At 47.1% G+C, this 223,336-nt stretch overlaps 3 protein-coding genes and 1 long non-coding RNA gene across 12 annotated transcripts; 2 read left to right on the top strand and 2 right to left on the bottom strand.

Moving 5' to 3' along the window:
* The first annotated feature begins 1,129 nt into the window (after positions 1 to 1,129).
* On the top strand, positions 1,130 to 7,032 carry LOC149855279 (uncharacterized). Of its 2 annotated transcripts, XM_090021372.1 has the most exons (5): positions 1,130 to 1,353; positions 1,844 to 1,939; positions 2,692 to 3,216; positions 4,284 to 4,463; positions 5,727 to 7,032. In XM_090021372.1, the coding sequence occupies exons 1-5, from the start codon at positions 1,347 to 1,349 to the stop codon at positions 7,028 to 7,030; spliced, it is 2,112 nt and encodes a 703-aa protein (XP_089877498.1). In that variant the 5' UTR covers positions 1,130 to 1,346; the 3' UTR covers positions 7,031 to 7,032. The 2 variants fall into 2 exon arrangements, with proteins under 2 accessions (XP_089877498.1, XP_089877499.1); XM_090021373.1 differs by lacking the exon at positions 1,844 to 1,939.
* A 10,046-nt stretch (positions 7,033 to 17,078) lies between these two features.
* Positions 17,079 to 186,518, bottom strand: KCNT1 (potassium sodium-activated channel subfamily T member 1). 8 transcript variants are annotated; one of them, XM_090021363.1, is made up of 32 exons: positions 186,397 to 186,518; positions 168,625 to 168,792; positions 81,494 to 81,573; positions 77,416 to 77,515; positions 71,965 to 72,021; positions 71,293 to 71,341; positions 70,818 to 70,877; positions 68,277 to 68,351; positions 67,270 to 67,353; positions 66,451 to 66,545; positions 62,533 to 62,713; positions 60,633 to 60,797; positions 59,535 to 59,671; positions 56,639 to 56,702; positions 52,890 to 52,998; positions 50,976 to 51,084; positions 47,143 to 47,292; positions 46,463 to 46,701; positions 40,124 to 40,340; positions 37,418 to 37,523; positions 36,415 to 36,587; positions 36,145 to 36,216; positions 35,587 to 35,721; positions 34,842 to 34,953; positions 32,264 to 32,365; positions 31,402 to 31,485; positions 30,436 to 30,564; positions 29,243 to 29,263; positions 27,090 to 27,393; positions 24,131 to 24,193; positions 18,135 to 18,219; positions 17,079 to 17,212 (listed from the first exon to the last, which is right to left on the bottom strand). In XM_090021363.1, the coding sequence occupies exons 1-32, from the start codon at positions 186,516 to 186,518 to the stop codon at positions 17,092 to 17,094; spliced, it is 3,768 nt and encodes a 1,255-aa protein (XP_089877489.1). In that variant the 3' UTR covers positions 17,079 to 17,091. The 8 variants fall into 8 exon arrangements, with proteins under 8 accessions (XP_089877489.1, XP_089877490.1, XP_089877491.1 ...); XM_090021364.1 differs by lacking the exon at positions 186,397 to 186,518 and adding an exon at positions 174,235 to 174,305; XM_090021365.1 differs by lacking the exon at positions 186,397 to 186,518 and adding an exon at positions 174,235 to 174,305 and having other exon boundaries at positions 27,090 to 27,387.
* Positions 186,519 to 187,967: 1,449 nt separating this feature from the next.
* Positions 187,968 to 211,658, bottom strand: LOC149855277 (uncharacterized). Its single transcript, XR_016438465.1, has 8 exons — positions 211,496 to 211,658; positions 206,214 to 206,357; positions 202,357 to 202,464; positions 200,429 to 201,460; positions 199,570 to 199,829; positions 191,822 to 193,063; positions 190,840 to 191,482; positions 187,968 to 189,070 (listed from the first exon to the last, which is right to left on the bottom strand). It is a non-coding gene; the product is annotated as an uncharacterized LOC149855277 (long non-coding RNA).
* A 9,255-nt stretch (positions 211,659 to 220,913) lies between these two features.
* B3GALT9 (beta-1,3-galactosyltransferase 9) lies at positions 220,914 to 222,028 on the top strand. Its single transcript, XM_090022861.1, has one exon. The coding sequence runs from the start codon at positions 221,063 to 221,065 to the stop codon at positions 221,993 to 221,995; it is 933 nt and encodes a 310-aa protein (XP_089878987.1). The 5' UTR covers positions 220,914 to 221,062; the 3' UTR covers positions 221,996 to 222,028.
* The last annotated feature ends 1,308 nt before the right edge of the window (positions 222,029 to 223,336 follow it).

Below are 223,336 nucleotides of genomic sequence, written 5' to 3'. Positions count from 1 at the left end.
ACCTCCTTTTATTTAAAACACTATCTTAAAGGATGAGATCATATTGTACCTAAGCATAATCTTGTAACATCCTGTTTGAGTTCCTGAAAAACCCTGAATACAAAATGCCATTGGCCTCACTGCTTTTTGAGACTTCATTTAAATATAGGCTGGGATGACAGTATATGAAAAACGTAGATATGTTCAGGGAATTTTAGGGACTCAATCAGGCTGGAGGTACCTAAATCCAGAGTGGGATATGGCCCCAAATGTCTACGGGGCGCCCTAATCCTAGGACCAAACAGTACTTTACAGGTTGGTCTCATATCTGAAAATTCCTATTAATCTCATGGCTTTAGTATTGGGCTCCCAATCAACCATACGGTTTAACAGCTTTGAACAGTTTAAAAATGTAATGCTCCAAGTCTGGTGAGATAAGATGGGTTTATAAGTGATACAGTTGAAGGTGAGGGTAGTGAAGAGTGCGAGCTGCTCAAAGCACTGTTCCTGTAACTAAACTTCATTTTACAGTTAAGATTAAGATCAATAAGTAAATTTTGTAAGGCTTGAAGGTAGAGAACAACGCCTTAAAAAAGGCTGAAATGCTTTGTCTACTGATATCAAGATCTAGTCATTAGATGTGTAGCATTCATTCAAAATCTCCTTTAAGGGATTTGTTTAGAGGTCATCATTTCTTCTTTTTGCTGCCTTATTGTGTATGGGGGTGGGGAGGATTTACTACAAACATGTATTTAATGCACTTGGTGTAAGAACAATGTGGAGTAACCATAAGTTTCCTTGCTGAACCAAGGACTGCGTTAGAAGGGACAATACATCTGTCCTAACATTGTATCGAGAAGAGTCCAGATTTGTTTTGGATCAAAAGCAAAAATTATCTCAATATTCAACTGCTTTTCTAAGCTACTGTACGCTTTGGTTCAATATGCACAGACTGAATCTTAACTACGAAAAATGGTTAATAAACCGCTGATGCCAGACGAATCTTTTTCATGTCATACATTCCTAAAAATGTTCTGAGAATAGTGCTCATGGTTTTAGTTTGAATAATGTATGCCATGAAATGGTTAAATATTACTGACTGTGTGACGAAGCCTTGGAGATAGTATGCAGATACACGCTACTGGTCATCCGGATGACTGCCTTCTTAGCCCACCGCTGCGATTCACAGAGGAAACTGAGACATGAAGACAGTCTAACAGGTCTTGACTTGTCTTTTGACAGAAGAACCCCACATGCATGGTTATATTCCTTTACCCACCCACAGGAGGCTATCATGCAAAAATTACTAGGGTTGGGAAGAGCAAAGTCGACTGCAACTCTTTAGATCAAAAGAAGGTACCGTAATCATGAAATGTAAGTACTTTCCTTGTATTGCACTTAAACTGTTGCACTGTTAAAATGACATGCAAACCATGGATTATTGGGCTATAGATACTGATAAAATATTGGGGTAGTTACCTGTGAATTGAATCTCAGCTGCAGTTGCATAATGAATTGAGGGTAGAGAGTTAAGTGTATTTACATATGCAGTTCTTTGGAGTCCATCATTCGATTCTTCACTGTGGAGGGTTTGCATTTGTTTAGTTATCAGCTACATTTTTGTTTGCTCTTTCAAATCCAAGTGTTACAAGAATTCTGTTAGTGTCTGCTCCATTTTAGTTAACTGCGACTGAAAATGATTTAGAACAAAGGAAAAGCTATCGGCAAGACTTACCCTAACACTAGGTGTGTATATAGAACAAATTTAATACGAGGGTGGCTTAATTTAAAAAAAAAAAAAAAAAAAAAGCCCAAATCAAAACAAAACACTTGTTTAAGCATGTGGGGTTTGTGTTTTTTGCAGTCATGTTTGAGCTTGCCTTGATGTGTGGATTAATGAGGATTTCAAGATTCCAGTGTGTGCATGAAAAAGAGTATTTCTGCTCCTCCATCCCAACTGGTATATTTTAGAGGGTTACTTCTTTATTACAATGCTTTAAAAAAAGGCTGAAATTAAAAAGAAAAGTGTGTGCTGCATGTGTAGTGTTTGAACATCTCCTCCCCAAGAAAGTTTACACTTAGGTTTCAATGTAAGTTCATAAAGTCAAGTTGACCAATGACTATCCAGTTTAGTTTAGTTTAATCAGTGATAAATTGAGATGTTCGCCTTATTCCTAATTTTAAAAAAAGGCAATTTTTTTGTAAGTGAACCTTAATTACAAAAGGTAATAAAATATTTTGTAGTAGTAGTCTGTCCTAGGCATTTTTAAAAGTCTGTCCTAGGCATTTAACCTATTCATCTCAGTTCATTTTAGTAGTCTAGTTTTGAATTTAATTACCAGTATCCTGTCTTTAAAACTGCTCAGAAGAACCTCACTGCATCCAGTATATTTTATTCAACTTATTCCCAATGATCAAGTTACTAATTTAAGAGTATACTATGCGTATATTCTTACTATATGTATATTGTACATGCCTCTTAAACATTCCCTTTATTGCTACTTGGTGCTAAAATCAAGACCACAATTTTTTTTTATTGTCAAGGAAAGTTTTTCTTTAATTTTTTAAATAACACACACAATATTTTAAAATCAAATTAGGACTTTCTCAGTTTCATAGTTTGCAAGAGGAAAAACCCTGGAATATATGAACCAAAATGGTATAACTGGTCTTTGAGTAATCAATATTTTTTTTTTCTTTTCTACTTCCTAGATTTTCCAGAAGGTCTGACCTCTGTTATATTTGTTGTAACGAAGATTGGAGTCCTCAATTCAACAGTCTTCAACAGCCCAAGCTTGAAATCTGTCACCAGTTTAGCTCTAGCAAACAGCGGCATCACAAAAATTGAACCTGGAGCCTTTTCTGCTTTCCAAAGCCTCACCAAACTCAGTTTATATCAAAATAATCTGACTACAATTATGGCTGCTTGGCTTTCCAAGCCAGAGCACTTAGAAAATCTTACCCTGTCTCAGAACAACATTCAGGGAATAGGGCCCTCTATGCTGTCCCATTTCTCTAACCTGACAACACTTAATTTGGCAAACAATAGAATTAATACGATTGCAGTTGGCAGTTTAAAGCATTTGTCTAAACTAACCTATATAGATTTATCTGGTAATAACTTATCTACCTTAACAAGCCACGTCTTCACTGGGTTGAGGTCTCCAAGAATGAAATTGGGTGACAATCCGTGGAATTGTTCCTGTGAACTTCAGGATTTTGGGTTCTTTTTGCAAGGTAATGTATGGCATAACTGCTGTTTCCTCCAGTGCTTGGGTAGCAGCAAATAGGCTCCAGTTAGTGGAAGTAACTGGAAGTCTGTTGGCAAAGAGTCACGGGTAGTAGACCTGGGAAACCTCTTGGAAGTACTCCAGAATGGATGGTAAAAATTGGGGTGTTCAGAATGTTAAATCATTTATAATAATTTGTTAAATAATCCTGTATGCTACGAGATGTTACCTTCACTGAATTCTTATTTATGGTTCCCAGTATCAACGTTGGGGCTACATTATGTTGGGCAATGTATTGCAGATCATTGTCCATAGATATACGTTACCTAAGACAATGATTTATTTTGAAGAGTGGGAGTAATTTTTCCATGATCCAAGTTTGTACTGTGAAAGCATAATATTTGAGAGAGAAGCTGAACTATTTTGGGTTGATAAGTATATTTTTGGATTGGAGAAGTTATGCACAACTGTGGTATTGTAACAGTTTGTCAGCATAAAGAAGAGACAAAGCAGTTTTGATGCCTAATGAAAAGTGAATGAACTAATTTGTGTGTGTGTGTGTAAATTAATTTACCAAATTTAAAATATTATTTTTCTTTCACTTAATTTATAAATCATTGTAGATCAAAAGATTGACTTCAGTTCACTGGCCAAAACCAATGCTTAAATATTAGAATGGAATAGTTCAGGAAAATAAACCATGTGCTCTGTCAGTTAACTTGAATAATGTCTAGTACAAACGGAAAATGTCTAATGGGCAAAACCAGAAAGATTTTTTTTTTTTTTAGTACAGTAACTAGAAAAGAGGGGGATTAGCAGGTCATCTAGCTATCATCCTCATCTACCGGTATATTTGAGAATAAAATCGGAGGCCAAAACATTAACATTTCAGTATATAAAGTCAGATACTTCCATCAAATTTAGCCCCTTCAGGTGGGCTGTTTTTTTCCAAAGGTATTGAGCCACCTGCACATTTCAGCTGATGGCAGTGGGAGAGTATTAAGAGTTCACAGTGGTGAGGATCTCTGACCCGATGGTAGCCTTAGATAAGCTGTGTGCTGTTTGTTTGTACAGAGCTGATGAATGCCTCTCTGCTGGAAGATGCTTCATCTGTGATGTGCCAAAGCCCGGCAGGCATGAAAGGGGTTTCGGTTTGGAACACATCCGACTTCAACTGCTCCCCTGAGCTCCCATCACCGCTCCTGACAAGCGTCTTCCATAAAGTTGGATTGCCTCTGGTGCTTATGTGTTTAGGTATGTTTCCATGTGTGTTCCTGTACTTGGTGTTATATTATTAAGTGGAATTAAGATGCAATGTTGTGCAAACCTTCTTCCACATCTAAGTAGGGGTTATTTGGACGTACTGGGTGCCTCATTGCTTTGTTCTGTGGCATGCTCCTTCAAGAGCACTGAAACTCGTTACGGTTGCATTGCAGAAGCAATTGCAGGCGCAGTTTCTTTGCTTGGGGGATTTAAAAGTAAATACAGTTTTCTGAGCAGATACGTTCGAAGTATCTGAGCACTAAATGCTAGTATGTACACTACTGATATACATACGAAGATACTTAAAAGGTCAGCTCATCAGCTGAGCCCTTTATATTGCAGAGCTACATAGGCAGTTTCAGTGACACGAAGAGATGTTCACGGTATCCCCTAAAGAGCTCGTGATCCCAGAGATGGGCTGGGGGAAGCTTTGGGAAAAGGCTCGTGCTACAAAGGCAACGTATTATTTTGAATGTCTTACGAAATATGTGCAGATAACCCATGTGGAAGACAGGCTTGAGAGGAGGTATGAATAAGATCAGAATCTTCCACATTAATACATAATTTTGTTGGGGGGGGGATAAAAAAAAACCAACCCCCCCACCAACCCCACACCTGATCCTTCAGGGCAAGAACTGGGGAGAAATTTCTCCTTTTATTAAAACCCTTGTTTGTGCAATAAAAATGGAGTAGCACCATACTTCATTCCTGCTGTTTAATTTAAGTCACGTTGCTACCATTCTCTCGCTCTTTTTTTAACTTTTCTCCCTTGGCTTTGTCTTTAGACGGTTTTTTCTGTTCTGTCCTTAAAACACATTTGGAGGGGATTCATGAACAACTCCACAAGAGAAAGCTGAGAGGGGATCTGGTGCCTGTCTATAAACTTGCCAAGGGGAACCAGCAGGCAACAGGAGAGTCCCTGTTCCCCCGAGCACTACCTGGATTAACAAGGAATAGTGGCTATAAATTAACGGAGAGTAGATTCAGGCTAGACATCAGGAGGCGCGACTTCACGGTCAGGGCGGCAAGGATCTGGAACCAGTTTCCAAGGGAAGTGGTGCTGGCTCCTACCCTGGGGCTCTTCAAAAGGAGGCTGGATAATCACCTAGCCGGGGTCATTTGATCCCAGCATTGTTTCCTGCCCATGGCAGGAGGTTGGACTTGATGATCTGCTTAGGTCCCTTCTGACCCGACCAACTGTGAAATGTATTGCTCCTCACTTTCTTTAATTTAATTTTTACTGTTTTTTTGCAGCGTTCCTTTCTACTCTTTTATTGCTGCTTCTGCTCTGGGTGGTGAAACGAGACAAAAAACAAGTGCAACCAGGCAGAGATGCTACCGTTGAAGATGGTGATGGAGAACAAAAAGGCCCCATGAACGCAATGACCAAGAGAATTAGGAGCAACAGACTTTATGAAGAAAAGGTACAGGCAGCAGAGAGCGACCAAACTCCACAAAGGAGAATGCACAAAGGTCGAGCAAAATCTGCCTCGGCAGTTATGTTGAGAAAGGAGTTTGAGCAGGGTACTTCTCAGCACTGTAGGCCAGTTGTTGGAAACGAGGAGCCGCTGAAACCCTCTTGTGTAGCAACAAATGGACAAACATACGTGGAAGGCAAAGACGATGCAGCAGAGCTCTGGTATTTTACTAGCTTGCCAGATTGGAATAAAAAGGCTGTGCTCAGTCATGATCCAAACATTTCACCGACTAAGCTACATCTAGAAACTTTGAGAGAGGATAGTTCAGATCCGTTAAAGCCATCACCGAGGGAGTGTGGGATTTCAGAAGTGCCGCAGAATGATGAAAGGAAAGGAAAGGCTAATGCAGAGACTTTTGAACCACTCTTGTATTTAAGCGTTGCTAGAAGGACTGAAGAACCAGCCAGCCACGCTGAACCAGAGGGCGATGGTGTTACACATGCAAATATGGGCTCTTTTTCTTTGCGAAGAGTTTTTACGTGGCCGTATGAAAATGGCAAAAGGGGCCAAGGTCAGAAGTTTTTTGATACTTTGGATTCCTTCAAGGCGCAGTTCTGCCTCCCCACTAGTGACCCTGGCATACTAGCACCAGTCAAGAAAACAGAAACCAAAGATGAGCAAAAGAGATCTGACTTCCATTTAAAGGTTGTAAAAGAACATCAGACACTTGATCTTTTCAACACTGGTGGACCTAACTTAACAAGAGAGGTACAGCCAGTAAAAGCATTAGTCCATACACCAAAGAAAAGATCTAAGCAAGCAGCTGCAATGGGACATGCATTCAGCTCACTGTCTAGAAAAGGGCTCACAGCTCCTAAGAGCATAAGAAAGAAGTGGAGCAACAAAAAGGGATCTTCTCAGGCTGGAGTCTGCAATGACCATCTTACCTCTCCAGCCTCCTTGAACCCAGCTGACCGCACTGGCTCCCCTTGTGATAACACTTTACTCACAAGTAACAAGTACAGCTTCATTGATCTGCTGCACGAAGTCGTGGAGAATCGTGGAAGATGGACCAGGGAGAGGTGGCAGCAGACGCATCGGGCGCAAAACCTTAGCCAGCCCCCAATGAAACCTAAGTAAACGTGGGTCACATCTACTCCGCAAAGCTGCTGTGCCCCAGAGAAGTTCCATGTGCTGAATGCTGTCTCGTGAGTCAAGATCATTGCCCAATATTGGGGAAAGGTGTTGCACTTGACAGCAGTGGTGGCCAACATCCGCTTCAGATGTCTCTACACTTCAGTCACAGCAGCTCTTCAAAAGGGTCAGAGAGCCGGCCCTGATCCCTAAAGCATTTGGTGACCAAGGTTTGTCAGTCCAGCAGATTGTATAGGCCAAAATTTAAATTGATTTTCCATTTGTGCCTGTAAAAATGTAGATGATAACCCTTATCATATCCTTGTAACTGTTATCCACCCTAAATAGCTTACTTGATTGTTTCCTTAGATGGATGGACCTAGTGCCTTTACACGGGTGCAACCTATTCCTGGTGATAATATAAGAATAAACGGAGGGCTAGTGTCATTTTATATGAACAGCACAGTCTCCCTCATAGGCTTTCAAGTTTTAATTTTAGGCTTCACACATTGTATGTTCCATTCATAGCAGGCATTAATACTAATAAAATGTGTAGCTAGAAATGTTTGTCCAGACTAAGCCATAATTGATGGCTGCTGTTCTGTAATATCAGATCTAGTTCCCTGATCTTTCGTGGCTTTTCTTGCAAGTGAATACAGGTAATTGTGTGTTAGCAGTTGCATCCCGCAGACACCTCATTGTTTGCAGTTGCATCCTGCAGGTACCCGCTCTGTTTTTATGTCTGTATTTGGTGTGGTTCTGATGGTGAACCAGAAGGAATATATTCTCTCTGTGCTGATATTTGCTTAGAAATGTTTTAATTACTCCTATTATCTAAAAAGCACCCAGCTTTTTGTAGTGGAGTAGCAGTTTTGATGTGGATGTATTTTCATTGGAGATGCTTGTTTAGCTTCTCAAGTTTCATTTGTTCACAAGTGCACCATATGATGACCTGGACATAGGATTCCTCTGCCCTACTTCAAAATTTGTTTTTATAAAATTTTGAAGGCCATATTTTTGGAAAGTATGTTAAAAAAAAAAAAAAGAACAGAAAAGAACTGGTATAGATTCATAGAGCGAAATTCTCAAAATTTGGAAGCATTTTGTTGAACAGAAAGTCTATTCGTAGTAATAACCTTCTCCCTTCCCTCCCATCCTCCCTCATACACTAATTGATACTCACCCATACTGGATATGGGTTCTGTTGATTGCTTTTTCCCTTGGCAAGTATCTTTATGTGATCTTGGGCCTGTGAATAAAATGTGGGCTGCCATTACTCCTGGTTTTTGTGTTAGACTTTGTAGCTTTTTTAAAGTCTAGAACTAGCTTTCCACCATTCGTAGTCCAATGGCTTTGTTAACACACGAGGTGGTCTGCCTCCTTTATTGTTCCTCTGTTATAAATCCTGTGATGAATGACCGGTTGCATTGCTGAGCCACCTTCTCATGAAACACAAATCCTCTGCTGCTGACTGCTTATTGCATGCAAGAGGGAACAAATTTGCTAACAGCCAATTCAGACCATTTTTGAGCCAAGAAGTTCATAGTCTGCTGTCACGAGCTCTTCTTAGCTAAAGGAGTGGGTGCCATGGGGGACTCAATCCTGGCCCTTGTGCGCAGAGGCAGGTCCTGTCCTTGCTCAGCTACAGGGCTGGGGTGGCTGAGTCACCGGCCAGCGCAGCTTGCACGTGTCCTGGGGTCTGAAGGACTTGGAGGGCTTCTCTAGAGGGTGGCGGGGGGGGAAGGCCCTTCCCCCCAGCTTCCTTCCATATTTTGTATTGGCTCTACTTGTGTAAAAATAAGTGATAGCCGAGGGGACGCAGGGACCAGGACCTCCAGCTCCAAAGGGAGAGCAGGCCACAGCTGAGCTACTGGGAGTTGGAGTCTGTAGGCTCCATGATTCCTGTGGGGACGAAAGGAGGGCCAGACCCATGGAGCTCAGGACAGCTGCAGCTTAAGTCAACTGCTGTGGGACGGTGGTGCCAGCACACACCTGGGCACCGCATGCAGCAGGGCAGGATGGGGCACATGGTCCTTGAGAAGTTGGCCAGCCATGTCCTGTCTGGTAGGAAGCAGGCACTAACTGGTGAGATGTGGCTATGCCACTGGTTCAGTCACTGGTAAGAACAGGGATGGGTAGGCTGTAATGTGAGGCTGCTTTGATTGGTGTAGAAAAGGGGGCTATGTTTCACTGGTGCCCAAGAACCTGCCCAGCAACAGGGGTTCTTTGGTCAAGGGTGAGTGCCCCGGCTTGCCTGTAGGTAGAAACCCTGGCTTTCCTTTTTAGTAAGAGCCAGAGCCTGTGGTCTTGTTGTTATAACAACTAAATTGAGCAGTAGCAGCAGTGTCACAGATGCTGTCCTGACAGCAAGCCTGACGTGCCTGGATGAAGAAGGTCTTGCATTCAAAAGCTTGTCTAACTCTAGCCCAACTACACAGTTGGTCCACAAAAAAAAAGACAACACTAAGACATCCTTGCTTCTCGCATGATATCTATCCATCCATCCATCCCCCCCCCTCGCCCCCCGAGAGATATCTATGTGTTCTAGGATTATGTCTGTCTAGCGATAGCTAGATAGGATGCAAGAAGCAAGGATTTCTGCAAGGTGGGACTGGTCCCTAACTGATTTTTGGAATGTGATTTTTTTTTTTGGTAAATCTGTCAATGCCATGACTATTCTGCTGACTTCTCCATCTTCCCTTTTCTCCCCTAAGCCTGAATAAAGTCTTTGAGTAGTGGCTTCTTGATGCAGGTGGCAAAAGCTTAGCTAACTAGGTTCACTCAGCATCAGCAACTCTTTCTTCCCTCCCAGAAACTGGTGGACAACTGATGAGTTGTGTGCACTTCTGGTTTATCCACGTCACCTCTGCCTGCAGGGGCTGTCCGGCAAAAAGGCTATACGTATGTGGTCACAATTGCAATCGCGCTAAGCCCGGAAGTACCAGCCTTCTGGCGTTCATGGCGTATAGGTTTAGGGATTCTCCTCTTTGCCTCTTGATTTTTCCTCTTCAGTTATTTTTCTGCAATATCAAACAACTGGACTCGGGCGACCCAATCACTTATTCTTCAGCACTTCGCAAATGTTTTCTTCAGCTTGAGCTCTCAAATGAAAAGAATATTAATAAATGGCCTGTATAAAGGTATTCCTACTTCCCTAAAGACAGACAGGATTCATTAATGCAAGATGTAAATCACTGCTTTCTAAGTACATAAATGGCTTAACATACAGATGTACTTACCTTAGTGTAGCATGCAAATATCCTACCTTGTATAATACTGTTAAACAGATCTCTTTTAAATAAAAGTATGCCTATGGTTGCCAACAACAGGTGTCAGTATGGGCCACTTGATATGTTTTTTTTTCTCCCGAATACACTTATTATACCTTGTACATTAACGCAAAACAAAAAATAAAAACCAATATTTGAGGTAGTGCTGCAGCCATTGTGTGCGTTCGTGCCTCAGGCATTTGTCTGAAGGCAAGTTTATTGTATTTTCTTATAAATCCTCTTTATATTTACTATCCATCCCATAAATCACCCATTTTTTTCTGGATTCCTACACAATCCCCCCCCCCCAATCTCAGAATATTAAAACAACAAGGGAATGTGGGATTTTGTTACTGGTACCTTTCTATGACAACCCTGTTTTAAGCAGATACAATTTTTGTTCTGACACATTCATGTTTCCAGGAACATTAAATACTTTTAATGTTACATTAGTTTTGTAACCAGTTCTAAAGAATTAAAAACAAATTAAATGTTTGATCATAGCAGTCCACCAATCATAGACAAATATCTACAGCAGGCTTTTGTGGATGGTTTTTGTCTTAGTTTTTATATCTTGTTTGGTATGACTTGACACCATACAAATAATCAAGGGAAAAGATGTACAAGAATCATGCTTTTTTTTTTTTTTTTAAATACATTTATTTATATATTAAACAAAATGAAACATTATCAAAATGCCACAGGACACGCACAATTTTGGTATCGTACTGAAACATGCATATGTTAACCTTGCGTTGGCGTTGCTTTTGTATGCACCACGATTGTTTGTTAAGGATTGATCCGCATGTATGCCGGGCAAGAAGGGACAGCTTTCCTTTCTGCTTCCTTTTCTTCATTCTGCACAGTGGCTCTCCCCACGCTGGATCGAGGGTTGCTACTCAGCTGACTTAGCTTGCAACATCTGGCATCCAGCACCCTTCAACGGCGGTCCTTAATTTAGATTTGATCACTCAAAGACAGCGCATTGTCTCAGTATGCAGCATGACTTGCTTTGCAATTATTTCATCATGTGAAATACTGACAGAATCATCATCTCACTTTCTTGCACCTTGTAGCAGTAACTCCTGTTGCTGCAGGCCTGGGTTGTGATGGCTGTTTGGTACACCCAACTGCAGTTGCACGTTAAAGGCATGCATCAATGCAGGAAGCGTGCTTTGTTGTACTGTCTCCTTGGTACATTACTGAGGCTGTCTCCTATTTGCACACTGGATCAGTGCACGGAGGTCAAATGAAAAGGGAACATTCAACTTATTTGTCAGTAATCAGAGTGAATGTGCACTGTGTGTGTGTGTGTGTGTGTGTGCGCACACAATGTACCCAGCAAGGCATATGGAGCCTAGACCAGAGTACACCCATTTCACCTGTAACATGTCTTACAAGTTATTCAGGTGTCCAATTATGGCTTTACTTCACTATCACCTGAGTGAGAAGAGGGGATTGGGAGGCCTCTGGAAATTTGGGATTTAGACTCAGTTAAACATATCCCCACCTGTTGAGATTGATTTTGGAAATCTCAGGGGAAGACGGCTGTCCTCATGAAATGCCTGTCACTTCCACGCCTGCAACAGCATGTTTTCTGTGGTTATTTTTTTTGGTGATAGCTCATTTAGTTCTCACTGGACAACTAGAGGGGGGGAAGGAAAGTCTGGTTTGCCCAGCTGTCCCACTATTGGAGCACCTCCAAAATGGTCCTGTTGGACTCTGGAGCCAATGATGGATGGAGGCTGATGGGAAAGGTGATGTTGCTTCCGTCACCTGCTGTAGATCCCACAGTCTGACTTGCAACTTTTGCTACTAACGCTGAAAAGTGAGTCTTCCCCACTGTAGGCAAACTCAACTACAATCAGCTGGAAGCAACCAGAACTACCACAACTCATGACTTGAATGAGAAAAACACCTGGATCATTGTACAAGGCAGCCAATTTCAATTTTATCTGGGTGGTTGTTTTTTTTTCACCCTGAGATATGTTATGGCACATTGAGGAAATGCCAACCAGGAGCTACGTTTCGTTACCTGTCTCACTATCTCAGAAACTCGGGGATTATAGCACTGCAGCCTTTGCAACGTTAATGTGTTTCCATACAGCCTGTTTGACTCCCATGCACAGTCCTTTTTCAATTGTAAATGAGGGGGAGAAGCGCATATGAAAAGCTGTTTGACTTGCAGTACCAACCACAACATCTTAGTTCCAAGCTTTTAAATTCTGTGTCCATATTCCTGACTCATCTTGCCTACTTTCTCTCCTATTATTTTTATATTCATATACACTCCAGCTACCTTTAGGAGAATTTCACTTGCAGAAGAAAAGTGATGAGAGATTCCAGAAGGGCACAGCCTACAGCTTATTGTTGATGCTGTGGCAGTACAGAAATAAAGCAGAAGCGTTACCAAGTGCAAGCAACCTTTGATCACAAGAACCAAGAAAAAGAGCTCAACTGTAAAGAGATTACATAAGTCAGTGGGCGTCCTCCTTGGCCATTGTAGCAATGGTGCAGTACAGAAATTAGACCAGAGCATAAGTAATATTAGCCCCTCACCATACAGCATACCTGCTCTTTCTTCAATACTCCATCCTGCATAAATTGTTTGCAAACTTAGACTATGGAGCTTCTTCCTTTGTTGTTGGTTTCTGCAGGGGGGCACAGTGATCAGCAAGCGTAAGAGAGTTTGGAGAATTAGTCCTCAAGTTACTATACTTTGGGACCAGGAATGGACTGAGTCAGGGAACTCCAGTCAACAGCTTTCCCCTTCTTCTAGTGTGTATAATATATGGCAATGACTTCTCAAGAATAAAGATAGGTTTTTGTATTGGTCCCCACCTCACTGCAGAATTACAGTATTAGCGTTTTGCAAGCGATGGGTATGGGGTTCTAGATAGACCTGTTAATGTCCCACACCAGGACAGAGCAGATGGTATGGAAGTAGCTGAGCATTGTATTAGCTGCTTGAAGCTGCAATTTGAAACAGCAAATTTTATAAACAGTTTTTATTGGGCGCATCTCTCAAAACGAAGGGCCGATGTTTCCAAAAAATAAGGGCAATGCTATTGCATCCACTCATCTGTCAATGGCTGTTCAACCAATCCGTGATGGCTGATGGGATTTCGTGATGTGCTTTACAAATGTCTTATCAAAATTGCATTTAAAGTTTAATATCTGAATGTAAAAGTATATAAAGTTCACAACCTGTTTATCCACTTGGCATTCAAATAAAACATTCACACATCAACATTTTAAAGTGTGCAAAAATAGATGAAAAATACATTTCATGTTTCTGCTATAGAAAGTTCTCTACCATTTAAGTCAATGCAAATTTTAATAGGAGTTGGCCAGAGTGTACATTGCTGTTTAGTGTGTTTAAGGTTATTCTGTACATTCATATGTCTTTATTGTAGGCAAAAGCAACACATACATATAGCTTTACTCAATTATAAAACTATATAAAAGATAAGTAGAGCTTTGTTTCTGATGATCATAACAAAGATATCAATATTTTTGGTTCCCCAAACCTCCAGGCAGACCAAACAGAGTCTGTTGCTATTAGGAGTTGAACACACGTGTCATCAGTAAACAATCCCAGGGAAATGACTAGCAAACCCATTCCCAAATTTAAGGTGGCTTGGCTGATGAGAAATTTGTATTTAAAGGGCAGGTGGGGATGGAAAAGCCTTCCAATAAGGGGTCATAACCTGTTAACTAAGCCAACAAGTCAAAGAAAAGTATGACCAGAGAAGCAGCATCTCTACAGAACAGATTCTGGGGTGCATCTATAACGCAGTACCCTTAGTATTATAGCGAAACCCAAGGGTAATAGTTGGGATGATTAAGCCTTGCATCTTCTAAATACTTTACAAACACAGCCCCTATGATGGAGCTAGGGAGGATGGAGGGAAGAGGAATGAGGCTGAGTAGACAGCAATTACCTTAAGCCATCTTTGCATCCATCTTCTCAACAGTTTCTCCAGCACTCAGGCCTCATCTCAAGCCTGGTAGTACTGAGCGACTCAACACCTCTGTCGTGGAAGGATTTGAGCTGGATGTTCCCCTAGCTCCCTCCTCTGCAGGACCTGAGCTAATAGATGTTGTTCAAATACATCTAACAGATCCAGCGTCCCACATAAGGAGCAGGTGAGCCCCACTTGTACCTCAGCATGCAGTGACTTGAAAACTTACCTAGGAAATGGGAGACCTCAGTTCCCATCTCTTCTCCCCCTGATTTAGGACCAGGGCTTGAATCCACCTCTCCCAAGAAAGTGCACTGATCTCTGGACCCTAGAGGACTCTGAGCTGCCAGGGTCTCACTCCTGGGGAAACTTCTGCTTAGTAAAAAATTATGCACTGCGACACACAGAGAAAGACCTTAACTCCACTGCCCTATGGGTAGGGCACTCCCCCAGGCTGTGGAAAAGTCAAACCCCTGCTCCAGGGGTGAAATATCATCCACAGAAGGGAATGAGACTGCTCTGCCCTCCACATATCTTATTGTTAAGGGTTTAGGGCATTTCCTAGGGATTCAAATCCTTGGTTCAGCTAAGGCAGAGACTGGACTTCAACTCAAGTCTCCCATGTGCCTGGTGCTTTGAGCTATGGAGGAAAAGGAGGGCACCGTCAGAAAGGAGCTTAAAGCCAGGGCACTTCTGGCTCTAAGAGCCTCCAGCCTGGATTTGGAGCAACACCGAATGACTTAAGCTCCAGCCACCTCTGAGCATGATCCGTGGAGTAGCTTTGGCAGTGCTGGCTCCGCTCAGCACACCGGCTATTATGGATCTCATTCACTTGGCAACTAGCAACTCTTCCCACCACTGTTCAGAGAGCCGAAGCACCTAACTCAACCTAGATGCCACTAGGTCTGGGGCAATGGGTGGCCACAACTCACAGCCATGAAGGCAAAAACCAATGGAGCCCTGTGCAGGGGAAGGGGGAGATGACTGTTAGAACCAGGGGGTCCTGCATGTGAGCTTCTCTTGCCTCGACTTGAGAAGCAAGAGCCTAGGGAAGGGCAGGATGTGGTGATACCAGAGTAGAAATCAAAACGGACCTATTCAAGCACCGGCGCCACTTGACAGCATGCCATGTTGAAGACATGAATCAGAAGAGTACAGAAAACAAGTCTGTTTCAGGCCTATGAGGTGAGTGGGAGTTGCTTCTCCTGAAACCACCTGGGCAATTTGCATGGGCAAAAAAAGGCCTTATGCGCCCAGTTGACCCACTTGTGTTCAGTATTTGCAAAATTGGGACGTCCCTATGAAACCGGGCCCAACCACAGACCTGCAGATGTTGCATCCAAGAGTTCTGCAAAGGTTACTCCAAGCCGGAGAGCGCCGTTCACAATCCCCATGCCCTGGACGGCCTCCTAGTCCCTGCTCCAGTAGGCAGCCAGCCCTGCCATCTCTTTTTTTTTTTTTTTTTTTTAAACCTTTAAATCAGTTTTTTCAGAATTGATGTGCAGGACCACCCTAGATTCAGCCCTGTATCAATGACAGAAGCGTACAACACAGCCAAGCTATCCCTATTCTCTGTCCCTGCCCATCTGGTGATATGAGACTCATCAACTAGCTTAACTTCCGTGCTAATCCTGGATCCTTGTTTGCATTTCAATCTCCATGACAGAAGGGATCTTCAACCCTCTCAGAGGAATGGCTAAGATAGGGCAGTTGCCAGCTGACAGTATCTAGCATGCAAGCCACAGGAGGTACCAAATACTTTCACCATAGGCCAAAGTCTGTGTGTGGATATTATCCGGGGGGGGGCCAATGAAAATAGGAAGCTGAGCCAGTGTTTCTGCAGTGATATGGACACACATAATCGGCAAGTGCGCACGGAAGATGCCATGACTTTTGGTCCCCCTTTAGTTGGTTTATGACATGTTAAAGGAAATGCTGGAGTCAGCACATCCTTTGGACAGGACGTGACACATATAAGCACAGGATGCTGCAATTTCAAGAGATGGGCAAGGTGCTGAGTCCAGCTCCTGAGGACAAACCGCACGCTCCCATCACCCCTCCAAGATCAAGGGGTTCTGCACCCCACCCCCCCGAGCAGCTCTCCATCATTGGCCACAGATAACTTAGTCTCCTCTATCCCTCCCTGGATCTCTCTTCTGTGGGACTCCCTTCCCCGTGATAGCAAATGGCAGTAGGCCTACAAATGCTGAAGCACACTAAGAACATCAATGTGAGACAACAAAGTAGGATGGCCCATCAGGCAGGGGATCCCACCAGAAACAGAAAGAAGATTACAGGATCATTTTTTCTCTCTTGCATTGGCACTTCCCCGGTCGACTTGGGGTGGGGTGGGGGGTAGAGCAATTTGCATGGTGTCGGGGACATTTTCCAGCATGATCCTTCTTGTAAACCAGACTTGACTCATATGATCGCAGTTTGGGATGCTTCTGCCAGTGCCAGCAAAAACTGTCGCACTAGCTGCGGTGCATATAAAAAGTTAGAAACAAAAAGACGGATGCGACTGCCAGCCTCTTCCTTGGCCACCTGGACTTTAACACCCATGTTTTAGGACTTTCCTTTCCAAGGCATTTCTAAGCAGCTTGAATCCAGGTTGGGAATGACGTTTCCATAGTGCAATGTGAACGGAGGAGTAAACTGCCAGGAACTGCTGACAGTTGATCTTTGCTTCTCGATTCTTCTTGTACAGACTTCCACCTGGCGCGCACGTCCCGCAAAGACCCTTCCCCTGGGTTTGGTTTACAGTCAGTTCTCTTACAATCCCATGCATTAGCAATATGAGGAGGAGAAGACACGTGTTCAGTGCAAAGGTCATTCAGAGCTGCGTTTCATCTCTGGTTTCAGGATTGCAGGAATCCAGCTTGTTACTGCAGCTGCTTTTCCGACTGTGCGTGTCATTGGATACATGCGCTAGAGGGTCAGAGCGTATTAAATACCTAGCAGAAATAAAAGAAGCAGCTAATTATTGTTCCATTCCAACACGAGACTCCTTGGACACAAGTCATCATTACCTGAAAGCACACGTGGTTTCTTGGGGGAAGACGCAGGAGTATTCTCCGCTAACAGCAGCGTAGCTACTCCAGAGTCACATCAATGCAAAGGGGAAGATTTGGCCTGAAATTTGCTTTGGGGTAGGACATCTACCTAACCAGTTTCCAGATTCCTGTTGTGTGCTATATACATCTGGCACAATAGCCAGACAAAAAGGCATGCTCCTGTGAATAAACAGATCTATTCGTCATTAAAATGCCACTACGAGATGTACATTTTGTCTTGCGCTCTTGCTCATAAAGTTGCCACAGTTTTTCAACTAATTTTCACTTATTTTCTTGAAACTGTAGAGCCTAAAAAAACCCAACACAGCTCATTTGCCTGCAGAAGGATTATGAATACATCAATCTGAGGAAGAGAGTGAACCTGGACTCTACATCTCACAGGGTGGGAAAACTACAAAACCAGAAGAAAGCCATACTAGTTCTTATCCAGGAAGAGCACACGCCAACTGTAGATGCTTCCTCAGCCTGACAAAGGGTATTTATACCCAAAAGCTGGCAAAGAAGAATTTTTCCAATGATCTGAGTCAGTTTAATAAACGATATCAGATTTACCCAAAAAACCTTGTCTGCCAATGTCCTTAGACCAACACGGCTACAACCTGTACCCCTATACTAATAACAAACACTTTCTTATCCATGGGGCATCCTCAACTCTTTCAAGCAAAGTCATCGAAGTGAAATAGGGAAGGTTCTTGGAGAAAGGCATGAACCATCTCAAGCTTTAAAAACAGACTACACTTAGCAACGTTCACAGACCACCCAGCATCGCAGCGCACGTGGTTGGCACTCGTTTCATACGTACACGATATCATTGAGTTCCAGGCGCGTGTCCGGAGGTGGATTGATTAGGACATAGGACAGCGTGTTCTGGTGATCATTCATTTCATCTGCAAGGGGGAAAGAAACAGAGTTGTTATGCAGACGACTGGCCTGTCAGGCGGTAACTCTCGACAGGATTCAGCAGCGAACATTCAGCAAATCACTTCCACGCTCCTAAACCTGGGGAACCACAGGGGCTGGTGGACTTCCCAAGGGATTACGATTACAGAAGCAGTTGTGCTCAATAATGAGCATTCAGTGGTGGTCCTGGACCAGACATCCAGTGAGCGCACAAGGTTTGTGCCCTAAGCCCCTGGACAAAGACTACTGCAATAGAGATTGGTGGCTCATAGGTCTTTGGGCCTGGTTTTCCTTCCCATCCTGCCCATCTCCAAACACCAGCAGGTATTTAAATCAAGGGGAAATGGGCAAGACGTGTTTACCCGAATTGTTTTTGTGGCTGGGCATGTCTCCCAGAGCAACAAGCCATAGCTAGCTCACTCACATGATGCAGTGCCACAAGCAGGTGGTGGAAAGGAGTGGGGTGAGGAGCACGATGCCATTCAGAGTCCCCACTGCGTCCCCGGAGAGACGGTGTGGGGTGTTGTAGGAGGTGGGTGTCCCCTTCCCCTCCACACAGACTAGCAGGGCTGGCTCGCATGTGGGAGCCCTGCCATGACTAAATATCCTGAGTTTATCGTTCTGGTCCAGAGAGAGTTAAGCCTGAAGGATAGGAGCTCTGTCCCTCAAGACAGGGGATGTCCTACCATTTGTGAGCACCCAGCCTGATAAAGGGAGAGGCTGGGGTGAAAAATTGGGCTCCCCTTCTCACTTGGGCTGGGTCCTTAATAATGGGCAAACTCTTCTAACTAAAGTGGGGCCCCACCGGCTGCAGGGACTGCAAGAAGGCAAGGCTGAAAATGCAGCAGGCACTTCCCTGCCTCCTTGACACAGCCTGCCAGCTTCTTCCTTTCCCCCAGGCCTCCACGCTCAGACTCCTGAGCCAGCTTTCCCTTCTGCACAGCCCTGTCAGAGCCCCTGGTGCCAGTCTCAAACCCCCTGTCTGCCCCCAAGAGCAATGTAAGCATCTTCAGTGTCTAATGGCAAACTGTTGGAGCCAGGCCCTCGCCTCACCCATTCTGCAAGTATACCCAGCCCTCTTCCCTAGCACCATGCCAGCCAGGCTGCTTGGGCGCATGCAAGTGTCTGAAGGCACTTGGAGGGGATTTCAGTCCTGGACTATTCTTAGCGTTGGTCCTAGAACAGGTGGCATCTCCAAAATAAGGAAAGAGCTGTGCTTACCTTGTTTTAATGCATTAAAAAAGATAGAAAGATGTTAGTCTTATTGCACTGGGCATTCCCCACAGATTTCAATGTCTGTTCGGGGCAGCTAGAAAGCCCCGAGGCTGCTCTGATCTTTGCCATAGGCTCAGATTGCCCCTTGTTGGTCTGCTTCACCCATTCCCTGTCCTCCCAGGAGCACAATGTATTTAATGATTATTTCTTTGGTCTGCCCAAAGAAAACGCGGTGTGGTTTCAGAGCGAAAGGGAGTGCAATCAAGGGAGGCAGTTAACGTCAAGGGAATTCAAGGGCAAAGCTCCAAGTTTGGAAGAACAGGAAAATCCAACAGAAAATATTCATGGCCATCGATATACGAGCCTGACAGATTACCTTGGAGAGCCATATTCTCTGGAACAAGCCATATCAATTGTGGTAACAAGCTCACTGCATGAATACACTTATTTGCGCAGCCTTTCTTTACATCGCATGGGTGTTGTGCAGACCAACCATCTTTGATCTAAATGAGGGGGCCATGCCTTCTGCTTTTCAAACAGCTGGGTAAAAAGGTGATGAGTGAAACGAAGGCAAGTGCGCCGGTTCAGCGATCAAGACAATTATGTGGATAAACACATGGCACCGTACGTGTAAATGGGGTCGGTTGCGGTTGCACAAATAACAGTGTTTATACATTCGGTGACAAAGTGCAGTATGTACAGGATGGCTCATGAGATGGAAGGTTAGTAGAGAGGCTACGTCAAGGGCAGAGAAGCAAATAGGACAGTTACATGAACTCGCTGCAAGGCTTTCCACTGGGACCTCGTTTCCCACATTAATCAGAAATATTGCCTCTCTAGAGCAAAACAGTCGGTCGTGTCTATTAGACCTTTGGATTTTTTGACGTTTCAATCAAGACCTTATCTTGCGGAGGATGCTTAATGGTACCAGAGTCTTGTCTTGCAGTGGCTGAACCTTCCTGGACAGAAGGTTTGTTTTTGCTGTTTACCTTGCCTACCTGCCCTTCAACCTTGGTTACGTCTCCCTTGGTTTTGATTACTACAACACACAGATCGTTCTCTTCAAGTGCAATGTCTAGTGGGTGCTGGGAGATGCTTCAGTACCCAATTTTGCATGCCAAAGGCCCGATGCTTGTAAAAATGGGTCAAGCAGAAGTCTGAAGTTGGCCTGGCTGAGCAGCCTGGCCAGATGCACGTGCAAAAATGCATGACCGCTGCTGACAGCTGATGTTTGAATTCAAGGGCAGAGGCACTGCTTTGAGGTTAAATCTGAGGAATTTACTTGCCAATAAATACATTCAACAGGCTTTGCAGCAGCTTCTGCTTGCACAGACAGCATGGAAGCACTGATCAAGACTGGTCTGTGCAATGCAGCTTAGGGAATCCGGCCGTGATGATGGGGATGCTACAGCTCACATCATTTTTACTCTACACATTGATGTAATGACAGGCTTTCCATTGACAAAGAATCATGGCTTCAGTGGCCCCCAAAAAGGCACAAGTGCACGGCCCATAGCTTCCGCAGCTGATGGAAAACAGCTAAGCCACAACAGTCATGCTTGACTTGCCACTGCAGAGAAATACTGTGAAACCTACTGTGGCGATAGATCTGTACACCTATTCAATGACCACATAGACTAGCTATTCCCGGGATCCCACTAACACCTGCCTTGAAAGACCTAGGGCAAGCAAACTGATTTGGGAAGTGCTAAGCATGGCTCTTTCCTCCCTTCTATGTTAGAGCTAGCAACAGTGAAACCTCGGCAAATTTAGATGTTTCAGGGGTCCCCTTCTCCCTGCCCATCTCCTTCCCCCACCCATGCCATCTGAGCACTGCCCCACTGCCATCAGCTCTGGCAGCCTCGATTGACAACCTCTCACTCTGCTGTGGCTGGGACTCTCCCCATTCTGCAACTCGTGCTCCAAGAGAGTTGAAAAGAGCAACTAGCTTTGACAACAGCTACTCTTTCCACTTGGAGCGGAAAACTGGCATGCATTTATTTGCATCTTTGGAATGAAGGGTCCCCAAGGAGCAAAGATGCTTGAGACCTGGGTGAAGGGCACTGGTGAAAAGGGGAGCATCACACAGAGCATCAGCAGCGTTCATCCTACCAGGACCGCCTCCGCAGTAACCAAGATCAGCTGTTTGCTTCTACAGTGGCCCAGAAAGGGACGGCATCCCTCCAAGGTGCATCACGGTTCCTCGTGCCTCTCTTACCTCAACTTTACTGCAACGCCCTTGCTGCGATTAACCCAGAAGGTCACACCGTCGGCTGCAGCATGTGCAATAGGTGGATTCCTCTTCCATGGCACACACGGAGAGGAGCACATTATACCTGCGTTTCATTCTCTCCGCTCTCAGCCAGTTCACTGCCGGGTGCAGTTCTGTAATGCCCAACAAGTCTAACCTAGCAAAGGCCTTTCCCCATTGCCTCCTTCACAGAACTAGGCTCTGGTGGAACATCTTAGCTCCCTGCCCCAAGCGGATGCCCACAAAAGCCAAAGGACATTATTAAAACCAGGTCCCAACCTGCAGGACTTGATCCCACATCTAAGCCCAAGCCTACGCACTTGCACACTTGCAGAACAACCTGAAAGACGCTCTTCCCTGCGTGGCATCCCCACTAAGTACAGGCCTGGAGATTTCTTGGAGGTGAGGTGAGTTCATGCGGAGGGTTGCGAGTGACGTACTCCCTTTTTGGGGAAGATGCTGGTTGGTACCATGCTAACCTACGTCCAGAAAACCAAAAGGTTGAGCCAGCAATCAGTACTCAGAGCCGTGGCACAGGTCGGTTTTAGACTATGCTCTCGTACCAGTCACATCCCAATGTTTAGCCTTACAGTGGAGAAGGGCAGAAGAATGGAAATGGACTGAGTGCACAGGTAGAAACCTCGAAAACCTCTTACAGCTAAGGTTGTTCCAAATGTGCAGCTGGCCAAATGAGGGGATAAGAGGCCTCTGGTTGAGGCAGGCTTTCCTGCTCCATGGAAGCAGCTTTTCCTAGCAAAACCATGCATTAGATCAAAGCATTGCTAACCCACCAAGTATATTGCCATATTGTCTCCTACAGGTCAGGGCCTCCGCCACTCTCATCGTTGCTTTCTCATGAGACCAATTTAGAGTGGCCAAACAGAAACAGAGCCTGCTAATTAAAAAAGAACCTGAGCTTGTAGATATATCCATCCAGAATTCAAATTGACCGAACAACCAGATTTTCTCTGTGCATATGTTTGGCTTCTCCTGATTTATCCAGTTGTTAGGATGCATTTTTCCTGCTCTGACATTCTGGACTGTGGCAACATGATTTTTACAGGAGAATAAATCAAAGGAAACTCACTGAGGCATGGACTTCCCAAGCATGGGCTGACTAGCTGGCAATATACTGTATTTGAGTGGGACTTCCATGAAACCACATTTGGGGCCATTTCTCTGATGAAGCACACAATTAATAGGAAAATGCCAACTTTTCACCTTAAGTGTGGGCTAGTAAAGGCCGGAGATTCTCAAGTGGTTTATAATCTTTGCTCATCTTTGGGTTATTTGGTTAAAAAAGGTTTTGGCATTGCCAGACCAGTACTACAAAAAAACATGGGTTATATTTTGGTTTTGCTTTAGCCATCAACATTATGAATTTTGATGACACTGATCCATAGTTAACATCCCTTCCTGCATTTATCTTCACTTAAATGCTATGATATTTTTACATGCAGCTTATGTATGCAAGAGCGACACAGGACAGCAGGCTGGTATCGCCCACTGAGTTAAAGCTTAATCTAGCATGAAATTCAATTCCTACTCAGAGGTTTGGACGTAGGGGGTAACTGCAAGTCAATGCAGCAGTGTTGGAAGGGAACTGTTCCCTCGGACACCAAATGAACTAGGTAAAACGTGGGTTATAACTGATGAAGCAAAGGTTGCTGCTTCGACTCAAGTTGGGCCTACACTGATCACTTTGGGGGGAACCATTAAGAAAGCATAAATGGTTGGGTTAAATGTTAAGGGTCTCCCCGAGAGGAGTTTTCAGATGAAACAGCCAGGAAAGCCTAGCATTAACAAGACCTTTAAAAATGGTAGCTGGCCACCAGACTTTGATCAGTCTGCCCTTATCTGAGATGAGAAAATATTTGTATTTTGATTGTGTAAATGATTTAAAGGCCCCCCAAAGGCTAGATAACCATAAAACAGAGGTTCTGTTGGGCTCTATCTTTCTGCTATTTGTTGAGCAAACCAGTCTGGGACTCATTCAATCCTGCACCAAAGCCCATATTCCCTAGCTCATGGAGGCCACAATTTATCTCAAGCCTACTTCGTTTTGTCAAACCCTCCCCCCAACCTCAAACTCTCCAATTCCCATTGGTTTCCACAAATGGAAATCAATTCTAATGTGCAACTGCTCACTTTGGAAAGAGGGATTTCTAAAGTGACATTTTGCAGATGGAATTGCTCTGCATACTTCGAGCTAGCAAACAGTCGCCGAGTTTTCTGTCTCTGTAACTTTTATTGGCTCTTCCATTTGGGATGTAATACAGAGCAGCCTCTCTCTCACCCCGCTCCTGCAAGCGAGTGCTTTAAAGGTTTGCATCAGTCTAAGGTGAAAACTGGCAAGAGGCAGTTTTAGTTGGCATGATCTTGTTACGCTGTGTGCAGCGAGTCAGGCTTGACTCCCCGGGGAAAAGAATTACCTTGCAAATATCCAAGGTTTACCCGATTCATCACATCACTGGCTGTTAAATTTGCTACATCCTCTACAGAACATACAGAAAAAAGGTACAGACATAAACAAAGAGAGAGAAAGAGAGAGAGAGAAAGAAAGAGAGAGATCAGCAAGCAGTGATTTGGCAAATATTAGAGACAAGCTCCTGAGCTTCAGTGATAAAATGGGCAAAAGATAAAGAAAGGGGGGAAAGAAGGCAGACTAATGTGCTCTGTCCACGACGTCATGGGTTTCTGGACAACAACAGGTGGGATGCTGTGATGATGTATTCAGAGCACCACACCAAATGCAATGGGGTCCAAAGGAGCTTCAGATTTCATGGCACATTTCCTCCTCTTTATACCTGGCTTTAAACAGCTTCCCCCTCTTCTCAAGCCACGACACTTGTGGTGTTCAAGCTCAACCTGCCCTACATCCAAGGCAGGCTCTCTAGCCAGCATACCCCAGCCTGCAGCATCACGGTTAGACACGACGTCCCTTGTGCGAGGTCTGGCCCCATCATAAACTCTCTCATGCAATTATTTGGATTTTGTCTCGGCTCTTGGATCCAGCATTGCTCCTTGACCTGCTAGGACACCCGGGGCCCGCTGTGATGGGGTCTAGCTTTCCTAGCCAGTTCACCCACCTGGACTTTTGCCTGTCCTTCAGACTGGATGTCCAGCAAAGGCTAGAGGACTGTACGTGATTGGGGCAGCAGGTCTTGAAACTTCACCCGCAAAGGAGCCTAGAAACCTTCTGAAAAGGTGGCTGTGCAAACAAACCCTATCTTTGGGCAACCTGAATCCACATGCCTGTCTCTTGGATGGTCTGTATCTCAAGGTCTTTAGCAGCTTTTGCCCGTTTGTAGGCACAGATTTTTTTCCATTTGTCTAATGTTAAAGGGAGAGAAAATATGTGATCTTTGACTCACTTCTTCCACTACTTAACAGACGTCAGGTATCCAGGTGGTAGCCATATTGGTCTAGAGGAAAAGGCAATCAGGGCTTGTAGTAGAGAAGATATCTTTTATTAGACCAACAAGATTTTTGCAAAAACATGTCTTTAATTGAAATTAAAGAAACCCAAAAGCTTAAATTTTTTTTGCAAAAATCTTGTTGGTCTAATAAAAGATATTATCTCTATCACAAGCCCTGACTACTGAACAGATGCTCTTGCTGCCCCTCATATAATATCCCAGGGCATCATTATATTAAATTGTTATAATTTCTGTACCTGTCTTTAAGACTTCAGCATCCCAAAGCACTTGCCCAGCCCTGGTGGTTACCTACAAAGAAATGAGTCCTTCGTTTGCATATTAAGAGGAGGAAACGCCAACATCTAGGGTCCAGGCTGTGAGCGAGGGCTGGAAACACAGCTGAACAAGAAGCAGAAATGCGTGGGATTTCTAAAGCAGGGGCAGCAGATTGAGAAGAAGTCCTACTCTGGGCTGTGGAGGACACATGGAAATGGCAGTACATGAGACACGAACACACATGTTGTTCACCGCTCCAACTGCAGACTTTCAGCTGCCATGCAACTGTTCCTTACATACAAAAAAAGGCGCACAGACAAATGACCATGGTGAGGTCTTTTAAGCATGTAAAAAACTCAGCGCAGTCCCCGCTATGTAGTTAGACCCTAGATGCAGCTTTGGTTACAATGACAGGGCACCATGCAATTACCATCTCCGCAGCCACTGCGTTTGCTCCGAACGGTGTCATTACATGGTCAAACAGAATTAGTGTCCTCTCATCGTGTATCTACCAACACTTCAATTCAGAAGACAACAACAGTCATCACTGGTGCAACATCATCACTCCGACTTTACCGTCTGTGACTCTACAAAAGGCTCAGACCATGCACGACTACATGATGTGTGGGACCAGGACTTAGAGCCACCCCCGATATACGTCTCAAAACATCACCGTGCCACTGGATCCCTGCTCAGAAGCAAGGAACAGAAGGGAAAGATGCTCCATGATCCCACGCCTGCCTGCCCAACCACTGAGTCCCTTAAATGCCTGTGAGAACAAGCTTAGATCCTACCAGGACACCTCTGATTTGAAACCCATTGTACCTTCTTCCTTGATCCATTTTGTGGAACCAACTGTGCAAATGGTTATGTCCATCCCAAACCCAAACACTTCGCTGTGTTGCATCTATTTCTTCCCTCCCGTTCATAGCCAGAAAGGCTGCAAGAAACAAACCTCAGAAACCTTCTTAGCAACTAGGAAACCAACCCCTGTCCTGTGTCTTGTTAGGGTCACCCCCGTTGCACAATTCCTCAGTGCACAAGACGGTGCTTATGGCTTGTGTCATCCTATATGAGCCTAGCTGCTACTTTGAGTGTATGCAGGAAGCCATCGCCTAGGGATGAAGAGGACAAGCTTTTCTAGCATGGAGGCAAACAGGCAGCAGCAGCAGCACAGGATGGCTAAAAGAAAGGAAGAAAAGAAAAACAAACACACGAGAGAGCTGGGGGCCAAAGACGTCATCATAACCAAGGGATTAGTGGATTATTATTGTCCAAAAAGTTGAGAGATGTCCTTAGCTAGTCATCGCTTCTGCAGAGATAGAGAATGGGTCATTTAGGTGTCTGTGCCCCGCACCTGGACCTGCAGACCAGGGACACGCACAGTTATTGCAGGTGAAACAAATGACATGGGCATCCACAGTTATTTGAGACCACAGAAACGAGGCCAGTGGCTGAGCACATGCCCCTTATAGCCTTGATTCTGCAGGACCAAGAGCGGAGCTGGTTGACAGGGCAGCTGAGTGCAAATGCACTATGCAGAACTACGAACCAGCTGGAAGGTGAGACTGCGCTTCAGGATATTTATGCCCTGGACATGTTGTGTTCGATTAGGCTGGGTGCTAATTCATGTGATCGGCTTGCAAATGGGATGCGCTGCTGGAGAGACCATAAAGCAAAACCCAAACCTACTCACCGTACCCCGTGGTGGGCAAACCCAGGTGTTTCATCCGGTTTTTGACGAGCTCCGAAAGCTCCTGCCTTTCTGACCTCCTGTACAGACTCAGTCTCTGCTGGCTGATCCACTCGGCCGTCTTGCTCGTGTGCTTGTTTCCTTTCCTGCTCAGCCGGCGGGCCCACTGCATGCTTTTGCGCCGTAGCAAGGGGTGCTCAGACTGGTCGCTGGAGCAGGAGTTCCTGTGATGGCTCGTCTTGATGCTCCAGTGCTCCTTGACATCTTTGGTATCCTCGCAATCCTCAACATTGATTGAGATCTGTGACTGGAAGCCCCAGCAGTTCATAAGGGAAAGAACTAAAATGCCTTTTTTCCCTAGCTACATTGGGAGGACCCGACTCCAACAGAGTTGGCTGTTCCCAGCACCATGGCTGGAACAGTCTCTCATTATGGCCTGCAATCTGTTGCTATAAGGGGACCCCCAATTTTGGGGGAGACGATGACACTTGCTGATGAGGTCTCATCCTCAGGATGCCCAAGGAGCTGAGTTTCCCTTCACTATCTTCTCCCCTTTACCATAGACATGACAAGCGCTAGTCCAACATGCAACGTAAGCCACCCAGCACGGTGTGGATCCGTCTATTAGCACCACAGGTTGCAGCACATCTAGGAATCAGATCGCATTTAGCTGCATGCCAACCTTCAGCTTACTGCCGCAGCTTTCTATGAGCCTTTCAATCCACATGTTTTAAAGCTGAGGCTGGCTCTCTAATCAGCTGTTCTTATCTGAATGACATGTCACTGCATAATTCACGGAGGGCTCTTGCTTTCTTAGTCTTAGCAGTCTTATCCTGGAATTATTCCTAACATAAGGGATAAGAAATGGGTATGTACCTAGCATTTTAAAGATGAAGATCCAGAAAGTGAGAGTTACCTTCTAAAAATCCTGTCATTAGGCTGAATGAAACCACTCAAGCAAAGAACCACAGGCTAATTTAGCCAGGGATTAGCATTCACATTCAAAAGGAGAGCCAGCAGTTGCTTCAAAGCGGTAGTTCAGGGCCATGTTCTCAAATAACTGTGCTACCTAGCGAGCAAGATGAGCGCAGTGGCGACTGAAATATTTTGGCAACTAAAAGATAATTGCAGAAATGCAGCCATGCACTGATATGTAGATGAGTGCTGGGTCTTGACTCCCTGATCAAACAGGAATTTTAGGGGATTTTTTTATTTCCAAGATGGTGCGTGTTCTCATTTTGACTGAATGTCTCAGCTGTTAAAGAGGTGGCTTCCTTTAGCCTAGATGAATAAGAACCAGTTGCCTTTTATGACTCAAGGCCTGTTCTTCACGCTTTCCTTTAGGATGTCCTACTAGGCACATCTGGGCTGCTGCTGCCTCATTTGGGGTCTTAAGGAGCAAGCCCTGATGTCTAGAGGAGGGAAGTCATTCCCTTAGTCTGGGCCTTGGTGGTGCTGATAATGAAGAGGGTGTGCAAGTGTCCAGAAATGAAACCCCAACATAAAATGTGGGGACTTTAACTGTGCGGTGGACACACTCGTAAAGCTTGCAAGAGGGGCAGAAGGACCTTGCACCGAGCCGACTCAGGGGGCATTGATTTTATCTCCTTCCCCTCACACTTTCCCTGCTCTCTCTTGCCACTTCCCAGGCCCCAAAAACCCAAGGCCAAAATAAGGGGCAATGGTCTCAAGTTGCAGCAAGGGAGGTTTAGGTTGGATATTAGGAAAAACTTTCTGACTAGGAGAGTAGTAAAGCACTGGGACAGGTTACCCAGAGAGGTGGCGGACTCTCCATCCTTGGAGGTTTTGAAGACTTGGCTCGACAAAGATGATGTCACTGGGGCTGGTCCTGCTTGGAGCAGGAGTTGGACTAGACGTGACCTCCTGAGCTCCCTTCACATCCTCATTTTCTATGATCTAATTCATACAGGGCCCTCCAGTAAGCCAGCCAAAGGGGACATTTGCATGGGGAAACCTGCTTCCCAAGGGAGGTAAAACTGGGCCAAATTCTGGAAATCCCCTTTTCTTTAGCACCCAGCTCACTGGATTGCTCACAGCAAAGCTCCCTGCCAGGTTACATTAAAGCAGCCAGTACTATCTGAAGCAGAAGAAGATCCCAGGGAAGTTCTCCCAGGTTTAATGCAAACGCTACTCACCTGCGCTCTGATGTCATGAGGCTGCATTTGGAGGAAAGAAAAAAAAAAGTCACTATGCATAAGAATGAATGCGTATTAGCGCTGGCTCAGCCTGTCCCTGACCAGGCCTGTGCTACCAAGCTCTGTCTGTGTACGTAGGTTGGCTACAAGTGTGAAAATATCCCTTTCCCCCCATAGTCGATGTGGTTATAGCAGGAAAACCCCTGTTGTGGACAGAGCAATGTTGACATCTGAGAGCTCTGGTCACTCACGGAGGTGACACAGCTATGCCAGCATCCCCAGACTGGTGTCATTACAGCAGCCGAGACTAATGCAGACAAAACCTCTCTCCCCAGTCTCCAATCTCTAAGCATCTGTTCAGGAGCTGGAAAGCCATTGAGAGCTAAAGAAATAATTCATCATACCCTATCTATGGCAATCACATGTTCAAAGCACTGCCCAAAATGCAGTGAACTCTAAAAAACCTACCACGAGGGTGCTCTGATCTGCATTTTATACACAGGGGCACTGAAGCTCAGAAAGAGCAGGAGCCAGCTTTTTTAGGTCATTTAAAGACCTAACACCCGCCAAAGCCAGCAAAAGTGGGTGACTCAAACACCTTTGAAGATCTGTCTTTAAGTGACATGCCCACGGGCATGCAATGAGTCAGTAGCAGGGCAAGGCCCCAGGAGTGCCCAGCTCTGAATGCAGCATTTATCGCTGTTTGCACCAACATGTATAAGAGGCTAGTGTTATTCAAGTTACTGCAATGCACCATTCAGGCACCAGCTTCTCTGCCTCCACTGCATACATGTCCTCTGACAAAAGAGACTCAACACAGACATCAAAATTAAGAGAGAAGAGCAGTGAGTCAGCACCGGCATCCTTTCTGGCAGGTGTTTCCAGCTGTTTTGCACTGAACAAATGCATGTAAATGGAGGCTCTATATAACTTTATTGCATCCCCCTCTGTTCCACCCTTTGGGGATGAACCCTAGTCAATATGAGTGCCCTTTGGCTTCTGGCAGTGTGTCTCAGCCATCCCCATGGTCATGGAAATGTCTCCTAGCAGGTGTCTGAACGCCCAGTCCCTCAATGCAGGTTACAACAGTGCAGTTCATCGGTGGCTCTGAACTCCCAGTGATAGGGGACCTGGCCAGCCTGATGGACCCTATTTCCCCAAGAGCTCTTCAACAAGCTGTGGCCCTTCCTCACCTCGGAGGTTGCAAACATGTGCGATTCGGTCCTGTAGATCCCAATGGGAATCTCTGCACTGGAAGAGCAGAGCTTCTGGAAGAGGCGGCCGTACGTCCGGATCCACAGGTCATCTTCAGTGATCTTCATCTGTCCAGAAGCGGAAAAAATAATAGAACACTTAGATAACACTACTGGGGCCAATACGTAGATGACTGCACTGCAAACAGTCATCTACATATTGGCCCCAAACAGGAGTCAGTAGCAGGGCAGGATGGAGTGGCTGCAGTTTGGATATGGATCTGAACATCTGCAGGGCTCCAAGGTGTCTGGACCCAGGGGCCGGGGGTCTTGGTTCCTATCCAAATATCTCAGGCAGGGGTACTTTTATAAACTTAACCTCTAGCATTAGAACTTAGTGCAGGTGACTCAGAGGAAACACTACACAGGCCTTGGCCCTGGACACCAGACACTTGCACAACTGCAATTTACTCTGGCTTTGGGACACCGATATAAATTGCATCCGCGGTCTGAGCAGATGGATGCCCAGCTATTCTGGGAGAGCACCAACGTGAAGGGAAGCAGATAAGGGCCTGCACACCAACAGCAAACAGCTATCCCAGAATAGCTCTGCACTTGTATCACTTGCACCAATGCAGTTTTCCTCCCCATTACATTTTTTCCAAAGGTAGGGCTCAACATTATGTAACCGCCCCTTGATGAAGCTCCTAAATTATATTGATGTCATGTGTCCAAGCCCCTACCTAACCTGTGTGATCTCTGCTTCTTCTGGAGACTCCCCATGGCGGCTGCAATACACCCAAGGACAAACAAGGAGACCGTCAGGACTGTGTCCTGGGAGGCCTGTGCGGCGGGAGGTGGATGTCCCAGATCTAATCCCCACAAATGACTGTAAGGTTTGGATGCGTGAGCAAACCCACTATCTCGAGTAACCACAGTATGCAACAGGGTGAAATCAGCACTTACTGCGCAGAGGTAGCCTGAGCCCGGCGTGGTGTCGAGGCCCAGTAGCAGCCTTGTGATGGTGATCATGTAGTCCTTCACGAAGGACTGCAAGGACAGGGACGGGGGAGTCAGACAGGCCAAGAGAAGGCTCATTTGTTTTGTTATAATCAATTTATCTTGATTTGCAAATGTCTGGGTCATTTAGGGGGGGAAATAAAGCAGTGGATCCATTCTCTGTTCCCTTCATTTCAGTTCTTAAACCTGCCCATCACCAAGATATCTGGGCACTGTCCTGAGATGCATTAAGCAACCTACTCTAGTCTGTATGGCTCTTTCCTTCTCCTCCTCTCCCAAGGGAAAATGATGCAGGGAGCTGAGGTTCATGTATGTGTTTGCTACAGTGCTGCTATATCAAGCTTATTATTAATAAGAATTATTCTTCTCTACAACATGGGAGACAAACATGGTTAGCAAAGCTACAGAATATGCCCTCAAAAGCAATGCAGCAAGAGCACAATATGGAGCAAGTAATGCATCCAAGTGGATGATAGCTCCCTAAGTTAGACACGAACCATATGCAGAATCGTGGGGAAAGTCAGACAGTATTAGAGGAGGAAACATTGGCCCACAAAGAGCACATGTGGAGCTCAGAGATTGATGGTGGCAATAGATGCCCCCCTTGCTAGGAAGGAAAAGGCCAGTACTGGGATGCTTGGAGATGCAGGTCTTTCTCGGAGTGGGGCACTGTGCCTTGTATAGACAGAAATACAGCAAAGGCATCTTATGCTCCAGGGTAGCTCTACGGCTGCTGGAACGGCTGTACGGCCCACTCAACCGCTTCACCTTTCAAAGCATTTGCAGCAACAAAACCTGTCCTTCTGACCTGGTACAGCAGCGTATCCAACATGCTGATGCTGAACACCCTGCCAGCGGCGAATGGGAGCCGGAACATGAATGCCAGGTTGGAGCCGTTCTCTCGCTCTTTCTGCGGAGGAAGGAGAGAGAATGGGGAGATGAGGAGGATGTGTGCACCGGTCAAGAGCAAGCCATGCCACCCACTTTGTTTCTCATGTACTTCCATCCACATGTAGTACAATGCTTCCAAGCCCTGGTCTCAAGAGGGGCTCAGCCCTTCTGCTTCTTCCTAGGTACACTTTTTTGGGTAAAAAATGCCTTTTTTTTTTGATCAAAATGAAAATTTTAATTTAGGTAAGTGTAGGTTTCCCTTCTTCAGGAGAAAACAGACACTAAGAACTGGAAAATGTTGTTGAAAAAATGTTTTTTTTGCCAAGAGGTTTTTTTTTTTGTAAGTAAGAAATTTAAAAATCTTTATGAGAATTTGCCTCTGAAGTGATCTATACACACACACACACACACACACACACGTTCCAGCAAGGATAACTGCAGACTCCAGGTCTTTCTTCAACCAACAGGCTCTCTCCCAACACCAAGGCCGGTCCAGCAAGTCTTAACCTCCCCCATCTCAAAATGTTAGACTATTCTTGGATCATTAAAAAATTAATAAAAATTGTTATCACATCTCCACTGTCCAGTGATGAAAGATTGAGCCTTGTAGAAAGCCTGTAATGAGGGGCTGGCCAAGCTGTGGATGAAAGAGCATAAAGCTTCCCCTTGCATTTTAGGGAGCTCTGGGGAGAGGAGCAGACCCACAAGACACTGAATGCACTCAGCAGCTTCACTGAGCTCTGCAATGTGCTTTGTTTGCAGAGACCATGCTCCTAGATCAGTGGTAGATGCTTCATGATGCTCTGTTTGCGTGTGAAGAGAAGAAAACTCCATCCGTCCTTCACATGTGTCGTTTGGGGCCTAATGGAGGTCAAGGTTGCTCATGTGGGTCAGAGCACAAGGGCCTAGCCAGAGACCATCCCTGCCTCAGAGAGTTGGCAACCTCGCAGATAAAGGAGGGCTATTATATCTCTGTTTGACCTGGGTGCAGAGAGTAAGTGGCTTGACCAAGGTCATGCAGGGGATCCCTGGCAGAGGTAGGACTTGAATGCTCTCATTCATTTTAACCATCCTTTCCCCCAGCACAGTGTCTTTCATACGGGGTCCACCAACGCCAGGTTCACTGCTACAGGGGATTCATCCTATTCAGCGGCTGGCCCACGCTCCAGTACCAAGGCATGACTGCCTAACCCCTGCACGCAACCACACTGCTCGCTTCCCTCGGCCGTTAGTGCTCCTGTTTCTCTGGAAATCTGAGCTCTGTCACGATCCTGCCTGCTTGTCCCATCCCCACAGATACCTGCGCCTCGTCCGTACCTCTGCTGCAGGAGCTGTCTGGCGGGACTTGCAGCTGGGTGGGACGGGGTGGCTGTTTTATCAATCACAGCGAGAGCCAAGTCCAGCAAGACAGCACGGGGGATGGATCATAGAAATCACAGACAATGAGGGTTGGAGGGACCTCAGGAGGTCACATCCAGTCCAACCCCTTGCTCAAAGCAGGACCAGCCCCAACTTCATCATCCCAGCCAGGGCTTTGTTGAGCCAGGTCTTAAAAACCTGGATTTAAATGACACCACCTCTCTGGGAAACCCATTCCAGTGTTTTATTACCCTCCTAGTGAGGCAGTTTTTCCTGATATCCAACCTCAACCTCCCTTGCTGCAGCTTAAGCCCATTGCTCCTGTCATCTGCCCCCACTGAGACCACTCCAGCTCCATCCTAGAACAGCTTGAGGAACAACCTAGCGCCCTTTCAGGGATTACCCTTGTTGATGTAACTCAAGTTAGGAAAAAAGATGGCAAATGGGAGGACCAGTCTTCGATTTGGCTGGTTATTTCCTCTGAACTGGTTTGACTCCCTTCACCCTCAGCCCCATGAATCCAGCACAAAGTATGTGAATGCACAAGAGAGATTCAGATCTTTCACCTGCAGGGAAAGAAGATGCTTGAGCCTTGCACTAGTAGTAAAGACACTGCACACCCTGTTTTTGACTCGGCAGAAGTAAGCAAGGGATTATTTTAGTTGATCCTGACATCTAACAGACTCAAAGGAGCAGTCATACAATGGCACCGTTTGGTTCAATTAGTCCAGAAATATTTTCCCTTTTCCTTACCAGCTGTTAGTTCTACCCTACCCCATTTCCTTAGCAGATTTCATTTGGATATACAGTTTAATTCAACCCAGAAGCCTGTCTTCACCTGCTTTCTACTGGCAGTCGAAAACCAGCCTTACAGCAGGGAAAACTCAAAATCTATCCACACCTATTAACAAACACAGAGACCCAAAAGGTCAAATATCTGCATACTTGTGTATCTTGGATGGCAATTCATTAACTTTAATGACTGCAGAGCACAGCAGGAGAGTCCCGGCTGGGAAGAACTCTAAATTAATGACTCGTTATATTAACCCTTCCAACCCAGCAGGCAGGTACCCCAGTGAGCTAATAGGTCTGTGAGCACCCCACATTAAGTCCCCAGGGACAAGGGTGCACCTCACCTTTTCTAGTTTGGAAAGGGCCAAGGAGTAGCTGTCCTTCGCTCGGAACTGCATGAACCTCATATTGGATGGGTGGGTCAGCTCCGTAATGATGCTGAGGCTTGGAAACAGCCTGGAAAGGAAGGCAGGGCGGTGAGCGCCTTGCGTGCAAGCATTGGGATGGGTGTGGAAATGGCAGAACATGTCAGCTTCACCTGGGAGGAATGATCAAACTCTTCCAAGACCAGCAACAGGATGGGGGAATGGGTGGGGGGTTAACACCACGACACTGTGCAAGCAATTCCCATGTTGCCAAGCCAGGTTTTAATTCACTGGATGAGCCATGGTGATTGTACACATGCATGGAGAGGCTTGTGGCTGCTGATGCACAAGGTATGGGGAGGGGAAAGAACCTTTCCAGATTGCCCTGTGTCTCTGTGTACAAAGCTGTGGTCCAAGTTAAACACAGCAGCCTGTGGCATGAGTCCAGAGCAGGATTCCCACTCACGCCTTTGCAGCAGTGGCAAGATCTCCTAACCGCTCTGCTATCACACCCCTCCCCAGCACCCACTGGTTCCACCAGCCCCTTTGTGCCCTGGCCTTCCACTCACACTGGTGCTCGCTCAGCTTCTAGCACTGGGCTCCAAATGCAGAATGGGAACTGACCCCTGCCTACCTGGGACCTCTACGTGATCCCAACTAGCTCAGCATTTCTTAGTCCTAGGCACATGCAAATGACAGAGAAGGACCCGTGGCTACTTCTCACCTGAACATGGTTTGGACGTTGACAATGGTTTTGGCATCTGCCATGTAATCTTCCTCAGCGCTCATGGTACTCTCTTTATCCACCACCACCAAGTTGTCAGCATAAATGATGCCACACTGCAGCAGACTGTCCAGGCTGGGATCGTTCCCAAAGACAAAGGAGGAGGTTAATGCACAGAGAGATGAAACAATGAATGCTATTTTGCAAATGTGCATGCATTCAGCCCGCGTGAATGGCAATGACAAGCTCATGCCAAATCCTTCTGATATCATAATGACCATTTTATGATGCCTAAGAAGGGGGGAAACTTGAGGTGAATCCTACAGCATTTGCTAAGCTGCAAGGAGGAGACTCAGACAAAGTTGTGGGCTCTTAAAAGATGACCATCTCCAACCTCTAGCGCTGGCAGTTAGACAATCCAAAGAAGCAACCGTGTGGGAAGTCCTGGTGGATAACAGAGTTTAACCTAATTCTGCATGGCAACTGTCAGATGTGACCCCGATGGGCATCCGGGTAGACAGACTGATAGAATAACACCTGTGAACAAAGGACACCTACTTATCAATCGTGCCTTCCATGTAGTAAACCATGGGGAAACAACAGATGGCTTCCAAAAAGTGATGATCTGGCCTAAAGGAAGAGAGACAAATGGCAAAAAGGTTCATAGGACATTTCTTTAAGAAGTACTGGAGCTCAGTCAAATATTGCATATAGTGCATTCAGACACTAACTAGAACCATTCAACACAATCCCTCATGGTACGAAATGCCCATTTGAATGGAGGGAAAGGTCTGATGCAATGGCAAATAACTTTGGAAAAGTACTTGCTTGTTATCCAGCAGCAGCACAATCGGGTTTAACTCCTTCCGGGACCGGTAGTAGGCGCGGAGGGGGACGATGAAATTATACAGCCCATTCCCAGCAGTCTCTGCTGAGACTATAATCAACTTGTTCTTAAACCCATAGGCCTTGGCGTCTTCAAAACTGTTGTGCTTGCAACCCTGGGCAGAGGCAGAAAAGCATCATGACTTGGTGATCCGTTCCGAGCTGCCCACGTGCCCTGACACCAGGCTTTGGGGACCGGAGGATGAATGGCCACGTTTCCCCCGGGGAGAGAGAATCCTCCAAAATTCAGACATGGCAAAACCACTAGGCAGGCTCAGTCCTATGCTGTAAGCTCTGCAGCAACCAGCGGGCAGGATGAGCAGGAGAAGGACCCTGCCAAGTCTGATCAGGAGAGGACTGGGACTGTGCTGTCATTTCAGCCATGGGGGGCTGGGGCCCACAGCTTGGATGGCCCCATTCTCTGGCAGGCAATGTCTCACTTTGCTCATCTTTTTTGAGCATCTAGAGTGACTTTTGCACAGCTAGAAGGAGTTAGACCAAGTGGCCATGGAGTGGACAGCTGTCCGGGTGGCTGGTACAGCACAGTGCATGCCCCCTGCCCCTGTGAATAAGGCCATCCTCCCTACAGCGAGCTCTCTGCCCCGGTCTATTCAATCCTCAGTCTCCCAGATGAGTCTCCAAAACAGGAGGACAGTAACCAGGGTGGTTCTAGGGCTTCTGTCCATTGGCTGTCATAGAAATCACAGAAAATGAGGGTTGAAGAGACCTCAGGAAGTCACATCTAGTCCAACCCCCTGCTTCAAGCAGGACCAGCCTCAACTACATCATCCCAGACAAGGCTTTGTCGAGCCAGGTCTTAAACACCTCCAAGGATGGAGTGTCCACCACCTCTGTGGGTGACTTGTCCCAGGGCTTCACCACCCTCTCAGTGAGAAAGTTATTCCCTTGACATGTTTTATTGTTCGCTCTGAAGTCAGCCTCTTACCTTGTCCAGCCTGAGGCAGCAGAATGGGGCCTTTTCAGGTAAGAGATGACACAAAGTGGGAGAGCTCCCAATGTAGGGGGAGTTGGGGGGGTAGCCTTTCACATACCTAGAGCAGAGATAACAGCCATCAGTATCAGGGCACACCTGTATTTTGCCACACACACACAAAGCAAACGCTATTAAGTGACGCTGGAACGGCAAGAATAGAAATAAAGCATGGAAACACATTTTAAAAACGCCTTCAGCCGGCAAAGGGTCACAGAATGGGATGAAGGCAACAGACACACCGACACAGACACATACCCCCTTTATTCTCATGAACCCCCAGACAATTAAACAGATCCTGGAAGACAAAAACATCTGGAAGTGTTTAGCAGAGATGGGTCTCAACATCTAAGACTGGCCAGCAGACTGCGAGCCAGGGAAAAAAAAAAAGAGACAAAACTCCCATCACCTATTTTTGGTTTTGCCTTCATTTAATGTACTGTATGTGCTGTACTTTGCACTGCTGCTATAATGGAAGAAAAAAAACAAACTTTCAGACTACAGAGCAACTGAAATCCATTTAAAACCGTAGTCAGAATTGCCAGCTTTTGTGCTGTTGCTTTACTAACCACTTTAATAACGGTACAGTGTCTCTTACAAACAAACCCATTTGTGCCTGTGCATGTGTGGGCTCACACAAATATATTATTTGGCTCATCAGTAGCTATTAATCGCTACTTTGAAAATGCAGAACTGACCACACGGTGCTGCTCTTGCACCGTTTCCTAACTCGTGAATTGGCAGCGTAATTTAAATAAGCATGTCGCTGCAGATAAAACTCAGAGAGAGGTTCCCCAGCGACAGAGCAGAAGCAGAAGCAAATCTATTAACGAGAGGTTAATTTATGCAAACTGGATTTTGGCAAAGTGAATAATAATTGCATGTATTAGTTGTTCCAATCCAATGGAGATACAAAATATCAGGGTGAGCCCTGCTGGCACTTTAATAGCACAGAATGGATGGCTTGCTTAATTTCCCATAGGCAAGGCTCGTATGTCAGCTGAGGCCTGATCCTGTTCTCTCTCTTTAGACTGAGACTGCCCAGTGCTTCAAAGAGGGGTGTAGGACTTGCTGGAGCATTCATCAATATATGCTGCTCGCACAAAGGCTTTGCTAAAGCACTGACAGGAGCAAGCTTCACCAGCAAATCTGACCGATGAATAAATGAAACTGGAGATGGGAGGATAGTCCAGCAGCAGGATGATAAGGTTAGGATGGGAACGCCCAGGTCAGAACGTGAAACAAGCCCACAGCACAAGACGGCTTGAGACGTTAGATACAGATGGAAAGCAATAGGACGTTTGTTTTGATCCTTGTATAAAGAGAACCGGAAAGAAGGGAAACTCCTGGGGGAGTCTGCCTGCCATTGTGCCAACTACCCTGTCACACGTACAAATGTCTTAGCTCCTGGTCTGATGTACTGGTTAGGTCAAAACATGTTAGGGCTGCGCTTGTAGACAATAAACCTGGCCGAATCTTTGCCACCAAACCGAGGCTGCGGTCGTTCTTTAAGACAAGATTAGTTTGGGATCGACTTTGCCAGCACTGCAGTTCCAGAGACTTCAACACTGACAACCCATCAGTAACACCTGACAAGGACAACACCGATAATCCCAGACAACAAGGGGAAGAGACGATGTAAATGAAAAGGGGTTTTAGATCTAAGGATGAGTTTACGTTAAACATGGATCTTTTACACCTGTCTATTGATGATTAATGCAGCCTGAAGGAATGTGCATTTATAGCAAACGGTTGGAAGGCAATCCTGAGTGTAAACGCATAATGCCGCTCAGTAGGAAGCTGACTTTGACTGCAAGTTCATGGTGGTGGACCATCTCTTGGCCTGTTTTTGTGCAAGTTACATGGAATCATGCCCTGCCCTGCCTATGCCCTTCTTTCCCTCTGGAACTACTCTGAGACAAAAAATAGACTCATCGAAATCATAGAAAACGAGGGTTGGAAGGGATCTCAGGTCACATCTAGTCCAACCCCCTGCTCAAAGCAGGACCAGCCCCAACTACATCATCCCAGCCAGGGTTTGTCAAGCCAGGCTTTAAAAACCTCCAAGGATGGAGACTGCACCACCTCTCTAGGTAACCTGTTCCAGTGCTTCACATCCCTCCTAATGAGTTTTTCCTGATATCCAACCTCAACTTCCCTTGCTGCAACTCGAGCCCATTGTTCCTTGTCCTGTCATTTGTCACCACTAAGAATAGTCCAGCTCCATCCTCTTTGCAACCCCCCTGCAGGGAGTTAAAAGCTGCTATCAAATCCCCCCTCAGTCTTCTCTTCTGCAGACTCACAAGAAAAGCCACCTCATTGATTTAACACTATAGCTGCAATGATCCAAAGAGTAGAAGGTACAATCCAAAGAGTAGATTGCAAGCCATCCGGCACAGGAACCACCTATTAGGCCTTTGTGGAATTAAGTGGAAGACAGCAGAAAAGTAGGCACGCATATCTCTTAAAACTTGTCTGAAAATCCCAACCTACACAAAGCTGATCACTTATGATGATGCAGTGGGCGTTTGCACACGCCATGTTTTTTGCCCTTTCTTGCACTGCAACTGCATGCCTGTTTGCACAAGCAGGATTTCCAGACACTTTAAAAGTCTTTCTGACACTAAAGCAGAGCGATGCTGCTGTCAAATGGCAACTTACTCAACAACCATAGGCCCTTCTTCATCCGACTGAGTCATCTCATCTTCCGACTGGTCACTAAGCAGGTCACAGGGCAGGAGGGAAGAGCTGTCAGCTAACTCGAGCACTGGGGCAATGCTAGGTCGCCTGGTACCTGACCCATTTTCAGCCGGGAGGGTCAGCTTGCTGCTGTTAACAGGCCGGCACTCTGTATTTTGCAGATCCATGGCTACTGTTCCTGGAAATGAAGAGTAAGGAAGGGCCAGACAAATATACCGATAAACAAATGAAAGCAAAGTATTTCGGTCTGGTGTGCTATGGACCGCACAAGGGCACTAAGGTATTGCAGGGAAGTAAGTGTATGAGGACCTCTCTGTTGGACTATACATTAAATTTGCATTTATATGTAGTCATAGAAGGGTTAAGAAACAATTAATACATAGTAAAAACATGTTGCAGACCTGAGTAAGGACTTCAAGGATAATGTATCATAGAGACATACAAGCCAGGAACATAAGCAATCTATGGACTCCAGATCAATCTAAAACAATCAATTATCTGTGGTCTTTTATTAATTATTTCCAAATTGAATTTTGATACTCAGTTTTCCAAGACTCACATAAAACTATCCAGGAAATAAGAAGGGAAGCTTTCACTAGCTCTGCCATATCAATGGGATTGTTCACATGCTTAAATTTAAGCAGGGAAGGTTCTTTGGGTAGATGTGATATCATCTATCAGACCAACTGAGCAAATTTAAGAGAGTGCTTAAGTGTTGTGAATAGGTGCCTGATTGCTCAGCACCTGGCAGGACCAAGCCCCTAGAACAAGAGTTTATACCTGCTGTAGGAGCCGACTGAATTCATAGGAACTGGGAAATGATCAGTTTAAAAGATGCCCTTTTCCCTGCAAGTATTTTCACCTGGAGCTGATGCTTTCACAAGCCTTCAACATGCAAGATTTCCATCCTTTATTGGGAACTTCCCATTTATGGATGTTAAGGAGGGGGAAAGCTCCCTTAACTACTCCTAAACTCTAACAAACATGCACTCATGAGCCCACACTGTTCACGCTGCCCTCATTCTCTCTGAAGCCAAAGAGATAATTTCATTATCAGTACAAGGAATTTGTCTGCTGGTCAAAGCTCACAGCCAGATGGGAGCCGATCACATGCTGAAGTCCTATGGAGGTGGGAATCTCGGTGGCAAAACTCAGCTTGTGGGAAAGGCCCCGGGGTTGTGACCTTCTTGTCTGCAACTTCCAACACATTTTTTCCAACTCAAAGAGTCTTCTGGCATTCTCAGTTCACAATAACCCCTATCTGCTTGGAACATTTGAGAGCACCCGCTGTCAATCCGAACTTGGAGATCAGGATCATTCTGCGCCATTTGGATGGGTCGTTCCAGGAAATGGCTTTGCAGCTTGCAGATATTCTGGGCTCCCAACAGCTCAGTTCCCGGGAACCTCCTGAGAACGCACCGTGCATGCAGCATGACCACGTTGTTCTTGCTTGCTTGGCCCCATTTCCAAGCAGCTCTTCAACAGATTTAGCACAGTCCTCTTTTGGCTGCTGAAGCAATGGTCTCAGGTACAGCCTGCTGCCACCAGTGCTAATGAATCCCCTGTGCTATTGTTTGTCTGCAAAGTCCCTTAGCCATCAGATTACATTTTCAAAAGCACCCAGAAATGTTGCTGTGCAAATCGCACTGAACTTCAAGCCTCTTCCATTTCTTCAGCATTTCTCCAGCACCCACCTTGACTCCAGCACAAAACGTCCTCAAATGTTTGAAATCTCTTTCTTTCTTGCCTTCATAAATGAGTTTGCAGTCAAACCTCCCTGAACTGCATCTGAGTTCTTATTAAAATGTGGATACAGCTTTGTCCACAACAGAGACCAGGAGCTCTAGAGCTCCAAGATTACTATAAAAATGACAAAGTGGGATTTTTGTTTGAAATCCTGGATTAGGCACAGCTGAATGAACATGGCAAACACCTTGGTGCTGAAGGAACACACTGAGAAATCACAGGAATCTTTTCTGAGAAGCAAAACCCCCAACTCTATTATCTCTTTGTGTTTCAGAGGAACATCTTGCTCCTTTCCAGTGGGCCGGTGACAGCTCGGTTGTGTGCCTGCGCCTGCACATGTGCTTAGCTGCGTTGGATACAGTCAGTAGTCGAAAAGGAGATTTAGGCCAAGCCTGTACCAGAGAAGATTTGCTAGTAAAACTATCCTGGTATAAACAGACTACAGACCCTTCTAGAGCGAATGCAGCTTCTAATGTGAAAAAAATGCATTGATGAACAGTTTGCCAAATGCAACAAGCTACACTAGCAAAAATGCCATCTTGCCAGCATAAATGCATCTTCACTGGTGCTTTGCTGGTAGAGAAATGTTCAGATAAAAAAACCCCCCAATAACAACAGGCTCAAACCCACAACACTACGCCAGCAAAAATATCTTGTGCAGACCCGGCCTTGGAAAGCAAACCAGGGTATTCCAGGAGCGGTGAGATATGCCATGGTTTGCCTCTCTCAGGGCTGAAAATATATGCACCTAATTGCTAGCCTGAGTTTGCACTGCTTCAGCTTCCAGCCTTGTTATACCTTTGCCAGTGAGACTGAAGGGTCCTGTAGTACCAAGGCCTTTCTATTATCACATTTCTGTTCCCCAGAAAGGCTATGAATAGATCAAGTGAGTCTTTAAATAGACTGACATCCTATTAAGCATGTTTCCCCAAACCTTTAACTGTTCTGGTGGGTCTCTTCCGACTCCCCTCCTGTTATCAACATCCTGATGAAGTTATGAACACCAGAGCTGGATGCAGTATCCCTTTAGTGGCAGCACCAGTACCAAATACAGAGGGAACGTAAGAAAACCCCACGACTGCCATGCGATATCCCCTTGCTTGTACATCCAAAAACCACGTGAAAACCACGTGAGCCCTTTTGGCCTCACACTGGGAACTCCAGTTCAGCTCCTTATCCACTGTGAACGCAAGACCTTTTCATGGTCACTGCTTCTTAGGAGAGAGCCCCCTGCTAGGACCTAAATTCTCTGTTCCCATATCCGTAACTTCAACGTTGGCGATATTAAAAAACATTTGCTTGCTTGTGCCCAGGTTACCAGGGACCTGTTTCAGTGACCTGTTCTCTCCAGGATGTATGACTCCTCTGACCTCTGCGACATCAGTGGACTTTATCAGTGATGAGTTTATCTTTACTTGCAGGTCATTGGTAACAGCACAGGGTCAAGATCCAATCCCTGCGGGACCCCACAAAGAAAACACCTGCTTCATGATTGTGTCCCACCTACAACGGCACTTTTGAGACCCCCCGTTAGGCAAACATTGGTTGTTGTGTGTAAAGCATAGTGAAATCTGGCAATGAAAGGCCACAAAGATGTTTGGAGTGGTATTACTAATGCTCTCACTGACTCATCCATTGCTCCCGGATAGCGCTACCTTCCCACGCAGCTGCTAAAGCACGGCTGCAGGCTCTTAAAAGCAATTTCTTTCCCCCCCCCCCCCAAAGTCAGGGTTTATTCTTAATGATTCCATGTTGTCTTTCCAAGCGTCACCCATCCTGCTTCTCCTAGCAGATCAAAGCTTTTAACCTGTGCGATTCAGACGAATGGGTCAAACGAATCATCGTGCCCAAGTCAAAGAACCACCTGACGAAGGATATTTCAACCCCGCCGTCAGACCATTCGAATACCCAGCATCGAATGTCTTTTGTCAGATAGCCGTGGTTCAGCGTTCAATGCTATCAAATGCAGAAGACTCAAATGTTGCCCCTGGACTCTGCCCTTCTGTTCCCATCGTCAAAACGGAGAGGAGAAGTGCAATTTTCCAAAGCACTTGAGAGAGGCAGGCACCCAACAACTCGTGGCTTTAAATGGGAAAAGGGCACTTCACTTTCTTAGCTGCTTTGAAAAAATCCCACCCTTCTTCTCCCACAGTCTTGGACCAAAACATGCACATGTGACTAGTGCTTTTGGGTGACTCAACTTTTGGCTGCTCACCTTGAGACCCTTCAAAGCAGCTTGATTTTCTGTGGGTTGCTGCTCAGCCCTTTCTGGTAATCAAGAGCTTTTCAGGCGTATAGGGCTGGGCAATCAAAATCAGTCATTGCTCTTGGAAATCAAAGCCATTGGCTTTTATTTTAGCCTTTGTCACACAGTTATTTTTAAGTGGGTAGGAAAGCGATGCATGGCACAGCAAGCACGACTCAGGAGCTCAGCTCTCTCCCCCTTATTACCAGCCAAGTAGCTGAATACAACTGACCTACTTGTAGGATACAATTCCTATCTCTCCTTTTACTTCTGAACATGTTCCCACTGAGAAAAAGCCATATAACAAGAGCATCGGAAAAATGCTGCCCAACAAGGAGCTTTGTGTTTCACTGTTGGGATAATCTGTGCAACTTAATGTCCTTGAATGCAAATGGATACACGATTTGCCTGGAATATAATCTCCTATTGTGTCTTGGCTTCCCCAGATAAACCCCAAAATTTGCGCTTCCCAGATACAAGCTGGAAATAATGAGTCATGGTCGTTTTGATTTGAGAAAATGCACCACTGACTGAAGAGCAAACTGTGCCATTCATCAAGTTATGAATCATAAACATGATTTCAAATGCAGACAGCAGAGTCTATTCTTCTAACCAAGGTATGGGGTATTTATATGAGCAAACGCCCTTCATGTTAATGGATGTGATGGGCCTTAATAACAACATTTAGCATTTGCAGGGAGTGCTTTCCATCTAAGATGCTAAAGGTGGGGAAGTGACATTTTATTTCCTTTATAGATGATAAAACCCAGGCAGAAAACAGAAGCAACTTTTCCACGGTCACAGCTGCATAGCAACTGAGTTTGGAAGGGGGCTTTGGAGATTCCCTGTAGCTTTCTACAGACAATAAAGTCACAAGGCATCTCTTTTATTTCCCCATTGGGCTCCAAGTATACCTCCCCCTGGTATCCCAGATCTTGTCAAAGGGATCATTTGGTCAGCAACATGCAGAGCTACATGGTAAAGTCATGTACAACCCAGTGTGACTTTACTACTTCTAAGAGAGCTTGAAGTAGTTAAATGATCACCTTCAGGACTTAGCAATGACTTCTGCTGGAAACATTATAGTGCATCAAGGCAGGAGAAAGGATACGTTATTATAAATATGTGCAAGGGGGATATAAAAGCAGAGGGCCCTGGGGCTAAAGTGAAGTGCCGACAAGCTGCCGCCTGTCACCCAACCCTATAATAGCAGCGCTAGTGCATGCATCTGCAGGACAAGAGCAGGGTCTGGCCAAAAACTTTCCCTCCCAAGCCGCCAGCTGACAGCTACCAAGCAGAGCAGGTGCACACATCTGCAAGACCTTGCTGCTTGGCTTGATGGGGCCGATTTGCAAGGCAACACAGTGCAACCCTCTAGCAAAGCTTTGACTTGCATCTACTGTTTATGCCCGAGAGCAGCAACTTCATCCAGGTAGAAACGCATCTGCTGTAACCTGCTTGCAAACAGAAACAAAGCTTCCCCAGCTGTTTCTGGGATTGAGGCGGTGCTATCTCCATGGCAGAGATGGTGCAAATGAGCAAACTTCCCAGCCATAGTTCTGCAAACAGCACCGCTCCCCCGGCTGGGCGAGAGCAGGGGTCAGGCTGGATCTGACCCACTAAGCCATTTGATCTGACCTGTGGGCATGGGGCTTTGGCAGTGATCAGTGGCAGGAAGAAGCAGTGGTGGAGGGCACTTTCTCTATGCTGCCATGGGAAGAAGTAACCGCAGTTTAAAATGCTGACGACAGCTGAGCTATGGAGTTAGAGCCAGCAGGGTTACACAAGGGAGAGACACCAACAGAGCCTGCCTGAGAGATGGCTTCCTCTGCTGCTACTTGTAGAGGGGCAGCATAGAGGGGAATGACATCTCCAGCTTTTGGCAGCACAACGTCCCAAGGGTTAAGTGACTCACCTTAGGTCACCCAGCAGACCAGTCGCAGAGCTAACAACCAAACCCAGGAGACCTGCCTTCTCTTTCTGTGCTCTAACCATTAAGGAGGATCTCCCCGGGTCTACTAAAAGTCCCCTGAATACCTGCCAACTTCCAAAAGGGATTGGGTTGTGGTTGGGACATGGAGATGAAGGCTCCATCCAGAACAAAGCTATAGATAAGAGGCATCCATTTGTTTTCAGCAGAAAAGGATGCCCCAGTAGTTGCACAGAGGCACTTCCGATCCCAGAAACAGTGTGTGGCTACCACACATGCACCACGCATGACACCCAAGCGCGTGGACATCATTGCCATGCTCTTTCAAACAGGCCGCGCTGCTCCCCCCTGTTCCCTTGGGCATGCTGGAGGAACTCACCCATGCTTGCGATGATGCTGTGAACAGGCAGCCGGGAGGGACCATCGTAGGCCCCTCGCCCCGCAAACCCCTTCTTCTTTTGCTTCTCCTCCTGCTTGAATATGAAGGCGGAGTTCTCCTCCTTGGTGATGTTGATGTAGAAGCAGGTGTCTGACGCTGCCATGATGTGCCGTGGCCCGGGGTTCAGCAGGATGCTCTTGTTGTCTTCCCTCCTGATGCCTATCAAACAGACACCGTACCTGGGGCAGAAACACAGGGCAGGCATTCAAGGCTGGTCGCTAGAGAAAAGACTCTCCATGTGCTTTTGCAAACGTGGCTTTGGCCCGTGCTTCTCACCATCTGCCCTGACCTCGGGCACTGAAAGCAGAAGCTAATGCATGCTCCTCCTGGCTCCTGCTATCCCGCTTTCCAAGCTGATATAAATAAATCCACACCTCACCCTGCATTTTACCCAGAGCACCACTTCCCCCCACATGCAAGACTTTTTCCAAAGTCCCCCCCCCAGGCCAGCCTGTGACCTCCCCACCAATGCATTACATGTACCAAAACATGCATGGTCTTTCTCAAAGCCTGAGGGATCCCCCTGCTATGGGACAACATGCCCCCCCGCCCCCCCGAGACAAGACCTTTCCTCCTGCACATGCCAGCACTCAGAGGCCCCAGCCCAGACTTGCTCTCACTTCTTGTGTGCATGGAAGGCAGCATACGTGAAGCTTTTCCCTTCATACTCCATGAAGAACTTGCTGTCCCCCATCCGGATGTGATAAACTTCATTGCCTGAGCAGCGCCCGTACATCCGTTGCCATTGCTCAGGGGACTCCTGGCCTTCCCTGTAGCCGAGGGAACAAAAGTCTGCTTGTTAAAGCCTTGTCATGACTAGTGCTACCACCCCATGCGCTCCAGCTGGGTTTGCACCCATCACCGGGCTATGCAAAAACCTGCTGAAAGACCAATTTGCATTTCAGACTATAGCAAGCAAAGGGTGGGATTAACAGCTATTCCTCTGGCCAAATCCAGACATTCCCTTGCACACCTGTATCAGTGGAAATCCAGCAGCCAAGAGAGGAACTTCAGGTTGCAAGTGTCAAGTCCTGCCCTTCCAAAACCCATGCCCCGAGGTCTTACGCTCAGCAGAGAGAAAAGGGTGGCTTTCACACTGGGACTAAAATAAGGGGCTTTCTAAGCAGCTGTGTTCCCTGACCCAGACACTTCACAGTCATGTAGACCTCTGCAGCAAGTCTCCTGGGGGATGCAGGCACACAGTAACACTGGTTTTGGGGCCCTGATCATGTGCCCCCTGGTGCGGGCTGGGGCTGCTGTGGGCACAGGAAACGTAGCTCAATGCAACCGAGCAGAAATGCCCTGGATTCAGACAGAAAGAAGAGTCACAGCATCCAGTCTTTGGAGGAAAAGGAGGTAGTAAAACGAACAATGCCCCACACCCAGGGTTGCAATGAACTCAGCAATGGAGGTGATGTGCTTACCCTTCTGCCCTGGCTGCACTAGGGCCTCACCGCTGTGCACGCAGGGCCAGCAAAGGCACGCAGACCATTTACATCACCTGGGGACAGTGTGATTACCAGGGATCCTGGTTTTATCTGATTTAAAAAAATCCCCAACTTTTGGTTAAAAAAAAAGCAGCCCCAGAATCCATATTTTCCCATGATTTAAATGAAACACCACTCGTATATAGATCTACTTAGAGTGGTGTTTCATTTTAATCATGGAAAAATGTGGATTTGGAGGTTTGTTTTTTTAACAGAAAGTTGGGGATTTTTTCCAAGCAGAGAAAACCAGGATCCCTGGCGATTACTGAGTGGGACAATGAAGGACATGAGCTCTGGCTGCATTTAAGACCTGCACCAGTAAGATGGTGGCAGTGCCTTTTCATGAGCTGCCAGCACATCCAAGCGAGAAATGATCTCATTTTAATTGCAGATTGTACACGCCTTTGTATTTAACGAGCGCTCCTAAGGGGAGCCGCAAAGGGAAAATATTAGCAAACAATCCTGAGCAGGGGATGGGAGTCGGAGACACGCTGGAGGCTTTATAACCCTTTGACTTCGCATGGCTTTGAATTCAGTACGTTATAACTTGGCCATGGAAAAACAACCCGCTCCATCAAAGCATGTACTTAGGCAGCCTGATTTATTTCTGGTTGTATTTTATACAAACTTGCAAAACACAATCTGAAGGGCCTATTTGCGCTTGAATTCAGCTTCCTGTCACCGTGCCAATGTCGGTATCGACAGTGTTTTGTTCCCAGGCCCTGCGAAGTTGCGTTCTCCAAAAGCACACGCAGTGCTCATCTCAACTGCTGCCCGGGGAAATGCACCATTAATCATATTTGCCGCACCCTTCACTCTGTAATTTATTAATAATTGGGTGCACTTGAAAGGGACAAATGAGCAGATGCTATTTAGGGTGATGCTTTCCCAAAGAAAGGCAGGGGGACTGTGAGCACAATCCCATTCACAAACCCACTGCACCTGTATAAGTCCAAAAACTCCCAAAGGGCTCAACAAACTTTGCTATAATGGTCATAGGGACATTTGTGTTTTATTTGCACTTGTGCGTGAGACAGGATCATTCAGGTCTGTTTGCAACTGCTTGAACTTGTGGCTCAAAGAAGTTAAGTGACTTGCCCATGAACAAAGAGCAAGTCAGTGACACAGAGACTCCAGCATCACATGCTATAACCAGTTTGCTATGCTTGCCTGGCTTCCTGAAGCATCACCGTGATATCCTTACAGCGTATCCGGGTGTCCTTTGAGATCAGTACAGTCATTAGCCTGCAGCCTCAGACTTTACCACAGCTATCTTTTATATAATGCTCTCAGCGAGAGGATATCTAGCAGAGTTTGGCCATGACAGATCCATTGTCCTGCATGCCAAAGCACGCAATGAAATGTAAAGGGCAAGAAGGCAGCTAGGTCCAGCTTTTGCATTGTACTTCTTAATGCTGTATGAAGCATCCTGCTGCACAGTGCAGAAGTGATTTCCTTTCTTTTCCTGTCTGGAGCCCTGCATGTGGCTGTCACCAACTTGTCACCTCTGTCCCTGAGAGGCAGAAGGCCCACGTGCGAGGTACAACCACAAAGACTTATTTCTGGCTGTGCTGGCAAACTCTAATTACAGGAGCCTGCTCAACTCAGCCGGGACTCGCCCCCTGGGAGGACAGGTCTGCACAGGACAGACCATGAAGGCATCATCCCTGAGTATACATGCACAAAGACTGGATCATGAGGCTGCCCCATCACTGGCTTGACTGGCACTTAGCTTTGATGTCTGGTGCAAAAAGAACTGCTGAGTGGGAAGGGCCCGCAGCACCTTCACTTGTGAGACCTGGGCAATTGTGGGGATTTTAGCATGGGCATTTGTTCTTAACCAGATGTTTCCAGCTGCTTTTGCCTAGAGAAGCAGCAGCTGTGGCAAGGGGCAAACACCTGCTCCTAACTCAGCGATACACTCCAGGGAACCAACGTCATCTGTCATGCCCCCGGTTTGGCCAATGCTTCTCACTCCTGACACGCAATACCCCAGGGGTCTCAAATCCTGGCCCCTACTGGGTCTACCATACAGGTTGTTCCTGCCCTGCAGTTTTACCTCCTGCCCCAGGCCTGGGCACCCCACACAACCCTGCTGATGTGCCTCAGTCCTGGATAGCTATGGTCTTTAATACTCATGCCCTTGGCCTCTCTGTGAGGCAGAGATAAAGAGCCATGGAGATGCTGCCATGCTCCCCCCAAGTAACAAACATGGGTGCCCAAGCCAGAAGGCTCCTAACTCCATGAGCTCCACATCAAAGCAGAGGACAACCCCTTTCACTTGCACAGAGCCTGGAGACACAATGGCTGCTCCCTGACTTGCTCCTGGATGCCCGTGTCCTTCTACTCCTGTGGCCATATGGGGAACATATCTATAAGCGGTAAATATACAGGCTGAATGCCCCAGCTAGGTGGGTCCCCATGCTCATGCCACCGGTTTGGTGTGCACCCCTTTTCGGTGCAGACAGCCCCAGCTCAATGGGTTGTGGTAGACATAGAAAAATAAGTATTTGTTCTGGGGAGATCAGTGCTCTTAACTAGAGATGGGACTGAGCCAGTGGGTCGGTGATGCAGATCCCAGGGGTGATGCTACAATTATTGATCATTACTGGTCTAAGAGGTCCCCAGTGCAAATCAGGTCCCTATTGCAGTTGCTGTCAAACACATAGAGGACAGGCCTTACAACCGACCCAGGAAAGGCTGGGAGGCAGGAAGGAGGGAGATCCGATGGGGGATGGGAGATTGAGGTGTGCAGAGGTTAAGTAGGTCTCCTGAGACTTCATCCTGTGTGACAGCACCGCAAGACCACCCTTTCTCCTAAGGCAGGTTGAGCCTAAGAGGCCCACAGCCCAACTTTGTAGCCAAGGCCCAATGTGTATTTTCAGATGGCAAATCAGGGTGAAGAATGGGAACAACCATGGCAAGTAGCAAAAGGGAATTAATAAGTCAAACCAGAATACACTCACTGTCCCCGGGATGTGTGAACCAGGAGGGTGATGAGCGTGGAGGTTGCTGGACAGACGCAGTTCAAAGCCAGCATGGCGTACTTGCACTCTTCCTCACAGACCACGTGATCTGAAATGGAAAAGGCAGCGCGATTACCCCTCTCCAAGCAGAGCTTTCATTTCCCTGCTTCTGGCAACCGGTAATTTCCTTGGAAGATTTTCAAGTGAGCCAGTTTCCAGTGAGAAGAGGGAAGGTTAGGGGAGGCGGCACAGCATGTGTGACGGCTGGAGGGTTGTTTGTTTTATGTTCCAGCTCCAGCAGAGTCAGCATGGATTGATTAAGTACAGAAAGGGGCTTCAAGGAAAAGCAGCTTGTTTTCACTAGGTACCAGGGATGCTTTCAGCTGCCTTAGAGATCAGTGTGAATGGGCATATAATTCCAGGTAGGGAAGAAAAAATAGACACGCAGAATGGCATCCCGCCAAGCAAACCCCATCCAACCCAGACGGCAGAGGCAGGGTAAAACGAAAGGGAAGAGGTTTTGTCTGGGGTCAGTCTTAGAAGACGGGTTTCACACTGGAAGCCTAACGAGCTGGATTAAATACTCAATTGTTCTCTTTAAAGGACAACTTAATTAGCTTCCAAAGTGATGGGAGAATGTCCTTACACTGAGGCACCATCCTGCTACTTGCTGGTTCATGTGGGAGTTTGACTGTACAGACGTGGTGGGATTCCTCAGTGGAAGAGCTCAGGGGACAGATTCATACCCAGCATATTAAAAGAAAAAAAAAAAAAAAAGAACCCTTGTTCCCACTTTCCTCAGTCACAGATGCTAAAAATAGTTTGTCAAACTGCAAAATCCCCCTTGACAACTCTTGCGGCTCAGTGACCACACTTACTGCCTCTTTTATGCAGAAACTCTTAGCCAGGTTTACAAGTCTGGTTGCATTTGGAGTTGGTAGGTCTGTCCCCGTGATCTACACAAACTCTCCTCCTATTGATCTAGGTAGTGACTCCTATTAACTGGCTGCAGATATTAATTCCTATGCTGAAAGAAGTGGAGGATGGACGCTCTAAAATACCAGAAAGATCAAGAAGCTAGAAATGACCACATACCTACTGCCTATCCTGGCAACAGAAGGCTCAGAGCGGAGCCAGCAGCCAAACCGAAATGCACTGGTGGTGAAAAGCAAGGGACGTCTGTGCATTCATGGCGCACTGGCATCAATGAGGACCTGAGTAATGCAGGCAGCTCTGACCTTTTAGATGGGGAGCCTGTTATACAAATAGACTTTTTGCCTATTGCCTTTAATCTTATGTATTTGCTTGAATTTTGAATTGCCTTAAGAAACTCCATTTTGTATTGCTCTGTAGCTTGACATAAATGCTCGACCTTTGAATGCTGTGTGTGTGAGAGAATGGGTGAGAGTGTGTCTGTGGAAAAGGAAAACATCAGCTGGTGACTGGATGAAGAATGCCGACAGATAAAACACCAAAACAAGAAGAATCTGTCCCCAGAACAGCGAGAGAACAAGGGCAATTAACCTTCAAGAAAGAACACTGTGATAACACAGCAAAAGTCCAGAGGACTGGGTGAATTGACAAAGCTATAAAAGATGGGGCAAGACATCAATTTTGGGTCTTGTTCTGCATGTCCTCCTGAAGCATCGGTTTGTCTGACGAGATGGACTGGCAGGAGCCTGGCTCCTATTCGTGATCAGCTTGTCTGGCCACTAGGTTGATCCGAGCACTGATAAGACTGGTAACATATACCAGCGCAGAACAGAGATTGGGGTATGAATGCAGGGGTGTGTGTGTGTATTAAGCGCTTAATCAACAAAAACGGCATCTTGCCTCCCTCATAAGTTCTCACTCGTGATTTGAGCAATTGGGAATTTGTGTAACAAGCCCACACTTACATCGTACAAAACTCACCAGCAAACTTGACGTGAAACTTATTTTCAGGCTTGAGAATCTGAACGTAGAGAGGACAGTTGGGGGCAAAATCTTTTACTGCCCAGGCTCTCAGGATGGTCTGATGGTCCTAAGGGAAGAGAAGGACAAGAACTACTCATTAGACATCACTGTAGTAGACTGGTAAAGTCCCTGGCCCTGCATCTTTTTTAGTTTAATTAAAAAGTGATATTCTTGCAATCACAGAAGGGCAAGCACCAGCAGGCTCTTTTAAAGCACCCAGCTGTTCCTGGTAGCTGTTAACACAGATACATTAAAGTAAAAAAAAACCTGTGAGAGTTTTGAAGTGAAATAGAAAAAACAAAAGGGACCTTTCCAGAAGGGCCCCTTGAAAGCCGGGGAGTGCCGTTCTGCAACTGGAATTGAGTTGCTCTAGACAGAACTGGACATGGGAAATGCATACCACGGATATGGTGAACTCTGGGTTGCACTGATACTGGGAGGAAGGTAACACCAATATGTGTGCATGAATGTTTCGTGGGACCTGGTGATACGATCCACTGGAAATCGTGGGAAATAATTCAATCCAAGTCATGCAAGCTACACAAAGAGTACTGCCATGTGCCAAACTGAATCTGTTTCTAGTATTCAAGCTTGGATTCCTCCATGATGGAGAGTAAAAACAGCAGGTCTAGAAAGAGGCCAAAAAATATACCAGCATTTGCTCGGGAAATCACACCCCCTTACATGCTCCCCATCCAGACGGCCGTGAGCAGACTGTGCTTCCCATGTCGCTCTGGGAAGCGCTTGTACAACATCATCGTCCCTCATGGTCTCACGGTGCCTAAACTAAGACCTCTTAGTCTTGACGCCTGATCTTCTATTGCCACAACCAAGACCTAGGTCCACTAGCCAGGGCTGCGCTAGGTCATGCTGTTACAAGAGGAGGCAATGCCTGGCATTGAGAAGCAGCTAGAAGAGCCTGACGGGGAAAAAAATTTCTTGTCCCACATGTCCTTAAATGGTTTCCTATTATGTGTTGGAAAGTAACCAAGTTCAGTTAGTATTAACCTCCCAAGCCTGAGCAGAAGCTGCCCTGAATTATTTCTTAGACTTTCAAACTAATGCTCTCCTCCAGCTTCAATCCAGCCAGGTCTGAGAACAGAAAAAATCATAGTGCTTCAGTGATCCAGCCAGCAGCTTCTCACCCATTACTCCAACCCCCCCCCTCCCCCCAAACTGGACAAACACCAAGTATCACAGAAGAAGGACAGAATCGCTTGCTCAGCAGAGACACTGAAGAGTCGGAAGGAAACATGCTGCACTTTGCTTTTCCTCTTCAAAATTTACTGAAAGGCAATTCAGGTGGTCACCCTCCACCGGAGCATGTCTCTGACCTAGACAACTTGCACATGCAGGCTGCCAACCCTGCCCTGCTCGATGGATGGAAATGCTTGCACAGGCTGCTAGGGAAGATCAGAGCAATGACTCCAGCAGCCACTGTCCTGCTTTGGACAAGGGACAGCACACACACACACAAATCACAGCAGGCCATCATCCATGAAATGCATTTTATCCCTCGCATATGGCCACTATGGGGAAGTGGAGGACATTTCTCCACTCTTCTCTGCTCACAGTTACCAACTGATATCTCTCCGCTCTCTGTAATGAAGGTGCAGCACAGACTGATGCTGCCACGGCAGGGAACTCTCCAGGAATGAGATCCCAGAGCCATTTATAGCTGCCCCTGGATATTTTTGGAGATTCACAGAGGACTAAATCCTGAGGTCTTTACTGATTCCTTCCTCAGAGCGAGACTGACAGGACCCTGAGAACTGGGTCCCTGGCCAGCTGCGTTCAAACAAACATTTCCTCTCTTATGACTTTCCTCTCAATTTTCCCAGCTGAGGCCCTGGAAAAGCCACAGCCCTGCGCTGATGACATCAGGACCAGCAGCTGCAGGCACAAGGATGGGGCTGGGATGCCACTGTAAATCTGACCAGGAGTTCAAAGCCTGCGGGGAGGAAGGATGATGCTACTCTTCTCACCAGACACCCGTGTCCCATCAGTTTGATTAGTGGGAGCAAAGATTCAGCCCTGAGAAAAGCAGACAGGGAGACCTTCCACATCCATGCAGAGCTTTCTTTCATCACGTGTCCCCTGGCAAGGCTGCAGCACGCCGTGCACAGGAGACTCCAGCAGCACTGCTGTGGGGCACACCTGGCCTGGACACACAATGCTACAGCTGTTGGCGAGCAATGCTGGAAGTTGCTTGGCTGCACAGACACGGATGGGGGAAAACAAACCGTCCTCATGTTTGGATGCAGCAGCTCTCAGCCTTTGCTTTGCTGGTTCCCTCTGCATAGCCCCCCTACTTCTTACCCTGCACTGGTGAGGAGATCCCTTCCCTGCAGCCAGGAGTGTATGTGTGTATGGGGGGTGGTGATCTCCTGATCCCATGCCTGCTGGTTGTCATCACTGACCTGAGGTCTAGAAGCAGTGTTTTTGTGACAGACATGTAAGAGGCAACCACTGATCCTCGGGATCTTGACATATGCATAGGAGGTCTATGACCATCCCACCAAGACCTTTGATGCATATGCCTAGGCAAGTGCATGGAGGAGTGGAGGCTGCCCAAGACCTGCTATCCCCCCTTTAGATCACTGAGACAGAATTCAAAGGAAAGAAATCAAGTCCAGATGTTCAGTGACTTGATGGCTGTAGCTTCTGCCAAAGCAACAGAGAAGAACTGCTGCTGACTGCCTAATGCCCCAGCGAGGGTGCGTTTCTGTCAGAGTGATGTCCCTTAGCCTTTTGCCAACCAAGAAATACCCAACAAGGCAGTAGGGACCAGGGTTTTGAGGTGCCCTATAGTCGCCTTACACTGGAGGTTGTAACATGGTGGTATTTTATAGGAACTACCCCACCACAGTAGTCCCACCATGTTGCCACCAGGCCCTCCAGGCGGATGCAGCTTAGTCACACCCAGGACCAAGCCAGACAGATCCTGATCATCTCTTCTATTCATATAACCAAGCTGTTGTTCCTGAGTTGGGTCAGTGCATTGGTACTTCAGACTCTCTGCTATTTAACTTTTCCTGAGGATGACCCTCCGCTCTGTCGATCCTAAACTTCCACCTGCTGCTCTTCTCATTGCCTTGCTTATGCACGACTAAGGGACCCCAGCAGTTAGAAGAACAGGCCTATACCACTACAGACTAACCATCCTATTCTTGAGCATATTTCTGTTGCATGACATGAAAGGGTATTTTTGGCTCATGACATCAGCCTGAGTCTCAAAGTCCCTAGGCCTGATCATCCCGACATCCCTCTTACACAAGCAAATGATAAAAGCACTGAGACACAATGGACCAGCTTTGCAGGGCTGGCTGGGGAACTGCAGACAGCATGCTGCTAAATGCACTGGATATTTTTGACACTTAGCAGAGGAAAGCCGAACCCGTGCTCCTCCCAGTCCAATATCCTGTCTCCAAAAGGGGCCAAAAGACTTCAGGAAAAGGTGCAAAAAACCTTGTGCTAGACCACTGTGGGGTAACTTGCTCCAAGGGAAAGTATGAATTCAGCTAGTGGCCATCAGTGAGGGGTTACGTGCAGTCCCCCCAGCTCCTGCCCAGCCACCACATCCCCATCACTGTGGTGGCAACAGTGGTGCTTTGGCCTGTGTTATGCAGGAGGACAGACATGATGATTATAATAATTCCTGCTGGACTTAAAAGTATCAGTCTACAATAAAACCAGGCTTGTCTTACCGCAGCAGTGCGATCCACCTCGTTTCGACTGCTGAGAATGAAGCAGGCCTCTCCATTATCCATTCTGTAAGACAAAAAGAACCAGTGATGTGGGTCTCGCAGATCCAGCAGGATGGTGTTTCTCACGCTGCCCCAACAAGAAAGTCTCCTGGCCAGATTTCAGCAATTTAAGAGAAGGTACAAATATGGATACTCCTGTCATCCTGGGTCTCAGCCCTTTTTCCTTATCCTCGCCCTTTTACTATAAACAGGTTATAATCAAGAGCAGAGCTAGTAGCATTACGATTCATGCAAGAAGGCCATTTCACATTGACCTGTGTAATTATAGCAAGGCAACAAATTAAAAGCTGCTAAATGAGAACATTAATGAAAGCTAGTGCAGGAAGGCACTGTGCGTTACACTTCGGGATCTGCAGCCCAGCGTCACCCTCACCACACAGAGCCATGGCGCAACTAAACCTGGCTTCACAACGAGCCTGGACTTAAACCTGTTCTTAGTGGGGGCAGATGACAGAACAAGGAGCAGTGGGCTCGAGCTGCAGCAAAGGAAGTTGAGGATGGATAGCAGGAAAAACTCTCTCATGAGGAGGGTGGTGAAGCACTGCGACAGGTCACCCGAAGAGGTGGCGGTGTCTCCATCCTTGGAGGTGTTTAAGACCCAGCTAGACAAAGCCCTGGCTGGGATGATGTAGTCGGGGCTGGTCCTGCTTCAGGGGGTCAGACTAGATGTGACCTCCTGAGGTCCCTTCCCAACCTCATTGCCTGTGAGTCTATGATTAAACAATGCTTTGGCTTGGCTTAATTACAATCTTAGATTTAATAAGATGAGGACACTTTGATTGTTCTGATGAACTAAAACTTTTAAAATACAAGCCTTTTGTGTAATAAAATCCTCAGATTGCCCCAAAGTGGGTCTACGCTAGGGCATCTCCCCCGTGCACCTGGGGGCCAAATACCCAACAAAGACAAGCACCTAGGTTCCTGGCTGTACATTAGGTGCCATGTCCAACCCTTGCAATCATGCAGAAGAAAGCCAAGCCCCTGCCCCTCCAGAAATGGTGCTGAGTTTGCTTCAGGCCAGTGGCTGGGTCTCAAAAGGAGACCTGTGGGAGTAAAAGGCCCTTCTTGCAGACTACCCTGGAGCACCCAATCTACCTTCAGCAAAAGCAGAGGATGCCTGGGCTTGGGTCTGCTCTTTCTGAATACTGGAGATGGAAAGACCTGCAGCTGTTACCAGGGCTGCCTGGCTCCTGCCGCCGGACATTAATCAAAGCTTTGGGTAGCAAAAAGCCCCTTGGCAAGCTCTGCCTCCCAAATGCCTGCCTTAGTCCTTCTGGTGGGCAGAGCGCAGGCTCTATGCACACACTCAGAGGACTTGTTTGCCCCCAGCTCTTTCTGCCAAAAACTTCCTGAGGGCACCCCCATCTGTTCAGCCATATCAATGACAGGAAAGGCAGCAACATTAGAAAAGCCAAAGGATGGCAGCTGCAGCATTTAGAGTCTAGACCCACGCAGAACCAGGGTATGTGCATGTTTTTGAAGCATCCCATTAGCACTGGCTTTCCTGGAGGAAGCAATGGTAGCTATTTTTGTTAGCAAGCTGGTCTCTTGCACACAACCTGATCCAGAAAGATCAATGGTTACCTACTACTTTGTAGAGAAGAAACCTAATGCGATACCACCTCTTTTCCCCCCAGGCACATCAGCTTACATTTTTTAAAGGAAAAGAGAAACTGTATTGTAATTAAAATTTCCCTTTTCCAAAGAGGCCTCTACTAGCGCAGAGCACTATTGGACATAGAGAGGAACCTCACTCAGGAGAGATTTCTAGGGCAATGCAGACAGACAAGCAGCCCAGGAAATTAAAGACAACCAGAGTGAAACAAAGCCCAGGAGAGCAAGCTTGTTATTTTTCCACTGCCTGCAGTTTGAATCAAGAGTTCACAAAAGCAGGATTTCCCAGGGATATTATTCCCTTTTTTTTCCAGCTTGCAGGAAAAAAAGATGCCGTGGATAACCAGACTGTGAGCTTTGCAGGAGATACTGTCTTCAGGATTACTGTCTTCAGGTTCTGCTGCTGGCTGCTGAATCCAAATTGTATTGAATCCAAAAATGAGAACATTTTTCGATTCATTATGCCAGGCACCTTAACAACCGGTGAAGCGGAGAGGTTCTGAAAAGAGAGCTATTGGGTTAGGATGTGGATACAAAAGGAGCTAGTAATTGCCAGCTTTTCAAGACATCTTTTAAGCACCCTTATTACATCTCCCTTGTTCTTGTTATCGGCAGGATGAAGAGAGCCTGGCTACAGTTGACTTCTGTGAAATCCACTTTTAAGAATTGTGTATGGTACTGCCATAGAAAATGGATGGATGTGGTCCATGAAGTTTGTATGCCTGTTTAAACAAGGACAGGGATAACAGGCTAGCCCTGGGAGGCCATGGTGTCAGGACTGCGCAGCATGGGCTTTTCTGTGAGCATCAGCTAAAAATACCCTGAGCTCCGAGTCTCCCTAAAAGATGTTGGTAGTTTCTCTTAACAGCATCTTTCTGCCTTCACATCTGGAAATCTTCAGGCAGTAGCACACAAAGAGCATTCATTTTACCAATAACGGTTTCTAACCACAGGATGGAGCTTTGCACTAAAAGGACCAGCATTTAATCTACAATTTAGCTGACTGCTGTTGCAGTCAACCATCTGTGAGAGAGGCCTCTCTGCTGGAGCATTTGGAGTGAACCTCTCTCCCCTGCCTATCTAAGAAGATTTGTAGCCAAGGCAATCAATGCTACAGTACTGGTCTTGCACTGGTAATCATGACATGAGCTTTGTAGGGTTTTGCCTCCCTTCCCCACCACCTCGGGGGGTCTTGCTGTGTACAACCCAATTCTCGACTCACTTGGCTCTCATGAGGTCCTGGTCTTTCAGCGCGGACCCCTGGAGATAGATCACTCGCTGTGACCAGAGAGGAATCTGAAGGACTCGCCGGACCTGTATGTCCATCTCTGTTGGGCACAAGATCACGACGTAGTAATCCTGCAAGACAGAAGCCCATGTCGATTTGTAACCCTGGTAGCACGATGCTCTGCAAATGCGTGTGGTGATTCTAGCAGGCATCTGGCATTATGTGACCATTGGTGCAAACTCGCATAACAGATCTAATGAAGGCACATCTGACAACTGAATTATTAAACAGCGATACACTCAAAAAAGCGGAGCTCTGAGCTTGTTTAATTTTAGGAAATTAAACGTCCAGGTGCAAGGTGGATGGTTGTGGTCATGAATGCAGTATGGAATGAAATGCAGATTCAGGAGGCGGCGGGATATTGTTTGCGGGGCTGGACTGAAAGTTGCACTCATTTGCTAGATAAACTGAGGCCCAAATGCACTTCCCAATGTCTGCAGAAATCATCACGGCAAGTGGAAAGTAACAGGGCGGCTGGAAGCAACTAGACTTGGATATTCCACTTGGAATTGGTGGGCCCCTTTTTGGGTACAACAAGACTGCGCAAATGGCATTATCTACAATAAAGACCTTCTGAATTTCTACAACCAGAAAAGAAAACAATGTCCATCTGTCGAGGCATTTTCTATGCACTTAAAATATTATAGCATTAGCACCTATAGAAAATCCTGTGATGGACTGGCTGTGGCCAACACTGTGGTAGCACGGCAGGGGCATACTCTATGGATCTTGACTGATAACTACAGGACACATTTCTTTTAAGCTGCACACATCCTGGCTTGTTTGCTTTATTCAAGGAACTAAATCCAATTGCCAGGTTATGCTGAAGACTGGCTAAGTTGCTCTGGTATCTTTTGCCCACGTATCTATCCCTGCCAGGTTTCCTTGGCTTACCTTCTCGCAGCTCCACGGTGCCAAACAGCACATTCATGAACAGGAGCGACACAGGACTAATGACACGGCAAGCCAAGTAAGGACCCTGGTTCAACCGCTAATGACGGAGGGGCTGAAATAACACGCCCCAGCCTTTACCTGTAGCCGGGGATGAGCGTAGAACTCATTGAGGAAGTCCATGAGGAGGTCGATCTTGAGGGAACTGACACAGAGGACAACATGCTTCTCGGTCTGGGCACGGTGACGGCTGTAATTCCCCCCTGATTTCTGGCGCTCCATCCATAAGTACACAAGCTCCTCAAACTGTAAGCAGAAGCGCACAGATCATTGAGAGCTGCTAGGCAAAGATCCCTCTTGCCTGAATTGCTACAAATAGTGCATCACAGGTATGGTGATCCCGGCCACCATTTTGCCCAGATGATCTGCACAGTTAAAGGAAGTGCTGGAATGAGGAGAATATTATCCATCCATGGATCATAAAAATATGCAGGTGTGAATCAATGTGAAACACTACTGGGATAGAGGCCTTGCAAATGCCCGTAGGAAAGCTGTGTGTGGGCATGCACACAGACTGGAGCTTTAAACAGGCCATGGCACGCCGGAAACGTTGCCTTTCTGAACCTGGAGACTTTTTTTCATGCCCGTGTTGGCTTTACCTGAAAGGCAAAACAACAAGGGGCCACACACACATCCAACACAGCAATGCCCTCACCCAAACCCTGTGCTGCTTCCAAAAACCATCACTTGGCAAACCTGTTAAAATCTATTAAAATAAGAATGCATCACAGCAACAGTGGCCTTAGGGTTGTTGGGGCCCTAGGCAAGAGTCATTTGGGGCCCCTTAGAGGCTTCATTTTGATGACCTATAAGCAAGCTGGACATTTCTGATTTCACTTTGCTCTATCTATGCCATTTCATAGTTTCATAGTTTCTAGGGTCAGAAGGGACCTGAGTAGATCATCTAGTTCAACCCCCTGCCATGGCAGGAAAGAGTACTGGGGTCAAATGACCCCAGCAAGGTCTTCATCTAACCTCCTCTTAAACACCCCCAGGGTAGGAGCCACCACCACTTCGCTTGGAAGTTGGTTCCAGATCCTAGCCACCCTGACCGTGAAGTAGCGCCTCCTGATATCTAGCCTAAATCTACCCTCTGCCAGCTTGTGACCATTATTCCTGGTCACTCCTGGCAGTGCTCGGGGGAACAGGCATTCATCCGTAAGTTGAAGACAGAACAAAGTTTTTAATAGCTTCACCCCCCCACCCCACCCCCCAAATAAAAATCGTTGCAAAATTTTGGGACCCCAGATGGTTGCCCAGTTTGCCTTCCCCTTGGGCTGCTACGGATCGCAGTCCATGAACATACAATGCAGCGTGAACAAGGCGCTTCTCATTACATTAGCGACTCTCTCGTGTGCTGCAGCAACGAGTGACATTTTTTAGCTCGCGATGCTCTGATGCATCTATTCCCAGGCTTCCTCTACATGTCATCTCAGCCGCTTCCTGGCAGGAGCTGCCTCCTGGGCCAAGATCCTGCCTTTCCAGAGCACACTGAGCCAGCGACCGGCTAAAGCACACGGGCCAGCCTAGTCGCATTCTTGCACTTGTTCTATCTGAGGACAGCTGGAGAAGGAAGGATATGATGATATCTGCTCCCAGAGGAAGGCTTGTTTCTAAGAGTGTGTCCACAATGTCCTCACCTGACATTAAGTGATACGAGAGAGAGGGAATGCTCCAGACCAAAAGCTGTCATTGCTGCATCGTGTTGATGGCTGGGAGAGTGGCAGTGCTGGCTTATTTTGTCCCAAATGTATTGCATCCAGCAAGGTGGCTCTGCAGGGTGTCAACAGCTCCACAGCAGAGCGGAAACAAAGCTCCCTCTGAACTTGAGGTGGAGAATTTCTCTGTCTCCGATCCGCTTCCCACTCAGCTGGCTAGCCAGGTGGAAAACACCCTCCCGCTGCTATGTTTCCCAAGCTGCGGCGTGCCAGAAGCATTGCCATTCTTAACCCAGAGCTGTCTTTTCACTGCCTGATCTTACCTGTAGAGGCAGCACCACCAGGGCTACGCAAATCATGATAACCACCAGGAGCTGCGAGGGCCAAATCTTTGGGGTCACGTCCCCGTAGCCCACCGTGGAGAAGGTCACAATGCAGAAATAAAAAGACTTGAAGAGGGAGAGGTTTTCGCCCGCTCTTTCTAGATGCTGGATGCCGCAGGTTCTGGGGAAGAGGGAGAAGGGATCAATCAGGCTTGCAGACAACGGCCCACAAGGGATGAGTTTGCTCACCCTGCCAAGTAGGGAGAAGTCTCCTCCACTGGCCTCTGGAAAGAGGTCTCGCCTGGCCTGGAGTTACTGGGGCAAAATGCATCCCTGGTGCAACTCCAGCACTGTCAGTGCAGTTGCACAGGCATCAGTCGGCTTGACTTCAGAGCACTTGTTTGGTTTGGATAAGCCACCAGCTCTGCAGAGATCCTCATCAGACCATGGCCCAAAAGTCTAGGCATTGGGCAACCATGCATATGTCAAGCATGCAGGTAGGAGGCAAAGAGCTGTGAGTCAGGAGGCCTGAGTACTTTAGGAGCTGATTATAGCAGCAAGGTAAACAGGAAACTCTTTCAGTCCTGACCACGCTCCTCGGTGTGGCTCAGAAGACGGTACGGGTACGAGTGACTTCAGGCATGGCTCTTCAGCGAGCCTGAGCTGGATCCCCAACCCCACCGCTTCTGCCTGCAGCTCTCTTCCAAAATAAACCTGGCAAAGCCAAATAGCTTCTCGCCTCAAGAACAGCCAGGATGACTTGGCACACACAGAGTTTCTAAGTCCATCACAGTTAATAGAAATGTCCCAGAAGCTACCTGAGAAATTGCTTCTAGTGCCGGGCAAAAGCCAAAGAAAATAGATCTAGACCAAAGAGGGCAGTGCTGCTACAGGAAGAAGCACACAGATAAGTCCAAAAGTTGACTAGCCTTCAATACGAGGTACTTAGTTTTATTCCAAAAGAGCCGCGAGTCTGAAAGCATCTACATCCCCACCAGCACCACTTCCTTTCCACTTGTTAATATAGTTGGTATGTTTAGATTGAAAGACAAACCAGAAGGGAAATGCAAGAGACCCATTTCTAAGCTAAATAGTTGAGAAGGAAAAAACCCTTTTTTTTAGAAGGAAAGCTCCCTCTTGTTTCAAACGCTCAGGCTAATAGGTTCAGTTAATTAGCACATGCCTTCCTGGCATATTAGACAAACGTGAGCTTGGCAGCCATGGTAACCTCCTACAGACAAACAGGGGAGCCGCGAAGTGCAGCGAACCTTTCTGCATGAGCTGCCAACGCTGAGCGACTGCCCCCCACCCCCCTCAAATCCCCCGGGGAAAAAATTACTGGCGCTGCCCTTGACATCGCAGCAATTGTTGCTCCGCTCTGAGCCGCACGCATTTCCATAAACCACCTCTCCCCAATACCCTCCCTGATCCTGGCATGCTCCAATTAAAAAGTTTCTGTTAAAATCGTGTAATTAGAGATGATAATTAGTTCCTAAAATAAAAAGTGATCTGCCTGAAGCTGACTGCGCAGGAAGATAAAGTAAGGTAAGGAGCAGCTCTGAGTCAGTGGCGAGCATCTGCCTCTTTTATCAGGCATTAGCACCTCTGAAGATCAGGCTTTAAATACAGCTTTTGTGCTTTGTTGTGCTTTGTTGTTTTTTTTAAAGAAAACTTTCTATAAAAATGGGTTGTGAAGATTTACAGCCAGCTTTAGCTGGTGTAAATTGAGGCAGCTCCACACGAGTCAAAACCAATTCACACTTGCTGGAAAGCAGTGCCCTGTATAACTAAGGCAAAGTATTGACACCAGATTGCCCTATACAGCCGGGGATGGACAGATGTATAAATCTAATTGGATTTGGACAAACAGCTCTGGAGGATGAGGCTTTTCTTGGGATATGCAGTGCTCCCCAGCCTCAGGGCCTAGACTGGCAAATCCCTGCTGCAAGCTTCGAAGTGGTTGCATTGCACTGAGAAGCCTCCTCCCAGCTGCCATTCAATGCCATGGAAAATCAACCCCTTGCACCACTCTGTTCTTGATTGCTCAAAGACAGCAGGGAATAACATTAGGAAAGTGCAGTCTGTGAGTTATGGACTCTGTTTTGATGGCTTTTCCATTAGCCCTTTAAAAGCAAAATTCTGCTATCTCAACAGAGGCCCTTGCAAGCGCATTTCCCCTGGGGCCGGGCACGTTAGGAAGACTCTTCCCACCCAAAAGCAGCGCCTAGGAAGGTGCGTAAGTACACGGGAAGAAAGGCACTGTTGCACTTAAGAGGCTTTTGCCTTTCTGTCTCCAATTACGGAGGCGGCTCTAAACCATCCCAGGGCTACCGCATCCATTTAGGTTAGCTGACTGTTAACACACGGCCATCCAGAGGGGAGCAATATTTCTTCCTACTATTTAAAAAGCAAACCAGTCATTTTGCGCAGAGATGAAGGGAAGGGAAAGAAGTCAGAGAAAATCAATAGATCTTCTGCCTTTGTTCCCAGCAGCTGAACAGCAGCTAACTACCTCAAAGTGCATTTGGCCTCAGATCATATCCACGGGGAACAGAAGTGCAACCGGCCACCTTGTATCCTGCCACGCGTTGTTGTCCGAGAGATCATCCTTCAAAGCACGACTGAAAACCAGCATCTATCGAGCTGCTTTAGTGAATGGCATCAACACACCGTACAGCTGGCAAAGGGAGGTCTTATTTCATTTCAAGTCATATTTGGCCAGTGCTCTTGGGAAAAAGAGAAAGCCAAGTACTTCCAAGAGCCAAGTTCTGCTTATTTAGGTGGAGAAGACGGTGTGGGCCTTGAGAGCGCAAGGTGATAACCCAGCTCCCTCTCTCCACTTGCCAAAGTTGTGTGTGAAGTGGAAACTCAGGATGGGTAAAGCAGAAAGACCCCCACGCCTGAAGCCAATGTGGAAATAAGGGCTTTACCTGCCTATAATCTCACGAGACAGAATGTAATCGAAAAGAAGTCACTACAACCACACAAACCATGATCATGGTTTACTAACCAGGGGTGTAACTTGAGCAGTATGGGATTTTACTACGCCATCAAGCGTTTTGTTCTAAAATCAATCTCCAAAAAAACCAGCCAAGAGAGTTGAAACCAAGCATACCGATGCTACAACTGTATTGGCGCACAGCAAGCAGGACACCCAGGCTTTCAACACAGAAAAACAGAGGCTGCAATTCTGCAGTTAAGTCAGGCTTATGCTCAAGCAAATGGACAGTTCGATGCACAATGGGTGGATGCCCGTGTACCCAACATGCACGCAGGCAGTTCTCGTGCCTAGTGACTCTAATGCCATGGTGCTTTGGTTTCTGTCAATGAAGTTAACAAAGCAGAAGCAATGATACACAACAAAAGTGATTCGTGACCTTCCAAAGGTCTGGAGCGTCACTTCAGGTCAGATGAAGGGAAGGATGAGGAGGTTTTGCTGAGCTGCCTGTATCGGAGACCCAGGCCTATTTGTCTTATTGCTCTTCAGGCTGCGGCTTTGCATAGACCAGGTGGAAAAGCCACCAGGGTGCTATGCAGCCTCCAGACTCAGCTTGCTGCCCAGGAAGCTGGGTTATCTGTAGCCCACGTAAGGCCTCATGCAATTTCCTCTATGAAGCAGGGAGATCAAAGTGACAGCCATGCCTCGGTGACCCAGAAAGAATATAGCCTTGCCACTCCCAGGTCAGACCATCCTATACCACCTTGTCCTGAAGCCCCTGGACTGGCAAAGACCCGTACGTGCTTCACATTATTCCCTACTGTGACGACTTACAGCGCCTAAAGCTTAACACAAGCATTAGCATTTGTAGGATGGGGCCCAAGGTTTTCCCTCTATCAAATGAATCAGTGCTGCATATTTTAAAAACATATATTTCCTACAACTAAGTCACTTGTCGGGGTGAGGGGGGAATCACTTACCCTGTAAAAAGAAGACACAGCAGGGTACAGATGAGAATCAGCACCTGATTGAACATGGCAGACTGCGTTCTCTGTATGGCACGATGCAAGTCGTTCTGGAAAAGAGGTACATCTCGCTCAGTGGGAGACATAGTTATACCCCGCAGCATCCTGACTTCAAAAAGGGGTGAAAGAAATGAGACAGGCATCACATAAATAACAGGATTTGCCCAGTCTGTCCCCCAGTCTGAGCTCATTTCTGCACCGACAGTGACCTCTGATCACCCCCAAATGCAGCCGAGGGGAGAACCCAAGGGGAAACAAGGGCATTGGTGCATGCAGCGGTAGACAGAGATGACCAAGTGACCGCCTGGTGTGGGAGGAGAGCAGGCAGCAGAGGTCTCCAGCCTGCGTGATGAGGTGGCTGCAGAGGGGGTGGAAGGAAGAATAGGAGGATTTGCTTGGAAAACCTGCTGGGGAGGTTCCTACTGGGAGCTGCTGGGAATGGGGAAATCTGGCCTCCGCTGCAGACACCGAGCAGCTGGACACCAGGCCCAGAGGGTCACCTCGAGTCCCCTACTTCAGCCAAATGATCAAGAGGACAACAGGCTCCCCAGAGCCAGCTCCCAAGCCAGTCCAGCCACCAGCTTCTTTATGCAAGTTGGGAATCGGAGCACGCTGGGATATTCTCAGAGCTGAGGCACGGCTGGAGACATTTGAAATAGCCATTCCTATGCAGGGAGAAACTGTAAAACAAGCAGACAGGAAGCAGCGCCCAGCAGACTAAAACCATGCTATTCTGACTAATGGAGGAGGCCGCGGTGATCTGCAGCTACTTACTATCATGTTTTCCAAGGCATACTTGGCCAGCCAGCAGTTCAGAAAAACCGGAATAAACAAATTCCTCAAAGGAGCCCAGAAGATCTAGAAAACAACCATTATTTACAGGTTGGCTTGGAGGGGGGTGGGAAAACAACTCATCAAATCAACATTGCTTTTTTCAAGAAAGCTCTAAACAGTTAATCGATTCTTAGCCCAGCTGCTGTGAATCTCATTTCCAGCATTTTGGCAGAGGACACAGGGGTGTAATGGGCCTCCGCTGGGACTGCAAAGTGGGGCCCAATCCTCTCTGCTATGCTGATCTATGTGCTCCCTGACAACCAAGCCTCAGAGCAGCAATGTCTCCAACTTCCCCGAGTCTTGGTTGGTGCTCACGGATTCAGCGGCCAGAATTCAATCTTGCCGGAAGCAAGATTTGGTGACCAAGCTGTATGAGCACCCGACTCCCGTCCACACCACATCTCCCACCAGTGGATCTGGATTGTGGCTACAAATATTACCCTGATCTTGCACTGAGCCTTGCGCTGGTGCAGGAGCCTTGATAACCAACCATCAGGATCTGCTCACTCAGAGCAGCCAGGCGCACAGGATGCCATCTATACCTTCTCTACAATTATGCAAAACCTTAAAAAAAGGCAGCCTTGAACATGGTATTGCCTGAATAACTCTTGCAAAGCTTTTTGGGTCCATGAATATTTCTTTGTTGCCCAAAAAGGAGTAGTGAAAACATGTCATTTGTTTCCTCTGGGAAGAAAAGCTTCATTTTTTTTTTAATAGAGAAAAAAAATATGTATTAATTTTTGGAAACCGAAAAGTTTCTGGTCTTCGGTTTTTCATTATAAACAACTTCAATGTCATTTTCCATTGATAAAAATTTGGGGACAAAAAAAAATGCCCAGCTCTATTTGCTGTCTTGGATGGACCGCTATTATTTGTGGTTCCAAAATAAAAGTGTAGTATTTACTGAAATCTGCTTTGTTTAAAAAGTGTCAATAGCCAATACTCACTGTGATGATAAAGGGCACTGTGTTGATCATTTCCAGGATGAATGAAATGCGAAAAATCTGCTCCCAAATGTTTCCCTGTAGAAGGGACCAACGTTAATGAAGTCATCTTAAAAAAATATTCAAGACAATGTGAATCACCTCCAACTGTTCCTGCATTATAGAAGGCAGAAGGTACCGGGCACTTTCCAGCAGGTACAAGGTAACAGCAAGTGGCAGAAGCTACTCTGAAATCATCAAGCATTTGAAAACATTCGTATTCCTTGTATATATTTTACATATTGGATATACATACAACGAATACACAAGCATATCTGTAGGTGCTTTCAGAAGGTGTATTCAGACGGCCTCTTGCAAAAAGCTACAACCACTGGAGGTCAGTAACGGAAATCCTCAATAGTGCAACAATGCAAGTAACAAACCTGTTGACGTTTCATTGCCTGGAAGGGAAAAGCACCTACACCTCATTCAAAAGCCCTAGCAGATAAAAGGATTTCACGCTGTATTTTAAAAAAGGTACCGCGCTTTCCCTGCTTGCAGACACCAGCACGGGGCTGAATAGAGTAAAGGTAGGCTGAGGAATCAAATGCATGAAGGAAATCGGCCTGACTACTGCAATACATTTTCTTGTCTGCACAATGGTTTGGTGGTGAGTGCAGGACAGAAGATGCGGAGAATCATCTCCTAGTCGCACAACTCTCACAATCACACATCGCCAGTAGGATCTCATCCTCCATTGCCTCATTTATTTCAGTGCAAAATGTGACCACAATGAATGTCTTGCACTCACTTTTGCTGGTGGAAATGTCTATAGAGGGGAGGAAAATCAGCCCCTTCCTTCTCTCCGCTGTGTGCTCACAGAATCGCTATACTAAACGCAAGACAGTGGAAGCATTTGATTAGAGTGACATAATTTTAGGGATCAAATGACCTGCCCAGACACATGGCAATGAGAGAGGGTTGCAAATCTCATTGAAAATGCACACGGGGCTCACACTTGACCAAAAGGATGGCTGCTCATGCATCCAGGTAGATCCAGTTCACCTAAGCTGCCTGGAGAAAGATCATGGGTCAGAAAAAAAAAAAGGAAAAATGCTGCAGTGGACTTGAAGAGCCCTGCATTTATGGAGGCCACAGTTCTTTGGCTGGCTGAAGAACGGTGATAAAAGGTGGCAGCTTGACAGGCCTGCACAGAGACGACCTCTTCTCATCAGCAGAGCAAATGAAGCAAGGAAAAGGTTCATTAACACTGTGCCATGAGTATGCCCCAACCCTGCCCTGATCGCAACACCACTGAAAGTTGTGGGGGGAGGGGATTGTCACTGTGGATTTTAAAAGGGGCTTATCAGCACAAGGTGGCTCTCCTGGTCTAGGACGAGACCACACGAATCCCATGGTCCTTGGGCACAAACAATCATGCAGGGTAAATGGGGCAGGTGGGGAGATTTGGGCTGCACAAAGAAGAAGAAAAAAGCCATGTGGTTTGCAAAAAGGCCCCTTCCCCGCTATCACCGCCTTTGCGAGAAATGCCAGAAAATGATGCAGGACGTAATGCAATTGCCTGAGCGGTGATGAGGATCGCATGGTGATGGCAGACAAAAAAGATCGGTCGAGGGAATTTGATACAAAGGAGATAAAATGGCTGGTGTGAACTGAATGATTCAAGGTACAAAGGAAATTACAGGCTTTGTGGCTTCCCGCCAGTCTTTTGAAGACAATGATATCGAATACTAATGTTACAGCTGAGGCCCATTTAACAAATGTCCTTCCACTGGGAACCATTTACACTCGCTTCTTCCCAACTCTCCCATGGACTGCCAACCGTGCCCCTGACGCAGGAAATATTTCTACTAGACTTTGCTAAGCCATAAACCAGCTCTCCATGGGCTCATTGCTTCCACGGGCCTGGCTCTTGGGCCTCCCGCAGAACACAGCATGCACGTGCCGGACTGAAGTCAGTAGGATTCATGAACTAAAAGTCAGTCACTTGCTTTGCTAGTCCAGGCACTTGACACCATCCAGGACTGAACCCTGGTGACAAAGCTGCAGGAAGGGAGTCTGCAGCCCAGTTCCCCAAAGAAACTTTCTATTTTCTACATGAAGTTACTTGATGCGTCCTCTCCCAGGAATATTCCCTGGGTGTGGGGACTGCAGAGCAGCCTGTTGATTCAGTTCAGTGGTCTCAGTGATGAGCGAGAGTTGGGAAAACTCAAAATGCATCAGAAATGAAACTCCAGCTGCAGAGGTCAGGTCCAGAGCCAGCACCAGTTTTTTAATACTCTGAAACCCCCTAAGTACTTGGGGCTTGGCTTTTGTTTGGTTGGTTTTTTTCCTTTTGACCCACAATAATGGACAGAGGCCACTTGCGGATTTAATCCAGGTTTTAATTTCCAACCACCCACAGTCAGGCTGTATGGGAAGCTATTGCCCAGCTCTACCCAGCAGACCCACGGCTACAGGGAAAGGGAAGAAAGGACTTGTAGTGATTTCAGTGGGAGCTGGAAGGGGGGGGGGTGTCATGCTCCATTCTCTGGAGGAACCTACCTTGTAGCTGAGATAGATGAGTAGCATGGTCTCTAGAAAGCTGATTAAAGCAATGCTGACCTGAAAAATAAAATCAAAGAAAAACATTGTCTGGGGCTCGGTTTGAAACATCATCTAAAGCAGGGGTAGGCAACCCCCAGCCCGGATGCCAGAGTGTGGCACACAAAGACATTTTGCTTGGCATGTGCACCCTGGGCTGGACAGAGGGAAAGGGGCTGAGGCTGAGCTGCCACAACAAGGATTGGGCCCCTCGTGGCTTCCCTGCTGCCCACCCTTGGCATGTCAACATTTTACAAGTCGAGGTTGCGGGTGCCCAAAAACATTGCCAACCCCTGATCTAAAGGGTCTGAGGCCGCCTCACCAACTAATCAAACCATCCTGTTGCCTGCACGTTCCCATAGAGCATAAACCTTCAGCAACATCAACCCCACACAACTTCTGGAGGACAAGTGTAACCCCAGGGTTACTCACTCACCTGGATGGCCCAGAGTGACATTTTCCTGTCCACCCATAAGATGGGAGCCCTGCAAGGAAATATCAAACAGTTTCCAACTTGGAATTCATGTCAACTTGTTGCTTTGCCTAAGGGAAAAAGCTGAAATGCAAACATCAGCTGTGCGCTGGCTTTTGCAGCCATAATATTCACATTCAAAGGTGAAAAGTCTATATCCAGATCTGAATCTCTTCCTCTGGTGGGAGTTAGTTCGAGCTAAAGAGTTTGGGTTTGGCTCATCTAATTCACAGTAGTTGCCTTTGCCAAAATGTTAGCAACAAAAAGCGAATCCCTGGGGAGACCCTGAGAGCGGGTCTAAGTCCAGGGGTTTTCTCAGCCATACTCCACCACCTCACTCCTGATCCCAAACCCACAAACACGACAGTCCTGTTGTCTCCCTCGAGATCTCCATCTCCAGTGGGCTTGAGAGCAGCCACAAAGGGGCCTCTGGAGAGCTTGCCACCTTTCAGCATCTGATATGTGCATGCAAGTAGGAGCAACTGGGGAAGTCATGCTCATGTGTGAGGGCCCCCATGCATGCATCTCTGTGAATAAGAGGTTCTTATGAGCAGACAGCAAGCATCAGTTCACAGCCCTGGGCTTCCCAGCAAGCAGCTAGAGCAGAGCCAGAGGTGCAGGCTGTTAGCGTCTTACCAGTTGATATCTGTGGACTGGTTGAAGGTCGTGTAATTCTGCTTCTCGCATCCCCAGCTAAGACAAGAGACACATAAACCAGGTGAGATGCAACCAGCCTGACATCATGGCTAAACACAGTTTGCCTCTTAACCTCCTGAAGCAAGGCAAAGCATGTCAACACAAAAAATAGTGTGCTAAAAAGGAGGCAGGTGCTGGAAACTGCAGAAACCCCTCCTATATGCAGCATGGTTTAGTATGAATAGTCCTACCAAGCTCTCAGTGTTGTTTTTAATTCACAGCGCCAGAAGTCAAAGGGCTCTAGATCCCACTGACTTTCCTCAGAGCTGCCAGCATGCAACCTGTATCCAGACCAGGTAATGCAGGTAACCTCGCTGCACTGGTTTAGTGGGCAAAGAAGCATAAATAAATAGCATTTTTCCCTAGAGCAATGTAAAGTAAAAAGCTGAGCCACTAATTAAAATTCTTGGCAACAGAATATAAAACCAAGCCTGTCTTTCCCTTCTCCGGGATAGCTGACCACGAACCAAGTTCGAAGAACCCCAAGATGTTGAGGAAGGGAAATGGAAATGTGTGCAAGACATGAATCATCCTGTCTGGCACATGCGTTTGGCGCCAGACAGCATAACTCTTCCCTGGGAAGCATCTAAGACAAGTGGGTTGTGGGAGCAGAGAGGAAAGACAGAGAGAGAAGACGACTGCAGTGCGCCAACCAGCATTTCAGAGGCGTGCACACATCTGAGAAAGATACAGCTGGCTTCCAAAAGGCCATTTGATTCTGGTGCAAAGTGAGTTGCTCACTTAGGGAAAGGAAGATGGGGCCTATAATAGGTCATTAGCTTAGGGCAATGGGAGAGCCCTGCTCTGCCGTGGATCACCCACATGACCCTGAGTGAGCCAGGGGCCAGACAGGTACCCATCAAGTGGGGCTGACACGACAACACTTCCATCCTGCACGGCGTGAAGTGCAGGTAAACCTGCTACAGACTGGGAGATGCTTCGATACTGTGGCAATCGGTTATGCCTTTCCGATCAATTTACTATGGAGGCAGCTCCCTGCTGAAAATAGGGATTGTGATGTTATAAGGAACTGCAAGAGTTCATTGCAAATACCCTTTCCAGGACACCTGCCACTGGGCTGAGGAATCAACTGGGTCTTTCATTAGTGCACGATAACAGGTTTCTAAAAGTCTAAATGCTGTGCGCCAGATGCCGGCAGAGAGGGAATAAATGAATAAACGGCAGGTTTGGCTTCCCCTCTGGGCTTGTGGGTTGTCATCTCTGTTCCACTGTAATGCTGAAAACATCATTGGGTAACATACTCCAGAGCGCCTAAATCCCATTGCCTAAAACCTATTGCCTTTCAATGGGACCTAAAGGCGAAGTCATTTGGATGTCTTGAAAGTCATCCCCCTATCGAATAAGGACGTGGGCAGCTGTCCTCCAGCAGGCAAAGAAGGGGCTGTACATCCCATAGAGGCAGAAGCAGTGATCCGAAATGAAGGGGGAAGACAAGTAGGGAGCTAAGAGTAAGTAGAGCATAGGCATTCCCCAGGGATGGCTGTTAGTGTTGTCAAATCTAGCATTGCTGGAGCTGTCTCTGAATAAACCACCATTGCAATACAGAAGATGCCGTGGATCTTTTATTTCTAGGATAAGGTAGCTGCCCTCCAGAATAACTAGCCAGGCAAACAGCAACGACAAGCATGTGGAGGGTACAGAAGCCAGGACTTCAACAAGAGAGGATGCACTCGTGCTGCTGACCAGCTTTTATTACGTGCCCATGGCTGATCATTTGTCCCAACCTGGGGAAGGAGTTTCTGCTACAAGCTGCTAGGTCTGCTTTTCAAGTGTAAAATCTATTGGCAGACAAGGTTCTTCGGGTGAATCTGATATTTTTTAGTAGACCAACTTAAATAGTAGGGAAAAAAATTTTTAAGTTTAAAAACCCTTCATCAGGCTGAGGAAGTTTCTACTGGTGGCAGCACGTGTTGTGCCCATCAAGTCCTAAGGATCTGAAAACACCCTTCGATAATGCAAATGCCCCTTGTAATGAAGCCCCTCTTCCAAATGTGCTCTTTGGTGTAGGCAGACATAAAGGACTACATGCACCTAGAAAGAGCAAAGGCAATTTTAGAGGGTCTCTAATTAGCTGGGCTTTGTCTGGCAAGAGAAGTTGAAATTCATTTCTTCTCATCAAGCTGCAGGGACGTTGCTTTTCTCCCAAGAGTCAACTGGACTGCCAGTCTCCCAGGGAACTGGTTCCCCCAGTGACCCAGCTCATGAAATGGTGCAGAAACAGAAAAGGCTCAGTCCAAACCTAGAAACTAAATCCAGGAAGTTCAGACTGGTAGGCATCCTCTGACACTGATTCACTCGGTGGGCTTGGGCATTACACTTGATTCTCCACCTAAGTTGAAAACATAGACACACTTCCTTCATATGGGGTGTGAAGGACATGCTAGAAGCTGGAAGAGCTCTGCCTTAGTGCTAACTGTCCTGTTTCTCCTTGCCCTCCCATCACACCTCACTGACTTGCAAGAGAGAAGAATCAAAATGCTAACAGACTTTCATGCTCTGCCCCGACTCTGGGAGAAGTTATGTACGTTTGCAGCCAACAAAACAAGGAAATGCAAAATGGACACAGCAAAGCTGGGGCATTTAACTGCCTGTCAGCTCAGGTCTCTAAATGGCCAAGCGTATTTCCTTTCACAAGGCTTCAAGCAGGACTTAAGAATCAGAGCCTTTAAAAATGTCAACATACGGAAAACATTTGCTTGGCACAGCACTGAAATCTTGTGCTTTTGCACCGTGATCGAAGGCAATTTGAACGATGCGTTTCAGTAAAATGGAAGAGTTGTTTTAAAATCTGTGAAAGGAGCTCATATGCAGAATATTTTTTTTACTATCACTGCTAAACAAGACCTGTGAGCAGAGGGTCACGACACACCAGGAGGGGAAATGGTGAAATACAAATTAAAGGTGATGATAGACTCAGAGAGAAGTCGGGCTGGAAGGGACTGTGACAGGTCATTTAGGCCAACGCTATCCAAACCATCCTATACAAACCCACTGTCTGACCTATTAGCAAAACTGCAGCTGCAACAGGGTGATCAGGAAATGGGTTTATTTCAAAGAAAAAATGGGAGGTTTTAGCAAGAAAAAAAAGTATATTCTGAAAATGCTGCTGCAGGGCTTCATGGAAGATGGAGCTCAGATGTTACTGGCTTCCACGTACCAGCCAGCGCCACAACGCACCAAGGGAGATGAAGGGACAAGACACCGTGGGGCACTGTCATGGCCTTCTGGAATTGAAACACTTTCGTTTGTCACGAATATTTTAGTTTGTCAATGAAATTCTCTTTTTCTTGCTGTTTTTTGGGCCAGTTTATAGAATAGGCTGCAATACATCATTTGAAAATCTGACCCCCACAAAATTTCACATGTTCGGAAAAATTCGACTGACAATGTTTCTCCCTGACTCTGGGACAAAGTTTCTCCCTGTCCTCTGAAATTCCCATCCAGCTTATTTTCAAGTGCGTCGTGCAAGGCTGGGGAACACAGTCACTTGCTTCAGGGAGTCTCTGACAATGAGGCATGACAAGATGCCACACGACATTCACCCTGTATTTTTGCTAACTACAGCAGGAGTGAGATTCTTGCTAACACTTCTTCCTTTCCATGTCTGCAAGGACAGTGGCTCAACTACTAAGTGTTGCACAGACTGATGGTTGTATTCACTTCGATGAAGAGATACATAGCTATCCAGAACTATGCGTTGCCATTTCCCACTGTGAAAAACTTAGATAGTGTTCCCCTGCTCCTTAACACGTAGCTTTATTTTTCATCTCCATGCATCACTGACATTTCAACCCTTCTAGGAAGAGGATGAAGGTGGGGAAAAAAACCATTTACATCAGAAATGTCTGAATGGATTTCAAACAGAACTTCTAAGGACTCAAGGGAAATCAAAAGTACTTCTACAACTTCAGCTGAAAGGTTGGCTTGCTGAAAAGGGCCACGGGGAGAGGCAATGACAGCTGTGTTGCAAAATACATTTGGCAAATAGTTCTTCAGTGTCTGGAAACAGAATCTCTTCTAGACCATCTCCATCCCCATCTCCCAGATGGGGTCTCCCAACACACCCATGCTCAAGCCGCTCCATGCGGTCCATCAACGTCCTCTGTAGCTGAACAAACATACATTAAAAATGTCCAACTTCTGCAGGGTCCAATGACTTCAAGTCCAATAGCAATGACAGCACAGGAGGCTGACATAAAATGTCCACCATAACTGATTCTCATAATAAGACTGAAACGAAGAATCAGAGTAAAAGTAAGACTAAGAATAAAACATGTGTCATTGTAATGATCATTAGAGCAGAAGAACTCAGACATTTAAATTTATGGCCCTCATCATCACTACAAGTAGAGGATAAATCAGGGTGAAGGCAGAGGGAGGGCAGAAACGGAGAGACAGACGGTTGTAGTGCTGGTTACAGGAACTCTCTCTTCCACTTGGTAAATCTATTTAGATAACTGGGGATTTTCTTTTTAATTAAAACAGAGTGGGAAGAATTAACAAGGATTTTAAATATTTAAGACAGTCAGAGGCAAGGATTTCCTAGGGTGATATATTTTATTGGACCAGCTACGCAGCGTAAGTGAATACCTCCTGCTTCAGTAGCATCCTTTAGGAGTAGGTTAGATGAAGACGATAGCCAGAAAAGGCCAGAAGGAGAAATACTGCCCCTGCATAAGAGAAATGCTGCTAGAGGCAGGTTAGGTGAAATAATTTTAAATGCTCTAGTCAGTGTCCATTATTGTCTTCTGGATGAAATCACACGCATCTACATGCAGGAACATTTCCCTTTGATCAAGGACCAGAGCTCTGGACATCTATAACAGTGCCGAAAACCCTTGGTTCAGATTTCTGCATACTATGGGTGTGCAGGTGGCTAGACCTGATAGTGCATGCATGGCATGGCAATTCTATACAGTTTGCAATAGTATCCCTATACCTTAATTTCAAGTCAACTGCTAAGAGGTCAAAAAAATGCATATTAGAGGAACAACAACTTAAAAAGAGAGAATGCAACAAGGCTGGAGAAACAGCCCTATTTTTGCCTGGGTAAAAAGCAACAGGAAACGAGGCAGAAACAAACACACTGCCAATACCAGTACCAGTCCTCACATTTAGCATAGAAATTGCTTTTCAAACTGTTCTCCTATTGCTATTTCTCATCTGCAGATGCAGAACTATGGTGTGGAAGACAGAACATGACTTGCCTTTATCTGGGACTGGTTACCGGCCACTGATGGGCAAATACAGTGGAAGATCTGAAAGCATTTCCAGGTCCACGAATTGATAGCTTGTTGGCTCAAATCATGACGTGTTATTGGAAGATCAACAAAACTTGAGGTTAGCTGTGGACAGACTAGACAGACTTACCATCCTATCCCCTCTGCTGGATTATCAAGCAGGACACGTACAATATAGAGAAGGCAGGTAAGAAGCTTCAGAGAAAAGTTGAATAGCCGTATCCTCAGGCCTGTAGCAGAAAAGACAAGGGGTGAAAAGGCAGTGAAAGAGGGAAACACACAGCCAGTAAAAGATCTCCAATGCAAAGCTACTCGTGTATCATAGACGTATAAAAAGATGCACGCGCATGTAGGGCAATTGAATGGGTCACTGGACTCAAGATGAGACAAGCAGACCATGCAGCCCAGCCCCTGGTCACTCACCACCACCAGTATCAGATGTCTCTGTGGGAGGTGCAACAAGCCCTGCACTCTGTGAGAACCTGCCAACCATGAAGATGTTCTCCTGGCCCTCATTAGTTAAGGGCTGGCTTGATCCCTGAAGCAGCAGGTTTTAGATCCCCTCCACATTGTTTTTACTATTACTATTGTAACTCCCCACCTAGAAACATGAACTTCCAGTTGCTTCTTAATACTGATTTCTTGTCTGGTCTTGTGCTCTGCCTTGTGGCAGGGAGCTCCACAGGCTACGTCTGCGCCGGGTGAAGGGGATGCACCCCTGCCAAGTCAACAGACCTTCACTTGCAAAAGTCAAGCTTCTAAAGCAGTGGTTCTCAACCTTTTTTTAGATTCAAGGCAGCCCATCTGAGAATCAAGGCATCCCTCTTTAGACTCAAGGTCCCCCTTGGAAAATGCCAGCTCTTAGCTTTCACTTGCTTTTTGACTGGAGACAAATACTAGAGCAATTCTTCTGTTGCAAAGAAGTCAGAGAGACCACAACGGCAGGTCAGTAAGCTGTTGGCATGATGGATTTCCATTTGTATCATAGTAGCTAGGGTTAGAAGGGACCTAAACAGATCATCGAGTCCGACCCCCAATCTCTGAAATCTTTGTAAATCGCATTTACACCCCTAACAGCGCTAATATTACGTGGTGCCCCATGACACCCCTGAAAGGATCTCAAGGCACCCAGGTTGAGGATCACTGCTCCAGAGGCTCGACCAGTTTTGCAGAAGTGCGAAACATGTCCTCAGTCCTGCAATGAAGTCTGTGGTGGGTGATTGCGGAGGCTTTCAAGTTCAGTCAGGCTCTGCACAGGTGCAATATCAAATGGGGGCTTCAGGTCTATGGTTTTCACTGGAAATGGCTTTTGACAGTTATGGGACATGTGCTTGAAGGAAACAACTCCACCTGGCATCGAATTCTGCACCCACCAGCAACTGAAAACACAGGGGACAGACTGGGTTTACTATGTATGTTGTGAAATGAAGGAAGGGCAGCACTATGAATTCACTTTTGCAGGCATGCCGGACCACAGACTCAGACCCTGACTAAACTGGCAGAGCAGTGTGGTCTGGCCCTGGGTCTCTGAAAGCAGCCTTACCTTCTGACCTTTGCAAACCCTGCTGATTTTGCCAGAAACTTGTAGTGAACTCCACATTTAAGGCTTTCTAAAAGACCACGCTGCTCATGATGGGATACAAAAATACCCAAAGCCCTGTCAGCTGTACTCCATACTTGGAATATCTGTTTCATTAGTATTTAAAACATCCATTATTCTTTAAGTGCAAGAATGAACAAACACCATAATTTGCGCTACTTATTATAGCATACGTGGTAGGATGCCTAATCATTCCCTTTCCGGCTGCTAGTGTGGCTTCCAGGAGACCCGGAGTGCTGCACAAACTTTTCTCCAGGCTTGCGTGCTTCACTCGGCATCCTACACAGCTTCAAAGAAATCAAAGGCCAAAGAGGGAATAAATTAAATGAGTCAACTCTTTGCAGGCCCCCAAAACGTCAGAAAGGGAGGTGGGCTGCTTAGCCCAGAAAAAGCTGGCACCTGTGACAAAAGAAAAGGTCGCTTATAAATGAGAGAAGTCCACCCATTGCTTGCCAGTTGCTTAATGCCTTGCTGAAGGAGAAATGGGAGATAAAAACTGTCACGTTATCCACTTCCTCCTCTCCCCGGCCGGATCATCAGGCTATTACTCAAATTGCAAGTTAGAAATTCACCACATTTCCATTAAATGCTTCCTCCCTAGGGCACCTTGTCCTGCCACACTCCAGCTATTTAACAAGAACACGAGATGCACCAATCAAAAGGAAACATGAAATTACAAATTCACTTGTTAATTCCCTCCAGGCAATTAATGCTTTATCTCTGACAGAAAATGAAGGCAGAGGTATTCAAGTGGAATCTGGTCTGTGGAGTTGAAAAGGAGAGGTGCGAGGGCTGAAATGGAGGAGGGGGGCCCCTTGCTCGTGGTGCTAGCACTAGACAAGGAAATACGGAAGGAGGATGGAGCTCATGTGGGACTGACACAGAGCCCTCAGCTTCAATATGAACTAGCCTGGGGTAGGTATTGCCCACAGCCAGAGTAAGCAGTAAAAATTCAAATGTTTAGCCCAGGGCTGAAAGAGGCTGGGACGATGAAGTCTATCAGGCTATGCCAGAGAGTTTCCCAAATGCCATGGCAATCATGCCTGCTAGTGTTGGGCCGTGTTTAAGGTGCACATGCAAAACCAAATGCATCCAGCCTGAATAATCTCAGCTTTGCACTCCCCCTGGATTAACATCCATATGTGTGCTTAGGTCCCAATGAGAGGACTTCTTGCATTCAGGGTACATGCATACGAACATCACTGTGCTGCTCATTGCTAATGCAACAGACTCACTGCAAAGAATGGGCTTACATAGGAATGTGGACCTGGAAGGGACTTCTGTGTTCAACCAGTCCAGGCCCCTGCTGTCACAGGCAAACGCATATCACAATCCTTTTCATTAATTTATTGAGCTTCATCTTCAAAATAGTGCTGTTTTTTTGTCTCTACAACTCCCGTTAGGAGGCTACTCTAGAACCTAACTGCTCCAATGGATAAGAATCATCTTCTACATCTCCGGGCCAACTTATTCATGGTCATTTTATACCCATCAGTTCTTGTGCCAATACTTCCCTTTAGCTGGCAGCTCTTTTCCCTGCTGTTTGCTCCTTGATATACTTGCAGAGAGCCACTGTGTCCCTGTTAAGGCCAAACCAGTCCAGGCTTGCTGATTCCCTTGCAGACAACAGGCCCTTCATCTCCATCCTCATAGCCTTTCTCTGCACCTTGCCTCCATGTGAATTCATCTTGCACTATGTCACTGCACCCCAGCAATCCCCTGCAATATTCATTCTCACCAGAATCTATGTCTCTCTCCAGCCTGTTTATTAAACTACTGACATCACTGTGATGAATCCTTTCATCTGAATTTTCCCTCCAAGGTCTGGGCAGGTTAGAGCATTGGCTCACTGCAACTGGGGCAATCATTCTTCCTGCAGACCTCGAGGCACTAAGCTCCAGCGGTATGAGCAGGTATTAATGGTGCTCAGTATAACTCACAATTTGGCCCCCTGTAAATTGCCCTTGCACGCTGTAGTAGAGAACGGCATACAAATGTCTGTGAAGCTGATGGCAAAAATACATCCTGCTTTCCCATCTTCCTTGTGGAGCCTTGTTCTTCAGAAAGAAAGGAAACCCACTCCTACACCAATCTGCTTTCACAGATGAATTTCATTAATCCAGCGTCTGCTACGTGTAGAATTGGCACGGGGGCTACCATACAGCAACGTTACCGCTCAGGCTGAGGAACAGCCCGTCAAAAACCTAATATCAGAGAACAGATCCATTGGAAGCGGTGGTGTCAAGGGCACAAGACTGCAAATGGTAACCACTAGATGGTGCAAGTTTTCCATTCAAGAACCAGCAGAAACAAACAAAAAAAAAGAACGAATGAGCGAATGAAAAGACTAAAGAAAAAATGAAAGAAAAAACAAAAGAATGAAAGAATGAAAGAAAGAACAGAATACAAGAAAAGACTAAAGAAAGAACGAACAAAGAAAAGATAGAACAAAAGCAAGAATGTAAGAAAACCAACAAAAGTCACTGGTGTATTTTGAAGCTAGTTAAACAATTTCATATTTTTCTCTCCCGTGTCATTACAGACAGACATGATTATAATTATCTGGAAAAGAAGGATTTTAAAGGAGAGTTTTGGTGCAAACACTTACTTGATCTTTGGTTTTTGATGAAGAACAGCTTGAGTCGCTCTTTAAAGGTGTTTTCATTTACATAGAACTCTACTTGGACCCTGTGAGGAAATCAAGAAAGGACTGAATTAATCGGAGCTGTCATCGGCAGTGCCTTCCCCCCCACATCCTCCCACCCCTAAAAGCATCTCAGCCCATCAGGTGGTGTCTCTATTCTTCTCCCAGGGCTCTTCCCACAACATATGCTATGAAAGAGATTTGAAAAAGAAGGGCGTTAGACCACTGTGCAGAGCAGGCTGCTAATAGTTCAAGCAAATACAATATAAATGGACAATAATAGTAACAACAAGCATTTACCCAAAGTCTTATTTAGATGAGGTTTGGAAGACTCCATCACAACCCTCCTTTACCTTTTCTCTGCAGCTTCCACAGTACAAAGGGGCTGGGAAGCCACCAATTCTTCTATAGCATGGGATCTCCTCTAGTATGAAAGACCAAGGATCACCTCAGGTACCCTGCAGGTATCAGCACATTCACCAGGTCCTGGGGGACAACACATCCCGGCTTTCCTAGGCCAGGAGGCAAAGACAAAATCCCCACTGCGAGAATGCCCTGCCTCCATACCTCAAATTTAGAGAGGCGCAAGACAACAACTCCAGCTGACCTCGACTGCTGCTGGAACCAGAGGCAGCTATTCAGCTATTGGGGTAAAACAGGGAAGATGGGTGTTGGCATCATGAGCAATACCCAGAAGCCAGGGCACCCAGAGCAAGTGCTCAGACACGCTCTGTGCTATGGCCTGTAACTTCAGCCTTAGATATAAGCTCACCTGGCAGTCACAAAGCCTCCCTTACATATGCAGGGGTAGGAGCTATAATCTGTTAGCTTGGCTGGTCTAGATCCAAGCAGTTATAACCAGGGCGGGATTAATGCATAGGCAAACTAGGCACATGCCCAAAGCGAAGAAGGGGCCCAGTTGTGCTTATTTTACGCAGTATAATTATTGAGTGAAAAAAGTAATATAAATATACAGTATTGAGTAGGGACCCATGAGTTCGTTTACCTAGGGCCCACTAAAGGGTTAATCCGGCTCTGGTTATAGCCGCATAACCCAGCTGAGCGTCTCACCCTCTGTGTTTATAACCGCAAAGTTAACATGATCATTGAGAAAAGAGACTTGTGTGCAGTCTGGGGCTCCAAAACCGACTCCCCCAGCCCTTTGCACAGTTCCTGGGTTCTCACTCATTGCCCTAGGTCACATGTTGCAAGGTCGTGCCGGAGGATGCGCCAATGCAAGGACTGCAGGATTGGGCCCTGCGTGTGTCCTGGCTGCTGAGATGTGGGTCTAAATGCTGCGGGCTCTGGTATTTATCTTGCTGGTAACCACATGTTGCTATCTTGTTCTCTAAAAAGAGAAGTAAGTGCCACTCTCCAGTTGTGAAGAGGATAAACGCGAGGGAGCCAAACACTGTTTAAAAACAGGTACTTGACCTTTTTGCTTTAGACCTCCAAGATGAAAACCTGCCACTGTTTGAACAGAAAAGCGACTCTCCCCTGTTACACTATTATCCAAACGACGCAGAGCAGCTGCTGTATTCACTGTCCATTTTCTGCATCATTAGTGGCATGCAATTTCATTGAGGAAATACAGTTAATGCCCTGTCCGACGGGATCGCTGGCCCAAGGACCATGTGTAAATCTCCAATGAAACTGGCTGCTTTCTGTGTTATCCCCACATTGCTTGTTCACTGTGGTCATGTCTACATGTGTGCATTTACTGCACAGCAACCAAAATTACTGCACAGTACGGGCACATGTCTATACGTGCACAGTAAACATGGTGACTTATGCCAACTTGAGCATAAATTTGATACCTGCATCATGCCTGATTAGTTATTGCTCAGTAACACTCATGGAGACACCTTACACCACAGTAACACTGTGTGTATGGGTGGCCTTGGGACTAACTTTAGTCCCAAGTCAGTCCACACACAGCATTAATGCACTTTAATGCCTGCACATGTAGATGCCAGCCTACTCCTGTTTACTGCACAGTAATTTACTGTGCAGTAAATTTGAGCTGGCATAAATGCACATGTAGACATACACACTATCATATATTTTATGTACTGCCCAGCTGATGCTGTCCATTAGGTGGTTATTTCTCTTCCATATTTTAGACACTGCATGTTCCCAGCAGATCAAAACTAGTTAGTGGTCACCAGCCACTTGTTTTCTCTGAAATGTCCTTTTATATTCTTGACCGCGACTCTGGAACAATGAATGAAGCACTGCTTTCCCTCAAGCGTTCCCCCCAAGTTGTACATGAAACCCAGGGCAAGCTTGCAAAGAAGGTGAAAAACTGAGCAAGATCTCTGAATAGCCAGGTAGTGTAAACCCAAAGAGTGAAGTTCAATATTTATGGATCTCACCGAACTCATAGGGCCGGACCTCCAGCCAAGAATTGCGAGCACCAATACTTCCCAGTTCCCACATCAGTGACTTCCAGCATGAAATATAACACGTGAACACCCGCGCTATGTTGAATGGTGGGGAAAGCCTGGTTTTACATGCGACTTGCAGCCCAGGAAAACTGGACAAGGTTTTGTTGGCCTGCTTTCCACTTAGTGTAAATCTTGCAAAGTTCAAACTCTTCTCAGAAAAACCCTGGGTCCACCAAAACATCCCTCGACCCATATCTCCACTGCCGCCATCAGCCGCTCTTGCATTTACCCTGGATTCTGGGTTTGCTTTTGCACTGCCAGAGTTGAGCTAGGCTGCAGCAGAATAAGAGCTGTCGTGGGATCACAGCAGCATCCCTGAAACACGGATGACTCGGTCTCACGTCAGAGCCATGTTTGGCAGCACTGAGCCATTAAAAAGAAAAGACATCGTTCCCATCTACGAAGAGAAACATGACTTCTGTTGCTAAGATACCACATGGACCATTCCAGCCAAATCCAGGAGCTGCCGAACATTTCTGAATTTTACTAGACTTGCAGGACCGCTGAAGTTATGGTACCGAGGCAATAAAGCGAAGGCACGCAAGGAGCTTCTGCAAGAATTTCTGAATGCTGCTCAGTGGCCCTGAGCGGAGGGAGTTTCAAGAGGCATCTTGTGGCAGGATGCAACCTAGGGGTGCCGTGAACTCTCCTAGCGCCCCCTACCTACCGTGCCAAATCGGTTTCAAATGCACCCTCTCTACCTCGCCCGCCACATCTTTGATGTTAATTATCGGTAAAAGGAGGCTGCCTTTTACCCTCTTTAGCACGGTGCCTTAAGATGTCCCAGTCTGTGCCTTGCCTTTGGAGACACGGTGCACTCGAACCTCTGGGCCACGTGTGGGCCCTACGGTCACCCGGGCCCCCACGGGCTCTCTGCCTCATCTCCGTTGCCCACCTGCGCCCTCACAGGCGCTTCCTGGCTTCTCTCGTGGCTCCCGCCCCCACCGGGGCCTGTCTCCCCACGCTCTCGTAGCCTGCACTGGGGCCTCTTCCCTGTCTGAGCTCTCATAGCCCGCACTGGGGCCTTGCCTCGCGATTCCTGCCCGCACTGGGGCCTCATCTCACAATTGGGGCTCAGGTGGCTGTAGCCGTGCCTGGCCCCCAAATTCCCCTCCTGGGGGCTTCTATTCCTCTGTGCGCCCTCCCGGGGGCTTCTCGCCAGTGCCCACTCTGGTGTTCCTCACAATTGGGGCTCAGGTGGCCGTAGCTGTGCCTGGCCCCCAGTGCACTGTGCCCTTCTCGGGGCTGTGGTCAGTACACCCCCTCCTCGGGTCTACAAACCCCACCGAGGCTCAGGTGGCCATAGCCGTGCCTGGCCCCAGACCCACCTTCTCGGGTCACTCGCCCACAGTGGGGCTTCTCGCCTGCGTGCTCGCCCACACTGGGGCTTCCCCTGCACGACACTGCCCCACTGGGGCCGGGGTCTATACACCCCCCAAAACACGGCACCCTCTCCAGCACCAGGAACCCCCATGCTACTGGGGAGCTCCTATGAGGCCTCCTCCACCCCTACAGCCTCCCCCGGTCCTCCGGTTGGATAGTAAACACCAAACACAAAGCCCCTGGGCTATAACATAAACTAAACCGCCCAGTCAAAAATCCATGTTCTGTCCCTACCGGGGTTTCCTCCGCCCAGTATCGTCACACCGCAACTGCTCAGGCCATCCGGCTTCCCTGCTCTGCGTGCTGCAACAGAGTCCCACCTTCCTTGGCTGCCAGACGGGAACTGACTCTGGTCTCAGCCTAGGCTGTTTATATAGGCCAGGCTCTGCCCCCTTCTGGTCAGCTGACCCAACTGCGGTTGCCCCGGCAACTGGCACCTGTCCCTCTTCCCAGGAGCAGGGCACTTCAGTATCCTGCGACACATCTAAAAAGACCTGAACTACATGCGGCACTGTTCCACCTGCACTGTTCGGTTCCACGTCCCCACCTTTGACAGACATTTCTGCTCTGGTCCACCCCCTTTCCTCTGGCTTTCTCCTTGCTCAGTCCCAGTCCAGCCCAGATCCCCTGTTCCTGGATTTCAACATCCTGCATTTCTAAAGCATAAGGGGAAAAGAGCTCTACGGAGGTTTCTGCCAAACCACAGAAAGAAATAGAAGACACCAATGCCTCTCACTCCCCACGTGAAGATGGAAGGCAAGCCAGTACCGAAGAGCACCGATGCAACGAGGAAGAAAGCTGGTTGTATTGTTTCAGCATTAATAAGGCTGGGGTCTAACCCAAAGCCAAGGCATAAAGGAGGTCTGAATACTACCGTCTTCTCCTCCACTGAAAGATGAAGCTTGGTAAACTCTATTTTTATTTTAGACATCCCTTGTGCCTGACTTGATAAGCACCTGAAGGAATGGGACAACAGGGAAGACAGCAGTGATTTTACCTGGATGCTCCCCCTTACCTCCACCGCACGAATGAAGTAGCCAGACTATGGGATAATCCTATGCTACTAGTGCGCTGGGACATCTTCCACCCACCAATAGCTCAGCTCCCCTCAAGATATCCCATATGGTCCACCCTTTCAAACACTGACTCAATGGCATGAAGAATGGCTGGCACAAGCACCAATCCATCACCACATCATCTCTGACCCTACAGTCAGTCAACCAGGATTTAACTGGCCATGCTGTTATTGGGCACTTTTCAACCAGTTTCAAACTGGACCAGGTCACTGTGCCTCAAATGTATACCAGTGGGACCTCTGCAATGACAACAAATGTCCTTGCGGACAAGTTCAAACACCACATGGTTGACTTATGTCCATTTGCTGCCTGGTGGCCTTCAAGCTCTTCACAGTGGTGATGATGTTGCCTTAAGATGGCTGGAACAATATGCCAAAACCGTATTTGCTAAATGAATAAATAACCTCCTAGTGCTCATAAATGGCAGACACAGGGCACAATAAATCCACAGAATATATCATACGTTTGCATACACACGGGGTGTGATAAATCCAGGGAATATATCATGAGCTACCATACAGATGTGGGACAAATCCAACAAATATATTGTGAGGTAGTATACAGACCCGGGGCACAGTAGATCCAGGGAATGTGTCAGAAGCTTGCATACTGACACGGGGCAAGGTAAAGACACAGATAAACTCACAGACTCTCTCACAAGTCTGCATGTACACACTGGACACTCTGGGCCCCCATCACTGTTCATTTTGGAAGCAAAAATGAGCCGTCCTGCATTCATTCCTCAGCAGACTCAAACCCCATGCCCCTCTGCTCTACCCACAGACCCCATGGAAGAGAGGAATTTGGAGGACCCAATGCAACCATGTCCATCTTTGTCTGGAAAAGCTGCAAAGTGAAACCCCAGCCTTCTTTAGACCTCTAGGGCCATGCATGAAGCAGAGCTCAGTGACCACAAAAATAGCTATAACTCTTGACAGACTCTCTCTCTGGTATTATTACAGCCTCAGAGGTGGCATAATTGCAGTTCTACTGCTAATCACAGCGTTACACAGATCGTTCTGCAAATTAGCCACGTGTCAGTTTTGCATTAGAATGGCAAAGGAGCCCATTTATTACTAAGGAACCTAACAAAGCAGCCGAGAGTGCAACAAATTACTCGTCCCCCGGCTTCTCTCTTTGTCGTGCTGGCGTCCGTCAGCCACTACTACTATTTTTACTTACAAGAGATTGTCAAAATACTGTTAGGGCCCAAGCGTGGAATCGACCACGGCAAACAAACCCAAGAGCTGCAGCTGATGTTAAACCTTTCACTGTCCCATTCCTTCGTACCTATGTCACTGCCTGCCCCTGTTCAACTATTCAATGCTTGGCACGTACAGGACAGAATCGTGATTTAAAGGAAAACAGCACCTACTAGTTCTGATCGATTAGCTCTACTAGATCTAATAAAACAAACACTTCCTGAGCAGGAACGCTGAGCCCGTAAGGCAGGGGGTTGTGTGAGGATTTTCTCAGTAAGCTGCGGTATTGTTTCAGAAACGCCTCTTAACAAAATTCAGGAAGAAGGTGGGGGATATGGGGGGGGTCACTGTCAGCAAGTGGTGACACTTGCTGTTATTAACCCCGATGTCCTGCTCCGAAGTGGCCTAACGTACAGGAAGCAAAAGACACCTTGGGAATGGACGAGCAACGAGCTCGGCGAAGCTGCTCATGATAAGTTCTCCTGTGTGGCTGAAATAATCAGTGCCGAATTTGCCAGGCTCTCAAAAAATGACTACATATGTTCACACATCTACAATAAATTGGTCTGGGGTATGACTGAAAACTGCATCCGACTGGAGGGCCTGGTGGAAGTATGTGGGGGGGCTACACGTGGCAGGGTAGATCCTATCAAATACCACAATGTCACAACCTCCAGAGTAAGGTGAGTATAGGGTGCCTCAAAAACCTGGCTCCCACCATCTTATGGGCATTTCTTGGTTGCAGACAGGCTAAGAGACATCCTGCCTTGCTGAGGCATTAGGCAGTCAGCAGCAGGTCTCCTCTGTTGCTCTCTGGCAGAAGCTACAGCCATCAAAGTGCTCAACATCTGGATTCGGTCTGGCCTTTGGAGTCTGTCTCAATGGGCTAAAGGTGCAGGGGGTAAGTTTTGGGCAGTCTCCACTCCTCCATACTCTTGCCTAAGCGTATGAGGTGAAGGTCTTGGTGTGGTGGTTGCAGGACTCCACACAAGCGAATTCATCAAGCACCCACTAGACCTCTTCCGTGCACACCATGAACCAGAGGATCCACAGTTGCCTACTCAAAGGGAAAGTGCTTGTGGAAGAAATCACCCTCCATTTGATTAGCTAGGTTAAAGGAGTATAAGGGATATAAATCCTGACAGGCTTTCCAGGCCATAAACCAGCTAACTTCTCATTGCCAGACCCTAGAAGACACTTCCTTCCTGGGGATGTTGCACAGAAGCACCCTTCCTAAGGCTGTTCTTGGAGAGATCGCTAGAAGAGAGCGTGGGGGACTGGACCAATGAGTAGTCTGCACTAGCAAGGCACCCTTTGGCACCAATTGCAGTGGGACTCTGTCATGTAAAGCTGATAGCACAGGTCTCAGTCACTGGATTTAGAGTAAAGCACAGTCCTGCGTCTCCGGCCCAATCCCCGGTTACTGCTGGAGGAGGCTGCGTTCCAGGTGAAGGTGAACAACAGCTCCAGAGTCCTCATTTAGCTGCATCAAGTCTGCACCTTTGGGAAACCTCTCTGGATCCCACAGGAAAAGCAGGTAGAAAGTGGGAGAAAGAGACAAGGAACCTGGTGAGACAGCAGATGCTGCTTCCTCAGCTACTTGTAGAAGAAACTCCCCATTCACTTGCACATTCACTGCTGACTCCAACGATGCTGGCAGGGAGCGTGCGCACAACGTTGTTTCATGGGCAATGTAGCACAGAAAGCTGGATGCTGTAACAGAAATGTTATAATAGAGTCCTGGAGCTATTAGCAAGAACTATGAAGGCATCTGGCATTCACGCTGGTTCTGTTGCAAGGGAGAAACCACTCACTAACAACACATCTTACGAACCAAGCAACTGGTAAGACAATATTTGAAAGTACTATTAAAACCCATCGCCAGGGAGGGCTGGAAATACTGTAGCATGAAGCAAAGGACTCTATTAAATATCCAGGAAGCAGTCTGGATCTGCAGTGTCAGCCCAGGGGATTTCATGACGCAGCTAGAAATATTTATGCCCTAATGGAAGGCAAGAGAAGAAATGCCCAGAACAAGACATGCTTGCTGCCCTATTCACTCCAGGACCTCTCCAGTATCAAACCTGGAGAGGCTGAAGCTGTAGAAAGCAAAAGCCAAGAAACTGAAGGCAGTTTTCAGCTGGAGAATGGAAAAAAGAAGAGCTGGTGAAATCAAACTCTTCCTACCAGCACCGCTGGTCCCAAAACGATGTTGCCTGCTCGCTGGCTGTCCATGTGCATAGAAATTGGAAAAGACACCTATACTCTCACCCAGTGTAATATAACACTGAAAACTGGGCCATTGCTCCCCATGTTTCCAGATATAACGTGCGGTGAAGTTTTGAGACATGATGACTGATAAACAGCAATGCACACAGATAAAAAGCAAGGGGTGAAAGTATCTACACCAGTACCGTCAAAAGGAGGTTTCAGTTCCAAGCTGCTATTAATGAAGAACTTTGTGAGGAAAGGCTATAGCATGTTGAGATAAATTATTCTAGGAGTCTTGCTTTGGAAATAATTAATCTGTGTCAGGACATATCTTCTACAAATAAATCAGATAGACATAAGTACTCACTACACTGCATGCTTCAGGTAATTGCTCTCTATCTTAGTTAAATTTGTCCCAAAACATGGTGAGGATTGGCCCTCAGCTATTGTATCGATCGATGGATGTCCAATTCATCAGAGCCACCAAGGATTAAATGCAGCTAATTGAAGTAGCACCTTCTGAAAGCATGGCCTGCCGTACAGAAACGTTTGCCTTTGTAATGAAGAAACCAGCAGCAATATCAATCAAGGTTTGCCGGCAGATGGCTTGCTGATCTATAGTAATGCAAACCACTTTCAAAAAACATTACGACTGTAAACACTGATGGATAAGAAATGAATACCAGAGGGCTTTCTCTGCATGAAAAACTGGACTGTTTATCCATCAGCGATAGCCGCAACTATGAAAACAAGCATTCTTAAAACAAGCCAAAATGGCAAAATATCCTGGGCAGACACTGCCTTTACATTTGCTTCCTTATAACAACAAGCAGAGACCAACCAGACTAACCCTAAGGTTTTGCACAGTCCCATTCCCTGAGGTCAGATCTACACAATGCAGACAGCCACATCCCCTCTAAATTCACGGACCAAACCCCGGAGCCCTAGGTAATTTGCAGCAGCTGTTCAAGCACTGATGAGAGCCTTAAAAAGGCAGCATTCAACAGGTGAGTTGTTAAAACCCTTACCCTCCTCCCATCCCTGTCCCATATCTGCATCAGAAGCAGAGGATTTAGTGTGGGTGTCCTCAGCAGTTACTGATATACTTAGACAACAGGGCATGGGGGGGGCGAATGCAGTCAAAGGTAGCAAAAAAAAAAAAAAATCCTAAAGTGAACAAAGGAGCATATTGTGTCTGAAGGCACACAGTGGGGTAGGGAAAGGCCCCACGGTATGAACGGCCTGCCACTGTCAGAGGTATCCGAAAGGGGCACAAGACAATTCAAGAATGCAGCTCTGTGCCCCCATCAGCTGCAGCAGGTTCCTCTCTGGCAACCAGGTATGCATGAGAAGTGAGACAAATGGCCCACGGCTGCCACCAAGTATGAGGCTTTGCCAAAAAAACAAGGCAAAGCCCTGGTGGGTAACTGTGCAAGTTCCCATAAAAAGCAGCACACTGCTACACTGCCTTTCCCTTCCTGCTTGGTCCTTCTCTTGGTCGATACCTGCCCCCAAGACCCGGCTGAATCACTGCCTGCCTTTTCCAAAGGTCCCAGTGGCTGAAAGTGTCTCAGTTCCTGGATGCCTAATTCAAGACACTGTAAAGAGGCCTGATTTCCAGCGAGCACTGAGCACTGGCCCTGCCTCGATGCCCCCTGGTAACCCTGTCTACAGGGGGGCGAGCGATTCAAGAGGCTGACATGGACGGCAGCCAAGGCAACAGCTGCAGCCTATGTGTGAGCAGCACAAGCAACACCAAAGCACATGTTTCGGGAAGCCTGCCTTGCTGCGGGCCACTGCGGCTGTATAGCGTCCCAGCCGGTATCAGGTAACCTTTGCTGACATTGCCCCATATACATCAATATGCTGCAACTAAAACAACCACACTGGCTGATCTTGCTGGGCACCGTGGAGCCTCATTCAGTGATTTAGAGACAAGACAGGGAGCTGCATTTTTAGAACAGCAGCCCTCTTCCACTAGCCCACCAATTCCCGGAAAGGAGGGAGAAAGTGCATGGCACCGATGGGCCGCTGCCAAGTACCACAGGTGGGGAGGGTGCCCACTCTGGAGCCATCTATGACTAATGGGACATTATCCCCATCCCTGACTGTTCCCCTTTCTTCAGACATATAGGAGCTGCCAAAGAGCAGTTAACTGCTCATCCAACTCTCCACCACCGCCATGTGAGAATACGATTGCCCAATTCATGGGCAAAGCTGCAGTAGGTGTGAAATAGTCAGGTCAAACCCTGCTGCACGGCCACAAGTGCTTCATGCCACCCATTGCACCACAGATGCATAGAGCAAGCAGCAAGCACCTGGATTCGATGTTGAAAATATGCGTTCCCACCAAGATGAGAGAGGTCAGCTCACTGCCGTGCAGAAGGCCTGCACTACCTGCCTCCACCATACTATCTCTTGCTAAAGGAAGAGAGCTGTCTTGTAAAACCATCTGCTGTTACAAGCTGGGGTGGGGATTGCTAAGTGCAAACCATAACGCACTGGTCACTATGTGCAACACCCTCTTGTGCCCAAGCTGCAGAATCGAGCTGTCAGCTCTGGAGGTCTGTCCGCTGGGGTCTGATACGGCGGCGGCCAATTTAGATGTGCTTGTGTAATGGCCAAGTGCAAGCCCCCAGCTGCTATACTCAGAATTGGCACAGTGTCTGCTGCAGCCCCACTGCCTTGGCGGATGGTGGCAAGAACAGGATGCACCTGTAGCTCGCTGTCCATACGTGGAGGAAACGTTAGAGGTGGCTGGCAGGCAAACACGTCTCACCAGTTCACAAAGAAAGAGGCGTTCCTGGAAGTCAGTGCTGCTCTGTTAGGGATGACTATGACCCAATGTCTTTACTGTGCATCCCATTAGCACCACTTCAGGCTCAACACAAAGCAGGTGGACTGAACTGCTAGAAAGCCACTGGGTGGGTAGACGCTCCCCATCGCTCACTGTGGGGCTACCACGAATATTACAGCCTGCCAGCTTCTCTATGATTTATTTGCCATAGTTGTTTTTTTTTTTTTTTAAAGAATAACTTTAACTTTTATGTAAATCACAGCACCATAGAAAATGAGGATTGGAAGGGACCCCAGGAGGTAACATCCAGTCTAACCCCTATTCAAAGCAGGACCAGCCCCAACTAGCTCATCCCAGCCAGGGCTTTGTCTACCCAGGTGTTCAAAACCTCCAAGGATGGAGTCCACATCCTCTGTGGGCAACCTGCTCCAATGCTTCACCACTTTCCTAGTGAGGAAGTCTTCTCTAATATCCAACCTCAACTTCCCCTTCTGCAACTTGAGCCCATTGCTCCTTGTCCTGTCATCTGCCCCCACTGAGAACAGCCCAGCTCCATCCTCTTTGCAGCCTCCCTGCAGGGAGGTGAAGGCTGCTATTCAATCCCCCTCAGTCTTTTCTTCTGCAGACTAAATCAGCCCGGTTCCCTCAGCTTCTCCTCGTGAGTCATGGGTCCCAGCCCCCAAACCATTTTCACTGCCCTCCACTGGACTTTCTCCAATTTGTCCACATCCTTTCCGTAGTGGGGGGGACCCAAAACTGGACACAGGACTCCAAATGTGGCCTCACCAGTGCCAAACAGAGGGAAATAATCTCTTCTCTCAACCTGCTGGCAGTGCTCCTACCGATGCAGCCCAGGATACTATTAATCGTCTTCACAACAAGGGCACACTGCTGGCTCCTGTTCAGCTTATTGCCCAGAATCCAACAACACCAGTTGAGTTTGGCAGCCGATGAACCAGCCCTCCCATGCCACAGGAAAAGGACTTCCCACCAAACCATCCACTTGCTCTTCTGCAAACCTCCAGTGTCCCACCTGCTTTGCGTGGTGGATGCATCTAAAGACCAGCATGTCCCTTTTCACTAGAAAAGAATTTGAAAGCAGACCACAAAGGTTTTATTTTGGGGAGGAATCTCATGGAATTCACCCTCGCTGCCTTCCAGCCTCAAACACCCAGGGGCCCGCTCTGATAATCCTCAAAATACCAGCTTCGCTACAAGCCCCTCGCTTTAAAGAGCAGCAATTACTATTATTATGTGCCCCACATACTGGACCAATTTCATTTCAATAGTGCAGTTATTTATTGTGCTTTATTAACCTAGGAGCAGAGGTAATTTATTCCAAGGTGATGAGCTCCAAAAAAGACATCAGACCTTGTTCTAACAAGTGTTGAACACAGACCTAAAATAAGCACAGCTCAAATCTCAGCCACGAAGCAAAAGCTGCTTGGAAAAAAAGGCAGCTGGATAGCTCTGCAATATAACGGTATCTCCCCTAGATATTTAGGGAGGTATGACGCAAGTATTGGAGCCCTTTTTTCCCAATGCAGGAGTGGAAAATGCAGAAGTGGAAAATAGTCGTGAATATACGTATGAACAGAAACAGCGGCAATGCAGAGCATGCAAAGCTACAAGGCTGAGTTTCACAGTTTCTAGGGTCAGAAGGGACCTTAGCAGATCATCGAGTCTGATCTCCTGCCATGGCAGGAAAGAGTACTGGGGTCAAACGACCCCAGCAAGGTGACTGTCAAGCCAATCCATCCAGCCTGCCATTACATGAGTGCACTCATGTAATGGCAGGCTGGATGGATAATAGGGGGTTACAAAGAATATACGCCCCCAGCAAATGTTAGCTCCCCCCACCCTCCCACTCTGCACTTCCATGAGACTTACATGGTACTCCAGACTTTCTACGTCGCCCTTCAAGCTCACCCCACCGCACGCTTTGCTCCAGGACTGACTGGGCGCTCAGCACATGCAGCCCTCCTTAGCTCCCCTGGCCCCTCTGCTTCATGTGACAACAGCTGGGAATATTTTGAAAATCTAGACGGCTCCAAAAAAACTCCTGACCAACCAACAGAGTGGGATTAATATGATGGCAACTTGCTTTGGACACTGCCCAAATCTCCTCTGCTATTAAGGTGATTTGGAAAAGAAAAAAACCCACACTAAATAAATTCCTGATAAACCAGCGGAGCAGCTGCACCAGGGATTCGTTCTTGACATTTTCCAAGCCAAATTTTATGACAGCTTTGGAGTAGAAAGGGGAGGCGGAATGAAGGGGTCTGGGGTTGGGTGCCACAAACTTTGTGTGATCTTGGACAAGTTACGTACTCCACTCTCTCTAAAATAAAGACATTTTGGGGGCAAAAATATCACCTCTGTCAGGAGGTCTGATTCCTTTTACTCTCTGTGAAACAAGGAGAATGATGTTTGCCAATGGCACAGAAGATTTATGAGGCTGAAGTGATTTTTTTAAAGCCATGCAAGACTCTTGGTTAGCAGCTGAGACGCAAACACAAAGAATCGCCGATGCTGCTGTTGCTGTTCTACGCCGAGGGTTTTACTCTCCCTTTGGCAAAACACTGAAATTTCTCTGCGTTATCAAATCAGCAAGCCACTTTATTGACAAGGAATAGCAGTAGCTGCACAGCACCTTTCTGTTTCCAGAAGAGCTGGGCAGGAAATGGTTTTTCCAGCCAGTGAGTCTTCAGGATTTCATCCCCCACCTCTCTTTAATTTTGTATCAAAATGAAACAAAGATCTGTCATGGTTTTCCACCAAAAGCCAAGCAAAAAGAGAAAAATGCATCCTAGACTAGCCTGGTAGTCTGGACAGGCACCTGGGAAATTTCAATTTATGGCTTTTCATTGCTGTTTCTCATACACCGCAGGTGACTGCGCTGACCCCCAGATACGGGAGGGTTTCTGTTTCCCAGACCCAATTCCTGTCCTAGAGATGAGAAATCTTTCCTTGTACAACTTTTCCTGGATCTGGCACAGTCCCACAGACAGTTTCCATTTAATAAAGCAGGATCTTCTGTCCAAAAAGCAGCTCCAGTGAAAAAGTCCTGGCCAACCTCACCATAGTCAGCCACTGATAGCAGCCAGCGAAGCTCCCCGAGCTTTCCATGCAGGAGGAGGGCAGCAGCTCGCTGCAAAGTCCATGGCAGGCTGGACCCTGAGACATAGCACCACACCAGGAAACCAGGCCTGTTTCCATTGGAAAGCTGCCCATCACCCCACAGAAGGTCATTGGCCTGGAGATCCTTCCATTAGGCACTTCTCATTCTCTGAAGACGCGGTTTCTGATGAGACACCCTGCTTTGTCGGAAAATTTCAAATCAGTTCTACCTGCACCAGTCAAAAACTTGCTGGCACAACCATGCTGCAAAATACAACGCTCAGTGGACACGCACAACCCGGCATGTGCAGCTCAACAGGTAGCAGACAGGTGCAGCTCAGCATGCGATGCAGGAAGGCTTTCTTTCGCAAGGTTTTAGATGGCTTTCTAACTTCAAGGAAAAAAATCTTCTTCCTGCCAGGTCAGAAAGGGATTCCTACTATAGCAAAAGTGAACGTTGGCAGTGCCTGGCTGTTTGAAATGGGACAGAGATGTTTTCAGACCTTAGCGTAACTCCCCGGAAGCAGTCACTCAAAGCAAGGTCACAGAGCTGTAGCTGGGGGCAATCTGGTGACTCTTCGACAGGAGGAGCGGCACTGGAGATCAGTGTAGCTCAGCTTCATCCATATGATCTAACTCAGTGGTTCTCAACCTTTTTGGACCAGGACCCATTTGTAAACATCAATGGCCAGGCCCGACCCAGTGCCCTTTGCTCCCGACCCGCTCCCTCCACCCCCAGTCCCCAGTGTGCAGGGCAGGGGAGGGTGTAGGGGGCATGGGGGGAACTCTGCCAATCTGCAAGGGAAAACCCATGGTTTCCCGTGTTTTTCTCCTTTCAAAAAGAACCCATTTTTAAAGTTGGTTCATGCCCCTTCCATATATTCGTGCGACCTACTTTTGGATCACAACCCACGGGTTGAGAAACACTGATCTAACTCCAGCAGAGTGGTCAGTGCATTGAAATATTGGCTTATCCTTGATCCCATCACTACTAAGCAATGGCTTCACATCATCCCAGTGTAACAACAAGGAGGAAATGAGAGAGGCAAACCCCGAGAGACTACACATGGGGTTGGATATCTGCCAAGACATTGTGCTTGGATGTGTCAGCAATAACTATGTGGGATGCTGCAGTAGCCCTAAGCGAGGCAAATAAGACATCAAGGTATTCTTCAATATTAAAAATACAGCTGTGCAGCACTTCCAGCTGATGCATTAACCTAGCCACTGGTAATCTGTGCAGGAGGGGAAATGCAAAATACTCCCAAACAACAGCATGCAGATTGTTGTTCATGAGCATTCAATCTGAAATCCCCCATGTGTCCAAAAAAACCAGTGCAAATGATGATGCCTCTCAGCAGGTAAGAAGGGGGCTAGAGACATACCTGCCACTCAACTGCTTAAGGACAGGAGGGGACTGGGCTAGGGAGTGTACCTCGACTATTAAGCTATAACTGTTACATCCACATGCTCCTGGAGAGGGAAAAGCCAGCTAAATCACGGTAACTTTAACCTGAAAAGAGCAGGGCTAAAGTTACAGCGGTTTTGCTCCACTTGTATTGCTACAGGAGCAAGCAGATTTAACAGGTACACTGTAATAGCTTATAGCGGTATCATTCGATACTCATATAATTATTACATCCGTCTGCACCCAAGGTTATCTTGACCCTTTCCGAGGCAAAATGACAGTTGTTTCCTGACCTATTTATCACTTGGCTTCTGTGGAGAAAGCCGTGAAGAGCATTAATCAGTGCCAACTGTACAGGTGATTTTTTCGGATATGGGCACCAAGCCAGGAGAACCTGAATGAATGCCAAAGTCGTTTTGCATAAAAGATCAAACAAAACATCTAGAGGCTTAGGCATCTTGGCAATTAAACCACACAAAGTACCTAGATACATATATCTTCACCCCACTGCCCTCCCCTTCAAGCCATCCCTATTACTTCGATTTTGTGATTTCCTTCCATTATCCTACTTCCCTTTCCTGATAGCAACTGCCTCTGCTAATGGGGCAAAAAGGGTCAGAATGACTCGGATGACAGAGATGTGCTATGCATATTTAATAAACACAATGCTGTGCTGCAGTTTTGGGGATCTCCATGTATCAGCCGTGCAGATGTAGAACAATTCCCAGATACGCCCACACACGCTTTGCTTGTGTGAGTCCTACAGTTAATGAAGGTTTAAAAAAAAAGGTGGGGAGGAGGTGGAATGTAGGAAGGTTTCAGTGAAGCATCTCACCCACCAGCAAAAGCAAAGCCCTTCAGGAGCTGGCATAAAAGGAGAGACAGAAACAGAGTGACTGGTGTGCAGAGCATGGCAGGACAACAGAAATGCAGAGAGCTGGAAAGGCAAAAGACAGAAAGGAACCAGAGCGAGAAGCATGAAAACATGAGCTGAAATATTTAGAGCCAGGTTGGGGAGGAGGGGAAAGGCCAAGTAAGGATGTAACTCAATTGGAGGGATTGCTGTGACCGCAACTCCTGCAGACCTCCCTGAGCCAGCCTGAAAGCAGGTACTGCCAAGTGTACAGCCAGGGCAGCAAGGAACTCAGCCCCGCAGAGCTGCCCGGAGAAGGTGAATAAATATTCAAATGGTGAAGGGCTGTCCCTGTAAAGCTAGCTCAGCCATGTGTGCAGCAATGTAGAAGAGCCCTCCGCCCAGTCTGATGAGAGTTATGTTGGGAGAAGGACCGGCAGAGAAAGCAAGAGCAGGGGGCATTCAGTTCACGTAGGGCAGTGGTTCTCAACAAGGGATGTTCTTAGCAAGGGAAGTTGAGGTTGGATATTAGGAAGAAACCTCTCACCAGGAGGGTGGTGAAGCACTGAAACAGGCTACCCAGATATGTGGGGGAGTCTCCATCCTTGGAGGTTTTGAAGACCTGGCTAGCAAAGCCTTGGCTTGGATGATCTGTTTGGGCACAGTCCTGCTTGGAGCAGGGGGTTGGATTGGAAGTCCCTTCCCACCCTCATTTTCTATGATTCAACCTTGTTAGACTCCAGGCACCCTTCATTAGACCCCCCCCCCCTTGGAAAATGCCAGTTTTTTGTTTTGACTCATTTTTTTAACTATTGAAAAATAATACGAGGGTTGGGGGGTTTTCCTGCTGCAAAGAACTCAGAAAGACCCGAACAGCTCAGGATGTATTTAATGTTATGGCTTCCTACTAGAAATCTATGAGTTTATCTTGTGACACATGCTTGCGCACCTAACAGTCCTAACCTAGTGTGGCACCCCAGGGCACCCTCAAAAGGATCTCATGGCACCCACCCTGGTTGAGAATCAAGGATGTTGGGGAAATGGACACACCAACTCCAATTACTTCCTCAGCCTGACAAAGGGTATTTAAATCCCAATGCTTGCTAAGCAGAATTTTTCCAACTATTCAAGTTGCTCTAATAAAAGAGATCAGATTTACCCAACAAACCTTGTCTGCCTGTGTCCTTAGACCAACACAGCCACAACCTACAGCCCTGGGAGATGAGACAGGCAGACAATGCACAGGTGCACACAGCCAGCCCCCGGTCTCTTCCAGGCAAGCCGTTACCAGTTGCATTTTCAAACTGTAAAGGAAAACCTTGTAAAACTCTGCGTGCTGGCCAAAAATGTCAGCTTCAGTGCAGACTGCCCACCCTGGCAACAAACAGCCATCAAGAAATTATCCTAATAAGTGGGAAGGAGAGAGCAGGGGAACTACTTTGTTGATAGGATTAAATCACCTTGAAGTGATTCAGTTTTATATTACACACGGCTCAAAAAAAAAAAAAAAAAAGGAATGGAAATGGGCCCCAGGGCTCCCCAGGCAGCCATGGCTCCACTGCGCCGAGCCCCTGACCTTGCTGCAATGAGGACAGTCAGAGGATCACGGCCCCAGGGCAGCAAAAGGCCTAAGGGGTGGCTGTACAGTGGGATGACCTGGCCAGGAGAAAGAACAACAGCTGTGCAGCCAGACCGCGTAGACTTTGGAGGAGCTCTTATAAATTACTCCAGGTCTCTTGAATGCTACAGCTCTCCAGGCAGGATTTACATCGCCATTACAAAGGCAGAAGCACCTTTCACCTATGGAAATTAGCATCCATGGCTAAAGAGCAACGGGGCTGGAGAAGGTGGCACAAGGACCTGCTGTGGTTTAGTTGCTGCCAACTCTGCTTTTTACCAGCTCAGAACCTCAGCAAATGAGGCTTTTAATTCTCTGAAGCACCCGGATGCATTGGGCATTTCAAGTCTCTCTTCCTGTGGCAATGACACAATGCCGGTTCTATTTTGTGACATTAAAAATAATTAAAACAGGGCTTGATGCATAGGCTTGCTCTGTTCCCCAGAGAGAAATTATTTTGCAATAACCTCGGAAGAGCTGCCCGTATTGCCACAAATAATCTCATGCCGCAAATAACCCGACTTGAATGCTTGAGCCGAGGCTAAGAGCTTCAGTTTCACACTGTCTCAGCTCCTCTGGAGGGCCGTCAAAGTGTGCAGAACATTTCTCACTGCAACAATTATGCCCTTAAATCTCCAGAATGTGTTTAAACACATACCCATGCCACAAAGTGAACTGAACTGAGGAGAGACTTAAGACCAGTGCAAACTCCCCAGCTTCCCCACCCAGACAGCACCTCCTTGCAGGAACAGAGGCACGCCACAGGCAGGCAATCAAGGCTTGCGTGAAGACCTCAAGCAGCATTTTGCCAATCTGGAGAGCAGGGATGAGTGGAAGAGGAGGACATGCCAGCATGGAAATGGAGTCCAGGGGAGAGGTCAGTGCAATGAGCTCTGGTGAATCAGGGGCTACAGAAGGGAAAATGAAAGCACAGCTCCTTGAACCAGGCCTGAAGTTGGCCAAATGTCTAAGTGCAGGAAGTACAGCTGCTGTTCCTCTCCCCATGCCCAAGCCCTGTTTTAAATGGTAATGGGACCCATTTCACTCCCTAGGCCAGACATGGCATGTATAACAGGGTGGCACACGTACAGAGAAGGCATTACACAGCCCCGATTCACGCAAGCGTTCCTTCTCTTTAAGCCAGGGGTGGGCAAAATGCAGCCCCGGGGCTGGATGTGGCCCACCAGGCCACTCTATCCAGCCCACAGGGCCCCTAAAAAATTTAGAAAATTAATATTTATCTGCCCTGGGCTGCCTGTCATGAGGCCCTCGATGGTTTGCCAAAACTCAGTAAGCGGCCCTCTACCCAAAATAATTGCCCGCCCCTACTTTAAGCGACGTGTTCATCTTCTAACAGCAGCTTGGGTGTCAAGACAACCAGTTTGTTTGGGGATTAATCAAGACTGTTTCACCAGTGGCCCTGCGGAGACTAACTGTACTTTAAGCGTGCAGACGTTGCTGCCACATCTCCTTCAGCATCCAAAATCGCTTTGGCCACTTTCTTAGGCTCTGGGTGGCACTTGTGGAGGTACGGACTCATCGTCTATCAAATATCTCATCGCAATTCAAAGATACTTTGTGCTGAGTGCAATCAAAGAATGAGTACAAACACAAGGAGCTGGGAACCACTCACCCACTTCCAACTTCTTTATTTCATGCGTTTACTGAAGAAATATACAGAAGTGTATCTAGGATCTTATAAGAACCTGATTTTTATATCTAGGGAAACCAAGTCATCTGGTCAAATTAGTATTAGGAGGAGCCTTGTGCATTTCTTGCCTCTTGTTTTTTATTCTGAAGGACACTGCTATGAAAACAGGATCTTTGTTGTTCAGGAGCTCATCAGCTCCCACCGACTGCTGCTCGTTCCCTGAATGAAGTCATAATTCCCCGTGGCATTACATTTAGTGGTGGTGGAGCTCATTGTGAAGCAATAAACAAAGGGTTATAGGACTTCAGGTGCAGACTAACTAGCTGGGGCTTTTTTTTTTTTTTTTATCAGCATACAGATGTCCTTAGTAATAAAGACCAAAAGGATGGGATACAGAGGAGGGCAGAGCTAGAGACAATTGCAGGACACAGAAGGTGCGCCTACATGAGAAGCTTTACTGTGCAGTAGACTAATCTACTCTGCAGTAGCGTCACCAAGTAAATGTGCTCATAAAATACTGAGCAGTAAATTAGTCCACTATGCCAGAGGTTGTCAACCAGGGGGTACATGTACCCCTGGGGGTACTTGGGATGGCCCCAGGGGGTATGCGTATTACTGCAGGGAAGCAGCATGTGACGGCAGCATGGAGTGATGAATGGCAGCAGCGGCTGCTACCTGCAAGGTCCCCATCCCCCGCAGCTGCCATTCACCACTCCATGCCACCGCTGCCCGCTGCTTCCCCACCCTCTACCGCCACCATTCACCACTCCACGTCACCGTGCACCGCTGGCTTTGCATCTGTCTGGCCATCAGCACCCCCCACCCCTGTCTGGAAGGGAGTACACTCCAGAAGAGGTACCCACCAGAAGGGGTACACTCCTTAAAAGAGGTGGAAAACCCCTGTACTATGCAGTCAGCCGGTACTTGTAAAATGTAAATACAGATACTAAACTAACTGCGCAGTAGATACTGTGCAGTAGTGCTTGTGTAGATGCTGACCAAGAGCAAATTTGCTCCTGGTTAGCCACAGGAGCAGGGGGCCTGGTCCTAGTGCTATTTGGCTCCCAGCTCCCCCAGGATTGGAGTCCAGGGCTCAGGAAGAGCTGTGGAGGAGGAGACTTTTTCCCAGCCCCATGCCCCAACCCACAGATCAGGCACAGGGCTGGAAGGCAGCTGCCCCAGAGGAATGACAACTTCCCCCACCACCCCGGAAACCAGGGTCCGACTCTGGTGCCCCTTGCTAGCCCAGGGCTGGCACCTGGGGGAGCCTGGAGCTCCCCTGACTGCTGTATAGGGCACAGCAGGGCTGAAGTAACCCTGTACTGAACTGCTGCCCTTGGAAGCAAATTTGCTCTCAAGAGGAACATGTGTAGATGTCCTGCTGGTGAAAGCTTACTGCACAGTATTTCATCGTGCAGTAAACTTTCTGGGCATTAACTGCACGTATAAACATGCCCAGAGTAACTAAGCAGTGGTAAGCTCACTGGGTAGGATTAAGAGACAGCTACAGGCTAGGGTTTTGTCTTTGCTGAGGCTATAACTTACCACTTAGGAACTGCCTTACAAGGGTCCCCAGAAAAATTAACCCTCTGAACTACATCTATCTAAGGTACCTTACAGCTGAATGAGAGCCTCTCCACCCAGGCTGACAACACGTTAACTTGGGTGCATTGTCTTCGCACCTCCAGGTGATTTACCTTAGTTTTCTTGCATGTTCCGATGTAGACAAGCCTTTAACGTGGTTCTTGCATTTAACAAAGACTATGAGGAAGTTACCCTCTTTGCGTTCTGTGTTTATATGACATCTAGCACGACGGAGTCCAGGACTGTGGTTCCTAGATATTACTAGAGAAAAAATGACTAACTATAAAAGCACCGTCCTCACCGCCAGAGCAAGCAGCATTGTGAAATCAGTATGAGGAGGGATGGGAACAGCTGAGAATTCATCTCCAGGAGCTGTCATGTAGAAACACTAGCTGGCTGTGAGCTTGGAGGCAGACCTGCTGGGTAGTTTTCTGGATCATGCTATGGGAATAGGAATCAAAAAGCCAGTGGGCATCAGCAGAGCGCATGCCTCACACTAACCCTGCTCCCAGGGGTCAGTGCCACCCCTGATCACCAGCACCAATGAAGATTTGGCTCCTGCTACAACACTCAATGTCCCTTTTACAGGAAAGGGTGGTGCTGTTTCAATTGTGAGAGCAGCTGTTGCAGCCCACCTCTTGAACTAAGTTTCTCTTTGGAAAGATAAATGACACTGTATGCATTTTATTAATGCTTCCTGACCACCACAAGAGACAAATTCCCTATACGATGTGATGACAAAGTCGTTCCGCTAATATGAAGCCCTGTTTGCAGATAGCTCACACTGTTTGCAGAAAATACTGATGCCTTAGTACATGGAGATATCCCAAACACTAGCAGCTGGTTTTGCTTTATATTATAGGCTTTACCATCTCTATCACATCCCAGTCTTCTGCATTTTAAGGCATTTTAAAGACACCTGTGTAAGGAAGTCCTAGGCATACCAAGCCAGAGGCTCCCAACTACTGGGCCGCGGCCTGGTACCGGGCCACAAAGGGTTGGCTGCCAGGTCATGGGCCCTCGGTTGTGGGCTCGGACACCCGTCTGCCTACCCGAGCGAGCAGCTTCTGCTGCCGCCAGTCATGTGTGGGGTTAAAGCCGGGCGGTGGGGCAGCCCCAGGAGGGAGGCAGCCGGCTCCATGTGCCCCATCCCGCTCACACCACCATGGTCATGCCCAGCGAGGCGCTGCCTGTGCAGCAGGTACTGGGGCCCATGCCAGGCCGGACAGGACACACCACCCCTGCCCACGGCTGGGAACAGAGGGAGGCAGGCAAGGAAATGCCCAGGGCGGAGGTCATGGAGGTGTACAAAAGTGTAATTTTTTATATATTTTTATAAACGTGTAAATTTTTACATATGTAAATTTAAATAATGCAAGTACATAAATTAGATTGTTTCTAGACCCGGTCCACCGAAATTCTTTGAGTGAGTTTGCTGGGTATTTCCTTACCTGAAAAATATCTTCCAGCTATGCAGTCACAATTTGTGATAGCGCTTTCTTAACACTGAGGCGGGATAAAACAGCAGTTTGGTATCACACATCAGCACAACAAAACAGCTCTGCTCAGAAAATGCAGCATCCGCTCTCCTGGGATTCACGTAGAGCGCTGGGGTCGATACCGATTTTTCTTTTTAAAAAATGCCGTACAGGAAACGCTTGTACAAGAACAGTCCCAGCAACAGCATCCTTGACCAGCTATGCAGATGAAGGGGTGCCACCGGCTGAGCCCTTCCAGACCATGGTTAAGTTGTGAGATCTGACTTGACAGCCAGGGGCTGCAGGTTCCAGCTAATTTCTCGAAGTGCGTACTGTAGTTCTCCTTGTAGAAAAATATTTCCAGGTGCCATAAGAGAGCAATAAAAGCCTGCACAAGTGACAAGCATTGTTCCTTTGCTCTGCCAGGTTTATTATGAGAGTTTCAACTTTAACCAGAAAAAAAAAAGTCCAACTCCCATCATGCAGCAGCATAATTAGGAGAACAGCTCACCTTACGGATCTGACTCTGCTTGCTGCCTGGAGGTGGTATACATTTATTCTTAATAAAACAGCAACTAGAGAAGAAGCAAATGAGTGAGCAAACAGGCAGAGTTTTGCTTTGCTTATTTGTTTTGCAACATTAGAGATTGACAATCATAAGCCTGCTCCTATAATTGCTACTGCTGATGAATTTGGACTGTTTAATTAAAGTCTGGGTATGGATTTCACTGCTAATGAATAATCACCAATTTGCTGCCAAAGATAGTTGTCCCTTCTCCCTTCCCCTCCCTGCCTACAACTCCCCACTCATAAACATGCTTGAGCACAAAGACCCATCATCTTCCACTATCCTGGGAACTGGTTTAATTTCAAAAGGACTTCCTAGAACTGTACAGACATCCTGGTTGCCAAGCAATTATCAGGAATAAATTAAGTCTTCTAACCACATTAAAAATAAGCCATTGTTGGTTTTTAACATTCAGACTGACCATTGGGTCCTTATAGCACTTACTGCTGTGAACACTTGATGACACAAAGAATTCGCTGTTGCAAGGAAATGGCGCATCATCTGTTTCTTTTGCTTCTTAATTTAATTCAATTTCTTAATTCCCAGTAACATGAATAGGAATGAAGAGCACAAATCAAAAGGGAAACCAAGACCACAAGTCTCTTAAAAACACAATTCCTGAATGGCCAAGAAACTCATGCAGCTGCTAACTTACTGCGAGAGTGAGGAATCCATACTGAAATCTTCTGCGGGTGGCCTACAGACACAGAGCAAAAGCATCGTAACAAGTGAGACAAATGGCAGATATACCGCACGGGCAGTCAAGGGGAATGAAAGTGACTGAGGGGCAGAGACATGAGACAGACAAAATCAATCATTACAATGGACAGACCCCATGCAAAGGCATGCCGCTGGCCCAATACCTGCTAAATCAGGATAATCTCCTATGCACTGGATATCCTAGGCCATTTCCTACGTACTGGATGTTAGCCATCAAACAGGACTTTGCAATAGGTGTCCTGTTAGTTTTGCTGGGTTTTTTTAAAGGCCAAGCAATACTGCATTTCACCTCTAGGAAGACGTGTTTAAATGCAGCTTCCTTTTTTTCCTTTTTTTTGCAAACTATGCTGCTGCATCACTTTAATAATGCAACGTCAGGTTTGTTGGGAAGAAATTGCATTGGAAAGCTGCTATTGTGTTTCTCATGAGTAGCACTCACATGCATTCAACTTGCTTGGGTATCCCATATGCATCTGATTTTCTTTTACATCGATTGTGCATGAGAAAGGAAAACAGGTAAGTAGCAGAATGGAAAAGAGTAGTGAGCATGTTCACAATGGTGTTAATGACAGAAAGAGGGGATGAAGTGAGTGCACAGGAGTGAACGGGAGTCAAAAAAATTTCCATTGCAAGGAACTTGAAGGCCATCATGTACTGGATATTTCCAAAGCTGTAACTCAATGTCCTTGTTGCCTATGCTAGGCCTCAGGTAACCATCTCCAAGTGCCATGGCACTGCCCAGGACCCAGCTCAGTGCAAAAGCTTCAATCCTGCAACATGCCATGGCTCTAGAAAGTCACAGGCTAGAAAACCGCTAACCCCAGCCTCCTTTCCCTGCAGGCAAGTCCGCAGGAATGTCTTCCTCCCCAGGAAAACCACTAGACAGCTCTTCAGGTCAACCGTCCCGTCCAAGACAGGCTCTGAGCCTGGAAACGGTCACTCTCTACTGCATCAACACCCCTGCACCCCAGAGCCTTGCTAGGCTCAAAGGTCCCATGCGGAGACATTCATAACATTGCGCTACCGCCTCACGTTCCACGTTGCTTCCCTTGACCATTAGATTAATTGGGATCCTGCTGGGAAGGATTGGAAATCCTGAAATTGGATCAACCTCCTATAGAATTTCAAAGGCAAAAAACCCCAACCTAATAAATCAGTGTCACCAATACCGAATGGCTGCTTTTGTGTAATTAATGGCCCAAAGGGAAAGCAAAGGAAAATTAAAATGAAAAAGTGATTTTTTGTTGCTGAGGACTCACCCCATATAGCAGTCAGCCTTCCACAACTCAGTTTGCTTGCATTTTGCCCAAAAACCCAGGTATGATTAAGAGTCCCCAGTCCCCTGGCATCACACTGCTCAGTGCACACTGCTGTCTTTTGCCACAGCCTTAGCAACTGAGAAACAGGAAGAAACTCCCCAAAGAGCAGTGTCTTCAACTGAATAGATGCCAGGAACTGAACATGGCAGACACTGGTGACAAGGAAACGTGCCCAGGATGGGCTCCATTACTGCAACATGGTGATTTCCACAATAATCCAACCCCTGCCACCCTCCAGCACTCCTCATCCTCCGTCTCCCTTGCCTACTAGCAAACCAGGCTGGCATTCATCCCTTCTTCCCTACAAGCTAAATTCTTCCCTGCTTCTTGTCTTGCCTCTGACAATAAAGGTCCCAAGGGTTTTCTTTGCAGGTATACACATGGAAATGACATGAATGGCATTTTGTTAAATCCACCTGGAGATCCTTGCTATGGGGCCTATTACCCAGCTTCAGTCTCCAGAAGGGTCATTCCAGGCTTAGTCCGAAATGCACCCAAGTGAATGGAAAAAAAGCATAAGGTCAGCTTTGGATCAAGTACTGCACCCTGAAGAAGAAGGCAGCACAACCTTCCCCATGCAGTCTTGCATGGACAGTATCCCTTCTCCACTCCTCTGGATTCGTGCCAGCTCAGGACTGCGGCACAGTTATTTGAAATTCAATAATTCAGGCTTGGGGGAATAAGTAATTCCCTTTGCAAAATTACACTCTTTTCAGTTCAAAAGGGAAAAGAAACAGACAATTATTTTGTTCCTGAAGCAAAAAAAAAAAAAAGCAGTAGCTGGTGGTTGGCATTTTCCTAGACATTGCTTGACTGTGCCAAAGCAAGAAGTATTCATTGTTCTCTGCTAGCTCCTCTTTATTGTTCTCAGAGCAGCAATCAATACTAGAAAATACTATGTAGGTCCTTCTCCCTCCTGAGGGAGGATAGTCTCATCTAAAAGGTGACAGGACAATCAAGGAACATCATGAAGAATTTACAATGACATTTTTTGAAGGTTTTAATTTACTCTGCTTTCTGCTTCAGGAGTCACTTCCTCCAGCATCATTTAGGTTAAATAAAAACAGCAATAAACTAAAAGAGCTATTAAAAAAACAAGTCCACAGGGAAGCTAACTGATGCTTAAGTGAACTGGGTTGCACTGGTATAAGACATGCTCCTGTGGTTCAATTTAGACTTCTACTATTATTACTGAGCATTCACAAACCCCGTAGTGGTAGGTGCTGTGCAAACACAGAACAGAAACTGAAGCTCCACTTGGAAGAGTTTGCGATCCAAGTAAAAGTGTGGACAGATGAACCATTTATACTGCCGTAAAGGGGGAGCGGGGATAAGGCTTATCACTTCAAGCTGAACCTGCTATAATTGTTTCATATATCCACTCTAGCCCGTGGTGTGTCTACACGAAATGCTTAATGCACAGAAGACTAACTGTACTGCGCATTAGCGTGGCAGGCAAAACTCATGCTAATATGCTAATGCATGGTAGATTTAATCTAATGTGTATTAATATTACTAAAAAAAAAAGTTTATCTACTCTAATGTGCAGTAGTACTGATTATGGTGCATTAAGTTGGTCCTTGTCATTATAGGTACTAAACTTAATGCACAGTAATTATGGTGCATTAATGAATGTGTAGTCGCACCCAGTAAGTAGAAGCTAACATGAAGTAGCTTACCACCCGTTTCATTCATATTTAAGTCACTGCAGCAAAGTTTCACTTACTCCAGGATCTGAGCAGACAAACATTTTCAACAGGTCTGGTGGCACTTGCTCACAAGTACTTCATCCAACTCCCCTTTCAAATGGCCTTAATGCTTATGTGTCCACTTGAGACAAAAGCCAACAAATGAATGCAAGCAGATGAACATGAGGAAACAATGTTCAACTAATTCTGCACCTGATGTTAGAGAGAAAGGAGAATTCACTCTTTGCAGCTCATGAAGGTACCAACTTCAAATAGGTGAATAATTCCACTAATCCCACTGCAACGCCTCATGTGCTTAACATCAGGCTTGTGCTTGCCTCCTAGGCTGAATCAGCACCGCTGAGATTAGCTACTCCCTCCTTCCCAGACAGAGCGCTTCCATTGGAAAAGCTTCAGCCAAAAGGCTTGTTAAAGGAAAGCCACTTTTGCTGCTGCAGAAGGAAGCAGTAGTATTAACAGCACAATACAGCTCGTGCCCTGAGGACACCAGAAGCGCAGATGAGTCAGTCGTGCGAAGTACAGGCAGTAGCAGGGCCAGAAATCACGCCTGACAAGAGAGGCTGGCATGGAAGTATCAACCGAGGAAAAACAAAAATCCAAATGTTACAAGAAACATGCATCCTCAGCTGGTACAAAGCAATACCGCTCCCCACTGAGGAACGACTCTGCTTTACACCGGCTGGGAATCTCAACCAAATAAAGATTTGGCTCCGAGGTTCTGCATCCCACCGTCAGGATGGATGACAGGCACCCCTTGGTGGGTACGAATCTGTTGTGGCTGCGCGGAGCAGAAGCACGCATAACGCTCATGGAGAAAGACGGAGAGTGCTGCACTTTGCAGAAAAGAAGCGAGGAAGACCGACATCCTCATTCAATCGCCGTCACTACAAACGGACACGGCTCTTCCATGACACCACCTTGCGGAGGGAAAGCTACAAGCGTCCCCGAAGACCAGCTGCAGTCTCCCTGGTCACAGGGCTGGTCGCTGTTACTGTGGCTGTCAAACCTGGAGAGTCTGCTAATGCCACTGCAACACATGCTGTTATAACAATTATTGTACAGGCAGCTAAGCTATGCCTGATATGAGAGCAGCTCTCCGGGCTGTGCACTCAGCTGAACTCCTCTGGGGATCAAGGCTGCTGTCTACCAGTGGGAGACACAGGTTATAGGAGATTTTAAAAGTCTTGAGCCCACAAAGGTGTAAGACCTTGATTGTCAAAGAGGTATTTTGTCTAGAAGCAGCCTTCCCACCAGATCACAACCATCTGCCAAGCTTAGCTTCAATTCATTTAAACAAAAGATGTTCGCAAAGCTTTTTTTTGATAACATCAGATTTTTCCTAGTGTTTTTCTGGGAGTGGAACTAGGAAATCAATGTAGTGGGGCTGGAGTGATGGCGTCAAGGACATTTTGTGCCAAAAAGCTTGTCTAACACCTCTCCTAACTGCAGAGTCAGTCCAATAAAAGTTGTCACCAAAAAAATCCTTCCTTCTCATAGGAAAGTATTTAGCCCTGAAGTCCATAACCAGAGGCTCCACTGCTCAGGCAGGTGAGCCAGGGATGAACCATCTCCCCCGTTTCTGGCCATGCTCACTGGGGAGGCAGTGAGTAAAGCAGCCTTATTCTGGGCTCAAATGCACAGCGAGAGGTGCAAATGTGCAGTCTTACCCCATCCTGCACCTTTGCACAGGTGTGTAGGGAATCCCCCCCTGCCAAAACCTAATCAATCAGGCAGAGGGAAGTAGTATCCATGGGCAAAACCTGGAACTACTGTTCAATGCTCAAAGAGATGGACGTGCTGTGAGATGCTTCAGAATAAACAGGAGACACTTGCAGGTACTTAAAAAAAATGACATTACAGCTGTTTCCATAAAGGATGGTTTTTGAAGGGTGTGAGTATCTGTAACTGCCTGAGGTTTGACTCACATTAGCAAAATCACTGATGTGAATACGCAGCTTGGAATAAGGGCTCCAGTCCCCGGTTCAGCAAACCTGCCCTATACAACAAAGCACTTAACATGTGCCGAACTTTAGGCACACGCATAAATCCTATTGAGTTCACCGATGTAGGAATGCTTAAATTTTGGCATTGGCTGAAAGGCATCTGGACTTCGGTCTGTAATGGCATTTCACACAGTCAGGTTTGGGCAGCGGCTCCAAAATCTCAGGCCTGGGGTTGGTACTTGTGTTGGAACCCATCTGCCACCAATCGCTTATCTGTTTCTTGCTACCCCTTCGAGACTTGCCACCGGCAGCCACAGATTGCACTGCATTAAGAAGTGCTCCAGTGCACAATTCCCTTTAGCAGAAGGCCAGAAGCTGCCTCGCGACTAGGGCTGAGAATGGGATGGGAGGAAGCTGGAAACATAACTCAGCTGGGTCAAGATTACACCTTCCTATCACGGCTCTCCACAGTATTCGAACTCGCCACCTGCACCACTTCCAGCTGCGAGAGGCGTTCTATGTTTTCACATGAGCAAGTTCCCACTAACCCACCAGGTCAAGAGCCCAGCAAGAAGGCAGAGGAATTATTTCCTAGGCCAGTTTGTTAGTTGATGGTGTGCTTGGGGCCTACCCAAGGTACCCTAAAGTTTGTCTGCTGGAATCAAGTGCTGTTGATCGTGATTCATATGGCAGATGTCTTCTTCTCATGTCTCTGCACCACATTGGCCCATGTTGCATGGCAGTGAAGTTGAGGAAAGCAGGGCAGTGGGTCTGTCTGTGAATCTCTGGCAAGCTAAGTGGTGGAAATTTTGTTTTGTTCAAAGCTCTTAACAAGAGTCTGCTGCAACTCTTTCCACATTTTGAGGGCAGGAGCAGAAAGGGCAGAACGATCCCGCATTTGAGGATTATCCCTTCAGCCTGTCTCCAGGGGATGCTTCAGCATCAGCCACTTGTATTCTCAAGCCTAAGGGGGTGTCACCGAAGTGCTGCTACCATTCGTTACAATAGGCTCCCCCTATTAATAAAAACAGCTGCCCCCAAATCCCTTGAAGTGACACAAGACTTCTCTGCCCAACGTGTGCGCTGCTGCCAGGTTGCACTTCGGCAGGGAGCCGTCCACCAATGCTCCATCCTGAAAGCCGGCCAGAAAACAGGCACTGGCTCACCAGCCAGAAAACCAGGACTACGATGGGCCAAGTTGTTCTTCACTGCGCACGGAGTGACCCAGGAGAGTCCGGTAGTGCTCTAGCACCCTGCTCCACGAACCAGTCACCCAAAGTCAGCGCGGCTTAAGCAGATCATCATGTCAACTGGGAAGCTCCACACTGCTCAAGGCTTTCTATTGGCCTCTCTCGCTCTCCAGTTTAGTGGTTACTGCACTGATGCAAGTAATGCTCCTTCAGGTATGTGTATGCACCCCAGCGAGAAAGCTCTTGGGCAAATACCCAAAGACGCAACAGAATCAACAAAGCACAAGGCACTTGCAAACTAGCATATACACAAATTAATTAATAGAAAAGTCCAAGCTGCACCATCTGGCAAAAGAAACCTCTTGGGTCCAGGTGGAAAGGGCATTTGAGGGAACAGAACGAAGCATCCCAGCCAGACCGTCTGTCTGACGAAACAGGATTCCTTCATCAAACAAACTAGCACAAGCTCTACCTCCAAACCCTGCGCCTGGTCCTAAGCGGTCCTGAGCTCTGAAGTCACTGGAAGTGAAGGTGGAACATGTTCTTCATGGGATCAGGCCCTAATCTCACCTCTACACCTTAATTTATCTGCAGGGATGTTCTTAGTCCAAGTACTAGGTCTAATCCAAACAGGGAAGCCACATTTTCCATACTCCCTTGTTGTGGTACTGAGCCAGTTATGCTCTGCGATTCTCCCTGATGTTACTGAGCCCACTTACACACATCACTTCTCTCTGCCTAGAAGCTGCAATGCTTTTTGCAAAACATACACAGCTTCCTTTATCACTGCCACATCTGCTTCTGCATAGTACGAACCTCTTGCCCCATCCTAGCCTTTTGCTCCGGTACCAAACATTGCAGTCTCAATTCTCCGCTGGTGCTCTCAATGATGGAGGCCACAGCACAGCATTTTTCAGGGCATTTTTACTGCCCTGAAAATGTGCAATCAGTATGGTGACCACTGCTGGAGAAGTCCAGCTCGGGAGTTTGACCAGGTCAGTGCTTTGCCAAGACTGTATAACTCACTACCTAAGTCTCCCTAGTGGAACTATGCAATTAAGAAGCAAAACATTTTTTTTACCAAGCAAAGCCTGGCAGCTTCATCACAGACATTGCAAATTGCTTTCCTCTGATAGATGGCTTTGTATAAGAAAAAACAAAATAAAGCAGGTCTCCGGGTTGCAGCTGTATCGGTCTAAAGGCAAAAGCGATCAGGACTTGGGGTAGAGGTGATATCTTTTATTAGGCCAACTAGATTTTTGCAAAATGAATGGCAAGCATCCAGGCACAAGCAGAGCGCAAAATAAAGCACATTTCGGGCACAAAATAAAGCAGAGCATCTGGTTTCCTTTTCTTTGGTGAATCAGAGGGTGGCAGATAATGAAGGGATGTCATCCTGGCGTGGGCTGGTGTCACCGGCCCTGCCTCATTCATTGCTCACAAGGGCCACTTTTATGGGTTGTCTCAGAATAAAAAGGTTGTGAAATGATGCTGAATTCCCACCTTGGTCCTTAAGGTGCTTCCCATGACCACAGGGACTCAGGGCAGACACCCAAATGAAGTTTGAGCTCTCCCAGGAAATCAGTACGCCAGCCCATGAGTCTGACGACTTCTGCAAATAATGCCCTCAAAAAAAGAGCTTGCTTGACTGACAGAATAGCTTTCCTGCTCTGTGCCGCTGACACCACTGCCTCGCTGCAGTGACATTTTTAGGAAAAGGAATTTGTTTCAGATCAAAATGGGTTTCTTAGCTACTAGGCACAGAAAAAATACAACCAAGTACATGGCTGTAATCAAGCATGGAAGCATTCAAATGAGAACTGTAATTTGTTAAGGATAAGCAACACCAAATTTCTCGGGCTGTAAAATAGAGGCATGTCCATGAATGAGAAATGGTCCAGAAATCTCAACCACCTTCACTGCAAATTAGATTATACATCTCTAGCCGCCAGAGTCTGTTCCAGCTCCCTCGCTCCCCTTTTTGGAAAGAGTGGATTGCTTTTGCCATGGATTTTTTGAAAGCCCCAGGGAGACATTTATGGGAACAAAACAGCAGATGATCTGGTTGTGCCTTAATATATTGCTGGATGGTAACAATGCAATGAGAGGACTATAAGAGCAGAGGATTATGTCAGCTATAACTCCCTGAGGCAGGAGAAAAACGATCCTGATAAACCAAATGCAGTAAGATAAAAAACAGAGATTACAGTTCATTTGAGCTCCTGCAGCACCTAAATGCTGGGCTCTGAGGCACATGCAACAGAAGTTCATGATGAACCACAGCTGTCAAGACATCACAGTAAGGCTCGGTTCACCCGCGCACTCATCTAGCCACCGTGTAGCCTTATTTCCAATACAAATCTTTGATCTGACAAGCCTCCGCTTCTCTGCATTATTGAAGTATAATTCACCGGCTGACCAAATCCAAGAAAAAGGTAGATGAATGAAAATGAAACGAGGAGAAAGACTCTGGCAGAAACGATGTCATTGCAAAAGCCATGAGTAAAAATTGAAACTTGAATAACCCAAAGAGGTAAATGATGAACAGCCAAGTCTTCTTGCCATCCTCTGAGATGCGGGAGAGTGGCCGAGGCAGAAATGAACACTTCCCGTTCATCAACTCTGTTTCCAGTTTTTGGTATCTTTGGAGGCATCGGCCAGGGGCCTGTTTCCTTCAAAGCCAACAAAATGCCCCTGGGAAAACAGGCCTGTGAAGCTGGACAACATCTTGTTTTGCAAAATGCCACCTCCGATAAAAGGAATATGTATGTCTTGGGTGAAATAAGGAAAGCTCCCTGGGACTGGCTTGGCTAGTTTGTTCAGAGGAACTTCTGAGACCACACAAAGGTTTTACAAACCCACCCAAACCAACCTCTCCACTTAAAAAAAAAAAAAAAAAGGATTTGAATCTGAACTGGAAAGAAAGACAAGAAAATACTCAGCTTGGTTGAAAACATTATAAGCAGAACATTTCCCTCCAACTCTCCAAAGAGAAAACTGGAATTTCAACCAAATAAAAAGGAAAATATATAAGGAAAGGATAATACAAAGGATTATATATAAAGATCTTCAAATGACTCCCCAGTTCTCTCCTGGAAGAATCTTGGTTTTCAGCAAGCTCCAAAAAAAGGTCTGCTTTTCTTGCCCAAAAGTTGATATATATTATAGACATGTTACATTTAGGGTGGGGTTTAGGGTTTGTTTTGTTTTGTTTTTTAAAAGAAAAGTCAACTTTTTTGTATCAGAAAAAAGAATGCCCCAGGAAACAATCACGCACCGCCCTCCAAGAGAGGAGTTACCTCAGAACAGCGGCAGTAGTTCATACTTCCAACGTGCTCCAAAAACTATAGGGATTAAATTGTGGTCTCTATCCCCAGCTTACAGTGAGGAGGGTGAAATCATCCCCAAGCTTATATTATACCTTATCTCTGAAAGTCCTGGGGGAAGTACATAAAGGGGGTGGACCAGGAACTGGGAGAACGTCTGTTCACCAGGGCACCCCAAGGGAAGACCTGGTCCAATGGTCATAAACTCCTCCAAGACTGTTTTAGGCTGGATTTAAGAAAAAACTTTACCGTCCAAGTCCCCAGAGTCTGGAATAGATTCCTCCCAGAAGTGGTGCAAGCACCTACTCCTTTAAGATACACTTGGATGCTTATCTTGCTGGGGTGATTTGACCCTAGCAGACTTCCTGCCCCTTGGGCAGGGGGCTGGACCCGATGATCTTGCAAGGTCCCTTCCAGCCTTAACATCTATGAAATCTATGAAACACAAAAGAGTGGCCCTGAGATATCCTTTGAAAGAGCACAGCATGGTCAAAGCAGGGAGGGGGAGAATAGTCCAGTACTTCACCTGAGAGACCTTTGCCATCCTGACTTTGCGGGACCCTGTAACTGTTGAAAGCCATGAGCCTCCCATATTAATGCACTCAGAGCAGACTTCACGGATGGATTTCTCCATGGCAAATCACAAGCTAAAAACAAATACAAATCCAAGCAGGGAGCACGACTGAAGTTCCAGGTGGGAACAACCAGACAGCAAACCATCATGCAAAACAAAGGAGGTTTTATTTTGTGTGTGTATTTGACTACATTGGCTCAGTCAAAGATTGAAAGGGGAAGCATTACCTAGTGTTGGGAAAGGGGCACAAGACCCATGAGTGTTTGGGAACTACAGTTTTATCCCATGTTTCAAAATCAGTTAGCATGGCCAAATCGGAGGCAGACTTTCCTAAAGCCTGCAGTTCTGGATGGCAAAGAACTGATAGGAAAGCATGAACGTGGCGTGGGTCACACCATGACTCTAGCTCTAGCAACAGGCAAAAGAAAGGTTAATGTTCCCATCTGCTGTGACCACACTGCAAAACCAAACCAAGTTCAACTGCTCAAGTAGACTGGTTAAACTGGGCATGTCTACACGTGCCTTTATATCAGCTTAAATGTACTGCGCAGTAAGTGGGAATAGGCCAGCGTCTACACGTGAAGGCATTAAAGAGCATTAACGCTGTGTGTTGACAGACTTGAGACTAAAGTTAGTTCTAAGTCCGTCCACACACACAGTGTTACCGCACAGTAAAGTGTCTACATGTGCATCATTGTGCAGTAATTAATCTGGCGTATATGTGATACCTGCACGATGCAGATATCAAATTTACGCTCAAGTCAGCATAAGTTGCCATATTTACTATGCAGTATGGGTGTGCGCATGTAGACATGTGCCCTTACTGCACAGTAATTTTGATTGCTACACAGTAAACGTGCACGTGTAGATGTACCCCCTGAAACCCATGTGTAGAGACCCATTCAAAATCAAGAAGGAAATTCAGCTAAACTAAATTCAGCCCAATTTCATTCTGAATGAGAGTGATTACATCAGGGATTAATGCATCTAACCAAGCCACTTTTAAACCAAATTATCTGAAGGTGAGAATTTACTTTCCACACAGACAAGCTCTCAATTTTCTCATTCTGCCATGAAAACTAACAGGAAGGTTTGAGATCAATACCTGACCTTCTGAGCACAACAGAGAGCAAGGCTAGTTTCAAGGACCAGCAACTCAGTAGCTAATTGTCTTATGCAGTGAGCAAAAAGCCATTATTCACATTATTGATAAACACTGAAAGGTGAATTTGGAGCTTGGGGCCAAGAAGCTCTCCCTGGATGGTGCCGCATGGGTGATGGCTTGGCAGGGAAAGGAAACCCCATTCCACCAGAGACAATGTTGTCATAAGGAGCAACCATGTACAAAGCCTGGGATTTACTGTAAGGTGAAGGAGACAATGGCAGATTTATTATTAGAACAAAAAGGCAAAAATTTTATGTATGAGAAAAACAATTGCATCTCCACCCACGCTGCACAGCAGCAGCTCCCAAGCATGGAGATACGTTCCAGGACTGATGCTCCGGGCACCTCATTTCAGAGTCGTTCTGGCCCCTCTGCCTTGGTCATGGGGAGCCCCAGCAGTAGCAGAACAAATGTGATGGCCTTTTACTAAACTTGGATGCAGGACAACAACGTCCAACATTACATAGGGCCCTCAAGAACAGGGCTTGGTGGAAACAGCAGTAATGAGACCCCGAGAGTAAGGAGGGAGCCAGCAGTGTTTTTGCTGCCGTGCCTGGTCTGAACAGGACTGGCTGATGTGATGGTCAAGAAGGAGAAGAAAGCATATTTGCACTCCCTTTTTGCAAGGAACAAAAACCTGCTCTTCCCTCGATCTTCCCCCAGCTGATTTTCTTCCTGCTTTGAGTCTGCTACACTCTCTCAGAGATAATCCGGAAGACAACTGTGTTAAACCACTTTCACTGACATCCACTTCCAACACTAAACTGCTATTCATTGCATTGCATTGATTTCCAAGCAGATATTCATGACTTAATCTAAGAACCTGTGGTAGACACAAAGGGAAAAGGGATCACTATACCTGGGAACACCAGTGCTAATGTCAGAACCATCCAAGTTAGGACTGCATCAGAAACCATTCCCCATGCTCCTAGCAATTCATGCTTCAGGGGCTACAGCACACAAACATGTAAGGACATTCTCCTATAGGGGGAACCAGGTAGGACCGCTAAAGTCATAGAATCATAGAAAATGAGGGCTGGAAGGGAGCTCAGGAGGTCACATCTAGTCCAACCTGCTTCTCAATGCATAGCCAGCCCCAAGTATCTCATCCCAGCCAAGGCTTAGTCTACCTGGGTCTTAAAAACATCCAAGGATGGAGATTTTGAACAAAAGAATGAAATGGCCATCCTGGGATTGTTGCTTTGCTGAAGTAGAGAATCTCCTTTCTCTAGGGCATGAGCTGGATCACGGACCCTGCCATGCTCAGAGGCAATAGCTCACGTGCAAATGTACTTTTATACAGAACAGACTGAAAGCAGAAACAAAGGAGGGAAAAAGGAGCAAGAAGTACAAGGAGAGAGACAGGCACATGCCCTGACTCAGGAGCATTGGTCAGAAGGGGATGGAGAATAACTCCTTGGAAGTCTGGGTGTTTAATACTCAGATTCAATGGAGAGAGAGTTCAATAAAAGACCTCCTTAGTGGGCTGTGGGCTAGAGAGGATCTGGTGCTAAGGAACATCAGAAGACACAGGGACACTGAAATCAAATTCTTCCCCAGGCAAAAGTAGTTATTTTAATGAACCATTCCCTAGTCACAAATGTGCACTGCTCAGATACATATCCATCACTCATAGCAGCTGTATGTCATCCCCCCCAGGGTCAAGGAACTGCACACCACCAGGAAAGATAGGAAGCTACAATGACTGTGTCTACAACACAAAGTACATCGATCACTAAAGCAACAACATTACACTTGTCTGATCTTTTCAAGAAATGTCACAAAAAAAAATCAGCACCGGCAACAAAATGTAGCCATACGGAGAGGTATTGTACCAAAAACATCAAGCCCAGGTTCCCTGACTGCCATATAGAAAGGGAGACTACATGCATTTATTTAAGAATGGAAAAATCTGCCATCTTCGTTGGAATTTAGTCCTAAATGTAAATTACAATTAAGCATCTCATTTCATTAAACAAATGCTAGACATTTATTTTAAATGACAGCTTTGTGCAAGACAGCCAAATGAGTCATTTTTTCAGCAGGATGCCTCCATTGCTCTTGAAATTGCTTTGAATTACCTTCCAGGAATTATTGGCGCACTAATATTTAGAGGCACTTGCAAATATTAACTTAATGAGTACAATCCCTCTGATCATTATTCGATTCTGCCTACTACACAGAAACCCCAGTAAAGAAAGCAATGCTGCTATGATGTTGGCTTCGCTGCTTTTAAAATTGATCTAAGTGAGTTACTACAGTGGTGCCAAGAGGAAAGGAAGGCTGATTTTGGGAAAGAAAGATGGTTCAGCAGTTAGGGCATTAGCTTAGACTTGAGTTCAAAATTCCCACTCATTAAAAGAAATGCATAGATGCGTTATGCAGAAATGCAGGAAAAGAAATGCATCACAGCTTGGGAGGCAGTCAGACCCTGCCAGCAATGAGGTATCCATACAGGTATACAACACAGACAGATGCACCAAGAAATGATCAGGCCTGAGCATCCTAGCATTAGGCCCCTATAATTAGGCATACATTTTCCAAGCGCTAAACCCCAACTAAAGTCTTTGGCAGCTGCAGTTGCTCAGCCTGTGTTCATTCGGGTGACAGAGAGACTAGGCTTAGCATCAGGCACCAAAGTTTAAGTACTCTGAAGACAAGGTTTTTGGCAGGAGGGTGCCTGAGCTACTATGCAGGGTTTCTGAGTTTGAGATAGGCCAGAAATTAGAATTCCTGCATACCCAAGTACTAAATGACTGGACAGTAACCAGCATTACTACGCAGTGGCATCACCTGGTGATGCTAACTGCACAGTAGCGTCGCATCATGATTTGCACAGTATTAACAAGCTACTGTGCATTAGTAACAAGCAGTAGATGCAGCCAGTATGTATGATGGAAATATGCAGGGTGTCTAGGAAGGAAAAGCAAGTACACAGAACTCCATCTGGGTGCGCACAGCAATACGGTGCTAAGGTATAAGAGTAAAGCCAGACTCCTCAATTTGAGGATTATTTAATGGAACCAGTGTGCTTTATATGCTTGTCAATAATAGGTGATGAAATCCTTGGTCTTGTTTACTGGCTCTTCTATGTTTGGTGTGAATTTCTACAGCTGTCATCTTTCTCCATTTATGACCAAAACTTGGCCCATTTCCTGTTCATTACCATCAGGCACTACATAAATTGGTATTATAAAAGGACTTCAGAAACTGAGCATCTTCCAATTTTTTGTGGCAAGCCTATAGTCAACACAGCAAACATTGTTAGTGGTCTCCTGGAAAGTCCTGCTCCAAATTGCTGGAGCAGGATACACTGAAAAAGGCACCATCACCCATGATGAGTCGGACATGTGAAGCCCTTGGTGTAGAACGAACAAGCCACAGAGAAACTCAGAGCTCAAAGAAACCTGAAACTTGTTGCATTTTTTTCCCCTCACATAGATGAATTATATCCATAACTGTTCTCAGCTGCAGTCTCTGGTCACCACTGCTCTATGGAGAGACAATACCCTTATTTCAGGTACCTGCACTGTATAGGAGCATAGGACTGGAGAGCAGCAGCCTGGGTTGCCAAATCCGGTCTCCTGCTAACACAGGCACCATATCACACAATCCCTTCCAACACTTGGTCAAACACCTTGCAAAAGAGTGCTCCACTACTCCGGAACCGGTTGGTGTCTAAGTCATCCTGCGACCAACTGGCACACTTGGGTCCTTCTCTATCTTGTTTCCAACTGATGCTGGAAGATCCCAGCTTATAACCAATCAGTCCCCAGGTGCATGGTTTCTCACTCTGTACAAATGAATTTCATCCCACTGCTGCTACTTTCGTTCTCAAGTCCATGCCGTATTTCCTGTGCCTCCTCTGCACTGAGGCCTTCCACCTTGGCGTCATCAGCCCTCTCCTAGTTTCTGTGCCAAGTTCACTAATGGAAGCTTTAAAGGATATCAGTCCCAACACTGATCCTTGAGGAATACTACTTGTAACTTCTCTCCAGCCTAATACCTCCCCTTTCAATGCCACCTATGGCTATCCCCCTTAATCCAAATCCTTACCCACTTTCCAGTTCCTCTCCTAATCCCTTTCTCATCCCTCGCCATGGGTACTGTATCAAAGGTTTTACTGAAATCAAGCCAGATAAGGTCTCCTATATTTCCTTCTTCTAGTTATCTTACTGAAGAAAACTACTGAGTTAGCATGATCTCCTTTGAGTCAACCCATGTTATATTTGATCCCACTGATGTTCTGCCTGCATCCTTTTAAACTATCCTTTTCTTCAAAATCTCTTCTAAAGACATGATTACTCCTGAGGTCAGACTCGCAGGTCTGTAGGCATCCAGATCATATTTATCCCCTTTCTTAAATACAAGTATTATATTGGCTTTTCTCTCATCACCAGGGATCCTGGCTTTCTCTGATAAAAAAAAATCCCTGATTTTCAGTTTAAAAAAAGTAGCCCAAAATCCAAATTTTTCCATGATTAAAATGAGATATCACTATGTGTATGTACACACACACACACACACACACATATATACACAGGGATCCTACACACACACATGGATCCTATGATCCCTGCTGACTTCCTGCCCCTGGGGTAGAGGGCTGGACTTGATGATACTTTGGGGTCCCTTCCAACCCAAATGTCTATGAAATCTATGAAATACAGTGGTGTATCATTTTAATCATGGAAAAATGTGGATTTTGGGCTACTTTTTTTTAAAAGTAGCCCACACACACACACAAACTAGTTGTATTTCATTTTAGTCACGGAAAAATGTGGATTTTGGGTTACTTTTTTAAATCTGAAAATTGGGGATTTTTTTTTTTTTTAATCAGAGAAAACCAGGATCCCTGCTCATCACATGCTTGACTTGGTAGATTTGTTTTAAAAGACTTGCTACCAGATCAGCAATTTGATGTAACATGTCTTTCAGAATTCGGGATGATGTGGACCAGGCCCCTCTGACTTCTAATGCAATAAGCTCCTTGACTTTTCCTTCCACCTGGGTTGTACCAATTTCCATTTATATTGCCCTTTTTCCCAGTAGTTATCCTACTGAAAATGAAGTGTGTGCTTCAGGCCAGATCCAGAAAGGCACTTAGATGCCTAACTCCTGGTTTAGTTCCCAACTAGCACATAGAACAAGAAGCAATGTTCTCAAGTTGCAGCAAGGGAAGTTGAGGTTGGATATTAGGAAAAACTTTCTAGCTAGGAGGGTGATGAAGCATTGGGACAGGTCACCCAGAGAGGTGGTGGACTCTTTATCCTTGGAGGTGTTTAAGACCTAGCTCAACAAAGCCTTGGCTGGGATGATGTAGTTGGGGCTGGTCCTGCTTTGAGCAGGGGGTTCTCCTGAGCTCCCTTCCCACCCTCATTTTCTGTGATTAATTACTGGGACATACATCCACTCCAAACTCTCCTTGCTGTAAGGCAGAAAAATGCTATCTAGAGGGGTGCAGAGAAAGTACATGGTTCAGTTCATGATCACAGAACTGAACCTATGCTTCTCCCCTCAAATCACCAGGCTTTTAGCATGGTACTAAAAGGGCTGGAAACTTTCCCTTGGTGCAGGAGTCGGCTTGGAAACCTGACAGGGACCAGGTGCAGAAGAGTGACACCGTTAGGACTGAACTCCTACGCAAGAACTAAACTTAGAAACAGTTTCACCATGGTACATCCAAAACAATATGGTTTGGAGCAATAGGGCTGAGCTTCTCGATCCTGATAACACATCTGAAATGAGAACAACACACACCAGGTAGCCCAGACATTTCGGGTCTGTTTGGATCTGAGCTCTGGGATCAGCCCACGGCGTGCTTATTTGGATCTAGGAAACTCCACAGATGCAAGTCTTCATTCTAGACATCCTTACATAAAGCTAACGTGCCATGAACCATTGCATCACCGAGTAAATCAGGAAGGGCTGCTTACCTGTCATTCGCACAGAAATACCCACCAGGCACACTAAACCCCTCCCCACTTAAACAGCCAGAAAGAAGAAGATGGGCACCAAGAAGGTTAAGAGATCTGAACCCGGGTGAGTCAAGCAAGGTCCAAAATCAAGCCCTCACAAAGAGTACCGGGCTGCTGCCTCCAGATCAGACTCTTTGGCTATTTCAAAACAGAGTTTTATGGCCTGTGGAGAAAATTGATGTCAGGTAACCAAGGCCAGAAGTAACTCATAGGAAAAGCACTTTGGAAAAATACTCTGTGAAGCTTTATTTCTTGCTTTGGAAGAAGAAAGAAAGAAAGAAAGAATACAAGCTAGAAATGCCCTGGAGGTGTAACTGTGGAGAGCACATTGCCACAATCTAATCACCAAGTGGCAAAAACATGGCAGGACGGTGCCTGCATCAGAGAGGAAACGTTGTAGGATTCCTATCTAGGTTAAAAAAAAAAAAAAAACAACAAAACCCAAAAATACCTTCCCACCCTTCTCTAGCCTCCCCATACCCCCCCTATCATAGCACCTCTCTCTCACAGAGCTGGGATCACATCCCCATCCAGGCTGACACCTTCTTTCCCAAAGCCCCGGAGACTGGGTTCAGAGAAATCTCACATTGCCAAAGCCAGCAGATTTCTGCCAGATGGGAGAGGGGAAGCTGAAATGCTGAAGATCCAAGCTGGGGAAAAGAGAAGGAGCCTTCCAGCTAGGTGCTGATCTGTGAATATGACCCACGAAGGCCATGGAGATGCAGCAAATCTTTGCTCAACTTAGGGCTGATAAAGGGTTGCACAATGTCTCCGGCTTCAACACTCGTGCTCAAACCTTTTGCCTGCATGCAGGAGTTTCAGTCTGGCTAATAAAGGCAATCATATTGCTCCAAAGGACAGCTACCACCTGGATCTCTGCTGCTAATGTGGCTACAGGGAGAGAGGACCATGAATTGTCCGGCACAACAAAGCATCCATCATCCTAAGCACTCAACTCCGGGGAGCTGGGCAGTCAACAGCACTGGGTAACGTGCCTGTTACAGGCACCCAGGAGTGGAAAGAACCATAACTGGGAGGAAACGGAGTTGCATAAATAAACTGCCATCTGCCAGCTCTTGCTGGTCCCTTTTCTGAACACCATGCTGATACGAAAAAAAAAGCCACATAGCATATACTAGTCATTGCAAACGTTTTTATCTCGACAAACAATGTTTACTGGTATGGGCTGGAACCCTTGCGCTCAGGAGGTGTTAAAAACCCTTCAAAGGTTAGCGGTCAAGAGAGGAAATTTTAAGACCATGGCATGAAAACTTGTTCAGCAGCAGGCAGGGGAAATTACACCCCGCACATTCACTCCCGTAGCCCGATGGAGTGACAAGCCACTGAGCAACTAGGTTGTTAAGACAAAATGGCTTTAATGGTTTCAACAACCACATCAGACCTTTCAGCTGTTCTGCCTGCGTTTGGGAATCAGGAGTTGAAAGCACAGTTAGCAAGAGCCATTTGTTAATGCCTGGCTGGCCCTTGGGGACAGAGTCATCGTCAGCTGTTTAGAAATTACACTTTCAAAACACTTTTGGATGCCTCTCTTGCTTTCTCAAGTGTTTGATATTCAAGGGAGGGTGGGTGAAATACTCCTACTAGTCTGATGCTCTTTTCCCATTGGATTGATGGGTAGACTCCAGGCACAAATCTAGTTATGCACTGATTAGAACAAAATTTCAAAGTGGAGTTCCATTTTACCAGTTACTTTGGCTAAAAAAAACCCCAAAAAACCCCCACCTCTCTGAAAAGCTTAACGTTTACCTTGAAAAAAGTGCTTTAAACAAAGGGCTTGGAATAACTCGGGGTCAGTTCACAGCTACTCCCATTCAGCCCTTCATCTTTTCAAGCCGGCTCCACTGAGCCGCAGGGAAAGAAGAGGGGCCGTTTCAGAGCAGGCTGTAACAACTGACTCCTCTCCATGCACATTTATGATTCCCTAGGAGAACTGGTTTGCCCCAGGGCAGCCGGCCAGAATACCCCCCCTCCTTCTCAGCGGAGCTGCATACACAGGACGTTATTATCTTGCAAAATGCTTCGGAGAAGAAATCCACATATCCGGTCTTTCGGAGACATCAACCGCACATGAAACAAGATCTGAGCACAAATATTGACATGTCCTAAAGCCTGCCAGCAGCTCCCTGCCCAACACAGCAGCCTTCAACCTGCACCGCTGCAGCGCTGTATGGAGAGCACGTACTACAGCTCTTGTTGTGCCTCCTCCGTGTTTATATTTGTTTCCTGTTATGTGCTCCCTTCCTAAAGGTCCTTCCTGCACCATTACATCACCTCACAAGAGAGTGGAGGGATACAGTTGAATCTATTTAAGGAGCCCCCACTTTAGCGAGATGGTCTCTGAGTGCATGCACCAGCCAGCCTCCCTGAAACCACAGAGGAAGTCCAGTGTCCAAGAACAACTTAGGATGCACACCACAGACACAAAGCACCCACACAAGCACCGGCGGCGCAGTGACGTTGCACAGGTTATAGTGCTATGAACTCAGGTCAGTCCTTCGAAACAGAAATCAGTGCAAGGTGGCTGACACGGGATCTATTGCTTTGTATCTAGGAGCCAAACTACGCCAATCTCTTGGATACCTCAAACCCCAAAGAAAGGCGCCTCAAGTTTTGAACACTGGGGAAGATGCAGGATTCCCATTTCTTTAGCATTAGATATTAAACTTCACACCTGAGGTAATACATCATTTTTTTTTTTAACAAAGTGTATTTTCCTGCAGTGGATCTCCAGCCATCAGATTCTTTCAGGCCTGAAATTATTACCATGGGTCTAAGTCACTGGCTGCAATCTCTCTGGAAACAGTTTGTAAACCATATCTAATTTCTACCATCACCTTATAATAGAGTCTAAACCCACAGCAATAATCATGGGTGTTGAACACAGTAATACAACCAGGTACTGCACAGTACCCATTGTTGGAAAAGATGAAACATCTTAAATACTCTATTCATTTGCTGGAGAAACAATCTTCCTTCTTTTGCTGCTTGTGTGAACAGCGAAGGAGATGGATCAAATCTCAGATCTGGTTGCCAACTCAATTACCAAGAAGGGGCATGGACATGGACAAGGGGAAGGAAATAGAGTGGGAAATCAATCAGCACAGCAGGGGTTGGGGGACTGCCTGCATAAGCTCAGCAAGCTGAACTAGGGTTGAAGAGTTCGGTACCATTCCTCCACAGGTCACCTGCAATTGCTGGTTCATATTCTTCCTCTGCATCTTACCTGCCACCTTCACTTCGCTGTTCACTGGAATCAAATCCCAACACAGACCAGGACTAAGGAGAGAATGGGACCTAATATTCATTGTTGTATTACCATTTCCCCTCCCCCAGATACAATTAACACCTGCACCACTATGCAAAGGGAAGCCAACAGAATACCAGTAGCTTCATTACTTTTGCAGTGTCTCTTTTTTCTCCCTCCAAAAACATCTTTTCTATAACAATTTTTCCACCAACAAGGGCGCCCAAGTCACTCAGGGAACAAAAGCCAAGTGGTCTCAGGTCCCAGAAGGCCAGGAGTTCACCAGACCAGCAACGAGAAGCAGCAGCATCCTGCATTTCTGAATCTTGGCCCTTCTGGCTGCTTAGCAAGTGGCAGAGGGAGGTGCCCAAGGTGATCCCAGGGATATGACCTGAAAGCCCCAGCCCCAGTACTGCAATTGGTATTGCACACGCATCCACAGAGCAGGCAGCAGGCTGTGTCTGGAGTTCAGTCAATGTCACGATATCATTCCCACCCACCTAGACATGCTCTTGTATGGGAAAGTCCATCAGTCAGACCTTTAAAGCTCACTTCCAAAGGAGGGACTAAGGCATGGAAATGAGGTGATGGAAGAGATTCGCATTGCTCCACCAAGAGTGCAGAAGAAAGGGCCCAAACAAAATAAGAGTCTGATCGGTACAGTGGGCTGAGTTGTCATCAGTATTTTGCGGTTTTTGTTCTAATTTACCTGCTTGCAGCTTCTGGTTACGCGAAAACATGTCTCGTGAGGCTCCATCGCATAGAACCACTAGAGCAGACAATAAGGAGATGTGTCCCTTCCACTGAAGGGACACGTCACCTATTAAACTGAGACTTGCACTCAGACAGAAAGTCAAGACCAGAGCACCCCATTCCTGGTATCAGAGCAGAGACAGACAGTCCAACTCACCATGGATCCACCCCTCCCAGCTCATGCCACCAGTGAGGTACCTACACAAGCCCTGATGCCTTGCTTTTGGGATGAATGCCTTTCCTTGCCTCTTTTCCAACTGGGACTTCCATCTGCTAATAAATATCACACGTGTTGCTAGTTTTTCCTTGCACAGTGATATATGTGAAGCCACCAATCCTGAAATGATTCATTCTTTCCAAGCAAATGCCAAAGAAGAAGTCAAGCCCAACGTGGACAGTAACTATATTTGCATTGGAAGGCTGCATTGCCATACATTGCATCCCGGGAAATATACAGTACATGATTCAAAGGAGAGCTAATCTGTTTGTGCTGTGAAGGAAGAGAGTGTTGATGGACTGAAAGGTGGAAAATAAAGAGGAGGAAAAACAGCATACAAAACAGAATTAACAGAACAAGTGAATGACTGACACCTTCATGCCTGCAGCAATTCGGGAACTTGGCTTCCTGACTAATTCCAGCACAATATAGACCAATCTCTTACCTTCTCAGAAATGGCTCTTTTCTCTATGTACATTAGAGCTGCATGCCAAGAGGAAGAGGCTGCAGCATTTTTGCACGCAAGTATTTCTTTGTGTGAACACACACGCCAGTTATTACTCAGCTGTGACACCCTGGCATCTCCTATCCCAATTATCAATATAGTGCTAATACACAATGCCCATTGTGGTAACAGCACTGTAAATAAGCTGCCTTTTAAATACTGCACAGATACTGTGCAATGCAAGTTAACAGTGTTGAGTAGCAGCACTGGAGCCTGGTAGCTACCAGCCAGACAGGTTTTGGGTTTAAAAACCCCCCCACAAACCAGCACACACCAGGAGTACTTATAAAAAATTGAAAGGAACTGGCTTTGTTCTGCTCTTGCTACCTAATTCACAGTGAAACTTTGGGATTTGGGTGGGTTTTTTAATCTATGAAAAGAATCCCCTCCCCCTCCCCCCCTGCTCTAATGAAGCCTTGATGGCACTAATCTGTGCCTTGTATCTTAACAAATTGTGCTGCTCCCCCCACCCATCTAAGCCCCATGCACCACTGCAGTCCTGCAATACCTTTGTCCGACATCACTCCCCAAGGATCCCATCCTCCGAGCTGGTAACAAGGGGCTGACCCCATGGACATCCTCTGTTGTTGCTGCCGGGACAGTTTTTACATGTGAATTGATCTCTGATGGGGAATTCTTCAGCTTGGCTCTCGCCATCCTAAGAGCCTCCTCTTTTCCCCCTGAACTCTCTCATACATAGCAATCCTCGTACTGCATGCAATTTACAGCTCTCGGCACGTACCATCTCTCTCCTTTAGTCACTCTCCCCACTTGCAGCTGCTCAGTGGAACAATCCTACCCTGTAGATTTATTTTGGTAGTGAGGGGAATCAAGGAAAAGTCCACGGCTGGGCTGCTCTTCTGAATCAGGTGCCATGCAGGAAAACAGGAGCAGCTGAAAAAACATTTGTAATGGAGGAGCACAGATAAGGGTTCCACCTAAACCACTCCCCTCCCCCCAAAAAACCCAGATTTAAGTGATCAGACTATTCCTTGCCTTGGCAGCTGGCTAATTATGAAAGTGCATTTGTCTTCTCACTGCATGCAGGGAAGCAGAGCTGTGTTGGGTAAGAGCTGGTAGAATTTTTCCTCTGCTCCTACAATGGAAGGAAAGGCTATTTTCCCCTTTATCTGGGCGTGTAAAATGTCTGTGTGTGAATCTAATACTGGTAAATGACTGACACTGAGTCTCCTGGATCCACAGATCATGCACAGCAGAAGAGCAGGTTTCTCCCACCTCGCCCTCCCTATGTGCCTCTGTCTTGACCACGTGGGACCACTGCTGTGGGGTAGAGGGCTAGATTTGTCCTCCACAGCAAATCCTGAGCTTTTCCAACTGAGATGACCACCACCTATTGAACACTTATTGTAATGGCGCTTTTGGCGATATAGACACCTAATTGCTGAGAACTGAACTGACACTTAGGGGTGCATCAAAACCACCCCTCACCTGCCAACTATTTTCAGTCCCTGCTGCCCTGATCTGAATTCAAATCAGTGACCTTGCAGATACATGGCCCTGCATCTCCCTTCCACTTTTGCCTGTACTGCTGGCGTTCAAATACAACTTATAAGTTCTCATGCAGCCCTAAAAATAAATATCATTATAATTAATGGAGTTGCTCACGTTCTAGGTTTCAGCTAGGCTGCTCCCATACTCGACAGCAGCCCTTATCTCCATGCACCACACGAAGGCTAGGACTTGCTGCCTGGCATTAAGATGTCATAAGCCACACAGACCGATGCTCTCAGCTCTGATGGGGTATGAAGGGCAAGCAAATGCATAATTGAAAGCCTCAGTACCAAGGCTACAGCCAAAAACCCAGTACCAAGGACAGCACTCACCCAGGGCATTCTGAACAGTTGCACGCTGCTCGCTTGAAAGGATACGGGATAACGAGAGTAAAGACGCCCCATCCCATCCCACTCTGTGCACACGTGTGGCCATCAGTGATTGCTCAAACCCAACAGATCTGCTCAAGTCAAGCAGCGTTCAGCTCCCTGCAGGGGGGTGCAGAGAGGATGGAGCTGGGCTGGTCTCAGTCGGGGCAGATGGCAGGACAAGGAGCAATGGACTCAAGTTGCAGCAAGGGAGGTTTAGTTTGGATATTAAGAAAAACCTTCTCACTAGGAAGCTGGTGAAGCACTGGAATGGGTTACCCACAGAGGTGGTGCAATCTCCATCCTTGGAGGTTTTAAGGCCCAGCTTGACAAAGCCCTGGCTGGGATGATGTAGTTGGGACTCATCCTACTTGGAGCAGGGGGTTGGACTAGATGTGACTTCCTGAGGTCCCTTCCAACTCTCATTTTCTATGATTATATGATTTTAAGTACTCAGATAGATGCACCCTCCAAAGGCAGCACCGTGGGAAATGTTTGCAAGCAAATGGCACCCTTGCTTCTGAATCCCTGCTGTGCCAACACACAAGCAAGATGCTTGGGGCACTGTGTTGCAGGAGATGCTCTTTTGGAGAAGATACAAAACCAGCTTGGGCTAATTAGAAAGCTCACCACATAATTCAGCTGAGTGGGAATATTACTTCATTATCCTGGTTTAATTTCCATGCCAAATTCTACTGGGCCCACCCTTGTCCTTCAAGCGCAGACCAAGCTGCTCTTCAACACTGTGCCCAGTGCAGTTAAACGGGTGCTGCTGTACTCCAAGGAGCAGATGCTGTATACTGCCGGTCACAATAATACCTGTATATGCAACTGGAGCCCCCAAAGCTGAAAAAAGATGGATTAGGCCAGAAAACAGGAGTTTTGTTTTCACAAAAAAGTTTACATTTTTCTTATGGTCGTTCAGGGAGAGAGGAGATTTGCACTCTTCTCCAAAGATCTGGCCTCGAAGTGGTATACTTGCCTCTCTGTGCACATATGGGTTTTTTTTTTGAAAGACTGACACTAGGACTTTGGCATTTGACTGTTCTACAAAGTATCAAGTAAAATTATAAGAGAAAAATGTAAACCCTCACTGACATGAGCGGACTACTAAATTTAAGTCTTAGTCATTATTATTCCCATTATTTTGAGGAACAAAGAGGCTATTTCTCATGGATACAGAGGAAAGTGTGTGGCAGCCTGGGAGCAGAAGTGGAATACCAGCTCTCTGCTAACCATCACATCATACGCCTTCCCCAGACCATTGCTCCCTAACAGTATTTTGCAACTGAGGGCTGATTTAAAAAAAACCATTTAAAATATAAAGCAGACACACAAAACATAAGAGTGGTTATAGATGTGCCAACTCTTACTCAGAATTTGATCTTTTGATCTCTCAGCCTGATTCATTATCTAAATAAATTCACTTCCCAACAGGAATATTTGTTCCAGGGTACATGGTTTGGCCCATATTTGATTACTCCATTTTTGATGCACGGAAACCATGTATTATTTATATGCTAATCTTGATCATCTTTGCCATTAGTCTCTTGGCACAGCATTGTACCCAGTGCAGTTTCTGATCGATTGGTCCATCTGTACAAGCTATCTGCATTCTGGCATGTGATAATATGTTCATTTTCATGGGGCAAAGGGTATTTTTGCGTGCGTAAGTGTACTTCCCACTGTGCTTCTAGTCGATAAAAAAGCATTTTCAGGAGAGAAGATTCCTCATAGTCTACAAGCACAAATGATTTTTAGTTTCAAAATGAGTTAAGAGATAAAAGGATAACATACCATTCAGCTCTCTAGGAGCATCTCCTTTACCACATTATGATATTTTGCTACAACCCCAAGGGTGTCTCTGCACACGCACTCCCCAGTCCCCATTATTCTTTATGATCCTCCCTTAAAGGATAGGAACAAAAATGATCAGTAGGCTGGACTCAGAGAAGCAGCTGGAGGAACTTCCCGCCTCTTTAGTCTCTGTGGAAAAAAAGCCCCTTCTGTCCCCAGCATTACAAAAGCACACCCCAAACAGCAGGGAAGAAAAGGATCCTGGATCACGAAAAGCTGCAACCAAAGCTCTGTGCCGTACCGAACAGCACTTATTTATGCGGAGGGACTAAAGAGGTTGACTAGAGCTGAGGGAAACCTCTCTCTGGTTAAATAATGCTGTCTGAAATGGCGTAAAGATTGCTCCCAATTGACTGCCTGTTTTCTGTGCTAGGCTTTCCAGAGGAAACCAGCATCCCCCTCTGTGTAATGAGGTGTCAAGTCCCAGCTTTTACCTGGAGGTGGAGAGCCACATTTTCCATCAGGGTCAACTTTACAGTGAGTTTGCCCCATCTTCTGCTGCATCAATAAATCATAGCTAGAAGGGGAGAAGTTCAGAGGAAACGTGGAAAGGAAAGCTTCCCCACTGCCCACCTGGCAGGGAGGACGCTGGATCACTGCATGAGAAGGCACTGCAGGAAAAGGAAGATACGCTTTCAGCCATAAGGCAGAGAATGAAGTTGTATCCAGCAGAAATATTGTAGCTGACTGGTTTTACTGGAAATCGTGTGATGTTCTCAAAGGAAGGATAAGGAACCTGATACTACCACCTATGATTTGTTATATCCATAGCCAGAATTAAACAAATGCATCGCTCAGTATATCAGAAGCAAGTGGTCCTATGGGGGTTGTAAAACACTGGGCCTCAGTACCCAAAATATATTACCTACAAATCACAAGTGAATGCTGCATGCCTTAGTCAGCCTGACACATTAATACCATCACTATCAGTGGCATAAAATGAAGCACTGTGTGAAAGTGGCCTGTTCACAGTGCGCTCTCCGGCAGGATGTGAACCGAATAACACGCACACTCAATAACTTCCAAGCCTGAATAAAAATATCATTGACACAAAACTATCGGACCTGAGTAAAACCCAAATATCTTTCTTTAAGCCAAGGATTCAATGCATCGTTGCACTTTTGTAAGCACACCAAAAACTGCTGCTCTCCATTGCAACATCTGCATTGATAACCTGAGACCACCACAGCCCCGGTAGGACGGAACAATGCCATCTCATTGCTCGGAAAAAGCGCAAGTGGCAAAAACAGATTCTGGAAATATTATTACAAAGGAAAAGAATTTTTCCTAAGCCTTAATTGAATCCCCAGCAAGTGCATCGTTCAATATTTTTCTTTTCTCTAAGTAACTTCCAATATTGGCTGTCAAAACCCCTTTTGTGTAGTCATTCAACATATTATTAATAAGTGTGATCATCAAGCATGCTGGAGCTATTCAAGGAAATGGGAAGGCTTTTTTTAAAAAAAGATGACTATGACAAATCTGGTATATTGAGATCCTATCTAAAGCTCTGCATGAGAGCCGCTCTCTGAAAAATAAGCCAGTAAAGCACCTTTCAAATAATTTTTTAAAAATATGGATACATCTGGCAGCCGTATACCCAGCATTAAAAGTTTTTTAAGCAGCAACAAAGCAATTGTTTTCCTTTGCAAGCTAGTGGTACATTTTGCTAGAAAACTTTTGTGCAACTGAATTAATCAGTATTTAACTTGTGGGTGTTTACCATTGTTCTTGCATCTGCTTATCCACTGAGGTTGGTTGGGTTCTTTGTCTGAAGTAAAAATACACTGCAGCACTTAAAAAAAGAGATGTTCCATACTTGAGCTGTTAGGATGCTTTAGCATAACTCCCTTGGGATTGAAATCTCACTTTGTACACCAATTGCACTGTAAACTTAACAATCTAGGTGGATAATGGGATCATGTCTCTATGAACTCTATGTGACAGACAGTATGAGAATACAGGGCCCTCAGGTAGGCCGTGATAACAAAAACTCCAAAACCCTCACATGGGACTTCAGGTCTGGGCGGAGAGGTAGACTTAATGCAAGCTGTAGTGCAGATTTCTAGTGAAGGTTTAATAGCATTTTTCAATCGAGCAGTGGGTTTGTAGCAAAAAATCCACTCCAGTGGTACAGGAAACTCCAGCCTGGATTTTACCTACAACAGTCCCAGGAGGGAACCTGCCAGTTAACTCAGGAGCTGATCCAAAAAGCCCACTGAAATCATTGAGCGGACTCCCATGGATTACCATGGCCTTTTGATGATGCTCCAGCTCTGCAGCTCTCTCTGTCTGATGATGTGTATGGTATACGGCAGATGCGCACTCCCACCTGAAGCATTTGCAATTCTCTTTCCATGGCCAGCCCGACAAAGTAAGAGTGCTGTTTTAAATCGTAACCCCTCACACAGCAGATAACATTTACAAAGAACCAGAAAGCACAAAAATACCTATCTGGTTTCACAGAGCAGGTTTTCCAAAGACTGTAGCAGAGTCTACTAGCGTCAAGAACACATATGGACTGGGGCGGAGGGGTTTGCCTTCCTCTGTGGTGGAAAGACATGGCCCTCTTCCCGGGATTTCTTGAGCCTATATTAGCAACCTTTATAGCAGCAGAACATGGGCTGCTGCGGTCCCCCTGCTTTACCGGTAGCAGGTTCAGGTGTTACATCTTCTGTCATGTCAGGGTTGATTGTATCTAGTCCAACCCCCTGCCCAAAACAGGATCAGCCTTATCCAAACCACTGATGCAATGGGTTTGTATGGGATGGTCTGCACAGGGCTGATCCTTTCACAGGCAGAGGGTTGTACTAAATGACCGCCGGAGGTCCCTTCCAGCCTGATTTTCCTATGGTTCTATGAAATCTCTGCATAGATGACCACAATTGCTATCAATCTTCCTTGTTGCATTTGCATAGTGTTCACTGAGGACCTGGAGCCCTGGTGCCTGCATGCCCGGTGCAAGACTGCATGCCATTTGATTTCCATCACAAGCTTGCATGTGTAGAAAATGCAGCATACCTACGCATGCAAAGTTTGGACACATGAATATATTCATAGATTTTAAGGTCAGATGAGGAATAGCCACGTCTAACACCCTGCACAACATGGGGTGAAGACTCCTCAGTAATTCTGTATCGAGCATCCTTTTTCTGCAAGCTGAAGAGGCAGACCCCTGCCTGTCCTCTTAACAAGTCCAATGAAAGTTGAATCCACACCTAACAGCAGGTTTTAACCCAGGAGTTTTGAGCCCTTTTGCAGCAGAGACCACACCGATTCATTTTTTGGCTCATTTCAAAATTCAGGTGTGCCCAAATCATCATTGGAAGCTGCACACTGCAGGGATAATGAGGACATGCTAGAGGGATGCCGGGACTCCTCCCTGGGCTCTGAGGATAGCTGTGTATTCCTGTTACTTGCCTTGTAAAAACTGATAGTATTGATCTAAAATCGGTTGGAAAGCCTCTCTGTTTTCTTCTCGTTACCCTGAAGAGCAGCTTTTGCTGGCATGTGGCCACCAGTATGTGCAAGTGACTGCACTATTCAAATATTTCAGGCAACAAGAAAAAGACGTTTTTTTTAAATGATGAGAGAAGATTGAAAATGAAGGCATCAAGTCTGGACAGTTAAGCACACCTTAGAAAGAAGGGAAATAAGACAGAAGTTGTTTGATTCTTCCCAACAGCTGTTCACTGAAACCAAGAAACTGCCCAGTTACCAGGGCCCTGGCCTTGGGTGAAGAAATGACCCCTAAAAAGCCCTAAATGATGGAGCTAAGTGCAGAGGGGCAGTTCCTGAAGGACAATTCCCATGAATTTGGTCATCATGTTGCAGTTAAAGGTATCAGTGGGGACAGCTGCTATCAACATCAGGCAAAGCCAGTCACTTTATTCAGCACAGCATCCTGAAAACAACAGTTGTATAAGCCTGCCGTCAAGAGCAGATAGGGATCAACATTAAAAATGGATGAGACTCAGGCCTGGTTTATGAGTCAGCTAAACAGCACTTCTGCGAGTTTGGAGGAAATAAAACAGAAAGAGAGCCCACACCTTGACAACTCAACTGGAATTCACTCCTGCAAAAGTCTTGTTGGCTGTTAAGAAGGTGGCTACGCAGGCGAAACGTCTCAGCACTTTGCCAACTTACTGCACTATCATACCTGCAAATGCATGTGCTCCCAGGTGCTGCTCAGGTGGCTCCTATCCAAGAAGGTATAGGATAGCACCAGCTCCCACCCCACAGTCAGCTAGCATGCAGGCTTATTGCTTTAGACAGGTCTGCAATTAAGGGCCACCTCTGCAGAGAGTAGTCTTTCATCAGAAGTTACCGAAGCAAGTCTCACTTTGGATGTGGTTTTAAGCTCAGTTGCCTTCAAGGAAGCTGAAAGTTTGGACAAGCCAATGAATGAGTTGCAGGCTGCAGCACTCCTTATGTGATCAAAATGATTGTCACCTGGGATAACGTTTTCAGAAGTGCCCAAGTGCCTTGGAAATTCATGGCCACGTCATCCTGGTGCCAAGTGCCCCCATCCCCAACCAGAAGTCATGTGGCCAGGCTGACGTGGTGCCTTGGCCATGTTGAAGACAGTGCCAATGGGCCTGTCCCCAAGCCAATTAACCTTGCTGAAGCACAACACAAACACAAATGTACAGCTATTCTGATGGAGACAAGTGGGGCACATTTGAGGCCACTGGGCCTGGGAAGTCAACGCAATTACATGGCCTAGGCTCCATTTCAAAACCGACTGATGCTTTTGAAGGCAGAAGTTTCTAATAGGGTTGACAGAGGGTCCCTGAACCATTGAGAAAACAAATTTTAGACTGTGCTGCTAGGAAGAATGGAAATCCTTAAGGAAAGGTTACATTTCTACAGGTCTTTACCAAATAATTGAAGGCTTACTGCAGTACACTAGTAACAGTTTTCAGCTTTGAGCAATCAAGCTCAAGCCCGAAAGCACTGCACCACTCTGAAGCACCACCTTGCAACCCTATGCTTTAGCCAATTGTAAGGACCTGATAAAACAGCTGCACACAGGTTATCTCTCCGCTTATGTAAAATCCCCAGCACCCCTACAGCCAATGAAGCCCAGAAGCAACAAAGTGGAGAAAACTGTTGCAAAAGGGGAAAAACAGGACTGAGCAGCATTACACAGCAAAAGGCTGAACCACCTCTAGCTCAAATTTCCACTGACAAAAGGCCAACTTCTGCAGAGTTTCATCCTGCAGTATTCCAGGACAGGATACATCCATGCCCTGGCACCTGAACTGCAGATCACAAGATCGATAGGCAATATCTTCAGCCGTGCTGAATGTCCTGCAGCAGCTATTCAGAAGCTGCCTTGCTTTGCATAAGAACCCTGCAGTCATGCAATTAAAAAAATGAATGGATAAGGGGTTTTGTTCCCTCTGCATACCATTTATTAATGGAAGAAACTAAAGTCACTGAGCATCTTAGATTGCAGTGGACACCATTATTTTGCTTCTTCCTTTGCACTATACCACGGTGTTTACGAAAATTATAGCTACGCTTTCAGCATTCAGCATGGGCACATGCTTCACACCTGTTTGCTGCATGGGATTATTTTATCTTCCTTGTTCTATGTGTTGCTTTCTCCCTCAGTGGATGCTATAAAGTGACTAATTTGTGTGTGTTGCTATACACACACAATTAATCACTTCATACACACATACAAACACCCATGTGTACACACACACAAACTAAATCCCATGCCAGGTCGAAACCCGCCACCTTCCCCAATCTGTGGGGACGTCATCATTTCCATGACAAGCAATGGGCTGAGAAATGTCTAATTTAGCCAGGCTCTCCAGGCTTCTGCAGAAAGAAAGAACCCCCCCTCCCCCCCCGGCATTTAAGGATCTAGTGGAGTTGGGGTGATGTTGTGCCCATGATAGTCCAGGAAAAATGCAAGAGGTAAGGATTTTTGTAGATGACATCTTTCACTAAAGCAATGGGATGATTGGGAGAGATAAAGACAAGCTTTCCAGTACAAAATATCCTTGCTCAGGTCTCTCTTAGGAAAGTCAGAGAGCACAAGCAGAGAAGAAACCAAAAGACCGCCTGATTAAAACAGCTTTCCCATCCTCTCCATTCTGGATGCTGCTTGCAAGCACCTGCTTTGGCAAGCCGACAGATAAAGGATGGATCCACGCAGAGCCAGGGCTCCCTTGCCCCTGACCACACAGTGCACATGCATCCCTAATGAAGTGTGCAGGATGTGACTGGACAGCTTAGCAGCCACGGCACAGAAGAGAGAGGAACTTTCTGCAGTGCCCAGAAAGGCAGATCCCAGCTGAAGTCCTAAATCGCCCCACAGGGGTGATGCAAAAGCTGCCTGCACATCCTATATTTTGTGCAAACAGTGAACATTTGGGGAAACAAGCTAAAGGACAAAGATATGGAGCTGAGCTGCCCAGAAGGTACAGCCGACCCATGATTCTCAACAGCACAGACCAACACAATTCTGCTACTGCTGCAGATGTGAAGGAGAGAGAGAAACCCTCCAGGAGGAGGGAAGCGCACAACAGAGCTTTAACCCAGCTTCAAGCAGCCCCAGGCAAGCCTATAACACCATCTCAAATGCCTGTTCAAAGGATGGAACGTGAACTGCATTTAAATGTGAGCTATGCTTGACAGCTTGTGCTTGCTATAGCACCAGCACGACCCTTCACACTTTTCCAGGGGTTTCAGCAAAAGATCACAGCAGGTAATGGAAAAAATTCCCCATCAACTTCCGGGGCTCCCGGATTATGGGTGTGTCTCGTGCCAAATCCATACCTGAATGAATGCAAATGGTAATGGGCTTTGCAGAGCCGAGCAACGGCACGATGATGCTGTGCAGCGACTCCTTTGCTCGTGCTGACTGTGCTCGGATACATTGATATGCATTATTTGTGTTCCTGTCACACCGCGAGGCTGCCATCAAGATTGAGAGGCTATTTTGTTTGGCTCTGTATAAATATAAAATTAAAAAAAAAACAACTCCTCCTCCCAGAGAGTCTGAACAGGAATGAGATGAGACAGATGGGCAGAAAAGAGGAAGGAGAAGGACAGGGAAGGCAGGAGTAATTGCATTGGCACCTTGGGGTTATATGTACAAGATTAACTAAGGGTCTCTAGGTGGTAATTGGCCTGGGTGAACCCATAACTCAAGAAAATGGAACATCAATTATCCCAGGTGTCTGTGCTGTTACTAATAAGCTCTGCAAAGTGCAGAGGCAGACAAGGAAGCACAGATAAGGCACCCAAGGAGCTGAACTAACTCATATCACTGTACTGGAAAGTGTTCCTAGGCAGCTACTTTTTAAAGGGGGCTTGGCAGGGAAACATGCTGCCCCTTTTCATTTTAAAACATATATTTTAATTTTTGAAAATGGAGTTTTCCCCTGTCCTCTACTTACCACCGTGCCTTGCACTGGTTCTCATTGGTTTCCATTCTCCCAGCAAACCGCTCGGGCACAGTCAACACCTCTTGCACACCAGGACACTCAAAGTGCCAGTCAAAGGGATGTGCGCCCCAGGTCACATGCCTTCCATGCCTGGGCCTTTTTTCCCCTTGACATTTGCCTTTTGAAAAGCCATGCCAGGCTTATTTACAACTAATTGATTTCACTTGTCATAATTATGCTTACAAATGAAATCCCACAGTTTCCCCACCTGGGAATACAGGAGAGGTCCTTATCCCCCACTGGTAAAGCACTTTCAAATCTAGGGGCAGAAACTTCTGAACAAAGAGCTGGGTATTGTCATAAAATTGGCATTAAAAACATGCCGGTATAAGTAAAGAAACCTTAGGGGGTTCTGAAGTCTCGGGCATCTTTCTAGGAGGGTGATTGACATGAGTGGTTGCTGCCAAAAATAAGCCACTGTAAAGACCTGGGTTCAAATAAAAAGACCTGGGTTAGCACTCAGTGGATTAAGCTTACTGTGGGTTTGAAAGCCAGGGGCTACATCTAAGAAGAACAATCACCTCTGGGGAGTCTCACCCTGTTTTTTGGGAGTCTCCTCCTAGTAATGGCATCACGTAAGAGGGAGAGACTTGTCATGTCATGTACTGCACTTCTGTAAGGTGCTCACAGCCTATGTGTATATGGTTGGCATGAAAGCACAATAGGACTATAACTGGATGGTAAAAAACATGCAATAATGCCCTCCTGCTTGGGTGAAGCCTTGAGTAAATGGCACCCCACAAGCCATACAACCTATGGGGCTATTACCACCAGGCATCTAGTATGAAAGTAGCAACGAACAGGACACGTCTTCCTCGCTGACTTATCTTAGTTACCCTTCTACATCTTATTCTGCAAAGCCCTTGGAGACTCACTTGGAACAGAAAGGACTTGGCTCTTACCGTGTTTAATGGACCGCTACATTCTACTTATGTCCACTATTATTGTCCATTATATTTGATTTATGTTGTATTTGAGATTTGGGATTTCCGTGACACTACTGTATTAAAAGGTGGAGGAGGGCCTTATGAACCAAACAACAATCCCTTGTCACTAGTCACAATTTTCCACAATGCAAATGATGTCTACCAGCATGGGCCACGTTCCAGATAGCGTTAGTACTGCTTTTTTTTAAGGGGTAAACACTTTCCAGCTTCCCAGCCAGTGGACAATATAGAGCATCTTGTTGTCAAACCTAGTCACATGGACTGCAAAACATTTGCATCAGGCTGGCATGAGAGCCATCTCCTTACACCCGGCGTGGCTGAGTGAACACAGCACGGGTCTGGGGTTCAAGGATTCCCAAGTCTCCCTCGCTCTGCCGCTAGCTGACCCTGCGGCACGGAACGGATCGTTCCCCTCTCTCGGGTCTCCTGAGGGGAGGAACAAACACTTGCCAACCTCCTACAGCTGGATGATATAGGTGAAGTGGTCTGAGAGGTTTGGCTCCAAAGGGCTATCAAAGGGACAAGGCCCTGTGGTTGTAGTAATACTTCAGCACCTTGGAAAAGCAGAGCGCCAAGTAAAGGGGCTAAGCTCCAGCAGCGGTGGCGTTAGGGCTGTTGGGGCCCCAGGCGAGACCTCAGAGGCTTAACTGTGATGGCCTATAAGCAAGTCGGACATTTTCGATTTCAATTTCACCTTGCCCTCTGCATGAAACTTATTCATAAGTTGAAGAAAGAACAATGTTTTTAATAACTTCACCCCCCAAAAAATTATTGCAAAATTTTGGGGCCCTGGACAGTCACCCAGTTTGCCTTCCCCTAAGGCTGCTACTGGTTTCATCTTCATTATGAGCTGTTGGCCAATTAACTAACGGCTGACTTCTGTCCCTTTTCCCTCAAGCTGTGCTGAGAGGTCTCCCAGAGTAAAGCCTGAAGACTATCAATGTGATCTGAATTTCAAAAGTGCTCGGAAACCTGTCATACATCAGGACCTCCGTGCAGCCAAGGCAACAGAGACCTCTCCCCGTGCTTTTCAAGCTTCGTGCATTCAAAATGGCTGGGGGAACATGCCACTGAGTGCAACACCTGTACGATCACTTACTGAACTTGGCTTCCCTTGAATGAGCATTCATGAAAAACATATCCAGGGTCTATACTGAGGATGCTTCTGGGTCCAGACCCAATCTCTTGTGTTGTTCTGGAGAACAATGCTATTTTGCTCTTTTTTGGGGGGGGGGGGGCGGCTCTTACCATTACAGAGGACCTTAGTGAAATTTTAATGGAAAAGCAAGGAGTCAAGAGCCAAGAAAGATTTAATGTGCCAGTCATTTGGCCACACAGGAGTCTCAAACTAGAGCTCTGGACCTTTCACAAAGATCTAATATGTTGGAAACCATGAATGAGGCTGCAGGGTGTATGTAGCAACAGCAAAGGGAGCTGGAAATTATAAGAGGCCTTTGAAGAACTGGGCTGATGAATCAGGGGGACTATTACAAAGAGTGAGAAAATATTTACAGGGCTTGCAGATGAGCTACACAACGCCAGGGAAACGGCTTGTCCACTAAAAGCAAAGCTTTTGATTTCATTTCCTTCCTTCTGCCTCCTCAGAATCCTCTGCACCAGCTCCCATACGTTACGTCGGGAGAGCAGGAGGGGAACAACATCTCATTTAGGGTCTTACTAACAGTAAAACAATGCAAATACATGCTTAGGTGCCACACGTATACCATCACATGCTGCACTAGAAAAGAAAAACATTGCAAAGCTACATAATACGATGTGCACAGAGAAACCAGGACACGGAGCTTCAGTAGGTTTTGCAAGTGGGAAGACATGTTTTAAGCCATGACCTAAAAGGAGATGTGGTGTCATGGTACTGGAGAGTGGTTCTAGGCACAGGGATTGTGAGCAAGAAGACTCTTGCACTATCTTTAGGCTGAGAGCCATGGGACTCTTCAGCCTGGAAAAGCGCAGGCTCAGGGGTGATCTGATGGCCACCTATAAGTTTATCAGGGGTGACCACCAGGATCTGGGGGAACGTTTGTTCACCAGAGCGCCCCAAGGGATGACGAGGTCGAATGGTCACAAACTCCTGCAAGACCATTTCAGGCTGGACATAAGGAAGAATTTCTTTACTGTCCGAGCCCCCAAGGTCTGGAACAGTCTGCCAGCGGAGGTGGTTCAAGCACCTACATTGAACACCTTCAAGAGTAAATTGGATGCTTATCTTGCTGGGATCCTATGACCCCAGCTGCCTTCCTGCCCTTTGGGCAGGGGGCTGGACTCGATGATCTCTCGAGGTCCCTTCCAGCCCTAATGTCTGTGAAATCTATGAAATCTTAGTGGTAAGGCCTGATCGGGAATGGAGAAGGAGGATGTTAGCTGAGCCAGGCTGCAGTTGCCATTCAATTCTGTGGGCACATCCACGCTTCAAATTTACCATGCCAGAGCCCCTAAACATGCTAGGCTGCTCCACACAGGCAACTTCATGGACACTGTGCTAATGAATCTGTCTACGGCACCATATACTGCTTCCAGTGTGGCACTGTGAGTTTGCAAATACAGAAATGCCCTGAGGGTGCCAAAGGGCTAGAGAGCATGGAGGAAAAGACACCCAGAACTACAATGCAGCTTCCACAAGGGCAATGCCTCAATATTCACCCGATCAAATCTATATACAAAATGACAGCTCAGTCTCCGGGTCTCAACAGGCCTCTACTGGGGTACCCTACAAGACGTAGAATAGCTAGCTGAGCTCTTTGCAGACATCTCTCTCACTAGGAACTATCCCATGACTCCCAAACCCACAGGGAGTCAGATGGGCCCAGGTTGAGCTCCACCAGACAGCACGCCAAGCAATACTGGTGTGAATTGCTACCAACACAAGTTTGCTCACAGGGATGCTCTGATAGGTTTTCCAAATGCATTCATTACGGGATGGTAGAACTGGATCCGTTTAAATCTATTGGGCTGCAGGAGCCCAGCACATAGCTGAGGTCAGCTCTGGACTACAGAGGGTACATAAGTGCTCCACTTTCTAAACTAGCCCCAAAACTACCAGGGAAGTTAGTCATTATATAAGAGAGACATAAGAGCACTGTGCACTGAATGCATCATGGACCTGTCATCACACCCTTTACAAACTCATTTTTACTGCCTTCAGTCTGGCTCATCAACGATGCACACGGAGAACTGAGAAATGAGCCGGCTGGCTTGGGATTGCTTAAAATAAAATGGTTTTAAAAAGTAACAGAGAGAGCCCAACTTGTGTACTAGGTAAATCCCCCTGCGAGGTCATGGCAACTTGGCCCACAGCTGCCTGGGTTTATTTTTAATGCATTTTACACCATTCCAGGTCAAACAGCAAGATCCCAAAGCTTTGCAATGAATCACCAGCTATTCCATTTTGGTTTTTTTTTTTAAACAAAGCGAATGACCAATTAAAGTGGCTGGAAGGGGTAAAAAAAAAAGTAATGATATCCATGCAACTGTCACAGCTGACTCTAAAAGCAGACAGCAAAATGAAAAGCCTCTGGGTAAAACCTAAATATATATCTGCAAGGGAAGCACAAAAAGTCTGTATGTGCTACTGCAGGAATAATGCTAAGCAATCAAGCCCTGCCAATTCAGCACACATTTCCAGGAGTGTAAGTAACAGTGTCATTAACAAATGAATATGCTTTAATTAGGTGGGGCTGGCGTGGGGGGGTTGGACTTCAGCCAGACAGATTTAGGAATTTGCTGGGATGAACATACAGCGGTTTTCACAGCAAGTGTCAGCCCCGTAGTCTAAACAGATGCATGAAACAGGAATGTAGAAGTCTGACTAATAGCAAGCAAACCTCAGGAACAGATGTCAGGATAAAAACCGAACCCAACCCAAGTCTTTCCAAGTTTTGCAGCATTTGCTGGGGCAAAAAAAAAAAAAACCAACAGAAAAACAACCTGTCCGTCCCCCATAGCACTGCTGCCTGCAATGAAGTACTACATTTACTCCAGCTGTGGACCTGCCCGTTGGCAGGATAGCACCAAGTCCATTACACACGCTTTTTGCTTCCATGCATCTCTCTGCCCATCTGCTCGGGCCCCTCTCTCTGTCTTTTAGGGCAGTGAGCAGCTTGCCTATACCTGTCTGTATGTTCAAAGCACTTTGCAAACATGAATAATAACACCAGTGATTTGTGTCCCGCCAGGAAGGTGATCACCATCAGTAACTGAGACAGAGAAACCCAAGGCACACAGAGGCTACAGGACGTATTGTCCACAGATGCACCTTCTCATGGCCGTGCTGAAGCCTGATGTTTAGCCCTGGGATTGAGGTGAATGAAGCTATGACGCTCAGCTCCAGTGGAAAGTCTGTTTTGTCACCTCAATCAAAACTAAGGTCTCACCGCATTCGGCACTGCTCATGCACAGTCTCTGCCCCAAAGACCTTACATTAAATAGACAAAACAGAATCAAAGCTTTCATGTCTTCCTTCTCGCATGGTCCAACTTGCGGGGCAGGCAACAAGATGCCCATGGCAGAAATGCTGGGAGTGGAAGTGAGGATAGAGCTCATGGTGGCATTGTAAGCACCACGCTGGCCACCATGACTGTGAGCACTATAGTCAGCAGTACCTTGAATGCAAGCAACACCATCGGAGGGATGAAATGGCTTTAGGACATTTATCTACGATATTTGTTGGCCAACACAGCAGGTATTTTGGGCAACTGTTCTGTCAGCTCAGGCAGGAGCTACCAGTTGTTGAATTTATGAACCAAACAGCAGCCACCCAGAGTTATGGCCCCGGGTTATAACAATACAAAGTCACATCTTGTCTGTGTATCACTGCATGGTAGAGGGAGGTTTTAGGAGATGACACAGAGCAGCAATAAATGTGTGAGCCTGTCTGTTTAAGAGTCTAAGAAGAGCTACTTGGGACACGGCAATCATAAAAAAATTCCAGCAGTTTGGACCGCTCTCCAAGGGACATACAAACCACTAACATTTGTGAAAAGAGAAGAAGTGCACAGGGGATGCACTGGGAAGCCAACATGCCATTCAAACTGAAAAGATGCACAGTCGGCTCCTCCTTCAGTCCTATGCATCCACCCGACAAGCTGTGTAGCCCTGCAAACAGCTCTCCAAGGGGGATGCAGAATGCACGTTAACTCTTTGCACACTGCTATCCTGAGGTCTGCCAGCCAAAACCATGCATAACCATACTCACTGGGGGTTCAGGCTGTGCTATATTGTCTGCAATGCTTCCAGGAGGTGAACGTAACCCTGAATTGTTGTGTTGCTCAGCCCTTTTGTTAAAACCATTTTTTCATGGGCCCTAAGCAAATATTCACAAACATAGATCCACCCAATCATAGCTTGTATTATTAGGATCTGCAAGCCCAGGGCTCTAGAAAGATTAAATCACCCAAGAGCAGGAACAAGTACATACTGTAATTCTTCTTCCCATCTGTACTAAGCAATAGCTTCTTTCTAATTGTCATCTGCAACCTGAGTGTGTAATGCTCCCATTCGCTCAAGTTACCATGACACGGTACTTTCCAATGCTACTCTTTTCCAAAGGCAATTGAAGTGACCACCAGCTGACTGGTCGACCGGGTCTAACTACAATTAGCCATCAGTTCTAATGATTTTTATACAATAAAAGGTTATTACACTAAGCATTTCCCCAGCACCTTTCCCTAAAGTCCTTGGTAAACATCGCCTTATCAACACTCACAATGCCCCTGTGATGCAGATGGGATATCCAAGAAGTATCCCTTCACCCTCCACTTCCATGTAGCTGCAAGAGTGGTTTCAAGTGACCAGCACGCAGCTTTGCTAGCAAGCAGTTTGCACTACAAAGTGGAGAACACCAGATCCAATGGAAGATGCTGAAGGGATTTAGGAACGGAGTCCTCCAGCTTGGGAGCTGGCCAAGATCACAGGCGTAACATTCCTGTTTTTTAGAGAGCCACAGGAGCATTAAATGCAATGTGAGTTCATGACTTGTATTCAGAAGAAACACCAAGTCGTGTGCACCAGCGCCTGTGCACACACGCTCAAACCCAAGGTATTTTTGGTGTGTCCCATATGGGTGCAGTCCGTTCTGCTTTACCCCTGCAGAAAATCTAACTTGAGCTCTGCAGGTCAAATAAATCACATATCTTGTCAGTCAGGAGAACGTAGGACAGCAAAGTCATAACTGCCACTGTTTAGCCCGTCCTAAAACGCCTACTTCACAGGGGAGAGCTGGGACCACATTAGTCTTTGCAAACATTTGGAGAGCCCAGGGCAACAGGGTTTACAGAACTGCAGAGACATAGGGTGTGCAGAGGGGGTCTACACATTCATCAATACGCCTTAGGTAAAGCGCATTAAATCAGTGTGAGGTACTAAAAAAAGGTGCATTAGTCTATTTTAAGGTGCATTAGCCTATTTAAAGGTGCATTAGCTAAAGAGCATGGGACATTTTTACACATGCAAGCACTGCAGTGCCGGGTGCTTTGAAAAGTGCCCAGAGCTACAACACTTGCAGCTGTCTAAGTGGCAAAATGTGCAGAAGCGCTGAGATGACAGGGGTGCACTTCTGAATGAAAACACAGAGAAGGTGCTTTAGTTCAAAAGTGCACCGCTGCCGTATTCTGCACACTGACATGCATTTTGCTGCTTACACAACTGTGTGTGGCGCAGCTCAGTTCACATCAGCTTGCGTGCAGAGCAGACTCGATTAGTCAGCAAGTGGTGGATCTCTGGCACGCTGTGGGGAAAAAAAAAAGTATGTGTATAAATGCCCATGATTTTTTGCTGGGTTTTGGGTTGTAGCCATGTTGGTCTAAGGACATAGGCAGGTGAGGTTCTTTGGGGAGATATAATATCTTTTATCAGACCAACTGAGTAGTTGGAAAAAAGTTCTCAGCAAGCTTTCGGGTGCAGTTGCCCTTCATCAGGCATGATGAAGGGTGACCGCACCTGAAAACTGGCCATGGTTTTTTGTGATGCTTTAATGCACATTAAAATAGGCTCATATGCATTAAAACATATGTGCAGATGCACCCAGAGACAGTAATTTACCCAGACTCGCCTAGTCCTGGCTATAAACACTAAGATGGACTTCAATGATCTGATTAAACCCAATTCTTTAAATGCAAAAATAAAGCTGTCTGGAAACAAAGGAGACTATGGACATCTTCTCAAGTGCCCAGCCAAAAGCTAGTAATGGCTTCTCCAGGCACAGGTACGGACACTACTGAAGCTTTCAGGGTAGGCCCCTGTGGTTCTGCAGTAAGAGCATCCCCTGCCAAGGATACAGTACATCGATCGCATGCATTTGTCTCCTCGCAAAGCATCGTCTGTTCTCACCGGGTCCTGTAAGAATAGCACGGCAGCAAGGACACTTAGTGGCTGCAGCTGGTAAGTCTGCTCTGCACATGAGCTCCCTCTACATAGATCAGCCACATGCGCTGAAAGCAATGCATCCCGCATTGGACAAGGGATACCCATCGAAGCGGATGAGCATTTAGGAGCAACGTTTAGGACTTCGTTAATCCAGCAGGTCTTGGGCTCTGCCTCCTGCGCACTTCCTCGCACAGTGCCTTGGACTGTATTCCAGCCCTGGTGTCAATAAGCTCTTTTAAGAGTCTGCTTTTTGCTTATTTCCCCAAGAACCCCCCTCTCCTTTCCAAGCCAGGGGGGTAGCCCAGCCCTCACCTGACGTGGCCCCTTGTGTTACCCTCCTCCTCCGGCAGCTAGCACTGCCTCCGAAGAAGGATTTCTGCTCTCACACTCCACCCCCTCAGGGACCTATCCCAGCTTTCCCCAGCAGATGTAATAAACAGCAAGAGCTGTAAATGTCCCAGATATTATATTGTTGCAAGGCACTCTCTCATTAACTCTTAGGGCTCTGCTTTCCAAGATACCAGCTAAGTGACTGCTTAGGAAGAAGTAAATATTAAGCTTTAGGGAAAACGGAAGCAGAGTTGATTAGAAGCTCTATTACCATCTTGAATGGTTTTACAATTGTCCCAGGCTGTTCATTTGCAATTATTAAACTTCCCATTAAAGCTAATGGGCAAAGCTGGCTAGAAAAAAAAAAACAAAAAAAACCCAAACCACACATTCAGAGAGCATTTGAAAACGTAAAAGTCATCTTAATTTTCCAGAGTTCAAAACTGCCCTATTTTCCAGGTTTTATACAATTCACTGAAGTAATTTGTATCATGTTTTTATCATGATTTCTAATAATAGAGATTTATGAATTTCTTAACTGAAAGCTACATTTTCAGTAATCATTTCAATTACAAGATTCCAAAAGTTTCATTAAAAAAAAAAAAAAAAAAAAAAAAAAAATCACCAACGGTGGAATACATTCGCCAGCTTGGTATCTTTTATTGAAAAGTTTTAACATTGAACAAGAAAGACAGACAGACATTTTTTTTTTTCACTTTTAAGAGACGTTTATTCCAGGGAGGGTGACAAATGCAGGGCAGCAGACATCATGTACAGTCTGGTCCGAGGATCTGGGCCTCAAGGACAAGGCCTGGGCTCATGGCCTGCAAGGCCTGCCCACACACTTTAGACAAAAAAACAAAAACACAAAGAACAAAAGAAGTATTTACATATATACAGTTCTTGCCAGTAAGAACACCCGGGGGGGCCTCAGGACATCAGGGGTCTGCCCGCCTGGGCAAAGCCCAAGGTCTCAAGAAAGAAGGAAACTTTATGTATGAAAAATTGTGACCAGCTCCATGGGAAGACACCTGTGCTTTGGCATACGTGCTCCATGAGCTTCCCCATGTTGGCGGCTTACTTGAGCCTTGCATCCCTGTGTCCATCTAGCTCTTCCTTTTCTGCTCTCCCTTCCTCATTTCTATGGTGAAGCATTTTATAATACGTTGCACAAAATAAAAGTGAGCTCTGGGAAAGACAAAACTAACAGTATGCTCCAGAAACAACCCACAAACTAAGGTTTGCAGTAGAGCTGTGATCGTGCTGGGGGACAAGGGGCTGCATCAGACCACAGGTTTTAAGCAGATTTCCTTTCATTTTCAGAGGGGAAATTTCAGTTAGAAATCAATAGCACAAGATGGCTCAATGTTCTGCTACTGGCTGTCCAATAAAGTCATATCAGCCTTTTCTACAGCATCCGGAAGCACCACCATGAAAGCAGACCCGGAGCACTCGCTCCCGCTCTGTGCACACCAAATCCTGGGAACAAGGTGATGTAGTTGTCTCGGTGTGGCCCTGCTCCCAAGCTCGGGTGCATTTGGCAGCATGTGCTCTGAGCAAATACTGTCTCCTTTGTGCATGCCTGGGACCATCATGGTCTCTGATAAAGAGACCTGGGTTTCCAAAAATCACGTGGCATCAAAAAGTTTTGCACCCACAGAGCTAACAGGAAGCTCAGGATGCATTTGAACCCATTCTCTCATCTTGCTCTTTCCACAGCAAAGACAGGTATTTTCCCTTCCCCCAAAGATTTCTATTTCTTTGTATGCTTGTGCTGAAGAAGCAAAGTCCTGCTGGATTGACGCACAACCTGGACACTCAAAGCGACCCACAGAATTATCCATTGGGATGCAGATTTTCATGTCATTCAACAGGCCAAATTCATGCCTCGTCTAACTCCATTTGATTCAGCCCAGTTACATCTGGAATAAAATTTGACCTAGCAAAGCCCTGACACCTTTCCCTGCCCCTGGTAAGAATGCTATTTTTTTGCAGAAAACCCATAGAAAAGCTGCACCCCCACACCCCAGACTCTCACCCCAGTTTGAATTTTCACCGACTGGCTTTCTTGCATAGCCTCTGACTTCTTTCCTATTCCATTCAGAAAGAGCACAGACCAACTGCAGGCACATCCTCTGCTTGACAAAAAGTGTTTGGACCCAAAAGCTTGCAAAGAAGAGTTTTCCCAACTGTTTTACTTGGTCTAATAAAAGATATCCAATTTACTCAAGGAACCATGTCTGCACACTAGTATAGATACCTGGAAACCTGGGGACTCTTTTTCACTGAAACCCCATGCTGATGGGTCATCTTCAACAGCAATGCTCTGCGATCTGCCCAGGAGAAGCTCATCTCAGAGCTCACTTCATCAACCAGCCCCTTCCCCGGATCTTTTCTCTCGCTGGCAAATTCTTCCTGATCCACCTGCAAAGACTTCACTAAGACTCTCACATGAGCTCCCTCCCAGGCTTGCTGAAGTAGAAAGCATTAGGTCACATAGCCACAAAATTCTTGGTGATCTTTCAAACCACGCAGACGCAGGGTCCCAAGAGCCCTTTCCTGACCCACCATTTCATGAGAGATGGTCATTTTACCATTACTAGCTTGGGATACTGCTCTCAGCATGAACCACTGGATGCCCGTTTGTCCCTGGCTGAGTCCCCCTTGCCTGTCTGCTTGGACGGCTTCGTGCCTTCCCACGGGGCAGGATGCCAGTCCCACAAACATGGGGCTGACATGGGCAGTTTGCATGACATGTGGTGCTGCCTTCCTAGGAGACTGCAACCTACCTCCTCGCACTGCTGCCGTTGACCCAAAACACTGGGAAGAGCAGGACCAGGGCGGAGAGCATTTGTGGCTGCCAACAAACGTTGCTTGGCAAAAGGAACTACGTGAATAATACTGGATGCGGGAACCGGGCTCCTTCTGCCCTTGTGTCTGCTGAAAAATACGTGCCAAAGTACAAGTGCCCGGATTGTCCCTCTTAGAGACGGTGCGCACTGTACTTTGCTCTCAGTAATGTGGTTTGGCTCATAGGGCTAGCTTTCCTTTCTGTACTTCATACAGATTTTAATCGACTGGCAACTAGACCTCCTTGCATCATAGCCCAACCATCTGGAACTCCTTCACCAAAGCTGTTCAGAGAAGTCTCCTGATGTGTTAAAGAGCAAACCTTTGCTTTTATTTAAACTTAGTTGATTGCTTGGCTTTTTTGGGGGCATGATTTTGTTTGACTCGTGCTACTGGAAGCACCAAGCAAAGGCCCTTGGGACAAGTAAAACACAACCCGTATACATCTCTGAACAGAAAGAAACCTTTGGGCCTCCCGATGGTTTAAAACAGCACTGAAAGTTTCTTGGGCACAAAACACTGCATGTTGCAGAAAAACACGTTCATAGCATTCAGAGCAACAAAGAGAGATATCTCCTGATTGAGAGCATAACAAAAACGAGAACAGAAAATTGTTCTCTTCTCAATTTGGGGAGAATAATGGCTGACAATAAACCACTCTAGGGACATCAGGAAGCTCTGCAATACAGGCACTGAATAAAAATAATGACAATACTGAAGTCAAAGAGCACTTTGCCTAAAGACGGAAGGTTCAAATGTAGAGCATCAGCTCTGACAGAGGCTTATTAGGTCTAACAGCCCCTCGTTTCATCAAACTTAACCACTTCACAATGCCAGTGATCAGACTGGTTATAAACACTCTCATCAGTTTGCTCCTCAACTCAAATTAATATCTGCATGACATCCCACTTTGCCAAACAGATTAAACTTATCCTGTAAATGGTTTCTTGACATGGGGTGACCTCCCCAAGCTACTCATTATGCCGTAACTGCCCAGAAGCAGTTTGGGCAGGTGCTGGCGACCGTCTGTAAAGCAAGGAAGGAAATGATATTTCGAAAACCCAACTCTCTCATTTCTTATGCTGCTGCCATGATCTCCATGCACGCAGATCTAGAGTAGCTCATGCTGTAACTCGAGATGTTGCTGCAGAGCTGAAGATGCCCCATGTTCTCGCAATATGATCTGAGGATGCCCCCCTGGGGCATGGGGTCGGACTCGAGGATCTACTAGGTCCCTTACGACCCTAGAAATCTATGAAATTGATGTCTTGCTTTTCACTTTCATGAAGAGTCCAATAATTATCAAGGAAGGAGTCTGGGCCAGAAGGTAGGACCCAGGTCAGGCCCAAGAACAGGGTCTTCTGTCAGCGCCATGATTGTAAATGCAGACTACAAGCAAGCCAACTCATCTCTTCCAAAATCCAAGCCTTTACTGGCTTTTCAAGTAAATATCTTTAGCAGCACGATGTTACAGCTGGCCCCTCTAAATTATCAGACTCATCTAAGATCACACTTCCCCATTTCTCTTCCCTTTGACACACAATCTGACAAGTGTGTGACGAACACAAAATTAAATTAGTATACGAGCACAAGCTACAATTATTTCATGTCAGCTCTCTTATACTAACAAATTACGACCCATTTTATTAGGCTTTTTCCAGACAATCTCCCCATATGGAGCTATTAACCCAGACAATCGTGTGCTTCATGTTGACAAGTGGGCACTAAGCTAATGGGCTGGTGCAACAGCTCTCCTGGTTTCAAGTCAAGCTTTGCTGCTTAATCGACCTTATCCTAAGCTAGCAGAAAGGAAAGTTTTGGATAGAGTACAAATTGTTTTAATTTTAAGATGCTGAATTTATTCTCCTGCCATATGGCTTCTGGGTAGCAAAAGATGAAAAGATATCTGGGGCCTAATGTTTCTATTTTTTTTTTTTGGTATTTATTTTTTGTTTTACAAGTCAGTAAATACAATTTTTGGCAAGCAATACCTGAGTGTAGTATACTGTTACGTGTGCCTGCAACAAACAGGGTTAATGCACACACACAACAGTGTTATTTATACTGCAGTGAAGTTATTTTAAGATTAAATAGAAGGTGCTTTCAAATCATCAGAGATGCTTTATTTAGGAGATGAATTCCACAACAAGAAAACCATCCCTTACATTTGCAAAGACCTGCCGTCTACTATGTGTCTGTACAGCTTTTGCCACCATGGGGTCCAACCCAGGAGGCACTGCAGAAAGACCAATGCTCAACATAAAATAGTCAATGATGATTACTAATCAGGGCTGAGCAGTACTCGGTGGACTCCAGCTACATCAATCCTAACAAAGGCAAAATCACAAGCGCCTTGCTATCAAAACGAACTCTCCCTTTTCCTTTCTCTCCAAGTAGCAGGCACAAGAGAGATCCTTCCTGTTCACTTGATCATTTAGGACCCTCTTAAACCCCCCCAGAAGTCAAAAGCAGATAAAAGGTACTCCTTCATCTGCAAGTACTTTCTATTTTCTATCTACCTGCACCAAGCAAAGCAGCAAGACACACCAAAGCTGTTGCGGAAGATGTGAGAATTGCATCGCGGCTCATTTTAGATTATTAATAGTATCTCAAGACTTGTAACTGGTTACATCGCAGAGCTGATCTAGTGGCCTGAGCCAAGTCATTATAGGCCAGGGTGGAAGGAGCAGGGCAGCATAGTGGAGTGGATATTTATAGGTGCTGAGGTTGGAGGGGAGGAAACTTGGCTAACCCTGCACTACTGAAAGATTAAGTCTCATCGTATGTGCACAGGGATACCCTAGTGCATATTACAAACCAGGAAAGAGTAGATTCACTCTGCTATTGGAAGTATTATTCAATGGAGGTGGAGAGTGAGCCATGCTGAACAAGCAGCAGCTCTGTCTAGAGGACGGAGCACAGAACCAGGAGTCATTTGGGTGCAAATGCCAAACTGCTGCCGATACTTATGCCCCAACCTCCATCCTCTGTTTTTTTCCAGCTGTAAAAGAAAACAGATCACACATCTAACCCACTCACAAGGGCACTAAGGTGTAGGTCAGCTGTGTGGAGCACTCCAAGGTTGGAAAAGGTGAGCCATGTAGTACAGAGGAGAATAGCGGCCAATTCAGCAGCAAGCCAAACTGTGACAGTAATGTCATTGCCTTCAACAGTCAGCCAAACTTTGCTTAAGGAAGTGCATCGAGATCTATGAAGGAAAATCATTTCTGGATACACCTACAAGCACCAAGTTATTCCATAGGCTATGGTCAGGTGTCTTCTTGATCCTACTGTGCTCCTGGATAAGACACTTGATACCCCAGCTCCTCAGGTATAACCCAAACTAATATGGGCGGTGTTTCAAAATCCTGATCCAACAGAAACTACGTAGGTAACTTAGAATAATTAGCTTGACTTCAGACCCGAGACAAAACTCTTACTCCAACCTGGGCTGAGACCAGCTCCTTTTGCACAGACTGGGCATGTCTACATATGCATTTACGCCAGCTTAAATTTACTGTGCAATAAGTTGCTGCGCAATACACAGGGATAGACTGGTGTCTACACATTCATTAATGCTGTGTGTGGACTGTGTTGGGACTAAAGTTAGATTCAACAGCAAGCCAAACTGTAACAGTAATGTCATTGCCTTCAACAGTTAGCCAAACTTTGCTTAAGGAAGTGCGTTGAGCTCTATGAGGGAAAATCATTTCCGGATACACCTACAAGCACCAAGTTATCCCATTGGCTATAGTCTACTCTCACTGAAATGTATGCAACTCAGCTGAGCAAAGGACCCCTCTGCATGAGGACAGGGGTCCAGTTCAGCTCTCTCTACACTGCTAAATAATATGATCATTCCTGGGGAAGCACAGAGGCTTGCTGCTCTGCTGAAAGAGGAGCCAATATCATCTCTCCTGGTCCTCTCCACTGCACAACTAAAACTGCTGGCTCTACCCAACACCTCACATGTCAGCGCAGGAGCATCCGGCTGGAATTATGTAAAGCTAACAGCAAAAAGAAAAGATGTTTTTAGAGGAGAATGAATCAGGGACTTGAATAAGAAAATTATCCTTTTGCTACATGTTCAGGGAGCTTAATCGGACAGCTTATGCCAGGCTCGCCTCGAGCTCTAGAGGGCATCACCACCATGTGAAAGAATAGGATGGGAAATCCTTTGTAACAAAGGGACACTGCTAAAGCAGTTGACCTGAAATACCGTTAAGTAAACTGAGTAACAAGACACAGAGACAAGCACTTATGTGTGGGACGGGTGCCACCGGAGCAGAGAAGCAGCACGCTTGTAGGTGAGGGAGGATCTAGCACCTGGAGACCTAACCGTCAAACTGCAGCTCCATGGCTCGAACAGCAACACTGGGATACGGCTGGGAGACGGGAAAAGAATCAGAGCAGTGCATGGCACAAAGGCAAATGAGCAAATGTTTTTAGAGAGCGGGCTGATGCACAAAGCAAATGCGATTGGGATGGGATTTTGAAATGGCCCACCCTCCGAGCCAGCAGAGAACAGGGGCATCGCTGCAGAGAAAGGCATTCGTTTTGGCTACAGCAAACAGCTGTGTTTTTCTCTATTCATTCCTGAGAGCTGTAAAACATATTTGGGAGCTATTCAAAGGGAGGAAAGGGGGGCCTTTAGGTGGAAAGCTCCTCAGGCATGTTTTGGAAAGCACAGCAGAACCAGATGGGTGGAGGGCAAGAACGGTGCTCATGATTACGTTGGCTGCTCTGACAACAGGACCCCAAGAGTGGGATGTAAACCCCCCACAGAAGGAAACGGAGAAGAGAGAAATTCAGCATGGCTTTACTGCAGTTCTGCACTGGCTTAGCTCCCTGAAAAGCAATGGAGTTTCTCCCATTTCATCCCAGCGTAAGGCCACAGAAAGTAGCTGAAATAAAGACTGCAGCAGGGAACCCAGCGCAGGTTTCAGAAATGCTGAAAAAGACCAAGTTGCAAATTGTGGAGGAACAGACGCTTAGTATTTATGGTATGCTGGAGTCAATGGGCTTCTGCCGCAGACAGCACCCATTCTGCTAGGCACTGGACAGACACAGACCCAGAGACAGTCCCTGCAGTGATGAATTTATGCTCTGTGTGAACAAGTGACAAAAACAGGGAAAACATGAAGAGGGGAGGGACGCGACCGGGCAGTGATGAAACCAGGTCTCCTGCCTCCAACAGACTGCAGTGCCTCTGTGGGTTTTGCAAAATAAATTCAGATCTAGAGCATAAGGTCATCAAGATGACTCTGCATGAGTAGCCTCTGGCCCCAGCAAATACCTGCACAATAGGTCCAGCAAGGATCAGTTCATTAGAAGGAAAGTTGTAGCCACCTGCAGAGAGCTCAGGAGGTGTACAGTGGGCAGGAGAGCAGAGCTGGAAAGCAGCCCCATGGAAGTGAGAATGCCAGCTGCACTGGCAGCGTCACTGTAAATAGTTATCTTAATAAAAAGCCACTTTAGATTTGGAAAAATGGAGTCCCTTCTTGCTTCCACAGAAGCACATGGTGCAGGACTTAAAAACTGTGCCCTAGCAATAAGTAAAGAATAGGAAACAATCTGCCAAACAGAGGACAGTGTTATAATGATGCAGCCCCGTAGCAAACCCAAGAGGAAACACTGCAACTGGAGCACAGGGAAGAGCCAGGTGCCACGACAGGGAAAAGTCTTCCACCTCCAGCCCCAGGGGCTGAAGGAACAAATGGCAAAATGCTTCCCCCTTGACTCTCCCCCAACGAGCCTCTTTGTACTCGCAGTCTCACCGTCGCTGCCGTGAGCCTTGCTTCTCCACCTGTCTGCCTCATTGCCAGTCTAAACCTCTCCTTGGGCCTTTGCCTCTGACATCTGCTCACCTTCTACCGCCCTTATTATTCCACCCTGGCAGCAAATCTTTTACCTTGCTCATTTAACTCACGGCATTTTCATTCTGCATATTATTTTAATGAACCACCCAGGCACGCATGCACCACAACCACAGGCACCAGCTCAGCCTTTTGCTTTCACCTTCGTCCTTCCAGCCCTCGCCTCCCTTCAAAAAAAGTGCTGACAAGCGTCTCATCTATAAATGGAGTACTTCTCCATTCATAAAAACCATTGGTGCATCTAGAGCCCAGTTCTTACACTACAGCCGGTTGGACAGTCTGACCACCAACGTCGAAAAACAAAAAGGTGATGAACCAAAGTTCATAAGGTCACTAACTTGAATGAAAGACACTTTAACAGATTAGGGTGAAATTCTGGTCTCGTGAAGCCCGCAGGGAATTGTCTTTCGCTGCAAGACCCTGGGATTTTACTCCAAAACTCTGAAGCCATGGTATTTCCACTTTGCAACAACTCCTGAAAGCCGACTTGATGGCCTCCGGGTCCCCTTCCCCAAAAATCACCCCTTTTGGGAGCTCCCCTCCATTTTTCAGGAAGAGGCAGGAGCAATTAAACCCCAGTTCTTGGGATTCACTTCTCTCTGCATTGATAACACCACTTCTCCCCTCTATTAGACTGCAAATACATGTGGGGACTTAGCAGTTAGAGCAGAAAATAATTCTTTGAAATGCTGGACAGCTCTCTCACATACCTTGTACAGGGGCATTGCTTGACCTGGCATGACAGCTGGCCTACTTTAAAAGGTTAAGACACCATCCTCCAAGTACCAGAGCTTTGGATTTGAAAGGTTTCCAGTCCCAATCTGCTCATGCAGAGTGCTTCCATCTGCCTTTTCCAGCCTCCCAGGGGCTTTAATCCTGGGCTACCATGAACAAGCCCTGAAGGTTTTGCAAGAGCACTGCAAGCTTCCTTCACATTGTCCTGTCTACGTGGTTCCACCTAGACTTGAGGAATCACTTCTGCAGGTGAAAAGCCAGTTTATGATGCAGGACTGCAAGGATGGTTCAGTAGCTATGCACCAGCCTTTGCACCTGCAAATACCAGGTCCAGTGTTTTCTTGATCCTACTGTGCTCCTGGATAAGACACTTGGTACCCCAGCTCTGCAGGTATAACCCAAACTAATATGGGTGGTATTTCAAAATCCTGAGGTGCTTTCGACTATAGCCAGTAGAAACTATGTACATAACTTAGAAGAATTAGCATGAATTCAGACCTGAGACAGAACTCTTACTCCAACCTGGGCTGAGACCAGCTCATTTTGCACAGACTGGGTGCGTCTACACATGCATTTATGCCGGCTTAAATTTACTGTGCAGCAAGTGGGAATAGGCCGGCGTCTACACGTACAGGCATTAAAGTGCATTAATGCTGTGTGTAGACTGACTTGGGACTAAAATTAGTCCCAAGTCAGTCCACACACACACACAGTGTTACTGCCCAGTAAGGCATCTATATGTGCGTTACTGTGCAGTAACTAATCGGATGTAAAATTGATACCTGCATGATACCATTATCAAATTTACGTTCAAGTTGGCATCAGTTGCCCTATCTGCTGCACCCTACAGGCGTACACATGTAGACACACACCCGTACTGCACAGTAGTTTCGGTTACTGTGCAGTAAATCCGCACATGTAGATGCGCCCACTGAAGGACAATCTACACATTTCAGGGGGTGACAGAGCTTGAGATCTTCCGCAGGTATCGGTCAATATGTGGCCAGCTCCCTGCTGAACTGGGTCACACTTCTGGTTTGAAACGCAGATTTATCCTAGAAGACTCCGGAGCGCTGGAACTTGTCCAAAGGCTATTGATAAAACCCGCTGGTGTCCGCACCATTCAATGGTCACGGGCGGCTCACAGGAAATGAGCCGGCCCCAGATTCAAGAGGGAGGCAACTCTATCAGCCAAACTGCCCCCCAGCTACTGCAACCTGGCTGGAAGCCTCAGCCCCCAGGGTGAGGAATTCTCCTCTCTTTTTTTCAGGTGTGTGGAATCAGGTTAGCAGGCCAAGGTAGGAGGAAGCTGAGACTGTTGCCTGCTTTGCTGCACCTCCTCTGCAGATAACGAAAGGACTCCATTCTCTAGGGGCATTTGAGTTAGATCATCATGCCAGGTTAAAACAGGCCATGTTCGGAAGGCACTGATAAAATGACAACGAACGCTCCTAAGGAAAGAAAGGATTCGCTTGACATGTGTCATGTCATGTTCAGTTCCAATCTATTATGCTGAGCTTTACACAAAACCATAGTGCAATTGTTACTTTGGGGCACTTTGTAAGAGAAGTAAGAAGAGCACAGGAATATCTGAAAAGAACAATAACATCTGACATTAATCTCTATAACAACATTATATTTGGAAATTAATTGACACTGAATGTTGTGATCAAATATGTATATAAAAGGCAGCATTTACACACACACTCTATATCTATATAGATGAATCGATATCTCGATATATAGATAGATCGATATCTCAGTATCTATATATAGATATGTCTAACAGCAGAAATCCTTGATTTGTGCAAATGATAATCTGGTCCTCAGCTTGGTTTTTTCCTGTCTTTTTACCATCACTTCCACTGCTTCCTGCGCCAACTAAAACCAAATTCAGTGCATAGGTACCCATTTGTACCGGTTCCTTAAGATTACTGAAATCCAGCTGTTAGCCCAAAGCATAATTTGATGTTGATTTCAAGGTCCTGTCCACAATCTCTTGTGCCTACACAGAGCACGCATCTTTGCAAAAGCAAACCCACAGTCAAGTCCTATTTGCTTTATTACAAGTTGAGCAAGCTCTCCGCTACTTTTCATAACAGGTTTTGACATGATGTTTCCAGCTGTGGGAGTTTTCCTACAGCTGGAAAACTGAGCAGGATTGGGTCCAGGGATCGTGCCAATACATGACAACAAGCGTAAGGACTCCCTGGACAAATAAGATATCATTGTGTTTCGGGTTCACTGTAAGACAACCTGCGCAGTGTGCAGTGGCCATGTTTCCAGGTACCTCAGCAAGTGTTAAGATAAAGCAAAACCAGTGGCTGAGGATTTTAACCACATAAGAAATTCATTAGAAGGAAAACTCTTGTAAATTGGCATCTATTACAGGGCGCTCTAGACCAAGACAAAGCACCAGAGACCTAGGAGAGACCATACCCAGGACTAAAAGCCAGGAACTATGGAGTTTGACAGGTTCTGTCAGCCTGGCTGCATTATCACTGTAAAATGGAGAGACAGACAGACCCAAAACACAAGTGTATCACTAAGATTAATTTACAGGCGCTCCCACAAATCTTTCTAGAAGTTAAGTGCTTTGTCTTTACTTATCGTTAAGTGTCCTCCAAAAGTGTATTCAAACCCTGCCAACCAAAGTGGAAAGTTACAATCACCTCCAGCACCTCCAAGCTACCACATCATTGGCTGTACCAGCTACAAGTCACATTTAAATACATTACAAGCCAGTATAGAAATCAGGCCGCAGAGTTGCCCTGGAATAGTGAGGCATTTTTAATGCAAATTGACAGGCACCCCTTTGATAGGGATCCAACTTGGTGTCACTGAAGCAAAAGCAAAGGCAGCTTGGAAATGGGGATCGGTAGCAGCTGCCAGTTTTCGGTGCAGAAAAAGTTTCCTTTTCCCCTGCTCAGCAGAGCAGAAAATGGTTTTAGATTAATGGAATATTAATTCGACAAAGCAGCTTTAAATCAAATTATCTTCCCCCCTACCCCCTCTACAGATCCACACGTGGGGACCAGGTATAACAGCTGCCTGCTTTTCTGCAAAAGGAAGCCCATGGGATGTACAAGGGAGATGCAATCAGTTTATTTACAGTGTGACTGTCCTCATTACATGGCTGCACAGAGGAGTAAGGGAGAATATTGCCCACCCGGACACATCCCTCCCCACAGGACTACACTGGGATTCCCCCTGAGCAGGTGGGCAGGAAGGGAGTCCAGCTGTCCTTCTCCAGGGATGAAGGTGGCAGCAGGGATGTGAAACTACCACTGGCTCCAATGGACCCAACAGATGCAGCCAAAACAGCAAAAGCCTGTGTCCCTCCTTGACAGTGTGGATACTGCCTTGTGGCAAAGATCCTGTTATGGCATAAGAACTTCCTACACTAATTTGGTAGAGCCAAGCGAGGACTTTATGTGCAACCATGCCAGCTTCGTTGCTTTGGCTCATCTAGATATTAGGAAGAACTTGCTCACTAGGAAAATAGTAAAGCAGACCACAGAGAGGCTGTGAAATCTCCATCCTTGGAGGTTTATAAGACTCAGCTAGACAAAGCCCTGGCTGGGATGATGGAGTTGGGGCTGGTCCTGCTTGGAGCAGGGGGTTGGACTAGATGTAACCTCCTGAGCTCCCTTCCCATCCTCCTTGGATATGAGTCTATGATCTATGTACTGAGCTTCGGGTCTCAAAAATGAAGCGTGCCTCTAGCCCCCATTCTTTGTAACTGAGTTAAACAGCTGTCAGGCTGACTGCACCCGTTCTGACAAGCCCTGGCATACCAGGGATACCATCTATACCAGGAATATGCCCAGCTAAAACCATTCATTGATTACTCTCAATGGACTGGCACCCCATGCCTAGAATATTCAAGAGAGACTGACATTCTTTAAACACTGTGCAATGCTCACCCTTGGGGAATACAGCATCTTTCTCCAGCGTTTCTTTGTCAGTTTGCATTCCCCGCTTCTATGTGCACAGAGACAGCTGGAGGAGACTTAACTACAGTCAGCTTTCCAACTGAAATATTCTTTGTAACTTAAGTAACTTCAAGCCAATAAAGTTCTTAATTTTGCTTGTGCAACTTGGTAGCCTTAGGTGAAGTGAGACATATAATAATAATTTAGAAATGGCATACTACAGCAAAGCTATTTCATGAGGCTCTCATCTGACCTTAGTCGAATACCTCCGTATCTCGCTTCATATATTCCTAGTGCCCATTTTTCATCTTTAATACTTTATTTCCCCAGCTGCTTTCTCTTTCTCTCCCTTTTCAAATGACAAGAATTGTTGGCCAGACTCTCAGCTGGCATGCGCCTTTCACAGAGATGCTCCCATTTCATCCAGCTGAGGATCCACCCTGCCGGCCAGCGCTCCCCTATATTCCGCATCAAGCTCATTCTGAGACATGCCCTCAGTTAACCATAATGTTAGATGTTCATTTTTTAAAATATTGCAAACTATAAAATAAAGGTAAATATACCAAGAAAATATACTGGCCATCTGAGCCAACTTTGTTAGGTCATGCTAAACAATACAAAATCAATAATCTTCTTCCTTTTCATCAAAGTACTTGCTGTATATACTGTCTCTCTCAAAGGACATTTTCCACTCACTCCCCCAGAATTATTCCACTACATTGTACCACTTATCCTAAGTAAAGGCCCCTGCTAGTAATAAAACTGAGAACAATATTCATGGAAAGAATAATAGCTCTTGTGTGCAAATACTCACACACACACACTCTTGTGTATATAGGTTAAGAATAAAATGTATATGCATATAGGTGAAGAACAGGCATGCTTTTTGCTCGTTAGCATACATACAGATCTATACATATACACACACACACATATATATAATCATAAGCAAAGGAGCATTTCTATTCTTAACCTATTACCTTCATCAATTTAACTCATATTCCTAGGTGGGTTTCTGTTCTAAGAGAAATCCAGGACATTTGATACATATGTCAAAAATATCAATTAAATTGTTTTTGAAATGGCATTTTCAATTAACACACCAAGACAGTCATTACCACCAGAACCTTTCATAACAATTCAAAAAGTAAATAGCAATTAAGAATGCCATTTATACATTAAAAGTCTACAGACCGAACAAAAAAAAAAAGTAGTTTTTAATGAAGCTGTCCCTAACTGCTACATACACCTACTTTGGAGAGAATTACAGTGTTTTATTGAGCAATTTTAGCCCCAGATAGCACGTGGGTGTCTACAGCGTGTACACTGCAATGACAGTCATATATTCCATGCCCTGTATGATATCTTGAAATGACTCATGGCTCCATTAGGAAGAATAACCTATAGCCCATTTTATTCAGTAATGGCTTTGTATTTACTCACAATAACAATGCAATTATCACTTGTCACTCCCATGCATCCCCCCGGGACAACAAGTAATGATGCGGGGTGCAAGACTGGGGTGTTAAATGAGGCATGGCAATTTACTTTCCAAACACTGGCAAAGTGGTTCTGGTGAAAGGTGGCAGCCTTGGCATCAAAGTTTGTTACGTGACTGAAAGGTGTCTGGATCATAATGTGAGCTCTGCAATAGGAAGCTTGTATCTGAATGGCACACAGTAACTCGGTGGCTAGAGACAGCATGAAGAACAAGCAATGATAAATATTACAAGAGGGAGGGCAGTGTGGAAGGCAGCCTGGATAATGCTAGGAGGCTGACCTTGCCTGAGAAAAGCATCTCGAAAGGGGAAGAGAAAGGCCCAAGCACGGCAATTGTATTGAGGCAGAAATGAATGGGCGCCTGGGTCTTTCAATTCTATCCTTATTTGCTGCAATTCTCTACTATGGAAAGGAGAGAAGACTACATTACAGCGTTTACCACCTCCACCTGCCACTAGGAGACAGAGAAATACAACCATCTTTAGGCCACAGTATTGGCCTTCACTAGCCCCAGGCTAAGCTATTCCTTATTACATACAATTTATATTCCAGCAGCACCCGCAGAAAGAAACTCTCTTGTGCTAGGCACTGTGGAAACGCAGAGAAAATCCTGGCCCCAAAGAGTTGACAGTGACAGGAGGCAGAGGCCAGGCAGGAAGAGAAAAGAAGCAGGCGCAAGGTGTAGTGACTTACCCCAAACCCATGGTGCTGGCCTTCAGGAGAAAAGAACCAACATTTTTCAAAGAAGTTGGTCTAATAAAAGAGATTGCTTCTACTCAAAGAACCTTGCCTAACATTTTTCAAATGCATCCATCACCTTTTGGCTCTGCTAAGAGCATGGTATGTACCAGGCCTCTCAACTCTAGGCATAAATGTGTGGTCTTCCGCGTTCGTTCCAGTGCCTGGTGTGCTAGGTTGATATTCTCCATGCAGACCCCCAGCCCTGCCTCTTGCAATACAAGTGGGAGAGTACTAGGTGCAGGGAGAAACAAATTCATGGGCATGGGTTGTCATGGATAGTGATTTTTAGATGTTTCCTGAATGCTTCACTCCCCTCTGCCTTGCAACTGCATTCAAGTGTCTGTGGAAAAAGCTATGCTTTAACCACGTTAAGAGAACATAATATAGTCAACCAAGTGCACCTCCGTAAAGCCTTCACATTACATTATCATGAGTTGCCTTATTTCTTTTCCAATGCATGCGAAGCTGAAGCTACTTTCTGATCAGCTCTACCAGCTTGGTGATCACAGGGATCTGCAGTTTCCACAGGCCTTCGCAAATACCAGTAATAAGAATCTCCCTGATCTTTCTAGTTCAACTGAAGTGATACAGTTGAACTAGAAATATCAGGGGGATACTTATTATTACTCAGACTTCTTTCATTTTCAGTTCTGCATGTTGCTAGATTGTTTTCCGATTGCATCTTTTGTAGCCACTTGATGGCTCAGGAAAATCATCTTGTTTAATTAATCAAATGTTCTAATTTTGCCTTGCCAGATGGAAAAAAAACCAAACAAGCAGAACTAATTTAACTCAGAGTCCAGCAAGGAGCTGTTTGGTTGTCTTGTGAGATTTTTCATTATTTTCATTTACTATTTGTATTCGAGCAGCACTTCGAAGCCACAAATGAGACAGAGGCTCTGTTGTGCTAGGTGCTCCTCAAACCCCAGTTGTCTTTCCTGCCTGGTGCAGAAGACTGGACCCGATGATCTTGTGAGGTCCTTTCCAGCCCCTAGCATCTATGAATGTTGTAGAGACACGTCATCCCTTGAAGAATTTACCCCCTACAGGGACAGACAGACAATAGGTGGGTAAAGGAAGTGCTTTTACCCCCATTTTGCAAGCAGGAAACTGAGGCACAGAGAAGTAAAACAACTGGACAAATGAAGCGTGTGGCAGACTTGGGAATGGGACCTGGTCTCCCGAGTCCTAGAACAGCCTCATAACCATAAGATGATCCTGCTTCTTTAGTATGAAAAGGATCTTTTTCAGAAACTAAAAGGCAGTGCAAACGAAGTAATGTTACAATTAAGATCCATAAGCACAGGCCACTGCAATGTTATCATTAGCCTTAGGACTTGGAGCAATCATGCACTCTAAATAAAATGATACAAATTTGTCATTATGCCTAACACCAATCAAGGACAGAGAAAATGAGTGGGCAATATGAGAAATTAATGGACGGAAAAGGAGCGACGTTGGATTACTTTACATTAAGTGATGCATCCAGTGAAGAAATCATTTCCTTCTGTATGTTAAAGTGGAACTTTAAAAGCTGCAAAGGTTAAAAGTGTCGAAAGCTGATCTCTCAATGACAGGGTGCCCAAGTGCCAAATACAGGAGCCCCTAATCCATTCAGCAATTTAGATGCACTTCTTAGTGACAAATTTAAAAGCTGGAATATTGATAGTGCCAGGCAACGAGGAGGGGAATGCTTCAAAGAGCCATTTACCATGGAAGGAGCAGCTGAAAAGAACTTGCCATTTGTTAAATTCCCCTGAGAACTATTTCTTGGTTATAAAACACGAGAAGATTTAAAAGAGAAAATGTTGAAAGCTTTATAAAAGAGGCTGCAGCAATTCTTTCGCACCAAATACTGTGACAAAACCCTTCGTAAGCCCGAATGCTTCTGTGTTGATAATCATACTAAAAAAAAAAATGTACTTAATCACCATGACATACACTGCCCCTTGCTACTGTAAAATGGGGCCTGTGGCTTCAGCATTGCTAGCCTGGAAAGCATGCAGGCAATTGCACTGTAGGCAGAGAATGTGGTGCCTAATGAACCTGCTTTCCAGGCAGGTTGGTTTTCTCCCATTCCCCAAGTTATCCCAGCACTGCCCAGAGAGGGAAATGTGACAACCGAAATCTGGCATGATCAAGACAGCAAAGGTACAGAGGGATGATACAGCTTGTGCACAGCCCTGTCTTCAGCAGATGTGCTTTCTCAGCTGCCTCTAATCAGTCAATCCCACTTGAAGTTGAGAACCAGATGCTATCACGAATAAACCCCCATCTTATATCAACACTGGGTTGTTGCATTCAGTCCCTTCATCCTTCCCTTCCCTCCTGGCCCTGCTCCTATATACACATGCTTGCAATAGCATCTCGCAGAGAATCCCATATAAAGAGGAGTCCGAACTAAGCCCATTGCCAAGTAAATGAAAGGGCAGGAACACATCAGCAATGGAGCCTGCCCTTCCGTTCCTTCTCAGCTCCTTCCAGGCTTTGCCATTTTGTAATTGGCTCAACAACATTTGTGTTACAGCAGACCCCTGTCATATTCAGATTGCTCCGAGTCTCTAAGCATATGCCAGTGAGAGTTGAACCAGAGGAACTTTCATACCAGACCAGACCCAAGGTCCATAGACTCCAGTGTCCTCTCTCTGTAAGAAGCCAACATCAAAACCTTCGGGACAAGGAACGCCTTTAGGGGACAGAAGATAAGTAAGGCTTGATCCAAAATCTGTTCAGTCAATGAAGGGGCCTTGATAGAGCAGTCTGTCCAAAGGCAAGATGACTTCCCAGTCCCTGTTAGTGGTCGGCTTCTGCACTGAAGAAGGAAGTGTATACGCCTTAAAAAGTTAAAACCTCATTTCCTGCCCGCCCCAATTAAGTAATCACTCTCGGGCTAAAGAGATTCAACGGTAATCCCATTTTGCACAGCTGTGCATCCCATCTAACAGATTCAAAGTGAATCCCATCTTGCACTGCTGTGCATGTCCTTCCTACTGTAAGCCCTGGAACTGGGATCCTTTACTGGTGCCTTGTGGCAGCAAGTTCCACAGCAGCTGTGTGAACCAGCACCTCCTTGTCTTGGTTTCAATTCTGTTGCCCTGAATGAAGCATACCCTCGAGCACTCATCTTTATCTTTTCTGCCAAGCCAATTGTCTTCCTCACCCCTGGGCTGATGTAACCCCTTCCTCCAACAAGCCAGTTTTAAAATTCCATTTTAATTATTCTTTCAAGCAACTTGTCTGGTACTGAAGTGAAGCTGACTGGGGGAGGCCCTCACAGTGTCATCTAAGATATCGTAACAAAAAAATAGGTGTAAACCTGACTGCTTCCAATCCAGCAGATGATTTTATTAGAAACTTGCCGATCTTTGCTATCACCACAGTCAAATCATGCTGAAGTTTCCATAGCATTTTTAGGTGCAATCTCTGATGACCTCTGGGTCTTCACGTGTAGCCCCTGACTCCAACACCACCTCTCTTGACTCCTCAGTCACTGCCACTATCCCATTTCTGGTTACCAAAACCCAGTGTTGATGCTGTGCCAACATCCTGTACGGCGAGAAGCTATTCATGATTCTCCAAGAGAAAATATTCGAATTCCACAGAAAGCTAAGCCCTGGATTCCTTTATAAGGCAGAATATTCACAATCCTTTCAAGTTTCTGCTTCTCCCTTGGAGTTCATCATCTTATCAAAACATTAACACTCTAGGGGAGCTTTCAAAAGGCAGATACTTAGGATGCTAATCTTTCGACAGTGCTTTTATAAAGAAATCGGATATTTATTTCCGCTGAATGTTTGCTGTTCATGCTGCATCTCTAGGACCAGGAATGTGGTCTGCATGCTCACCACTTATTTTTTTTAAATTGCTCACAGTTCTGCTGCTCACATAGGGGAATTTTCATCAGCTGTAAAACATGGCATGCCTGTCAAAGTTATAACAAAGGACTTCAAAGCCTGCATTTGAACTGCTTAGTATTTATGAGTAAGTATTGCAAAGCCAAAATGTTTTTCTATGTTGCTCTGGTATCTAAATCAGCTGAACACCAACGTGCTTTACAGGCAGCTAATTCAGGTTTCTTCTGGCAAGCTTGATTGTTCTCTAAAATACCAGTATCACCAGCCCCTGGAGCTGTAATAAGTGCATGAGGATAACATGCACTCAGTGAGGCCTACCTCTGCTCTCAGCGAAGTCAATAACAGCACTAGCTGTACCTGAACAGGACATGTGTGTATATATTGATTATTGATACATGCACAAATTGCAGAACCAGGCCTTAGCGATGAAGTTAAACATTTCCAGATACGGTACAATGTTTTCAGGATTTCTAAAACACGGGGAAAAGCCAAACAACTAGACATAGTAGCACCAACAGCAAATAGTGTAGAGACATCTTAAGAAACAAAGTAGTGGGTTTGCCAATATACTACAGGAACATCGCTCTCAAGTTATGGACTTCACATGAACGTTCAAAATAACTTTCAAATCGCTGACATTTGTATCCAGACTAAACAAAGATTACATGGTCAATGCTAAGTAAGAAAATAAAATAGACACAAAATGAATCACTCAAAACATGAAGTGTCTGAAATGCCTTAAAGTTGTAAATCTTCAGAACTGCAATTTTCACGCTCAGAAAACCATCATCATGATCTAGATGCTTTATATCATGTCAAGCTGTCTCTGATCAAATTCCCATTTTCAGTGAACTAAGTCACTTGAATAAACAGTATACAGTTTGTAGTATAAACCTACACCACTGGGCAGAAGTGCCTTTTAAGGGATTTGGCTTTTGAAATATTGTGATTCACTTATTCCTGCTTGAAAATGACCCATTCTTCTTCCTTAGCTGTTAGAAAATGTTTCATTGGTTAACAAATCTGGTGAGTTGTCTAACACGCACATGCCAAAATATTCCCATACAGGCATACAAACCTTTGGCTCACGGTCTCCAAACCACAACTACATTTCAGCCACAGGTTTGCCACAAAGATCACAGGCTGTGGGGAAGTCACTTAAGGCTCAGTTTTTCAAAGATAGAGAAGTTAACTCTGTTACAAGCCAACCTAGCAGGTTCCCTGTGGAGGACGCTGCAGAGGCATGCTCAGGGGCCCAGGAGGCTTCAGAAGCGGAAGAGCCACTGGACCAGGGCCTGCGCTACTGCTTGTTTCGGTGAGGAACAATTCACAGGGCCGTGGGCCCCCCCTCCCCGAGGCATCGCATCTTCTCGATTTGTAAATCGAAATTTGCTGCGTGGAGAGCAACTCCTTACTGGTCTTTGCTTTAACTGGTGCCCTCGAGGAAGCCCCTCTCCCAACACCCCGTGTGGTCCATGGCCGCCGGCTCCCAGCAGGACCCTCCGAGCCATTTCCCCGAGCTCGGCGGGGCCTCCCGGCTGCACCCCGGCAGCACCGCCTTCAGCACCACGGACAGCTCCCGTGGCCGCCCAGCCCCAGCCTGCAGTGCCCCCCTGCGCTGCACCCCCCGCCACCTGCATCCCTTGGGCCGCACCCCTGCAGTGCACCCCCCGCACCCGGCCCCTACCTGTCGTCGTTCTGGAAGCTCTGGTCCCCCAGCAGCAGGTCTCGGAAGCGGTAGCGGGGCGGCAGGGGCAGCACCTCGGACTCCAGCTCGTTCATCCTCAGCGCCGCGATGTCCAGGACGACCCCGCTCTTGCTGCTGTCGCCGCCGCAGCCGCCGGGCGACGAGAGCCTGCAGGGGAGGAAGGCAGGGAGGGAGCCCCGAGGAGCCCGGTGGATGCTCGGAGCCAGGCTGGAGCCCACGCCCGCCCCTTCCCGGGGACCCCGTCCAGCCCGCCCTGCCCCGGCCCAATACATTCTCCTGCCCCCGGAGCCGGCGCTGCAGATGCTGTCCAGCCCTGCCTGGCACTGCCCGCGGGGAGGGGTGGGGGTTTGGAGAGGGAAAGAGCCTCAGCCACAGCGCCAGGGGGCTCCTGCCCCTCTGAAAGGGGCTGATGAGGAGGGAGGACCCCCCTCTGCCCATGCTGGCACCAAACCCCTGGAAGAGCCCCGCACGGATGAGTCAACCAGCTGACAAATGGCAGGATGCCTCGCCCCCCCTTGACTCCCAATGCCTACCCCTGGAAGCCACTGGGACGGGGTGGGGGCAGGAAGGGCAAGGGGGCAGGCACATGCTGGGGGAGGATATGCAGCCACCTGCACACCCATGGGCTTGGCAGGAAGCGTCTCCAATGCTCCAGCCCTCCCCCGGCTTACAGAGGCCGGGGCTGAGCCCTTCCACCCCCTCCCCAAAGGATGAAAAGTAGGAAGCACAAAAGGCCCACACATTTTTTTTTTCTTAAAGCACACCTGTGGGCTAAAGAGAGGGGCCCTGCCCTGCTCTGCCTTGTACACAGGTAAGAGCAGAGCACTGCAACCAGGGTTTGGTTTGCAGAAACTACTGTGGGGGGTGTTTGAGGCAGGCAGCCACTGGGACCAGTTTTGTCAATGATCCGTGAGAGATGTGCACCATGCACATAGGTGTTATCCGGCTTTGTGCATCCGCTTTGAACCTCCACCTGCACCCCAAGCCACCTCACCCATTTCTCTAGAGCAGCCAGCTTGAGGAAGTCCCTCTCTGTCACTAGCTCAAATATCTCAGGCACTTTCTGGACAGCGAGAAGAACCAGGGACCCGTGAGAGGTGAAGACGAAGAGGCAATGCCTTTGCAAGATCTTTCTTCCCCTCTCATCCAACACAGTACTGGAGCTCAGAAGTGCCAGAAGACTCAAGGCACCCTACTTGTTCATTAGGCTCATGAGAGCCTGACCCAGACCTCCCTGAAGTCAACAGAAAAACCACCGTGGTCTTCAGATCAAACCCTCTCCACAGAGGACACATAAAAAGACAGCAGCAGAGCTTCAAGCAGCTTGATGTTTCATTGACAACACAACATCCAGTTTCCCAATGGGCTGGCCACCAGGCTGCAGAAGGAAGTCTTAAAGCCAGTCGCAGCCTTTTACACCTTAACTAACTCAGATTCCTCTTAAGGACGACTCACCGGGAGACTATACTATACAAACCCTCATGCGCTGCAGTCCCTAAGTCTGTGAAGAAGCAAGTAACAGACCACATTTCTGCTGAACACGGCCTAAGAAGTTAACAGAGCTTGTTCCTCAGCACTTTGGACCCGAATCTCACCGATTTCTTTGCCGCTATGTCCCATCCCTTACTTCTATACCCTGTCGGGAAGGGCTGCAAGACTCCTTTCAGCTGCCACAGGCACAACACAGCCAAATTCTACATCACCCTGCTCTACAGAGCAGTTGCTGGGCTCCAGTGGGGCTGCACAGGGGTATGAAATGATCCAAAACTTGGCCTGGACTGCTGAGCTGAAGTGGAATCAAGCCAAATTCCACACAGCTCAGGAAGTCCCTCTGGATTTGTGCTGGGGGTGGGGAAAGAAGCTGGCTGGGGCTCTTTAACCTGCAATGCAAGAAGAGACCTAAATAATAATGTCATGACAAAAATCTTTTCTGCTTCAGGCGTTCCTGGAAGGTGCTTTAAGAGGGTCACATCCTATTATGATTACTAACTGCAGGACCCCACTGAGACTAATATGGCAAAACTCCCATGGACTCCAGTGGGGCCAGAGTTTTACTCCTGGACTAGCTGCAATGGGGAAATATCTCTAGGCTAGTCAGACATAATAATGGCATTCATATTATTCATACAGATTATGCAATTCATACATAATCATGGCGGCAGGGACAGCATCTCTTTCTACATGGAAGATTACCGCTCCATCTGCAGGATCATGCCGGTCTCAGCGAGTCCAGCATTGAATGACACTCAGCCCTGTTTAGAAGAATAATAATATACTATTCCCTTTCCTAGAGGGTGGAGAAAGTATTAAGGCTGCAGGAGTGCATACCGCCTTTCAGAGTACCATGCTGCACCTGGGAAGGAGAACTGCACTAATCGATTCCCATTGAATGCAGCGAGCACATTATGCATCTAAGCAGTGCCAGAGAATTTGATCACGAGTCCTTTTGAGCGTACAGTTACTTGTACGTGCAGGGCTGATGCCTAAAGCAGCTCCGAGGTAGTGCAAAAAATGGTAAGGCATGGTTTCAGTAGCATCTAGCACACACAAATACAGCACAGCCCCAAAGTCTGGTTGTCCAGGGTTCACCTGGAATGAGGGGCATTGCGATATCCTGCTTGCAGTCAAACACAGGGCGATAGCTCAGTCCTTAACCAAGGCTTTCGGCTCTGATAATCAAGTTTCTACTGCAACCTGAGCTTGCTGAAAGCGTTCTGAATTTGCTGGGGGAAAAAAAATACAGAGCAGTACTGTTTGTGCATAATGATGTGTCTTTAGCCACAAAGCCTTAGGTTACTTTGAAAAAATCCTGGTAATTTGTTTTTATAAAAACTCATTTTTCCCCCAATTAAGTAATCACTCTTGGCCTAAGACCTTGTGCCCCAAAGCTGTTAAACTAAGTAAATATTTCCAGTTGGCCTACATAGACCTTAAGACATAGAGATGAAAATGAAGGCATGACATTATTACTTCCAGACATATGGAATTATGCTACGCATTTCTGTCGGGGTTTATTCTCGTAAGCAGTTGCACTTCGAATGCCTTGGGTTCAACACTTGCATTAAAAAACATTCAGACAGTTAATATTTCTCCTGCACATAACATACCTTTTTTCTGATTTTAGTTGAAGGTTCAGCAGAAATAGCCTAAACCACACACACCTACATAGTGAAAAAATCTGTGTTAAACAGTGTCCACTGAAACTTCATGCACGCTGCTGTTTAAAAGAATGCTCTTATCCTTTGGACACCCAGAACTGCCGAGTTTCACTGCAAAACGGTGAGATTCATCCTTGTAAGGCTTTTATCACCATGCCACCAAAGTTTGGAGATGTCAAAAAATGTTCAGCAAGCTGTTCCCAATTATCAGAGGTGTAAAATTAAAAAAAGGAATCCTAAAACAACAACGTTCATTGCCTAGCGTTCAAATAGCAATGAAAAAAAATCTTGAATTGATTTGTAGCTAAATCCCAGATCGTGGCAGGAAGAATTCAAACAGCCAACAGCATATAGGAGTCCAAACAAAAGTTAAAATGTATTAACAGGACTTTAATTTTGAGCTAATGCCTCCTTTGCTCCCCACGTCTGCGGACACCGTAGCAGCGAGCACCACACACAAAGACTAGAGATGCAATGCTGTTCCAAGCCTTGGCTGCAGAGGGATGAGTGGATTAAAGCTAATGAGCTCCTAAAGATCTGTTTATCTGTCTTTTTGAAGATCCATAGCTAGACAGTGATTTTCTTTTATTTGTAAACAGGGTGGCCTTTTGGAGTCTGTTTGGCAAAGAGCCTGACAGCTGCATCAACCTTGGTTCCCTTCACTACGATTTCTCATGCATGGGCTGCTCTTCTCTGCCTGCATCTGAACACGGGGCATACACAAGAGTGGTGCGGCTGGCAGCACAACTAACTGAGATTGAATATGCACACAGAGGGCCAAGCACATCCCACACCCATCTCCGAGAACTTTCATGGAGCTAAGCCAAGGAGGAATCCGGCCTGAAAAGCATCCAACCAATGCACTTGTAGAGTTGCTGAGAGCTCATGAAGTGGTGTGAGAAGTGTCAGATTGGTCAGAGCCCAAGAGTGCAGTTTGGTTGGTAAAGAAATGTCTCTAGAGATGCTGCAGGTTGAGCAGCACACCTCACAATCAGGCTCACCCATGAGAAACACCTCTAAATCTATAACAATGATCTAGTGCCTGGATCTTGTGAAGCTGCCTGCTCACTGGTGTTCAATAAAGGCACTGCTGTGTCCTCCTGACAAGATGAAAAAAGGAGTTAGTGGTTTCTTGAAGGGTTGGGCTCCACCCAGGGTGACCGGAAGAGAGGACATCTCCTGCTAAGACCAGCCAGGATTGAATTTGAAGGCAGCTGCCTAAGTGGCCCATGTTTTTAGATGGCTCCTCCACTACATTTCTGTGCAGTGCTGCGTGGGTAGCCAATACCCACCTGCATCTGAGTGCACAAACCATGGTTTAACCAGAGCAAGAGGCCCTGTGCTCTGCCATTACTTCCAGCTCAGCTCTCCTGGGCCTGAGCATCCCAGAAAGAGCAATTCTCTAAACTTCATTCCCCTGTGCACTCTGTGAAACCATAGTGCACAGCTAACGTGCTGATCATCACCTCTCCCAGCAACATGATGCCTATGGAAGGCAGAGGAGCTTGTCACTCATGACTGAGGATGCTTCTCCTTGTGCCACAATTTTCCCACCTATGAAATGAGGATGCTCCTGCAATACTTCCCTGCAGTGTGGGCAAAGGGCTCAGGTACTGCACCTATGGGGTCAACATCTTGCAAGTGCCTACATGCCAACCAGAAGCCCTCCATGCATGTTTGCCCCAACTTTGCAAGGTGCTGAGCCATTCTGGCTCCCTCTGAAGCCAACAGGAGCTGCCAACGCTCAGCCCCTTTGTATAATCCACTCCGAGTCTTTGCAAGAGAAAAAAGCATCATGCTGCCACAGCGACTTCACCTCCAACTTCCTCCTAGCTCTCACTTCCTTGAGTAGGGACAAGTGCAGCCGTTGCTGGGCTCTCTCTTGAAGTCATCATTGCCCCCGGCTTCTATGATGAACAATAAGCTGCTCCGGAAACTCTGCCCTTTAATTTTCTATATGTATTAAAAAATATAATAGTCATTGATGGCTTCTCCTCCCACAGCTCTTATGGTTACCGGGTTACAGTTGCTTTTCCCCTTCCTTTTGAGCGACATCCCTGTGGGGGTATCTTAATGGCCAAGTGCGTAGGGGAAACACATGTTCCTTTCCCAATTGTTTGACTGGAAACAGGATCACACTCTCCTCCTGTGCGACTGACAATTGCTTGAGTGATCAACACAGGTTCCTTGGCAATAAATGGAGCAATGAGCCGGCCTGCCAGAAGGCAGCGGGGTGCCCCAGATGGAGCAAGAGAGGGACAGGGGAAAGGGATAAAGGGGGGCGCTGAGAACGGCAGCAGCCTGCACATGCAGTCACACACATGAAAGAAACTCATGAATGGAAAAAAGTCAAGCACGAAAGTTACACCAGCCTCTTGGGCCAAATCAATCGCTGCTATGCTGACAGCACATCACGCGGACAGACACTCACCTTGGCAGCTTCCTAGGGGTGACATTTCCACTGGGATCGCTTCTTGTGGAGCAATTCCTTACAGTCATCTTGGGCACGACTAGGTCCCCCTTTACCACCATTTCCGCTGGATGTGTCCTTCCATCTGCCCTCGCATTGTTAACAAGGAAAACTCCTGCCTCTGTTTGCCCCCAGCTTCTCCTGCAGACGCCCCTCCACGTTTCTGCTGCAGCTGCCCCACATCCCCTACTTTGCCCGGACCTGCCCCGCACTGCACAGGAGACAGGAATCTCATCCGCACACTTGTCCTCGCCGAACGGTTATTCTCCACAACCCCAGTGCCAGGCTCGGCAGAACTGCAAAATCCTCTGTGCTTACAGGTGCTGTCACTTGTTTGGGGAGAGGAAGAGCTTGCTTTCCCCCCCGGTTCCTCATTGACGAGCCAGAGTTGGAGTGTTTGGGGGGTGACAGGAGAAGAGGCAGCAATACCCCACACAGCGGGCACGAAAACGCAGAGTCTGCCTGGCCATCAGAAGTGTCAGCATCAGGTGCATCAGCGTGACGGCAGCCTAAGTTCAGGCAGCTCTCTCCAAGCACACATGGAAGTCAGCCTATCCCTGGCTCGCGCATGCTGCCGGAGCTGAACGCTGAATGCTGTCTGAAACGCTCCCATCTGTCAGCAGCCATATGTAGCTCATTTACATGGTGAAAAGCCTGGGATCTCCTTGGCCCGGATCTGAGAGCCACGTATGATGCAGCACGAGTACCCGCACGCAGTGGTCAGTCAGCTGCCACACAGATGTCTGTATGCTTCTCCGTGCTCGGGAGGGCTGCTCTCATGAAGGCAGCTTCGCTGACTACACCAGCCCAGCTGGTCAGGACTTGAACAGAGAACTTGAAGACACATCAGAGGCTAATATCTGGAGCCACCAAAAAAAAAGCCTTAAAATACAAGAGAAGGGGGGGAAAAAATCTCTTTTGCTCTGTTGTATCCTGAGCCAATGTACAGTATTAAGAAATTATCTAGATCTGGCAAGCACAAGGGTTTAAAACCACGCAGATTTATTAGATACTGGAAGGGAGAGGAAAAAACAGGAAGCACTCCCTAAGGCAGCATCTTCTTGTCTATCGTGCAATTAAAACAATTGTGGCTTCCCTTCCTTCTGGCCAATAAACAAAACCTGGTTTAATTAAAAAGGGGGAGGGAAGGGAGAGGAAAGGTGTTGACGGAGTGCTATGTGTAATGGGGAAATCACCGCAAAAAGAGCCCAGGCAGCAGTACCCCACGATGCTGCCAGCTTCCAGCGGCACTTTATTAGGGATCTTGAAATATTTAAAGGATATTATGACAATGGGATATAAAAAGCTAGCAAGCTTAGAAAAATCACTCATGCCATCATTTTTCGTCTCTCACTGATACCCGACGTCCAAGAAATAAGGTCAGGTACTGCACCACTTGGGCAGGTGGAGACGTCCATAGCCCCATCACCACTGTGTCCTTGCACTTCCCAAGCGTGTCGAGATTTGTCCTCGCAACACACTTGTGAGGGACACAAGCATCATGATCTCCAGTTTACAGAGGAGGAACTGAGCTGCTTATAAATGGCTGAACCAAGGAAAACTTTGGTGAGGCCAAGAAATGCACATTGCATCTTCTGGCCCCCAGCCCAGCCCAAGAGCTTCCTTCCACCCCCAGCTTTTCAAATAAATTGCTCAGAATGACAATATTTTCCCTAGCATGTCCCATAGCAGAATTTATCTGTGAGCTTCCCCGGTTTCACTGCTGTCATTTCAGACAGCCTCATCTCAAAGTCTTTTCTTAAACGTTAAGCCTCACAGCAAGTTGGAGGAGCTGGCTAGTTTTGCTACCCCCGTTTTTCACATGCAGAAGTATTAAGCTTCTTTCCCCTAACCGGCAGCGACATAATCAGGAATAGAAACCAGCAGCTGTGAATCCTATTGCCTCCTCTGGTTGTTGGGAGAAGACAGAAAAATTGCTATGTACCCTTTTCCCTGAAGTACAAAATTAAAAAGTTTCCTCATGTAGTTTCCATGCACACTACAATGCCTATCACTGCTAAAAGAAGGTAAAAACACCCTGATAGCAAAACAAGGCTCTTGGGTTTGGAGAGGGGAAAAAAACCCAGTAAGAAAGTCAAAGGAAAACAGGCAAATAAAAACATGTCAAAACTCTGGATGACAGGGCTTTTCACACCTTTTAGTCTTTCAAACCTGTTTGGAGCATTGATTGGAGTGAATGAAACTTCAACCAGGGTAACAATGCAGATTAAACCAAGCGGAAAGGAGAATGGTATGTGGGTTTCCTCACGCTACTGCATGGCCATGCAGCTCAGGAACAGGCAGGAGCGATCTACAACCTTGCTGCCAAGGGATGGGTGTGTAATCAGGGAAATACGGGATCTTTCCCTTCAAACTAGGCAAAGACCAGTTCTCTAATTCAGCAAAGCTTCTGTGTGCACATGAGCAACCTTCTCCGGTCTTAAGCATTCGGTACAGAAGGTGCCACTGAGACAGACTCTGCCTTTAGTGTCCCCAGCCGCTACTTGATGCTACATGTCACATGCCTCCAAGTGGATGCTAGAGAGGCCACACACACACACATTATATTATATCTATACACACACATATACATGTATACACACACACATATATATACATAAACACACGCAGTATATATATACATATATGAATAAACTATTTCAGGGTAGTGGCTGCAGTGCTGGCCAGACACAGGGGAAAGGGGACATATAACCAGGGGATTATTGTCTCTTGCTCAGAACCAGTGGAGGAGAGAAGGGAGTCCAGCAACCAGTGTCAACATGGTTGACAGAAGGGTGTTTTGGAAAAAACTACTTCTTCCCTTGCCCTCAGGCAGATGTATTGCTAACTGCAGGCAGTGTCAGGGAGGAGACAAGAGACCAAGCCATATGGCAAACACCCCTCAAAGCTGTCAAGCCTGGACCCCATGGGTGGGGCAGACCCACTTTCTGCCATGTGAACTCAGGGCATTCTCTCCTTCTGCTAACTCCAACAAACAGCCGGCTTCCTTCCTCCAAAAACCACATGCAGAAGTACAATGGAGCCAAAAGAGGACCTGTGAAGCAGAACCCAGACTCTGGCAACCATTAATCATTTCAGTTTCCACTTTGCTCAGAGATACCCTCCTACCCCTGCTTGCCCCTAGGCCTAATGCCGCCAACTCCCTGCATCACCCTGGCTGACATTAGGAAGCTCGCCATCAGGGAGTGCTAGCATTATCCACTCTGTTAGGGAAAGCCACTCAGCAGAGGTTTGCAACCGCTTCAGCCCTTTGCTTGGAAGCACAGCTGCCACTACAATAACAGTTTCAAGCTACACACTTCTATATTGGATTTAGGCGCTGCGTGCACCATCCTCCCCTCTCTGCAAAGGCTCATGTGCACACCACTGAGAGCAAGCAGCTTCAGCCTCTCTGGGAAAGGCAGTGCCTTTCGCAAAAGGAGCAGCTGAGCACATACTGCACGGGAATGAAGTACAAAGCATTCACGGGGCACCTGTTCCTTAATGGGAGATAGCGATACAGGCTGCTCATCCGAGAACAGTCCCAAAGGGCTCTGGCAATTAGCAATCGGGACAGAGCAATTACAAAAAGCTTCCTGTAGGGTAAATGAATCTGCATTTTAGTCTCCGCTCGGAACAATTTCTAAATACAAAAGAAACCCCAAGAGAAACATCTAATGCGGCACGTATGGGGTTAAATACTGGGACTCCTGGGTTCAATTTCCAGCCTTGCTGATTTTTTGGAAGTTGCAGTTTTAAGTCGCAGACTCTTTGCTGTGATGAGCCAATGTCGGAATGTTATTTGAAAATAGTTTGGAGAAGAAGAGAGGCGCCAAGGGTAGAGCGATTTAGCCAAATGTACGAACTTGGAAAACCTCTGGAGCTCAGCTCTTCACCTCTGCCTGTTTACGTGGGTCCTACATGCCCATGCAGTGGTGGGGCCCACTGACCCTCATCAGGAAGGCGCTCCTAGCCTGCTGAGTGCTAGACCTAGCATAAAACACAGCACCAGCCCCAGACAACCTGCAGTCTCTGAACTAAAGCAGAAACACAAAGAGTTGCCTTACAACACAGCAGAGGCAGTCGCTGAGAATAAAAATCAGGTCTCCTGACTCCTGGCCCAGTGCACTGTCCACTGCAGCACACAGTCCTCTTACCCTACTGGCAAATAGCTAAATAATTAGCTACATCTCCATTCCCCAGCCTCGCAGTAAAGTTTATAACAGAGTGCGGGGAACGTTTAATGCAGCTGATTAGAATGACAGTCAGACAAGACAGCATAATGGGTTCATTTGCAACCATTTCAGTTCATTGTGTAACTATTCAAATAAAGCATGCATCGGCCTAACTGATCAATTCCTGCACAATGTGCAAAGCCTCAGTTTCCTAAGGCCTCCAGATGTGTTTGCCCTCCACTCCTGTCTTCACTTGGGAAGGGAGGTCTGCAAGGATTTCACTTTTGCACCTAAATGAAAATCCTCTAGAATAGAAACAGCTAATTACAACGGCCTTGGCACTGGAGTGGTCCTGTCAGAATATGCTGCCCTTGAAATGGGGAGACTGGGGCTTAGAGTTAAGCCAGAAAGCCCCAGCTCAGTACCAGGAGATAACTAAGCACAAGACATTTCTTTCCTCTGACCTGAAAGCCCCCTGGGCCCTGCAGTTCGACCTTCTACAGATGCAATAACATGCCTACACCCCACTGGGATCCAGACCCTCGGTGCTTCAGTCCCTGAAAAGGCACCTAATGCATTGCACACCAAAAGCATTAGGGTTGAGGTAAAATGGGATGTCAGGCTGGCTTCTTAGCAAAAAAGAGTCACTTCTCCCCATGCCCACAGCGATGGATCAGTCTGCTAGACTTTAACCCCTTCTGGTTTCAGCAGTTTGTTGGCTGGTGTAATTATACAGATCATTAATCCGGTTGTACCATAGCATGGCTCAAGCTGTCACAATGGCCGCAGAGAAAGCTCTGTGGCAACATGAAGGATGTCAGAGGCCTTACACGTCCGAACGGCAGAAAGGCAGCACTCGGTTCTTGAATCATCTCCCTGCTCACACACAGCCCCTTGGCGAGAGACCTCACAATCGGACCAGGCTCTTAATCACCAGCAAATTCTAGACTTGGCTTGTCTGGGGAATCGGATACAATTAGCTGTGGGCAGCTAATCCAGCCGGGACATACCCAACTTGGGATGCTGCATTGATACTTAACTGTTGGACCACTAAAATATATCATCTCTTTATAAACTTAGATGCTATAGACTGCCGTTTGGGTTGCCTTGTCCATGATGCTGTGGTTCAAGTCCCAGGAAGCCTTGGACCTGCAGAGGAAAGTAACTCTTCATTCTTTGCATGGGGTTTCATTTGTACCACAGCGAAGCAGCTCATTTTAAAAATGCTGAGCAGAATTCAAAAGACCCTTGCGAAGCCCGATGCTAACAGCATTTACTTTGCTGTAACTAAAAAGCAAGTCATTCGATATCAAAACCTGGCCCATGAGCCTCCCCTAGAGACTCCATTTAATCCTAGACTAAATCACCACAACTGCCAATATGCACCAGAATCATCCGGGGGGGGGGAAAAATCACCAGGTCTTTAGCTTAAGGAGTGTTAATAATAGGGTTGAGTTCCCTGCGACCTCACACCCCAAAGAGATAACCTGGGTAAAGGCAGCAAGGATTCACATATCAGAAGCCTCTGATATAGCTTTGGCACCGGTATTAACCCCTATGTTGCCACTGCCTATGTCAGAAAGTTAAAGGGGGTATCATTGCCATTAAAAAGACCAGGAAGCCTGTCCCTCTTTACACATCTTCTTCTGACTTGTCCCATCTGTCACCCAGATTTGCAAACACATCTCAAAACAGAATTGCTTGCTCCCATGGCATATCAGGGGACCTACAACCACCTCTGTCCTCCCCAGCACCGAAAACGTCTCAACTGAGCCTCGCCTTTCACAAGGAGTGGCGTTTGCTCCAATGGGATCTGCCATCGCGCCACATCATTCCGCTTCACTTTAAAAATAAGGCTATAAAACTGGGAAGCTGCTAATACCTATTAACAAGTTGCCAGGAAAATTCTCCCATCTGCGTAACCACATGCTGCAAACCACTACAAGCAACAGAGGAAAGGCAAGCCACAGGATCACCGCAAGTACCGCACCTGACTATTGAAAGAATGAAATAAGGAAGGGAAGTAGGAAGAAGACGTGCTGTATTTGGTAGCTATACTGAGACAAAAAGAAATGCAAAACTCCAGAGCTCTTGGTTCAGAGATGATGCCTTTTATTAGACCAACAAAGAAATCGCAAAAAAATTATCTTTCTTTGCAAGCTTTCAGGCACACGCGCCCTTCCTCAGGCTCAGGGCAACTTAAAAATGGTAAAAGTCTTCATAGGTAGAAAATAAATACCCGTCTCTATCCATTGTTTACTATTTGCATACATATGTATGGTTTACTATTCATTCCCTCCAGGAAGAGTGCACACCAACTCCAGAGGCTTCCTCAGCCTGACAAAGGGTTTTTAAACCCAAAAGCTTGCTAAAAAAAATTTTCCCAGCTATTTAAGTTGGTCCAATAAAAGATATCAAATGCACCCAAAGAACCTTGTCTGCCCATGTCCTTGGACCAACACAGCTACAACCCGCACCCCTGTCTATCCAGGTATGTACGTGGAGAGATCTAGGGACAGGCTGAGAAAGGATGTGAAACAGGCTTTCTGAGTTGCAGGGCTCAGGAAACCTCAAAAAGTGTCTCCAGTGGGTTTGAGAGCAGCACTGAAGGGCTCTAAAGAGAAGCTAGCACAGTGCCGGGGACACCAAGAGCGGCTGCTGGAAGGGTGGCCGCGGTGGAGAGCACAGAGGTTAGTATGCGGGCGCTGTATGGTTTATTAGGGAGCACTTGTGCTCTGATGGCAGCATCCTGCTTTGCTGTCCTGCTGCTGAGAGTGCAAGGCAATTCGAGAGTGGGCAATTTCCCAGCTCCATTCAAGTCGCTCAGCACAAGGGAATCCCCGGGGATCCACTAGATTTGGGTGCACTCGGTTCCCAGTCTCAGCAGCACCACCTGCCGACAAGCCAGCTGCAGTGGGAGCACAAGTTGTGAAGTGGTCTCAGGCAATAAAACCAGCTGGGAAGGAGAAGAGCATAATTCCCTCTTATCTCTGCTTTGCAAACATACTTCAAGACAGACTCGGCTTTCAGCAATGATCGGCCTTACAGATTTACAGTTCTCCCAGCAGCTAATTCCCCACATCACAATGGTTTCTGAAAGGAGACGGGGCCAAGATTCCCTTCTGAGAACTGAGCTCTGGTTTGCCAGCCAAAAAGCAATGCTCACAGTCACCGGGGCAAGCTGCTAGAGGCTGACAAATCTTTCTTTATATCTGAACTAAAGACTTCAAGGGTTAGTTCGGCTGGAGCAATTAGTGCCTAAGGAGAGACAGAGTTTAATGCAGCGCGAGGTCTGCCTCAAGGGCTTTCTCCCACTCAGAAAGTGGAAAACAAAGACAGCGAAGGCTGCCTGTATCCCAGCTCTGCGCCATGTGTGGGCATTCACTGCTCCAGCTGTCACAGGTCAATAATACGTTCCAAAAGCAAGGGTACGTATACCTGAAAACTTCTTCAGAAGAATTTTTCCAACTATTTGAGCTGGTCTAATAAAACATATCAAATTTACCCAGAGAACTTTGTCTGCCATAATAAGATGGCATTCACACAAAGGTTCGAAGCAGTTTAACTCATGCTTTTTAGTTTCATTTCTAGCTCATTCTGATTTTCTTTCCAGACAAACCCAGAAAGTCACAAGCAATGGTGACTCTTGGATGCAATCGAGGTAGTGAGCGAACAGCTTCCTTGGGACCCCAAATTAGCCTTTCACTGGGTGACCCAGGAGAGTCCTAATAAGACAGGGATCATGTTACTTGGTGGCTGCTGCTCTGAATCCTACTACAGTCTGTAATGATCAAGAGGCGCAGCCCTGTCCTACATAAAGGAATCTGGTGTGGTGCATGTGAAAAGCACGCTGCACCTAGTGCAAATGGGTGCAGCAAATCAGCAGAGATCCATGAATGGACGAGCAGAAAGCAAGCTGCCTTCCCGTCCCTGCAGCTGTGGAAAGACCTCGTGCCTTCAGTTTTATGCTTTGCTGTTTGCTTCACCTCCTCGGCCGACAGGGAAGCGTCATGAGTTTAACCTGCTGCAGCGAAGCCAACCCAGGAGAAGAAGGGTCTACCACTTGAACCAATTCTTCCTCTGTGACATCAAAGACCGCTGCCATTGATTACACTTCTCTCGAAGTCATCATTGCAGGAATTGCAGGCACCACTGAGCCTTTGGAAAAGCAGAGCCAAAAAAATAAAAAATAAAAGGCCTACCCACTGACCCCTCTCTAACTTCCTGACTACCCAATTTACTTCACATGTACATAGTAGCATCTAACCAACACAGAGCAGGACAAGACCACTGGCCAGACGGGCACCCCTCTCATCAGAGCGCACACAGAAACATGAGCAACCCACATACGTCTTACACAGAGATACGACTTTCCTACTCGGTGTCTCCAGCAGAAATAGCCTTGGACTCCCCACCTATTGCACGCGTTGTCTCCTTCTACCTCTTCCTTCTGCAATAAACCGTATCCGCTGCAGCCAATGCCCCGGTTGCGTGATTCCCTCTCTGTGCACAAACACCCAGCCAAGTTTGAGAAGGGTGATTTAAAAGAAACCTAAAATCAGGAAGGGGAAATGGTAGGAGAAAGTTCCCCAGCCTTTCCCAGCTCTTTCACATACTCTGCACACAATGGTGAACATCTATACAGAGGGCAACCTTCTTTGCCGGAGCCCCATTTATACAAACACTCTAATTACATGAATGCCCAATCTGGTCACTAAAATCCCACCCCCAAAAACCCAACCCAAATACCAGGGACTTATAGGAATAATAATATGACAATATCTAGTACATTTCTGGACTGTTGAGTACTGGTTTTGTTTGCATGTTCCTCTTTCATTTGAGTGCTATTCTGCAACCAAGAGCTCTCAGATCTTGGAACATGTTGCAGATGGCAACAAGGGACAGGCAGGAAGTGAGGGCCTTCTGTAATTCACAGCAGACAAATAAACCCCACGTGCATGGCAAAGAGCACAGAGCTGACAATCTAGGTACACAAACTCCATTTTGAATGTGCAGCTGGGCTGTCTTCTCTGCTGCCTTTCACTTCTGTACGGAGATAAAACCCAGAAGGAACAATAAAGGAAATCCTTGCACCTTGTAGTAGCTTAATAACAGAGTCATAAACTGTTATTATCTCTCATCCAAACGGAGCATCTGTCCACACGGAGATGGCTACCATGCAGGGCAAAACAGGCTCACCAACCTCCCCCCACACACATGCATGCACCTGAAACCCATGGGGGAAATAACGAAGCTTTAGGTCTCCTAAAGAGGCTAATCAGGGGACTCCTTGACAAAGGGGATCTCACCCCAGTAGGAGCCTACAGAAAACAGCAACAGAACTGTGGGAGAAAGGAAGATAGACAGACTCCCCCGGTGCCATACCACATTCCCATGGGGAAAGGAAATATCCTTCACAGAGCAGCATCCTCACGCTCAAGACAGTTTGCAAATCCACTTGCAGTTCCATGGGTGGGGAGGAAGTAGAAGCAAGGAGTTGTGTGCACACAGTCCCTATTTTATCTGGATCTGCGTATTTCTGTGCATATTTCTAGCTAGAGAGAGCTAGTTTGGGGATCCCTTGGAAAGTCCACGCATCTCCCTGCTTCACCTCTGTGCCCCCAGGGTGGTGAAGTGTAAAGCCAGCATACCCGCAAGGCTGAGACTCTGTAGAGGGGTGCGTTTGGTCCCTGGAGGTGTAAGGGAGTCACAGCATAGCTCCTCGGGGCAGTCAGCCCCTGAACCACCCAGCTGCATTCTGCAGAGGGGCAACGGACTGCAAGAGGCCAAGGACTGATATGGTGATGGCAAGGTGAGACCTAAATACATGCACCTGGGACGTGTGCAGCAGGGAGCAATACCAATGCTGCTTGGCAGAAGGGCCTACAAGCCTCCTATGCAAAGATCACCTCCTATGCAAAAATCAAACCCACAGGGTAAGCTTTTTGAGGGAGGGACTATCTTTCTGTTCTGTGTCTGGACAGCGCCTAGCACATGGGAGGCCTGGCCGAGGATCAGGCCTTCTAGGTGCTGCCGCCATACAAAGAACAAAAAGTTTCAGCCCTCAAGCCGAATCATCTGTTTGCAAGTTGCATTAGGACTTACGTCCCCAAGTGCTGCCCGGACCTCTCCTCTCCCCTCCCGCACACATCTGATGTTCCACCCAGCAGCTGTCACCTTTGCAAACAGGTGGCACAAAGAAGCAAACTGGCTCTTTTTGGTGAAGAGAACAGGGCCCATGCACTCATCAGGTCTGGCATGTCAAAGGTCTGTGAGCCAAAGGGCAAATCAAGAGAAGCAAGATTTTGGGGGGCTCTTTCAATGTCACAGTTTCTATGGGATGGATTCCTTAAGCTCATCATTAAGTGGAAGCCCCGTGTGACCTGAGTTTTCAGGCCGTCTTATGGATTGCAGCCACTGGCACTGAGCAAGTTGAGTTAATGACTTATTAAATAGACTTTCCCCTTCATCTTCTATTTCACCTCTTCGGAATGAGAGTCTCCCCGAGCTACTGTGAGCATGAAGAAATGACACATGACAAAAGACAGACCTGGCAGTGCAAGCCACCCAGGTTTCCTCATCGGATGAGAATAAGCTTACCGACAATCTTAGCTTGCAAAATGAACCTGGCACCTGACAACTGTATCCCAACGTGAAGAGCTCTGCTAGTGAATATTGGTACTGGTGAGATCACAATGGTGCTCCCAGGGAAGCTGGACCGTATCGACGACGAGCTCCCGTTCCCCTGCACGGATTGATTGCTACACGCATGCAAAGACCCGAGTTTCATCCTTTCCCCATTCCTAGAGGAGAGGCTTTTAGCTTTTGCATCACAGCAACTCTGTTTCACCAGAGCTTGCAACCTGCCGTAAAAGCTGCTGAAAGCAGAAACCTGGGGTGTGAAGTCTTTACAGAAAAGACTGCACTTTTTTTCCCCTGCACAGATGTTACTATTGCTGTCCCCTTAGGCTCCTCTGTTTTGGGGGCAGCTTCAGTTCCTTCATGTGTCGTAGCTCAAGCAGCCCCTTAAAAAAATAACAAGAAGAACGGCAAGTCATGAAGGTCTAGTTAGTCACTCCATCCTGGCAACTGCATGTGTGTAACGACCACGTATTTTTATAACAACTCCGAGAAGGGGACTGACACAAAGGATTCTTGGAGACTCTCTGCAACTTCACCTGCTTTCGCCCATCTGCCAAAATACCCCTCTCTATGCTAACGTACGTAAATATGATTTATCATCATGCGAGCCGAGGGGCGGCCAGAAAACAAAAGCATGCTTTGCATTTGTAAAGAGCGCCCTGCAAACTTCGCTAGACAAACAGTTTAAGACAGCATCAGAAGGATGACTAAAATCCTCATGGCTCTACGAAGCCGAGGTCCACGCCATCCACTTGCCCATTGCGGGAAGGTTTTGTGGACCCTAGGGAAAAAAAAAAGCTTTTCCTAAACAAGGAGAGTCAGGAGCGTGCTAGTTCAAAGCAGGGGTGCTGGTTGTCGCCGCAGGGTCGCCAGCCCGACGGAGGGCGTTTGTACCCGAAAGCGCGCTGAGAAGAATTCTGCTAACTGTTTGAGCCGGTGTAATTAATAAGCGGTATCGAGACCCCCCCTCGCCTGCCTTTGTTCAAAGCATTGACAGCAACATTCATTGCTCAAAGCAGCAGACAGCTGCGACCAGAGCTAGCAGGGCTGCGACCCAGGAGGGCGCGAGGACCGAATGGGACCGTCACCTCCACCGGGGACTCAGCGATGCCCTGCTTCCCGGGGACTCTCCCGTCTCGCCTCGCGCCAGCCCAAATCCTGCGTCGGGGTGGTGGAAAGGGGTCTCGAGCATCTCCCCTGCAGTGTCAGGGGTGGGCGGTGTGTGCTCCTTCCCCCAGGCACGATCGGGGGCAGAAGCATCCCCTGCAGAGCCCGGGGCTGGAAGGGGAGCAGAGCCGAGCCCTACCTGTGCGAGCTGCCGTCGTCGTCGACGAAGCTGTGGTTGGTGTAGCCCTCGGGCCGGCCATCCTGCGGGGCGGCGGGCTTGTAGATGCCCGGCAGGCTCCGCTCCTCGCCTGACAGCGGCATCGGCGCTCACGCCCTCCCGGCCCCGGCGCCCGCGCATGGTCCGCGGCTGCCGCGCGGGGACCCGCCGCCGGCTCCGCCGAGCATCGCCCGCGGCCCCACGGCCCCCTCTGCCGGGCGCGCGCCGCCCGCGTCCGCTCCCGCCTCTCCTCACGTGGCGCCGCGCGGGACCCCCCCAGGCGCGGCCTGCCGCCTGAGGCGGGCAGCCCCGGGGGGGCGGGGGCGGTCTGCTCCCACACCAGCGGCCTGGTGCCTTCCAGCCGGGCGGGACAGCCCCGCCACGGCCCTGCCGCCTAGCGCCTGAGGCGGGCAGCCCCGGGGGGGTGGGTCTGCTCCCACACCAGCGGCCTGGTGCCTTCCAGCCGGGCGGGACAGCCCCGCCACGGCCCTGCCGCCTAGCGCCTGAGGCGCGCAGCCCCGGGGGGGGGGGGGGGTCTGCTCCCACACCAGCGGCCTGGTGCCTTCCAGCCGGGCGGGACAGCCCCGCCACGGCCCTGCCGCCTAGCGCCTGAGGCGGGCAGCCCCGGGGGGGGGGAGGTCTGCTCCCACACCAGCGGCCTGGTGCCTTCCAGCCGGGCGGGACAGCCCCGCCACGGCCCTGCCGCCTAGCGCCTGAGGCGGGCAGCCCCGGGGGGGGGGGGTCTGCTCCCACACCAGCGGCCTGGTGCCTTCCAGCCGGGCGGGACAGCCCCGCCACGGCCCTGCCGCCTAGCGCCTGAGGCGGGCAGCCCCGGGGGGGGAGGTCTGCTCCCACACCAGCGGCCTGGTGCCTTCCAGCCGGGCGGGACCCCCCCAGGGAGGGCTGCAGCCTTCAGAAGCTGCTTTGCTTAAACCCAGAGTGGGGGGGCTTCACTTTCAAGCAACCCCAGGAACTCGTGGCGGGGCTTCCTCTTGGCTTTCTGCTGCCAGATGCGGCTTGGTCCCTACAGAGGGTGTGGGAGACCCTCCAGCAACAGCTTTCCTTAGACCCAGAGGGGAGGGCTTCATGCTATGGGAACCCCAGAAACTCGTGGGGGGCTTCCTCTTGGCTTTCTGTTTTGAGAAAAGCAGCTTGGTTCCTCGAGACGCTCCAGCGGCAGGTCCCGCCGCATGGCTTCAGTGCAGGGGCAAGGTTTAACACAAAAAGAAGCCCCGAGGCTCCTTCCTTCCCCACCAGGAGTCGAGGTAAAAGCACATTGCCTGCAGGTGACCCCAAAACGGGCTGCGGCGCCCTGCTGCAATGAGTCGCGCTCTGCGTTCCCAGCTAGGAAGCTGCTCGGGGCAAGGCACCGTGATGCAGTATGCGCTGGCAGTAGAGAAGATGGACCGAGGCGGCAGGTCAGGCCCCAGCTGGGCTGGACGAAAAGGGAGCAGAGGCAGGCGCAGCCCTGAGAATCTAGTCCAAGACTCGCCCTTTAATGCGAAAGCATGGAAAGGTTTGCACTTGGGGGAGAGCGGCTGCAAGCAAAATAACCTCGGGTGCGAGAGGAGCCGCTAGAGACTGCGAGGGAGGCTGCGGGGTGGAGAGAGACCCCAGGGAGCAGCAACGCTGTGGGTGAAGGAAGAGGGCTGGGGGCACCTCTGGCCCTCGGGGAGCAGAGGTGACAAAGCCAGGTGGGCCGGGGACGACCAGTTGGAGGAGGACACAGTGGCCAGAAGATGCTGAGAAGCAGGCGGCGCACAGAAACGTAGTAGAGAAAGCTCATTTTGACAACGCCTCTTCAAAGAATGGGTAGGAAAAGTCCTGGGCTGCAAGTTTCTCCTCCTGGCAGGTCCCAGGAAAACCCTTCAGCTCCCAAAGCGTATTCCTTGACCAGCAAACAAGCCACGAATTCTGCTTCCCTCTGCCCCTGGTGTCTTACGTTCCCGATGTCCTGCAAACCCTGCCACACAATTTTATTTCCAAGACCACAGCTGTCTGTCCCAAGCCCTGGATTATTTTTTAGCAGCCGCCTCTGAATGGTGAAAGCTCTTGAAATCTCTCCTTCCCAATGCAGTCGCATGTAAAGAGAGAGGACCACGCTCCGAGTCTGGAAGAGGCCCCGCAGCACACCTCATCCCCGCTGCCAGCTCCATTTGAGCACCACTGACCCATCAGTAGGTCTTTTCTCACCGAGCCCAGTGGCCTGGCAGCTCTAGCTCTGCCTTCAGCAGTGGAGCAAAGCAGTGCAGAGTCCCAAGCCTGCCGTTGCTTGCAGATGCAGACCAGACATCGAGATCCTTGCCACCTCAGGGATGCCAAACTCTGCCTTTGTAAGACTGCAGAGCTCTGAAGAAGCTGTAACTCCCTAACCCTGGCTACATTTCCTTGGAAGGGGGGCTAGGCGCACATGTTAACAGCCATCTTGAGTGCTTTTATGGCACGGTTCCCGGCAGGAACAACACCTCACCCTCCTCATCTGTCTAGCACGACAGACATCCGTCCTGTGCCCCAGTGCGCTTCGACCGCTGGCTCCCACGGAAAACGCCCACTCGCAGGCTTGTGGGTTTACGGCTCTTGCTAGGACTGTAGTAGACTTTGTTTCTCTCTCTCTCTCAGCTTCTCTTCCTCCTCTTCTCCCTCCGTATGGACTCTCCTGCACCAGAAATCATTTGAGAGAAAAGCAATGAATACTCCTGTGCTGTCTACCCACATGATGCTTCTTGACCCTTCATGATTTTATGCCAAGCAAAGCTATGCTTCATTCACTAACCGCCTCACATTACCCATGGTAGCAAAATGCTAACATGCCAATCTGCAAGGAGAGGGGGTGGGTAACGTAGCAGCTGATTAACATGCAAGGTGGTAACTCAGAAGTGGAGGAGGAATCGTTTAAGATGGCTCAGGTGGGGGTGGACACACATGAACAGGAAAGAATGGCTGGAAAGCAGCAAGGGGGGGACGGAAACCTCTTCACTCTGATGTTGAATCTGAGACTTTGAGGTCAGAGAGAGCAGAGTGACCTTGCTTCAATACCGCAATTACTGACAGCATAGGGAACTGCACAGCCTCCAGACTGCAGCTATAGGTGGGTGTGGGTGAAGGACCTAGTGCCTGGCCTAGGTTAGCATTCATGAGAGCTGAATCAGGCGCTTCCTGTAGAAAGCACCACTCAAGACCACAGAGTGATGCTCCAGCTAGGTCAGGGTCTGGCAGCAGTAAAGTCCTGTGAGCCCAGAGCCGTGCCTGGCTAATGCACCCTGCTTCCCTGGGCAGCATGCTGCTGCTGCTACAGAGCTAGGCCAGGTGTCCCTCCCTGGCACTGCTGCCCTCCGCAGCTTGTTCTGCCCTAAACGTGCCCAGCTGGCGGGCTCTGCTGTGAACTGTCCCTAGAAATGCGTTTGCTTTTACGTGTCATAAGGGAAGCAGCATAGGGAGATCTGGGCTCTTTCCCAGCTCTGCCATTGACCTGTTGGGTGACTGGGCAACTCAGTGCCCCTCTCTGTACCCATTTCCCCCACCTGCTCCCACCATCTCTCATAGGGTTATTTCTCCCTTGCTCTGCCAAGTATTTCAGGGCATGTGAAAGGTGTTACAGCAAAAAAGAGCAACGCAACTCTCCAGCAAGTTGCTGGTGACTGAGCCGAGAGCCTTCTGGCTATTTATGAGGGTGTCTCATCTTGTTCCACATTACAGCCGCCCCGTTGCACTCTGGGCTTCTCAGAAGTCGCCAGAAGATGCTGGCTGCTACCCAGACCTCCAAAAAAATAATTTACTTAGCATTCCCAAGGAAAACCACCCACTGACCTAAATGAATTTAGTGTACAGTGATGAGATTGCCACAGGCTGAGTCTCTGTCCTGTGCAAATGCATCACAGATCTCTCCCGGCAGAGACAAAGGGAATCAGAAAGGGAACATTGCCTTGGAAGGACTCCAAACCCACCCTGGTACAAAGCCTGGAGCCTGCATGAGCCTGTCACTGCCAGGGTCAGTTCACGGACACCTCATGCTCTGCCCCAAGAAATAAGAGGCTTTTCCCCACCCCGAATGTGAAGGGAAGCCCAATACTCTCCAGTCTCCTTCCTTCCCACCTGCTCTGGCATGCCAGCTGCTGGGGTTGTGTCAAAGCACGGGGGAAGGGCAGGGGACTTCACCCATAGCTCACATATACATGGCAATGGCAAGTGTGGCAAAGCAGAGATTTTGGGCCAAAGTGGCTGGAACTGTCCTGTTGTGCAAAACGAGGTGGGGGATGCAGCTGTGAATTGCCCAGCCTGCAGTAGACAGGATGACGACATGTCCCCAGGAAGGATCGAATTATTCCTACCATTTCCTTTCCAACTGACATATATATTAATGTCAGTTGGAAAGGAAATGGTAGGAATAATTTGATCCTAATATATATATCTATATGATAAGCTTACCCAAGGAGCCAGTTGTGCAACTGAAATCATCAATGCAAAAATCACAGGTCCGACGCACAAAGGGCAAGAAAAAGATGAATGATTGAATTCCTCTGGGAAAGGAGAGAACAACAACATTACAAAAAGGGCATCGCAGCGTTGAGGACCCAGCAGGCTGCTTAGCTGCGGGTGAGAAGCTGGGCTGGGCTGGCACAGAATTGGGACCAGAGTTGGCAGGGCTCCCGGAGCTAGGGTGAGGGCAGTAGCTGGAAGGAGTTCCCAGGCTGGTGCTGGGGCTTGGTAAGGCTCCCTGGGTCCAAGTTATGGGGCAAGGTTGTACAGCCTCTTGGGGTACAGTCAGGCTCAGAGCTGGTTGCTTTGTCATCTTCCAACGAAGAATAATATTTACTCTCATAACATCTCATGGCGCTGCTCTGCCTCTTTGCACGACACGCTCCTTCGCGTTGGAAGGAAAGAAACAATTTGCAGACGCTGAGCAATGGTAAATTTCATGTGCCGCACAAGTCTTTTCACTTGTTCCTTCACAGGACTCCGAGAGAAGCGCAGTACATAAGCTCTCCCCTGGAGCTCGCAGAGACACAGTAATTTAAGACCCATCTTTGTGTGCTGGAGTGGGAACGCATGCTGGAGACTTTCAATTTCACTAGGATTTAAAGAAAGAGTCAAGAAGTCCAGAATGCTTTCTTATATGCGACTTGTATGCAGAAAGGACTCGGCACTGAACTGCAGGATTGGCCTAATGAGCCAAGAGCTTGGACATGCCGAGGGTGATCCTCGGAGGGTCACACTCTTGAAGATGAGGCCTAACAGGCTCTGGGGCTTCTCGCAACAGGTTATACACGTGTTCAAATCTTTGCCATACCAGGACCTGTGTAAGCACCCTGTCCCATGACCCGTGCTCCTACACCTCCTCCCCCATCACCTCCAGCTGTTTGTTCACTCACCACACTTGTTAATCTCATCAAGCCTAATGCAAACTCACCTTTGGAGCAGGGCTCTCTTCCCAGCGACGGTGGGGTTTGAGATCCTACCAACACAGCAAACAAGAGACGATTTGCCAAGCAGCGCTCAGAAGCCATCCATTTCTGAGAGCACCAAAGATAAAGAGCTTCCTTTAAAGCGTCTGTATCATGGAAATTATTTCTTCTTTTTGTTCTCAAGCTTGGAAGCACTGAGAAATTATTGTGTCCTGATTTTATATTAACATATTAATTATAATATGCACGATTAAATTCCAGCTGCTGAGACAAATAATCACAAGAAACAAGAAACGATCCATCACTGCATTCGTTTTCACAGGCCCATGAAAGCTTTGCTATACAGTCAGCGTGGTTTAAGTGGTCTGCAGCTTCCCATTTCAGTCGGGAAAAAGTGATAGACAATGGGCATGAGACTCATATACCTGTTTTACACTGGAAACATGGGTTCAAATTCTCTGCCAAAAGGACAAAGCAGGGCTTTTGGATGGTCCAGTGAATTCAGGGCCTATGAACATTTGCAACAGGAGTAGAGTTTACCACAGCAACCACTCTCACTTATCCCCTCGATTATATCTGTAATTCATGCTTAAAATTAAAGTCTGGATTTCCAGAAACAACCAAGAGGGTTCAAAGAAACCTGCCAGAAAGCGAATTACTGCGCTCCAGCAATCACCCCCCTGTGCAAGGAGGTACTTGCTTTGCAGCATGAACAGTGATATTCCAGCTTCTGGTGCCTGTGCCCATCCTGGGAGCCTCCCTCTTGCTCAGATGTGCCTACCCCTCCTTTTCCCACCTTTGCGAGCCATTTTTTTATTTGCTGCTTTGCCAAAAAGCTCGCAAAGAAATGCTGGCTTTGATGAAGTCTTGCCGTTCTGTTATGGTAACTAATGTAGAGAGAAGAGAGCTTAAAACCAAATTTATGTGCAGTTCCAAAGCATCAAGAGCTATCAATGTAGTGGCACATACCATATTTATATCCTGACTTGTCTTGAACTGGTTTGCTGGTGGTTATGCTCCAGGTTGATAGTCCTGGGGGTACTTACTACTTCTGTTGCGATTTTTAGGTGAGAACTGGAACATCTTTTAACATAAAACTATGCTCGGAGATCCGGCACTTGGAGCTCAGTTTCCTTGGGTAGTACTGTCGTTGGGGATGGGGCTGAAAATGTGGTTGTCCCCGTTCCACTCTCAGCTCCTCGTGCAGCAGGCAAGAGCCTTCAGCATCTGCCCCTCAGCTGACCTCTCTGTAAAACGAGAATAAATGAGAGTGTTTAAGCCCAGAAGGGGCTGTCAGATCGTCTGCCTGTTCTCCTGCATATTACAGGCTATTAAATTTCAATTTCTGCAGTGAAGGCATCAGGAGATGGAGCATCTGCCACTTCCTTGGCTAGTTTGTTCCACTGGCTAATCACCCTCATTGCTTACAAGGTATTTGTCATGCGGACGTGCCTGCTTCAAGCTTCCAGCCACCAGTACTTGTGATGCCTTTCTCCAGAGCCCTTCAGTACCCAGGGCTCTCCCATGAAGATGCTTGTGCATTGCAATCAAGTCACCCCTTCATCATCCCTTGTCAAGCTAAGTAGTCTCTCCCTCCGAGGTGCTCTCTCCTGCAGCATCTCCAGCTTTCACCTGGGTGCTCCCTTTGCTCGTTGTGAACCTGGACATAGCACTGGAACTCCCCCAGCCTGCTAACGTTGCCCGTTATCGAGTGAATATCAGCAAGTCCCAGGTGTTGCTGACTCTCTCTTTTTGGACTGCTACATGCAAGCTATCTATGCCCACAGATTTTTTATTTTTTAAAAAAATGCATATTCCCAACAGATGATATTTAATATCCTCCTTCCTAATGGACTGGAAAGTCCTTCATCAACTTCATGTTGCCTATTACTTATTACAATGTTTACCTACTTCACAAGGTCAGCTGAGGCTGGGAGGCTTAATTAATATTAGTAAGCACTCTGAAAGCCTGTGATGAAAGGTGCATTGTGCAGGTATATTACTACCATTACCCCATTTTGAATAATTTAAGATTCTGTGGTTTTCTACAATTGTTCATCTCTGGTTCTAACGACTCTTGCATCTGCAGAGAGAAGCATTAATCTCAAAGTTATTTTATTTAAAAAGTAGGGATCATGCAAAAATGCTCCTGTTGTAAGCACAGGTCAATGCTGTTATGTAATATTGGGAGCACTCAGCTCATCAGGGTGAAAGCCTTCTGAAATGCTAATGAGGTTACCACTTCTTGTGTCACCTCAGTAATAAAAATTAAATTAAATTAAATAGGGCATTCTTCGCATTTACTTTCCCCGCTTCCCTGCTGAGTTCCTGCTTTCAATCTGCTGCCATTTCACCTCTGTGCATCCCCTCCCAGTCTGGCAAAATGAGCTGCCCGCCCACACCTCACCCTCCTTTACTAAAAGAAAATATGGAATTTAATAAAGGACTATTTTGTGTTGTCACCTTAACTTTGCCACTGCTCAGCTCTGAGGCTGCAGAGTGCCTGGCTAGAGGCTTGTAGAGATCTGTGCAGCCGGGATGATATGGGGAAGGACTCCCAAATTGATGTCTCCACGTCTAAAGGGATTTGGTCAGTCCCTGCCTACCTGAATGCCATTGGCCAAGTTAGTGGAGGTCACGTGCTCTCTTGGTTTATCCAAATGGAACAGGGATAAGAACACCTAAAACTTCCCCCCTGCTCCCATTCATTTAATGATTGCAAAACAAACAAAAAAATTCATTTTGCAAATTGCTAAATCAATGCAAGGAATGGCCTACAATTTCATAAAACATTAAAGGTTCCAAACTCAGAAGCTAGAAAATGCCCGACTTCAAGGCTGTCTGTGCTTGTGCCGACACGTTTTGGCACAGACGGTCACACTGCTTTCCCTGTGCCTCAGGCAGCGCACAGGATGGACAGCAATCATGCAGCAAGTAGCAGCTCATTATTTCTTTTTTGCACTCCTCGTTAATGCTTGGCCCCATGGGACCTGTGCAGCACACCCTCCAAGTGTGGCTCTGCGTGCCGAGTGACTCATCTTGTGGGATCTTCTGGGGCGCTCGTCACCCCGATGCAAGCGAATTGCAGACATTAACTTTTTATCACACCAGCCCTGGGAGAGCAGTCATACCGTCTTTGTTTTACAGGTGAGGAACCGAGGCACAAAGAGAGAGGCTAAAATTTCCATCATCTCCGCTTATGGTGGGAGCCCAGTTTGAAACATCCAGGACCAGCTTTGTCAGAGTACTTATCTAGCCCTTCGCGTGGCCAAAGCATCTCAAACTGGGCAGAAGTAGAGGAGCACAGACTATCAGTGGCCATCTCTGAAAATTTAGGTTTAAATGACTTGCCTAACATCACGCAAGAGATTTGTGGTGGAGACAAAGAGAGAATACAGTGCTCCAGACCAGCATTTCTCTGTCCTAACTACAAGACCTTCCTTTTCATCCCTGCAGCCTGCTGCTTCAGTCGATGCAGACCTCTCGACTGATGCAACAAGCAGGGTAAGGTCAGAGGCAGCAGCATCCTTCACCATTCAGCACTGACTCATTCCCTGAGCAAAAGCCACTCTCTGCATTGAACAAAGCAAGCGTTCTCCAGCAAAAAAAAACAGCCAGCAAGGACGCAAGATACTGTCATAACACGTACGCACAAGGCAGCAGAATGGAGGCGACATGGGTCGCTTGAAGTCTCATGCATCTTCACCATCTCTGTAATGTTCACAAGAAGGTCTCTCCATCAGAGGTCTCTCTTTTGGAGGGTCTCTTCTTTTTTTTTTTTTTAATTTCTTTCTTTCTATTTCACTGAGCCTGGCTAGCAGCAGAGGAGACTTAGGAGCCTTGAGTCCCTTCTTCCACCTGAAGATGAGCACACTGCATGTTCCTTTTCCCCACCACCCTGCAGCCTTGCCCCTGGGGTGCCCCTCACCCCTCCTCTCCATGCACCCCCAGCTTTGCTCTGGGACCTTTTGGATCCCATCCCCCAGGAGACTCTCTGCAACCTGTCCTCCCTCCCCAGCCTGCCTTCATCTCCCCTTACCCAACTGCAGCAGCAGGAGCCGAGGAGAAACCACCTCCCTGCTCTGCCGCCCCATGCACAGCACCGCAGCAGCCTGGGCAGCACAGCTAGGGACCGGAGCAGAATGAGTGCCGCCACCCTTCTGTTAAGCATATATAAAAAGAGCAGAAGGTACTTCTGACACCATGGCAACATGATACCCAGCTCCAAAATCTTGTCTCCAGTGTATCAAGGAGCTGCAGTGCCTCAGAGTGGCCGTGGGAAGTGCTTTAAAAAGGGGCAAAGCACTGTATTCCCCCTGTGCCTTGTTTTTGGAAGCAGGTGAACCATTTTGGGTGGGGGAAAAAAACTCTGGGGGGAAAAAAATTCAGGCCAATGCAAAGGAAAGTTCGTCCCCCTGGCATGGGGAAAGCTCAGCCCAAACACTTAGAGTCCAGGAAAGGAGAGGGGCCTAACAAACAGGGGCAAATTAAATGTATTGGGCAACATGACCTTGCAGGCATTGGCACCAGCTGAACCAGTACACCAGCCCAAGCCCCCCCAGCACACCTCCCACTACCGACTGTGCTTTAGCCCACAACTGCAGGGCCTTTCAGTACCGTAAGCACGTCATCGCAGGGGCTCCGACAGCCAGCACGGGCCAGATACTGCAAGTGCCTTCCTGTCCACACATGCTGGTTGGACTGCAGGCAACTAATACATTTGACTCTCATCCCCGTCCTGCTCTGGTGACTTCCCAGTTCTTGGTCTAGATTTGGGTCTGTCTAATGAACAAGCTTCAGAAGGTGATGGGGCAGGATGGCACAGGGTGATAGTGGTGGTGGGGAGATCTGGACTTTAATGCCTGTGGAGCGGCAAGCAGGATGTGGCCACAGGAAGGCAAAGCTCCACCATTCACCCCCACACACAATGCCTCGCAGCAGCAAGAGGTTTTTTTTTCTAAAGCCAGATCAGAGCTGTAGCCTGATAAAGGTCCCTGCTGCTCCAGCACAAATGCCCACAGAGACATCTCCAGCTGAGGATTTCTCCCAAAGCCATCAGCTTGCAAACAAATCAATAAAAGGCTCTAATTAAAAACCAAGGTGATTAGCAGCAAAATGGCCCTACTGGAGGCCTCATAATGAAGGGAAGAAAGGGTTTCGATGACCAGGGCTGTCTTGCTGCTTTGCTGACTTTGAAAAGCGCCCTCAGGAAGGGCTGTCTGGTACGACAGAGATCAGCAGTTATGCCCTATGGAGGGGGGAGGCTTGCGCAGTGGACTTCTGTATTTGTTCAAACCTACTGATGTAAAATAATTTTACTGAAGTCTTTTTTTCTAGAATTAGCCCATAAACCTCCACTAACAGAAGCATCATAGACCCAGAGACAATGAGGGTTGAAAGAGACCTCATGTCCACTTCAAGCCCCTGCTCCAACTACATCATCCCAGCCAAGGCTGTGTCTACCTGGGTCTAAAACACCTCCAAGGATGGAGCTTCCACCACCGCTCTGGGTGACCTGTGCCAGTGTTTTACTACCCTCCTCATGAGATGGGATAGTAGGAAAACTCTCTCAACTTCCTTTGCTGCAACTTGAGCCCATTGCTCCTTGTTCTGTCATCTGCCCCCAGTGAGAACAGTCTGGCACCATCCTCTTTGCAGCCGCCTTTCAAGGCTGTTATTATTAAGTATCCCAAGGTGTTAACAGACCACTGTTAGTGTGTGTGGCTCACAACAGTCATAGTGCAGGCTGGAATCAGCAGTCACAAGTATTTTCACTTCACTCAAATGGGCTTTTAAGAAGCCCAGAGGCATGGCTCTTTGAGACTGCAATAAGCAGAAGTGCAGGCTGGAAAAGCTTGTTCTCTGCTCTAACCCTGACCTAGAAAGGCTCTCGGGGGTGACAGGTGAGATGGAGAAGACAAACAGCGTGTGTGTGGGGGGGGTTCAGCACCACAAAAATAAAATTGTTTTTTGCAAATCTCCCAGGCATTCACTTCCAGACTCTTAGGTGAATGCGGAGGCAGAGGCTCACGGAAGTGGCTCGTTCGTGCCTAAGGACATTGCTGTCCTCTAGTGGGAGGACGGCATCTGGCCTGCTCAGTGGTATCACTTGGCTTGGCTGCATCTTACCCGGTGTAGACCCGATTGTAAAACCCAGGTTCGGAGTGAATGCATGTGCAGCCAGCTGACGGCATTGGGATCTGTACTATGTACAGCTGCGGCTCATTACACTATTACCTTATTCACAGTAGGATGATATATTGTTGAAAGTGTTCAGCGCAAATGGGGCGAATAACCCATGGGGCTGTCTATGGGATTCCCTCGCTGGCAGGTGCGTTGGTGGTGCCAGTCTCAGTTAGCTTTTACTCCCCAGCTCCTCTGAGCTGCCTCTTGCTGCAAGTCTTCCAGTGAAGGGCTTAGGAAAAGCCCAGGCTCTTGCTTCTACAACCAAACCCAAGTTTATGCTGTTTCCCCTTCTGCTGCAGGGAGAGTTGTCTCTCCTAAGTGCAGGGCCCCCTGAATTCACTCAGGAAGAGGATTTGCTCCCATCCAGCCAGGCAGGGACCTAGGGGAACACCTGCCCCTGGTGCACGGATAGTCCCAGAGCAAAAACGGCAATACCACGCTCAGCTTTGGGGACAAAGTGTGAGGTTATGTCCTATGCAATGTTATCTGGGGAAGCTGCCCTTCCTGAGCTCTAAGCATCTTTAAATTGATGCTGTACGAGAAAGAGAGAAGCTGCAGCTGGAGCCCTCTGCACCCCCACGACGGCGAGCGAAATTCAAGCCCCTGGAAGTAAGACGCCAGAGTCTTCTTGCTGCTGTACTTCCTTTCTCCTAGAAAGCAGTGAGGGAGCTGACCCTCCAACCACCGCAGGGCTCCCAGCAGAGTGGGAATGTGCATTAAGGCCGGAAACACAAGGCAGAATCCCTGCCCTGCCTCGTGCCCACCCGGAGCCCTGCACAGATGAGCAAGGCAAGCCCCGGTGAGGTGCTGCAAGGCACAGGCATGTGGAGCTAAACCTCCCTGAAGGCCTTGAAGCCAGGGTCCAGTTATGGAATAAAAATCCTTTCAAATCAGTCCCTCTGGACTCAAACTGACATGGCAGAGACTGGCATCTGCCTCTGGCTTTTTTTGCATGGCAGCAGTATGGCCAGGAGGGTCTGAAGATATATTGAAGCATCATATTATATTAAAAATGACCACTCTGGCAGGGAGCAAGGGGCTCTCCAGCAGGTATAATGCCCGTCTAGCCAATTCTATGTCATGCCCACCACAGCCAGGGCACTCCTATAGTAAGGGGACAAACCAGGCCAGTTTTTATACCGAGGGCTGAGTTGGCCCTTCCTCCTCTGTCTTCAGAGGTCAGTCCTCTGTGTCTGCTTTTGTTTTTTCCTCCTCTGCAAATTGTGCCTGAGGTTTGGCTCCTGTGTGTAATAATGGAGTATGATCCAAATGCTGCAGCTGGGAATAGAAACCCACCTGGCTGGGGATTCAAACATACCTTTGCAGAGCTGGGGGTCCCAGTGAGGTTGGGAGGTAAGCAGCCTCCCAAAGACCAAACTCCGCTGTTCATGACTATATGCCAGCAAAATACCTTGCCTGAGACAACAAAAAACGCACACAGATCCCTGAACCTTTCTTCACAGGACTGGCGCACGGACCAAACGGAGAACTGGGAAGGCAGATGCAGCCCTGCTCCCCTGGCTTGTCGGGAAGCAGGCGAGCTGCCCACCTTGGAAACACGATTCACGAGAGAGCATGAAGCAGACGCAGGTCACGGCACTCCTGCCAAACGCTGCTCGTCCCTGGAGGAGCTGGCATGCGGCTTTCTGAGAAAGGTCAAGACCCAAGGAGCTTTGCAGAGCACTTTGAAGCTGGAGAGGGCTGTTGTTGTAACACAGCAAAGGCACAGCTTCCCTTGAGTTAAAACAAGCGGGTCACCGCCCTCCCCAGGGCTGTCAAACGAGCTGGGACCTCATGCAAGGCGGTGGCGAAGGGTAGATTTTGTTTCTGCGGACAGGAAGAGCAATAAATAAATCCATGGGAGGCAGCGCTGGAGATGAGTCAGAGGCAGGAATGAAAGACAGGCCTTTTCTGGGGAGGTAATTACTGCCGTTGGAAATGCAGATTCCTAGCATGCCTCGGTTCCACGGGGCTGAATAAATATTCAGATGGGGATGGCTGCGTTATCCTCAAATGATTAGGGCATAATTCATTCCTGGGCAGGTTTCCTGGCAAACGAACCCCAAGAGACCGGCTTGCTTTGTCCTTCTGCAGCAAAGGAGCCCACTCACAAAGGGGCTACAAAACTATGAAAGCTGACGCTGGTCTGCAGAGCTCCCCCATGTTGGACGGGGAAGGGGCGCGCTGTCCACCCATGCAGGTGGTGCCGGAGAAGGCAGGGAATTTGCCTTCAGTACCAGCAGCACAGAGCCCTCCCGTTATGCGGCGATGAAGGATGCAGCTTTCCTTGCAGAGAGGCCAGCAGCGCTGCTCCCAACCAGGACAAACAGTGCTGCATTTTTCACCCAGCTGCCTTGACCCCAGGATTTACCTTTTGTGTCTACCAGCTCATGCTTTGCAATGTGAGTTTCAAGAGATTCAACTACCTGCAGGGTGCCCACGAAGGAAACGGGGAGAAGGGGAGGGTCCTCACTCCGAAGAGCAAACAGCGGACGATTTATTTCTTCAGTCGCCGTCGGGGCCCGGGCAGTTGCTTGCATCATGCCATTAGCTGGAGACTTCTGCTGAAGTGACCCCACACCAGGCACAGGTTGTCTGTAGGAAGAGCCTGTCTCTGCCGGTGCCACCTGCCCCTCCATGCCAAGGCTGGCGGGATGGACCTTCCCCCTGCTACATTTCATCCATCTGCCCCACTGGCAGACAGAGATGGCAAAACAGCAGTCGCATCACCACCGCTTGACCCCTGCCCCACTTTTTACCATCAAGGAATCAGAGCCTAGAGGAATCCAAACCCCAAAGTGTGTGAAATAACTGCACACCAGGTCAATGCAGCCACTTCACAGCACGACTCGCTAGACTCGTCTTCTGTTGGGTCATGAACAGCCATGGGCTGCCTTTATTAATGGTACCACAGTAGCAGGCAGATGCCCAAGTCCAGATCCAGGCCTCTACGTACTGAAGAGCAACATGTGCCTGCAGTCATACGTAAGAGTTATGGCAAGCAGGAACCTGACCCCAAATCTTCCTGCCCAGCCTAGAGCGCCACCCATATGACTGTCCTTCCACCAGACCAGCTACACACAGGACACAGACGCTTCGTAATGGAGATGGCCCCAACCTCACCACCCCCAGCCCAAGGATCAGGGCATGAGCCTGTTCACTGCAGGCTGAGACATGCAGAGCAAGGGGAGCCCCTGCCCAAGCCCCCTGAGGCAGAACAGAGTTGCATCCAGCCAGGCTGCCCGAGAGCTCAGTCTCAGTCATGAAAGCAATGCCGTCCTCCTCCCCCAGCTTACCCCTCCCTGCTACTCGGGTCCTCTCCCTTGTCTAAACTACCGACCCACAAAACCACGTTAGCTGCACCGGAGAGTGACTAGGAAGTCCTCAGGTCCTAGGGGGTCACATTCAGCACAGCCACACCCCCGCCAGGGTGACAGCTCCGGGCGTCTCCAAAGAGCCTGAAACAAAAGGGCAGAGAAAGTCTCCTTTCAAGTGTCCGTTTACAACCTGGCCTGCCATAAAGTACATTTAACCTCAGCTGGGGTAAACAGCTATGGCTCTCCCTGGAGCCCTGGGATCTTTGCACCACTTCTTTCATGATCATCTTTAGGGGCTCTGCCTAACTGCATTAGTCTGAGGTTTAATGGCCTGAGGAAACCCTCACCAGGAATCTCTCTTCAGCGCTTGCTGAGCTCTGACCGCTCTAATGCAGCGCCACACGAACGGCTTTTCTGATTCTGGAGTGCGATTTAGTAGGCCAGCATGAAGCCTTAACCAAGGCTATATTTTAAGTTACCATCTGTGGCCAAGATGTAGATATACACACATATGCCCATATACAGGTCACATTTATAGTCATTTCCAGTTGCTCTCGAAGAGCAGCTGCTTTATGCCGGACCAGGTCCAGGGACGTGGCTGCCAGAGAAGACAGAAAGCAAAGGAGCACAGAGAGCAAATGCTTTTGGTACACAGGCGGGGGAGGCATATGGATATGGCAAAGGACACTATGCAAGGGAAAGCCATGTGGCCACAGTGCCTGGGCTGCATCTGCTCAGGAGATAAATGACTTCAGGACTGCCTCATCATCTCTTATAACCCTTGTTAATCAAGATCCCTGTGTGCTGTTGGACTGTTTCAGAATCAGCCATCTGCCCTTGCTCCTTCGCTGCCTTGTTTAGCGCGGATCTAATAGCATTATGCCATCTCTCCCCCGCATGCAATTTGTTAAGTGTTAGATTGAAGGGGGTTTCTGGAGTGATGCAGATCAATAAACGAGCTCCGACAGCCAGCGCATCTCAACAAATGCGAGGAAAGTCAGCCAAGCAGCAAAGGCGCCCATACAACATCGACTTACCTCCACCTGTCGATGGCCAGGTCAAATGCTTCTACGGTGGTCATGTGCACAATGCCATCAAAGCCCCCAAACGGCCAGGAAGTATCCGTTGGTGACAGCAGCTTTCACCTAAATACAAATCCCTAGGACTCAGAACCGAGGGTAAAGACACGGGTGAGGGAAGGTCTCAAGGATGGAAGGGCTATAAGAAACCTATACGCTGCATGCAAACAAATGGGAAGGGAGGGGAAGAAAACCTGAGAAGTCGGCTGTTTCCAGCCTTGCGGACACTGGTCTCCTATGTTAGCGCGTACCAGGGCTGTGCCCAGGAACAGCAGATGTCTTGTGTTCTGATACTCCAACATCTCCACTGGGAAAGGGGAGGAAAATTGCCACAAACTGGGATGGACAGCTTAAAAGGAGTAAGAGAGACCAACCCAGCCTGCCGAGTGGTGCCCCTCATATAGGGGGACTGTTCTTCCCACCCCAAGCCTCACCTTTCAGACCTTCCCCCTCCCTTTTGGGATCTAATCCCTGTACTGAGCTTAGCAAGCATGGCAAGGTGACACTTATAAACACAATTAACATGCAACTACCAGGGAGAGGCAAGACTCTAACAACGTGCTTGCTCCCAGAAATACAGAACCGCTCATCTCTGCAGCAACACGTCCAGCAAGGTTTTACTGTACACATCTTCAGTGAGGGAAGAGAAAATGCACAGGAAGAAGTGGTCCTCTGAGAAAAGCCCTCTTTGATGAGCTAATAAATCCAAAAGAAACCAAGAAAGAAGGTGACGTATTTCTGGTTTCCTGTGTGGGGTGCTGATCCTGCCCGACTAACCTGGTCTCTTTCAGTGACCAGGGAACAAAGAGCTTAGATGTGAAGGAGGAAGTCGGGGTCGCCTTCTTGGACTTCCCGAAGGCTTCGACACAGCGTCCCGCCCAGTGCTGGTGGGCAAGCTGAGGGGCTGCGGCACTGATGAATGCAGTCACACGGGTGGCAAACTGGCTCCAGGGGCGCACCCAGAGGTGGGGGGGACGGGTCTGTGGGCAGTGGTGTCCCCCAGGGCTCAGTCCTTGGGCCGGTGCTGTTCAACATCTTCATTAGTGACCTGGACGAGGGTGTGGAGAGCACCCTGTTCAAGTTGACACCAAGCTGTGGGGTAAAGGGAATCCACCGGCAGGCAGGGACCGCATCCAGGCAGACCTGGGTAGGTTGGAGAAGTGGGCAGATCTGAACAGGATGCGGTTCAGCAAGGACAAGTGCAGGGTGCTGCACCTGGGGAGGGGGAACCAGCATTATGGTTATAGGTCAGGCGCTGCCCCTCTCGGCAGCACAGAGGCAGAGAGGGATCTCGGAGTCAGGATTGACTCCAGGATGAATATGGGTCGCCAATGCGACGAAGCGATAGGCAGAGCCGACCGTACCCCGTCCCGCATCAACAGGGGCAGCACTGACAGGTCCAGAGAGGTCTTGCTCCCCCTCTACGCGGCGCTGGTCCGGCCGCAGCTGGAGTCCTGTGTCCAGTCCTGGGCGCCGCACTTCAGGAGGGACGTGGGGAACCTGGAGAGGGTCCGGAGGAGGCCACCCGCATGGCTGGGGCCTCCGTGGCCAGCCCTATGAGGAGAGGCTGAGGGACCCGAATCTCTTCAGTCTCTGCAAGAAGAGACCGGGGGTGTCGGGGGGGGGGGGGGGGGGGGGGGGGGGGGGGGGGGGGGGGGACCTTGTGGCTGCCACAACCTCATCAGGGGCCAGCAGCAGGGACTCGGGGAAAGTCTGCTCCGCAGGCCCCCCTTCGAGTCACCAGGAACAATGGCCACAAGCTGCGGGAGGAGAGGTTTAGGTTGGATATTAGGAAGAACGACTTCACGGTAAGGGTGGCCAGAGCCTGGAACAGGCTCCCCAGAGAGGTGGTGCTCTCCCCTTCCCTGGGGATCTTCAAGAGGAGACTGGATAGGCACCTGCTGGGGTTTTATGACCCCTGCCACCCCCAGTGCTCCTCCTGCCCATGGCAGGGGGTCAGACTCGATGATCTGTCTAGATCTCCCGACTCACCGATTCTGTGGTCAGCTCCCTTCTCCACATCCATCACGGAGCTACCCTGGGCCCAGTGCTGAAGGGCAAACGGAGTGAGACTCATCCCTGCAGGATCCTTGGGTGGAAGCCGGCAGAGGAAGGCAAAAGATCAGCCTTCATTACCTTATTCCTCTTCAACTGCATAGGCATCGCAGGGGACCATTCGCTGGAGACTGGATCAAACTGCTCAATGCTGCAGAGCTCTGCGAGGTCGCCCCGGCCCCCCACCGTGTAGATCTTCCCTCGGGAGGTCACACAGCCCAGTTCTTCCCTGCACATCCCAAGAGGAGGGCAAGGGGACCACGTGTCCTCAACGGGATCATATCGTTCCACTGAAGGAGACACCGCAACGGAGAGGCACAGGACTAAGAGCCACCGAATCCGGAGATGGGGCTTGCCTGTGGTCAGAGAGGCGAGCACATCTGTGCCTCAGTTTCCCCACACTTGCCTTCCTCCCAGGGACACAGCACAGCCTTGATACTGGACTGCCAGGTGCTTTGAAGACTGAAAGTGCCACGCAAGTGCTAAGCACTGTTATTACAGTGTTAGAAGCAAAGGAGATACAGAACCCATTTCCAGGACTAGCGTGTTAGGAGGTTGCTTGCCTCTGAGGTCAGGCAATCGGATTTAAATAAGGGAAAAATTTAAAGGGGATGGAAGCAAAACCTGGAGGGGGTCACAGGGTTGCAGACCCAGCATACAGCTCCATCCTACAGTGGTCGTCAAAGGGAGCAGCAAGCTGAATTAACAAGTCAGGGCTTTGCTTCCTCAGCTGGCCCCCTCACTCCTGCAGGGTGCCAGGCTCTCAGTATATGGGAGGCAAAGCACTTGGGGGGGCCAAGAGTAAAGGACGACAGAAGGACTAGCTGGCCCTAGCACACAAAAGCCCCAGGCACTTGTCTTAGAGGGTCAAAAGGGATGGATGACACATTCTCATCAGGAAAAGGTTTCTGAGAGGTCACTGTCACATGCACGTAACTCTTCTGTTACCTGAATAGAGCGGAGACTGGCCATCTGAGCCACCCACAGCGTAGAGGCAGCCATTGAGCACTGCTATGCCTAAGCCCATGCAGCAGCTGGCCATGGGGGCCACCTCGCACCACCTGTCCTCGCCCGGATCGTACCTGAGGCCAGGAGGAGTCCGTCATGAATTCAAAGACCTGCCCCAGAAGCAGCAGCCTTGGGTGCTCCTGAGAGCTCACGGGGGTCATCTCCAAACCAGGTTTCTGGTCCCTGGCCCGTCTCCCTCTCAAGAAGGCTCCCAAGAACCATTATGAAATGCACCTTTCCGCCTGTCATCCTCATAAGGCCTGTCCCGTTTTCCCTCCTCTGTTCTTTGGCTGCTAGATCTGTGACCGCTTACAAACAGGAGCATCAGGTGAATGTAGCACTAGCAAGAGCCCTGGTGACTGAAGGTCTCAGTTGACAGACCAGGCCGAGATCACACAGAGTCCATGCAAGTCTTCTCACCCAGCTCCCTCCAAGGCAGTGCGCACAGCCAAGGAGGGAGAGGAAGGTTTTCATTCACTCGTGATTTCTCTCAAGAGATTTAGCCAAGCTGGGACCTCTCATTTTAATGGGGCTGGGTAGAGCAGGCCACCATATGAATTCACAAGTCATATCTGAGGTTTGCAGAGGCTGGGTTCCTCCCTCTCCCTAGCAAACCAAAGCGATCTGGATGGGACAACCAGAGGCGAGGCTGTGACTAATTCCAGTCTCTTGCGACCTCAAATCGACAGAAATTCTTGAAGGACACCGACCTTGACAGCTATGTCCATCCACGTGTGTGGGACTGCACGTACCTTTCCACCGTGCTAAGGCAGAGCAATCCATCATGACCGCCTACACAGTAGCGGTAACCGCCCAGCTCTGCCAATCCCACATCTCGCTTGCTTTCCTGCAGCGGGGCCACAGCACAGCTCCATTCGTTCGCTTTGGGATCGTACCTGTGGGAAGGAAAAAAAATAAATAAATAGCATCCGTTTTAAAAACTAGGTGAGATAGTGTTGACAGCTGATAAGATGGCAAACTCCTTGTATGCCAGTCTAAGAAACAAAGGGTTAAGAGAGACATTAGCTGGAACCGATGTGAATGAGGAGCATCAGGTTGAGTTTCACTTTCGAGGGGAAGATCTGCTGCCCCAGTTGCCTGGAGCATTGTACAGGTGCCAGCACTGAACAGAAAAATGACAAAAAAAGGGCTGAAGTGCTTGGCTGGAGCCTAAAGAGACCTGTGGGCTGCCATCCACTTCTTGTGACTGCCTCTCTCCATGCTCAAGTTTTCCACCTGTAAAATGGGAACACCACCCCAAGGCTCCTGGGAATGAGAAGACAGTGAAAACTTGGGCAGGACTGCATCCTACCAGAGCAGCTCCATAGCAAAAAATAGAAACAGATGGTCAGGCTTGGAATAGCCCAGACAGCAGGTATCACACACATTTTGGATATGCATACAACACAAACAGGGCTGTTTTATTCTTAAATTATGGAGCCCCACCCTCTAGGATCCAAACCCTTTTCCAGCTGGCATGGTCTTTTCATTCCCAACAGATGGGAAACCTTTAAAGAAGAGATGAAAGACAGTTTTGAGAAAGTGTTCACAACTATGAAAAAGGTGTGTTGTTGTTGTTGTGGGGAGGGAATGCTGAATCGAGTCTAGTTATACCCATTTGCTACTTGTTATATTAATTTGCACAATATACCAACCAACTGCTCCTTGCTCACCCAGACTGGCCGTACCAGAGCTCCTGGAGTAGAACCAAGGTTGCTTTCTTTGAGCACCATCTCCTCCTAAGGATTCAGGGGAGTTTCAGGAGTCTGACTCTACATCTTACCGGTCCCCGTTAATAAGTGAAGGGACGGCTCCAGCCTTCTGCACTGTACAAGTGGGTTATCCACCTGCTAACACACGTTTACTTGGAGGAACTCAAGCAAGTGCTTCAGGTCTCATAAAGTAGCCAACACATTTGTCTCATCAAAAGCAGCTTTCCCAAGAGGTTACAGCCAAACTCCACCTAGTGAAAGATGCTCTCTTCTCTCAGGCCTCTCTCCCACCTGCCCTAATCCTAAGAATCAGCTTCCACCTCCTTTATAGACTTTTAGTTGACTTCTTCAGGTTATTTCAGCCTCCAGACGAGCTTAATTTGCATCCCTTTCACAGATAAGAGTTCACAATTGTCCCTTCATTATTATAGGCCCAAGAGTTTCCATTATGGCTCGGAGCGCTATGCTTTTGCAGACTGAAAAGTAAGATTATGTGGTTTAAAAGAGAGAGAAAGAGCACACTTCATATACTATCTGAAGAGCAATCTAATTCCTGGAGCCCATCAATATGTTTATCATACTTAGGAGCTATTTTACCCTTCAGCAATCGTTTCTGCTCCTGGTCAGATTCCTGATGGAGACTGTTTACACTCCACTCAACCTGTGAGCAATGGGAGCAAGAGATCATTGGGCATCCCCTTTCAGCTCGGAGAGACAGTTTCAAGTATTTCAAGCCTCAGAAACCTTCTGAACTTCAAGGTCTGGTTTTAACCCACTTGATCAGTCTGATGACTTAACACAGGATAGAGACTATAGATGTGGGCCAAGAAGGAGCAAAGTTCATGTTTAAACAGTTATCCAATGGGCAGTGCTTCCGAGTCCAAAGTCTCATTTGGAGATTGCCGCATGGATCCAAAACCCAAACAGAGAGGAAGAAGGTAAAGTGTTCAAATGTCTATTTATTTTCTACTACCCCAAAAGAAACATAAGTTTGTCTACACTGCACCCAGTTGTGACTACAAACATTACCCGGGCTACTTTTAATCTGTCCAGCACAGGCAACAATCACAATGTAGTCATGGTGGCTCAGACCACTAGGCCCATACCACAGGTCTGATCCAGGAATGCGTGATCCAAAATCCCAAGTAAAGTCTGCAGCTTCCAGCAGTTCCTGCAAACAAGAACCACCCAGAGAGGCGGTGGAGTCTCCATCTTTGGAGGTCAAGGCCCAGCTTGACAAAGCCCTGGCTGGGATGATGTAGTTGGGGCTGGTCCTGCCTTGAGCAGGGGGTTGAACTAGATGTGACCTCCTGAGGTCCCTTCCAACCTTCATTTTCTATGATTCAATGAATGCCAGGCCCCAGCTACTATGCCTACATAGGGATTTTCCTCTGCGCATGCAAAGAACATGCCAATCCCTCGTCTTCCTGCTCCGATTGCCGGTCTTCTAGCCTTGTGCTCCTGCTTGACATAGGATTACCTCTCCACGCTGCTGAGACATGTCGTGCCATCATAGCCCCCAATGGCATAGATGCAGTTTTTCAGAGAAGCCATTCCTGCCCCATGGTGCGGTCAAGAGATGGACCCCAGCACTTTCCATTCATGCTGGAGGGGGTTATAATGTTCCACCCCACTGACAGCGTCCCTGTGGTGCCAGCCTCCCACTGAAAAGATAAAACATAGCACAACCACAGAAGGATAAGCAGGACCAAATGCAATCAGGGAAGGCTGAGAAGAGAGCAGCTCAGAGCCCTTTGCCACCACTGAGTAACTCTCAGAGCTCCCCTGCCAAGGCAGGAAATGGTTTCTGTACCAGTTCTGCATAGGCTGGAAACAGGCCCAGGGAAGTGAAGCAACTTGCTTCAGGGGATGCAAAATGACAGGAGAAGACCTGGGACCAGAACTCAGGGCTCCCTATTCCCCACATCTGGTGCTCACACAGCTGTCCCCTGGGCTTCACTATGGGGAACTTAATTGGCTGAGAAATATAGAGTGTGTGTGTATTATACATATATATACACATACACATATACATATACACACACACACACACAACACTTAAGCCAGCTCTCTGTTGCTATCTTATGCCCCACATTTACCCACCACCATTATATTGAGTCACCGTATGCACCATTTTTAAAACTCCAGGCATCCGAGAGGCTTGCAGACTCTGGAGGGTGCTTAATGATCGGTTATTGCGGGGGCAGTTGTATAATCATGTTTGAAAATAAACCAGCCTAGAAAAAAAAAACAAAACAAAACAAAACAACAAAAAAACCCCTCTGCAACACAAACTCTCCTACCCAAATTAAATCAGTTCATGAGAAAGAGCAGAGAGAAAATAATACTGCTTTGATCTGGGGATTTGAAGAAGCATTTTGGTTTTGCTGGTTGTACCAGCTGGGTGCCCATAAACTTGCAACCAGGGATATTTTAAAGACAGGTAAGAAGTGTTACTGGTTTATTGAATTTTTACATTTCCAGGGTTTTCCAACAGGCCTCAGCAGTTATTTATCAACACGCCCATAAACAGCATCATTCCTTGGGTGCTATTAAATAAATATTGTGGTGGCTGGTTGATCAGATTACTACCATCATAAGGCAATTTAAAATAAATGACTTGACACTCAGGTACTGAGAACACCATGCTGAGTTTAATTGGAACCAACTGCAATTGGGATGCTGCAATCGTGGGTTTTATTGTTAGTTCACAAATGCTTAATTGGGAGAACTAATATTTTTTGTGGAAATGGCTTCAAACGCTAGTATTCATTTGCTCACTGAGTAGTTTAGCTGGGCTGGAACTTGTGCAAGGCGTAGCTTTTCAGAACACAGCCCAAGCTTTTTCTGAAATAAGGGAAGATTTTCTGATTAATTCATTTCTAGGGAAAGATGGTAACCGATGCTGTTCATGCTCATTGACTGCTTGGGATCTACAGAGTCTAACTTCTGCAACAGCTGAAGGGGTTTCAAAGTTTACACCTGGAAAAGATGCTCTCCTCACTCCACGGGGAGTCCTGTTAGAACTAGCAGATCCCCACTTTAAAAGGGGAGGCATTTGCTGCAGACAGGTTACCCAACCACTTTCTGAGAAGGGGAATGTTACATCAATGCATCTTCCATATGCCGATGTGCTGTTACCCATCTCTCTGCTCCAGAACCAGGAATCCTGACAGATCTTGGAGCAAAGGATTAAGGCGTGGAACGAGATTCTCCCTACAATCCTGTCCGTTCAGACCATTCATTCGACCTACTGCAAAGCTTCCTCCCCGAGTTGAGATCTGGGTCTCAACCCACTTGCTTCATCACTATTATTTGGATTAGTCAAAAAAAACCCCAAAAAGTGCAACAACTTAACAGTTTGGACAGAAGAGAGAGACTGCCATCAGCTCCCCCGTAGTAGTTCTTGGATCAGCAAACTCCCTGAAAGCAACAGCTCATGGAGAGGCACCTGCTCTGGTCTTGAAACCTGGCGTGCTCAGGGACCGAGCTATGGTAGCACAGAGCTCAGCAAGGGCTGCACACAACCCACCCTTCCCTCCCCGCCACCACCAAGAGACAATCCTGGGGTGCTGAGCCTCCCCCAACTCCGCTCTCAGCCAGGAGTTACCAGTATCTGAGCTAGCTCTTTTAAAATGAGCTGGGGTATGTCAGCATCAGCTACAGTCACAAGGATAATAGCGGTGCAAACATACCCTAAATCCACAAACTCCCCGCCAACCAATGGCCTGGCAATCCTGCCTTTCAGATACGATAGATAAGAAGCCTGAAGTCTTCTAGATGCACGTATTCATTGCTTACAGAGGACAGACGCCGCACTGAATTACCTGAACTTTGGATTCAGGTATCTCTCCCATGCCACAGGCGGGTGGAACCACAAGTCATCACGGGAGTTAGATCGTGGTTACTGAGAACAGTGTACACAACATACACCAATAATTGTTTAACCCCTGCTGCCAAATGCTAGAGGCAGACTAATCCTCCACAAGCCCTCTGCACTGTATTTGTAGCATATTAGGTAGACAACAGAAACCTTGTTTTCTCATATTGTCCCAAGACCTTAGACGACTTCTAAGCTGGACTGGATCATTAGCAGAAAGATGCTCCAGTGCTGGGAGCTGGACCTAGCCATTAGCATGCCGTCTCCCATCTTCAGAAAGGGTGAGCTCTATTGCCTTACACTGATGCTTCATCCTTGATGTCTGACTCTCTTATCTAGTCAGTGCCACTTCTATATTGGTATTTTCAATGCTTTTCCCAACCTCTGTAACAAACCCATGTATCAAGCAAAACCAAGGGAGGAGGAGAAAGGGAAAACTTACCGGCAAAAACAAGCTCAAGCTGCTTGCTCATCTCAGAAGCTCTGGACTCAGCCTCCTGGATAACCCTTTTTCACCAGCAAATCAAGCTGTTCCCTAAAGCAAAGCAAATTCCCCAGTTACACCAATATCTCAGAAGAACTTGGCTGGCCAAGCAGGCACTGACACATTCCCAGGGAAACAGTTACTGCGGGGAAAGGACACGCACGATATGAAGGCTAAAATAGTAGTGGAGACCTTACAAACAGCTGCTGCAGGCTCTGTCCTAATGAAGATTCAAGCTCCAACAACTAATCCCAATGATCAGCGAGGAGGCTTGTACATCCTTTGCAATATCCAGGGTCCGAACGAGAGCATTGTGCATCCCATGACTACAGATCCTGGTTTATTTTTTCCTTTGCTATCTAAGTTAGCAAGTAGCAGAAAACTGAATACAGTTCGGAGGTCAGGCACTTTCCCAAAGACCCATCAAACAAGCACCTACCTGTAAAATTGGGCAGCAAAACCTGTGCAGTTGTTTCCAATTACTGACTACGGCAGAGCTGGAGGTTCACAGGTAGCTCTGAAGCTGGTTTTTCAGACTACGCTGCAAAATTAAGAGCTTGGAGTTCTTTAATACTCACTAACAAACTACCCCTGGGGTTAAGCAAGAACGGAATCAATAATGTTTAATTTATTGAAAATTAAGAAGGGTCTATTAGAAACTCTTCTCTCTCCTCTAAATCCTATAAAATCTAACAGAATATCACCATAGGGTTTCTGAAACTTCTAAACCCGGGATGGCCAGCTTGAGACACGAGTGCCACAAATGGCATAGGCAGCCTCTGTGTGGCAGGAGGGAGATTGGGGAGGGGCCGGGTGATGCAGTGACAGATAGGACAGGGAGCAGAAAGCAGAGCAGGAGATCAGGCACAGAACATGAGATGGGGAGCAGAAAGCAGAGCAGCAGATGAGGTAGGTGAAGGGGATCAGAGGGACAGTCGGGGGGGTGGGGAGGTGCAGGGCTAATTTGTGGCATGCGTGTGAAAACCAATGATTAAACCACCTCTCTAAAGCAGGGGGGATCATTCACTATCAAAACGCTATACATAAGACAGCTCACAAGCACTCCCGTTCTCTGCTCAGTCTTGTGGGACTTTAACCCAAGAGTTTTCTAGAACATTAACCAAATTGCTCTCCACTTCCAAAAAAAGACAGTGATGTTTTTTAACTATTTTTCTACCCATTTTTTTTTAATTTAGGGAAAGCATCTTCCTTAACCCCCAAAATGAGGTGTGCACAAAGTGAGAGCATGGTGTACACTATATAAACAGCACTACTATAATTCCCCTTTCTTCACAGTCCTTCAGCCTTGCTTTAAACTTCACTTTTCACCCAATTTTCCCATTGATTTTCCTCCCCTTCACTGCTTTATGGAAATAGGAACACAACAACATTCAAAACCAAGCTAATCTTTCAAATACAGCAAGTCTGAACGGCATGAAATACACTTAAAGTGCGGCGATTCAACTCTGTTAACTTATCAAAACCTGAAAACATATCGAGTTGTGGCGAGGTCAGAAGAGAGCCAGATTACCGAAGAGTGCTAGGGTGACTTTAAATCCATGCAGCGATGTTAAATTAGTAACCTGCAAATTACGCAATTCTCTGCTATGCCATCTATGGAACTCACCCTTTGTCTTCATATATACCCATCCCTATGCACCAAAGGAGCTCGCAGGGCCGTGAAAACTGGGTTGATCACCTCCCTCTAGTCCCAATGGGAGCAGGAGACTTGTATGTCAACCCACACACCAAAAATAGGAAGGTGCCGCATGTGTTGGGAAGGAAGGTCACATAGCATACAAATTCCTTGCAATCCTTTGTTCCTCTCTGCAGCAAGACTCGACAGCTTCCTGAACCCAGGTGACTGCTCACTATGATTTTGGGTACCTGATATCCGTCAAGCAGCAGCTTTACCCATTGCTGCCCTCTTCTCCTTTATCACTAATTTAGTTCTTATACAGTGCTCTGCAAAATAGTTCCTCTCACTTTTAGGTCAGTAGGGCACAAAGAACAGTCATTAAAATGCACGTGCCGCTCATCCCACAGGGAAACTGGATCAGAACCCACATCCGTCAAGACCGAAGCTGAGCCAAGGGTGGCCTCCACCAGGGTCACTTGGTGCCAGGGGCTCAAGACCCCCCAGAACAGAATGGATGCCAGCAGAAGAGCTTTCTGTGTCAGCTTGCATCTCCTGTGTACCAATATGGAGTACTTCCCATGTCCTAAATTGAGATAAACCACAATTACAATCAGCCTGAGGAATGAGTGTTTCTGAAACGCTAGCACAGCAGTCGGCCATTTGCCTCCCTAAAGGCAGGGCTGTGTATGATCCTGCAGCCCTGTCGGATTTCACTTGCTTCAACACAACATACCAGCACCGACTCTAGTAGCATTTCTCCTCCATTTCACTCACCTAAGCGCAGCTGGACAGGCGAAGCCACGTTCTAGTTTTTGCAAAACTGAAGATGGCTCTGGATCCAGATTCCAATCTATCTGCACTGTGATGTACGGGCCACGTGCGTAGCAGTGCCTGGATAGCCACCAAGTCTTCAAATGCAGCTGCGAAGGATGCTCTCCACTCCATTGCAGTCCTGCTGTAAGTAGCAAAGCCAGGCATTAAATGAGCAACTTCTCTACAATACATCACAGAACAGACTTACCTTCTTTCCACCAAATCATTCTATGGACTTCAACAGAAGCAGGGGCAAGATCCTGGCATTGCAACACATGACTTAAAAACAGGAGATGAGTTGGGTTATCCAGTCCATCTCCCTCCCTTATTGTGTTCTCATAGTGCCTAGGAGCCCCAGTCCTGATGAAGGAGCCTGTTGTAGCAGATGCTGTGTAAAACACACAATGAAAGGAGGGTCCTAAAGGAGCTCACAATCTAAGATGGGGACAATAGGGGGAGAAACAGAAATGGGAGTATACAAAAAAAAAAGGACAATATTGGGCAGAACAACAGGCGCATCAACCTCCTCACCCCGTCTCTACCCACCAACTCCTGCCGCTGTGCTGGTCAGATGAAATCTACTATTAAATCTCATTTGCAAATGCCTCCCATGCTATCAGTGTCTCTATTTTGCCTTCTGGCTGCTTTTAATCCTGAACAAGTGGTCTTTTTTTTGTTTCCCTTTTTCCCTTTCTGACTGCTGTTATGAAAATGGAGTCAACATGGTTAGACCACAGGTGCGGGAGCCAGGCTCCTGACTTCTATTCCCAGCTCCGTTGCCATCACTTATAACAGAGAAGCAAGCCTCTTTCCACTCTGAGCCTTAGTTTCCTACCAGCTGTAAACTGGGAAAAAGTATGTATTTTGAAGGCTTAAGCAATGTTTATAGCATGACTGGAGACCCTCCAATGGAAGGCATAGCAAAAGTAGAGCATTAAGTCTTCATCAAAAGCAAAGGAAGAGCATCCTGTCGACTAGAGCAATGAGTTGAAATAAGACTTGAAAGGGAAACCACCATGGATTTCAGTACCCGACGGCAAAAGTTATAGGTACTACCAGCATGAGTCATTGTGCTAGGAGCTAAGTCAATCCAGTACTGGAATTGGGCTGTGCTTAATAGAATAGCATGGCATTAAATACAGCATTAAACCTCTTAAAGGGCTAATGAAGACATAAAATTTAACCATGGCATCATCTCCATGCAGCTGCTGAAGAACAGGATGGGAGGCATCTCAAACTTTGCATTTGAAGTCGGAATTCTAACAACTTGATTCCCACCTGGAAATTATATGACAAAAAAGGGAGCGGGGGGAGGAATTTCCAAATTGGCTCCGTCAGGTCATTAAGCAGCAAACACTTGGAGAGCAAGTACCACTGGGCTCTGTGATCAACAACACTACAGAGCAGCTTGAGCTTTACATAACACTACTCATTACAGAATGGAGGGTGTTCGTTAAAAGGTCAGTGGCGAGTCTGAGGTTACAAGTACGTTCCAGTAAAGAAGCTCTCACCTTATTTGCCATCTCCGCGTGACTGCGGCGTCACATTCGGGTCCCACCAGCTGTACATCAGGACTTCTGAAGTCCTCACTACTGCTTGGGATTTGAGGTCACAGCACAGGAGTTGCTTGGTGAAAGCTGCATCTTTCAGGTGCAGGAAGTTGTTCAGAGGCCTCTTGTGTGCGGCTGCACTTTAAGAGGTGCTGGGAATGACCCCTTGTGCAGTCATAATACAAAGCAAACACTGTGGTTTCTGCTCCCCAGTATTCCCCAGCAGTCCCTGTCACTGGCAATTCTTCCAAGGGCAGCTCACCCCTTCCACCCCAATCTTTAGATCATGTACTATTTTCCCTGGAAGAGAATTAGACCCATGGCCTGGATGTGGGTAAGGGCCCCCATATGGGTACGTCCAGGATTAAAACACGCTCAGTTTTAAAGCAAACCTTTCCAGTTGTGCACACGCACCCTGCGGTGGAACAACCAGCCTGAGCTCTTTCTCCTGATCCGTAAAAGATTTCACAGGCCAAGTTCACCTTCTGCAAACCCCACGGCTGGACAAGCATGGACCTCGGCAGGGGCAGAATTGGCTCTGCTGCAGGAACTGAATAAGCAACTCTGGAGGATGCATGAGCCCAGCAAGAGCCTGATCTCTCACCTGAGGCATTGTGGGCTCTGCAGGGACTCCAGGCACAAGCCTCCTCCCTCATCTCTGCCTTGGAAATATCAAACGGAGCAGGTAGCAGCAGCAAAGAAGTATCTACCTCTCGGGGGTTGTGTAAGGATTAATAAACTTACTGTGTGGGCAGAGCTTTGAAGCTCAGGAAGTGTCAATGCCATGAGGCATTAGCACATCCCTTGTTTCCTTCTGCCCCTCCCCCGTTTAATTTCAGACTTTCTCTATGCCTGAAGAAGGGCATTTGTGCCCAAAAGCTTGCAACGAACAACTTTTCCAACTTTTTAGTTGGTCTAATAAAAGATATCACATCTACCCAAAGAACCTTGTAGCCATGTTGGTCTAAGGACATAGCCAGACAGCCAAAGTTTAATTGCTTGCATTCGCCATCACTGTAAAACTTCCCCAGATTTAAATCATCTCCTCTCCATCCCTCATTTTTCTCTTCTGCAGACCTGGCCAGACCTCTGCTCTCATACATAATTCATAAACAGACAGAAATAATTAGTGAGCAATTTAAATAAAAGAGAAAAACAGAATATAAAGTCCTTTATCATAGCACCATGGGGAAAGATCAATCAAGACATCAGCATGGCTGGTTACAATAAAAAAACATTTTTCACAACTTGTAGGTATTTTAAGGCTGTTAATACTTGGCATGTCAGCACAGCAACACCTCCTTTCGCCTCCAGTTGTCCCAGCCTTAAATAACAAGGGGACGGCTGTCAGGGCCAGAGGAGCCTGTGCGGCTGTTGGAAAGTGCAAGTTGCAGAGGCTTCTGAGCAATTCAAATATAAATATCTGTGCATGGGGCACCTGTGGGAAAGGATCTCTTCCACAGTCCTGGAGACTCAGGCATTCCACCCCTTCGGCCAAATCAGGAGGGCGGGTGTTGAGCTAATGGAGAAACTCAGCTAGCCAGAGGGAGAGCCAAGGGTTGATTAGCCCTCCTGTGCCCCAAGCCTCTGGAAACTTTTCCTCCACTCTCCAACCATTAAGTGAACTTCTTGCTTATCCTTTCTTGCAAGCTTTCATGCAGGATTTCTCCAACAGGCCAAAGCCCATCCAAGGATACATTGGAGAGGGTGGGATCAGAGCACTGTCCCTTAAGCCTGTGACACGCACATTAAAATCAGACCAAAGCCAACATGGAGAGAACACGCAAGGTCATCCACATACCAATTTTCTCATGCCAGGGCCCATCCAGCCTGTCAGGAAGCAAGGAACATGCAGGAAGGGAAATGCTGCAGAGCAGTGCCCATGTGGGTTTTTCTCAGTCACATGCCCACTTCACCCCCATCGCAGAGGTTGTTTCTAACAGTGTTCAAAACAGTCCATAAGCAGAAGGAAAGAAATTCACCTTGTCTAAAAACTTGGAATCCAAACGGCATTTACTCCAAGGAGATGTGGCCCAGGGGTCACTCAGGAGGTCTGAGCATCTGGTGGACCATCTGCTGCAGCCACGCTTCAGCTTCTTGAGACGGAAACACCTCTTCAATGGACTGAGCTCAGGTCCAAGCTCTGGGAACCATTGATTGCTGATCCCGGCCCCGACAGCAGTCACAAAGGAGGTGGGAAATGCTGGCAGGGGAGCTGTAGCCTCGTGCGAGTGGCAGGGAGATGCAGCAAGCTGGCTGGCTTGACTTCTGCAGTAGGTGCCTGCTCCACACAATCCAGTGAGACAGCCCTTTACCAATGGCCTTGTTAGGCAAAGTGGAAGCCTGCCTCCATGCCAGGGAAGGTAAGGCACAGGCAACGGTCTCCCATACTGTCTAGCTTGTTGCTTCCATCTCACTTGTTGCTCACGTCCTTGTCAGCTCATGGGAGATTTCAGCACCTCGTCATGGGCACTGACAAACACCCTGGTAATAAACAGAGCAGAGGGCAGAGTCCCGGGATTGTGAACAATGCTACAATAGCAAAACAGTACTTCCTACAAAACAGGCATTTAGAACAGAAAGGACAGCTGGATTTGGAGGGATCTTGCTTAATTAAAATTAACAAATGAAATAAAATACAATTAATTCTACATTTGGTTTCCCCATGGCACACATCTCAACTGATCCAGCTGCTCTGCACCTACCCTCCCACCCTCCGTGCCACCTCCCTGGGGCCTTTCACTGCCCTTGTGCCGAGACCCTGCAAATCCTTTCCAGCTTTTAGCTGCCTTGCAAGTTCCATGCAAACCAGCCAGCATGGATGGCTTCCTTTCACTGCTCCAGAAACACTGCCAAAATCAGCGCTCACCCCTGCTGTAACTTCCATCCTAGCCTTGAGCGTCTTCGGCGCTTCCTGCAGGGACTCTTCCAATTCCCCGTTGTTCTGCATCCCTGTCAGCTCCAGCAAGGCCCACGTGCCATGCCAAGATCAATAAGACAGAGGCTCTGCAACTCCCATCCCCAAGGCTGGACTCTCTTGCGGTCACTGAAATCCAGCCTTTTCTGGGGTGAAACATGGCAGCTCTGCAGCAAGGTACAGCAAAGTGAAACCTCACTGTGAGGACAAAACAGGCAAAATTGCAGGAGTGAGGGGGAATACAGGCCAGCAGAAATTAAAGGCCCATCCACCATTAACCAGTTAACCTTCTCTGAGAGATGTCACACCTTGATGGGCCCCAGCTTACTAAAAAATGTTTCATCCTATCGAATAATCCCTAGTTCATGGGGTCACCTGAGCCTAGGTCTCTTGCCTCTCTGCACCAGCAGCCTCCATGAGGTGCTCTGAGTTTGATGAGGAAGGGCACAGGAAAAATGTTTGATGTAGCAACACCCTGTGCTTCTTCCCCCTGGGTGTTTCATGTCCCCTGGGTGCTTTACATCTCCCTCAACAGAGATGCCAGGTGTGCTGGTTCAGGAAGGGTCCTTCTATTATCAATTTCCACATGCTCTGGTCACTGGGAAACATGCAGTTCCACAGACAGCTGTGTAGGCTCTGGGGCTGTAGGCCCATGTGGCCTACGTTTTTATCTCCAGCCAGGCATTATTCTAGCCTCACCCGTCTCAGGGCTCTCACCTTTGTTGTCCCTGTCGCTCGCCTTTCTGCTCTGCTTTATGACATGCTGCCCTCTGGCGGGCATACCTAAAAAAACAAAACAGAGAAAACCAAAAAACGGTGAAGTCTGGCCTAATCAGTTCACGGCACTACACGAGGGTGAGGGTATTCCGAGCCAACAGCACCTACAGCTAGCACCAGTGAAGACGACTAACACATACCCTGCTGCTGCAGGGCCCACGAAGGGGCCTAGAATGCCTAGGCATGCCAGAACCTTGCAAAGTAGGGTTTGATGTTGTGGAAAGGGTCCAGATTCAGTTTTTTGGATGGTCTGAGGCCAACTGGAAAAAGCAACATGTTGGGGAAAAAGAAAAACAAATAAATAAGGAAGGTAACAGTGGTAGTTTGAGGGAGAAGATCCTTAGTCCTGTGCAGATGATTTCCTGTAAATATAGAAACCCAGGGCACTTCAGCATAAGTCTGCCTTTGGAGTGCAAACCAGGTTTGATACAGATCTCCCTTTGGGCCTCAGAAATTAATAAAGGGAATGGCTAGAATTCCAATTACTTGTGCTTTGTGCAATTGCAACGTGATCATTGTCCCGGATTGTATTTCCTTTCCCGAGCCAAGCAAAGTGGAAGCTATACAGTATCTGGTTCTGAGGAAGTAACCTTACCTAGACAGACCCGCATATATGCATTGCCTTGCCAGTTTCAGACGTGGAGGTACTTGCTATAAATTTAATATACGTATATGTGATCTCGGAAGGCTTCAGTGATCCTGACTGCTCACAGAATTAATTGGTACCATGCAGGTAAGGGCTTTCTATCAAGTCAGCTAGACTGTACAGACTAGGATTAAAATTTAATTTATTGTAAATGTTCTCATTTGATCATGACTGCTTTCTGACTTAGGATAGGGAATAGGAAGGTAGCAAACATTAAGTGTACAGTTAAGCAAAGACTTCCAAAAGTGCATGAAAAGTAAGCGTCTAGTGCTAAATTCAGCCTATACAATGGCAGTTTATGCTCTGAAGTGGAAATCTAAGATCTAGAATGATCTTCCAAGGTAAATTTGGAAGCCCCATTGATGAGGCTTATCCCAAAGTTAGACTGGGTAAAAAAGTAGCAGATATATAATAGAACAGTCCGGAGAGACAGTCAAGATGAAGTGATCTCTGATTTCTAGAATTCTGAATGAGTCTTCATAATACAAAAGGAGTGAACAAGTCAAAGAAATTTTCTTTATTCCCTGTTTAATTTAAATACTTTATCACCTGCAGAATTATTTTGAAAATATGTCACAATAGTCTGCTGAACCAAGCCTTTAAAGAATTACAGAAATCCTACTGCAGCACAACTTGCAATGTCTAGCAAATGTGGCACTAGCTAATTAAAATAGATTCAGAAAACAAAAGAAAGCTGCCAAAATTTTGCTGGATGCCATTTCCATGTATAGAAGTCGCACGGACACTAAAGCACTTGCAAAATAACCGTCAGACTAATGCTCTTGTACTTGCACTTTCCCTCCACTATTTTCTTAGCATAGAAAATAATCCAATTTGTTATCTTACAGTTTGTGAATCAAGGTGTTGAGAGGGAATAGAAGCCAGGAATTCCATTTATAACTATAATTCTTTATAACTAACTTAAAAACTATCCCCCCATCTTCCAAACTGTATATCTTTACCATCTGGTACAGGCAGAAGTGAATGTCACTCTTTCCTTCTCCAGGTGACAGTCTGCAGGCTCCGGACACATCAGTGGTGTTTCATTCTATTTAACGTAGTGCTTTTCCACGCCTTGCTCTTTGGAGGAGATCTGCTGGAGGAATACTTTCTACGATCATTACCTATCACATACACGGATGCAAAGATTCTCGAAATCCGGGAAAAGGCCAGGGAGTTAGACATGGAGCCCCGGAAGACCAACATTTCAAAATCCTACACCATCAGTGGTTCTGAGGCGTGTTCAAATCAAGAGGTATTTCTGCTCACCATCATCTGCAGCAGACCAGAAAACAGGACAAGACGCGATGCCATCAGACAAACATGGAGGAACATGACCAGCATCAGGGGATATGCTCTGCTTACCTTGTTTGCCTTAGGAAAGCCGTCTGCAGAAACCATGCAGCAGGAGATCAACAGAGAGTCTCAAAAGCATGACGACATCATTGAAGGAAGCTTCCTCGATTCTTCCAGGAATCAGACCTGGAAGACTCTGATGAGCATGGAGTGGACTGTAACTTTCTGCTCCCATGCCAGGTTCATTCTCTTAATGGAGGAAGAAGTCTTTGTCAGCCTGCCAAGTCTGGCTGAATACTTGTTTAGCTTACGAACACACCTGGAGGATATTTATACTGGGAGGGTCATTCACCAAGGGGAACCTGACAGAGACCCTCAAAGCCCAGGCTTCGTTCCCCTCAGCCAATACCCAGACAAGTATTACCCTGACTACTGCAGCGGAACAGCATTTGTCATTTCCCAGGACGTTGCACGGAAGGTGTTCATTGCTTCCAAGGAAGTGCCAGTCTCGGTGCCTCCAGATGTCTTTGTTGGCATTTGTGCTAAGAACGCTGGCATCGTTCCCCTTCACAGCTCCCGATTTTCTGGGAAAAGGCACGTCAGATACAATCGATGCTGCTACAAATTCATTTTCACATCTTCTGAAATGGCAGATGACGAACTGTTGCAAGAATGGCAGGAAATAAGCAATGGAAAAGATTGGACTTTACTGGAAACTTATTATCGGCTGGTGTCCTGCAAAGTCTTGACCTACTTTGACAAGTTTAAGCATTTTAACATAGATGCGATAAAAAAAGAGGCTTTGCATTTTAGTGATTAGGATGCAACTTCTCTGTGAGGAAAAACGATACTGTAACTCCGGGAGGGGGGGGGTGTATTCCTCTGGGAGCAAAAGTTCGTTTTTTGCTTTGCCTATTTCTTCTCACAATTTGTTTTTATATGAAAGTTTCCTTCCCCTTGTCCCCCATGGCAGTGAATTTATTTCTGATGTTAAGAGGTGTGCGCTAACCCAGAGGTTCAATATACGGTAATAAGTGCCCTGGATGTACTCTATTCACATAAATATTGTAGAGCTGCATGCATGCGTGAGGTTTTCCAAGTAAAAACTGTCTTAAGAATAACAGTATGCAGCTGGTATTTTTCAAACAATTCACCTTTCACCTTCTTCAAGTCATGGGCTACATCTGCAGCTTTGATCCCACCTGAATGAGGCAGGCATCATTCAATCCCTGCATGTTGCAGAATAGGGATAGTGCATCACATGAATGACATGCAGCCATTGTGACATCTGTTTAACAGTGCATAGCAAAGCCAGTCAATAGTTTGACTGGAAGGATGAAAAGAATATCCCATTGAAACTCCCAGGAGAGTGCTTTGATAATCAGAAGTCTAATGCATTTGCTCTTTTAAAACTGTGCCCCTGTATTTTCAATAATCAACAATGACCTCCAGTTCAAAAAAGCCTGTAGCAGCTCCCCATTAACTTTGTGCTAGAGAACAGGATCAGTATTGAATCAGTAGAAAGAGAGCCACCTACCTTATTTACCAATTCATAACTCCATTACAACCATAGTAAGGTTGTATGGGAGCATCCCATGCTCTTTCAGCACACACAGCCTCTGAAAAGAAAGGAAACAGATACAGGTTAGGCACTGACGCAACCTTGACACTGCATCCCAGAGCTGGTAACCCCCACGGGAATGATGTGCTTACAGTTCACTGGTTGGGATCTAGCCATACAGATGGATGAGGTGGACCAGCTTTCAGAGGTGGGATCATGATGGTTCATGATACCTGTCCCTCTGAAATGCCTGAGTCTCTCCCTGGAGATGTGATCAAAAGAACTAGGTGCATGTGTACCTGGAAGGAACCAGGCCTTATCTCAGCACTGAGCTGCACAGGTTCTGTCAGTAAGGAAGCCTTAACTGAAAAGCTTCATGTTAGAACGAACGGCAGGGCATCTGTGCCACCCACAGGCAGGAAAGGACAAAGAACAGAGATCCAGAAATTTGCCCCAGTTGGAAGCTGAGTAGATGTGTACAGCTATTTCTCCAGGCATCTACAGCAGAGGAAGCTCAGGGAAGAGGCCCATTCCCTTCACGGTCATGTACTCAGATGAATGAGATCAGACCCAAAGGACCAGGCCCCTACCAAATCCCAA

Source organism: Crocodylus siamensis, chromosome 11 (genome assembly GCF_052110815.1).
Source record: "Crocodylus siamensis isolate JL-2025a chromosome 11, ASM5211081v1, whole genome shotgun sequence".
NCBI lineage: Eukaryota > Metazoa > Chordata > Crocodylia > Crocodylidae > Crocodylus > Crocodylus siamensis.
The sequence above is the reverse complement of the archived record's forward strand: the minus strand, read 5'-3'. Positions and strand labels throughout refer to the sequence as shown.

Coding starts and splice junctions, on each gene's coding strand:
- LOC149855279 (XM_090021372.1), top strand. Junction 1,940..2,691: donor CTGCTCCTCCATCCCAACTG/GTATATTTTAGA, acceptor TCTACTTCCTAG/ATTTTCCAGAAGGTCTGACC. Junction 4,464..5,726: donor TCTGGTGCTTATGTGTTTAG/GTATGTTTCCAT, acceptor GTTTTTTTGCAG/CGTTCCTTTCTACTCTTTTA.
- KCNT1 (XM_090021363.1), bottom strand. CDS start 186,518: ATGCCGCTGTCAGGCGAGGAGCGGAGCCTGCCGGGCATCTACAAGCCC. Junction 71,342..71,964: donor CAGTCCACAGATATCAACTG/GTAAGACGCTAA, acceptor ATTTCCTTGCAG/GGCTCCCATCTTATGGGTGG. Junction 59,672..60,632: donor ACGCTCATCCCCGGCTACAG/GTAAAGGCTGGG, acceptor TCTGTCTTGCAG/GATTACTACGTCGTGATCTT.
- B3GALT9 (XM_090022861.1), top strand. CDS start 221,063: ATGGAGCCCCGGAAGACCAACATTTCAAAATCCTACACCATCAGTGGT.